A 288,358-nucleotide genomic window follows, 5' to 3' on the forward strand; every position below is an offset into this window, starting at 1 on the left:
TAGAATGCAATTTATCGAGCCCTGGATATTAGTTCTGTCACTTTGTTGTTAGAGAACACCGAACCAAAATAGGAACTGAGTAACTCTGCTTTTCCTTTCATACTTACAGCAGAGTTTTGCAATCTTCATTTATTAACTGTCATACTAATTATTTTGCTTTTATTTACAACACATCTGAGAAGCCATTTTATTGTTCTTAACTAACCTCGGCTCATTTTCACATTTATACTTCCTTATTTTTTCTATTGTTCTGTACAACCGTATGTACTTTTATTTTATGACGTTCTTTCCGCCTCTTAAGTGTCATTCTTGCTATTAGACCTTCATTACAGTCAGAAATTGTTTCTTCCATGTGGGTCTCAAAGCTGTTTCTAAGACCCAGTGCTGCAAATTTCTTAGGTCTCTCCTCAGTTTCCATCAGGACCTGCATCTCAAGCAAGATAATCAATGGTGCCTTACCATTGTCATTTGGATCAAGCTTAGCTTCCATTCTAAGCTTTGGGAATTTGCAACTATTCTTTGTTATAAGGTCTCATTTTCAAGCTCCCCCCTCCCCCAGTGATATCTGTTTTTAGTTTGAACACAGTTAGCTATACAGTTAGATCTAAATGCAGCATGTTGCAAGAGAACACAAATAAATTAGTGATGCTGATTTTTTTGTTAGTATCATGCAAACACAGTCTTTTTTACTTGCTGAGGGTGCAATCTATTTTACACGTTTGTTTGCATGATATATTTACCCACAAATTAATATAGCCAGTTTTGCTGCTTCTTTCCCAGTCTCTTGAAGGGGAAGAGTAGTGAAGAAAGAGAAATGCTGATGTATTATCCCAACCCCACTTTATGGTGGTTTCAATTACCAAGAAATATTTAACTTCAAAGTAACTCTCATGTGTGTGTGTGTGAGAGAGAGAGAGAGGGAGAGAGAGGGAGGGAGGGAAGGCGGGAGGGGAGAGGGAGAGGGAGAGGGAGAGGGAGAGAGAGAGAGAGAGAGAGAGAGAGAGAGAGAAGGGAACCAGGCTTACCTTCATCTGAAGTATAAAAATATTATGGCATTCAAACTTTTGACTCAAGATTCAGGTTTGGATGATATGGCACAACACAAATGCCCACGGTTAGTTAAATAAATAAGAGTTGACTGGTTTGAGCCACAAGCTAATGAATTACATTTTAGCCCAACAGATTGGGTAAGGCTAACTTATTTGGTTCGTTTATGGTTGTCACCGAAGCCCTGATAGTAATTGAAATAAGGTTCACGCTAATCTTGAATGAGCCTGTTGCACGAACAGAGTTTGATAAAGATCTCAAAACTGCAAGTGTGTGAAGCTCACCTGCCTTTGGAAAGAAATGTTGCTTATCACAAAGTATAATTGCATTGTTGAAGCCTAGACTCCAGCTTTGCAAGTGAAGCAACATGGCAGATTCAGTCCAGCACAGCCTATGGGCTTAACTGATCATGATCATTGAAACACTCAGTATGTTTATGTTCCTTTAAGCACTACCAAGGAGTCACATCTGCTGCAGTTCTTCCCTATCCAGATGTAGTGCCAGGAGGAAGAGGAGACAAGGCTGTTTTGGGTTCATTTGCGAGTCAAACATGGAAGGAGAGGGGTCCATTACAATTTGTCCATTCCTCAGAACACACTCTAGTGGTTGGATTCTGTCTTTCCGCCCACCTCAGCCTCCGAAAGACCATTTTCAAGTTTGTCCTCCCCTCCTTCCAACTTAGCAAATAAGGTTGCATAATGCATTGGTCTCAGGTACATTTTAGCTAGTTTTTGACTTACAACCACAATTGAGCCCAACATTTCCACTGCTAAGCAAGACAAAAATGAGTTTTGCCCCATTTTGCAACCTTTCTTGCCATAGCTTTTTAAGTGAATCACTATTATGTTGGTTATGCAGTTGTTAAGTGAATCTGGGTTCCCCATTGACTTTGCTTGTCAGAAGGTCACAAAAGGTGCCGTCACTGCAACTATCATAGTTAGTCCTCAACTTAAAACCACAATTGAGCCCCAAATTTCGGTTGTTAAGTGAGACATTTGAGTTTTCCCCCATTTTATGATCTTTCTTGCCACGGTTGCTAAGTGAGTCACTGCAGATATTAAGGTAGTGACACGGCTGTTAAGTGAATCTGGCTTCCCCATTGACTTTGCTTGTCAGAAGATTGCAAAAGGTGATCACATGACCTTGGGACACAGCAACGGTTGTAAGTATGAGCCAATTGCCAAGCGCCTGAATTTTGATTACATGACCATGGGGATGCTGCAAAGGTTGCAAGTGTGAAACACCGTCATAAGTCACTTTTTTAAAATTGCTATCGTAACTTTGAACGGTCGCTAAATGAACTGTTGTAAGCCGAGGACTACCTGTACATGCCAGTTGCCAACGCCCAAATTCTGACCATGAGGATGCTACAATGGTCCCAAGCGTGAAAAATGGTCGTAAGTCACTTTCTGCCGTGCTGCTGTAACTTCAAATAGTCATTAAACAAATGGTAGTCAAAAACTACCTATACAGCTGTGAGGCAACAGGAGGGAAAGAACTCTGGAGTGAGCAACAGGTTGAGGTAGAGCTGTTTACATTCGGGAGAGGTTACATTGGGCAACCTCTTTGCTGTGGGTGTGAGAAAAAGCTTTCAAACTTTTGGGTGTTATTGGCATCGGGTGGCACAAGTGGGTTTGCTACATTCTGGCTGCATGAGTAAGGAGGACAGTCTGCAGGTTTCCGCTTGTGCTCTGGCTACAGGTGACTTCCTGGAAAGGAAACCTTCTCAGGTCTACTGGTCTTCTGCAACCTGGGTGCCCTGCAGACTGGCCGGCAACCATCTGAACCCCACAGGACACAACGGGTTGGAAAAAGGAAGCAACCTTAGCCCTGCTCCAAAATGCCAGGAGCCCAATTGACTTGCAAACAACACCGAGCCCCGGGTCTCTCTATTTAAGTCCCCAAACTCCCTCACACGTCAGAAACGCTGGGCGCTGCTAATCACCCAGCCGTGAAAGGTGACCTTCCCCTGAAGAGAGGGATCGAGCACCGGGGCTGAGCTGAGGTTCTACTCCGGTTCCACGCGGGTAACTTCTCCATGCGCGCATCTGAGCATTTCAAGGCCTCGGCGGTGCGTTTTGTGCGCATGTGGCAAAAGTATCTGTTGCGTGTGTCGGCCGCCCTCTTCTCTCGCCCGTTGCGAACCTCCAGCGAGTCCGGGCTTTTGATTGACGGCGGTGGGGCGGGTTTCCCCGCGCATCCAATGCCACAGGTGATGTCCCCGGCCCTTCTGTAGGGCGGGGAAGCCCCGCGAACGCCTATTCGGGGACCACTCCCCCCCCTCCAGCAGGGGAACGGGGGGGCGTGGGTCTGCCGGCCGGCCGGCCTGCCTGTTGCCCTTAGAGACGGGCTTCCCCGGCTCGCGTTCTTCCTCCTTCCCGCGGCAGGAGGCCCAGGAGCGCGGCAGCAGGCGGGCTGGAGGAGGGGGCGGGCGGGCAAGCGGGCGGAGCCGTCGGGTCTGGCCCGGGGCTGTGGGATCCTCCTCCCGCCTCCCTGCCGCGCGTGGCTCAGACGTCAGGAGGAGCCCAAAGCGGGCAGGAGGCAGCGCCCATCCACACAGCTGCCAGAAGTGTCGGACGCGGCTGCCGGACGGGGCAGAGCCGGTGGCTTGAAGCGGCTTCCTGGCTTGAGGGAGAAGTCGAAGGCAAAGCAGGAAGGAGCGAGAGGCGGGGAGAAAAAAAAGGGGGGGGCTCGCTCGGTCGGGGACGGCGTGGGGAGGGGGGCGCGCGCGCGCTTGCCATGGCCGACGTCTTCCCACCCTCCGAACCCGGTTCGGGTCCCGACGCTGCTTGGCGGTTCGCCCGGAAAGGGGCCCTTCGGCAGAAAAACGTGCACGAAGTGAGGGACCATAAATTCACCGCGCGGTTCTTCAAGCAGCCCACCTTCTGCAGCCACTGCACCGACTTCATCTGGTAAGGACTAAGGGGAGCCTCCGATCCTATCTCCTCCGACCGCCTCCTCTCCCCGGTGCAAGCCCCTTCCCCTCCGCAGTGCCGGCGCCTCCCCTCAGTTCTCGCCTTCCTCCCGCTTCATCTGGCTTCACCCCGCTAGCCTTCCCCACCCCCCAAATGCAGCCCGAGTCTTCGCGCCTCCTTTCCCGAGCTGCCTCTGCCCCCGTCCTTCTCCCTTTAACTCCTCTGCAGATTTCCCCGGGGATTAACTGTCCGGGTGCAGGCAGAGAGAGCCCGCGGTCGGTCCTTTCAACTGGGAGCAAAGGATTTCCCCGGGGAGTTAAGTCCTGGAAAGGCGAGAAAGAGACCCCCGAAAGCCAGCCAGCCAGCCAGCGAGAGAGCGGCGGCTCCTCTCCGCTCTCTTCCTTTCTGAGCTTGTCACAACTTTGGCAGTTTTCCCCAATCTGGTACCTTCCAAGATGTATTGGTCGCCAGTGTAGGTTTCTCCCCTGGAAACGATGGGAGGCGATGTCCCACACTTCTGGAGGACAACAGTTTGGGGAAAGCACTTTCTGAGTAGGTGTGTGTGTGTTGCTGAGTGTGAGGGAATCTGCCAGCACACCAATGCTTGCCTACCTGTGGGGATAGATATTCATCTCTACTTCCATTGAGGAAGCTTTTGGGCGCTCCTCCAGCTTGCTAGAAAGGCATCCTTGTTGCCTGGTCGCTCTGGAGAGATAATTAAACAGTATTTCACCGTTCTCAAAGGCACTTCCTGCATTGAAATCGTCCTTCTGTGTCAACTCCGCCACTCCCACTGACCACATCAGAAAATGAAGCTAATTCGTGAACCACTTCTGCACTAGAGACACATACACAAATTCAGGTCGATCCTTTGCATAATCTTTATCAGCACGAATTGACCTTTTTTTTTTTTTTTTTTTTTTACTGTAAAAGACATTTTCTCTCTTCCTTCTTTCTGAGAAAGGGATCTTTGTGTAATAATAACCCTTGAAAGAGAGTACCTTTCTAACATTTGTTGCCAGTGTGTTTGGGCTTCCCCAGGATGGATAGATAGTCAGATAGATAGATGATAGAGATTAGGTAGGTAGGTAGATGATAGATAGATAGATAGATGATAGATAGATAGATAGAAAGATAGATAGAAAGAAAGAAACAGATAGACAGATAGACAAACATAGACAGACAAATGATAGAGATGAGAGACAGGCAGACAGATAGTAGACAAACAGGTAGACAAACAGACAAATGAGAGAGACAGACAGATGACAGAGATGAGGGATGGATGGCAACTACAGTATATCCCAGAGGAGAAGCTGTTATGTCTATATTCCCACTTGCTGCTTTGCTGACCCTGTAATGTGCATGACCTAGCATGTGCCTTCCAAAGGAGATGTGTGTATGTTGCGTTGATTTATTAGCCTTTAAATCAGTATTTCTCAATCTTGGCAACTTAAAGTCCACACATTTTTTAGTTGCCAAGGTTGAGAAACATGATTTGGGGCCCCTCCCTTCTATGTAACAACTCCTTTCTTTAGAAGAAATGGGAAACCCGGAGCCCTTCATATATTGCTGAACTACACACCTTTTTGCATCCCTTGTCACTATATCATGGTTTAAATTGCCGGGAAGCCATTGTAAGAGAAGACCAGATGTAAAAAAGATACTTTTCTACATCTGGAAAATTATAGGTTCCTCATCTTTTACTCATGTACTGGCTGACATGCTAAGATGAAGAAACCGACATCTGCTCTCTGCTCATAAAAATACTTTGCCCTCCGTTGCCTATGATTATCTTGTTCATCCATTGAACTGAGTTCATTTCATAAGGGATTGATAAGCCTTATTCCCTTTATCTGCCCCTTCCTGGTATGGAATATTGATGAGTAACAACTGTTCAGCACTACTTCCTAAATTAATGATAAAAATTTATTGAGTCCCTGACATCGCACAAATTAATTTTTTCCTCCAACATAGGGATTATACTAATATGCCCAAAAGGCTAATCTAGGCTGAAAAAAAGATAGAAGTAATAATACCATTATATATGACTTCTATGAATAGTAGCAGATATTCAAATTCAGGACATCGCTACTTTCCGAAATACAGTGGGAACATGGAAATGAGAACCTTGCAAAAAAAAAAAAAAAAAAAAAAAACCCTCCTTAAGTATTTTTCCTAACAATTTCTTCCTTAGACCCATACTTTTTTGGGGGAAGACGCTTCTGCCTGACATAGACTTTCTGGCCGTATTCACATGACATACTTCGTACTGATTAATCCACAGTTTACTTTACATAGTGTGATGGGCAGAACATTGCATCATGAGCTAACCATGGGCTAGACATGAATGTGATTGCTTGTTTATGTAAAGGAGAACTTATTTATACAAAACTTACACAACTACTGTGTACTGGCTAGTGAGACTTCCAGCTGTAGTTTTGTAAAAGAGATTCTCTCCCTGCCCCCCAATCTAGAGCGCTTTCATGCTCTACTTGAATTCTGTATTGATTGTCTAGCTAGCCGATTCATCTGCTTTATTATTGGCCTTTGGAGACTTTCTTTCCCCTTCTTCTTTCTGATCTGTGTTGCTCTTTAATGAAAAGCTTTCAGTTCTCACTAGCTACAGTGTTGACATAGCATGCTAACATACAGTTCACATTCAAGTCTTTTTTTTTTTTAATTTGATTTATATGCCGCCCTTCTCCGGAGACTCAGGGCGGCTTACAATGCGTTAAGCAATAGCCTTCATACTTTTGTATATTTATACAAAGTCAGCTTATTGCCCCCACAAACTGGGTCCTCAATTTACCTACCTTAGAAAGGATGGAAGGCTGAGTCAACCTTGAGCCTGGCGGGATTCGATCTTACTTTAATTGCAGACAGCTGGTCTTAAATTACAGAGCTCTGTCTGTTGAGCTATCCAGGCTCACTTTGTCACGGAACTTGCAAGGTAATGCTTGGACCACCAGACTCTGTCCAACTAACCCTAGGATAGTTGTTATATCCAAAACATTAGGGGATACTCATAGGTTGTAATTGCATATAACACCAAGTCTTGAGTTTTTAACCATGGACTGTTCAATCAGTTGGTCCTGGAAATTAGCAAAACAATCATAGCTCATTGAGTTAGTTTCTATTTAATTTATTCTCAGTGTCTTTTGCCAGAACTCAGAATTGTTCTCTCCCCCCCCCCCAAAAAAAAGTCAGGAATAAACCATAAAGCCATGACAGACAGTTTGATCTGGTGGTTAAGCCACCAGGCTAAAAACTGGGAGACTGAGTTTTAGTCCTGCCCTAGACATGAAAACCAGCCTGGTAATTTTGAGCCAGTCATCCTCCCTTAGCCCAGCCTGCTTCATAGGGTTGTTGTTATGGGGTACAATAGGAGGAGGAAGAAGTGTTGGATGTGTTCACCACCTTGAGTTACTTGTACAAATAATAAAGGCAGGATAGAAATTTAAAAAATTTACATGACAGTTGAGATTTATAATAATGACAATGAGATTTATAATAAAATGACGTTTGAGATTTGTAATAAACTGGAGCTTGTACCAGTAGTCTCCATAGTTTCAAACTGTGTTTTCATTGTAAGAATTATGTATGTTTCTTGATGGATTCACATCTTATCCTAAGTATAGAAAAATCAAAGTATATAATCACTTTACTGAATTTAAAGGGCATGCAACACGACTTGCTATCTCATTTTCTTGTTCTAATGAGGCTCAGTCTAAAAGCAAGACCTAATCATTTTTTTTTTACTTAAACATAGCTGTGGTGGATTTGTGAATTGGATCAGAACAGTAAACATATTCGGGGGATTTTAAAATCTCTCCCACTTCAACCCCAGAAGTTACTTGAAATCAAAAGGTATTGAAAGGGCAAAAATACAGCATCTGTATTTCCTTGGAAAACCAATTTACAACACTCCATGTGTTAATAACTAGTTAAAATGACATGGTGAAAAAAATGGATTCCCTTGTTTCTGTTTCAATTAAATTCCAAGTCCTTCAACTCTGTTTTTAAACAAAGACAAAAATAGCAGATTTATCAATTCATGCATAGTTTTGCATCTAATTTATCAGCTGTCATTTGGCTTTTACTCTTCATCATGTTCATTTACAGAGTTCTTAACTAATTAATAGTTAATAGGTCAGATCTTCATATTCTAACAATGAAACTAAGGGTTAATTTCTTTTTAATGTCAGTATAAGTTAATAACTGAGCATTCTATATTTAAAAGAACAGAATGAAAGTTTCTTAATTTTAATTATGGTTTATTATCCTCGCACAAAATTGGTGATACATTGGGTACCAATCACTTTTGCTATGCTTTTTAGGCTAGGAAGAGCACTTACATGAATTAGATTTCTATTCATGATTTGTTGTTCTTAAAGAAGCCAGAATCTGAAAACTGTTCTGTTTTCTTGCTTCTTTTGAGAACAGTAAGCCAGGAATCCTATTAAGATAGTTATGTTAAACAGACTACATAGAGGCTTCCTAATTTGTTTGGCTGTGTATACTGAGGAAAGATACCATAGGTTTCCCATAATCTTAATAGCCATTGTAGAAGAAGACCGTGCTAGTCTGGGTGGAAAGAAATCAAGAAGAGTTTTGTAGCACCTTTTCTTGCTAAGATATTTTATTAAAACTCATAAGCTTAAAAGATGCATAGAGCATTTAGAGTCTAGACAGATGTAGGAGTTAATTTGGAGTGAGGCAGGAGGGAAGAAAGGATAAAACAGAGTAGTTATGCAAATACAGGTTATATGTCAGACAGATTACAAGTATTTTACCAATTAACAATTACAATCTGTTAAAAATACATTGTGTGTCCTGCGCTGGCATGCCCTGGAAAATGAAAATGATCTGATTTTACGCTGTCCTTGTTTTGAATCCTCATGTCAAAGTTGTGTCCGTTAATTTTTTTCTGCAAATTTTTTTCCCTTTGACCTACATAGAATCCAGAGGGACATTGCTGACAGATGATAGCATATGATATTTCACATTAGAAGAAGAGCATTTGAAGGTGCCTCTGACCGTGTGCGTGTGCGTGTTGGGGCCTAGGATAGTGAAGATTTTATTTTATTCATTTATTAAATTTTTATGCCACCCATCTTACTGATACAGCAACTGAAAAGTTTACAGTATCATAAAAAGTAAAAAAAAAAAAAAAAGATGAAGCAATTAAAATTAGGAGAGTTAAATAGAAAAGCTGATGTTGGGGAACTTCTCCATCAGCCCTTCCCAGTGTAAGAGGCCCCTGTCAGGGCCCCAGGCCAGGTGGCAGACCAGGAGTGTGGGGACAGATTTCACCTCCAGTTGGAGAATATTCCAAAGGGCGGGGGCCATAGTAGCAATAGCAATAGCACTTAGACTTATATACTGCTTCACAGCCCACTCTAAGTGGTTTACAGAGTCAGCCTATTGCCCCCTAACAATCTGGGTTCTCATTTTACCAACCTCGGAAGGATGGAAGGCTGAGTGAACTTTGAGCTGGTCAGGATTGAACTCTTGGAGTGAGCAGTGAGTTAGCCTGCAGTACTGCATTCTAACCACTGCGTCATCACAGCTCAGTAGAGAAAGCTCTGCTCTTGGAAAACCCCCCCCCCAACTGAAGTTATTTGGCAGGTGAGATATAAGTAGGCTGCTCCACTGGAATGAGTGAGTGAGCTACTCTCATTTGGATTAGATGTTGGGCCCCCACATGCTGTTTCTTGATGCATTGTATGGCAAACCTCAATGTGAAGAGTGTGTGTGTGTTCCCGCTGCATTTTCTCTCTGTCTAGTTGTTTTCTTTCTCTCCCCCTTAAATTGAGATCAACTCAACTTCTGATAAGTACATGAATGCATGTAGAGTTTTTTGGCAACAGTTCAGAATAGTTTGCTATTGCTGTAGGGTGGCTTTTCACTCCTGAGGTTCCCTGGGGGTTATGTCTATGTACATACACATGTACACACTGCTTATTGTGGGGAAATACATGTTTGATATATTTAGGATCTTCATTTTCTTAAAGTCAAATGATTTGGCAATTGCCAAACAAGCAGTGTGGCCTTTTTTTGTCTTTATTAATGAAGTCAGTAAAGAACTACACTGGGTTTCTGTTACTGCACTCACTTTTGATGGAAGGAGGACTTAAAATACTTTCAGTATTTTACATACGTATTTAGATTTATACATATATATTGGGGGGGAGGAATTCTTAAGGTTTATTATGGTCTTAGAGTACAAGTGAGACAAAACTCTCCACATAGCAAACCTCAAACCAAGAAATATATTCCACTGGGAAGTCAGAAAATAAAATTTATTGGTTAATCTCAAACTTTTATCACATAAACTAGGTGAAGCTATGTGGTTAAACGTGTTTATATAGATTGTTGTATTTTAGTTGATTAACCATGGATTGCACCCAGACTAAATTAGTTTAACTAATAGCCATCAAAAGCAGTGATGCACCTTGTACAGTACTCTATATGGTTTTATAGGGTGTGAAATTTAGAACGGATTCAATCATGTAAGTGACCCAGCATACTTCTCCTTTATGTTCATCTTGCTAGCAAAACATGACTAAGTATTCACATGTCACTAACAATTTACATTCAGATCATCTTGCTTTTACAGTACTTGCATGTGGTAGTTTGTTTATCTAACGGCATTGCAAGATGATTGAAAAGTAGAGTTTCCAAGATGTAGTCTTGTTTAAACTAACTTAAGGCACCTTGCATTGAAGATAATAGTACTCTCTGAATGGTTTCTTTGAAGACATTTTGAATTTAGGAAATAGTAGTAGAGAACAGAGTGGTTCTTGTTCCATTGTGTGTGAGCATCCCAAAAATAGCTGTGTTTGCATGCTTAATCATAGTTTGTTTATTTACTTACTTACTTAGGAGATTTATATTGCTGCCTATTTGCACATGGCGAATCAAGGTGGCTTACAAGAATATAAAAACATGATATAAAAACAATAAAACTAATAAAAGAGAGAATCATAGATAATAAAATAACCCCCAACCCCCACCCCGGTGACAACACATCACACGAGCCATCCAATGGGCTCCATCCCACTTTGTGTTCCCCAGGAAGAGTGTTAGAATGGGGGGGGGCATTCTAAACTCTGGGGGAATGATGTTCCAGAAAGAGGGAGCCACCATGGAGAAGGCCCTTCTTCTGGGTCCCACCAGGTGTATCTCCCTAGAGGATGGGACCCGCAACATTCCTTGCCTCCCTGCTCTGGTGGGTCAGGTAGATGTGACTGGCAAGAGATGGTCCCTCAGATAACCTGGTTTAACATGTTGAATAGTAAATATAGGCAGGGGTTGCTAAGACATTGAGCTAAAATCTGATTGTCTAGTTTGTTGTTCCCTTCAAAGCCAGGTACTTTGGTCTGAATTGGGATCTATATTATTTAAAGATGATAAAAACAGGAGTAGATTGGATTTTCTCATATGTACAGTACATTCAAGGAAAACTAGTACATTATAGCTTATACACAGTTAAAACTTTGTATCCTAGAGATTTGTAATTGTGTTGTCTAGTAGAATCAGAATACAAAATATTCTGGGCAGAATGTCTGAACATCCTGAATTAAGGTAGAATCTGTCCCTTAGGGGAAAGCCTACAAGAATCACTGAGAGTAACACTACTAAATACAACAGATTTCAAAGAGAGAAGTGATTGCTCTATTATTGGCTATGTAAATTTTCTCTATATACTGGTTGAAAATACCCTGTATGGGCAGTGGGAAGAAACTAAAGATAAAGAAAATAGGAAAAATGTCCCTATTTTATATACATGGATTAAAAAAAAAGTCACAAAGGAGAAAAATGACCAGTGATTTAAGAACTGGGAACAGGAAAGAAAGGAAAGGGTTATGCAGAAGTTAAATTATTCATTGACTGTATTGTCAAGTACAGAGGGATAATTAATGCATTTTAAAAGCTACAGTACTTTAATGTTACATTACGAGGAAATTCTTCTTGTACAACTTGATTTATATATTGCTAAATTTGTACTCCACCTTTACTTTACAAGCTCAAAGTAGTACTTATATTAGCTCTGCCTCTCTTCTTGGAGCAAATAAGTGAAATGGGGAGACAGAGAAAGAGAATGAGAGACAGAAACAGAGAATATGCTGAGCTCAAAATTGGCGAGTTTCATGGTTTTGAAGTAGGTTGCTTTAGTTTAGTCCATATTTCCCTCTCTTTGACTTGTGTTTCTGTGTTAGCAGTGAAGAAGTCATATATATATTCTTCAAAGCTTTCTTTACGGTTTATAGGAGAAAATATCTGCCCACTGAATTAGAAGATCTTATCTCAGAAGACATTTAATTGCAACAGTTTATCAAGGATGCTAGCAATCATTATGTAAACAGTATGTTTCAGTTAATCAGTAGTACAGGTTGTCCTTAACTTACAACCATTCGTTTAGTGACCATTTGAAATTACAATGGCACTAAAAAAAATGACTTATGACTGTTTTTTTACAGTTAACAATCATTGCAACATCCCCATGGTCACATGATTAAAATTCAGATGCTTGGCAACTGGTTCATATTTATGACGGTTACAGTGTCCCTGGGTCATGTGATCCCCTTCTGCGACCTTCTGACAAGCAAAGTCAATGGGGAAGCCAGATTCACTTAAAAACTGTGTTACTAACCTAACAACTGCAGTGATTCACTTAACTGTGGCAAGAAAGGTTGTAAAATGGGGCAGATTTCATTTAACAACTGTCTTGCTTAGCAACAGAAATTTTGGGCTTAATTGTGGTTGTTTTGTTTGTTTTATTAAATTTATATACCAATTACAACCAATTGTGGTTGTAAGTTGAGGACTACCTGTATTTATCAAATATGTTGTTATTGGACTAAAAGAAGAGCATCTGTGATTTTAATAGGTTATGCTGGCTATTTTTTCTGGGTAATTCTTACATGTTGATTATTTTTACATTTATTTTTAAATATGTATTCAATGAATATGTTTTTATTTGTTTGAATTATTTGAACCTGTGTTTCCCCGAAAATAAGACCCTGTCTTATATTTTTTGAACCCTGAAATAAGCACTTGGTCTTATTGCCATGCGCTCAAAAGCCCGATTGGGCTTATTATCAGAGAATGTCTAATTTTCGGGGAAACTGGGTATTCAAAATAGGCACATTACAGAAATGGTAATCAATAAGCACACATTATTATTTTTTAAATTTAAGTCTACTGCCTTGAGGCAGTGGGTAGAAATCATGTTTTATTATTAAAAGCTTAAGTTCGACCCTGTGGTAAGGGCTAACAGCTGTTTTTAACAACATCAGTAAAGATATTTTTGTAGCATTATTGTTTGCACCTTCAGAGCTTGCTAACATTTGCAGAAGTAAGGATTTTTTTTTTAAGTGGCCGAAAAGAATATTGAAGTCAAAAATGTGTGGTCCTAGTTACTGATAGGTAACATTAATAGGCACTGATAATCTACATTTAAACTCCTACAGTTTGCTCACAGAAATAAAGCCTACAGAAGCCTCTTGCACATATGAAATCTCCACCTTATGGTGGAAACATAATTGTTTACCATTCTGTGGTCTCTGAAAAATTCTTCCTTGCAGCTCGATTTAACTAAGTTAAATATCTCAGTGGGATTGCAATTGTTTTACTTGGACACAGGATTGCTCTTCCACTGGGACCTTTTCTCTCTCCCATGACCCCTACGTTGTTAGCTGCTGTCAAGTCAATGTCAACTCGTCGTGACCCAGTGAATGGTTGCCCTGAACTGTGCTCAGTTCTTGATGCCTGATCCTTGCTAGGATGGCACCAGGGGCCACTGTTATTTTACCAACCCTTCACCCTGCCAGTCTTTCCCTTTCGTATTTTCTTTCAACCTGACTAAGCATGAGATTTTTTTCTCTTAATTATCTGTCTGTTTGCCTGAAATGTCCATAGCATGACGTCTGGACTTGTCGTTTGAGCTTTTATGGAAAGTTTAGTTTTGATTTCCTCAATATTGACTGATTAGTTTATCAGGCAATCCCTAATATCTGCAGTATCCTTTGCCAGGTTTATTACTCAAAGGCATGTGGGTTACTCCCCTTGTCTTGTGCCTTTACTGTCCAATTTGAACAGCCATATTATGTTCTTGAAAATATCATGGTCTGAACAAATCAGATCTTGGTACACAAGGAAATTTTTCTGTACTTAAAGAACTTGTTTAGGCCTTATAGAGCCATTTTTCCAACAGCATTTCATCATTTGGGTGCTTATAGTTTCATTGCTTACCCAAGCCAATTGAAATTGTCAGCTATATATATATTTCCTCTCAGTCAAGGACGAAATTACTGATAATACCAGTTGTTAGAATCTTTCTCCTCTTTCATTAAAGTGCAGGCCTATTTTGAGACTATGGTCCGTGATCTTGATAAGCAGATAGTTCAGAACATTTTCATATACAATTGGTATCATAAACATAATAACAAATTTCACTAGGCATGATCCTTATATCTTTTATAAGCTATGAAATCCCATTTTTGAAGGTTGGGGAACCATTTAGAGCAGTCCGTGAATGGAACTATTGCCCTTTTCCATCTGAAGCTGTTGAAGTCGGTTGTCACTTCTCATTTCTTTATTTTCATGAAAGCTTCAGTAGGGAAACCTGATTTTCAGGCCATAGATACAAATGTGGAAGTCAAGGGATAGGCTCCAGAGAACTCTTAGACTAAAAAAATGAAAGCCATTGTTGGCTTTAAAAAGACAGGAGAAAGAGGCCCAGGAATTGAACCTCGGAATTGATATAGGGCAGTTTTTCTGTGTGCCACCATATATAACCACAAATAATGGTTGGAAGCTAATCAAAGAGAGAAGCAATCTGGAATTAAGGAGAAACTTCCTAACAGTGAGGACAACTAACCAGTGGAATGCCTTGCCTTCAGAAGTTGTGGGTACTTCACTGGATGTTTTTAAGAAAAGACTGAACAGCCATTTGTCCATAATGGTATAGGATCTCCTGCTCGAGCAGGGGGATCGATTAGAAAACCTCCAAGGAACTTTCTAACGCTGTTATTCTGTATTCTGTTGTATGTATGCTTCATTAACCAAAGTCTGAGTGGAATATGGAGCTAAGAGAAAGTTTTATGGGTATTCCTAGAGGATGCTCTTCTGACCATCTGTTTATGTAGTATATCCATATATTTGACATGGTCCAATGAGATGCAGGAACCCAGAATCTGATAGCTTGTGGTTAATAAAAAGCTTTGAGTTTAATACATTTTAGTTCCAGATGATAAAGAGTTTCTCTACTAGAGAAGTAGATTTGGGCATAGAGTGACTCTTAAGTAATTATGAAGCATATACCTCAGATATTTATAATGATCATTGAGCTATCAAGTAGTATTATTTTTGAGACAGGTTAAGGACAACATTTATGTGCTTTAGTTATTTTATGAGACTGCTCACACATCAATGACCAATTATGGAAGTATATGTCACCATATGTCATGCATGGGCGTTTGCACATAATAAGAAATTGGAAAATGCAGAGCAGCAATTATTGAACCAAAGTAACTTAAATTAAACTGGGCAGACTAGGTGGCTCAAATGGCTAAGACACTGAGCTTGTTGATCAAAAAGTCGGCAGTTTGAATCCCTAGTACAGGTCTCCTGCATGAGTAGGGGGTTGGACTAGATGACCTTCAAGGTCCCTTCCAACTCTGTTACTGTTACTAAATGGTTACTTTTAATTAAACTGAAATACAGAATGCTGGGATCCATGATTCCTGTGAGAATGAAATTCATGGAAGTTGTAGCGGCTTCAGCATCACCATGCCTTCCAATTACACTTCCAAGAAAACCTTTTGGTTGGGTGGCACATGGAAAGATGGGAGGGCCACATCTTTGCCCTCTTTCCTGCCTCCCTCTGACCCTTGCATCCAATCGAATGGAGGCTAGGTCTGACAGGCGAGTGGCTGCTTTGAAACCAAGACTAAAATTTGAAATCTCTTAATGGCAGTTGGTGGTGAGGGAAGGATGAGGGAGGGACTCGGATGCCTGCCAGCAAGGTAGGTCTAGCTGGGGGTCACTGGTAGTGGGTGTATGAACCCTCTTCCCCCCTGGGGAAGGGGGCTCTTGAGGACATATCAGGATGAGGAGCAGGGTACAATTTTCCTTATGGTCCATGACTCCCTTTTCCCCCTTCTTCACAGCAAAATGGCAGGCAGTTCCGCGGGTCAGCCAAAGAGGAGTGATTTCTGATGCTCCTTGCCAGCTTCCCACAAACTCAGTCAGTGGGGAAGCTGGTAGGAAGTCATTCTGCTGCTCTGTTTAGTAAGGAAATATCTCTGAAACGATGACCCAGTAGATGACTGGTGGCTTCTGTATGTATGTATAGCTCAGATTATAATTCTCTTAGTAATATATGATATGGCAAATTCTTACAAAGGCAACTGCTGATCATATGTGAGTGTCTACACGAGTGCTTTTTGTATTTTTGAATATAAAGAATAGAAGGTCTAGTATGAAAAATAATGTCTCCTGAAGGAGAGAAGATGGATAAGATTATAGGAAAACTCCCAATAATTGAATATCTTGGCTTGTGGAGCTCATATTCAGCTTTCCTAGAAAAGCTGTCCACTGTCTTCCATATATATTGACCTACAGCCTCATAATTCTGAACCACGATCAAATGCTAAAGGAATTGGAGTCTAATTTAACTAGAGAATGCCAGATTATCAGAGTCTGAATGAGACACATTATCAACTTGGGTGTCCTCCTGGACACACGGCTGTCTTTAGAAGAGCATATGACGGCCGTGGCCAGGGGGGCTTTTTATCAGGTTCATCTGATACGCCAGTTGCACCCCTTTCTGGATCGGGACTCCTTATACACAGTCACCCATGCCCTCGTCACATCTTGCCTGGACTACTGCAACGCTCTCTACATGGGGCTCCCCTTGAGGAGCACCCGGAGGCTCCAACTGGTCCAGAATGCGGCCGCGCGAGTGATTATGGGAGCGACGTGGCGCTCCCATGTAACACCTCTCCTGCGTGAGCTGCACTGGCTCCCGGTGGTCTTCCGGGTGCGCTTTAAGGTGTTGGTTCTCATCTTTAAAGCACTCCATGGCTTAGGGACAGAGTACTTACGAGACTGCCTGCTGCTATCGATAACCTCCCACCGGCCAATACGCTCTCACAGAGAGGGCCTCCTCAGGGTGCCGTTGGTCAAGCAATGTCAGCTGGTGGCCCCCAGGGGGAGAGCCTTCTCTGTGGGGGCACCTGCCCTGTGGAATGAGCTACCTCCTGGAATACGACTGATCCCGGACCTCCATACCTTCCGTAAGGCCCTGAAGACTTATTTATTCCAGCAAGCCAGCCTAGCCTAAATGGTTTTTAATGGGATTTTTAAATTTTATAGATTTGGGGTTTTAAATTGGGAGGCTGATTGATTTAATCTCTTTTAATTATCTTAATTTTTGTATTGTATGTATTTTAATTTTGGCTGTTCACCGCCCTGAGTCCCTTCTGGGAGAAGGGCGCTATACAAATTAAATTAATAATAATAAAAATAATAAAATAGCCAAATATGACATTAGTGTACTTTGGACTTTAAAAGCTGCAAAGATAGTTTAATCATTAATTATCATACCATCAAAAGGAATCCTAACAGAGTGATATGAATCATTACACTGTCAAAATAATATTACTTGTTTTTTTTTTTAAATCAAGTAGTGCCTTCCAAGGAAACATGAATTTCATTTTTTTTTTTTAATTTGATTTATATGCCGCCCTTCTCCGGAGACTCAGGGCGGCTTACAATGTGCTCAGCAATAGCCTTCATCCTTTTGTATATTTATACAAAGTCAGCTTATTGCCCCCACAACTGGGTCCTCATTTAACCTACCTTAGAAAGGATGGAAGGCTGAGTCAACCTTGAGCCTGGTAAGAATCGAACCTGCAGAAATTGCAGGCAGCTGTGTTAATAACAGGGTGCATTAAACCTCTGTAGTACCAAGACTTTGACTAAATTGTAGCCCATTTTTAAAATATTTTTTCTCCTGTGGCAGAATTTTAGTAGAGAAAATGTTAGTAAATGTTAGTAGAGTAAATGTTAAGTTACTAGTACACACAGTATCAAATATAAGATAGTTTGCATTATTTCTCATATTAAGTGTACCACATCACAATGTTTCCACATCACATTGATATATCATTGTGCAATACTTAACAGATTTTCTTCAAAACTAAATATAGGAATTTTTGGGGGGAAATCCTGTTTTTAGTTGAAAATAAGAAATTTTAACAGCTTCATTTTGCTCTGACAATAAGTTTAAACATATTGTAGATCAGTATTAATTTAATATCAAAATATATTTCTAAGTCTTATCTTTTTTTCTCCTTCTCCTTGCAGGGGGTTTGGAAAACAAGGGTTTCAATGCCAAGGTAAGATACAAATGGTTTTATAATGGTTTCTATTTCTGTTTTAATAATTAAATCTAGGTAATGTGTGAACCATATCTCAAGAAGGAATTAAGCATGTTAAAAGGAGGATATTAAATTATCTAAAAGGATGTGTATTGTTTAATCATTTATCTCATGAACTGTGAATCATGCACAAAAGAGTTTCATTTCAGCAGAGTTTCCTAAAATTAAATGTCATGTAATCTGCATATAGAGAACTCTTTAATTTTTCATGAAAAGAATCTTTGTGGTTTATTTTGGTAGAGAACATTTCTCTTGTCGGGAGCTGCTGTCTCTGTGTGGGTGTTTTGAAAAGTGGTTTCACTCTCTGTTGGGTTTCCTTTAATACTCCCTTCTACCTTTTCCCTCCGTTATTAATCGGCATCAGTTTTAGATTCATCTGGACCTTTGGTCATTGATTTATAGTTTGTTTATTTTGTGGCATAGTGTAAGAGAAAATAAACTATTTCAAAGCAGTAGTCATTGCTTGCAGCGAAGTCTTTTAAATCTTGGGATGGAAAAGGAATCTGTTTCTGTAAACTGCATTATTAACAGTAATACAAGTCATATTATGTACTCAACAAAGGTGAAGCATATGCTTTGAATATGAATATAAGAACTGTGCAGCCACACATCAGACTATAAATTAATCTACCCCAGTATGATCTATGCCAGACCACAGTAGCCCTCAAAGTACTTGGACAGAAGACTTACCTCATTTTCTCTTGCCTGGAGATTTTCAAAACTAGAAATTTGAAATATGTGCCTTGGCCTCTTTCCTGATGCCTGTAATTTTATCATGGGTATCATTTCCCTGAGATGGCTATGGAGCATTAATGTACTATTAATATCTCTAAGCAATATTCTTCCTGTTTATACTTTAATATTGTTATTGAATGTTGATTGTATAAGTTAGTGTTTTACCATGGAAACCATTTGTATTAGCTAGTTGAATGAAGCAGCATTTAGTCTGATAATTTCATCCTGTCAGAGAGCAACTGATAGTAGCAGCTGAAAATTGCTATGCGATACCTACAAGATTTTCTTTTAAAAAAACCCTTGCCCTGTGATTGTCTGATCTGATTATCAACTAGATAAACATTGTTGGCATGAACCCTTCCTGGGGTCATAACTACCACACCACAAAACCTATATTTAACGGTTTTGAAATTTGAGCCAGGAGATTTGAACTCTGATTTTAAAGAGATACTGAAAAGGCAAAGAACATTAAATTACAGTCTCTTATTACAGCTGATAGCTAGCAATATATTGTTGAATCTTGTCACACTAACAAAGGAGATGGTTTTCCTTGTATTAAATGTTCAGAAGTTAGAGAAATGTGGTGCCACTTTGTGAGAACTGGAATGTTCCCAGTTCAAATAGTTCCTTTGCAGCCTTAAATAACCTCCTGGTCATATTACCATCTCTGAAAAGGAGATATGGGTAGTCCTCGACTTAAAACATTCATTTAGTGACTGTTCAAAGTTACAAAGGCACTGAAAAAGTGACTTATGAGTCATGTATAAGTTTTTCACACTTACGACCATTGTAGCCTCTCCATGGTCATGTAATTAAAATTCATTTAGTGACCGTTCGAAGTTTCAATAGTGCTGAAAAAAGTGATTTATGACCATTGTTCACACTTACAATCATTGCAGCATTCCCATGGTCAGTTCATCAAAATTCAGATGCTTGGCACTGACTCATATTTATGAAGGTTGCAGTATCCCAAGGTCCTGTGATCACCTTTTGCGACCTTCTGACAAGCAAAGTCAATAGGGAAGCCAGATTCACGTAACGATATATCACTAACTTAACTGCAGTGATTGTTGTGGCCCGTCAGCGGCCTGTGCGGATTGTAGCTGACTGACAGCGAGGAGGCTGGTGTGGTGTTGCGCCAGCAGCCTGTGCAGCTGGCACTCGAGTCGGACAATGAGGCTGGAGAAGATGTGGTGCCAGAGGCAGGGATTCAGCCAGGGCCTTCAGAACCTCCAGAAGCTCCTTTAAGTGAAGAGGACGAAGAGGAGGAGCCTCTTCTCGATGCACAGGTGCGCAGAGCTGCCAAAAGGCAGGAGTGGCTCCTCAGGAGGAGGTTTCCTCGAGAGTAAGGCTTGGGGCTAATTGACCACTCCCTTAGCCTATTTAAGGAGGAACGCCGACTGAGGCAATTTGTAGGGAACAACTTTAGTTCACTCTACTTTGCGTCTGGATTCTCTGCAAATTGCTTCTGGGTTTTCTGCCAACCTTAATAAGATTGTGATTACTTTATCTTTTGTTTCTTGTAGGCTGTTAAGAAAGTTTATTAACAGCCTTTGTTTTGAAAAACACCGAGTTATTTTAGTAAATTAAGTTTTGTACAAACTTTGTGTGTGCTGTATTCTATGGGGTCCGTAGCAGAACAGTGATTCACTTAACAACTGTGGCAAAAAAGGTTGTAAAATGGAGCAAAATTCATTTAACAATTGTCTTGTTTAGCAACAGAAATTTTGGGCTCAATTGTCATAAGTTAAGGTGGTCTATACATTTTTTTTGAAACAGTTTGTCAGACTTGGTATGAATTCATTTCAGGTGCTATACAAGTGCTAGGTTTGTTCTGAGTACAGATATTCATGATCCATTAGAGAGATAATATTCTGCAGTAGTTCAGCTATTGAATTATGAGCAGGAAGATTCAAGTTTTGATCCACCTCTAACCATAGAGACTCACTGGTTCTCTTTGAGCTAGTTACACTTTCTCAGTTCGGTGTTGTTACTGTGGTAAGAAAAAATGATATGTATGTGCACGTGTATGCAAGTATGCCTCTTGAGCACGTTGAATGAAACATGGGATATAAATTTAATAAATCAAATAAGTAAAATGGGGGAGGTTCTTCCACACAAACTTTCTAATGAAAGCATGCAATTGGGCACATTTATTCATTCATTATCATGCACTTCAGCCACTTTGAACATTTGGATTGTAAATATTAAATTTGTAAACATGGCCTTTATACTCTGGAAGCATCTGATCTCAAACACAGGAAACAACTCCATTGGAATCTGTGCTTCAGGAAGCTATTGGCGAAATATAAACAAACATCCAGCATAAAAACCAAGCTACCATAGAGATTTATTGTTTTTATACTTGTTCCTTTGTCTGCTCCTAATAGTTCTGTATTAACTTATTTGAATTAGGGCTAGGATTTTTTTCTGAGACCGTCAGATGTGTTGGAGAATTTACAGAAGTCTAAGGCCAATTTAGTCAACAGCTGTGTTCAATTTGAGGCTGTATTCTGGTGAAGGGATTGACAACAAATGTTCTAGTTTTGCATCTCATAGTGTCCCTTGTCTCAAGATTTTCTATTTTCCCCCCCATCAACACAGTCCTCTTTCTGGAACAGTTTTTGACAATGTGGCGGAGTTTTTGTGATAGGTTGGTCTTTAAATCCCCTGATTCTCTTAGCAAGTTTTGGCATTCAAGATATCTGGAGGGCCATTAAGTAGAAAAATGGTGCTAGAAGCTGTAATACTAGCATTCTAAACTTGGATAACCAAGTTATCCAAGGAAATGCTTAATTTAATTATACAACTGGCAATTGACTAAATTGCTTTGGCAATTGGTTGCCCCTCTTTCAGTGATATACAACTGAAATACGAACATACTGTCAATCTTACACTTATGTGCAACTTTCAAATGCTTTATTTTCAATAACCTACTTTTGCATGAACTATTTTATTGATACCACTGTCAATTTTGGGAAGGTATATTAAACATATAGTTTAAAATGTTGGTGGTTTGATTTACTGTATGTCATGCATTCTTTATTGGATATATTTAATTAACGTGCACTGGGGAAGGGAATAAAGTCATTATAGGTGATTTGTGTATTTAGTTAGAAGGAATGTTATGGATGTCTTGGCTTGGAATCTAAATTATAAGCAAAACTCTGCTAATGGGATATTTCCTTTGCAAGTAGAGAAGAGTGGTTTATTTATGAATACTCTTCCTGTATTGTTAGAGTATCTTCAGAAAAGGATTTTATGTTCTAACTGAGTCTTGCTGTGAATGTAAGGAATTCTTTTATTTATAAAACAGCAACAAGGATCCAGACTCTTCAGTGTAATTTTCCCCATAAATGGTGCCATTTCTTGCCATATTTAGGCAGCTCCAAGATATTTCCAAGCAAAAGTAAATATTTTCAAATGAAAATCCTATTTATTGAAATATCACACCAGCCATTTAAAGAGTATAAGTCAAAAGCAATTCAGTAGTGATTATGTGGCACTGACTGTTAATGAGAGAGAAGGTGGGGGGAGATATGTGGCCTGATAAACAGAGAAATTAAATTGAATGCATGGAAGATTGTCCATGAAAAATCCAGCCATCCTATCCTTCTCAGTCCAACTTTGCTTGTAGCTGAAAAACTACTGGTTTTCATTACAGTGCTGTCATAGTGTAATAGTTACTGACAAGTTTTTTCCTTGTCAAACAGTCCAGAAGGTTTCCTTCTTGGAAACATACATAGACTTGCAGCTGTAGCGAAGGCAGCATGAAATGGTAAGATGAGGTCAGTGTGAGGTGATATTACTTGAAATAGCAACAAGCAAGCGATAGTTGACTTATAAAACCAAGCATATCAAACATTTATCCAGCACTTACAGTGTCCAAAGCATTTCAGTTATATTATTTCTGTAACCTTTACAACGGTGAGGTAAGTTATCATTTGCTATCATAGAGATAGAGGAATAAGGACTGAAAGAGAAATTGCGTAAAATGTATGGCAAGAGCTATAAAAAGAATGTCCACAGTACTTGAAGACCAGAATGGACAAGCTAGCATTTTCTAAAATGTTTGGGACTACAAACCCAGACACTGCATTGTGGGAATTGTAGTCCAATAGATTTGGAAGACATTGTGCATGTTGCTGATTCCTATGGCAGCGCCTTTGTAATTTGTAAATGTAAAAATGCCTTGGGTGGAAGGGTAATCAATCAATTTTTCCTAGAGAAAATAGAATTTTGTTACTGTACTTTGCTACTCAGGACAGAGAAAAAAAATGATTTGAAGATACTTTTAGAAATGGAATTTAAGTACAGTTTTCATGCTCCCTAAACATTCTGTAAACATTGTGAGAAATTTAGAAGTAGGTGTTAAATAATTCAGAGTTATTGAAGCTGTGAATAATCTTAGCCCTCTCCTTGACCCAGAGCAGAGTTTCAAGGAACTGATCCATTCACCAACTCTTATTTTCGTCACAACTGTTGAAACTGTTTTTGCATCATCAATCCCAATAATATGCTCTGTTTATCAATGATTTTCCTCATAATGACTTGAGAAGTAAATATCTGCTTTGGTATTACAGAATGTGATCAAATCATTACTCCCAAGTTTTAAATGAAATTTAATCTTTAAAATAATCAGTAATTTAAAAAAAAAGAATTATAATTCTGAGAAAGGAGGACATGTGTATTTTCTCTGAAAGAGTAGTTAAATAAAATTTACCTAATGGCGATTTAAGTGATGAAAATTACATCTTTCCCAGGAGAGCTTTAAATCAAATCTGTGCGGTGGCTACATAATTTCTTTGCTTATTTTGAGATCTTTTGTCCAATGAGACCTCTGTTATTTGGCTGTTTAAGACAGGGTTATTTTCCATCTCTACTTCTATTTGGAAAATGGAGGTGGTAAAAGGGCTGAGGCTGCACAAAGGGCAGTTGAGCAAGAAAGAGCAGCATATATCAGCATGTCTTGATGGTGTCAGAATGGGATAGCTACCCTAGATGCATGTTAAAATGCTAAACCAGGGAGCCTGGTTTAGCTCAACAGACAGAAGCACTGTAATTTAACACCAGATGTCTACAATTAAAGTAAGATCGAATCTCGCCAAGCTCAAGATTGACTCAGCCTTCCATCCTTTCTAAGGTAGGTAAATTGAGGACCCAGTTTGTGGGGGCAATAAGCTGACTTTGTATAAAATATACAAAAGTATGAAGGCTATTGCTTAACACACTGTAAGCCACCCTGAATCTCCGGAGAAGGGCGGCATATAAATCAAATTAAAAAAAAAATAAGAGGGAAATTGAAATTGGTCCTGTGTGCTGAAGGACTACTACTGGGCTGCAAAATGCTTCTTCCCCTTCTTTTTTCTTTCATATTTTATTTGTATTAACAGCCAGCCTATAGATCAGTGGTGGGTTGCCCCCGGTTCGCACCGGTTCTATAGAATGGTAGTAAAACCGGCAGGAGGCTCCACCCACCGACCCCGACGTCATCAGAACACTTCTGCACATGTGCAGAAGCTTCTTCAGCAAATATAAATTCGATATAAAATAGTTTGTCATGATAGCGACTGCCTGAGGGCTCCTGGATTGGAGCTGAAAGGCGAAAGGGAAGCAGTATGCTCCCTCCCATATTGGGGTAGACCAGGTGCTTCAAGAAAGCAAGAAAAAACACTTTAGTCAAGAACCAGCCATTTACAACTTAGGGCAGAGATGGCAAACCTTTTTGCCATCACGTGCCAAAAGCGGGGGGGAGCGCAGCGGAGGTCGTGTGTGCGTGTGCCCACACCCATAATGCAATGCCCCCCATGCGCCCCACCCCGCGATGGCCTGCCCCCTGCGCATGCATGCATGAACCCTCCCACGCATGCATGCACGACCCTCCTGCACCCCGTTTTGGGCCTAAGAGGCTTCCCCGAAGCCTCTGGAGGCCAGAAACAGCCCATTTCTGGACTTCCAGAAGGCCCAATTTTCACCCCCTCAGAGCCTCCGTGTGAGCCCTGTACTTACCTGGCATCCAAAACAGGCCATGTGAAGACTCCTGGGAGGGGAGGGGTGCTGTGGGCATGGCCAGCCCAAAATCAGCTGGCTGGCACGCACACATGCGCAGTGAAAGAGACCTAGGGCAACAGCTTGTGTGCCCACAGAGATGGCTCTGTGTGCCACCTGTGGCACGCGTGCCATAGGTTCGCCATCACCGGCTTAGGGTGTCCTCTGATCTGTTTGGGCCTTTAGATCTTGGCCATAACTCTGTTTTTTGATTCTCACACAATAAGACATTTTTTGTTGCTTCTTATTTTCAGTTATCTATCTATCTATCTATCTATCTATCTATCTATCTATCTATCTATCTATCATTAAGCATTTATGTTTTGCATTACACTATATCTTGGCAAAACCCTAGCAGCCTTTTACCCCATGTAAAACAGTGACATTTATGTCTGCTTGCTGTTAGGAATTTTGATATTCTGGAAGCTAAATTTATTTAAGCAACCCTTTTGGCCTTGCACTGCATAGTTTAACCCACATCTTGACAGCTTATTTTGCAGATCAAACAGGAGAACAAAGTGATTATGTGATTAATGACATGTATTTAAGTACAAATTATATGAAGCATGACAAAGAAATTACTGGGAATTAAATAAAATTAAATGTGTATTCAGTCTTTTTCATGAAAAGAACATGAATACTTTGTATGCTATAAAAATAAATTAATAATAGGCATGGTGTTTTGCTTCCTTTTACTGTATATTTTTATATATACAGTAAATATATATATATATTTATTTCTCTTGGTTTCATTTTGGAGGAGAACAGTGGAATTCATTGGAGAATTGAGAGGCATTCATAGTATTAGCTTCTCTGCCTCAAACCTAACCAGGAGTATTAATATAATAATGGCTGGAGCACTGTTCAACTTCAGTAATGTGAATTGCTATGATTTACAATATATTAAAAATATTCTTGGATATATTTGAGTGGCTGAGAAGGAGGTTTATATTTTTTTAAAAAGTGCCAGGAGAACTGGAATAAATGTCAAATTCAAAGTGAAAGAGTGCATTTGTTTGCTTTAGAGAGGGTTTACAGACATTCCCTTAAAGGCTCATCAGTGACTTTTTCAAACTGAATAGAGGTTCATTTTGAGCAGAGGAGGTGGTGCTGTCAAAGTTTTGTCCCAGTGTCTGGAGGATGAAGAGGTCTAGACAGGGAACAACAGGCTGAACCTTAGCAAGACCAGGTGTCTACGGATTTGTGGCCCCTCTGATCCCAGAACTGGCGGTTATTCACCATTGGCTTTAGGGTGGGGGTTGCATTTCCCAACTCGTAACTTGTATGCAATTTGGTGTTTTCCTGAACTTACAGCTTTTGCTTGAGGAGCAAGTGGCAACTGGAGAGCCTTTGCACAGCTTACGTGCCACTTGCAGTTTCTAGATTGGGAGAGCCTACTTCTGAGCATGCCTATACATGCCATAGTCACTTCCTCCTGGATCTTGCAATATGTTCTTCATGGAGCTGCCCTTGAAGACCATCCAGAATCTGTAATTGGTCTAGAATGCAGTGGAGCCTCTGGTAATTGGGCACACTTTGGTATGCCTGTATAACACCAGCAGTGGACAATAGTTATCTTAATTTATTTAGAAAGTCATATTACTGTTTTTCAGGAAGGGGAGAAAACTTTCAAAACAAATACCATTTTTGCCAGCTGCATTTGTTTCCATTAGACTTCTGGATTCAATTTGAGATGCTCATTATCACCTAATGATTTTTTCACGGTACATGGCCGGTTATCTGCAACACTTCCTATGTCTGCCTTCTTTAGAGAGCTAGATCTTAGCAAAAATTGTCTGAAGTAGACTAATTTGAGCCTGATCACGTGTTCCTCAAGTGAGAACTCTGGGTTGATCTGTATGATGTTCCATTCATGTGTTTTTTCACCGTCCACAATATTTTCAGGAGTTTTCTCCAATTCCAAAGTTCAAAAGGGTTGAACCTTTGCTTCCATTCAGTGCCACAGGGAATATCGTGTCTTGCATGATTCTAATCTTGGTAGGCACCACATTTCCATATCTTTTCCAAGGCCTTCTTGGCTGATCTACCAAGGGCTGGTCTGCAGCATATTTCTTGATTGTTTGTTCCTTTACTAGTAGTACTACTAGTGTTGTTGATTGATCCTAAAAGGCAGAAGTTATCTATTACTTCTATATTTTCAGTGTTCTGAAGCTGGTTGTTCTACCTATTGTCATCAGTTTGATCTTCTTTTTATTTAATTTTAGTCCCATATTTTTACTGTGCTTCTTAACATTTACTACTAGGGCTTACAGTTGCTTTGCATTATTTGTTATCACAGTAACATCAGTAACATAGTGGAGGTTATTGGTGTTTCTTCCTCCAGTTTTAAAACCACACACATCTTCTTCCAATCAAACTTCCCTTAAGATATTTTTGCCATACAGGTTGATAAAACAAAAGGAGAGAATACAGCCTTCTGTCACTCCTTTTCAACCTGGGGCTAGTCTCTTTCACCATATTGTGCCTGTGAGTTTCTCCATCTCTTTTTACCAGTAATATAGTTGATTTGATTTCTACATACAGGTGAGCCTCAACTTCCAACAGTTCATTTAGTGACTGTTCAAAATTACAATGGCACTGAATAAAGTGTCTTATGACTGTTTTTCATACTTATGACCATTGCAGCATCCTCATGGTCATGATCAAAATTCAGACTCTTGGTAACTGACTCCTATTTATGATGATTTCGGTGTCCTGGGATCATGTGATCCTCTTTTGTGACCTTCTGACAAGCAAACTCAATGGTGAAGCCAAATTCACTTAACAACTGCAGCCATTCACTTAGCAACTTTGCAAGAAAGATCGTAAAATGGGGCAAAATTCACTTAACAACTGTCTCACTCAGCAACATACATTCTGGGCTCAATTGTGGCTGTAATGCTACCTGTATTCCTTCTGGTGATGTCCATCTATAGAGAGATTGTTTTGGTTGCTTGAAGATGGTGTTAGCCATGAACAAACCATTGGATAAATTGATCTCCTGCTTCTTTTTGGATTCCTAAGCCATACACTCCAACTAGATTTTCCTCTTTCATTTCTCCAACTATGGTATCCCTGACTCCAATCACAAGCAGCACCTTTTGCTCGCATTGTTCCCTCGATTTCAAATTAATCACAATCATGAAACACACCAATCTGCTCTTTTTCTGCATCAGTGGTTGGAGCACAAAGGTGAATGATCGTCATATTAAAGGGCTGTCCATGAAGTTTAATGATATTGTTTGGTCGCTGATTGCATTGTAGCCAAGTACTGTCCTTGCTATAACCTTCCTACCTACGACAGCAATGCTGACCCTTCTTTGCTTTTCCTGTCCTGAGTAATAAACAATGTGATCTTCTGACTGAAATTGTACAGTCTCAATCTGATCCAATTTGCTGATGCTGAAGATGTCAATTTGCAGTCGTTTCGTTTCATCTGTGTTGAGCTTTCCTGTTGCTGATGTTTCTTACATTTCATGTTCCTATCAGCTTTACAGCTTCAGATTTTCTTATCCTGTATGGCAACATTAGCAACTAGACATCCTGAAAGTTTTAAATCTAGCCACTTTGTAAACACCATTTGTATTCTGATAGATCCTCAGGTCTTCCTCAATAACATGCTGAGCGCCACCTGACCTAAGGGACCCATCATCTGGCACTATTTCATCCCATCATTTTATATTTTCTATTCATGTTTTCTTGGTTAAAAACACAGGAGTAGTTTACCATTGCTTTTTCCTGCACTGTACGAATTGATGGTTTTTCAGGATTACTAAAATGGCTATCTGCCTCCAGCATTTTCCTATATCACTGCTGGCCAATATAAGCGCCTGCTTGTTTAGGGTGGTCTTCATGCCTCAGGTGACCTTGCTGGGAAAATATACTCTGGACATACAACTTTCAACATTCTTTGCTCATTCCTCCCAGGATCACACCCCAACCCCTGCCTTGATGAGGCAGCACAACAGGACTTGCAGTTCGTGTGTGTGTGTGAGAGAGAGTGAGGGAGAGGGGGGAGGGGGAGAGAGAGTGAGAGTGAGGAGAGAGCGGGGAGAGAGTGGGAGAGAGAGAGAGAGCGCGAGCAAGAGACCGCCTTTAGGAAATAAAGAAGAACCTGAAGAAGCTTCTTCGATGAGAAGCAAAATGTCTTCAAAGAAAAAACAAAAAGTCCAGTTGCCTCTTGCAAAACCACCTTTATTATTTATTTATTTATTTGTTTGTTTGTTTGTTTGTTTGTTTATTTATTTTGTCGCATTTGTATGCCGCCCAACTCCCAAGGGACTTTGGGACAACCATGAACTGGATGACAGAATCTCCATAGACATTTAGCCTTTAGGAAAGCTTTGGTTTCTCCCCCAAGAGTTAGATCAGGATGAGAGAAGATCCCTGTCTTGGGAAATGGAATGTGCATTTGATGGACTCATACAAACGCTGCTTGTATGTCAGCGTTTTCTTTGTTCTTAATATCAGAGGTTTTAATTATAATTTGGGTTTTCCTTCGGCTGTACTGGTATACATCGTGATCCCATGAATTAGGTGGCTGTATAAATTTTAGAAATATATAGAACATAGAACAAAGAATAATAGGGTTAGAAGGGACTTTGGAGGACTTCTAGTTCAAATCCCTGCACATGATTGAGGGTCTTTATCCTGGGCCCATAGTTTGTAGTAGAGGTGGGGAACTTTACTCTGCTGGCTCAAGAATTCTGGGAGTTTAAGTCCACAGGTCATAAAAGGACCATAGTCCCCACCCCTGGTCTATAGCATTATATTAGACAGCAAGGTCAATTTTTACTGAAGTTTCTAATACACAGATTTTATCTCTCCCAATTTTATGATATTTATCAACTGTACTTCTTCAGGTTAGTAAGCAGTCCTAGAGAAGACTTATTAATTTTACTGATACCTGTGTGTGTGTGTGTGGGTGTGTGGGTGTGTCTGTATGTATGTGTGTACGTACACACATATACTGGATTTCTTATTCCATTGTATTAATCAAGGGCTAGAACATTTTCATGCCTGAGTGCTAAATATTGTTTTATAGACCAATATAGTTTAGGGAATTTTTGTATAACTCTGTTAATGAGTAGTAGAAACTGCTTTATTCTGTTAGGTTTGCAATAGCAGCAACCATTGGCTATATACTAATGAAAAGTTAATTATGTTTGAATTGTAGACTCTTATCTACAATGTTATGCAAATGGACATTCCTTGAACAAATACAGGACTCTTTGGTGAGCCCATGAACCTAGCTTGTTGGTTGCACTGAGTGGCTTCAAAATAGCATTCTCTTCATTACTTGGTGTTTGGCTTTAATTTCTAATCTGATGTCTACAATAGTGGCACATTCATGCTCCTTTTGTGAAGAATCAAAGAATTAAAGTGATTCAGCTTGCAGCAATGCCCAAACAAAGATGTAAAATTCAAGGAAGTTTGAAAAAAACCCATTGTTTTAAAGGGTAAGAGTCAAATATATAGAGTTCTTCTCTTTTATAAAGCAACAGTGGTGTTATATTAGTAAAGGGTGTTAGTACAATTTGGCTTGTTGATAAGCTAATGTTTATAACACTGACAGGGATTGTTTTACAGTCAATTAGGAAGATGTTGCTTTGACTGTTTAAAAATAGTTTAAATTATTGCTACAGGTGGAGCTGCGTATACCAAGGGATGTAGTAACCCTTCACCTTTGCCAGATCAGGAAGAACAGGCAGGTGCAGTAACAGTCATGAAAAGAGGAACAAACAGGAAGTTAGGTATCTTGAACTTTGTCCTCCACTGTACCTGAATACATAGATTGTCTCTGGTTTGTTGTGAGGTGAGCATACCTTTGCTGGATATATACATTACTTATGGTTTACATTAAGTCCGGTGGTAGAGATACACCCAAATTGTAGAGATCATGTTTGAAACTGAATAGTGCCCAGTTAAAGCTTTTATTGCTTTGTTGAAGACGGAATGCAGTGTTATTAATTTCCACACCAAATTATATTTGAGGGAAATTTAGATCTGGGGTGATTATCACAAGATCTCTCTGAGCTAATGTAACTACAGGTGCCTCCTTTTGCACACAAATGTCCACCTGCCCTCTTAAACTCAATATTCTTTTGTTTAAATAGCAGCAATAAATGGGATACTGCCATTCTGCAACCAAAGTGCCAGGATTAATTTATTTATTGTACTTAGAAAATAAACTGGTGAATAGCAATAACTCATGACTTTATTTGGAAGTGCGCCATCGACACAGACAGAAAGAAGAGATAAACTGACTCAAGAAAGAAATAGTTTACTTTCTGGTTCCTTGGAATTTTATGACTGGTCTTGACCACAATTTTTAGATGGCGATTATATTGCAAAAACATGGGGATATGTTCTCAAGTGTTCAAATGAGCTTCCTGTGTTTCTTCCTGAACAGTTAGGGACCTCTGAAAAGACCATAGCTGGCATCATACAACACAAAAAGCAGACGCCACATATTGTGCCTAGTTTATAGTTTATTGAATAAACATTGACTGACTTCATGAAATCCAATCCAACCCAACCCTATTGTAAGTGTTTGAATTTACTTTATTATATGGTATATGTCTGTGGAATTATTTTATTTCAGGATAGATACTGCCCATTTCTCCAGAACAATACCCCCTTCACCCCCAATATCTATATGCTTCTCTGCAATCCTATCCTGTTTCCCCGAAAATAAGACCCCACCAGAAAATTAAGTCCTAGCATGATTTTTCAGGATGCTTGCAATATAAACCTTACCCCCAAAATAAGCCCCAGTTAAGATTGTCAGCCAGATGGGTGCATTTAGTACCGTATTTCCCCCAAAATAAGACCTAACCAGAAAATAAGCCCTAATGCATCTTTTGAAGCAAAAATTAATATAAGACTCGGTCTTATTTTCGGGGAAATACGGTATTTAAAATATCTTTGAAAATTGGTTTTGTCTCCAAGCCATGGATTTTATGTTAGTTGGAATGTTTGTTCTTCTGGACATTGTTCTTTTCTTCTTTTGGTTCTGGCTGTTTCTAATGTCCTGCACTGCCTATAGAGTTGGATGGCTTTCTAAATGTGATTAAATAAATGAAAAATGTGCCATGAACTTGATGGACACAGTCGTAACTTTAGAAACCAGTCCCCATTGTAGCAGTTCAATTTTTGTCTCTTTTAAGTTTTTAAAATATTTTTGATATTTTGGTAATGTGGGTAGTCCTCATCTTATGACCACAATTGAGGCCCAAATTTCCATTGCTAAGCAAAACAGTTGAGTGATGTTTATTTATTTATTTATTTTATTTATTTATTGGTTTGATTTATATGCCGCCATTTTCCGGAGACTCAGGGCAGCTTACAATGCGTTAAGCAATAGCCTTCATACTTTTGTATATACCCGTTTAATAGGGCTTTTGCCCCCCCCCCGGTGTTCTTTTTTATACAAAGTCAGCTTATTGCCCCCACAAACCGGGTCCTCATTTTACTTACCTCAAAAGGATGGAAGGCTGAGTCAACCTTGAGCCTGGTGAGATTTGAACTTGCAGTAATTGCAGGCAGCTAGTGTTACTTAACAGTACTTTAGTCTGCTGCGCCACCAAAGCTCTTGATGTTTGCTCCGTTTTACGATCTTTCTTCCCATAATTATTAAGTGAATTCCTCTAGCTGTTCAGTGAATCTGGCTTCCCCATTAACTTTGCTTGTAAGAAGGTTGCAAAAGGTGATCGCATGACCCTGGGACACTGCAACCGTCATAAATTTGAGTCAGTTGCCAGTGTTTAAATTTTGATCATGTAACCATAGGGATGCTGCAACAATTGTAAGTGTGAGAAACGGTCATAAGTCACTTTTTTCAGTGTAACTGTGAATGGTCACTAAACAAATGGTTGTAAGATGTGGACTACCTGTACGATGTGGAGGAGCTAAATAAATTAAATTTATTACTGCCTTGAAATCTGATATCTCAAAATATCTGCAGCCCTTGTTTCTCTTGGAGCTACAATATCATTAAAGGATTTTTCCATGATTGGCTTAGAAAGGACCTGTGTTTGTAGGAACCAAAGTTTCTGTCCCCCATAATATGCCACCTGGAAGAAACATATGCCAATCCTCAATTTCCTTTCCATTACAATTTAAAGGGATTGCAGTCAAACAAAGAGTACTGATCTCATCTTTCTGTTCTGCCTGAATCTGCTCAGACTTCGTCCCTCTGCCTTCCTTCCCAGATTGCTAGGCTGCCTCACTTATTAGAAATAGAAGGAACACGTACCAAAATGGAAACAGAAAAGAACACTTATGGAATTAGACCTCACATGCCCCTTCCCTTTGAGCTGACATTGTACATATTAGCTGAAACCTATGAAATGTTGAAATCCATTGTGGTGAATGACATGAAGGAACAGGAAATTATGAAAAAAATAAAATAAAAAAATAGACCTTGCTCATATTTAATAGCTCAAGAGTTCAGGAGAATTTAAATAGATAGTATAAGAAATGAATACAGCAAAATTGCTTTTGATTGCCAGAGACACATAATTTGGCCCTAATATTAGCAGTTATATTAGGATCTAGTCATATTTCATCAGAATTTTGGAGTTTGAAGAATTTAATCTTCATAATTAAGAAACTGTTAGGCCAGGGGTAGGCAACTATTTATCTGGACTTGCTGTTGGAAAACCTTCATAACCTTACAAGCACTAATAAGCTTAGTAACCACAGTTAGTTTTAACTAACAGTTTTAACCACAGTTTAGTTTTAAACACATCAGATGTTTCTAGTCAATTTGCTGTGAAGAGTAGTACCATCTACTTCACTTCAATTTAAACTACTTCACTTTCTCCAGTGTTTCCGGGAGAGATTCCTTCCATGACCCTACAATATCACTCACTTCAGTGGTGGAATCCATTTTTTTTTTACTACTGGTTTTTTTACTACTGGCATGGCTTGGTGGGTGTGGTGTGGCTTTGTGGGCATGGCAGGATACTGCAAAATCTACATTCCCACCCCACTCTAGGGGAAGGATACTACAAAATCCCCATTCCATCCTCACTCCTGGGGGAAGGATATTGCAAAATCTCCATTCCCACCCCACTCTGGGGCCAGCCAGAGGTGGCATTTGCCGGTTCTCTGAACTGCTCAAAATTTCCACTACCAGTTCTCAGAACTACTCAAAATTCTGCTACCGATTCTCCGAACTACTCAACATTTCCGCTACCGGTTCTCCAGAACCTGTCAGAACCTGCTGAATTTCACCCCTGCAAGATACCCATGTGATAAAACTATATATTTATCCTGAAAAGAGAAGTTTATGCGTAACTGGAGAAACAAGAGACAATTATGGAAGCATAGCAGAGACTATCATACCCTACTTTGATCTATATTAGCCACTTTAAAGTTGTTTGTATTCAACCAACATCTACCATGATTCTTAATGCAATTCTTCTTAAGAAATAACCCTGCATATGTGAACAATGCCAAGCATTATTGTAATATTGAAAGACACTATTGCAAAGAATTTTACTGCCCACCTTTTCAATAATTCCTTTCTGCTTTAGACTTTTCTGCTAGAGGTATGGTTTATACAAAGCTTGTAAGGCATACACATATTTTACGAAACCAACTTTATCATATCTTGATGACAAAAATTAAGAAAACCTTATAAAAGCTCTACTAAACGTTAACACTCCATGTTGAATAAAACTTTATGCATATCCTGCTTTTCATCAAATATTTCCATTGGTGAAATAGCAATGTTTCATTATTGTTTCTAAATGTTTCTAAATTTCCTTGTCTAAAATTCACCCACATGCTAGTAGAAATAGAATTGTGTATTTTAATTTTAGTTCCTGAATCCACAGGCATTGCATTCATAACTTGAATTAAAAGGTGTCGCTGTTCATAAAAGCCCATTGCTATTAGGAATTGAGTGTTGTGATTAAAATGTAATGTGAGATTTGTAGAGAACCAAGCTCGTTTTGATCAGGAAATTAACCAGTTCTGTTTCTGTAACGCTTGCTTTATAATGGTAAGGACCAGTGTCATATAATCAGTAGAACCAGAAGTCCATACAGTACAGCTCAACAGACTCTCAGAAATTGGTCCTCAGCAAATAACACAAAAAATGTGGGAACATTTTTTGCATTTGTTGTATAATATAGTGGGATGTTGTGGTAAAGCCATTGAACTAAAATGGATAGATCCGTATTTAGGTCCATCCTCAGCCATGAAAATGTACCAAAGATCTGGAGCTAATCACACCCACCCAGTCCAGTCTAGCTCAATGAGTTATTGTTGTCAGCATAAATTGAGAGAATAGGCCTTTTTCAGCTCCTGGAGAAAAGAAAGATATAAATCAAACAAGTAAAATAGGTTTATTAAGCTGTGTAATTACTTAAAGCACCCATTCCTCTCCTTAAAGAAAAAAAAAAGCTGGAAAAGTTATTAGAGGTTCACTTAGAAGATTCACTGCCTAAATCTTGCCAGCCACTGAAAATTATTCTTCAGTATATCCAACTCACCTTGGTATGAGATGGATCTTGACGTATGTGCATGTGAAGTTCACCTCTTATAGAGCTGTAATTAGGGACTACTGCTCCTGTTGTGGTTTTCCTTCAGTATTAGCAGTTTTTTTTCCTTTGCAAAGAATAAAAACGTTTATATGGATCTTCCAGACCATTTGGGATTCAGTTTATAGCCACTTATTTTTTTACAGCTTTTAAAAGCGGTCAAATTCATGGAGGACCAGAGTATCATTGGGTACAAGTCCTCGTGCCTTCATACTATCTTCAGAATCACAGGAGGCCCTTTTTAGATGCCAGTGGAATGCCACTTTGGGAACACCAGTAAAACCTTACAAACACAGAGATAAAAGAGAGCAGTGATAATGACTGAAAGATAACATCAACCAGACATCAAAGTTACGAGTAGACATTAAAGCAAGGAACATCTGTGCCTCAGTAAATAAGTCTTTTTTATCAGCGACTGGAAATGGAATTTGTCTTATTCCAAAATAGGATAATTTTATTTGGTCAGAAAGCCTTAACCAGTTCTTGTTGGAATGTTAAATAATCACTACACGTGCGAAATTTTGTTTTTAAAAACAGTCCTTTTAAAGGTTTATATGTATAACAAGCCCACAAGCAGATGTTTTGTTTGTCAGATAAAATGAAATGAAATGATATTTTTATACTTCAGTTTGGAGTTTTCTACAGTTAGCCTTAAAAAGCTATCTGGTAAAACTATTTTGGGGAAGTAATTTGAACCTTCAGAATAATGTGAAAGAATTTAAAACAGGCTTTACCCACTTATTCATCTCCTGTTGCGTGTTATGGTATGTTTGGTGCTATCTTCTGAGCAGCATTGTGGGATCATCCATGTTACAAGAATCTCACCAAACTGACTGCATTCCCTTGGGAACAGTGAGATAAGGCTTCGGGGATTCAGGGGGAAGTCAGGCCAGTGTTGCTTTCTGCAGTGCAAGGACTCTAAATTCAGCCCACTCTTAACACCTCCTTCCAATCTAATTGGAGATTTTTTTTCATCACACTACCATTCATTATCTGCTAGGAAGAGAGTTGGAAGATGTTTCAGCTATTAAATGGCTGAAGTCCTTCTTATCAGTTGTATTTCCCCCAGGAAAGTCTAGTGAATAACTGATCTCATTGTGGATCTACTGTGGAATTTAAACTCTTTCTACAAAAGAGTTTTTTCCACAAAAAAATGTATACAGAAATAACCGCTACTTTCCTTAACAAGACTTTTTGGGACTTTCAATGTAGATAACATTTAAGTTTTTCTGAATATTACATGTGTTCTTCCTTGTTGAAGCACTTCCGTTTCTATCGTTAAAATTAACAATATGTAAACTAATAAGGGAGAAAACTGCTTCACTATGGGGGAATTGCATCATTAATGATATAATTTCTAAATTGGAAAATATAATTCTTCAGCTTTCAAAGAACTTTATTTCAGGCTTGCCTACAGGCTACGCAATTCTGCACACAATGTGTTTATATTATTAAACTTTTTTCATTGCCTTAGGTAAGAACTACACTCTTTTGAAATGCGACTGATTTTAAAGACTATGAGTAAGACAATAAAGGTTTGCACTACTGTATATAATTTGAGAATTACATGTGAAGAGCATTCTCATTCTCTTTGGTGTAATAATAATATTTGTTTCACCCTAACTCCAGTGCACACAAGACCAAATAGATCTACCATAATGTTTCAAAAGATTGTGTAATAGTTCTTTAGAACATTTTAGATGGATGTGAATTTGTACACAAGCAACATTACATGTTAAATACGGTCCTTCTACTTGTGATAGACCTACTGTACTCTGCATAATTCATGGCTGTAATTGTCTAGCAAAGCTGTTTGTTGGAACTGAGAACCAGATTAACAAATGTACAGCTGCTGATCTTAAGGAAAAGCAAACAAAATAACCCAGCAAGAAAACAGTGGAAACCTTGAAGGCTGAGAATCTTTTGCTTGCTGGAAACTTTTCTCTATTGTTGTACGCAGAAAGGCAAACAGTGTTCACATTGCTTTCTTGATTATCTGGCTTTCCCCAAGTGATGTCAGTGATAGAGTGAGAAGGAAAGCAGCATATTTCACTCTTAGGGTTGTTCACTCAGCCATCTGTTTCCAATAAATAACCAATACATCATCACATTCCTAGCTTGATACAGTGTACCTAATTTATTATGAATGAAAGCTAATTGGTTGGTTAATGCAGGATACCAGCCAACAGTTTTACATGGCTACTGCCTTCAATTAAGTATTTGTTTCAGTAATTAAGATTGCGGGACTCCTGTTGAGTGAGAAATGTAATCTCATGTATTTTAAGTGGAGTAGATACTCTGATCAATTTTTCATGTCTGTTGGTGTATTATGTAGATATAATATTTTATTAAATAGATATAAAGTTATAAGAGGACTTTTAGCTTTTTGTTTTTTTATGTCTCTTTCTTCTTGAATTTTGCTTTCTATTTTTTCTTTATCCGGTTTTAAATGTAACTAGTAACTAGCAATTTATGATAGAAATATTTCATATCCAGTGAATTACTCCATTGGTTTAAGATGCTCTGATGTTTATCTAATAATTTCTCTTTAAAATAAAGCTGTAGAGAGTATATATCTCACTTGACTCAAGAGTACTGTAATATTTAATCACCTAAAAGTCTCCATATTCTTTCATTCTCAGAGCTTCATCTTAAATGACTCTTGTTTTCAGATATGGTGGAAAATGTGCCAATCTCTATCTATTTCAACTTCTTACAAGATAATTTGAAAAATGGGGCATATCTCTGTAAATGTATATTCTCTTGCTTTTTTGTGTGACTTAACTATCTGTCTTCAGTTGCTGCTATGATATTGTTCAGCATGAAGCCACATCTGTTTATCTTCTTTGGTTTGGCAGATGCAATTAATATAAAATAGCTTGCATTTGCCCTGTCATATATAAACCACTATCATGATATAGTGGCCAAACAATTGCTATAATGGCCAATGTTTTCTATAACTTTTTAAAATTTATTTTTTATTGCTTTTTAATTAATAACAAAAAAGAAAAAGCAGAATACAACAATAATAGTGATGGTACCTCACTATTCAACTATCAGTTGAAGACAGATTGATTTTATTTGCAGGCATCCTTCTTTTGCTTATTTCTAAACCTCACCCAAGTGTTGATGCAAAGGACAGGATTACTCTATAGACTGGTCCCAATCAGAACTGATGCCAACAGGTGAAAAATTGAGTTACCCATCCATTTCAGGAATATCAATTTCATATTTGCACCAAATCAATTAAACATTTAGGTATGTCTAGGTCAAAAATATAACTTATTTAGTGACGTAATATAAATAAAAATATAGTTTACTTCTGATATTGAGAGATGGAAATGATTAAACCAAATGCTCTCAAAATGAATATTATTTTCAAATTAATTTATATTCAGTTTATACATCTGTAAAATATTTTCAAAAAGTAAATTCTTTGCGTAGAAAATTTTCTATGGCATTCCTTGATTCTGAGAATATCTCTATAGAAAATGCAATTCCAATTAATGAGGGGTATTCCAAAGCTATATCATAATATTTTCCTATTGTCAAATATTAAATACTGTAAGCAGGTCTTCTGATATGGACAGCTTTGGAATATACATATTTAGTACCTTTGGTTGGGTGGGCAATATTAGGATTTAAATCTACTAAAACTCTAGTATCTCCGGAAACAACCATGTCAGAACTTTATGGAAAGTTAAAAAAAAACAAAAAACTTTTTACCCTTTTTCCCATGCCAAATCGACTTTAAGGGGAAACTCAACGATAAAAGTTGGGGGAAACATACTGATATGAAAAAAATGGATGGAAACGAAGAGTTTGGATCAACTGATAGATGAAAGATCTAAGGAAGTACCTTTCATCCTGGGTGTTGGGATGTATTATTATAGTGATTTATATAATAGATTTTATCTCATGGCTAGAATTCAGGCTAGATTTTTTCTCTCAGAACAGCCATAAATATTTAAATTGATCTAATTTTCCCGATTACCAAAGCAAATTAAACTATAGAAACCTGTAGGATAATAATGTCATCTGCTTCTGCCAAGACGAAAAGCAATGTTATTGGGTGTACTTGGCTGTAAAAGAAAGGATTTTCTTAGTTTTGAAGATTGGCTCTGCCTCTTTTTCAACCTAGCATTTTCCAAGCATGCTGTGTTACATCTGTCTCCCTTATACAATCTCTAATGAAGCCAGGCAATACCAGAATATTTTTGAAGGATACTGTATTGGCTCTAGACTTGTTTTCCTCAATCTTCAAAATTGGGAAAGACATTTTTTTCCCCATTTCTTTAACTTTACTTAATAGACTGTTTGGCATGTTCAGCACTGATTCATTTATGATATTAACATGTCACATTTCAATGTAGTTTTAATTTGCATACATTATTAAAAATAATTTCTCGTAAGTAATCTGAGATTGGTCAACCTGTCTAACTATATCAGGGATATTCTCGACTCCAGCCTATTATTTTGAACCTCTTAAGTGTTTGGGATTTTAAGGACATATTAAGGGAACTTTCACAAATGGTTTTTATGGTTGTTTGTCTGTAACAAACATTTGTTAAGTGAATTTTGCCCCATTTTATGACCTTCCTTGCCACAGTTGTTAAGTGAACCACTGCAGTTCATAAATTGGTAACCCAGTTGTTAAGTGAATCTGGCTTCCCCATTGACTTTGCTTGTCAAAAGTTTGTAAAAGGTGATCACATGACCTTGGGACAAATATGAACCAGTTGCCAAGTATCTGAATTTTGGTCTCATGATCATGGGCGTGCTTCAAATGTTGTAACTATGAAACATGGTCATTAGTCACATTTTTCAGTGCTGTTGTAACTTGAACGGTCACTAAATGAACTGTTGTAAGTCAAGGACTCCCTGTAATTTGATGAATGCCTGCCAAGTGAGATCTGTGCAAGGGCACTAGCACTCCCACTCCTGTGTTGCAGGCTTCCGATTTAAATGAAAGAAACAGGAAGTAGAGGGTTGTGAAAGTAAACATTAATGCAGTTGACAAATAATGATGACTTTTGATAGTACTATTTTAAGTCGGGTTTGGCAGAATTACTTCTTTTCATAGGAAAATTTGCTCATCATTTGGGTAGTTTGATTTCCTGGAAGCAAAACTATATGTGCCTTTAATAAACAGTTGATATTAATCAGATTTTGCTTTCTTCTTCTCTTGGTTTCTTCCAAGTATACCTGTATATTGCAATAACTAACATGTGGTAAAACTTATTCAATTATTAGGAGGTGTCCTACTGCGTATTTAAGTATTTCAAAACTTTCTCCCCTCCCCCCACAACATCTTTTAGTGGTTTAAAAGTATCTAGGAACTACAAAAGATGGTATCAGAAATAATTTGCCCTGGCAATGGCATCAAAGAATTATGATAAGGCAGGTACCATAATAAAATTTATGAGATACAGAGGCCGTCTTTTCCCCATAGGATATTATTTATACAGTACTTAAATAAATGATTTAAGGTCTTTCCATTATAGCACTGAAGCTAAAGAGAGTGTGAAAGGATCCTTCTCTTAATTCAGTTCAGTGTCCTTTGTTTGGCCAGCCTAATGATTTTTACCATTTAAATTAGTTTTTTTACAATCTGGTACTTTCAAGATGATGAGATTCTGAATCCTAAAATTCTGAGCTAGTGTGGTACCGTAGGTAGCCATTTAAGCAAAACCAGCTTAAATGATATGGTTTGTTAATTCAAATCATAATGGAGTACATTAAAAGCAATTTGGTTCTATTCTTGCATGGAAAAAGAAAACTCTACTAATTGTTACAAAGAAGATATTCAGTAAATAAATGGGCTACACGGGATTTCCTCTTCAAATTTTGTATCTTTTTTGTACCTTGTCTCTCCAATGTTTTCAGATCTATTGTGTATTTTTTGGGTCTACATGATGCATTTCAGTAATCTTATAATCTTATGATAAACTGCTTAGTCTGATAAAGAATACCATGCATCAGCGAAGCGTACTATGGCGGCACTAAAGTGAGTATTATTTTTTAACATCCTTTCAAAGGATCTACATTGGCATCTGTGTCACTGTCATTACATTAACCTAATCAACTCTGTTCTGAAGGGGGGCATGTCCTGGATTAACATTTTCAAAACCTTGCTATTATCAGTGATGCCACTGGGTCTGTACGTTTGAAAGGATTTTAATCATTTTACATCTCTTTATAGTCAGATAATGTTTTCTCATTTATGTAATTGCTTTTTTGTTTTACCATCTCTCTCTCCCTCCCTCCCTCCCACCCTCTCTCTCTCCCTCTCTCCCTCTCCCTCTCCCTCTCTCTCCAAGAGAATGAGAAAAGGGCTTGGATTTGGTTTTAATTTCTCACTTCTGTGTCTTGATGCTCAAATACTGTACTTCTTATTGAAAAAATTATATAAAGGAAAAGGGGTGGTCTTGCCTGCTAGTTATGAAATTTTCATATAAAACATTTTTTTCTTACATTTATTTATTTATTTATTAAATTTTTATACTGCCCTTCTCCTGAAGGACTGAGGGCGGTGAACAGCCAGGGTTAAAATACATGCAGTATAAAAATTAAAATAATTTAAAAACAATTAAATCCAATTTGGCTTTCCAATTTTAAAACCCCTTACCCATAAAATTAATCAATTAAAATTTTAAGCCAGCCCGGCTCGCTGAAACAAGAAAGTCTTCAGAGCCCGGCAGAAAGTACGGAGGTCCGGGATTAGTCGTATACCTGGGGGTAGCTTGTTCCAGAGGGCGGGTGCCCCCACAGAGAAGGCTCTCCCCCTGGGGGTTGCCAGTTGACATTGCTTGACCGACGGCACCCTGTGGGAGCGTATTGGCCGGTGGGAGGTTATCAGTGGTAGAAGGTGGTCTCGTAGATATCCAGGCCTTAAGCCATGGAGCGCTTTAAAGGTGAGAACCAAAACCTTGAAGTACACCGGGAAGACATGAGAACCTAGTTCCTGGTTAAATGTGGAATCCATGGGAAAACATAGATTGGTGCTCTTTTAAGTAACTTTATTTTTAATCAGTCCCTTTCTTATTAAAGAAGTTGCCATTTAAAAAAAATATTATTTCCTTCATGCTTTAGGACCAGGATGTTAGCGGAGCCCAATTTGTGTTTCATCTTTTGTTAACCCAGGAGTTGAGTATTTTTACTTGGCATCTTTATTATTGTTGTTGTTTTTGTTATTTTTATATATTCCTTTTTGCTCAAAAGTTCTAGATTAAGATTGGTGGCCTAATAAATTTGCAGAATAAATAAATATTTCTTTGTTAAACTATTTTGGAGGCAACTGATGGGTGATTCCTAAACAGAGGATCTGCATACATATAAAGAGTTCATTTTCATCCAACTTCCCCTCCCTCACCCCCACCCCCCCACCGCCGTCCTTCTCAATTTTCTTATACAGAGGGGAAAAGACTAGGAGTGCTCCTAGCTACTCTCATTTGAACACAAATGAAAAGTTCCTTTCAAAACTCCCTGTTGTATGTAGTAAGATCATTAATGAAGGGGATGTGGCCAGCACAAGTCATGTGTATATATAGACTGGTTTTCCCTTTCATAAAGTTACACCTTCCTGTGCTTTGCCAATAGTTATTTCACTACTAGTTAAACATTAATTTCTTCAGAAATTCCAGTTTACTCTAGAAGAGGATGTTAAAATGAATATGTGAGTGAAGTATTTGAAAAACCCCAACTATTTTAAATGTCAAGAGTTATTCATTGACCCAGTTGTATAACATAACAATTTGTGCAGGGATACTTTAAAAAAGTTTTTAATTTAATTTACTGCCATTCTTTTTCCTGTGGTCAGAGCTGTGCTGTGTAATAGTAACATCCAGTGTCACAGTTCTACTTGTTCTCACTTTTTGCAAGATTGCCATTTCAACATTCTATAGAGCAATAGCGCATGGGTAACTAACTGAACTAAGGTAGAAAGCAAAGCAATATGTTAAATAAGGAACATTTGGGGTAGAAGGCTTGAATATATAAAAATAACTTCAGGAAGACTGTAGGTCAGGGGTGTCATACTCAAGACTCGCGGCCCGAATCCAGCCCGCAAGATACTTAGATCAGGCCCGTGGGGCTGGCCTGGAAACAGCAAAAGACCTGCCCACGGTGTCTGCCAGTGAAAACGGAGCTTGCCCCCACCCCTTGAACTCCGTTTTTGCTGGCAGAGAGCTATCAAACAAACTAAAAACAAAACAAAAGGAGAAATTTGAGCATGCAAGAAGTGACAGGAAAGGAGAAAGGGAAAGAGGAAAGAGAAAAAGAAAAAGGTGGGAAAGTGGGAAGGGAGCAAGAAAGAAAAGGAAAGGGGAAGGAAGAAGAAAGGAGAATGAAGAGGGAAGGAAAAAGAAGAAAAGGGAGGAGGGAGGGAGGAGATTATAATGAGAGTGAGGGAGGGTCTCAGGGAAGTCCTGCCTTAGCACTTGACCACCACAGGTGCCCCCAACACGAATCCTGTGTCACGCCCACCATGGCCACCCCCACCCCCATTCCTGGTCACGCCCCACCACCACCCTCCAAGGTCAAACACAACCCTGATGTGGCGCTCAATGAAATCGAGTTTGACATCTCTGCTGTAGGTGAAGCATTTGGAACATAGCAAACTCAGTCATGTTTTACTGTCAACTTTTCAGCAAGGAGTGCCAGGGTCCCCATAGATTTCACTGCAATGTTTGGGTTGCATTTTTCTTCTCTTCTGCCTAAGCAATGCTTTGCCTGATACCAGTTGCAAGAGTGGTGATACAATGAAATGAATTGCGGAATCATAGAATACCATAGGAAAAAAATACCTTGGAGATAAACTAGTTCACTAGTACAATATATCCCTGACAGATCACCATCTACCCAAACATTTTGTTCCATTGTTCAGCACTTCTTACTATTAAAAAAAACTTTCTGAAATTCAGTGTTTTACGTGATTAAATCTTCTCTTCCTCTGCCCATTGAAATCACCAAGTGTTAAGCCCTGTTAACTCCAGTGTTTATAAGCACAATGTCTTTTTTTCTTCATTCTCCTAGTTTTCAAGCACCCTCTGTCAAGCATCCTCTTAGCCTGGGACTCTTCGTTCTTTCTCAGTTCTGTACTTAGTTTTCTTCAGCCATCCACTTCTCTCTTCTTCCAGTCATCTGCCTTCCTAGCCAGACCTTTGGGTCCATCATGTTCTTAATCCCCCCCCCTGCCCATTCACTTTGTTTTACCAACTAATTAGTGATTGTTTTGGATCTAACTATCACCGAAGCTCATTACCCTGTTGACCTATCAGAATTATGCTTCATTTTCTCTGTAATCCAAGACAGTGTCTCTCAGAAAACAGCCGTTGTAAAACAACACCTAAGTTCCAAAGGAAACATTTTCTTCAAATATTTTTACTACATTTTGGCTACGTGTAGTGAATTCTACAAACTTAGACAATTAAGCAATATCCAGTTTGCATAAATTTCTGAAATGGAATAGGAAGTAGTGTGTTTCTCCTTTCTCCTCTGCTTTAAATTCAACTGTATTTGCACCACAGCTGAAAGAAGATGCAACGTGTAGCCTGGAGAGAACTAAAGAAAAATAAGATTTCTAGAATTGCAACAGAGTTCCTTTCAAGCCCCAGTCAATATAAAAATGATGCCATCTTGGAATCATATCCAATATAGCAGTTACAACAAACGTACATCCATGTTATTATTTTTTTTCCTTTCTGAGTGGTTGAAAGTGGAGGTAGCAGAAGCATAGCCATGTAGGGCTGAACTGACTGCAAGAAATGGGCAGAAACTAGTCCATTTGTTAGGTTAATCAGTGCTCAAGCCTAAACAGATTGCTGAAGTTCATAAAGCTGATAACTTTAAGCAACAGCTCACATACTGTGCAGAGTAAATGTATTATCTATATCTGTATTAGGAGCTAGCTAAATAGAATGAAAGGATTTTCCTCTGTGACGTAATAATGCTTTCGGTCTCCAAGAGGAAAGCCCCAAATGTTTCTGATATGACTGTTTGCTTTGCAGTCACAGAAAAAAAAAAAAGAATTGATTAAGTACTTGGAACAATACACAGGGCTACATTCTAAGTAACATTCTCATATTTTGGAAGCTATGCATTTGTTGCTGGTTCTCTAAAGCAGGGTCAGGCCTCAAACCAAGAACAACATGGAGTGATTCTTCCAATCTGAGTTCTACATTGCTTCACACCTATAGGCAAAAATCTTGCCAGATTGAGGACACTACTATCTGCACCTACAATACAAGTAGTCCTCGACTTACAGCCACAATTGACCCCAAGGTTTATGTTGCTAAGTGAGACATTTAAGTGAGTTTTGCCCCATTTTATGACCTTTCTTGCCACAGTTGTTAAGTGAATCACAGCAGCTGTTAAGTTAATAACAACGGTTGTTAAGTGAATCTGGCTACCGCATTGACTTTACTTGTCAGAAGATCGCAAAAGGTGATCACATGATCCCGGGACATTGCAATTGTCATAAATATGAACCAGTTGCCAAGTGCCTGAATTTTGATCATGTGACCACGGGGCTGCTGCAATGGTCCTAAGTGTGAATAATGTCCATGTCATTTTCTCAGTGCCGTTGTAACTTTGAACAATCACTAAATGAACTGTTTGTAATTTGAGGACTATTCTTATACTCTGAAAACCAGGGGTGTCAAACTTGGGGCGTCACATTGTCATTACGTGACGTGTTGTGACTTTCCCCCCATTCGCTAAACTGGGGTGGGCGTGGGCAGCATGTGACGCATCCGGGCCGCGAATTTGACACCCCTGCTATAAACTTATCAGGGATGTGCTGTCTTCACCACCGATAACATCTGGACTTAGTTGCCTCTTACTCAGTGGTGGGATTCAAGTAATTTAACAACCAGTTCTCTGCCCTAATGATTTCTTCCAACAACTAGTTTGCCAAACTGCTCAGAAAGTTAATAACCGGTTCTCCTGAAGTGGTGCAAACTGGCTGAATCCCACCACTGCTCTTACTCCTCTGGAATGCAGCTCCCCCCTCTAACTCCTTAACTACACCCATCACAAGTAAGTTCCTTTTTTTCATTATCTATGATTCAAATATATGCCAATTTTTTTTTGAAACAATCAGAAAAAGGACACGAATTCAATAAGATAAACTAAAATAAAGGATTCTCTTTGATCTGACCTCAGTTTTGTGAAATAATAAATTTTCTTATCAATATCACTTGGGCAACCTGATGGAATCTCTTTTTACTGTTTCAGTATTGTAATTAAGTTACCTTGCAGATCAGGTTGTTGGGGTGGGGGGAGGTTGGACCCATCAATCACTGACTAATTGTAGAACGATGTATATCTTCACCTCTACATATGCCTTAAAATAAGTAAATCGGATGTGGGCCTGAAATAGGGATAATCAGGAAGATTATTGAAATGTATATTTATTTTCCTTTCCAACTATCCTCCCTTGTATTTGTTTCTATTACATTTTGACTACTGTCTAGCTCTACGTGTCACATAATATATGACACAGAGGTCTTTTGTTTGTACTGATCCCAGTTCCATTATAACAGTGTGCTTAATGCTGCTTATATTTATGCATTATAAAGGGCAAAATAAGAACAATCTGATTCTATTGGTTTTGCATTTGTAAATATAGATGAATCATACATAATACAATGTGTTGGTGAGACAAAGTAACTTATTTGAAATACTTTTGCTAGAATAATGTGGTTTAAAATATTTTTTCCTCATAAAAAAAGCCCAATGGTGTATTTATTTTCACAAAGGTTGCCCTACATAAATATGAAGAAACTCCAGGCATATTCTGTCAACCACAGAACACAGAATCATAGAGCTGGAAAGGACTTCCTTGGTTTTCTTGTTCAACCTCCTGCTCAAGGCAGGAGCCTTATCCCAGTCACGTGGTTGTCCAGTCTATTTTTGAAAACCTCCAGTGATGGAGCACCCACAACTCTGGGAGGCAAGCTATTCCATTAATTAATTGTTCTTGCTGTCAGAAAATTTGTCCTCCTAGGTTGGATCTCTTCTTAATAAGCTTTCATTCATTACTTCTTGTTCTGCCCTCTGGTGCCTTAGAGAATAAATCAATCCCCTCTTCTGTGTGCAGTTAAAAAGTATGTGACAAATACCACTGATATTAAAGCTTTCATAAAGATATTATTGAGATATAAATAGCAATTATCAGAGACTATAAAACTTGCATGATAATACTTCTGTCTTTGAAGTAGTGAAGGTTGCCAGAGAGATTTGCCATTTGGAACTTGCAGCAAGCTTCTAATTAATAGTTCTTTAGTAATATGATTTGCCATCCTATATTGTTCTGGAAAAAAAATCTGCTTTAAGGTAAATTTTGCACTTCAATTCTAAAAGTATCTTATTCTCTGGAGCTAAACCTGAAAGTAGATAGGAGTGGCCATGGGTATATGTTTTAGAGACTCCAGTTTCTACCCTCTGTAGTATTAAATATTAATATATTTTATAAACCAAAAAATGTCAATTGTTCCACTTCTTTTATTTATCAAGAATTGCTGATAAATACCTGAAGTCACTTAAAGATAGTATATGGTTGGTTCTATGATTTCTAGCAATTCTTTCTATCTTTAATCAAATTTCCTTAGATATTTTGAAGTCTCAAATTAATCCAGGATAAACCAAAACAGGCACTGTAGTCAAGAAAATCATGGCTTCAATATGTTAAGCTTGTTTTCCAGTGAATAGAGGCTAAAGAGGTCATAGCTTATTTATAGACATTGACTCCAATTCGTATCTTTTTCTTGCCCTGAGATTATTCATTGCACCAAAGGTGATACCTTTTATAAGGGAGAACATTCTGATAGTGAAAAAAGCCTTATCAATTTTGCCCTGTATTTGTACCAGGCCAGAAATATAGTAGGGTTTTTTTCCTACTAAAATTTGGATAATATATAAATGTGGCAAATATGAAGTGAATGATTTGCTTGTAGGGTTCCACCTTCAGTTAAGAATTTTTTAATTAATGGGTTACAACTTTGAGGAAAAAAATCCAATCAGAATAGAGACGAGATGGGCCAGAGGTCTGACTTAGTCAAAGAGAATTTCAGTGGTACAAACTGCAGCTAACAGGCATTTCAAATATCAATTGGTGCATATTTTGAACTTTGCATTTCTGAACAACTGCCAGGTGTACAAGGAAGACAGGACTTTGGAATGCTGCAAATGATTATAAAGCTGACCTTCCCAACAAGGCAGTTTGGTCTAGTGGTTAAGGCACCAGACTAGAAACTGAGAGATGGTGAGTTCTAGTCCCACCTTAGGCATGAAAGCTGGCTGGGTGACTTTAGACCAGTCGCTCTCTCTCAGCGTAACCCACTTTGTGGGTTGTTATTGTGGGGAAAATAGGAGGAGGAAGGAGTATTAGGTATGTTCGCTGCCTTGAGTTATTTATATAAATAAAGGTGGGAAATAAATAAACAAACGATCACATGACTGTAGGTGTGTATGTATGAATGTGACCATTTAGGACAACCGGGGGTGCTTTGTACATACATACATATATACATACATACATACATACATACATACATACATACATACATGCATAAGCCCAGTTCAGCATCCAGTGTTGGTGCTTAAGGTTATAGCCCCGTCAGCCAGCAGTACTGCATTATCCAAAGGAACACTTTTTCAGAGTGCCTTGCCTATATTTTAAATCAATAAGACAGGTCTTCAAGTAACATTTGAAAATATATTTTCAAAAAAGGAAAATATTCTGTGTTTAAGTTTGAGCAATATCCACTCCATAGGAGTGAGATTGGCACAATAGCTAGGATTGAAGAATGATTAATCTGTTGGACTAGAACAGGAAATTTCCATCTTTAGCTGTGGAACCTTTGAGATGGCCATCATCATCAATTATCTATCTATCTATCTATCTATCTATCTATCTATCTATCTATCTATCTATCTATCTATCTATCATCTATCTATATCCATCCATCCATTCATCCATCCATTTCCTGCCCATCTCATGGTTCAAAGTGACTTTATTCTTCAAGAAAGGAAAGAAAGTGACTTACCAAATTTACATTGATTGTATCCCTGCCAATTATAGCAGACTTTCAATTGCTAAAATAAGTTATATAGATGAACAGGCCTCCAGTTGGTTTCTACATAAAATTTGGCCACTCTGAGAAACCTCACTCGGGATACTATATGTCTTCCCCACTATAATTTTATTAGCGTATTCTTAATGAAATATTAAATATCTCACTTCTCATGAGATGGGCAGCTATATAAATTTGATTAATCCATCAATGAAGTGCATTATGTAATTAAATTGTGCAGATGTTCCTCTGACATAAATTTGATGGAGCAAATATGGATCCAAATGTTGCTGGCTGAGAGAATACAGTGAATACCTTCTCCACAAGGAAGAGATTTTTCTTCATTATCTAGAGCAGGAAATGAACACTATAAAAAAAGCACAAAGGAGGACAATGCCGTTCATTGCTCATTTAAGGCTGTTGGTTGAAGTCCAGTTTAAGCAAAAAAATTGGATTAAAAATGTTTTCTGGAATAGATCGCTTACATGCGTCAGGCACTGCTTGTATTTCTCTGTTAAAAGGAGCAATGCAACATGTTCCACTGACTCAGTCTTTTTCCTCGTGCTCATATGTGACTTTCAAGTATCTGCTCACTAAAAGTACCAGCCACATAGCATTAAATCTGTCCAAAGTGAAAACTCTCCTCTGTCCTGTTTAGTAATGCAAAGCAAATATATAGGTAGTTTAAAATTGCTCTTAACATCAATAAATTAGGGGTGACATTCAAGTATCTTTGTAGATCAAGATTTCAAATCAATTCTTTAATCATTTCCCTAAACTTCTTTAGATATAAATAGGTCATAAATTCTGAGGAAAAACTGCAAAAATTGTTTATTTCCAATGGGGCTCTTCTATTTGTAAAGGTGTCTTGCAGAATTAGAGGGATGAGCTCAGTGGAGAAAATAATTTGAATTATTGGCTAAAGCTAACTTTTTCTCCGATTGAACTTATCCCACTAATTCTGCAAAACACCCTCATAAATAGTAGAAGAGTCTCATTGGAAATAAGCAATTTTTAAAGTCTAGTTCTAAATGCATATTGGCATTAGGCAGATATTTACGCATGGTTTTATTGCAAGAATTTCAATTGAACAATCTCTGATAAAAGAATTATAGCAGCCGCTTTATCTTCCTGACTTCAAAAACTTTAAGGACCCCTGGGATCAATTGAGTTGTGCCAGTCTCCATCTGTCAGAACAGTTGATTTCTCCAAGTTAGGAAGAAAGCTGAGTAAACTGCTTTATTTCTTGAAATAAAAATGGACTGTAGGCCTCACAAATGAACAAATCTTAAAGATCAAACTGAAATATGTTTTCTAGGCACTTCAATTTTTTATTGGAATGAATTTTATATTTGTAAACTGTATAGCCCTGATTGTATTGCTCTGGTTTATTGCCTTTCTTTCTACTCCATTACAATGAGAGCTATAAATTTTAATTTATTTATTTATTTATACACACATATTTATCTCTAGGGCTATAAAGCTAAGAGCAGTACAGGTAGTCCTCTACTTACAACAGATTCACTTAACAAGCAGGTTACTAACTTAACACTGTGGCAAGACAGGCCATAAAATGAGGCAAAATCACTTAACAGATATTTCGCTTAGCAACATAAATTTTAGGCTCAATTGTGGTCGTAAGTCGAGGACTACCTGTACACACACACACACACACACACATTCTTTTTTAGAAATACCTTTTTAAAATACATAACACAATCAACACATTCTGGACTACGATGATGTGAATGTAATGTTATCTCATAAGTAAGTTTTCAGATTTCAGATTTGTATCTCATGAACTCATAATATTTTTCAAGAGTTGAAAAGGATGGCATCAGGGTTTTGTCACTAGCCAAGAGATTCCAATCTTCTATATTGTACACACTTAGTTATTTTAGCTGGTTGACTCTGGGCAGTTTACAGTTGTTAAAAACATTTAAACACAAAGAACAGTACAAAAATGGCACAAGACACAAGGTTAACAGAAGCATGTTTTTTTCTTTTTATATTATGCATTCTTTTAAAATTGTAAACTTCCCTGAGTTTTGACAACCTAGAAATGTAATAAATAAATAGCCATAAATATATACCAAGGATAGTCAACCTGATTGCTTCGGAATTCAACTCCTACGAGGTCCAGATAGCATCAGCGGTGCGAGGGATTACTGGAATTTCAGTCCAAAACACCTGAAAATCACTGAATGGTCTACTGTTAATGTGTAACCTTTTTGAGTTTGGGTTATGAGGCAGCATCTTAAAAGAAAGCCGATATGTTTGAAGGAACAAATCAGATAGTATGATTTGCTTTGGTTTTTCTTGGCATGAATTTAAAACCATATTTATTTAAGTAGTTAGAATGCGTAAAGATCGTATGTTTTGACAAGCGAGGTTGATACTGCAGCCTCTTTTTGTGTGTATTTTGAATGCTGTCAGATAATGGAAAGGAAGTAGCAATAGAACAGCATTCTCCAATCTGATGCCCTCCAGGTGAGTTGGAACTGTAGCCTAGAATTTGTAGGTAGCTGAATTTTGGGGAAAGTTACAGTGTTTTATTTTTATGTTTAAGTGTTCTATTATGTGCATTAGGCACCATAGGGCTATACCAGCAATTACAGTGAATAGGATCATTACATTATCAGACACCAATAAAAATCTTCCTCGTGAGAGCCAATGCATCGAAGTATTCCATAAAAAGCAAAAAATAAAGGTAATAGGACAATCTCATTTCCTAGTTAAATTTGCAATTTTAAAGCAATTCTTATAAGATTACAAGACATTTCCACTGAATTTGAGCAGAAGGCTAGGGATACCACATGATTTTCTTGGCAGTTTCTAGCAAGAATTCCCCCCTTCCTACACCCTCTGCTTTGATTTAATGCTTTGAGGGTTGTTTTTCTTTTTTTAAAGTAAAAACATTTTCTAGTTCTTAAAGTGACATTTCGCTTTCATGTATCTCTGGAGGTTTTAATTCAAATTAACTCTTTTTTCTGATATAGGAATATAGCTTTTAGTCACTTGCTTTCCTACTTACGTTTTATCTGTATTTTAATGTTATTGAGCCCTCTACCAATCATGAAGGGACGTTTAGACATAGCCTCAAATGGGAAAATATATATTAAATAGTTCTGAAATTACTGATTTATGTCATCCAAACATGTTTTACATTTTGGAAATTTCTAGTTTGTAACTTTACACTAATACACATGTGAATTACTGCATAATTCCTGTAATCTTCTAGATCAGTAGGCATGTAGCTTACTGATCTGGTCTTTGGAACATATTGGTTAGCTGGTGAAGTATTGGTGAAGCCTGTTTGTTTGAGGCAACCTGGGCCATAACATTGAATTAAAGATGGGTGAAATAAACCTAGAAAGTGTGGCCCCTTCTCCCCTCCTCCTTCCAGTTATGGGGTCAGAAATCATTGTAATGATCTTGCTTCTTAACATAAACCTTCAATGTAAGAATATGAAATTGTACTGAACACTGTTAAGCTTCAGTAATACAGATACAGAGCAGATTAAAAAAGATTTAATTGCAAATTACTAGTTTTGATAGAAATGTTTTTACCTTGTAGAATTTAGCAGACATGGTAAACGTGTGTGTGTGTGTGTGTGTGTGTGTGTGTGTGTGAGAGAGAGAGAGAGAGAGAGAGAGAGAGAGAGAGAGAGAGAGAGAGAGCCAATCAAGCAGACATCATGGCAGTAGATAAGGACCTGAAGATAGTGGTCATAATACCGTGCTTCCCTGAAAATAAGACTCTGTCTTATATTTTTTTGAACCCCAAAATAAGCGCTTGGCCTTATTTTCGGGGAGGTCTTATTATTTCAGGGTGGTGGAACAAGATGGGGCTCCTCTTGCCATCTTACCTGATTTCCAGCTGTCTCCCTAACCAGAGGAAATGGTGGGGACCGGTTGCACATGCATTTAAATATTTTGGGGGAGGGCTTATTTTCAGGGGGGATTATTTTAGTGCATGCGCTCAAACCCCAATTGGGTTTATTATCCGGGGAGGTCTTATTTTTAGGGAAATACGGTAGATGTAGTGGTGCCAAGTGATAGCAGCTTCAGGAAGGAGTCTAAGCTGAAGAAGTACCAGGGCCTGAAGGAGGAACTGGAGAAGATATGGAAAGTAAAGGCCAAAGTGGTCCTAATGGTGGTAAAACCATTTGGGGTTGTGACACCCAAGCTGGAGAATGGTTCCAACAGATCCAAGAAACATCATCAGAACTCTCTGTCCAGAAGAGTGTAGAGTTAGGAACAGCTAAGAGACTCTACAGAACCCTCAAACTCCCAGGATTCTGATAGAGGAACCCAGATTGAGGAAGACACATCCACCCATAGAGGTGAGAAGGGATTTTTTTTAATTTCATATGTGCCCATGGGTTTATAGGTAAACATGGAAAATGCAGGAACCAATGAAAAGAATTAATTTTGGTGCCCAGGTAGGAAGAGAGACAAGAGGAATGTGCGCAACAAATGCAGCGTGTTTTAGTGAGAGAAGAAAATTGTGCTATAGTTGAGACAGGCAATTCTGATTGGCTTTGACTTCCAAATTTCAGTATGCCAATAGGGTTACTGAAGAAAATTTATTGAGGCACTTAAGGGAACAAAAATGCTAGGAGGCCAAAAGGATTAGTAAATGTTATGTACAAAATGGAACTCTGCTGGGCAAGATAGGATGCAGAATAGAATGAAACAGCAGGATAATATCACATATTATTTATTTATTACATATTACACAATACCATGCAAGAGAATAGTTCACTAAATGAAGCACAGGCCATGAATCTTTAAATGTGCCACATGTCCTTTCTATAACTGAAAGTTAGTAATACAGGCAGAAAATATTAATCAAGATAAAAGGCCTGTCCTCTGACAGCTTAATAATGATCTCCAAAGGCAACCTAAACAGGTTTTGTAGAGATTTGTGAAATAAATTAGACACATTTCTGAATAGACCAAGCTCAGCAGTTGATGGCTGTCTGCAGGTGAAGATGGCTTTCTAGGCGTCCTTCCTTATTCAGAGCAGCTGAAAAGGGAGAGGTGTTGAGTAGTTTTGCAGTGGCATAGGGACTAACCAGTTTGCAGTTCATGAAGTTTTGTGTTTTCAACCCATATTCTGTCCATCTGACGAAACTGACTATATCTATACAATTTTACGCAAAGATAAACCTACAAATCTTTAAAACCCTTCTCCCTTCCCCGCCAAAGTCTTTCTTTCCATTGTGACATTGTGGCTTCTTTGTTGAGAAGATTTGCTGATCATGATTGCTGATGGGACCAGAAAGATGTCTCTGCTAGCAAAGCTTCGAAGGGCATTTTGTTGGCTCCTTGAGCTAGGGGCAGAGGTGCGATTCAGCTGGTTCCTTCCGGCTCGAGTGAACCGGTAGTGGCGACTGCAGGAGGCTCTGCCCACCCGCCCGAACATAATGTTTGAGCAAAGAGCATGAGTGGAAGGCCGTGCGCATGTGCAGAGGAGGTGCGTGCGAGCGAAGCATGCACACTCACATTTGCAAACCAGTAGGGGAAGGTAAGTGAATCCCACCTCTGGCTAGGGGATTGTGGGAATTGCAGAGTGCTGTAATCTTTACTGTTTCAAATTATAGTATACATTTTAATAGATCTGAGTCCTCAGTTTATTGGTGCCCTATTCTAGGATTAAGTCACATGGTTTCATTCATTTCAAGTATCAATTCCGAAAAAGTGTTTAAGATGATTAATAGTGCAATCCTGTGCATGACTCCACCAAAACCAGTCTCAGGGCACTTAACACAGGTAAATAATCTTAAACTTATTTTATTTCTACAAGTACTTCTCAACATACAGATTTCTATTGCTAGCATTTATATAGTGCCCCTAATTAGATATATACTTCCTCTGTTCCTTCAGAATACTAGATGTTGCCATCTGGTTTGTTTGTATAAGTGCAAAAAATAATTGGGCTTAGAATGAATGGGCACTTTGATTTATTTCTGCATAATGACAGTAAAAGTTGAAAATGAAAGTGACTTGTTTCTACATGCCCAATGTCAGCCAATATCTTGGAAACTGAATAAAATAAAATTTTAGGGAGTGTCTTTATGTGTATTTGAGTATAGAATAATTTTCCATTAGCTTTTTAAAATTGGGAATATACAGTAACAATTGCTGAAGGATCCTTTTAATTGCATAAAGTTACCTGAGCAGAACTTTGATGGCATAGTTTTTTTAAAAAATGTAACAACCAACCTTTTCATGCAGTAATATTTTTAATGGGTTTTGTCAGGAATGACAAAATCATGCCAGGTACGATTGGAATATTAAGATGAGGCTTCCTCTTGAGCATTTAAATGTAATTTGGGTTTCCTGAAACTCCTATTGAAGTATCTATAGCAGAATCTAAGGCTTGGGCACCAATCTCATGAGGATTTCTGAGCAATTAATGCTCTATGTTTTCAGATTTGGACACTAGATCTTACTTTGATCTCTAATGATAAGGGTGACTTGAAAATAGCATAATTGGATTTCCTGCTTAATGGTATTAGCTACTGCTTTGGCTTAATTGAGCTTTAATGCCTTTCCTGATTACGAGGCTACAATTAAAGGAGATTCTAAGTAATATGTGCAGTGGAACTAAATGTTTGTTTACTATGAAAGCTTGAAATTCTGTAACTCCACTCTTATGAATAGTAATTCAGTAGGTATGTCTCCTCACTCATCTTCAGTTTAGTCCTTCAGTTAAAAAAATGGAAAACTGATGTAATTCATGCGAGTTTCCAAATGTCAGCTACTAACAAAACACGGTTATTTTGTTGCTGGTAAAGAGCTGTTAGGCAACATAAATATGAACCATACTGTACTTGTAACTAATTTCACTTCCTATTAGAAATAGAACTTCTGTTTAAATCCTTTGTATTTCAGCTCCTGCTTGGCAATTAAGAAACAAGTATCCATAGAAATGAGCATCTGATTACAGGGATGAAGTCTGAAGTATATTTTCACTAATGGAAAAAGTATTTAGATGATGATTCGAGTCCCAGTACATATAGTACTAGAACATCGATAAATATTTACCTTTTCCCCTGACCATGGGAGCATTAAAGGTACTTCAGAAGTCTCCTTTTTTTAACATTTCTATTTTTTTAAAAAAAAAACAAACCTTCCTCAGCTTGATAACACCTACTTGTGTTGATAAATTTACTCTAGCATAACATAGCTACCCAAACTATGGAAACTGATATGTGGAAGTCACCAACTTGGTGAAGATGATTCTACGATACCTGTGCTGTTTTGGGTCCTAATAACATAACTTTAATGAGTAAGTAATGGGTAAAAGCCTGTATGTTAACCATGTGCTGTAGGCATTTCTAGCTCAAAGGGATTTATCAGACCAGAAGGGAGAAGGACTATACGAAAGGAACGGATTAACATGCCATGGTCTGTCTCTTGCTCCAAACTCGTTGTATATGAAAGTGTCACCGGAATGATCCATTCAGAGGAACGTTCCAAATTGAGGCACACATATATTTGAGAATAAACCATGCCAAATAAATATGACATCTTTGTTAAGTAAACATTCATAGGACTTGGCTTCTCTGCAGTAGAAGATACATCAGCAAGTGGGGAAGCATGCCAAAAGCAGTGTCCTGCTGTGTGGCCCTTTTTGTGCAAGCATTGTGACATAGACGCCTGTATGAAAGGAGCCAAGCTTGAAGAGCAATGCTGCTTTCATTCTTTGGGTGAGAGGAGCAAGATCATGTGAAACACCCGTCGGTGCATGAATGGCTTGAGTGAAACCTAAATATCAGTTGAAGTATGTTACGTGTCATTTTTGTAGAAGCGTACCCCTGATTAAAAGAAAATTACTGCTAGCTTTTCAACAGCCACTTTTTTTTTCTTTGTCTCTTAGAATATTGCCTTGTCACTCTTTTTTGTAACTTGGAAGCTGCTGAGAGACTGCAGTGCAACGCTGTGCTAGGAACATATTGCAAAAAGAGCTCAACCCAGCTGCTCCTCTTCTCAGGCATCTTGGTCCTTTATATCTTGCGTATCTGTTGACATTTCAGTTGAGACCATTCATTGCTGTCTTGACTTTCACCCTTTATGCCCTTCCTGGTCTCAGACTGTTTAGGAAACAGAACATGGGATGGTGAGCGGTCAAACTTTTCCTTTAAAGTGTTTTGCTGTAAGCCAGAACTGTAAATATGACTCAAAGCCTAGGGACCATACATGACTCTGCGGTATCTTTTTTGTGGCTTCCAGAATCACCTCTGAATTTTGTTTTGCTTTGGGTGTGGGTTGGGATTTGTATGTGTACATTTTTTTAAAAATGCACAAATGTTTGGAGGATAGTAAGGGGCAAAATTTGGGACACAGTGGCTCAGCGGCTAAGATGCTGAGCTTGTCGATTAAAAGGTTGGCAGTTCAGCGGTTCAAATCCCTAGTGCCGCGTAACAGGGTGAACTCCTGTTACTTGTCCCAGATTCTGCCAAGCAGTTCAAAAGCAGGGGGGAAATGGAAATAGAAAAATAGGGAGCATCTTTGGTGGGAAGGTAACAGCATTCCGTGCGCCTTTGGCCTTGAGTCATGCTGGCCACATGACTTCTTCGGACAGCGCTGGCTCTTTGGCTTTGAAACAGAGATGAGCACTGCCCCCTAGAGTCAGGAACGACTAGCACATATGTGCAAGGAGAACCTTTACATTTACCTTTATGGGGCAAAACTATTGTGTTAAGTCTTATAAAAGCTTAAGGTAGCCATTTCATTCCTTAATATTCCCAAAGCATTTCCCAGAATAGGAACCCATCCATTTTTGGAGTGTAGTTTTCCGCATGCCTGGGGCTCTTGGAAGTTTTGGACCTCTGATGGAAGTGATGGAAGCAGGGTTTTGTCCCTCAATCTGCAAGAGGGTGAGATGTTTTCTGGGCCGAGAGACTCTGTAGCTCCACTGAGGCTGCAGTATAATGGATAATCGCATTAGGCTGTTAGAATGCAGTTAATTACTTCTCTCTGTTAGTGACTCACCAAAAATTTAGAAAGGTCATGGAAAGGTTGGAGAGTATATTTTTAGGCCTTATTCTGCACTGTGTTTTAGGACAAAAATGCTACTGCTACAGATGCACCCCCTCCCTCATACAGATGGAAATCCTGCCCTTGGCCTAAACCATAATTCAATTCAATTCAATTCAAACCTTTATTGTCAATGCACAACATGTGTACAATGAGATTGAATGAGCCTCCCTTAGTGCAGCCCCCACAAACACAAAATACATCTCAGTGACCCATAAGTGAAAGAAGAAGAAGAAAAAAAACTCTAACTAAATAGATCATACTAACAGACACACAATCCTTTATACATATATGTGCATAACATAACATTATATTATATTAACACCAGTGTGGACATATTGCACATTGTGCTGGTCCTGCAAGTCTATCATACTAAATAGTTATGGTGCTATATTGCATTCAGAAGTCTGACAGCCCACGGATAGAAGCTATTTTTCAGCCTGTTCGTTTGACTGGCTATGCTTCTATATCTCCTGCCTGATGGTAGGAGGATGAAGAAGTGCTGACCAGGGTGCAAATTGTCCCTAAGGGTTTTCCTCACCCTGCTAAGACATCGAGTCCTAGTGATTTCATCTAGTGAGGTCAGGGGACAGCCCATGATATTTTGTGCTGTTCTCATCACCCTTTGTAACGTCTTTTTATCCACGGCTGTCAAGCCAGCATACCATACCGTAATACAATATGTGAGGATGCTTTCTATCGTAGACCGGTAGAAGGAGGTCATCAGTCATTGTTCCACCTTGTTTTTCCGCAAAATCCTGAGGAAATGGAGTCTCTGTTGAGCCTTCTGGACCACCTGATTTGTATAATTTTTCCAGGTGAGGTCTTCACTAAGATGGACTCCCAGGAATTTGAAAGAGGAGACCATCTCCACACAGCCCCCCTTGATGTAAAGTCGGGCAGATTCTTCTCTCTTCTTCCGGAAATCTAGCACCATCTCCTTGGTCTTGCTGATGTTTAGGTGCAAGTTGTTTCCTGAGCACCATGTGGTTAACTTCTGTACCTCTTCCCTGTATGCTAATTCATCACCTCCTGTAATAAGACCCATAAACCACATTATGTTGACGATGTACTCATCTGAAATTCATTGCAATATGCATTGTGAAAATTGAAGGCATAGGGCAGTGTGAATTTGTTAGCTTGTCTTGAAAGCCATATTTTGTTGCCTTGACAAATTTGCACCTCTTAATGCCTTTTGGGTAGGGGAGTCTGGTTCTGCGTAATGCGAGCTGTCCTAATACAATCCTGAACTACTTCTCTTTTTCATTTAGCTGTCATTGTTCATGCAGTTTCAGATATCACAATTTGACATTGGGGATGTGCTGTGAGTTGATGTGTTATTTCTCCCTGACACGTAGTTTGGTCAAACAACATGGTTTCTGGTGGTCATGTTCACTTAGACTAAATTTTAAGCCAGATGTTTAAGTGGTTCAACTACTAAACCAAAATGTATGTATGTATGTATGTATGTATGTATGTATGTATGTATGAATGTAAATTTCTGGGATGGATGCCTTTTAACAATTGATCAAGGCATCTTGAAAAATAAATAGAATTAAAGTTCAAAGTGACATTAATAGCAAACTCAAATAAGTTGAATTCCTTTCGAGCTGCAATCCTATAGAATAAATTCAATTCTGTATGGGAGAATACTAAGCAGGTACAGGAAATTGCTTTGGGCCCCTGATCTGAGAATTAGATCGGAGAATTAGATCATTTCCCTGGACAGAAAAACCTGAAGTTTCATTTGATTATGTCAGTTCACGAGGTAGGGCTATTATAATATAGGACTGGTATGTTCTCATTGGAAAGGTCATTGAAGTCAAAGAACTCAGGAGCCAGGATAAGTTCAAAAGCACTACAAGTTTATTTCAAGCTACTGTATGCAAGAATCTGAACTACTAATGGTCAAGGCAAATTGGCGCCAAATAAGAGTCTTCAAGGGGGGATGGACTTAGGTCTCTTATGGGGGCATAGTGACTCCAAACTGATTCATGTGTTTGACCCCTACCCTCAGGCTCAGTCTGGTCATCTCCTTCAGTCATAGGCAGCAATATCGTGCTCTCCAAGTGTGTTGGCTATTGAGGAATATTGAGAGCTGCAGTTCCAACAAAGCTGGAAAGTTTTAAGCTGGGGAAGTTTGCCATGAGGGACGAGCACATGTTTTAAATCCCAACAGAAAGACTTTATCAGTGTAATTGTCAAATTGTCTATATGTTCCTGATTTAATTCTACAAAACTACGTCATTCATTAAGGTAATGCTGAAGTCTCAAATCCTACAGACTACATTATTTCATATTTTTTTTCTTTGTCTTTCCTGTGACTGCCCCTCCTGGTGATTCAGCAGTCCCTCCATCTTTTTAGCTTTTTTGGTAAGGCCATCTAAACCAGCTTTTTACCAGGCACTGGGAAAGAATGAAGGCATCTGGAGCAGGTTGTGGAGCATCCCAAGAGGATGACTAACACACTGGGTTTTGATTTTATGATTATGTGGTTGTGGCTTAATGATTTATGATTTTATAGCTTTGGGTTTAATTGTTATTGTGAGCTGTCGAGAGTTGTGCTTAAGATTGGCAGCTATACAAATATTTTGAATGAAGGAATATTGCACTTCTGATACAAATAAACTTTCACTGAGATAATGTTAGAGATGTGATAGCCAAGCAGAGAATGAGAAGAGGGGACATTTGATCCAGTCAGGTTACACTGAACTGTCAGAGTACAAGATCTCTCTGCTGCTTGGCTCCTCACCTATTCCATCAAAGGGTCCTGTCCACCTGTCACTTTATTTGTTCCCTTGGCATATTTTCTCTGTGGGAAAGAAATAGGACAAGTGTAGAATTGTTGCCAGTGAAAAGCAGGTGGTACATTTTGGACGTCTCCCTATAAAATCTTGTGTTTGATGCAGGATGATTGCATTGTAAAAACCTCACCTGGAAACTCCCTGAGAATTTCTGCTAGGGAGATAATAGTCAGAGTGATCCAAACACACCTGGAAAATTAAAGGATCTGCTAATAAACAAGTTCCCAGTGCTTAGGTTTCATATGAAAATAGAGAAGCCTGGTTCATATTAAAACTCGGTCTTAATGTTAAGACAGTGTTGATTTTAGTTAAGTCAAGTCTTTAAGCATTTAACATGCACCAGGGGCAACATTTTTAAAGCAAGGAGATATATGAAATGCATCCTTTCACGAGCTTTAGGATTAAGAGACTAAGCAGCTTTTGGAAATGGCATCAAAGGGACATTACTCTGCCACCAGGTATTAAAAGCAAAAAGGTCCTAGTAGATTTAGCAGATTTAAATTTGGATTAATTTCACTGATGACTTTTCTGCTAATGATTTTTAAACATGCAATCATTCGAAATTTTAGATGGCTTCCTGATTTCTTGAGATTAATATGTATTTGAAGACATAGGAACCCATGTGTCCATTCAATCAAAAATTAATCCATTGATGCCAGCACAGAATTGTGAAGTGATTACAATGCATAAAATGAGATTTGAAATAAATGCTCTCACTGATGGCTTTAATTTAATTTAATTTAATTTAATTTAATTTAATTTAATTTAATTTAATTTAATTTAATTTAATTTAATTTAATTTAATTGTTGGCTTTAATTTAGCTGATTGAGATCTTCTTTTTTTTTAATGGAAATATAAAAGAAAAACAAGCAATGTGTTTACATATTTAATATGGATAGAAGTAGTTAAATACTGTATCAGCTGTTTAAAACCTGCATGATTATTACTCGATGAACTGTCTACTTGAATTTATGAAGGTAAGAAACTTTTGTATCCTTATTTAAAAGGATGCTTAAACTGGCATTACATTTTTCAGTGTGTATGTCATGCATTAAGCTAGTGCTTCATCTGTGCTTCTGAACATGAACCATAGCTTATTGAACGAATCATTAGTAAGGCATTGACAGATGGGGAGCCTTTTTACTTATCATGTGCAAATGGACCTCTCATTCCTGGCTATGGGCTATGCTTATTGTGGAAAACGCATGACTTCTTTTGCATTAACTCTTTCCGTCCATCCTCACTTGGCTGTAGTCCCATCAGTTTCAAGCAAAAGATGCAGCAGTTTCTAGTTACTCGTCATTTTAGGTTAGTAGCAAGCAATTCTATATGTAGTGCAAAACAACAAGCCCCGCATTCCTTTTCAGGGCAAGTTAAGCTCAGAAAGATGCATTTGGTGGCCTTCCCAATTTTTGTCTTTAGCACTTGATATTTGGAAACATACTCCAGACATGGAGGTGTTCAGCTTTTCCCAATCAGATTCCATCGAGATAGATAGGAACTACTGTCTTCCAGAATGGATAGTTTACCTGCCTTTCCAGATTATGCTTTATTGGTCAGATCTGGGATATTGCAGCTGTAAATCAACTGTAGCCTACAGTGTTTTCTTAGCAGATCAGTGAGTTGACGCCTTCAGATGCTACTGTTGGGGACAGAAATATGGTGAGAGACCTGCTTTGGCAGAGAAGGCCTGTCCACCTTCAGAATACATAGCAGCCACCTTAGCTAGGCATCCCCAAGACAGCCTTCAGCCTCAAGCTTGCTAACTGATTTGGAGAGCTTTCTCCTTTATGCCAAATCCTCTTTGCTTTTTATGGCTTTATTACCATTGCTTTGTAGGCGATAGTTGTTTTTACCCTTCCTGATAACATTTCTCCCTCTTTCTATGTTACTGTGGATCATTTTAAATCTTGTTTACATTCTATATGAACTATGAAGAGCCATTTCGATCGCAATGGGGCGGTATACAAATATGATAGATAGATAGATAGATAGATAGATAGATAGATAGATAGATAGATAGATAGATAAATAAATAAAGTATTGTACAGGTGGTCCAAAATTTCTGATGCTAAGCAAGACAATTAAGTCAGTTTTGCTCCATTTTATGACTTTTCTTGCCACAGTTGTTAAGTGAACCACTGCAGTTGTTAAGTTAGTAATATGGTTGTTAAATGAATCTGGCTTCCCCATTGACTTTGCTTGTGAAAAGGTTGCAAAAGATGATTACATGACCCTGGGACCAGGGGTGAAATGCTCCCGGTTCGGACCGGATCACCCGATCCAGTAGTGATGGAGGCGGGTGGTTCGGAGAACCAGTAGCAAAAATCCCTGCTCCCCCCTCCATTGCCCAGCTGAGCCGCGCAATCATCAGAGGCTTTTTTTTTTATTTTTAAAAGTATTTTTTCTACAACCTCTTTGGCCAAAAAAATGCTTTTAAAAGTAAAAAAAAAAAAAAAGCCTCTGATGTTCGTGCGATTCAGCTGGGATCATCAGAGGCTCTTTTTAAAAAAAGAAACCTTCTGCCGATCAGGCAAGTCAGCTGGTATCGTCAGAGGCTTTAAAAAGAGGTTGTAGAAAAAATGGTTTTAAAAGTAAAAAAAAAAATGTTGGCCATGCCCACTCAGTCATATTAACCCCCACCACCACCAAGCCACACCCACAGAACTGGCAGTAACAAATTTTACATTTCACCACTGCCCGGGACATTACACCCATCATAAATATGAACCAGTTATCAAGCATCTGAATTTTGATCATGTGACCATGGGGATGCTGCAGCGTTTGTAAATATGAAAAATGGTCATAAGTAGCTTTTTTCAGTGCCATTGTAACTTTGAATGGTTACTAAACAAATGGTTGTAAGTTCAGAGCTACCTGTACTGCAAATTGATGTTCACCAACTTGTTGTTGCGTTTCTTTCTCTTAGAGTGGGCCTGTGTCAACTCTTCAGCTTGCTACCAGTGCTGTCTTCTCAAGGAAGGGGATTGTTGACAGATCCTCCAGAACAGGGGTGTCAAACTCAAGGCCCAGGAGCCGGAGCCGGCCCATAGGGAGCTTAGATATGGCCCATGGGGTTGCCCTGGAAACAGCAAAGGACCGGCCCACAGTGCCTCTGCCAGCAAAAATGGAGCTCAGGAGTGCCGCGGGCAGCCCTCCTCAGCTCTGTTTTCACTGGCAGAGGGTTGCAGGAGGCCATCACAGCCAAAAACTGAGCTCAGGAGCCCGTTTTTACTGGCAGAGTGCTCGGGCCACCACAGGCGCCCCAACATGAGTCACATTGAGCTGGCCACACCTACCCTGGCCATGGCCACCCCCCTGAAGTCAAACACAACCCTGATGTGGCCCTCAATGAAATCAAGTTTGACACCCCTGCTCCAGAATAAAAGACTTAGGCTTGTTCCCCAGCTCAGAATTTAATTGTACTGTTGCAGTTTGTTCCCTGTGTGTCTTGGTAACTTTGTAAGTTTTGCTGCACTGCTATTTTTAATTTTATACTCAAAGGTAGAGAAGAAGCACAACTGTGGGAACATTGTTCCCTTCTCCAGGACGTTGTGAGACTATCTCTTGTGGAGGTTGTATTCTTTGTAATTAAGACCATTCCATTTCAATTTCTGCAATCTTGAATATAAATAAAGAATTGGCGCCTCATGGTGTTCCTCTAAAGATACAATTCCTTTAAGTGGCAAAGTAATTACTAAATGGTATATCAACTCTTAATGCCCATGTCTTTTTAAAGTAAAGCAGTAGCACTGATGATGTTACCTAGTTTGGATAATGAAACATCTGCAAGAAAACAACCAAGCTCAGAGAGCACCAAGGATCCCTCTTTCTGAAGTAGCTTATTCGATGGACAGATCCCCGTCTATTGCTTAGAGCAATGCCAATGAGACTACATTGAGTTTTTAATAGCATACTGTTCAACATTTTAGTCTGGGCCAATCGTGGTTAATATAACTCTACCTTTCTGAAGAATGCGTGTAAGCAACCTATTTCCTAAACTCCTATGTATCAGTTTTTTTCTTTGCAATTAAAGTTAATTTAACTATTGCACAGTACCTTTCTTCCCAATTTTTCATTTTAATGTCTCCAGTATAAGAACACTTGAAGATTGCAGCCTTATTTTCTGCAAAGTATTCCTTGGCTTTCCTAGCCTTTAATTACTACTTTGAGTGAACTTTTTTGACATAGTGGTTCAATCTGTGTTGTTTTTGTGTAATACAAATCCATTAGAGCAAGCATTTTGAGGTGTATTTTGCATACTGTTAGTAGGGTAAATTCAGAAAGAGCAAGTTAAAAACAAAGCAAAAGAAAACACAGTTTTATAGTAGTGCAGGAATTGTTAGGGAACTCTCCTTAAAATCCAAATTGTCCTTTCAGGATTTAAAGAAAAATTGACATATTCAGCCCAGTACAATGAGATATCAGCAGCATTTGTGTGAAAAATTTGGAAAGTTTAAATCTTGCTTTTAAAAGCAGTTTTTCAACATTTACCATTTTACATTTTGATAAAATGCTAATTTGATAGACATCCTTTATATTTTTATATGTCTTAATTCTACATTGTCATTGCCACCAATAGAAAATGAACAAGAAATATTGAATAAACAAAAATGTTTGACATGATTTCTGTATAATACATAGCAAAATAGATAATTTCAGATAAAAAGGATGTTGCCAGAGTGATTCACTTTGTTTTGAATGTTAACTGCAGTGATTCCTCAGATTAGTGTAACATGACAAATAGACCTTGTAAATGGCAGAACGTGCAAAGCACTGGACATAAAATAAATGCACCAAGATAATTATTTTCCTAGAACATTTTTTTCATCTATCATTTTCTTTGATAAAAAGTGGACACCTCATTATTTTCTGTCTAATTTTGGATTTCTTAGAATGAGGTTGCATTCATTTTTCATGCCAGACTAATTCTCTTTCGCAATATGGATCTACTTCTCCCAAATGCCTTCGCTGCCAGGTATGTATATCAGAGCTTGCCCTGCCTATCCTCCAAATGGCCATACTTCAGATCAGAATTTTCTTTCTCTAGGGTGATTACCTTTTTAAATTTTATTTTATTTATATCCCACCTTGATTATTTTGTTTGATAAATCACTCAAGGTGGTAAATGTATTTAATACTCCTTTCCTCCTATTTTCTGTACGAAAACAACCCTGTGAGGTTTGTTAGACTATGAGAGAGTGACTGGCCCAAAGTTATCCAGCTGGCTTTCATGCCTAAAGTGGGACTAGAACTCATAGTCTCCTGCTTTGTAGCCTGATGCCTTAACCATTAGACCAAAGTGATTTACTTCTCTCACTGCCCTTTCTTTTAAAAGAAGTTTTTAAAATATGTGTGTGTGTGTGTGTGTGTGTGTGTGTGTGTGTGTATACAGGTAGTTCTCTACTTACAACCACAATTGAGCCTAAACTTTCTGTTAAGTGAGAGATTTGTTAAGTGAGTTTTGCCTCATTTTACAACCTTTCTTGCCCACAATTGTTAAGTGAATCACTGCAGTTGTTAAATTAGTAACATGGCTGTAAAGCAGATCTCGCTTCCCCATTGACTTTGCTTGTCAGAAGTTCGTAAAAATTGATCACATGACTTTGGGAGTGAGACACAGCAGCAGTCACAAATATGAACCAGTTGCCAAGCATCTGAATTTTGACCACAGGATCATGGAGATGCTGCAAAGGTCATAACTTCAAAAATGGTCATGTCACTTTTTCAGTGCTGTTGTAATTTTGAACGGTCACTAAATGAACTGTTGTAAGTCGAGGAATACCTGTAAAAACAAGAAGCAGGAAACAGGAAAAAAAATAAAAATAGGATCAGGTAAATAGCAAGTAGTTTAAAAGCATGATGAAGTTACGTTTTTTCTTTATTTATAAGTGTTAAAGATATCTGAATAGTTTTGAACTCCCAAATAACTATTAAAGTCTATATAGAATATAAATAGCAGTAATAACAACAAGTAATACCGTGTAGATTTTATATTTCATAATTTATGAAAAAATATTTCATAATTTTATAATCATGAATTCCAACAAAATGCTATTAAAATAGTAAAGGGTAATAATAATAAATATCAATAAAGGCTATTCATATAAAAAAGGAAAAGAAAAAAACATATGAAAAATATAAAAGACTAAAAACCACAAATTATATTACTCCCTCCCATTGTACCCTGGCTTTTGATTGCAACAAATATATCAAAAAATGTTTCTGATTCTGTATTTGCATCCATTCATCTTACAAACCAGACTCTAAATATCTACACTTGTTTGGTTTTATAACATTTGATATATGTTATGTTCGATACCATTGTCAAATCTTATCTCCATCCTCTTCTGTAAGTAGACTTGAGTTGAATTCAAATATTCAAATATTTTAAATATATTTGAATTTAATAACTACAAATACATTTTATTAGAACAGTATAAAAGTCTTTCAATGAACTGCTTATAAACTTTATAAGATAAAGATAGATAGTTTTTGTTTTGATGCTGTGATGCCCCCTCATCAAGCTAAATACCTGCACATGGATTGACCATAAGTAGCCACATTTTTGTAATAAACACTGTGTGCTACTATAAATAATTTGTCATAATGTATTTTTTCATGCAGTCTTTAAACTATGTGGAATGTAATTTTTGGGAAGTCGGTAATGCTGGATACAATGGCTTCCATTTTTTTTAAAAAAGTAAATTTTGGTAGTTTGTTCTGATACCCAAAGGTGCTTTTTTCAAGAGGCAACTGGACTTTCTGGGGTTTTTTTGAAGACATTTCGCTTCTCATCCAATATAACATAAAGATATGTTACTGCAATAAATGTCAATACCATGGCCTGACTGTGTATTCTCTCCTACAACTTTTTGCAGTGGCAGATCAGGATGTCTAAACTTTTTGGCCTAAGGATCTCCAAGTGATAGAATGGGAAATGTATTAAAAACACATTTGGAGTTAAAATTATTTAATTTTAATTGCATGCTCAATGAAATTGATAGCTCCATCAACTACCTCTTTAAAAATATCTCCGTTCCTCCCCACACCAAAAAAATGGGAGAATTTGGCCTGGAAAAAATATCAATTCTCAAATCAGTACACCTTTGGTGCATGCAAAACTTCAGCGATTTTTCCTGGAAGTGATCTAAAGCTTTGGTTCGTTTGCTGTTTAAATCTTGCATCTGAGAGCCAGAAAGGAGTCCTATCTTCAATTATAGATCTCTCGTAGCTATTGCCAAGATTTTGTAGGAGATCAGCAAGTAAACTAGTGCCTTGCTGAATGGGTGGAAGTTTAAAGAATAATAGACAATAGCCCCCCAACTACACGGTTCAGATGCCTGAGAAAGTTTTCCTTGAGACATTTGTTTACATTTATACTCTCCAATTAAGCTATAGTTTAACCCCAAGCCTACTCCATAATATTTACAAATGAAGCAATCTGTAATTTGTAGGAAAAAGCAGCTATTTTCTGAAATGCGTTTTTGTATGTGAAAGGAAGGGAGTTCTGCTCACTTTGTACGTAGTCCTATTTGATGGCTGCTTATTTACTGTTGATTTAACAGTATCCTTTCTCTTACAGAATTCTATATATGTCTGTAGGCATTTTGCTTTTCCAATGTATACTGTTTTTGCCATTAATCAAATACCATATTAATTTTTGTGCTTTCTTGACTTCCCATCCCAAGATTTAATGAAACCAATGTGCTTTGCTGTGTTTGAAAGCATATAATAATTAATCTTGAAGGTGTTTGAAGCAGAGTTGTTGAATATCTAAATACAGAAATAATTTAAAAGAGGTAATCTTTTCTGTATTTCCTTTTCTCTAATAGTTTTCATTGTGTCAAGTGATAAAAGGCAGTCCATTGTTTGTGTAGTTTGTTTAATGTTTCCAGCATTGTATAAGTCATTCAGTGTATTTTAACCTTGGCTGTTTTTATAAATTAATATATCTCATTTTTTTTCCATCTAAGCTCCAGGCAAGGGAGAAAAAAACAGAAAAATTAGTTTTGCTTTAAGGCAAAGTATATTAAAATGTGTTCCTTAGAGATGTAACTGAATGCACATGATAGTTTATACTATATTGTTAGTAACAAAATTATATTCTTAAACTTTCTTCTGGATTCAGTACTTCCCATGGTAAAAATATGACTACAATGCTCTTTCTGTACAGTATTATAAAATCTATTTTTCACTGTACAGGCTGAATAGTAGAATTCCATCTTGGAAACCATCTTGGACTAAGCCCTATTCAGAAATCTTAAGTGGTAAAGAAAACCAGAAGTACTGTTTATTAGCTTGGGCTAGTTATCACCTGTAATCTATTTTTTATCCCTGTATAGTATCTTATGCATTATTATTATATGGAATAAAAAATGTTATCTGTTGGTCTGTATTCCAGGATGTTAACTGAAATACAATTTTCAATACAGTCTTTCCCAAATTGGTATTTTACAGATGCCTCATGTTGGGCTGTAATTCCCAAATTTGCAGGTAGCAAACTTATCTGGAAAATGTCAAATAAGGGAAGGAAGTTTTAGATATCAATTTTTGAATTAATTTGTTCACTCAGTTCGTTTCAAGGGCCAACTAAAAGTGCAGGCTATAAAGCTGTAAGTGGTTTAAATAATTATCTTAAAGATTAATTTCTTACAAGCTATGCAATATTTTATACCTATTAATTACTAGGATACTTTAAAGATGTTCCTTGGATATCCTAATTATGGAAGAATTACAGGGGAGGACTATTAGTGTCAACGGCTGTTTTTGGTATAGAATGCAAGAGGATTTACGTGGAGATCCTAGGCAAAAGCAAAAAAGACCCCAAACCCCATGAGTTTAGTGCTTCTGGTCTGTTATATTTGATTCCAAATTTAATTTGGAAGACCGAGTGGCTGTGGCTGCCGGCGTCCCGGTATAGCCAGCTGACGCCATCGCTGGTTATTGGGGGCGAATCACTGGCCCCCACGGAAAGGGCCCGCAATTTGGGCGTCCTCCTGGATGCACGGCTATCTTTAGAAGGGCATATGACGGCTGTGGCCAGGGGGGCTTTTTATCAGGTTCGCCTGATATGCCAGTTGCGCCCCTTTCTGGATCGGGACTCCCTATGCACAGTCACTCAAGCACTCGTCACCTCTCGTCTGGACTATTGTAACGCTCTCTACATGGGGCTCCCCTTGGGGTACACCCGGAGGCTCCAACTGGTGCAGAATGCGGCTGTGCGGGGGATTATGGGAGCGATGGGGCGCTCCCATGTGACTCCTCTCCTGCGCGAGCTGCATTGGCTTCCGGTGGACTTCCGGGTGCGCTTCAAGGTGTTGGTGATCACCTTTAAAGCGCTCCATGGCTTAGGGCCAGGGTACTTACGGGACCACCTTCTGCCACCAATAGCCTCCCACCAGCCAGTTCGCTCCCACAGAGAGGGCCTCCTCAGCGTGCCGTTGGCTAGACAATGCCGGCTGGTGACCCCCAGGAGGAGAGCCTTCTCTGTGGTGGCACCTACCCTTTGGAACAATCTACCCCCAGAGATACGAGTGATCTCCAACCTCCGGACTTTTCGTCGGGCCCTAAAAACTCATCTCTTTCAGTTAGCCGGTCTCTCTTGATTTTATGATTTTATGGTTGATTTTAAATTTTGATATGGATTTTAAATTGATAAATTTTAAACTATGGGCCAAATTTAATTATTTTAAATCTATTTTTAATTGTACTTTATATATAAATGCTTTTATTTTGGCTGTTCACCGCCCTGAGTCCGAAAGGAAAAGGGCGGTATAGAAATTTGAATAATAAATAAATAAATAAATAAATAAATAAATAAATAAATAAATAAATAAATAAATTAAATTAATATGATTTATGGAGTATTTTTGCTGTGGCATATAGGATATGAAGTGCTGTTTCATATTTTAATATCTAACTCTGCTTGTTATTTATGTTTCTATTATGGATTTTAAAAATCTCTTAGCTGTCTTTCCTAGCCCTTTTTCAGACAAAATAGAGGTGTAAATGATTCATGAGTGACCACGTTGGGAATTATAAATATGTCTGGAACTTTAGGAGTTACAGTCTGGAGGTGTATGAAAATCTGCAGTGCATGTATTTGGAAGAGAGAATATGGGTTGAGATGAGTGGGAGATAGCTTCTGATTTTGGGATATGTGTGTAGGAGAGGGGAAAAATACCTATTATGAGTAGAGGTGATTCCTCAGATCATACTTCTACGGTAGCCTATAAGAAAAGAAATGCTTTCAGTAGTCAAAAAATAAAACTTTTTTTCAGCTATCATAATGAGATGTAGAAATAAAGACTTAACTGCCTAATAAAAAGTTCTAGGTTAAAGATGCTATGACTTGGGTTTTGGTAAAGAGATATAATAGTGTTCATTTAGAAAATAGCTGCAGAGAAGTTGTGTCTATATTTATATAGTTCTTGAATGTAAAATAAGTTTCCACAGCCAAAGAATCCAAACAGTCTGAAAGCAATTCCTATTAAATGCATATAAGAACTAGGGATTTTTCTTTATGATTGGCCCCTTAGGCAGCCTAAGGGCAGCAGTAGATGGACAATGGAGGCATAAATCAGAAATGTGCATCTATTACATGCCACCCCTATGCCTACAAATAGTTTATGGAGGGTGCTGTGTGTGATTGGCAGGATAGTAATTGAATTGGGCTACCAATGAAGTTGATTTTTATATCAGAAAAATCAGAGATAGCAGAAGGAGAAAGGAGACAGGTACCCCAAAGGCTGAAACTACCCATACTTGAACTACCCATAGGTAGTAGGTTAATGGGTCCTCTGGCTTCAAAGGCTTACTTTTGCATATAAGTAGCATACTTCAGGGTGGGTTCTACTTACCTTTACTACTGGTTCGCATTGTGCATACGCAGATCACTTCTGATTACGTCCAGGTCAGTGGGTGGAGCCTCCCGCTGGTTTTACTACTGGTTCTTGCGAACCGGTCTGAACCGGGGGCAACCACTGGCATACTTGTCATTGTTGTTATTATTTCTGTGGTTCGTCACACAGTCAGCCAGATGCTTAAACTGGTTTTGGCATTTTTGTCCACCCATTAGGACCTGGGATAGGCAGATGTTGATATTTTTTTAAAAAATGTTTCAATTTGATAGAAGTGTTCTATTAAAGCAATGTTTCTCAACCTTGGCAACTTTAAAAAGCATGGACTTCAATTTCCAGAACTTGGTTCTTTATTATGATTATTTCACAAGTTGAAAATAATGTGTATATGAGATGTTTTAAAAATATGCATTCTAGAAATAACATGTCAGTATTCATGTAAAGATAAATTAGTAAATCTCCCTACTAGGGTGCTCTTAAAGAACCATTGAGATAAACATAAGAGGTTAAATGTTTCATTCATACTAGATTTGGTGGTTGGTGAAATGCTATAAGAAGAGGCTTGCTGGTTGCTTTAACATAGTTCATAGTGGGAAAACAATAACTAGCCTTCTTTTAATTGCCTAGTGATAACTATGGCAGTACATGGAAATTTACCATAAATAGGACGCATTCTTTGATGTCTGACTCATTACTTTCAGACTTTCTTATGGGAGTTACACAGTGGATATTTTAGTCAACAAGATATGAAGGATGTTTTCTGTGTAAAAGACTTTAAATTAACTGATGTAGGATTAATATTGTTTTAGTTTTTCCCTCCTTTCATCCTGGTCCTAACGTGTAAACAATTTTGAATTGGATGTTCTAATGATGCCTTGTTTACCTAAAAAAGCGCTACATCATTATAAATGTACTCCATTTATAAAATTATTTCAGGTAGAGGATTAGTTTGATTCAGTTGATCATAGCATAGTGGGGTGATAAGGAATAAAGCACTGTGGTAGTATTATGACATTCTTGTCCATTAGTACTGTTTATTTAAAGCCTCAGATTTCTATGTAAGGAATCATTTGTGTGCTGAAAATAGAAAGACAGTTTATTTAAATAATACTGAGCAAGTTTAAATCAAATACAAAGACATCCTCAGAATAGCTGTGAACAGGTGTTAGTCCTACCTGAATGCCATTTCTAATAGAGGTGGAAGAGAGCATCCAGGAATGGGCAGTAGCTCTATCTTCTGCATGGAGACTGAGCACGTGATCTTTATTTGCATATCTGGTCACTCCTTCCTCGTCTGGTGATTCCCCAGTTCGGCAAAGGCATAGCGATGAATAGACTTGTGATCTGAAAAATAGTAGCCACTCCCGGACTGTGGAGCAGATATTAGTAAGGATGGTGCTGGATGCTCTCTTCCAGCTCTACTAGAAATGGCGTTCAAGTAGGACCAACACCCATTCTCCCTAGAGCTGGATCAAGAGCACCCAGGAATGGAACATACCAAAGCTGGCCTGTCCCCTATGCGTGGGTGCAGTCTGGTCCTAAGTCCTCTCCCCCCCCGACACTATGAACCCTCTGGAGTACTTGCCTCCCAAAGGCTGCCTCTGCCGAGGCAAAGGAGTCCAACTTATAGTGTTGAATCAATGGAGATGGGGAGGACCATGTAGCTGCTCTACAAACTTCCTCAATAGAGGCCTGTGTAGCCCACGCTGCAGGATTCAGGGATCCAGCATAAATGGTCTGCTCCGTACAGACCACAACGCAATTCGTATATCGAGAGAAGAGGTCAAACATTACAAGCCATGACTAGAACTATGTTGGCAGAGTCTGGTTTTCCTAAAAATTTATGGGGTGAGGCTGTTATGTGTGCTAACCATGTGTTAAACAACGTGGTTTATTCCTCTACGGGTGAAATACCATTCACCTTATGGCATGGGAGGAAACCAAATCTTAGTTACTTACACACATTTGGAACCCCAGCTTGGGTACATATTCCATCTAGTTTAAAGAGAAAGGATCAACAGAGAGCCAGAAAAATGTTTTTCGTTGGCTATGAATCAAATCATAGGTCTTTTAGATTTTGGGCACAGGGAACTACTAGTGTTTACTGTAGTGCAAGTGCTAAATTTCTAGAGCACGAAGGATGGGATAAACTAGAGCGTGCAGATTATAGACATGATAATAATACTGTTAGTATAGAGCATCATATTCCTGATGATATTCCTGAGGATTTAGATGATGTAGAATCCTCTATCAAGGATGAAGAACAAGAAATAATAATAATAATAATAATAATAATAATAATAATAATAATAATAATAATAATTTTATTTCTATACCGCCCTTCTCCCGAAGGACTCAGGGCGGTGTACAGCCAATTTAAAAACACAAGACTAAAGTAGGTTTAGAGGAGGTAGTTTTAGGGGAGGAGTCAAATGAACCATCTGCAGTAAATCCTGTTGGAATATCGTATGTCGGAAGACAATATTGCTGATAATTTTACCAAAGCGCAAGGTGCTATCAAACATAAAACGTGTTGTGAAAGCTATGGATTAAGAATCTAAACTGTATATATTGACCTGTCTAAAGGGGAGAATGTTAGGATATGGTTTGAGCCTAACAAGTTGTCCAGGCAATATGTGTGACTTTAAAGTTTTACTGCTGATTCATTGTAATGCTGAGTCATGCTGTAATTAGATAATCACTAGTTGTAAACGTATTTAAGAAAGATACTGTAAAGTATTCAGTTGATGATATGCTACCATAGTGTGTGGAGTTGCTACCATTGTGCTATCATCGTTGGATGGATCTGCTACCATCGTTTGTGAACCAGAGTGAGTTTGTTATTCTAACCAACTACTGTTTGTGTGGTAAGAAGATTTTTGTATCACTGGACTGATTTAACTGGCAAAGACTTGGATTGATTTAAAGATGAGATTGTTTTTTCACTATAAAGTAAACTTTTGATAAACCAGTTTGCACATCTCTTATTCATTGCTCTCAGCAACATTTCTCTGTGCTCTACATTCTGCTGGTTGGTAACACAACAACAATATCCTTAACAACCTCTTCAGCCGAAGAGGTTGTAGGAAAAAAATGCTTTTAAAAGCCTCTGACTATCCCAGCTGAGTTGCCTGATTGTCAGAGGCTTTTAAAAGCATTTTTTTCTCCAACCTCTTCTGTCCTGAGGTATTTTCCAGGGTTATCTCACTGACATGTGGACCAGGTCAGCAAACCATGGTCTCTGGGCCAATAGGGAGCTAACAGGATCACCTCCGCCTTTTCTGTACCTTCCTGATGACTGCTGGAATTAAGGCTAGGGGAGGAAAGGCGTATAAGAGGTCCCAAGGCCATAGATTGTGTAGGGCATCTATCCCTTCCGCTCCCTGTGACCTGAACCTGCTGAAAAACCTCGGCAGGTGAGTGTTTTCTGGAGAGGCAAACAGATCTATAACTGGCCTCCTGTAACAAACTGTCAGCTCCTGGAAAAGTGCTGGATGCAGACACCATTCTGAATGGTCCACTGTCACCCTGCTGAGACAATCTGCCTGCACATTCAGGACCCCAGAGATGTGCTCTGCCCTTATGGACTGAAGATGACTCTCCACCCAATGCCCCGGACAATCTGCCATTGCCATGAGGGGCCTGGAATGAGTCCCCTCTTGGCGATTGATGTGGGCCTTGGCTGCCACGTTGTCTGTTAAGACCAAACTGTGTTGTCCCACTATGGCTTCCTTGAAGCTCTTGAGGGCCAGGTAAACTGTCCTGAGCTCCAGCCAATTGATCTTGTGAGACAGGTCTGTCTGGATCCACTGGCCCTGTGCAATCTGTGACTGGCAATGGGCCCACCAATCATAAAGTCTGGCATCTGTCATGATGGTCAGATGGCCTGGTTCCTTGAACAGGCATCCCCCAGTGAGGGCCTGTGACCTCCACCACTGAAGGGACTGCAGTACTTGAAGGGGAACTCTTACCCTGTCCTGGGAGTTGCTCCTGCTGGATCGTTGGTATGGCAGGAGGAACCATTGCAGAGCCCTGGTGTGTAGTCGTGCCCACAGTACAATGGAGATGCACGACATCATCTTCCCCAGAAGCTGTGACAGGAGTGCGAGTGGTACTGTGCCCATGGCCATGATGTGCCTTGCTAATTGTTGCAAGCTGTCCTGTCTCCCTGATGATAGAGAGACCACGCGTACAGATGTGTCTATTATGGCTTCCAGATGGAGCAATCTGATGGTCAGAGAAAAATGACTTTTCCTGTTGTTTATTGAAAAGCCATAATCTTGTAGGACCTGGATCGTGATCCTTAGCTCTGCCTCTGCCTAAACTGCTGATGAGGACTGAATCAGAATGTTGTCCACGTAACATTGGACCCTAATTGATATGGATCGAAGGTGAGCCGCCAGAACTGCCAATATTTTTGTAACGACTCTTGATGCTGGGGACAGGTCGAATGGCATGGCCTTGTATTGATAGTGCCTTTCTGCATATGAAAAATGGAGGAACTGTCTGTGAGCAGGTCTGATGGGTATATGAAGGTATCTCTCTGTGAAGTCTATGGAGGTGAGGACGTTGACCTCTCATATACTCCCCAGAATTGACTGGAGTGACTGCATTTTGAAGCGTTTGTACTCCAGACACTTGTTCAGATGTTTGAGGCAGGGGTGAAATCCAGCAGGTTCTGACAGGTTCTGGAGAACCAGTAGCAGAAATTTTGAGTAGTTTGGAGAATTGGCAGATACCACCTCTGGCTGGTCCCAGAGTGGGGTGGGAATGGAGATTTTGCAATATCCTCCCCCCAGGAGTAGGGTGGGAATGGGGATTTTGCATGCTGCCATGCCCACCAAGCCACAGCCACCAAGCCACGCCCACAGAACTGGTAGTAAAAAAATTTGGATTTCACCACTGGTTTGAGGTCTGCACCCCCCGGAGCTCTTTTGCACCAAGAACAGTATTGAATAGAAGCCCTGTCCCTGTTCCTCCTGAGGAACAGGTTGAATTGCCTGGATCTCCAGAAGGTATTGAATCGTTGAGTCCATCAGGCTGCTTTTGGCTGCATCCCTGGATACCAGGCAGCTTTGGGGGGTGGGGGGGTGGAAATTCCAGAGCCAAACCTGATCGCACTGTGCTGAATACCCACTTGTCTGATGTAGTGGCCTCCCATTGATGGAAATTGAGGTTGAGCCAACTGCCCAGCTGTGGAACGCCCCTGCAGTCATTTTGAATAACGATATGGACAACTTCCTCCTCCATGAAAGGGCTGCTTGCCCTGAAACTGCTGGCGGCCCCAAAACTCAGACCGTTCCGTCTGTTTGTTCTGTCTGCCAGAATATGGCCTCTGGAATTGTTGGTATTCGACTCCCGACTCTGGAGTACGAAAGGATTGCCTCCTACAATAAGATGAGAATCTTCTGTCTCCCTTCCTATAAAGGGAAGGCATGGTTTTGCCCCTTCCCTTTGTCTCCACCAGGATGGGATTGAGGGCTTCTCCAAACAAGTTATTGCCCGTGAAAGGGGCCGAAGCCAACTTCCATTTGTTTTTATTGTCAGCCTGCCAATGCTTAAGCCAGAGGAATGTGATGGGGCTGTCACTGAGGAGGCCAGTGATCTGGATGCGAACTTGGCCACATTCAAGGTGGCATCTGCTGAAAACTCAGCTGCAGCCACCAGCTTATTTATATCCTGGTGAATTCTCACATCCTCTGGGGGAATCCTTTCCTGCATCTGGCGAAGCCAGAGCAAGGAAGCCCTGTTGAAGAACAAAGCTGATGTGGCAGCTTTAATTGCCCAGGCAGCTGTCTGGTGGGCCTTTCGCAAGGACAATTCAGCCTTTTTGTCCTCTGCCTTCAAGCAATCTATTGCCTCTGCGGGCAAGAGTGCCACTGAAGCCATGGTAGCCACTGGTTTGTCCACCGTGGGTACCTCCAATGCTTCAGACAGATCTGAGGCCACATTGTAAAGCTTCCTTTCTGATCTAGAAGGAGGCATGCCAGTTCCTAGATTGGTCCACTGTCTTTGAACCACATCCAAAAATAATTTGGGTGATGGAATTACCTCAATTTCCATTGTAGGCTCAGAAAAGAGTAAATAGCCTGAATCCCCAGGGCTCTGGGTTGATTCTGAAACTTGGTCAAGATCCAAATTCGTAGACATTTCATAGACATTATATAAGAAATGCATTGTTACTGGTATGGGAGAAAGTTAGAGATAAATTTTATGTGAAAATACCAACATGGTTATCAATAACGAAAGCTTTAACACACCCAATGTCTTTAATTTTGTTAGATATTATAGATAAATATTGTTAGATAATGTTTAAAGATAAATCAGCTACCTGCTGGAAATGTCATCAAACACCAGGATCTTATTATCATATGTGGTGGACCTCTTCTGAAGCAAAAGGTTACTGGTACAAAATTAAAATCTGGTTGGAAGAAATGATACAGCAACGCATTGAATTTAAACCAGAGTTGTTCCTATTGGGCATCTTTCCAGAAAAAATTCGTAAGGAAAATGTATATTTGATCATACATGTAATAACAACTGCAAGAATTGTGTATGCTCAAAATTGGAAATCAGAGAAAATACCTTTGGAAGAAGTAATAAAAAAAATTTTTAGATTGTGCAGAAATGAATAGATTAACCTTGATGATTAAGGATAAGGAAGAATCAGAATATTTTAAGACATGGAATTATTTTTATAGTTGGTTGGAAAAGAGATATAAATGACCGATATTATAATTATGTATAAATAAATGATGATTATAACATTGCTTTAGCAATGAAATGTTGGAATAGTTTGGATGAAGATAGAAGAAACTTATGGAAGATGGAGAAGAAGCCCAGAAGATAACACCGAGTTGTCACAGGGAAAGGAGGATTGATGTATTAAATGTTTGTTTGTTTTAAAAAATAAAAAAAAATTACTGAAAAAAAAAGATCCAAATTCGTTATGGCCTTGGCCTTACGTAGTAATGACTTAAATAAATCCATCTTAAAAAGGCCTGTGAAAGGCGATGGATCTGGATTCAGCCCTTCGTCCTCTGAAATGGTCTGGAGTTCCTCCTTCTCAGCCAAGGAGTCCCCACTCCTCATGGAAGGAGCAAGGAAAATAAGATCCCGAGGACCCAGCCAATCCTCCTGGATCATGGCCTGTACATGTTGATGTTGGTAAGAGGAAACACCTTGAGAAGGTAGATTCCTCTGCTGCAAGGCTGCAGCTATTCCCTGCGTAATAGTTCGGGAAATAATCTCTTTTAAATGTTCAGGTAATTCTGAACCTGCTTCCTCTACAGGGCAGATCCCCGCTGCTGTAGGAGTGAATGAGGCTTCTGGCCTAGCTCTGGAAGGAGGGATAGACTTCTCTAATCCTGCTGCAGGCAAGTTAGTAGTTGCAAGAGAAAAGGCTTCAGCTCTATCCAATACCTCTCCTAAGGTTGGATAGCATGCCTCTCTTGTGCCATCTGGCAACCATTCCCTGTAAGAGGCTGTTTGCAGAGGCCCTGGATCATTAATAGGAGCCAATGGTCTTTCTTCCCGAGGATGGTAAACTTCTGTCCCTACCACAGGGGAACCTCCTTGATCCAGGCTTATCTTAGCCTTTTAGATCTTTGCCAGCTCTTTTTCTATAGCTTTTTGGCGCCGTTCTGCATCCTCTGCCACTCTTAGGTACAGCTGCCTGGCTCCTGGTAGTAGCTCCCCTTCCTGCCGCTCTCTGTCCAGATGAGCCCAGCTTTGGAATTGGGGAATGCCCAGGGCCAGCTCTCTTGCCACCCACTGTGGGCTGCTGGGTAGAGGAGTGCGCATGAGACTCCATCTTCCTCTTTTAGTAAGGCAGGAGGACCCGCAATGGTAGCTGCTGCTGCGGCTCAAATTGCGCTCCCTGCGCTCCCACCGCTTCACAGTATGCCCCAGATGCTGCTGAGCAGTGACTGAGTCCCCTTCTGCTCTCCTGTCAGGAATGCCTGGGCCTCCGCTCGTCAATGAGCTGGATCCTGAACTAGGCCCTTACCACTAACCACAGCTGGTTGGGACCTCGGCTAATCGAAGCTGGAAAGAAGGCTGCTAATGGGCAGACCGAAAACCAGCCTGATTGCTGAAGCGATCTACTGAAATAATAAAATGTTTTTGTTAAGCTCATGATTGGAGATCCAGCCCAAAGGCGCAGCTCTCTCCAAGACGTCTCTTCTGCGTGAAGACTGAGCTAAACTGGGGAATCACCAGACGAGGAAGGAGTGACCAGATATGCAAATAAAGATCATGTGCTCAGCCTCCATGCAGAAGATAGAGCTACTACCCATTCCTGGATGCTCTCGATCCAGCTCTAGGGAGAATCCATGGTTTTAGCCTGCACTTGGTAATAGATCTGGGATCTTTAATTGACAAACAATTAGGGTAGGAATGTCTTTTAAGCTTAAATTATTCTAACTAAATGAACTTCATTTGCAATGATAGAAACTAAATATGTGAAAAATACTTAGTTTAGAATTGTTTCAAACTAGAACATCGCAAAACATCCTGTTTTGAGCTTTGTATACTGTATTTCAAAAAGATGTTTGGTGAGCAGAGAACCTCTGTTTTGGCAGATATACAATCATGCCAGTCCCTGACATAGCACCTTCCTTCCTAATTTTTTTCCCCCCATTCTCATGAAAAGGAATTTTAAAGAGGGGGGGGATCAATATTTCCACCTTGAACGCAATGAATGTAGGTAAAAGTGTTACACTAGAGTTTGGTGCTGTAGACCCAAAGAAATTAGCAAACGAATTAGCAAAGACAGCATGCTCATTTTTTCCCCTGGAATTAAGATAACAGTATTATCTCTTTAAGTAAGCAAATTGTGCATGAGCTTCTTAATAACATCTTAGCATCTTGCTAATTGTGCCTCACCAAAATATTTTCCAGTACTTTCTTTCAGGGCAATTACACATACATCTTCCTCTCCCCTAACCAGCCCTGTTTCTTTTCTGATTAGCCATGATTGCTGATATTGTTGCTCCTATTTTGTAGGAGAAAAAGAATCGTAAGATAAAATGCAGCTTATCTGCTAGTAATAAAATTCTGGTGGAAACACAGCCCTAATGTTTTGGGTTGTATGAGAACTGATAATGCTTGGCCTCAGTATAGGGTCTCTTCTTCAGTGCTTTGTGAATTGTTACTAACCATTGATTTCCTGCAAATAAAAGATATCCATGCCAAGAAGTGACACCTATGTTGAACTTAAATGACTCTGATAAGTAATAAAATGCCTTGTCATGTTGGGCATTTTATTCATAAGAGATGGCATCAGGATATAGTTGCTAATTAATATTGAAATGGTTGATTCTCTGTAAGATTTTGCTTGCACAATCAGAAAAAAGAAGAGTCTTTTCTGCTGACTATCATTTTACTTGTAGTGTCACAAATCACAATTATTGCAGTTTATTGTAATATAGCTAATGTGCTTCTTCTCTTTCCCTTTCTTTCCTTGGCAAAAGATTAGCATTAGAACACTTTATTTTATATTAATTGAATTATATCAGAAATAATATTTGTTTTCATGTTCCATCATTGGTTTTGCATGTCTGTATCCAAAATAATATTTGTTGAAGTTAGGTTATAAGTAAATAATGTTTTCATCTTGTTAATTTATGCTGTATAATTCTACAGCAGTGCATATATTCAATTTAATAATAGACATTATCAAACCCAGCATTTTTATTGGCATATTTGGTTGATCAAATGGTAAGTGTTTTTAGTCATTTATGGTAAAGATTTACTGTATTTATATTGGTATTTGCAAGATTACTTAACTGAGCTTCTCAAGAAGAACTTACACATGACAAAATATATAACTTTCTTACTATTATGAACTAACTCAGCAAGAAACATTACATCAGTGATAGGTTGCTCCCGGTTCTGTCCGGTTCTATAGAACCGGTAGTAAAACTGGCGGGAGGCTCCGCCCACCTGCCACGACCTCATCATGGGTCATCGGCACATGTGCAGAAGTGCCTGTGCTTCTGCTGCAAACCAGGTAGTAAAGGTAAGTAAAACCCACCCCTGGGTGTACATGATTCTTAATTTTTCATTGTGCCTCAGAATACAATACTAAACCAGCCAGTCATAGGTTTAAATATAGTTTATAGCTCTATTTTATATAAGTTACCATACAAAAACAGATAATCCCTTAGATCATAACTCATGATGTATCTTCAGACAGAACATTTGCACATTTTCATATTGCTTTTGTTTCAGCAAACTGTATTTCCTATTCACTAGAGAACAATGTTGTAGTCAAATATTAACAGTAGATAGGATAATAGAAAGATACATAACTCTAAGCTAAAGTATGCAAATTTTTAAGAACAAGGAGGCAGCATGGCAATACAGTAGTCCTCTATTCTTTATTGTACTTTTCATTGAGAAAAAAATCAAAGCAGTAACTGTAGTAATTAAAATGTGGACTAAAGAGAATGAAATCGTAAAACCTGATGAAAACAAAGGTTTTTAAAATATTTTTAAAAAAGCAGCTGTCGAAGGATGACCTAGGTAAATTTGTTTTGAATTTTCACCAGAAGCGCTCCCCAATGGTTACTAGCCTGGTTTCTGTGGGAAGGGTGTCGTGCCTGAGGATTCTACTGCAGAAAATACCTGCTACACTTCCAGCTTCAGGAACATCAGCAGACCTTTCTGGAATTAGGAGGACATCTTCTCACAATAAGTCAAGCAATAAGTCTTGCTTGACTTATCTTCAAGCAAGATTTATTGACACAATAAGTCAAGCAATAAATCAAGCTCAGCCTAGATCTGGGCTATCAAACTGTTACAATTGAAAATACCTAACTTGTTCTCTGTAAATATGTATATTTGTATATATGTTATTGTGTGATGTCATTATGATCCTTTTCATTGGTTCCTACTTATCTTTTGCCCCGCCTCCTCTGTATATAAGTCGTTGCTCCTGTCAGAACCTCTGCTGTCCAAATGTATTCCTGAGGAAGACAAGAAATAAATACCTTTGTTATAAGAAAGGCTTCAGTCTTTTATATTGGGCCTGACCAGAATAATTAAACAAGTAACAAATTGGTAGCAAGAGGATGGTTTGGTAGGCCCAACCAAACATAAAAATGCAAGAATCACAAAAAGACAAAAGAAGACCTGCCACTAGATATATAACAAAAAGAATGGCAGCCCAGCTGACTCCTGACAAAAACACACTAATTGAAGACATGAAGAAACACATACCATTACAAGAAAATGAACTACTAACACAATACAAACAATCACTAGCTGGAACAGAAGAAACCCCCTCAGCCTCAAACAAAGAAGGTGAAGTAAAAAGAAAAATACTAGAGTTAATAGAAACAACTACAGATGAATCAAATCTGCTTGTGAAAATCCGCAGCATGATAAACGATCACGGAACAGCAGCAGATAACGAAATCGAACATAATAAACAAGAAAAATCCAAGGTAAGAAAGTCAACCCCTGACTACAAAAATAATGCTGAAGATGGTGATAGTTTCCCGCCTTTTTCATGGCGGCCATCTTATCCACCTAATACTCCCAAAATGGCCGACCAATCATTAAAGGAATCCCAAATTTTAAACTACAAAGCGGGAAACAAAACCTACCAAGAAGATGCCTACCCGAGTCCAGAAATAAATAAAAAACAACTATTTAACCAATACAATACTCAACCTACTGAACTTGAAATAGATAATGCCATACAGGTATTAACTGCAGCATTTGGGACTAAACTAAAAATACCAAACAAACAATCTGAAAATGAAAAAGAAAATTCTAAACTAACACCTATCAAAAGTCAAAAAGAAATAAACTATCTAAAAGAAGAACTAGTCACCCGAGAAAAGACGCACTGGCAACCATACTTACCTGCCGAAGAACACCTTGCTGAGCGACCCGACTTCATCGCCAATGACGGCCCGCTTCAAGCTCCGCTTCCTGATCGCATCGAAGAACATGGCCGACAAGCCTCCAGTGGATTTTTCTTCGATCGCCGCAACTTCAGAGACTTCCCGACGAGCAGGACAGCATCCCGGGCATTCTTCAGTCACCAGAGGCCCTCTGGAAACAAAGCCGAAGAACAGAAGGCCGACTGGGACTTCATCCCGGGAGCTGCAGGCACAGGATCCTCCCTCGTCAACTGCTGGGGAAGAATGAGGACTGAGCATGCGCAGAACGAACCTGCAAAGAAAAAAGAAGACATAAATACAAGTCAGCACAGATCCAGCCAGAACATAGAGATAAGTAAATACAGACCTGCATCTACCATACCTAAGCCTTATTGCGAGTATGCTAAGGTCTTAAACCATGGACAGCTCCTGAACATAAATAACTTCTCACAACACTCAGGGAAACTATCTACAGACTTTATAAAATTAAAATTAGATGGAAGCAACTTAATGGAATGGAGCCAGTGTTTACAAATTATATATTTGAAAGAAAATATTTTATTCTTTATTGATAATCCACCTGACAAGCCTTGGACTTATGAAATAGACTGCCTCCATCATAAGGCTTATTATTTATTAATTGCTTCTATTTCCCCAAGTATCCTTCCTAGTATTGAGCATAATCTAACCGTATCTGAAACATATCAAAAATTATTTAATTTGTTTTATAGCAAAAGTGTAGCCACAACCACTAAAATTTCAAGAGATTTCTATTCTGCCAGACTAAAACATGATATATCTATGAGCGAACATATCCTAAATCTGAATGCAACCAGAGCAGATCTGGGGAGAAAATATTTCTGATAACACTATGAAAAGCATTATAATCAATTCATTAGACCACAGCTGGGATAACTATATTACTTTAATTGATAACTTAAGTTTAGAACAAATTACCTTAGAAAACCTTACCAATAAACTTATTGCTGAGGACAGACTTAGAAAGGAACGATTTGTACATCAAAGGGAAGGTAGAAATCAAAAAAGAACATATTTTAGAGTCAGAGACAGATACCCACATGAATGCTCAATATGTGGATCTGAAAGACATCAAAAAAGAGACTGCCCCAAGAACGCAGAATATAGTGATACATACCATCACAAAGATAAAAGAATACATTTTCTAGATAGAACTTCTCCTGACTACAGATATAAATGCAGGGAATCACCACATTCTAAAGAAAAACAAATATACAGAAACAACCCTAGGGAAAACAAAAAAGGATCACTATATGGAATAAATGACAGTGATACATCAACATCAGTTTCACTCAACACATGGCTCATTGATTCTGGAGCCACATGTCACACAACTCACAATAGAAAAATATTAAACAACTTCACAGAAAAGGAATATTACATAAAAGTAGCAAACCAAAATGAAGTCCTAGTAAGAGGAGTAGGTGACACGCATATAAAAGGTATAGGAAAAATAGAGGGGGTGCTATTTATACCCGAAATTCCAAATAATATATTGGCAACTCTAAAACTAAGTATAGAACATGAAGTAGAGACCACATTCAAAAGTGGAAAAGTATTTATGACTAAAAACAACAGAAACATTGGCAAACTATTCACAAATGAAGGACTAACATATCTACTACCACAAAATAACGAATTAATCTACGCAAACTATCAATTAAAAAACAAAGAGGCAGAGCCAGATAGTCATGAAGGGGGTATAATAATATACCAACCGTTGAAACTAATATATCAGAAAATCTACACAATGGTAAACCTATACACGACAACTGTACCCATTTACTCCACAGAAAGCTAGGACATGCAAGTTTCCCTATCATACGGAAAATGTTAGAATGTTCCGAAGACTTAAAAATAAAAAATTGTAAAAATTATTTGGAATGCTCAGTGTGCAATTCATCCAAACTCAAAAACAAACCTAAGCCCAAAAAAGCCACTCGCACCACACATTCAATTTTCAGCTAGTTCATATGGATGTTGTAGGCCCAATGAAACCTTCAATTAAATATAGGAAAAGATACTTTCTAACCATAGTCGATGATTACATCAGGTTTGGGTTTGTGTACACCCTTAATCATAAAACTGAAGTTTTCAAAAAATTTAAGGAATTCTTTAAAATGGTAGAAACTCAACATAATATTAAAATTAAACAAATAATGACCGACAGAGGGTCGGAATTTTTATCCAACGAATTTTCAAATTGGCTAAAATTACAAGGAATATTACACTTTAAATCTTGTCCTTTCTCCTCCTTTCAAAATGGAGTCTCAGAAAGGAAAAATGGTTTGCTACAAACCATGGTTAAATGTGTGTTAGACGATGCTGGTTTAAACCAATCATTCTGGGCTGAAGTCCTTACTTATTCCAATTATACTCTAAACTGCTTATGGTCAAGTACACTCAACAAAACTCCATATGAACTCATGTATGGCAAAAAAACAAAAATTGGACATTTACACATATTTGGCGTAACTGCTGATGTATATGTACCCACACAATTGAGGCGCAAAGGAGAGAAAGTATCCAAAAGACTAATATTTATGGGGTACGAATCAGGAACCAAGGGATATCGCTTCATTGATAAAAATAACCATTTCATTGTATCCAGATCTGCCGTATTTCATGAACATGTGAATTGGTCAAAAATACACCTCAACGAGATATATCCAGAATCAAAAAACACTACACACACACACACAGAACATTATTCAAAAGATACCAACCCCAAAATTATAACAACAAACAAACTCAAATACCCAAAAATAATTAATGATGAATGGAAGAAAGGACATCCCACATTGAAAGTAGACCAATTAACTGAAAAAGAAACTAAATATATGCATAGCAATGAACAACCCCCGAATAGACCCATTAGATCTAATAGGGGTACAATTCCTAAAAGATTAGATGATTACGTACTGTCTATCCATGCAAAATATCTGACTCCCAATACATATGATGATATACTCAAATTACCTCTAGAAGAAAAAAATAAGTGGGAGGAAGCAATGAAAAAGGAGATGGATAGTTTGAAGGAACTAAATGTATACTCAACAACAGATCTACCCACAGAAAAGTCCCCCATTGGCACTAAATGGATATTTAAAATCAAAGAGCTAGAAGATGGTAAATTCCTATATAAAGCTAGGTTAGTAGCTCAAGGGTTTGCCCAAAGATTTCCTGATGACTATGAGGACACATACTCTCCAACCGTTAGATCAGAAAGTGTGAAAACAGCATTGGTACTAGCTTCCATCTTAAATTTAGACGTATATCAGTTTGATGTACAAACTGCTTATCTACATGCTGATCTTGATAAAGAAATTTATGTAAAAGCACTCCCAGGAAAGAATACAAAAAAAGGAGAGATTTGGCTATTGAATAAGAGTCTTTACGGAGTGAAACAGTCTGGCAAACGGTGGTATGAATGTCTATCAAAAATACTTAAGGATATGGGTTTTATAGCTACTTCATCTGATTTATGTTTTTTCACTAAAAGAAATAATAATTCTATTGAATATGTTTTGATTTATGTTGATGACATATTATATTTTGGACATGATAAAATTAAATGTGATGAATTTGCTAAACAATTGGGTAAACATTTCAACTTAAAAATATTGGGAAAGGTAAACAAATATTTAGGAGTCCAAATTGATAAAACCGATAAGGGGTTCAAATTGTCCCAAAAAGATAAAATCATAAAACTCATACAAAAGTGCAATATGATAAACTCAAAAATTTGTGAAACTCCCATGTCAACCGACTTCCATAGAAACATGCACAATGAACACGAGCCATTCAAAGAAAACACTTTATATCGATCAATTATTGGGTCATTATTATACATATCTAATTGGATCAGACCTGATATCACCCTTGCCGCTAATTTGTTGTCTAGACATGTAAGCAATCCTAATTTATACCATTGGGAAGGAATCAAGAGAATTCTGAGATATCTGAAATCTAGCGTTGATGTATGTCTATACTTAGAACCATTCATTTCTGAAAAGCCAACTTTGACCTGTTACGCTGATGCAGACTGGGCTGGTGACCCAATGAGCCGAAAAAGCACCTCTGGATATGTTTTTCTTATAAATGGTTGTACGGTGCATTGGTACACTGGCAAACAAAATTTAATTGCCACCTCTACGGCAGAAGCCGAATACGTTTGCCTATCTAAAGCAGTCAATAACCTAACCTGGTTTGATGATTTGTTCACTAATATATGGGATGAACCTATTTATCCAATTATCATCAATGAAGATAATAAAGCAGCAATAGATATATCAGCTTCCGAGGCAATAGGCCAAAGATCTCGACATATCGATATCAAATACAAACATGTGAGACAATTATCGAGTATAGGATTTATTAAAGCTGTTCATTGCGATACTAGAGAACAAATTGCTGACATTCTCACTAAACCATTAGCAACCAAACAACATGTGTATTTAACTTCTAAGCTTAATGTACATATATAATATTAATAATTTACTATTGATTAGGTATTTTAGAGGGGGATTTGTTACAATTGAAAATACCTAACTTGTTCTCTGTAAATATGTATATTTGTATATATGTTATTGTGTGATGTCATTATGATCCTTTTCATTGGTTCCTACTTATCTTTTGCCCCGCCTCCTCTGTATATAAGTCGTTGCTCCTGTCAGAACCTCTGCTGTCCAAATGTATTCCTGAGGAAGACAAGAAATAAATACCTTTGTTATAAGAAAGGCTTCAGTCTTTTATATTGGGCCTGACCAGAATAATTAAACAAGTAACACAAACTCCTTGCCCGTGGGCCGGGTGGGTCACATGCTGGCCACGCCCATGCCCAGTTTAGTGAAGGGGGGGGGAAAGTCCCGATATGTCATGTGACACTGCCGTGGCGACCTGAGTTTGATATCCCTGGCCCAGATGGAAAGGTACCAAGATTATATATTAATAGTACCATCTTGAAAATGACATGGTAATTCACTTGCAATATCTTCAGCCCATGTGTCCTATCAAGTGCCATATGAGGGGATCTGCTAAGTAATGATGCAGCTCTGGTTGCAGTTTCTTTTACCTGCTCTCAAGAGACAAGCCCCACATAGAGACATTGTTTACAAGGTTTCATTTGGTTCAGTTCTCCCCTTCAGTTGAAGTCTTCATTATGCACTAGCATTGCCCAGTCAGAAGTGACCAGTCAGGTGGAGACTGGCTATTTTCAAAGATTTCTCCCTCTGCTTCAAAGGAAATTGAATGACCGATATTTCCTTGCAGTTTCTCCCATCCTATGATAAAAATTGTGATTTCCTATTTGGGCTCAGTACAATTGTATACTGTCCATTTATTTAATCAATTTATATCACTATCCATCTCAACCAGATGGAATGCCTATTCCAGGGGTGGGTTCTACTTACCTGTAGTACCGGTTCGCAATGGGATCACGGGCACTTCTGCACATGTGCAGATGACCCATGATGTCGTGGCAGGTGGGCGGAGCCTCCTGCCAGTTTTACTACCGGTTCTATAGAACCAGACAGAACTGGGAGCAACCCACCACTGATGTACACTAATGTTTCATGATGAGTTAGTTCATAATGGTGAAGAAAGTTATATATTTTGTCTTGTGTAAGTTATTTTTGAGAAGCTCATGCACAGATCGCTTCTGATGATATCAGAATGTATATGCGTGTACATAATTTTGGATTGAGTATCTTTCAGTTCAGCTCCAAAGACTACACCAGGAATTCTCTTTTTATTATTTTATTCCATGCAATAAATGCCCAGCAATCTGGAGCTCTATTAGATTCACTACAGAGTTGCACTGTATGGTTTCTATTGTGGATGACCTGCAGTGGCACTTCAGCTGTTGCGTTACTTTATCCTGTTTTCTCTCTTCGCATTTCAGAAGATGATTTTGCAAGGTTTTGCTGTAAAACAAACTGCAATCCCCATGACATCCAACCTTAAAGAACTGTTGTTTGTCTTGGCTTCTTCTCACACATAAAATAGATTTGCTCTGCTTAAGTGATGGTGGACTACATTCCTTTCATATCCAGACAGAATAGTCCTTGGTTAAGATGAGAACAATTTTCTGAACTGAAATGTCAGATTATTTAGCAGGAGAAATTTCTGTTCTTTCTTATGATATGCAAGAAGAATGGAAAAAAGAAGGAAACATCAGTTTGCTGGGGCTTATTTGCAAAATCATCAGTCCTCATTAGATCTGAACTGGGCTTCTGCTTCTGCTGAGTAGAACTAAGAATTGGACTGAGAAGCTAATACAGTGGCTGAGGAAAAAAGAGAATCTGACTGGTAAACAGAACAGTGAATTATTCAAAATTGCCAGTTTTATTTTAATTCTTATTTGCTGTTCTATAATAGAGGGTACAGCCAGCGTAGTGCTCTCAAGCGTTGACGGTTTGACATATTCCCTATCAGATATGATACAGTGTGGGTTAAATGAGCCAACCAGGACATTAAATATAAAGTGAATCTCGGCTTGTCGTTCGTTCAGAACTGCGATAGGAAATAATCACCAGTAACACACAGAGAATCAGGGTTTACTTTGGCAATGATAAGCTTGTAGTCAAAAGTAAAGTACAAGTCGGTGTTTTGGTTCAAAGTCAGCGCTGGGTGTAATCACACCACAGCGCTATTTAACAAAAACTCAGCCCCTTAAACTTACATCCGGTGATTATCAATCAAGCACCCCCCACTCCCTTAACAGTAACAGCTGCGAGCACCAGAGCAGCAAGGACAGCAGAATCGGAGAGGCCCGGCAACGTCATCAATCATCGCCCTGAATGCTGCTATCCAGGAACTGTTTGTGTGTTCGCTGCGGCTGCTTATCTCCACTCCTACGTCTCCCACACCCCCCATCGATGGCGAGCTCCGGCAGGACTCGACAGGCGGCCCCCCCTACCAGGAGCTCACCTATAAATAGAAAGCATACAGATGTTAGTCACTGTTACGATCCTGCATTAGGTTTGTCTGGGTATTTCCGATGGAACCGTTGTATCAATCGGGCAGCGTGAACATCGGGTGCTGCCACCCACGAGGCCTGTGTTACAGGGTATCCTTTCCACCGCACAAGATATTGTAACATCCCCCTACGAACCCTGGAGTCCAATATTCGGTCTATCTCATATTGGTTGGTATGCACGGGACCCGGTGGAGAGTTGAGGTACCTGGCCTTTCTATCGTCACCGGTTTCACCAAACTGCTATGGAATACGGGATGTATCCTACTGAACAGAGGGGGAAGTTTAAGAGCTACGGTTACAGGATTGATGACTTGTGTTATGGGAAATGGTCCTATATATTTAGGTCCTAATTTTTTACTGGGCAGTCGGAGTTTAAGGTATTTCGTAGATAAGTATACTTTGTCTCCTATCCGGAATGGTTTTGGATCAGCTCTTTTCTTGTCTGCATATTTTTTGTACTCGTCTGCTGCCTTTTGTAATGCTGTTTTTACACTTGGCCATACATTACTAATTTTATCGGCCCAACTGCGTGGCGTGTCACCGTCTGTCATAGGGGGATCTAACTCTGGAATGGCTGAAAACTCTCGGCCATATATTACTTGGAAAGGGGAGAACCCAGTACTGCGGTGGGGTATGTTGTTATATGCCACTTCGGCGAAAGGCAGGAGTCCTGACCAATTCGTCTGCTGGTATGAAACTTAGCATCTGATATATCTTTCGACCATGGCATTGGCCCGTTCAGCCGCCCCGTTAGTGCTCGGGTGGAATGCTGAACTTAACCCTTGAGAGGACCCAATTAAACGGACAAATCGTCTCCAAAACTTAGAGGTGAATTGAACACTGCGGTTGGATATAATCCTCTTAGGTGCTCCATGGAGACGATAGATATGTTGCAAAAAGAGTTCGGTTAATTGTCGCGCGGATGGTATGCTTTTACATGGCACAAAGTGGGCCTGTTTCGAAAACAGATCTACCACCGTCCAAATTACAGTGTGGCCATGGCTAGGGGGGAGATCGACTATGAAATCCATAGCGATCTCTTCCCAAGGCCTGCTAGGATTCGCGACTGTCTGTAATAGTCCTAACGGTCGTCCAGACCAGGGTTTGGCGGTTGCACAGGTTGTGCAACCTTTTACGTATGTTTCTATGTCCTTACGCATTCGTGGCCACCAGAATTGCCTCCTCACAAGGTGTAGAGTTTTTAAATACCCAAAATGGCCTGCTGATTTGGCATCATGGCACCTGCATAACACTACGTTCCGTAAACGTTCTGGAACATATATTCTATTCTCCCTCCACGCTATTCCATCATTATAGCTAACCATAGAGGGGTTTTGGAATACCCATTGATCCTGTTGTAAAGCTGTTTTAAACTCGGTACGTAAGTGACCATCTACTTCTGTAAGTCTTAATAGGGTTTGGGAAGGTGCAATTAGAGGTTCTATCACTTCCTCTCGCTTGCTATTATACTGTGGCATCCAGGACAGCGCATCAGCCAGGAAGTTTTTCCCAGCAGGAACATACCGCAACCGGAAAGAGAAACGCTGAAAATATTGTGCCCACCTTATCTGTTTGGGAGATAGTCGCCTGGGCGTTTGTAAGGCTTCTATGTTTTTATGGTCCGTCCATACCTCAAAAGGATGAGACGCCCCCTCCAAGAGATGTCGCCATGTCATCAACGCCCAACGGACCGCGAATGCCTCTTTTTCCCAGATCGCCCATGCCCGCTCTGTCGTGGTTAACTTTTTAGACGTATAGGCACAAGGTTGTAACCCTCCCTGCTGTGTTCTTTGTAGGAGTACTGCTCCTACAGCCACGTCGCTAGCATCTGCTTGGACTACGAATGCCTGCGTTGGGTCTGGATGCTTGAGTACTGGTTCTTGAGCAAAGAGTGTTTTTAACTGCTCGAAAGCCATTTGACACGCTGACGACCACGTCAACGCTTGTCCCGGCTTTGGTTTAGCCGTGGCCGGTTTGGTCCGTAACAGATCCGTTAGTGGTAGGGCTATTTCAGCAAATCTGGGAATGAACTGCCGATAGAAGTTTGCAAAGCCTAGAAAGCTCTGTAATTGCTTTCTGGTTCTAGGGGCCTGCCATTCAAGCACTGCCTGGACTTTTCTGGGATCAATCAAGCACCCCCCACTCCCTTAACAGTAACAGCTGCGAGCACCAGAGCAGCGAGGACAGCAGAATCGGAGAGGCCCGGCAACGTCATCAATCATCGCCCTGAATGCTGCTATCCAGGAACTGTTTGTGTGTTCGCTGCGGCTGCTTATCTCCACTCCTACGTCTCCCACACCCCCCATCGATGGCGAGCTCCGGCAGGACTCGACAGTGAACATCTTAGGTAGACACAGTATATTTCATGCATTACCAAACATGCAAACTTTCTCAGTAATATAGCAGGCAAATTCCAGGTTGGACATTCTATCTATATAAATATGTAAATGTCAGTTTGTACATAACCGCACATCTCCGAAAGTTCTTCACCGATTGCTTTCAAATTTTGACACGACGTTGCATTCGACTACGGGCATGTTTTATATACCTATATTATATATCTGTCACACCTGTGACAGGTAAAAACATGAAAAACATTGGAAAACATTGAAAGACATTGACAAACATTGAAAAACATTGAAAAACAGCACCATCTGCTGGATGTAAAACCAACATGGCAGCCTCCCAGCCCTGATTATGCTCAACAGATTTCTGCTCCTTATATTTAGACTCTCCATATTGCTTCCAAGAAACTGCGCATTTGGAAGGCAGAGACGCCCGAGGGTCCAGTGGAGTGTGCGTGGCTCCTGGCTTTGCTGCTTTCTTCGGGCGGGAAGCCTCAAACCAGCCTCGAACTCCCGCTGCACCCCCTCCCTCCCTCCCTCCCTCCCTTCCCTGCTATGCGTCTCCCCGTCAAGCCCCCAGAGAACATCGGTGTAGGGAGGACGGAGGGGGCCCCCGAGTTTCTGCTGTGGTGCGGAGAGCTGCGAAGGCCTGGCCTGAAAAGGTAAGGGCGATGGCGGGGGATGCAGAAGAGGCTGGAGACAGAGATAAACAGAGAGAAAGAGGGAGAGAGAGACATAGAGAAATACAGAGAGATGGGGGAGAGAGACACACACATACAGAGATACAGAGAGAGAGGGTGGGGGAGATAGAGAGACAGAGAGAGATACAGAGAGGGTGGGAGAGAGAGACAGAGAGATACAGAGAGGGGGGAAGAGAGAGACAGAGATACAGAGAGAGGGGGAGAAAGAGACAGAGAGATACAGAGGGGGGGAGAGAGAGACAGAGAGATACAGAGTGGGGAGAGAGAGACAGAGAGATACAGAGAGAGGGGAGAGAGACATAGATACAGAGGGGGAGACAGCGAGACATAGAGAGATACAGACGGGGGAGAGAGACATAGAGAGATACAAAGAGAGAGGGGGAGACAGAGAGGGAGGATTTTGTGGTTCCCATTGTTTTTTAGCAACCGGTTCTCTGCCCTAATCACCAGGTGGGTAGGCGTGGCTTGGGGGCTGTCATGTGACTGATGAAAGTGAGTGACGTTGAGTTTGCCACGCCCACCAAATGTTTGTGGAGAGTTTGGAACTTCAGCCTCGTTCTTTTAGCCCAGCGGAAGCACCAGACTAGGCCACAGCAACGCGTGGCTGGGTACAACTAGTAAGGAATAAAAAAGAAACTTCTTAGGGCTATAATGTACAAAATTGAGGAGTGAGTACACTGGGAATACTTTGTTCAGTTCTAGGCATCCCGCCTCAAAATGGAAATCAAAATGAAAATCTTACAAAATGGAAGATATTCTGAAAACAGGACCTACAGCACCTCCCCTATAAAAATGCAGGTGAAGTATAACATTTGGGACTTACTCTTGGGGGAGAAAAAGCAAACGGAGTTGAGGGATAATAAAGTAAACCAAGATATTAAGAAAGTAGAAAGTGTGAAATTCTCCCTTTCTGAAAATGCCCAAAACTGTAAGTCATCCATAAAAGATAGATGACGGCGATCAGAAAATGAGAAACTCCAGACAAGCAAGAAGGCTTTGCTTCATGTGATGAATTTCCCTGAGTATAACTGCAAGAACTAACCAAAGCAGAAAAATAAATCGGCTGAGAAGTGGCAATTAGTATAAATAAAACTTGAATTCTTGAATAAATAGTCTCTACTCAAGCTATTTAGATTTGAATTTGAGAGACTTATTGCCTCAGATGGAGGTGATGAGGGTTTAATATTAATGTTATTAATTAATTAATTTTATAATTAGAATTTTTTAAAAATATTAATTTTAATATTAATGTTTAATAATAGTACATTTTTCTTTACACATGGACAATTTTCATTGATATGAGCCATGAGTGAACAATACTTCTATAAAGACAGAACTCTCCATGTTGAGGGAGTATGTCCATTCTCCCTCAGCCAGTTGTTTTACTTCTGTGTGTTGGCAGTGCATAGGCACAATTTATTTACTCAACTGACAGCCATTTTACAGCAACTCTGTGGGTTCCTGAAAAGAAATTCCAACTCACCCTTTTCCCTACCATTGGAGCATTAAAAAAAGAAACACACCATGTGGCATGACTGGGATTAGTGTAGTGTATGGGTGTGAATGATGTCTCCATTTTCAACAGCCCTGTTAATTTACCTACCCTGAGCTTTGATTTGTTAGCTTTTCGTCATAGAGCACTTCACTCACGGAACAATTCGTTTTCCCATAATGTTTCATTGAGGCTTATTATAACATAAAAGAGAATGAAAATAAATATTTTTTTAAAAAAAAGGGGAGGTGCAAGATTAATAAAAAGGAAAAGGGGGAAAAAAAGCATTGACTTCCCACTCTTTCCAACAGAATAAAACACTAATGTCCCAGAATAGCAGTCAGCCAGCCATTTTTTTTATTGGAAGCCCTCTCATACATTGAACTTCTGATGCATTCCAGTTTGTTTTTATTTATGTGAGGAACTTTCCAAGATGTTATTTGAAATAATTACTTTCCCTTTATATTTATTTTTAAGTGAAATGTCAATATGGTATAATAACAATAAATAAAGTTATGGTTAATCAAGCCTTGGGAATATCATTGCTAAGCTGAGTCAGGAAGAATGGAGAAAAGAGAATTACTAAGGCTAATTTGAATGGAGATGACTTTGTGTGTATATTCTAGTGGTAAAGATTACTGTCCCATGCCAGTTTTAGCTTTTACTGATTTACTAATTAAGAATAAATTTTCCTATTGAAATGTCGTCATGCCTACTGCCGTAGGAGTAAAAGTGTTCTCAATTAGAAAACTGGAGGTGTTTGCCTGGAGAAAGGAAAAGCTCAGAAGCTAAAGATGAGACGAATTATTCAAGGCTGGAACTCTTTTGTTTGTTTGTTTTGTTTTTTTTAAATGCTGTGGAGGAACGATTATAAAAGATATGGTGAAACATGACAAAGTTTGAATTTCAGATGGAAACTAATTTAATGAATGCAACCATTTTAATTAAACTGAGGATGTTGGGCTGGGAAGCAGATGCCACAGCGTGCACTGTACCCCTAAATGTTGGTTTTGCCCCAATTTGTTTTGCCCATCCTTCCTTTGATTCTGATTCCTGTGTGCGTGTGTGCATGCATGTGAGCGCGCAGGGATGCTCTTCTCTGCAAGCAGAATATTTAAGCATTCTTCTCAGCTGCTTAACAGTTTAGTTTAGCAGATTTTTTTCTATTTACCGGTAGTTATATATTTGTGGTATTTTTATACCACCTCATTCATGCTTGACTCCCAAGTAGTTTCTTGGAGTCTGCTATTTTATTTGCTGTTTAGCTTTCTCTTGTAGTTGCAGAATAAATATTCTGCAGAAAGAATAATGAAAATTCCTGTGATATTACTTTGCTTTTGAAACAGTTCTGTATTCCACACCTTGTGAATAAATATATGTAGAGCAAGCATTAACTTAATGTTGTGATTGACGTGTTAAAAAAGAGAGAATAGGATATTTCAGTTACCTATATTGAAATGTATACGGTTGTAAAGATAATACATGCAGACCTGTCCTAATTAGTCAATATTTCCAGGGACCTCCTAAAGCAGGATCCGGGTTGCAATGACAACCCAAATGAGAGGGGGCAGCAAGGCAATGGAAGCAGCCCTTGTCCCCTGCTTCAGGTTGGCAGTGCAGAAGAGTAGGGCTCCCAACTGCTAATCTCCAAAAGAAATAGGGTGTTGTGTGTGTGTAGGGGCTCATGAAGAGCATGAGCAGGGAGAGCAAAACTGATCTCAGACTGCCTCTGTCATCCAAGCCTCTGGTCTCATGTCATAAGCTGAACAACCTCCACTTTCCAGTCTTTGGTGGTGGTGGGATATGAAGCTTTGCTTTTGTTCATTTTAGTATTGCTGGTTTTACCAATAAAGAGCCATGATGGTGCAATGGTTAGAATGTCGTATTGCAGGCTAATTCTGCTGACTAACAATTGTCAGCTGTTTGGCAGTTTGCTCAATTCTCACCGGCTCAAGGTTGACTCAGCCTTCCATCCTTCTGAGGTCGATAAACTGAGGACCCAGATTGTTGGGGGCAATATGCCGACATTGTAAACCACTTAGAGAGGGCTATAAAACATTATGGGGCAGTATATAAGTCAAAGTTATGTTTTGTTTATTATGTTATGTTTATTATATTTGTATACCACCCTTCTCCCGAAGGACTCGGGGTGGTGAACAGCCAGCAGATAAAATACAAAAAATACAAAATTTAAAACAATATTAAAATCCAATTAAATTAATTTGGCCCACAGTTAAAAACTATATTAAAACCCATAATTTAACGATTTAAAGTTAAAACAATTTAAAAACAGTTAGGTCAGGACAGCCCGGCTTGATGAAACAGAAACGTCTTTAGGGCACGGCGGAAAGTGCGCAGATCCGGGATCCGCCGTATCTCCGGGGGCAGCTCGTTCCAGAGGGTAGGTGCCCCCACAGAGAAGGCTCTCCCCCTGGGGGCCGCCAGCCGGCATTGTTTGGCCGACGGCACCCTAAGGAGCTCCTCTCTGTGGGAGCATACTGGTCAGTGGGAGGCTACCAGCAGCAGAAGGCGGTCTCGTAAATACCCGGGTCCTAAGCCATGGAGCGCTCTAAAGGTGGTAACCAATACCTTGAAGCGCACCCAGAAGACCACTGGGAGCCAGTGCAGCTTGCGCAGGAGAGGTGTTACATGGGAGCGCCAAGTCGCCCCCATAACCACCCGCGCGGCCGCATTCTGGGCCAGTTGGAGCCTCCGGGTGTTCCTCAAGGGGAGCCCCATGTAGAGAGCATTACAGTAGTCCAAGCGGGACATGATGAGGGCATGAGTGACTGTGCATAAGGCATCCCGATCCAGAAAGGGACGCAGTTGGTGGATCAGGCGAACCTGATAAAAAGCCCCCCTGGCCACAGCCGTCATATGTTCTTCCAAAGACAGCCGTGTATCCAGGAGGACACCCAAGTTGCGAGCCCTCTCTGTGGGGGCCAGCGACTCGCCACCAAAAGTCAGCTATGGTACCAACTGACTATACCAGGATGCCAGAAGCACAGCCACTCGGTCTTGGACGGGTTGAGCCTGAGCCTCTTTCTCCCCATCCAGATCCGCACGGCCTCCAGGCACCAGAAGATCACATCAAGGGCATCGTTGGGGTGGTCCGGGGTGGAAATGTACAGCTGAGTATCATCAGTGTACAGATGACACTTCACCCCGAAACAACGGATGATTTCACCCAGCGGTTTCACATAAATGTTGAACAAAAGGGGCGAGAGAACTGACCCTTGTGGCACCCCACACACAAGGCGCCTCGAGGTCGATCTCTGTCCCCCCGTCAACATGAACTGCGACCGGTCAGAGAGAAAGGAGGAGAACCACCGCAGCACAGTGCCCCCTATCCCCAACCCCTCCAGTCGGCGCAGCATGATACCATGGTCGATGGTATCAAAAGCCGCCGAGAGATCTAATAGGACCAGGACAGAGGAACAACCCCTGTCCCTAGCCCTCCAGGGATCATCCACCAACGCGACCAATGCCGTTTCCATGCTGTGCCCAGGCCTGAAACCTGACTGGAATGGGTCTAGATAAACCGTTTCCTCCAGGTATCAGGGAAATTGTCGTGCCACCACACTCTCTACAACCTTCGCCACAAAACGAAGGTTGGAGACAGGACGATAATTTGCTAATACAGCCAGGTCCAGGGAAGGCTTCTTAAGGAGGGGCCTCACCACCGCCTCCTTCAAGGCGATGGGGAAGTTACCCTCACTCAAAGAAGCATTGATAATCCCCTGGAGCCAGCCTCGTGTAACCTCCCGGGAGGCCAGTACCAACCAGGAGGGACACAGGTCCAGTAAACATATGGCCACACTAAGCCTGCCCAGAATCCTGTCCACATCCTCAGGAGCCACAGGGTCAAACTCCTCCCAAATGACATTCTCAAGGCCTGCCTCCGTCACCCTGCCTGAAGCTACCCAGTCAGAGTCCAATCCTTCCCGAATCTGAGCGATTTTGTCATACAGATATTGCACAAAGTCCTCAGCTCTCCCCTGTAAGGGGTCTTCCCTCGCTCCCTGATGGAGTAGGGGACGGGTCACCCTAAACAGGGTGGCTGGGCGATTATCTGATGACGCGATAAGAGTGGAAAAATACTCAGATTTACTCAAAGTGCTATTGGTATTGCTAAAAGAGATCATATTTGTAGCTCAGAGTAGAAATGAGGGTCGTTGGTGCTCTCTTATCTTGGTTGTTTTCTTGCAGACGTTTCATTCCCCAAACACTGATGATGTTACCTAGTTTGGGGAATGAAACGTTGGCAACAAAACAAACAAAGAGCACCAAGCAGCCCTCATTGCTAGTTTTATTGTGATCATTTTATTTAAGGGATATTTTACCCCTTTTGTCCTATAAATCAGGGGGTCCCAACCCGCAGGTCATGGACCAGCATCAGTCCCTGGCACACCAGAAACTGGGCCACGCAATAAGTGAAACCCTATCCGTGCATGTGCGGGATACAGGCAGCACACGAAACCACGTTCCCTCTCTCCTGCGGAAAAACTTCTCTCCATGGAACCGATCCCTGGCGCCTGAAAAGTTGGGGGCCCACTGATATAAAATATTTTTTTATAAAGTAAAATAACCCCCATAATCCATTACAGAAATGGTACATTTGGCACTGAAATTCTCAGAGGAAATAAGAGGATATGTAATTCATGCTTTGCAAGGAGAAAATTTAAATGATTGCCTCTCAGTAGATTCAGTGCTCCATTCCTTTGATGGACTCTTACATATATTTGTATTTTTGTTGGCTCAGGAAAATTATGGAAGATGTTTACTTAGAACAGACTAATAAATGAATGGTTTCTTAGATGTTTTGGGGAGTAGCTTTAGCATCAGCAGAACAGGGTTGCTATTGTTCTTATTATCCAAATAGAATGGATCTATTATCATGTGTGAAAACTCAGTAAAATGAAATTGGCCTTGCCACTTACTTGAGGGGTACTGAAATTCAAGTAATTGACCAGGTCAGTTAACCCTCAGGAGTCTAAAAATGAACCAGATGCTTGGGGGGCTAAAATTACTCAATGAACTAACTTTTCTTGTGTTGTATAAACTATTTACTGGAAGGTTAATTTAGTTTATGATCTACAGAGGCCTTATGAAAATAGGAATAGGAAGTTCCATCAGAGTATTACATTATTTACTATATTTATCCAAACGGAAGATTGTTCCCCCGCTCCCAAAAATGTGAAGTGAGACAGAAATTCTGGGGTGCTGATCTTTATCAATTTAGGGGAGCTGACTACAAATACAGAAACAAATACAGAAAAGTGGGACAGAAAAAAAAAGTAATTGATTACCGGTACTTGTAAAATAAAATACCTTTGTCACAAAACTCATTCAAAGGCACCTGCACCTACAACCATTCTTACTTAGTTACCCAGACCACTCTCACAAATAAAATCGCACAAGTATACCTACCTTTCTTTCCCTGCTTGCAGCAAATGCTGCAAAAACAAAGGGGAAATTATGATGGATGGATGGATGGATGGATGGAAGGAAGGAAGGAAGGAAGGAAGGAAGGAAGGAAGGAAGGAAAAAAAAACCAGAATCTCTAAATAACATAGAGGATCAAAACCCAGAGCAATTCTCAAGTCAAAGCTTTAAAGACAGACAAATCTCAGTAGAAATATTTATAGTCATGTGCGCTTCTATTTTGTCCTGATATTCTATGCTTCTCTGTAAAAATATAAAACCAGCCCCAACTCTATATTCCTACTTGGGGTTAAAAATCAAGCAATGCTTCTGTTTGGGTGAATGAAGTTCAGAATGGAGGAAGAGACCAGTTGTAAGTCCCATTCTTTCTTGAAATGTATTTTATATATTGTTATTGTATTAAATAAAGAGAACTCTGTCCCTTGTGGTTTATTGGAGCTGAGGCATAATTTATCTTTTTTTTCTAATGTTTGCTGTGCACACACACAGCTGTATGTGTTACTTTTGGCCTTCCAGCAATAGTTCTGCAACCTTCCCATGCAATGTTTTGAGCATGAGAACTATTTAAGCCTGTGACCTTCTTGACTGTAGCTTGGCGTTTCAGATGTGCCAGCTGCTGCTGGTGCTGGTGCTTGATCAAGTCTGTGAAGGAGACTCTATTCCCCTGAGAGACAGAAGCTTTCTCAATAATATGTGTGGTAGCTAAAAATCTTCAGATTTAGTTTTGGTTTTTTGGATAGTTTTTAAAAAATGTATCTGCATAGTTTTAATATTTTTCTGTTTGTTTTTTTATAATCTCTAAGTCACCCAGAATCGCATTATCAGGAAGAAGGCCAGCCTAAAAAATTAATACACAAAGAAATACCTTTACTTATCAAGCAGAAATGTGTATTACAACCATTGCATTAAAGAGGTGGGACTCAGGGGTGGGTTCTAAATTTTTTTTACTACCGGTTCTGTGGGCGTGGCTTATTTTGTGGGTGTGGCTTGGAGGTCATGTGACTAGGTGGGCGTGGCTAGCTGGTCAGAGTCATTTCTGGAAGGTCCTCGCACTTACGACCAGTCCTCGCACTTACAACCCGACTCATTTGTTTGCTTTTAACACTGATCAGCTGTAGGACGGCCCTTTGAAGCCCCGCAGCAAGAGTTTAAACAGTTTTTTTCCCTCTAGTCATCAGCTGAGACTCAGGAGGCAGCAATAGATTGGGGGTGGGACCAAATAAAAGGTAAGAATAATGTGGGTGGGTGGGTGGGCGGGCGGGGGGGGAGAACCGGTTCGGTGACATCATATTGTCACCGCTACTGGCTTGGCCGAACCGGACCGAACCGGGAGGAACCCACCACTGGTGGGACTTCAATGTCCTTCCTTCACCAGTTAAAGAAAATCAAGAAGTCAGGAGAGCAGTGCTAATAAAATTGCCATTATTTTATAAGTGTGCCTTTCTTTTTTAGTCTTTCACTTAGCTTTCCACATTCTACAGCAGCCAGAGCTGATGTATCACAGATCACAGAAAATGTATATGAATGTATTATTTTAAGGTAAAAGACCTTGCAATAAAATGCTGGGTTATAAATGTATTCATCTCATATAATCTCGGGGAATGACTAACAAATGGACCCCTAACCTAGCAAAATACTATTATTCTGGCTTTTCTTTTATCTTTTATACCGTACTAAGCAGACAGAAAGTAACAGCTGCCCTGGGGGAAAGAGTGGGGGCAATTCTGCTTGTAAATGAGATACATTCCTCCTAATAATGTGGAGCTTCCTGACCTTCTGACCTTCAGATCCAGTTGAACTGGAGTTCTTGTGGTGGCTATTTCCTTCTGCAAGGTAGCCAGACATTCACAACCATCTACACTCCACCTGTGTTTGGGGGGAGCAAACCTCCCATCAGACACTTTCATTTTTTTTCACTGAGCTGGGAATTTTTGACCAATTTTTAAAATGCACTTTGGTGGTCACGATTAGTTTCCCACCTTCTTTTAACAAAGATGGAAAAAGATGAAGAAATCAAAGACTTGTAATATTGCCTTTGAAAGTCTATGGAGATTCTGAGACATCTAGGTCATGGTTGTCCCAAAGGTGCTTTTTTCAAGCGGCAACTGGACTTTCTGGGTTTTCTTTGAAGATGTTTCGCTTCTCATCCAAGAAGCTTCTTCAGCTCTGACTGGATGGTGGGGAATGGAAGGATTTATACTCCTTGCAGACAGCTGGTCATTTGCATTCTTTTGCATTCTTTCTCCCACTAAAACCTAACCCTAACCCTAACCGATAACCTTCCACCAACCAGTACGCTCCCACAGAGTGGGCCTCCTCAGGGTGCCGTCACTAAAGTAATGTTGACTGGTGGTTCCCAGGGAGAGAGCCTTCTCTGTGGGGGCATCTGCCCTTTGGAACAGGATACCCCCAGGGATACGAATGATCCCAGATCTCCGTACTTTCCGTCGTGCACTTAAGACCTTTCTGTTTCACCAAGCCGGGCTGGCATAAATTTTCAAATTGTCTAAATTCTATGCGGAGGATCTTAATTGATGAGCCAAATTGGTTTAATTATTTTAAATTGTTTTTATTTCACATTTTTATATGTATGTTATTCTGACTGTTCACTGCCCCGAGTCCTTCGGGAGAAGGGCGGTATAAAAATTAATTAATTAATTAAATAAATAAATAAATAATAATAATAATAATAATAATAATAATAATAATATTTTCATACAAGTAATCCTCATTTAGTGACTGCAATTGATTCTAATGACTCAGCAGTTAAATGAAATGATTGCTAAGTGAACACTTAGTGAGAAAGAAACTGCCAAGATGACTGGTTGCTGCCATCTCATTCAGACAAAGTTCTGTCATAGTGTCCTTTCTCGACCCATTCCCCCCACCCTTTTTTTCCCTGGAAGGGCAGAGGTTTTGCTTAAACATGTTATCTCTTCCCCAGCTGCTTTTCACCACAGTGCAGGGATTCCCTAAAATGTGCCAACTGCAAGTTAACAAACTCAGGTTTATGACCTTAATTAGTTGATTAGAGCCCTCCCAGACTCCAGCAGTTGCCTGAAACTGACCAGACCTTAATCAGTTTCAAACTGAAGGCTTTCTTGCCCTTAAATGCCAGCATTAGTCAAAAAATGATTTTTTTTATTATTGTTTATTGCCCTTTTCTTTCTGAATAGTACTACCTTAGGCTGTTGCCAAATGAGAAGTGCCCTTCAGGTATGAAAGTCAACCTATTCAATGCATTTCCTTTAGCATTAACACAATTAGATCATTTATTGCCAAATATGTCTTTTATGGAATTTCATTTCTATTTCTTCCCATAAATCAGGGAACCCTTTGAATCTTCAAGAATTCTAAGTCAGAAAAGATAGATAAAAATCCAAAGGAATAATAATAGCAATAGCACTTAGACAGTGCTTTACAGCCCGCTCTAAGCAGTTTACAGAGTCAGCCTATTGCTCCCAACAATCTCCTCATTTTACCAACCTTGGAAGGATGAAAGCCTGAGTCAATCTTGAGCCATTCAGAATCGAACTGCCAAACTGCTGGCAGTTGGCAGTCAGCAGAATTAGTCTGCAATGCTGCATTCTAACCATTGCACCACACTGCTTTTCTATAAGGGGCAAGATGAAAAAAATACATGTTTAGTTAGATCACTCCCAGGCGTTTAACAACTTAACCTTAAAAGCCAATTTAAGATCTCTGTCTTGAGACAATCCAACACTAGGTTACATCCCTGAGTGGGCTTTAAAGTACTTTGTATGGAAATGGAATTAGGTTGCATTGCAGTTATTCCCTGGATTCTGTGTAGCTCAGTTGCATTTTATATACATTTTATATTGTTGGAAATATAAGATCTAGCAGTTAATGTCAAAACAGTTTTCTTTCTGTCACTCTTCCTCTTCTTGTTATTTGCTCTTACTTGGTATCTATTTAATCCTCTTCTGAGCCATCTATTGATTCCTTTCCTAATGTACACATACGTGTCATGACAGAAAGAATTCACATCTCTTCCTTTTATGGGTCATGCACAGGCCATATCAAGTAAAATGGTGTGAACTCCAAATAGATAAGGAATAGTTTTCATGTAAGCGACAGCGAATAACACTTCTTTGTCTCTCAAAGCATTTGTTGAATACCAGATGGAGATAGTTATCTTTGCTGCTTGCAAAGTATGGCTCAGCATTTGAAACAATCAGGGCACACTAAATACTGTACTTTTCATTCAAGGCCAACAATTCTACAGTGTTTTCCCCAAAATAAGACCCTGTCTTATATTTTTTTGAACTCTGAAATAAGCACTTGGCCTTATTTTCGAGGAGGTCTTATTATTTTGGGGCACATAAAGCAAGACGAGGCTCCTCTTGCCATCTTACCTGATTTCCAGCTCTGGCTCCCTAACCCTAACCAGAAGAAATGGCAAGAACAGGCTGTGCATGCATTTAAATATTTTCAGGGAGGGCTTGTTTTCGGAGGGGCTTATTTTAGCGCATGCGCTCAAAAGCCGGATTGGGTTTATTGTCCAGGGAGGTCTTATTTTCAGGGAAACAGGGTAGTTGGTTAATTACAGTCCCAAGGGATTGGTATGATTTTTGACTTCAGTACACCATAAATAATAAAATAAGTAGAGAAAATAATATTACATTAGTTGAGAGTACAGTGAAAAGAAAATGTGTGTGGACAGTTCAGGTGGTGTCAAGCTTTGGGAAGCTTTCGGATTGAAATTTGCAGGCTACTTGCTCCATTTCTTTTCTCCTTCAAGTCCTTCCCTCTGCTCGCTGCTAGTTCTAGAAAATGGCTTGGTTTACATTTACGAATTCTGCCTAAGTCTGCAGCCCAAACAAATAGTTCAGCATAACTCCCATTAGCATTATTAAGCACTGAAACAATTTTGTGAGTTGAATACCTTTGTTGTTAATGAACCCTGTCTTCAGTTGTTGCCCTGGTTTGCCATTGCCTTTTTTGTGACTTCCCAGCAGAGGTTACAGCCTTGATATATTTTGTGTCTCTACAATTCAAGTACCAGTCTGGTCCAACCTAATTTAGTTTCTGAGCCCAGACAAAGGTGGGCATTTGCTACCATTGTGAAAATGTTGCATGTCTTAGTAATTAGGACAGAAGCAGCTTAAAGGGGAAGGGAATAAGTTGGAAAGGCTAACTTGGGCCCCTATTTGCTAGCAACATACATTATGAACATGATGAAATAAGTCCCTATGAACATGAATGAATGCAGTTTGAGCTAGAGCAGTATGTGTTGGATTGCTTGCTTCTGATGTGCATAAAAAGAACACAAGGTCTGGAAACTGGTACAGTAAATACTTTGTGTTTACTAAATCTGTTGATTAAATAAAATGCTTTGATATTAAACAGATTGTGTTTTCAAATTAGAATTAGAGAGATCTGATGTAAAAACTTGTCTATTTCAAGTAATGAATAGTTCAAGGCAAATAGTTATTTCTATGTGTAATTTCAAAACACATGACAGTTGATTATTTCTACAAACCCAGCACCGCTTCCTTCCACCTGTGGTAGTTCTTCCCTCAAAGAAAATATGTTTAAGTTACATTTTAAGGTAAGAAATTATTGTGAATCTCTAAAGTAGCTCTGGTCAGAATATTGAGTTTTTCTAATTTATGCCACGATCCTGGTTTAATTATGCATGGTGGTTTGTTTATTTATTTAAATTATGTAGGTAGTCATCTGTTTCGCAACAGTTTATTCTGGGTAGCTCACAAGAAATTTGAACCAAAATCAAAATACACCAGATGTACCTCTAAAATAGTAGTAGTAATAATAATAATAATAAGAGAAGGAACTGGAAAAGATAACAAAATACAAAGACCAGCAAATAGAAATAGAAAATCTATAGAAAAAGTAAGCAAATATAGTACCAATAGTAATAGGTACCTTGGGTGCAATCACAAAATAACTGGAGCACCACTTGATCATCATTGGCATTGATCACCATCAGTCTATTGCAAAAGGCAGTTTTACCAGAACAATTTACATCAAGGGTGTCAAACTCAAGGTCTGCGGGACAGATCTGGCCCGTGTGGAGCTTAGTTCTGACTCGCGAGGCTGCCCTGGAAACAATGAAGGACTGGCCCGCGATGCCTCTGCCAGCGAAAACGGAGCTCAGGAGGGCCGCACACGGTCCTGCAGAGCTCCGTTTTCACTGGCAGAGGGTTGCAGGAGGCTGTCGCAGCTGAAAACAGAACTTGAGAGCCTGTTTTTGCTGGCAGAGCACTCAGGCGCCCACAGATGCCCCTGACATGACTGATGGCGAACTGGCCATGCCCACTCCGGCCCCCTGAGGTCAAACACAACCCTGATGTGGCCCTCAATGAAATTGAATTTGACACCCCGGGTTTACATCCTGCGACGATACCTCCAACGCCATCAAACATCCACATTTGCCTATCCCAGGTCCATGGGAAAGACTTGATACTGTGTTTCCCCGAAAATAAGACCCTGTCTTATATTTTTTTGAACCCTGAAAATAAGACCCTGTCTTATATTTTTTGAACCCTGAAAATAAGACCCTGTCTTATATTTTTTTGAACCCTGAAAATAAGACCCTGTCTTATATTTTTTTGAACCCTAAAATAAGCGCTTGGCTTTATTTTCGGGGAGGGCTTATTATTTTGGGATGCGTGGAGCAAGATGGTGCTCCTCTTGCCATCTTACCTGATTTCCAGCTCTGTCTCCCTAACCCTAACCAGAATTGGCGGGGACTGGCTGCGCATGTGGTTAAATATTTTCGGGGAGGGCTTATTTTTTGGGGAAACAGGGTAGGTGAACAAAAATGCCCAATCCAGTTTGAACATCTTGCTGACTATGTTATTAACCACATATACAATATATATGGATTTTAAAGTAATCCAGTTTTGAGCAGCACAAACAGAGCTGGTTTAACCTGCCGGGCATCCAAGTACCTGAGGGAATATTTGGGTTTTTAATGTTTTAGGAAAGCCCAAAACTGGGGCCAACCATACCTGGGGGGTGGGATGCTATCCATAATGCAACCTTTTCTCTATGGAGTTTAATAAGAGTTTAGAGTTTATTCGATTTGTATACCGCCCTTCTCCCGAAGGACTCATGGAGATTCCTTAAGAAGGGAAGTGAATTTGACAGCATAGCAACTTTCATTATTTTGGGAGTGGGGACTTATTGTTTCCCACATATTCTGTACCCTGAGTCTAAACTTCTTTACTCAGCATAGCATTAATTAATTCAACGGACTTAATCCCAACTAACCAAGCATACAATGCCATTCTTAAACTGTTTTTGCTACACCTAGAAATTGTTTGTTTTTCTCATCTTGAATTAAAACTTTCTTGGCCAATGAAATGGCTCTGTGTGTGTGTGTGTGTGTGTGTGTGTGTGTGTGTGTGTGTGTGTGCGCACACACGCACGCTTGCTTTTTAACTTTTCTTCCCCCTGCCACCTTCCCTCTACTTTTTATTTTGTTTTGTTTTCGAAAGCTGGCCAGCCTAATGAACTACAAGTCCATTTTAGCAGCAAGAACCTCTCTTTGCATTGGGCTGCTCTAGGTCCATCAATTGATCAGGGTCATCATATGGAAACCAGGAGGCTCTGTGACCCAGTGCCTACCATAGGGAAAAGCCTCCCCACTTCACAAAAATGTGGATGGATTTGAAGTTCTGGTTTTGAAGTCTGACAGCCACCTTCCCCTGCCATTGTGTGATTGCATTTTGGGTGTTTAGCAGTTGGTCTGCATTTACAGCCATTGGCAGCATCTCACAATCATATGGCCATGATTTATGACATTTTTTTTTACCAGAACTGGCATTTACTCTGGTTTCTGGCAAAAAATACCCACTGCAGACAATGGATTCACTTAATGACTGTGGCATTTGCTTAACAACCGCTACCAAAATGTCATAAAATTGGGTCAATCGTGCAGGTGCCTTATCTTTCAACCATCAAAATATATGATAGAAATTCTGGGCTCCAATACAATCATAAATCAAAGACTACCTTTTTTTTTGGGGGGGGTAAAATTCCTCTCTCAATTCTTGAGCTAGACATTGCTAGACAAAATGGGACAATTCACCTCTGCCACATGCTCGTGCCCCCTTCAGCCTGGCCCCCCCAGCCACAGCCAGTTCACAGCTGGCATTCAGACTCAGCTGGCCCTCTTCCGGTGCTCCTCTGCTGAACCCCCATCCCTCCACCTCTGTCCCCCCATTGTGGTGATTCACAGAGGGATAATTGTCTTGGATGAATTGCCCCAAGGGACAAGCAGCCCTGCCTCCCAGGAGCCAATCTGGGCTCCGAGGGTGGGTATGTTTGTTTCATATTCTATCTTGTTCAGCCCTTCTGTTTTAAATCTTTGGGGTATAAGTAGCATGCACTACTGCAGTTGTATGGATATAATGAAAAGGTTAGTTCTGTTATGCAAATATTTGTGATCTTACCTCAGTCATACTCTTTCTAGTATAACACAGGATTATGGCCACAAAAAACCTGAAACTCTTCTTTTTTTAAAAAAAACCAGATTAATTTACATAAACATGATGCACTGGTTTAAGCAGGTCATTTGCTAGCCAGACCTGTTCTTTCCACCTTAAATAAACGTTTGCTTCCTTGATGGATTAAAACTTTTAGTTTTAATTAAGCATGCAAGATTAAATTTGTTGGCAGCTAAAGCTGTACACAGATTTAGTATAGTTTGTATTTAATTACTTGAAATGACCGTGATACAAGATTTTGTTTTGCATTAATGAAATAAATAGTATGTTTACATTGTGATTATTATCCATCTCATAAGTTTAAAAGTGAATCTTTAAATTTGATGTATGGCTTTTTTTTTTTCTGTGTGAACAATATATATATATATTTATAATATGTTTCTGAAAAGAAGTAAGAATGTATTTTGATAGTGCATGAGCTCTATTCTAATTGATGGATCTTTTCAAAGCAAGACAACTGGAAATAATAGCAAGGATTGAAATCAATCAGGTGCTCATTGTGCATTAAATTCAGAAATTATTGGGTAAAAATATTATTCAATATACTTTGATCAATCAAGCTAATACTTCAGCAGTCCTTGTCACATCTTGAATTTGCAGAATAAAATGCTATTGCTTCGAAGAGGTTCAATATTGGGCTGGGAATGGCTTTTTACAAATTGGTTCAAAAGGTCTTTTCTTCCATTCTCTTTTTCCTCTATAGGGACTATTGGTGAAGACCTTCAAATTGTGTATGTAAGAAAGTTATGAATATGACAATAAATTCAAATGAGCAACTGTTGTTGTTGTTTCTTTTTCTGTTCAATCATGTTTAATTCTCAAAGACTGGATAAGTCCCTGCAGTTTTCTTGACAAGGTTTTCAAAAATAATTGCCTCCTTCCTAGGGCTGAAAGTGACTAGCCCAAAGTCACCCAGCTGGCTCTGTGCCCAAGGCAGGACTAGAACTCACAGTCTCTGGGTCTCTAACTTGATGCCTTAACCACTAGACCAAACTTGCTTTTAAGCAGTAATGTAGACTTTGCAGAAATGATTTTTCTACCAGGACAATTGGCCTCATAAGCTTGTATTGAGGATAACATATATAATTATATGCAACTCCATATTGAAGCAAAGCTTGACTATTATTTGTGCAGGCTCTGCTAATCCAAAGAAGCTGCTCTGAAAATGTTAACAAGTTCATTATTATTTTGAGGCTAATCTGTGCATAGTTCTTAATGATTGGCCTCAGCCTTCCATTACTTGACATTCTTCAGATGCATTAAGGTTGCAAACGCTTGTCATTTCCAATAGTAAGTAATGATGATGGTTGGGTATTACGACAGTTGTAGTTTAGTTTATTTGGACTCTACCAGAATGAGGAAATTCAATTTAACTATTCTTAAGTTTTCTCTTAACTGAACAAAATTATAGCCACTAATGGGGGAAAGAGAATGGTTACATAGGAGTTTTGAAGCATATTGATAATTAGGTTCTGATATTGATTGAAGAATCTGTGTTGGGGGGCTTGTGTTGAGGGTGGTGCAGATAAGAGAGCCAGTTGGTCTAATGGTTAAGGCACCAGGCTAAAAACTAGAATTTGAGTTCTAGTCCTGGTTTAGGCATGAAAGGCAGCTGGGTAACCTTGAGTCAGACACTCCCTCTCAGCCCAACCCACCTCACAGGATGGTTGTGGGAAAAAGAGGAAGGGGTTTTATATACGGTATGTTTGCGATGTTGAGTTACTTATAAAGTAAAACAGGTGGGATAAAAAAATTCTAATAATAATAAAATATGTATATTAGTGAACTGTTTAAAAATGACACATAATATCCTGTTACCTAATTTTTAGGTCTGTATAGGGGTCTTGGCTCAATAGAAAAGGCAACAACACATCATACCTTTATTAAATCAAATGCATCGAGGATGTGCATCTAAATTAGGGAAGCTTTCACCTATATACCTTGTGTGTACATTGTTTTCTGGATGAATAAGGACCCCATGTTATCAGGGTCTAGGCTTATGTGGAAACCATCTCTGTTTCATAATTGCAGACTTCACTATGAATGTGCAAGTAATTGTAGCAAGTGACGAGTTTTCAGTGCATTAATGGGATGGAAGATTATATTCTTTCCTTATCTGGTAAAACCTCTCTTTATATAATATTACATGTCACTTTTGATAAGTATGCTGTAGGATTCAAGTAAATTTAAATTAATTCAGAAGACAGCAAAAAAAGTGCCCTATCCATCCTCTTAACCTCTAAATCCTATTGAAAGAAAAATTGAGAAAGATTGTTATGTTTACCTTTGAAAAGAGAAGATGCCGGCACTAAATGACTATACTCTTATATCAGTATGACTATGACACAGAAAAAGACCATGATTCTATTAACCAGTATATAGGGTGTTAAATATTGGGTTTTAAGTTAAGTAAATTTTACTTGAAATGTTAAAAGCAGCATGACACTAGAATCAGTTGTCTATAGAACTGGTTGTCTTTTTATATGTATTCAAGTAGAGTAGAGGCTGAGAACAATTTGTCAAGAATGTTTTACTGCAGGGTGGCTATAATGACCACTAAACCCTGATTATATGATAGGCAACAATATTAGTTTTAGTTTGCTGCTTGTTGTGCTATTCTACCTAGAGATGTCAAACTCGCGGCCTATAGGCTGGATGCATCACGCGTTGGCCACGCCCATGCCTAGTTTAGCAAAGGGAGGGAAGTCACGATACGTCACGTGACAACTCTGTGACAACACAAGTTTGACACCCTGACCTAGACGGATATGCTAAAATGATTTTTTGAGGTTTGATTATTTGGAGTGAAGAATAGTTTCATACTAGGTATTTCTACTGATCTTGGACCCGCTTTAGGAAATAATGTTCTCTTTTTTCAGTAATAGGTAGCTAAGACTGAATGATTTTGAAAAAGGTTAAGCAGTGTTAGACTTAGAATGGGAAACCTCTAGGAAATACCAGTACTTTTGGCTGAATGGGAAACTACTTTCCCACTTGCAGGTGGCACTGAATAACAACAACCAAAACTACAATAACAGGAAACAACCTCCACAAGGATATATCCATATGGTTAATAGAAGTTTTCCTTTTCAAATCAGAATTCATGGCTTGACCATTTTCTTTAATAATGTATATTTTGCTTGAGACATCTCATTTTTTTTAAAAAAAATCACCCTTATTATAAATTTCATAGTTAATTTGGTTCAGCTCTTGATTATCTTTTTTGTGTGTGTCTTAAAAAGAAATATAAAGATAGGTTTGCCAATAAAAGAAATACAGAAAACCTGAGAGGATGGTTGCTGAAATTCTTTTCCAAACTTGTTTGTTTGTTTGTTTGTTTGTTTGTTTCATTCATTCATTCATCCACCAACCAACCTTCTTACGGTAGGGTAACTATGTTAGGGCAGAAGCAACAGCAGACCCTGGACCCTGCCAGCCAGAATAATTTGGACTGATGGGATCCACAGCATGCTTCTTCTGCCACCACAAGTGGTATGGACCACCCCCAGTAGGGTGAGACAGTCCCTCAAGTAACCTGGACCTATGCCATGAAGGGCTTTAAAGGTGATCATCAACACCTTGAATTGCACCTGGAAGCAGACCGATAACCAATGCAGCTCGCAAATCAGTGGTGTTACAGGGGCCATTCTTGGGCCCCTCCCCAAAACTACCCACGCTGCCACACTCTGCACCAGCTGTAGCTTCCAAATGCTCTTCAAGGATAGCCCCATGTAGAGTGCATTACAGCAGTCCAGCTGTGAGATGACTAGGGACTGAATGGTTGAGCGTAGGGAATCCTGGTGGGTCCAGGAAAGACCACAAGTGGTGCACAACATGAAGTTGTGCAAAGGCTCTCCTAGCCACAACTGCCACCTGTTCCTTGAACAGGAGTTGCAAATCCAGGAGAACCCCCAAGTAATAGACCGGGTCTTTCTGGGGCAGTGCCACCTCATCCAGAGTTAAAGATGACAAAGTCCCCAGAGCCCTGTGTACCAAAAGCCATTTGGTTTTACCAGGATTCAGTCAAGGCTTGTTGTCCCACACCACCTTCAGGCACTGCAAAAGGGTGACCACAGCATCACTAAAAGTGGAAATATAGAGTTGGATGTCATAATCAAGAAAATCATTAGACTTGGAGCGAGTGAGAAATCATTTTTCTCCTCACTGAGTAATACTTCATTCCACAATGAGTAGGAACAGAAACAAGATTCTTGTTATTCTGGAATCTCAGAGTTTAAGGCTGGAATGTGACCTAGAGAGAACAATGCTATTGTTTTCATTTACAATTGTTTATTTCTGGAATGACATTATTGTGGAGAGAGTAAAACACAAGCACATTAAGCAAGCATTCTCATGGGATAAACAAAGTGGAAATGATTTACCAAAAAGGATGAGCAAAATTAATAAAGAAAACAATTCATATAGTATGTTCATCATGAAATATTGATCTGTTCTGTCATCTTAGCTTTCCACTTACAATCAAAAACATTGTCCTGCAGTAAACATTACCTCACTTTTTCAAGCAAAACAAAACACCTCAGCCCATGCTTACATATACTGAGACAAAATTGAATATATTCATTTTATGCAAGATTGCTTCTAAGTGAAATATATATAAATGGCAACTAGGAGAGCGAAGTGTAAAGTAGTCACCCAAGAGATTTTGTGTTGAGTTAGCATCCAGCTACACATAGAATGGTATTCCTTATAATACATAACCTTTTGATATAGTAATTCCAATAGTAATGTTTAATTGTGTACCGACCTTGAATATAGAAATGATTTACAGGTAATCCTCAACTTACATCAATTTGTTTAGTGACTGTTCAAAGTTACAACGGCACTGAAAAAAATGACTTATGACTGTTTTTCATACTTAGGACCATTGCAACATCCCCATGGCCATGTGACCAAAATTCAGATGCGTGGCAACTGACTCATATTTATGATAATTGCAGTGTCCCGGGGTCATGTGATCAGTTCTTGCAACTTCCTGACAAGCAAAGTCAATGGGGAAGCCAGATTCACTTAACAACCATGTTGCCAACTTATCATTTGGAGTGATTTGCTTAACAACGGTGGCAGGAAAGGTCATAAAATGGGGCAAAATTCACTTAACAAGTGTCTTGCTTAGAAAGAGAAATTTTAAGCTCAATTGTGGTCATACGTCAAGGATTACCTGTATGCTATTAGATTAGTTCTTCAATGATGAGCAGCCAATAGCCTAGTTAAAATTCCAAAGCCAAAAGGTAGAAGGTGAATTCCAGTGTGGCCCAGATGGACTTCTACTTCTTGTCCTGAACACTTCCATAGAATAGAAAAGTAGATGGTGAAGATTTTTCCATGATTTGAATGCTTGTCAAAGAATTTCACAGGACATAATTATTGTGTCACACGAATTTCCATGCATATAACCGACTATAGACTTGTTAACATGGTTAAAGCAAATGTATATTTCTTCTCTTTTTAGTTTGCTGTTTTGTGGTTCACAAGAGGTGCCATGAATTCGTTACTTTTTCTTGTCCTGGAGGTGATAAGGGACCTGACACTGATGTAAGTACATTGGATTTTTGTTATTTCATTCATGTTGCTGCATTAATTGTTTTGAAAAGTCCTTGGAACATTAGAATACCTTAATTTTCTCTTTTCTATATTGTGCCTTATAGATATGTTTTCTTTGCACTGGATAACTTTGCAAATTAGGGGCATGTATGAGCAGGTAATGATAGAAACAAACAGAAAAATAAGGATACAGAATATAGAAAAGAGGATGCACAAAGGTTCTTCCTGGGATTTTCCTCAAAAGAGCTTCTAGCAGATGTAGATCTCATCAGCAATAGCATGTTTTCTTTCAATAACACCTTTTATTTCTATTTAAGTACCTGTAGCAACTCCATCATGTATTTATGGTTCTGGAATACCTGATATAGTGTATGGAGGCAATTTTGTCAAGTACAGGGAATTAGTTACTCTATGACAATATGCTCTTTAATAAATGTATAAGAACTAGTTAGTCATATCACACTAAATTGTATTATGGCATACTTTGGTTTGGTTTAGCATGAAATATAAAGTTATGCATTATTTTGTGCAAATTATAATTTGCAGTAAAAAAAAAAGACAATTTGACACCCTAGAGATACATTAAGTGTCCAAACTCCATTACTTTGTAGCCTCTTCAAGCATAATTGTAAAAAATTCTTAGTATGATTTCCCATTACAGTACTGTTTTTTTTAAATTGAAGCTTATGATAATATAAAATACAAATAGAAACAGCTAATAAGGGAATAGGGGAGGAAAAAGTAATGGGAAGGGAATGTAAGATAAAGGGGAAAGAAAAAAAAAAGATTGACTTCCAATTTTTTTCGATGCAGTAAAATACATCCTCAACTTTTTGTTTACACATTGAGTATACAGTATATTAACCATTTTTTCTAACAACAAACTAATCTAATCATCAAAACCTCAAATCAAAGTTTCATTTTTCCCCTGTTTCAAGCATAAGGTCCAGAAGCGATTTCCAATAGAAACAAAACTAGATACATCTTCTCTTTAATTAAAAGTTAATTTTGCTATCTCTGCCAGCTGAATCACTTTTTCCATCTGTTCTTCCATTGTGGGAATCGATTGTAGCATTGTAAGGGTAGAAACTCAGGCAGAGTGAAGTCCAAGTCCTATACTAATGTGGACACAAACATGACATAAAGAAGTGATATTGGTATTGGAGAAGGCTCCTGATGGATAACTGCCTCCTCCTTGGATAATCAAGACAGCAAATAAATACATCATAGAAACAATCAATCCAGAGTTCCTACTTGATGATCTTGTTGCATGCTTTATATAGCTATGTGATTCTCTACATTTAATAAATAAATAATAATAATTTGAACCTGGTCATTTGATGCCAACCTAATGATGCATAATCAGTGAATCAATGGATTGTACGAATTGGAAGTGAATGTCCAGAATTTTATCAGAAATCTTTCTCACCTAGAGATACCACAAATTAAATATATAATATTTTATATACAGAGCATTGCTTTGATATAGTATAATGGATTTTCATTTCAATGCATGTATGAGTGACTTTCCTAAAACAAGAAATAGCAGTAAACTATTCCCAGATAACAATCCAAATAGCAACTTGAAGTCCATTGATTCCGGTGCCAAAGCACATGTTCCATTTTTTAAAATCACTTTTCTAGCCACTCTGTATGGTGAATTCTACAAGAGTAACCCTTATGAACATAATATGAATGTTAGATTACCTTAAATTTGATTTCTGTTGCTTTTCTTCCCAGTTCAAACCATTAATGATAGATTATTGCATCATAAATAATTCCACTTGCAGGAATGTATGCCCAATGTGCCTAGGTTCAAAACCTGAGAAGATGCCATTTCTTGTAGAACTTCAAAAATTTTCAGTTTTTCAGATACGTTCAAAGAAAATAAAGAAACTTAGTTAGATATAGCCTAAATCTATCACTATGAAGATGAGTCAGCCACAATAAACTATCAAATTCATACAATGTGGTCAGTGGTGAGATTCAATTTTTTTTACTACCAGTTCTGTGGGCGTGGCTTGGTGGGCATGGCTTGGTGGGCGTGGCAGGGGAAGGATACTGTAAAATCTCCATTCCCTCCCCACTCCAGGGGAAGGATATTGCAAAATCCCCATTTCCTCCCAATCAGCTGGGACTTGGGAGGCAAAGAATAGATGGGGGCGGGGCCAGTCAGTGGTGGTATTTACCGGTTCTCCGAACTACTCAAAATTTCTGCTACCGGTTCTCCAGAACTGGTCAGAAACTGCTGAAACCCACCTCTGAATGAGGCTTTTCTAGATTTTATTACTAGAATGTTAAATGCTGTGGACACTCAGAACTCAAAAATCAGCTTAGTGTCACATGGAGACTTCTGTTCACAGGGGAGGCAGAAATATTGTGCATTTATGGATCTTCACTTATTTCTGAAGAGGCTTTCAGGATTTCAACACAATATTATAAATCTTTATTTTCTGTCAATCCTGGGATCATTTCTTTTAAATCTCAAGTGAATTCAAATGGTATTTATGTTGACGATACCACAATAAGTCGATCAAAAATTAAACAGATTTTATTTTTCAGTGTTGATCATTGTTCTCTGGCTGGTGACTTTCTTACAGAAAACTCTTTCTAGAAGATACAGAAATACAATCTTAGAGAATTATTATTTTTTTAATTTGCAGAGCCATACTGGAAGAGCATAGGAAAAAAAAATAGTTTTGTTAGAAGTTGCAATGCCATTGAGGAGGATAGAATTTTGTTTTTGCTTATTTATTTCTTTTTATTGCCACCTTTATTATTTTTACAAATAAAGTGGTAAACATCCAACATATCTTCGTCCTATTTCTCCACAACAACCACCCTGTGAAGTGAGTTGGGCTGAGAGTGACTGACCCAAAATCACCCAACTGGTTTTTATGACTAAGGCTCATAGTGTGCTTATATGCCTATGCTACACTTAATAGGATACCTCCAATTCATCAGCAGTTAATTAGTGCAGGTTTTCACTTCTGAATTGGGTCAACTGCTTGCTTCCCATTATAAGACAAGCTATTTTGTGCACAATGTTCTCTTAGGAAATGGTATTTATAACTAAATCACATTTAAAACTGATCTTTTCGGTGTACTCCAAGATTCCTGTTGAACAAAAAGAATCCTTAATCCTTGAAAAAATATTTGATTTAGTTATTTGTCATATTTCTAGAGCAACTACTGGTATGTTTGCTTATTACCGTAGTTAATTTGTTTGTTTGTCTGTCAGATTTGTATAGCTGCCCATCTCATAGAAAATGACTCTGGGCAGCATACAACAATCCACATATATAAAATAATCAGTATGAAATATAAGAATTGGTATTAGAAGATAAATATTACAAAAATGAAATATGCAAACCCTAGGCAAAGAGAGAGTAAGAATAGCCAATTCAGCAGTAGAGCCATCTAGGCATGTCTCCCGTTACCCAGGGAACTCCAGGCTTGGTGACATAACCAAATCTTGAGAGACTTCTGGAATATCCAAAGGGATGGAGATAATCTAATGTCAGGGGGAAGAATGCTCCATTAGGGCCAGTGCACCATGGCAAAGAAGGCATGTCTCTTGGAACCCATCTAAATGTAGAACCTTAGCTGATGGGACCTGCAGCACACCATCTCTACTTGTAGGAAATTTGAGGCTCTGCAAATATTTTTTGCAGGATTGTATTGTTTATTTATTTGTCATCTTGCAGCCTATCTTAATTTTTACAAAGTGTCCCTTTTGATAAGAAGTATATTCTCCAGTTTGGCTGAGCTTTCCTTTGCACAATCTGATGTAAAAATCCGCCTTGAACTGTGAGTTATGTGGCTAATTAAAATTTATATATTATTTATACACAAACAAATAAACATTTAAACAAACGTATATGGCCACCCATATCACACCTAGATGACTTCAGGCGGTTTACAACATTTAAAAATCCATAACTTAAAAACCTATAAACACTCCACCCCACCCTCTATGGCAGGAACAACACAATCAAATTAAACACTTGATCGATTCCATCACCATTCGTGGTCCCTAGGCCTGCTGACAAAACCATACTTTTATAACCGTTTGAAAAAGCAACAGGGTGGGGGCTGACCATACCTCAGCGGGAGTGATATTCCATAGAGTGAGGACGACCACCAAGATTAAAATTAAATTTAAAAAATTTAAATTAAAAAAAATATTTTTTTGCTAAATACCTAGCAAAATACCTAAATACTATATTTACCAATATAGTAAATATTTACTATGTTGTAAGTGGTTTTTAATTGTTTTATGACAGTTTGCTGCTCAGAGTCCCTTGTCTGAGAGGAACAGCTAGAGAAATTGACTAAATCAATAAGAAAATAAACAGATGGTAAAAATTAATTCCATTATTTTAGAATGCACCTTTGTTTGCTTGAGATCACATGGTTTTGTTTCAAATAGCTATTTCATTTAAAAATGAGCCTTATTAGAACTTCAGTTTTGATCCAATTCATGATATATTAGCTTCAGCATGACATTGTATCTGTTACCCTCTTAATATTTTTAAATTAGTACTTTATGCAAGATCTATATAATATTAAAGAAGATTTTGTTGCTGTGGAAATTGGGGAAGAATGGTTCATTTTGATATATCTTCATACACTGTTAAATTACACTGTGGAGCTGAATATTTAAAATCTACTTCATATGACAAGAAACCTTGAAATTATCTTCAGATGAACTACTTTTCCAATACTTTGCAGCTATATCCTGAGGTTTTACAACCAAGTTAAATGGCATAAATGGAATATCTTCTTTGCTAATAAAATCTTCCTCAATCTGTTATCCTCCGGACATCCTCAGGTGAAACTCTCAGGGTTGTAATAGTTGGAGGGCATCAGAATGGAAAAAGATTGTTTTATGAATATTGCGGCTTTAGTGCAGTTCTCAAAGCTTTTTTCAACCTCTAAAAGGTCCCTCCCTCCCCTGGCCTAGACAATTTGAATTTATAGCTTTAAAAGTTACAAATGTATACTTTTCATTAAAATAAATGATTATATTTGTGATCGGTTATTTCAGGATAATTCCAATATCAAAAAAAACCCAAGTTCCTCAAACATGAGGTTACAGATAGTCCTCATTCAGTGACCACCTCTTTTAGTGACCATTTTAAATTATGACAGTGATGAAAAAGGAATTTTGTAACCATTCCTCACATTTACAATTTATCATGTTTGTTAAGCAAAGGAAAGCTGAAGTAAGATCATAAACATAGTTATGGTTTCACTTAACAACCATTTTGCTTAACCAGGTTGCTGGTCCCAGTTGTGGTTGTTAAGCGAGGACTGCCTGTATTTCCTTAAAATTTCAGCACTGAAGCATATCAACCACTAGGTTTGTTTATGTAAGGATTTTTGTTGTTGTTCAAATGTATGCAAATCCTTTGAGGAATATGAAATTGCACATAAGATTCACAGTTGGTGCTATTTGATAGCACCATTTGGGATATAAATTAGAGCAAAGTAGGTAAACTGTCTGAAACACTAGGTAACAATTCTTCTTAACTAATCAACCACAAATAATTATTTCATACTCAATTCCTGAAATAGGAAAAGTAGTGACTGCACATTTGGCAAAATGCATTTCCTTCATTTTTATGCAACAAAATGTCTACCTGTTCGAAAGTGGTTTCTAGTGAATAAAACTCATTCCAAACAAAACTGGGCAATCATATTTACCCAAAAATATCTCACCTTTGAGATTTCCAATATCATCTCTAGTAGATTACCCAAATCAATAAGCAATTAGAATCTGAAGGAATTATACGTTTCCCAGGGCAATTTGACACTCCACCCTTCCCAAAGAATCCCTCATCCTCAGCACCAGTAATGTATATAATATTAAAGTTCAAAACCTTTGCTGATAATCAAATAATGTGAATTCTGTGCAGTGACCCACTTTATCTGTGTTCACAAGATTTTGAATGCATTTTTCTTTATATTAAGTCTTTCTTTAACATAAGGAGGTCATATCGATGTTACTTGTGAGAATTATATGTGAAAATTCCTATAGCACGAAGAAGCCTCATTTAAAAGCTGTTACTTGATACAGGTAGTCCTTGACTTGGAACAATCATTTGTTTAGTGACCAAAATTACAATGGCCAATGAAAAAAGTGACTTATGGCCGGTTTTTGCACGACCATTGTGCATTTCCATGGTCAGGTGATCAGTTTTCAGGTGCTTGGCAACTGGCATGTATTTATGATACATGGGGTCCTGTGATCCCCATTTGTAACCTTCCCAGCCAGTTTCTGACAAGCAAAGTCAATGGGGGTGGCCTGATTTGTTTAAAGATTACATGATTCATTTAACAACTGCGATGATTCGCTTAACAACTTGGGCAATAAAGGCCTTAAAATGGGGCAAAATTTACTTAACTGCCTTCTTAGCAATGAAAATTTTGGACTCCATTGTGGTCATAACTTGAGGATTGCCTGTATATTCTTTAAAATAAGAACAAACTTAATATATATGTTTTTCCCTGTATTTTTTCAAGGTTCTTGCTCATCTTTCCTATCCAAATCTTGAATGCTTCTCTATTCTGTTCAACATGGAAACAATTTAGTCTTCTTATACATGTGAGAAGCAGAAACATTTAAGGAGCAGTATGATTGTCTGGTAAATATAGGCAATAGTAATTACAAATAAGAGTCACAAACCCTTTTTTCAAGGTTTTTGATCAAATTCATTAGCGACATTTTACTCTAAAAATGGGAGAGATTAATTGCTCATCAGAGCTTTGGAACTGTTATTCTCAAGCAATACACCTAATAGTGGTAGAAAAAAAAAAGAGGGGTAAAAATTCTGAAAGCAATCTGAGCATCTGTTGGGCGAGGATGATGATTAGCTGTTCAGTTAGCTGATTATGGACTTCTTCTTGATTGCACTTTGTATGTTGTGGCTGTCCCACACTCTTACAGAAAGTGGTGAAGTAACTGAAATAATTCTCCTGGGCTGAAATACCTGAAGTAAATCTATATGTATTTTTTCAAAGTAGGCAATTCTTTTTGTATGACTCATGCACTTCTATACACTTGATTAAACCTGATGAGTTTTAAGGCACTGATAATTGTTAGGACAAGCAAGTGAACTTTCTGCCCTAGATTTTTTTCTGTTAAATCAAGATTTTACATAGATTATGCTTTCAAATTAAATAATTTCTAAATGATTTTGCAACAGCATTCTTTTTTACCCAGTTAGTTTTGTCTCATTGTGTCATATGCCAACTGAAATATATTGAAACAAGAGACTCATAATAAATGGCAAAAATAGGATTACATGAAGCTTTTTCTAAATTAGGTAGGTATACTCTTTTCCTGTTGTGTGTCAGAACTATGCGATTCAAATAATGATAATTTAATTTCAATCTTTTTTTTCAGTAAGCAGATGTAATTTGGGATAATCCCAGATTTAAATGGGATCAAGTGGTAAACTCTTGAACCAGTGCTTTTGAATTTTTTTTTTAATGTTTCATAATAATTAACTTCTGCAGAAGTTACAGTTGGTCCTTCATCTGTCTCGGTTGCTTCTTCTTGACCTGCACAGTGTGATAGTAGATAGGGAAGGGATCAACTCATTGGTTAAATGAATTAATGGAAGAGCAATAGTACTGAATTGAGCAGCTCTGCTTCTTGGGTAAAAATGAGCATCCATATTATGACAGCAGACCCAAGTTCACTAGGAATTGCAGCACTATCAGTGTTCACCAATCCAAGAAGTGCATTTCTCTTCCCCTTAATGTTTTTACTATATGGGAGAGAGAAAACCATGAGAATATGAAATATATTGCATAGCAGGGTATGCATCCTTTGGGCCACAAATTTCATTTGTGCCGTTGTACTTTTGCAATTGAATTGATAAGATCACATTGCAGAAATTCAGTGGCAAAATTTGATGTAGGAGGGGATATTTAAGGGAATGGAAGAAGTTTGTTTCCCAGAGTGTCATCTTAGGAGAATTATAGAGGGCATATATCAGATGAGATCACAGTATCCCACCCTCCCTTTTTTTTTTTTACTAGAACATCAAAACCAAATTTACCAATAATGATTGAATTGAAGGCTCCCTGAGAAGTTTTAATGAGGTGTCAAAAATTAATTTGTCACAAATCTCTCATAGAATTTTTGTTTTTAAGCTGGGAGGAAGCAGATGGAGGAAACAGTTACAGCTGAAAAACTTAAGAGAGAGAGAGAACTAGGATGGGAACTGGTTATTTGTCCCTTCTGATCTGTCCAAAATCAAATAAAGAAGGAAAGGGTGCCAAGGTCTTTAGTGTCAACATGAATCAAAATAAATAAACACCAGGGCAAAATATAACTGCATGGAGCTTGTTAAATGAAGGGATGAAAGGATAAGCAACTGATGTCAGGAATTCCAGAGGAATCAGGTGGAATATATCCTCACAAGAATACTCTCTAAGGAAATTACAAGGGATCTGTGAGCTCAAGGCTCTTTGACTAAATTTGCTTTGCTAAGCCTTCCTCTGGTCACAACTGGGGTAATGAGATCCCTTTTTGTGGCCTTCTGGCAAGCAAAATTAGTGGGGAAGCCAGATTCACTTAACAACCTAACTTAACAACCACAGTGTTCACTTGACAACTGTGGCAAGAAAGGTTGTAAAATGGGGCAAAACTCACTTAATAACGGTCTTGTTTAGCAATGGAAATTTTGGCGCTCAATTGCAGTTGTGCGTCGAGGATTACCTAAGAATAATTGTTAGTCATTATTTCCAGAATATGGATATATGCCAGCGTGTAGCCAGTGTTTTTCTATCATAAAATAAATATCTGAGTCAGGCGTCCCTGAAGCACCACATAAACTTAGTAAAATAAATAAACAAACAATCTAACCATTAAATGGGATAACTTTTCAACTCTGTATTAACAATAAGTTCAACTTTTATCAGACAGCATGGGTTAGAAAAAGGTGGTGGCATTTTTAATTTAATGTTTGCACATATTAGTTTTTTAAAAAAAAACCAGAAGCCCTTTAATGGTGAAAGTAGGGAAAGCTGCATCTTTTTTCTGCTTGCCATAAAGAGTACCATCTCTCTTCCCTGAATCTTTGTCTGTATCTACTGTAGTTACCAAGGAAACTGATCACTGACACAGTTTGTTGAACAGCATACAGCAGGCTCCCTGAAATCTTTCTAATCCTTAATATTTCCCATAGCTTTCCCTTGAAAGTCCCTTGTTCTCCTAAACAAACCTTCCAATCTTTTTGCTTAACCATTTCTATTAGCAAATTCTACACCACATTGGCATATTTTATTTTGTATGATTTCCTTTTCGCACAAAAAAGTACACATGATGTACAACCCAGGTAACTGAAATAGCTTATCTTGGATAATATACGGATAGTCTTAGTCAACCCCTAAATTTTATCTGCTGAGGGAGCCAGTGCGTACCATATGCTACTTTCCATCCATCACAAAAGTCCTTCAGTTGTGTTGAATTTTAGATGATTATGACCATAAGGTCTTCTTATAATTACAAGTATAGTATATTGATCTATAGCTATATAGATCTTGTTTGTGGGGTGCCACAAGGGTTGGTCCTCTCGCCACTCCTGTTCAACATTTATGTGAAGCTGCTGGGTGAGATCATCCATGGATTTGGGGTGCGATGCCATCTGTACGCTGATGACACTCAGCTGTACATCTCCACCCCAAACCACCCCAACGATGCCCTTGAAGTGATGTCCCAGTGTCTGGAGGCCGTGCGGGTCTGGATGGGGAGGAACAGGCTTCGACTCAACCCTTCCAAGACCGAGTGGCTGTGGATGCCGGCATCCCGATATAGCCAGCTGGCGCCATCACTGGCTATTGGGGGCGAGTCATTGACCCCCACAGAGGGGGCTCGCAACTTGGGCGTCCTCCTGGACACACGGCTGTCTTTAGAAGAACATATGACGGCCGTATCAGGTTCGCCTGATACGCCAGTTGCGCCCCTTTCTGAATCGGGATTCCTTATGCACAGTCACTCATGCTCTCGTCACTTCTCGCCTGGACTATGCTAACGCTCTCTACATGGGGCTCCCCTTGAGGAGCACCCGGAGGCTCCAACTGGTCCAGAATGCGGCCGCGCGGGTGATCACGGGAGCGACATGGCGCTCCCATATAACACCTCCTGCGCGAGCTGCACTGGCTCCCGGTGGTCTTCCGGGTGCGCTTCAATGTGTTGGTTCTCACCTTTAAAGCGCTCCATGGCTTAGGGCCAGGGTATTTACGAGACCACCTGCTGCTACCGATAACCTCCCACCGGCCAATACGCTCTCACAGAGAGGGCCTCCTCAGGGTGCCGTCGGTCAAGCAATGTCGGCTGACGGCCCCCAGGGGGAGGGCCTTCTCTGTGGGAGCACCCGCCCTCTGGAACGAGCTACCTCCCGGAATACGGCTGATTCCGGATCTCCACACTTTCCGTAAGGCCCTGAAGACGTTTTTATTTCAGCAAGCCAGCCTGGCCTGAATAGGTTTTAGGGGTTTTTTAATTGTATTGCTAGGGGTTTTAAATTGGGGCGGACGTTTAATTTAATTTATTTTTAATTATTTTAACTTTTATATTGCTTGTTATTTTAATTCTCGGCTGTTCACTGCCCTGAGTCCCTTCGGGGAGAAGGGCGTGATATAAATTTAATAAATAAATAAATAAATAAATAAATAAAGAAAGAAAGAAAGAAAGAAAGAAAGAAAGAAAGAAAGAAAGAAAGAAAGAAAGAAAGAAAGACAGACAAATATATAGTATAACTATTACATGGTTAGAAAACAGCTTTCAAATTTGAGTCTGGTAGCAAGTTAATCCTAATCTGCACTTTTTAAATTGACATGTTTAGACATTCAGCTTGCTTCTTCTACTGTGGTCATCAGGTAGATTGAAATATTAATATTCACAATTTGATTCTCTATCCAAGAATATAATTTCTAAAGGCAAAACTAGCTTTGCATTCTTTATGCTGAGGGACATGATATCCTGTATTAAAACAATGAAATGTACATAACCATCTCAAGACAATTCACCAGCGATTTTACAATTCATTGTAAAAAAAAATCTATGTTATTATAGATAGTTGAAGCAAATCCCTATAATTATACTTCCTGAGAAATCTTAGATGTCCAGGCTTCAGGAAGGCTGAGGTAAAACTCCTGTTCATTAGAGAGTCACAAAGGAAGACTTTTGAGTGGCTTTTTAAATCTTTGGCTTTGCTTTAGAAGCAATAAAATGTTTTGATAGTCCTGTCCTTGTAGGATAAATGAACAGAGACAATTTTCCTAAATGAGTTGGTAACAAACATAGGGCAGCAGAGTAGGAATGAATTGAATTTTCAATAGACAGAACGAAAGCTGATGATTGCCGGGTTCAAAGAAGCCTGAACAGGGTTTTATCTCTGGGGAAATTATACAGAATTTGGAATTGACATAGTATCTCTATAAAGATGATTAAAGTGAGCCAGCTTTAGAAAGATTAAGCATCTAGAAAAGTTAGAGCTTTCACTGGGTGAATTTGGTAGAATTTTCCTTAGTGCATGCTTATTATGCATACGGAAGTTGAATCAAAGGGAAAGTTGTCATTTTTGTGACCGTAGGAGAAATCTTATTCATGGAGTGCTGAATCCACATAAGAGTGAAAAAGCAAAAGTAAGGGAGGGAGGAAGTAAGATTTATGGGACAGAAAGAAATTTGTTGTACTTATTCTTAGGCTATTTATTTTGAGAGGAATGATAAAGTTGCTCTTCCTTTCCACATTGATAAGACTTTCTAGAAACAGATGGGAGATAAAATAAAATGGCAATTTCAATTACTATTTAATATATTAATAAATTATATACCCATGCCTTTCAGATAGAGAACCAGTTTGATGTAGTGGTTAAGGCATCAGTCTAGAAAGTAGGAGACTGTGACTTCTAGTACTGCCTTGGACATGAAGCCAACTGGGTGACCGTAGGCCGGTCACTTTCTCTCAGCCCTAGAAAGGAAGTAATGGCAAATGACTTCTGAAAACCCTTGCCAAGAAAATTGCAGGGACTTATCCAGGCAGTCTCTAAGATTTGGACATGATTGAACAGAAGAGAAAAATTAATCTTTGAGATGACCATCATCTTTCTGTAATGTTTGTTCATACATACATATATCTATTGAGAAAAAATCTTTTTTAATGTTAATTAAAAATTAACATGAATTTTTAATTAACATCCTAGACATAAACTTCAACATCCTGGACATAAACTGTTTCAACTCCTACCCTCAGAATGACGCTATAGAGCACTGCACACCAGAACAACTAGGCATAAGAACAGTTTTTTCCTGAATGCCATCACTCTGCTAAACAAATAATTCCCTCAACACTGTCAAACCAGTTACTAAGTCTGCATTACTATTAATCTTCTCATCGTTCCTATCACCCATCTCCTCCGACTTATGACTATATGACTGTAACCTTGTTGCTGGTATCCTTACAATTTATATTGACTGTTTCCCTATGACTATCATTAAGTGTTGTACCTTACAATTCTTGACGAATATATCTTTTCTTTTATGTACACCGAGAGCATATGCACCAAGACAAATTCCTTGTGTGTCCAATCACACTTGGCCAATAAAGAATTCTATTCTATTCTACTCTATTAAACACTTTCTTATAGCTAGTTCTTTCCCTTATTACCTCTTGCTGAAGGCAGTAGCTGATTTTGATAGACTGAAATAAAATAGTGATGAAAGTCAAACTTAGAAGCCCAAACTGAGAACATTAATCATAGAAACCCAAAAGTAATTGAGAGACTTGTTTCTTAATCTTTTTCCATCCTCATAATTAAGTAAAAGGCAGACTCTGTTTGCAAGGAGGTTTTATAGAAAGCCTTGAAAGGACTAAGCAGCAATAGGATAGACTGATAAGACCCGTCTATTCTCCAAAAAGTTATCTTGGGCTGTTTAAATTAGCGAAGAGATATATTGTTGATTTTTCACTGATTCTTATTACAATGGGCTTTATTGTTTATCTGTGTGCCAATAATATCATTAGGACTACTCCAACATAATTTTGTGTATTCTATGGGTTAGTTTAAAGTACTACTGGTTGGGAACTCCATATTTAAATACGATCACTACACTTTTGAAAGAGTATTTTTTCAATTGTTTAGAAAAAAAAGACAAGAGAGGCAGCTGTGAAAACACTTCAGGGTCATTTGGGGATTTAGTTAAGAATGAAGCTTGTATCACTGCCAAAAATAATCCTTCAGGTTAAAGGCAAGTCAAGATAATATCTATTTACTTTTTACTTATTTATTATTTATATTAAATATAATTTCCTGGACTCTAATAAACTTTGTGTATGTCTTAAAATACACTCCCTGGGTTGTTTCCAAAGAAATTCTGTTTATTCATACTTAAATAGAAATATTTCATCTTGTGGCAACTTAAAGGCTAACAATTTCATTGTGGTATAAGAACATTTCACTAGATATATTGTGTATTATCTTGAGATGAGAGCTTAAGTATGTGCATTCATTGTTTTCATTTGGGTGGGTAAAGACGTACCAACCAGAGACTTAATCTTCTTCCCAGTGGGCATTTTGAACTGTAAGGTGAATTCATCATCACATGCATCACCATAAGAACCATTGGTTTCTCTTTGATCCAAACTAACATGGTGGCATCTCTTCAAGGTAGGCCAGGTCAAGGACAGGCACAGCAGAAATTCCAAAATATTCTTTATTTTTGCAGGGTAGAAATAAATCCTTCTCCATTTCCAAAGACTGGTTTTAATTCACTCACACACTGCTACCTTGAGGAATTATTACATATAAGAATAAGAATACAGTGTGTGTGTGTATGTGTCTGTGTATAGAATGTAGAGAATGGTTGGCTGTGTTAATAATTATGGAATTCAAAATTAAGCCTACTACTATTAGAAATGAAATGGGGAAAGGAGATTGAGCAGTTAGATAGGAGAGGTAAGAATTTACCTTGCTTGTGGATCTTAGAGCAAAGTGGAAGGGCCTGTTTCTTCCTATTTACACAAAACATTTTTTCTGAGCCAGTTGTAGGAATGATAATCTCCTCCTCCTCCTCCAACATATAGCCCATATGTTCTGAGGATTCTCAATTGCCATATGGAGATAGTATAATCAGGGATATGGGGAGAAGTTAAGAATTGAAGAGCAAATTGTATTAATATTGCAGGCATAAAGAAGAGCCACAATCTATCTTCACTGATGACTTTTCAGCAATGACTTTTCAAATGTTTCAAAATTTTCAGCTTTCACCTACCACTTTGTCACTACATTGTAATTAAATTAAAGAGCATAACCCAGTCTTGCAACAGGAAAATGCATTTGAATTGCAACTGAAATTATTTTCAAGCAAAGATGCTATTTATATTATCAGGCTATTTTTTATGCTAGATTTGCAATATTTCTGAGGAGCTAGAAAAAAAAATCAACACAACATTCCTGAAGGCTAGCAAGGCTTCAGAAACATCACTTTCGCTATTTCGAGGAGGTTATGCAAAGAAACATATATTTAAAAAAGCAAGCATCTCACCCAGATGATCCACACTTCCTTTTACTTTCTCGCTTCAGTTGTGGCCGTCTTAGCTTCATAGCTGCACATTCAATAGCCGCTTTCTCAGTCGTCCGGTTGAGAAGCTTCTGACGACTATCCAGGGAATTTGAGATTTCTCTGTGCTTGCCAGTCTGTGCCTCTCTCGTTCACTGTCCCTACAGAATGGTTTCGGTCAAAAAAGACCCCCAAACGGCTGCAATATCAACGATCCCTCTGGAGTCCCCGAAGAAAATGTTGTTTCACTGCGATGCTGGCGTTGTGGAATAGGGAGAGGGCCCAGGCCTTGGAGCAGCAAGGAGAAGTAGGCAGGAAGCAGGCTGAGGCCTCCAGGGCCTCAACAGCTTTGCACATGCTGTTGGGTCAGTTGAACAAATGAGTTGGGGAGGGAAGAGATACACAAGCTGGTAGGTGTTGTACCTCTCCCCCACAGTTGGAAGGATGTACATGCTGCCAAGCACCTGAATTTTGATCACATGACCACAGAGATGCTGCAACAGTTGTTGCTTCTGACAGTGGTTGTAATTCCCTTTGCTCAGTGCTGTTGTGATTTCAAACAGTTGCTGAACGAACTGAGGCAGTAAGTTGAGGACTACCTGTATTATACCTAATCAAAATAGTTAAGCAGACAACTTTGACCAATATGGATTTCTTACAGAATGTTTTGGTAAACTCCCAAGATAATACCTACATTGGGAATTGCATAGTTAGCATGTCATTTGCAGTCAGGTTTATCAATCTTTAGCTTTTTCTGAATACCTATGGTTTAATCTGGCTGTGACATAAACCACTTAATAATGGTCTCAAATGTCAATTTTCTGTTTTCCCTTTATTCTGTTTCATATTTCTGAAACTTCCATTTTCAACAAAATAGGTTACTGGTTCTAAAGTAGTTGAGAGGAAGCATACAGAGAAAGAAAACAGATGTAGTGAAAGTGTTTTCCTGTGTAATTATTACCCCACTGCTGTTAGCTACTTTGATTTCTGGTTTTTATTAAAACAGTCACAAAAATATACTAACATTTTGCAGTTGAAGTTGATAACAGGAAATGGAGAAAGTTAGCATCATCTTGCTGTCAAGCTGGTCTTTCTCAGCATGATCTCCATCCATCATTATGACATTGCCGCTTTGAGGATGTTACTTCTCAATCTACTGTATGTCCATATATTTCCTAAACTTTGCCATTCATTCATTCTTAAGAAGAAATTTTTAAATGTTTTAATTGGTAGTGAGTTTTAATTGGGCCAAATTTATATATCTTTTAATATTTGTACTGCATGTTTTTTAATTTTGGCTGTACACCGCCCTGAGTCCTCAGGGAGAAGGGCGGTATAGAAATTTAAAATAAAATAAAAAATAAAATAAATTCATTTTGTGTGCCACCCATCTTGTCTAGAGGCATTCTTCTACTTTGTCCCTTTAAAACAGTGGTCCCCAACCTTTACGACTTGGCAGCCAGGCAGGGAGGAGAAGGAAACCATCCCACTGCCCACACAAATCGAGCTGCGCATGTGCGCTGGCCCACTGCTCATGCAATTTCTGCTCTGCCCGTGTGAGCCTGCTGCTTACACGCTCAGTTCCAAACAGGCCCCGGTCTGGTAGTGGCCCTTGGTCCGGGGGTTGGGGACCCCTGCTTTGAAATTTTCTCATATTGTTTTATACTCAAGAAAATGTAGGATTCTATGAGAATCAGTGGGCTGGATTCATGCATTGTGCTAAACCACAGCTTCTTTCATTATAGTTTAGGTAAGCCACCATTGGCTAAACTTGCACAATACACCAAACCATAAACCAGGATTTAGAAATCATAAATCACAATGGCTGGCTGAATTCATATAATATTCTAATATTCAAAGCAAAGAACAGCCACAATACAGCATAGCACAATATTGCAGCCCTCCCTTGTAATATTCTTCAACATCTTCTGGCAGAGAAAGTTTTGGAAAAGTCTTTCTTTTATATAATTACAGATGTTAACCACATTAGAAGAAAAATGAGTTGTGGATATTTAAGAAAATTCATTGCAGAGTTCACCGAACTTTTAAAATATGTATTGCTTTCCACTTTTGTTTAAACAAATTCCTTTGAAAGATAAAGATTTCTCAGTGTTCAAAAACTGAAGTGCTTTGTTACGTACTGACACTGGTATCTCTGCTGATAGATGATCCCGTGAAATTTCCTTTAACAAAATAATTATCTGGCTATTTGCCTTAACCTAAAGAGGAAAAAGCTATTTTTTGTTCATTTATTATTTTTCAGCTTAAAATAAATGTGTACACCTCACTTCCACCCCCGACGCAATGATATTCAGCTAGAAAAGAGGGTGCAGAGGTTCACAGTAGCACTGTTACAAATGTGGATGTTGTTTTTTCTGGGTCTTTAAAAATAGATTAGCCTCCAAATAAGCCTCATTTGTTCCACATAAAATATATAGTTTTACATTATTAGAATGAACATTGCCACTTCAGTATACTGCAACCCTAACTAATCTGATTTAGAAAATAAGCAGGAACAGATCTGATTATACTATTCAGATGGGGACTTCCTTGGAATGCCAGGACTGCAGGTGTTGAATTAAGAATGCTGCATAGATTTATTTTTTTGTTGCCTTTCTTTCTTGATTTTCTCAAGAATTTCTCACAAATAATCAATTTACTTGGTAGTATTAAACCATTCAGCTAACAATAGTGTATTAATCCTCCCAACTACAAGCAATACTGTGTTTCTCCAAAAAGACGACCCACCTTGAAAAGAAGCCCTATCACATTTTTGAGCACATGCAATCAAATTAAGCCCCACCCACAAAATTAACCCTAATTAAGACCCCTCCCACCCGGGGGTGGAGGGGATGGGCGAGGCACACAGGTAAAAAACTAAGCTAGGGTGGGGATGGGGGGATGGAGCTGCCCTACTTACTAGGCCTCACACACCTCGACACCTGCCTCACCTCCTTCTGTGGCTGCTTCTTCTGCAGCCACTTGCCACCACTCAAACGCATCACCCCAGCCTCCGTTTTGGTTTTAGATGCCTGCCAGAAGGCATCTGTCGAGACTCACGTCAACTCGACACATCTGAGGATAGGAAATTGCCAGGGATTCGGAGATGACAGCCATGGGGATGGTGCTGGGAAACCTCTACCAGCTGGAGAAGGGGGATTGAGGGCTACATGATGGGGGTGGTGGTGTATTGTTGATCTAGGCGGTTGGGCACCCTGCCGCCGGGAGAGGCGGGGTCGTGCGAGAAATCCCCTTGCCTCAGCAGGGAAAGAGGCGGATGACGATAACAGCTATTATCGGCTGCAGATGCTTTCCGGCAGGCATCTGAAGGCAAAATGGAAGCCGGGGTGATGCGTGTGAATGGCCGCAGAAGAAGTGGGCCAGCAGTGGGCTCTTGCTGGGTGGGGCTGTTGGTGCCACCACCGTGAGGTGAGTCAATAATTAAAGGTAAAGGTTCCCCTCTCACATATGTGCTAGTCATTCCCGACTCTAGGGGGTGGTGCTCATCTTCGTTTCAAAGCCGAAGAGCCAGCGCTGTCCAAAAATGTCTCCGTGGTCATGTGGCCGGCATGACTAAATGCCGAAGGTGCAAGGAACGCTGTTACCTTCCCACCAAAATAGGTAGTTCCTATTTTTCTACTTGCATTTTTTACATGCTTTCGAACTGCTAGGTTGGCAGAAGTTGGGACAAGTAACGGGAGCTCACCCCGTTACATGGTACTAGGGATTCGAACCACTGAACTGCCGACCTTTCAATTGACAAGCTCAGCATCTTAGCCACTGAGCCACTGCGTTCCTCGAGTCAATAATTAGAACCCTTCAAAAAGAAGACCTAGCCGTTTTTTTGGGGGGTCAAAAGAAAACATGGTACTAAAATGAACTTCTAGTAATAATAATTTCTACATTTCTAATCTAATTATCATTTCACTATTCCACTATGGTGCAAAGCTCTTAACATACTACTGTTTCCATTAGTAGAAGTATTTTATTAAATTGTACCCTGTGGGAGACAGATTGAAAGCTCTGGCTTTCCCAGGGTAGGAAACCCATTTATATCAATAATCAAGTACAGCCTAACACTAACCAAGGTGTCTATTAAGCCACAGAAAGAGTGGGATTTAAATGACAAAGGTATAAGATAGCCCTCCTGTTTACAGAAAGCAAATAATTGCTTTAAGTGGCTTCACTTTAGCCAGCAATAAACATTGAACTTGGCCATGTCAACTACCTTGTATAGAGTTCCTTTTTTCTAATATAATTTTATTAAAAATTACAATTAAAAAGGTAAGAACTAATACAGACTAAGAAAAATAAAAGAAAGAAAAGAAAAAATTAGAAAGTGCAGGAAATGAAAATAGAAAAATAAGAATATAGTAATGAAAAGAAATGTATAAAGAAATTACTTCCCTTTTGATGTCAAGTTTAAAATATTTTGTACTTTTCTTACAATAAAACAAATGATCTCTTCTTATATATTATCTCTTATCTATAAAAAAACCCTCAGACCTCATCATTCAGTCTTGATCAGCAAAGTTCATCAAAGATTACCAGATATAATAACATATCTGTCAAGAAGCAGAAATCTGTGGTTGAAAATTATCATAGCATAAGATCTAAACAATCTGAAAGGACGGAAAGTAGGGTACAGGATTATTCAGAGGATAGAATAGGGCAGTTCTTGTATCATGTTCCTGGGAAGCTTTGCTTTCAAGAATAAACATAATATATTAAATTATATCAACTGTGTTTAATGACACAAATGTTTTGCTTTATGAATGCAGCCATTCACACTCCTTGATTTTATTTATTTATTTTTAAAATAGTTTTATCATATGTATTAACAAGGTACAGATAAATAGTTTCAGTTTTTTAAATGTTGAAATTCCAAGTATGGCACTTAGGAAGTATATTATATGAAGTTATGCCTACTTTCTAAACAGTATGCATATGTATGGTACTTCACACCTTCTAGACCAGGGGTGTCAAATTTGATTTCATTGAGGGCCACATCAGGGTTGTGTTTGACCTTGGGATGGGGGGGTATGGTCAGGGTGGGTGTGGGCAGCTCAACGTCACTCGTGTCAGGGGCACCTTTGGTGGCTCAAGTGCTCTGCCAGCAAAAACGGGCTCCTGAGCTCTGTTTCCGGTTGCAATGGCCTCCTGCAACCGTCTGCCAGGAAAAACGGAGCCCGGGAGGGCCACATGCAGCCCTCTTGAGCTCAGTTTTCACTGGCAGAGGCACCACAGGCCAGTCCTTCGCTGTTTCCAGGGCGGCCCCACGGGCCAGATCTAAGCACCCTGCGGGCCGGATTCGGCCCCAAGCCTTGAGTTTGACACCCCTGTTCTAGACAAATTTGTGCTTCTTTTCTTTTACATATTGAGCAAAAAGGTTATTATGTTTTCAGTATTTTATAATCTGTTCTAGATTTTACTCCAGGAAATAAGGAACAATATATTCATGTCATGGAATGTAAATCAGGATCCTTCTTTGTGCCTTGTATAGAACCAACCCCTCGAAGTCAGAGAAGCTCTGAAAAAATTGTTTGACAATTTTTAAATAGGCTTTCCTTAGGAGATAAAACAGAATAGCCTTCCTTAAACTTTCTACTTCCTGACGTGATAAAGCTATTACTCCCAGCAGGTGGTCCATTCTGGAAGTGATAGTCTTGAGATTTGGTGGACTCCATATTGGAGAAACCAGTAGTAAAGAGCTAGCCTTCTCATGCAAAGAACTATGTTTAGTTTAGCAGGACTAAAGAATGTGTTGTGACCGATTCATACATCTCACTGCCACAATTGGACAGATTCATGCATCCCATCAAGCCATAAGCCAGGGGTTTTGCACCTGAAGCCCCCTATCCATGAGATGCCTACAAAAGTTTGGCCCCTGGTGTTTCCAGTTGCAATTTTTACTATGATAGAAACAACATTGCTTTAAAAATCTGTGGAGAGTGACGATACTATTTCAACTTACTTAAATATACATGCAAATGGCATGAAGTCAGGTGAACTTTCATCCAGGAAAAGTCCATAATATTTTTTTGAAACAGACTCCATTTATGCAAAAGCTAAATCTTGGACTGGAAAACATTGTTCCTCTCTAATGAAAGCAGTCTGTATCTCCCAATAGAGGAAGCCAAAGCTAAGCAAATTATATTATGACTTCGAATGATGCATGAACCAAACCAGTATTTCATGCTACTGAGGGCAATGCCTGTTTTGAGTAGGGCTGAAGAAATGTTCAAATAACGTCTCTTTGTTTTTCCGAACCCAACCTGCCTGGGCTTGCTAAGAGCTTTAGCATACAACTGGTCCTGTTGACATTTTGGATATACAGAGCGATTTTTTAGTTAAACACAATTTTGTGTGCTTAGCAGTTGAGCTGGAGCAGGAGATGATGGTGCAACTTTGGGATGGGGGAAAATTTCTCTGTATTTTAATAACGAAATTATGTATTAAGTCATGGTTTTAATTATATGTTTTTGTTGGTTCGTCACCAACAAAACCATCATTTCACTGGAAGAAATTGTGATATTAATTGATTAAGCAAATCAGCAGTGTAGGGATGTGTGGTGCTAGATATGTATCTCTTTAAATCAAGGGTTCCATTTTTCAAGTTGCTGCCCTTATCAAGGGTTGGTTGCCTAAATGAATAATAGACCAGGTATCTTCTGTAGTAAGAGCCTAGTGATGTATATTTCTACTATGCCTATAAAGAAACCTGCACTCTTAGCATTCTATGAATATTTCTGTGTTTTGACCATATACTTATTGCAAGTCATGGGCCATCTGGAGCGCTCTGTGTAAGCTGCTTTCATCAGCTGCCTCTTGCTTTAGAGCTCTTCATGTGCCCTTTCACTGACACTGGAAATTCAAAAGAGCATCTTGAAACAGCAAGGGCTATCGGATCAGAAATGTTGCTGAGATGTGCTAGCATAGCTGCAAAATGAGAAGGCATTTTAAAATAATGTGGCTGAAATTTGTTTTCAGGGAGCTAAAGAAGTTGCTTGGGCTGAGACACCAGACAGGGGAGTTCTCTGTCTTTAGTCTTTAGTCTTTATTTGATTTATATACCGCCCTACTCCCGAAGGACTCAGGGCGGTGAACAGCCAAACAATAAAATACATAAATACAAAATTTAAAAATCAGAATAAAACCGAATTAAACAAATTTGGCCCAGACAGATTTAAAACACCCCAATCATTTAAAAACAGATTAAAATTTACGTATTAAAATAGAAAAAGGGGGAAAAGATTAGGCCAGGCCCACTTGGTGGAAGAAAAAGGTCTTGAGAGTGCGGCGGAAGGTGCGCAGATCCGGGATCCTCCATATCTCCGGGGGGAGCTCATTCCAGATAGTAGGTGCCCCCACAGAGAAGGCTCTCCCCCTGGGGGCTGCCAGTCGACATTGTTTGGCCGACAGCACCCGGAGGAGCCCCTCTCTATGAGAGCGTACCGGCCGGTGGGAGGCTATTGGTGGTAGTAGGCGGTCCCGTAAGTAACCAGGTCCTAAGCCATGGAGCGCTCTAAAGGTGGTAACCAAAACCTTGAAGCGCACCCGGAAGACCACCGGGAGCCAGTGCAGCTCGCGCAGGAGAGGTGTTACATGGGAATGCCATGTCGCTCCCATTACCACCCGCGCAGCCGCACTCTGCACCAGTTGGAGCCTGGATGCTCCTCAAGGGGAGCCCCATGTAGAGAGCATTACAATTGTTCAGGCGGGAAGTGACAAGGGCATGAGTGACTGTGCGTAAGGAGTCCCGATCCAGAAAGGGACACAACTGGCAAATCAGGCGAACCTGATGAAAAATCCTCCCGGTCATGGCCGTCAAGTGCTCTTCTAAAGACAGCCATGAATCCAGGAGGATGCCCAAGTTGCGAACCCTCTCCATGGGGGCCAATGATTCACCCCCAATAGTCAGTGATGGCGCCAACTGACTATATCGGGACGTCGGAACCCACAGCCACTCAGTCTTGGATGGGTTGAGCCTGAGCCTATTCCTCCCCATCCAGATCCGCACGGCCTCCAGGCACCGGGACATCACTTCAAGGGCATCGTTGGGGTGGTCCGGGGTGGAGATGTACAGCTGAGTGCCATCAGCATACTGGTGGTACTTCACCCCGAAACCACGGATGATCTCGCCCAGCGGCTTTACATAAATGTTGAACAAGAGGGGCGAGAGGACCGACCCTTGTGGCACCCCACATATGAGGGGCCTCGGGGTCGACCTCTGCCCCCCTGCCAACACAGACTGCGACCGGTCGGAGAGAAAGGAGGACAACCACGGCAACACAGTGCCTCCCACCCCTAACTCTTCCAACCGGTGCAGCATGATACCATGGTCGATGGTATCAAAAGCCGCTGAGAGATCTAATAGGACCAGGACAGAGGAGCAACCCCTGTTCCGAGCCCTCCAGATATCATCTACCAACGCGACCAATGCCATTTCCATTCTGTAAACCAGGCTTCCCCGCTCTAAATTATATCAGTCTGGGGATAACTCACACCACCAATCCTTACATTTAGTTTTTTATTTCTTCAGTTTACAAAACAGTCTGGAAAACCTCTGACATGAAAACTCTGGCTGGATCCCATTGGATCTGAATGCCATTAAATTCTTTGATCTTGCAGCTTCTTTGAGAATACCTGAAATGTGATGGAAAGGCAGACTTTTCTAACTTGGGAAATTTTGAGCTATATGGGTTTTGATTTCAGAAACTCAGCAATGGCTGTGCTAGTCAAGGAATTCTCAAAATTGGAATCAACAAGTCAGGAAAGATTGTGTTTAGCTGGCTGGCTAGATGCAAAAATCATGAAATAGAACTAAATGTGTGCAAAACCATGACAATAAATCTTGTCAGTAATAATATGTCCTGTATATTTGAAACTAGACTAGTATAATCTAGAATTTTCTGGAATGTTACTAGTTCTCAGAATTGTAGCCCAGACAAAACTGAATAACAACAGATTGGGAAAAGCAGTGTTAAGCACATGCTAAGAAAATGTGCTCCAAAATCATTGGCTCTGAGACCTAATTTGAACTCGGACACAATTTGTAATGGCCATTCATTAGACAACCGGCTATATTTCTGTATCATTTCTCTCTGAAAGGGGAGAAGATGTTTCATGTCCTCCTCATCACAATTAGAATCCATCAACCTTAATTTGAATGTGTTGGTTGTCTAGCGTGGCCCATAGTAATTCAACAGTCAAATTGATTTTCAGAGGAGTAAAAGATGAATAATTATCTTTCTATCTGAACATTTGGGAACCCATTTGTAGAATAGATTCCTAGAAGATTAATTCTGGGAGGATAACCTAGCTGGGCTTTTTTTGGAGGGCGGGAGAGATACAGCTGAAAAGGGAAAGGATTAAAGAATATGTGGTAGTCTAATTATCAGTTAACAGGCTGAAAGTTTCCTAGATCAACCTGTTAGTAAACACTTCCTTCCTTTTGTTTTAAAATAGTATTGGAAAATTATGTTCCCATACGAAATGAATATGTTCCCACAGATTAGAAAAAATAGGCAGAAAGAACTCTGCAATAAATTTCTTCCTTTTATTTAATAAATATGGTCAACAGAATGTTGTCTAATACACCCTAATATTTGTAGAGCTAATGTTTAAAATGACTCAACACAATAAAACAATATTTATGTTAGAGCTTCTAAAGTTAGAAAAGATATGTTTGCTGCAGAAAAGCAGAAATATAATAATAATAAATGCTATATTAAAAGTAAGCATTTGAAGATCCTTGTAGTAAAACTTTCTGCGAATTTAGAGAAGAGAGTGTTGAGCATGGCACCATCACAGAGAAGATCCAGCTGTCAGCCTTTGGCAGTAACTCTTGGACTACATACCTCAACTTCCCCTTATGAGTGAGTGATAAAGGTATATAACAATGAAGGCAATCATGCAGATATTCAAGTCCCAAGTTATTTAGGGCTTCATAGGTCTTAACCAGAACCTTGAACGTAACTTGGTAACTGATAGCCAGTGTGCAAGGTGAGAGGTCCTTGGTGCTCTCTGAGTGTGCTTGTTTTCTTGTAGATGTTTCATTACCCAAACTAGATAACATCATCAATGCTAGTAAGGTGTGCTATTTGCTGTCAGTTTATATTCTGGTGTCTTGCCGGTCTGTGTGGCAGTCTTAGAGATTCTTTGATTGGGCTGTTTACTGATGGCTCTTTGGCAGTTTTTTGATTGGGGTATTGTTTAGTTGATTGTTGGTCTGATGTTAACCTTGGAGTTAATCTATGCTGATTGCTGGTGGAGAGGTAGTGGAGTGCCTGGTTACTATGGGTGGTTTTTCTGTAGACTTGTGTTTCTAGTTTACAATTGTGGTCTCTGCTAATCGGGATGTCCAGGAAGGGTAGCGAATTGTTGTTTTCTTCTTCTCTGGTAAACTGAATTCCCTTAAAAATGTTGTTGATGGTTCTATGGGTGTTCTCTAATTGGTCTTTTTTTATTATGGTGAAAGTGGCGCCTACATATCCGATCCATATTTTTGGTTGTATTTGTAGAAGTGCTATGGCTTCTAGATGATGACCTCCACTATAAGTCCCAAAAGTGGTGATCCCATAGGTGTCCCTTTAATTTGTGATAAAAACTGTGCAAGATTGCATTATGTTGCGGTGAAAGCTCTCACAGGCCTGAAGTGAAGAAACAACAAGCGAATGGGTGTAAAGTCTCGATTTTTGGAAAGTTAAATCCCAGCTATTCAACTGAAAAGTTTCCATCTGTCATGGATCCAATGAAAATTTGAAAATCAAAGAAATTAATGAAATATTTATAAACCTGGATATAATATTAGAAGTTGCACCGTTAACAAAATTAATCAAATTCTTATCCCCTGGTGATATAATGTCCTCCTTTTCCTTTTGTAAGAACTTACTGTATTTTCACCAATAACTATATTCAGTATTTTCACCAATAAACAACAGTAGTTGTGTTCTCTAAAAGGAAAAAGAAATACAAATTTAATGAAAGCAATTCCTTTAGGCTACCCAGAAAATAGATAAATCATTACAGGTTATTCTAGGCAAGCTATGAGACAGCTTCACTGCAAGCTTTCAATATATTCCAAGACTCAATTTGTAGATCTAAATTGGAGGAATCTATCCATCTTATGTAATCATTTTAAAATCTAGTCTTTTGTTTTTAAATATAGAGATAGTTTACAATATTCACATTTTTAAAATATTGCTTTCTCTTGTCTTCCCAAACAATTAACTAGGCTATACTGTGGTATCTTAAGTGTGTGTTGGTATGTACATCTTAGTTATCAGCTTTGATTGTGCTTGTAATATCCTGGCCAAAATGTTCTATATCTGATTGATGCTGTCCTTATTCTAAGCAGAATATGCTACAGGTGTAAAGTGGATGACCTAGGCCTAGTCTATGTTTCTGAATATTACTAAAAAGTAGGATGGCCTCTGTTGATCTGAGTTCTCAGGCTAGACTCTAGACATTAAATGTCAATGTTTACCTCTATATTCACGAATTTATTTGCAGCAGAAACACATATAAAAAAAATAGTAGATTAGTTGCTTTATCATAAACTAGAATGAAGTCATTACACAGAGAAGACCTATGTACTACAGAAGGTAAAAATCAAGCCTTCGCTCTCTGTTTTTCATGGTTCCAATTCTAGGTCTTTTTCTCTGGTCATTTTTCCAACAACCTTCAGATTGGAAGGCACCTGCCTGATGGTGATATAACAATTATCACAGGCCTGACCACTGCTGATTCCTCCCTCGCACCTTCGTTCTTTACAAACTCTGACAGACCAACAGAGGCCAACCTTATGAGGACCATGGTTTATGGCCACCTTTCTTATCTCCTACCTTTAATTTGTTTTATTTACATTTTAATAGTCTTCGATACATTGCATAATGTTGCTTGCTCTAAAAGGAAATTGGGTAAATCCACTTCTCCTTCGAGATTGGTTATATTTGTTCCTTTTATGAATTTCTGGCATAAGGTTTAGCAATGTGTTGCATAATATGTAACAAGGTGAACTTTTTAATCCGTATCTTGAAATTTTCGACACAGAATATGTGTGGAAAGAATTTGGACATAAGAAGTGTATAAACCAAATAAGAGAATGTAAGCCAATAGTAGACGGTTCCTTGGCACAGCTCATAAACTTAAAAAGTTCTTCCTGAACGTTGTGAGGAAAAGGACATACTGAGCAAGATTCTGCATGTGATGATTCTCTGCAGGTGTTTTAGGCTAAATCCACTAAAATTTTAATTCCTTTATGCATTCATTATTTTGTATTCAGAATTACAATATTCTGATAACATTATTCTGTTCATCTGATAATTAACTGAGTTAATTATTAAAAGCAGAGGCTGTAAGAATATACTGCAGGAAAAAAAACTGGTTAAACAATCCCATGATGATCACAATAAATACCGATCTATCCCAAAGATGCTGCTTTCTTTTCAGTTAAATGCTCCATAAGAATTAGTCTTCAGAGAGGAAAAGGATTCACTCTTATTGATATCTTTCACTGTTCATAACAAATCTGAGCTTGCATAAATGATCAGTTCTCAAGAACTTTCAAAAGCAGAGTGGCACTTTAGTATAGTGGTTAAGACACCAGGTCAGAAACTAATAGACTGTGAATTCTAGTTCTGCCTGAAAGCTGGCTGGGTGTTTTTGGGCCAGTTACTCTCTCTTAATCCCACCCACCTCACAGGGTTGTTGCAGGAAAAAATAGGAGGAAAGAAAATTAATTATGTTTGCCACCTTATTAACAAAAATAATAAAAGCAGGATAAAATAATTGCATTATCAAAAAAAATATCAAAAAACATTGCTCACTGAGTTTGTGGTAGATTAAAAATTACTTGCAGGTATAAAATGTGTGTGAGAGCAGATATTGCACTTCTAAACCTCTTTTTTGACTGGCTAGTTTTCAGAGGAAAAATAAACAGTTCAGTATTAGGCAGTAATTACATTTACGCAGCTCTCCAAATCAGTATTAAGGGAAGTGTTTGCATTCAACATTGTTTGAAACTAAATGGACAACCATTTTTCTGAAATGGTATAGAGTTTCCTGTCTAAGCAGTGGGTTGGACTAGAAGAACTCCAAGGTCTCTTCCAACTCTGCTATTCCATTCCATTCTAAATAAAATACCATAATCATATAGTAATATGTTTGCATATCAGTTAATACTAATCTGTCTATTCATAAACATGCCAGTTATTGTTAAAGTTAAATCTGAAGATTTGCAATTAACTAAGCACTTTAAAGTTATTTTGGAAATGAATGACAGATTTCAGCATTGTATGAAGAAGTGGGGATTCATGTTCTGGATTGTTTCTTAACCACACAGATGGCAGAAACAAAATGAGATGTGCGAAAGGTCAAATAGCTGTTCTTAGTATAGAATTTTAGATACTTCAGTGCAAATATCTTAGCTTTTAAAGCAGAAAAAAAAAATTAAGCCTGATCTCACTCAGGCTTAATCTCAGGATCAATGCTCCTGGGAAGAATGGTTGATTTGATAAAAAAATATGATAAGGATCTTATCCAGAGATGTATATTGAAAGTCCATTAGAAAGGACACTGTTAGAATAGAATAGAATAGAATAGAATAGAATAGAATAGAATAGAATAGAATAGAATAGAATAGAATAGAATAGAATAGAATAGAATAGAATTCTTTATTGGCCAAGTGTGATTGGAGCCACAAGGAATTTGTCTTGGTGCATACGCTCTCGGTGTATATAAAAGAAAAAATGCATTCATCAAGAATCACAAGGTACAACACTTAATGATAGTCATAGGGAAACAGTCAATATAAATGTTGGATAATAAGAGATTTTTTTAAAAAATCTGTATGTATAACTAAAAAGATAATCCAAGGTGTAGCATTATAAACAGGACTGGTATTTAAAGAGCTAGTATGAAGCAGAAGAAGGATGATTTGGGGAGAAGTTTAATAAACAGAGGAGTTAACCTGGATCGATGACAAGGGAACTGGTCGCAGAGTGTCAGTGCAGGAGAGACGAGGCAACAAAGGAATTGCAGGGGTGGTTTGAATGAAATGGGTCAAGTAGGGGCAGAATAGGAAATAAAAGAAATTTACAGTATAAGGAAGAAATGTTGCACATATGCCTATAGAGTTTTGAAGGAAAAGGAAGGATAAATGTAGTAACTGCAAGGAAAAGGGTATTTAAAGATGGTAAGACTATTTTTTTCTTCAGCGAGAGCAAAAATTGCTCAAAGAGCAATTACCTACTAGACAGGGGTGGGTTCTAAATTTTTTTACTACCGGTTCTGTGGGCGTGGCTTATTTTGTGGGTGTAGCTTTTGTGGGTGTAGCATGTGATTAGGTAGGCGTGGCTAGCTGGTCAGAGTCATTTCTGGAAGGTCCTCGCACTTACGACCAGTCCTCGCACTTACAACCCGACTCGTTTGTTTGCTTTTAACACAGATCAGCTGTAGGACGGCCCTTTGAAGCCCCGCAGCAAGAGTTTAAACAGTTTTTTTCCCTCTAGTCATCAGCTGGGACTCAGGAGGCAGCAATAGATTGGGGGTGGGACCAAATAAAAGGTAAGAATAACGTGGGTTGGGAGGGCGGGAGAGAGAACCGGTTCGGTGACGTCATATCGTCACCGCTACCGGCTCGGCCGAACCGGACCAAACCGGGAGGAACCCACCACTGCTACTAGAGCAGTACAGTAAAATAGGTTTTGAATTCAAAATGGAATGATGGGGTCTATAGAGGGAATGATGGAGATCTATTGAGTTAAGTTCATGGGTATAAATGGAGATTCAAATGAGTTCTTCATGTCTAAAATAGCCTTCATAACACTTATCAACCTTCAGTAAATTTCATTCCAAAGTTGCTTATCTTACACTGCCAACTGGATACATTGCAAAAGCTCTGGTTTATAGGCTGAATAGTGGCAACAGCATCCATTTGGACTGAATTATTTTCTACTCTATTCTCCACTGCACCCCAATAGTAATTGTTACCATATAATGATAGAAAAAATATATATTTTTCAAAGTCATTAGAATAAGAGCCTAATACCCTTTTAATCTTTTTTTCCTCTTGCCTTTTGTTCTGTCTCTCTCTCTCTCTGTCTCTTTCTTTAACACACAAACACACCCAGATGCCACAACCTATGACTCAGAGGCCACAAGCCACAGCATTGAATAGATATCTTAATAGGTGGTATTAAATTAATAGTTTTTTAACATGACAAAAGAGGAGAACTTTATTAAACAAATTTAATTTTTAATAATCTTCATTAATCTCTCTGTGGTGTCTCTGCTCATTTTGGGAGTTCAACCCTGTCTCCTTGTTTAAAGAAAAAAACCCACTCTTTGTCTAAATTGTGCATTGTCCCATATTTCTAATAAATAAAAATACATAAAGGTTGTTCTCTAAACCAGGGGTCTCCAAACTTGATAACTTTAAAACTTGTGGACTTCAACTCCCAGAATTCCTCAGCTGGCCACAAGTCTTAAAGTTACCAAGTTTTGGAGTTCAGCAACCTTTCTGGCTTTGCAGATCGGCAGAAGTGGGTGGAGAGAGGGGATGGTTCCATATGAGCTGTTTGCACCCACTGCTCGTACAAGTGGGAATGCACGCATGCGCTTGCTCGCCACTTCCGTGGCCCAATTTTGAAAGGCTCAAGGCCCGGTAGTGGGCCGCGGCCCAGGGTTGGGGACCCCTGCTTTATACCAAGGACTATTAAATCAAACTTAAGAGTGAGAGATAAAGGACCTTAAGAATAGAGAGTATGAAGAGGCAGGGAAGTTTATCATCAGCAGTGAGTATCTGGATAGACAGACTGAACAGGTTGTGGAGATTACTAGATTAGTCTTTTTCTATTGTGTCTGGCTGTGTGTGTGTGTATTATGTGTGTGTGTGCGTGTATGTGTGTGTATACACACACACACACATACACATACATATATTACAGGAATATCTAAAGCTGCATTTTATCATTAAATGGGACCATCATTTAAGATGTCAGACTAGACAAAAACGTATTTGATTACATCATTTTTATAATACTGATTCATTTCTGCAGTTATCTACTTATACTTGAAAGCATTGTGGAGCAAAATATGTGTTGCCAGAGTTATGCCTATTCATAGTCATCATTTTAAATGCTAATTTATTAAAATGCATTTGTTTTTTTCTCTCTCTCAAATTACAGCATATTGGGAATTCAAATATATGTCCTTTGGTTTTCACAGATAAAGGGAGAATTGGCCTAATGTTTTTGATCTAAATTCCTATTCTGCTAATTGTGTAAAAAATTTAAAAATTTAAAAGTTATTTTTAATGGCATCATCTCATGAAATGCTAAGAAAAGCTATCTAGTCAGATCAGTATCTGTGCATAATATACAGAGATGAGACAAAATACTCTTGTCTATTTAGCTATCATATTCCAGTGTGCATACAATTTGAAGTCTGGAGTTTTGTATCTGTAATTCAGCCTGATTTTAATGTTTCATAAAAGCTATAGTATTTAAGATTTGTTATTTGTCTTCATCAATGTTGCCTTTGTATGAATGATCACTGCAGACAGAATCTAAAACAGAATCTGCAAATATCAAATGTATTTAATCTTATTGAAGAATAGTTATCTAAGGCATAGAAAACTTATTTCTGATACAGTATTCATTGCTATTGTTGTTTTGTAATGGGCAAATGTCTTTTTAAATGTCTTCTGTGTATTTTCAGAATACATGTTACATGAAGTGTAATGTACATTATCCCTACCTTCATCTATGGAATATGGCTTCTAAGGATAAACTTTCTATAGTTTTCCAGCATTTATCCTGGAAATTTGTTAAGGCAAGATTATTATTGGCTATGTTACCTTTTTTCTTTCCAATCTTTTAAGTGGAATGGCTCTTTGAGAATTTTCTAATTACACAAGTAACCATTTTCCCAGTAGCATCATTTGGCACCTTAGAACTAATCCACAAATCTTTTAGGCAATTCTGAAATAAATATCTGTGGATCACTGCAGAAGTATCAGCACTGACAACTTGAGGCAACACAGATCTAGGTTCCTTGGCTCACAGCAGTTCTTTTATTAAGAACTTGGGTAGGGAAAAACCTTTAAGCTCACTAGCTCTTTTATGTATGCTGTAGGGAACTGTAGTAGGAGACATTAATTATTTTCTTTAGAAGGCAATTTAATCCAGGCATCAAAATGAAACGAGTAAACTTTTCAACACCTCACTGCTATTAGTGAAGAGGCTTTTTAGCATTACTTTATGTTACTTAACCCGACTTACCAACATATTCGTATGCTGAGGACAATTTGTAAAAAAAAGTTACTGGTAGAAATGCATTGCCACATATCTCTGGTGTGTTTCCCAGTAATGTTTCAAAATCATAATTTCTAAACAGCTGTTTGTAATTCATCTGTCTGCAAAATGACCACAATGCTTAGAAGACAGTCAGTTACTAGCCTGACTATTGCAGGGGTTGCAAGTACAGGTTTTCCAGTTGTGGAAATATACTGAGGATAAGGGAGTCTGCTTGGAAGGTCTAACATAGTATTATTCTATGCTTTCAGATTCAAATACACATTGATGTGGCAGCTAAATAGTGAGATTTGGACTCTGCTACCAGATGCTTATTGCCCTTAAGATAAAGATCTGGTACACTCATTCAGAAGCTCATGTCCCTCCACAGAGATGCTACTAGGCAATTTTCAAGGATCAAAGGGGATTGTAGATTGCAGAAGCCGAATGATTCCTGTATGAGGAATCAGTTAATTGCAGAAGTTAATACATCATTTTTCAGAAGGCTAAGATGATAATGTTAGTAAATCATGAGTGATTGTGTAGAGTTGGAGAATAATTACCTATTGTCAAAACAAGTGGAAAGACAAGGAACTCATGTACCTTTTGAGACGAAATGCTGATCTTCCCCCCCCCCCAGCCCATTTAGAATGCAATTGACTTTGGAATTGGAGAGATAGATAAAGTGCTGATAAAGGCATTTCTGTCAGAAATGTAAATAATTGTATGGCAGTGGCTTTCTAGCTTGTGTAATTCTTTTTTTTCCAATTCCTGCTTCTGAAAGAAGTTAAAAGAAGATAGATATGAGAGAGAGAGGGGGGGCGGGGGGGGGGACAGACAGACAGGCAGGATCACAAATGTTAATCAAGCATCAGTAACCTTTTAAAATTTTTATGGTGCCATACTTGTCACTTCTGAGAGTTTTCAATGAGCTCTCAGCTTGAAACTGTACATCATAGTCATTGAAATCTTGTTGGGAAATATAAATAGTCTGATTTTATTGATCTTAACAGTTGTTTGTGATAGGCCTAAATCCAGCAGATAGTTCCATTTAAAATGTTTTGTACAAATTATTGAATTACTAATATCTTATCACTTAGCACTTTGTATAATTTTTGGGGGAATGTGCATCACATTTTTAAAAGTCACACAGTAAAAAATAATGAAAGCTTTCTTCTGAAGTGCAGCTGAACTAGCGGGTCTAACATTAATTTTTTATTAGATATTTTTATATGTCATTCTGCCTCCCCCTAGAGGGGCATTTTATATTCTTCTCCATTGTGGATATTTTTTATCTTTCTGAAATTTTTCATAAAACAATTTCATGTGAATAATGCATATAAGAATCTATCCAGAGAGTATCTATACATGAAATTGAACACTTGAATTTCTCTGTTGAATTGTTGGCAGGAACTAAAAAAATGCACTTTATTCATTAAACCACTTCAGATTTTCTGGATCTTTTGCTACTGTAAGATTAAAAAAATAACTCTTAGAACCTCGTTGATCTACGGATGTGTGCATACATCAATAGACCGAAAAGATAACTTCGTACCTAACAAAAATTCTAAACTTGATGCAGAAAATTATTTTTGTACAGATATGAGATTATCTTTTTGTTACTGTATCCTGTTAATTAAAGACATACATATTTGTATTGGAACATACTCTTCTTGATATTATTGTTCCTGCATTTTATAAGCTAGCAAGATTTTCTAACATTTGTGGCTTGCGTTAACTCTTTTGATTTTTTTTAATATCTAAAAAATATACTTCCATGTAAATATTTGTAAAGGATTTTCTGTCTTGACCCAGAGAAAATAGATAATTTCTTTCCCAAACTCTATAAAAAGGAATAAGGGGCATTATTATAGGAACATTGGAAGCTGCTTTAAAATAGGGCACAGTATTTGTCCTCCCATAGTCTTAAAGTAGAAAAGGGTCTTTTTTTTTCATTGTGTGTAATTTTGTGTTATTGGAAGTGTCAACCATTAAAACTGCAGTCTAAACCAAACACCTACCACCTCTTCTCTGTAAAATGCCTATGTGTTAAATCTGAGGGCTCTCAGAGGCTACTCCCAATTTTTGCCATCTGCAGCAGCTGCCTAAATTCTTGACGACTCCCACAATTTGGAAATCCCCTTGTAGGGGTGACAAGCTTTTGCTTTAAGGCATTATGGAGCAGTTTATGGTTTTGTGGTTTGGGAGTATTTTTCTGGGACAAAGCCAGATCCTGAGCAAAAGGCTAGAAGCTGCAATTACAGTATTTTCTGATTAAAAACATAGAGCTTTGGCAACTGCCGCTTTCTTTCAGAATTGTTCAGAAAACAGACCATCATCTTTGAAACCACCGCTTGAAGGAACGAGAATTCCTTGGGAGTAGTTTTAAGTTAAATTGTTGATAAGAATGCAGAATAAGTTTTCCATACTATTTCAGCCAGTTCAAATTTCATTAAGTATGCAATGACAACTTTGGTTTTATTTCAGCCAGAATATGACAGTGTTCCAAAAAATAATTTTCTAATGTTCAAGTGATCTTTGCAGGAAGCACACTGAAGTGTATGTGTGTGTGTATGTATAATAGAAAGGAGTAGATAATAGCATGTTTGTATTAGGTATAAAGTGTTTTCTGCTTTTTTGTTTATTTTTAGTTTTATTATAATATTGCACACAAACTTAAAGTCAAATGTACCTAATTTTGTTATATTATTGTCCATTGGCATCCTTCAGTCTCAAGAGACTATGGTATCGTGCTCTGGAAAGAGGTCCTAAAACAGCATCTAGTGTGACTAAAAAGGCCAATTCGAGAGCGGCAGTCCCTTCCAAACTGAGGGCAGATACATTCATGTTATATTATAGGGTTTTTTTTATTTATTTAAGGAACACACAATTATTGTCGATGGAAATATATGTATTCTGCAAGGAGTTGTACGTGGAGATTTGTAATTCAGAAACTTTCATTTAATGCTTGACAACATTAATGTCTTTAATTTCCTCGATTAACAGGTAACATGACACTGACATTTCTCTTCTTTTTAGGATCCCAGAAGCAAGCATAAGTTCAAAATCCACACATATGGGAGCCCAACATTTTGTGACCATTGCGGTTCATTACTTTATGGACTTCTGCACCAAGGGATGAAATGTGACAGTAAGATATTTATTTCATGCAGTGTTAAGAGTTCTTTTTGTATATAAAAAAATCAATGAAGCCATTAGAGTTGTGCCTAACTACTTTCCAGTAAAATTTATTGTAGTTCCTGTTAATTACAAATGTAGCAGTCCATTTGAAATGAATATTTCAACACATCTAGCAAAAGACTGTTAAATGAAAAGAGCTTTTTCTCATGTTGATTTTTCTGTAGCCATATATTAATGGAAACTTACTGGAAGAAAGAAGCATTATATTCAATCAGCAGTTGACCTGCAATATTATGATAAAAGCCCAAGCATTAAAAAAAAATAAAAATAAGGGCAGTTTGTGGCTTCATAACAAAAGCTTCATAATGCTTGTTCACTATCCTTTTGAGTTTTTTTGGTTGATTCACCCTTGCAAGTTGCCACCACTAGAACCCACTTTGTTCTGGGGAATTGACTTCCCCATAGATAAAGCATTAGGCATCCAAAAATGTGCGTGAAATTTTGGCTATTGCCATATGATTTCCACTGGAGCAACCCCGCACTCCCCCTGCTTTTGGCACGCGACGGCAAAAAGGTTAGCCATCATTGCAATAGACCTAGGGGTGAGTTCTTTTGTTGTGTCATTCCCACAGAATTAGTTCAAGTATGGAAAACTAGAAGGATGTAGATGAATATAAATACCCAATGCTATAAAAACTAGAACTCTCACACCAGGGTATCTGAGCTTACTGATCATTGCTTAGATAAATGCAAAGACCACATATCCCTTCCCTTTACAATTTTATCAAAAGGCTTTTCTTTTTTTAAAAAAAAGAAAAGTCAAAATTAATTTATGCTGCATCAGGTAGAAGGAGAGAAGTTGAAAAAAATGGGGTGAGGACAGTGCCTCACGAACAATTTCACAGCATAACCTAAGGCAGTTTGTCAAATTCTAAGTATAAGGTAACCTGCTACTAGGACTGCAACAGTAGCTGCAACAAAGAGATGAATAAAAACAGCTGTTGTCAGAAAGTACACAAACTGCTGTTTCTCCTCATGTGGTTTGAATAGAACTCCTCTTCAATAGCTATAAAAATAGCAAGCTGTCACCTATGACTAATTAAATGGTTTGGAAGCTATTTTGGGGATTCCTTAGAAACCTGCTTCTGTGGAGTCCTTGGTGCTCTCTGAGCTTGGTTGTTTGCTTGCAGATATTTCATTACCCAGCTAGGTAACAACATCAGTGCAAGTAAATATGGGCTTTGCTTTCTGTTTGTATACAGTTACTTGCCCTGCCAGTGTTGATGTGGGTGTGGTTTTCTCTCTGATGGTTCCTTGATATCGTTAATATTCCTTCACTTCCCCACTGCAGCCCACTCCACACTACAATTCCCCACTACATTGCAAATATATTATTAATTCTCCACTATAGTGGTTCCAGAAAATAAAAGACCTAAAAATAGAAGATGAAAGTATGGTTTCATTCAGTGTTACAGCACTCTTGACATACATTGGTCCAGAACCAGCAAAAAAATCCATCGCAGCAGTACTACACAACTCACCTGACCTAGCTAAATATTCTAAGATTAAAATACCCAGAATCATGGACCCCACCAACCTCTGCCTCACTACCTACATGCAGTTTGATTGACAAATATATGAACAAATCAGAAGAACATCCATAGGGTCACCACTCTTAGGACTTATAGAAGAGAGAGTAATGCAGCAGCATCTGGAAAAAACAGCACTCCCACACAAACAGCCAAAAATATGAATCTGATATGTAAATGACACCTTTGTCATAATAAAAAAGCAACAATGAGAAAAGACACAAGAAACAGTCAACAACATCTTCCAAGAGATAAAATTCAACAGAGAAGGAGAAAGCAACAATGTGCTATTATTTCTCGATTTTTCATCAGCAGAGGAAACAACTGGAAAAAATTAGAAACACAAGTCTGTTGAAAAACAAGCCACACTAAACAAGTCCTCCCACAAGAGAAGCTGTGTAAAAGAAAATTATTCAAATGAGCACAAGCTGCAACAACCCAGAACATCAGAAAAAGGAAATGGATCACCTATATAACATTTTCCAATAAAATGGATACCCATATAACTTTATCAAAAAGTGCCTGTTCAACCCACAACAACACTACCAAAACAAGATATGAAAAGGATATGACCATACATTTAAAAAAAAAAATCTCAGAAACAACCAACTATTACAACCACTTGGCATCACTCTAGCATACAAACCAATTAAAGCCATCAAAAACATCTTACATAAACCCAGAGACCCAGTAGCCTAAGAAGAAGGGAAAAACCTAGTCATTTACAACATAGAGTTTAAAGAAGGTAGGACAAAAAGGTAGAAGTTTAGCAGAATGCATCTATGGACACCAACTAGCAGTCAGAAGACATGATGAAAACTCCATCTCACAACAGATGGACAGACCGAGCCACTGTTTCAATTGGGAAATTATGAGCATCCTAGACCCGTGATGGCGAACCTATGGCACGCGTGCCACAGGTGGCACGCATAGCCATATTGGTGGGTACGCGAGCTCAGCTCCAGTGGGACTGGAAGTTGGCAAACGAGCCATTTTCAGCCTCCAGAGGGACTCCGAGGGTGTGGGGAAGGCCGTTTTCACCCTCCCCAGACTCCTAGAAAGGTTCTGGAGCCTGGGGAGAGCAAAAAACAGGCCTTCCGGTCCCACCGGAAGTTGGCAAACAGGCTGTTTTCAGCCTCTGGAGGGCTTCTGGGGTGTGTGTGTGTGAGGAAGGCTGTTTTCGCCCTCCCCAGACTCCTAGAAAGGCTCTGGAGCCTGGGGAAAGAGAAAAACGGGCCCACCGGGCCATTGCGTGCCAGGAGCGGGGGTGGGGTGGGTCATGCACGCATACACAGGGGTGAGGTGCATAGAATTATGGGTATGGGCACGAGTGCGACACCCTCCCCCCCGCGATCTCCCGCTCCTGGCACGGGATGGCAAAAAGGTTAGCCATCACTGTCCTAGACCAAGTCAAATCCATAAACACTAGGGAATTCCTGGAAACTTGGCATTCAGACAAATCAGCCATAAATAGACACATAGAAATAAACCTTATTTACACACCATTCAAAAGAGACAACAAAAAGTTACAATGAAACAGGAATTGTATATAAACAGGGAGTAAACACCATGCTTTAGCATTGGTGATGTTATTTAGTTAGATAATGAAACATCTGCAAGCAAACAGCCAAGCTCAGAGAGCACCAAAGACTCTATAGAATTCAGCCTAGAGCTACATATAATCTCTTCTGTCAAAACTCAAGACCAGTAATAAGAAATAGTTTAAATCATTTAAGGTAGAAAAGTAATGAAAATATTTTAATTTATTTCATCCTACAAAGCTATCTCTTTCTATCCGGATTTTTTTAAAAAATTAATAAGATATGATGCTACAGTTCAGGCCACCCTTTTTCTCGAATATATGCATGTTGTGGAGAACCCTATATAAAAAGGGATTAATCTCCATTGTTGCTTGGTCTACAATTTTGGTAGGCTTGAGTTGTTGTTTTTTATTTGCATAGTATTGCATCTACATTCTGTCTTCCCTCTTAACACAAGGCAGCATCCATGGTAGTCCTCCCTTATTTTATCACCAGAGCATCAAGCTTCAAAAACTGATTGTGTTAAGAAAGAATGAGTGGGTCCAAAGTCAGTCAGTGAGCTTCATTGCTGAGAGGGGACTGGAACTTGGATTTCTATGGTTGAAGTCCCCAGCATTTTAATTACTGTGCTACACTGACTTTCACTTGTTCTGACTCCCCACATTCCCATGGCTCAGTGGTTGGCTTTGAGAAAAATCAGGCATTCTTAAGACTTTGTTTCTTATGGAAGAAAAACAAAGAACTCTTTCAGTTTTTCTGCCTTTCAACATGTGTTGCTGTTTCCCACTGTTAGATATGAGAATGTTGCATAACCAGATTTACCTCTAGAATTAAAACTCTGTCTATAATTTCTGAAGGAATTCTAATGTCAAGGTATAAAGATAACACTTTTCCATAAAAGTGCAAGAGCTATAAATTAGGTGTCTCAATACTTACAACATTTTGATTCAGCAGTTTTATTGTCAAACAAAGCACTTGTCAAGATTTTGATTAAAAATAGTTGTGGTCACTTATTTTCCCAATCAGATTTTTAAAAATCAACTCAGAAAGCATTTTTTTACATCATGTTTCCTAGGGAATAGCTAAAACATATAATTCTTTTGCTAATATGTGGCAGCTTTCCTGATGAGGCATAACCTAGGTTTTTATTAATGGAAAAACTATGTACGCATTAATGGATGCTCAAAAACAGTAGCATTGAAATAATCATAAATAGTTGTACAGTGTTTTTTAAAAAACTGGAATTTAATGATTGGCCGGTGGTCAAACCCAAAAAAGAGGAGATCTCATCTTATTGAGTGTGTTTTTATTTTCATTTTGCTTTCTATAAAACCCTATCAGGTATTCAACCAACTTACGTTTCCCCACATTTTCCTCCTTATTTTCAACTAAATGCCACCCATATAGTTTTTAATGTCTAAATTGGCATCATTAACATTTGCCTCAAAACTTATTTGGTATGTTGGGGAATCATTGACTCTGGCCAAATTTGTCGTATGTCATGTATGATTTGTGTAAAAGTGGTCTTCAAGACTGCAGCAAAAATAGCTGTTTCTTAACTCAAAATCATTTTCCTCAAGATTTGTTTTTGCCTTATTTTGTTCTGCCCTATGACAGAGAAGATACTTGCTTTCATTTGTGAGAAGATACTACAAACACTTCTTACCTTATGTACTGAATGTGTAAAGATTTTTTTTTTTTTGAGTGGACTATAAATTGACCAACTTTCCTTAATAGCCCAAAGGAAAGATCAACTTTCCTGGCAGTGTGAAACTGGTAGTGCCAATTAGTTATGTCTGTCTTTTTCACTCCTTAGGATGTTAAATTATTTATTTTCTGACTTTCAGCTTGTGATATGAATGTTCACAAACAATGTGTAATAAATGTTCCAAGTCTTTGTGGAATGGATCACACGGAAAAAAGAGGGAGGATTTATTTGAAGGTTGAAGTGACTGGTGACAAGCTGGAAGTCACAGGTAAGGAAAGCTTCTTAGATGTAATGTACCTCATTTAAGGATGCTTTTATTCGTTTATATTGAATAGCTTTGAGGCAATAAGCATAAAAAATGGCTTATGTACTATATTCAGTAAAACTTCAGCTCCTGGCTGGAACAAAGGATTATGAATTCCTTTGAACTGAAGAATGTAATAGGCTTACTTATCCATATAAGAACGTATCCCGCATCCATGGCTGGAAAGTGAGGATGGAAAATGCCACAGTGTGCCCATATTCTGCTTTGGGGCTTCCAGCAAGGAACAGAATGTCCTTTTGGCCTAATTCAGCATGGTAGTTATGCAATAATGCTAAGAAAAAAATCCCTTGAAATAGTAATTGATTACAAACTGAATAGAAGTCAGCAATGTGATGCAGCTACAAAATAGACATATGCCTATGGAGGTGCTTAGTAGATTAGGAGAAGATCCCATCTCCATCCTGTTTACACATTGATTCCTTTTTATCTAGTTCTTCGTCAATTGTAATGTTTTAATTCTTAAAGCTTTTAATGTTCTTATTCTTTTATATCACATTTTGACATTGTTCTAAGCTGCCCAAAGTCACTTGACAGTGAGATGGGTGGCATATAAATTAAAGCAATAAATAAATCAGCATATTCAGAGAATGGCATTGTGGATGATCAGGCAATTAGAGCCTAAATCTTAAGAGGCACATGTGAAGGAAGTTGGTATTTTAGCTTTGGGGCGTGTGATAACATACTTCAAGTGTCAGCTGTCACAGAAAGATACATCAAAATCTCTCCTTTATTTTTTCAGGGTGTAGAAAATAAACACTGTTATTTAAGTTGTGTTAAAATAGAAGGAAATTGAAGTTGGGAAACAGCTTCCCAACACTAACATGACTGTAGAATTAATTTATCCGAAAAGCTGATGGGCCACCCTTTATTGAATGTGTTCACTGGAAGTAGACCTCCATCTGTTAGGAAAGCTTTTGCTTGGGTGACTATAATGAGCAAATAACGTTACGATTCTATCTTCATCTGAAACTACAAAAATAGAAAATGAAACAAGAAAGCTAGATGTTTTGTTTTCTTTGTTATTTTTAAATACTTTTAAAATAGATACAGTTGAATCATGTTTTGCTACAACTGACAAAATGCAGGCTGCTCAATCCTACTGCTTAAGGTAGCTTGGTTTCCTTTCAACTTCAGTGACCCCTCCAAAGCAGCAGCCCATGAAAATGAAAACTAAGCTTTCCGCAGACTCTTTTTTCAAATTAGGAAAGGCAAAATAATTTTAAGTCTATTTTTATTCGTAGGCTATTGGCAATATAATTGACACTGAATTTAGGAGGCCGCTATCTGTAATATTTCTAGCATTTTCTGTGACAAGGTTATTATCCTCATGGTAAACGTTTTTGCAAGAATGAAATCAGAAATCTCTTCCTTTTAGTGTGTGTATGATAGAGACAGTTGGCTGATTTAATTCATGTCCAAAGTAGTAGTTCTTGGTGTGACAATGAAATGTCAATCCGTAATCCTCTTCACTTGTCTGCTGCTTCCTGCATCCTAGGAAAACTTTGTGCTATACTGTTCCCTAATATAAGACTTACATAACCTGTTTCTTCATTCAGTCCTCATGAGTGTTACAGGTAGCCTTCAATTTACAACCAAAACTGAGCCCAAAATTTCTGTTGCCGAGTAAGCTCATTTGTTAAGTGAGTTTTGCTGCAATGGTCATAAGTGTGGAAAACAGTCATAAGTTACTTCTTTCAGTGCTGTTGTAATTTCAAATGATCACTAAACGAACAGTTGTAAAACAAACACTACCTGTATTTCTTTTGGGATTAAATTTTAAGTTTAAGGTTTGTTTACCATGGGCTGATCAATATTGATCACTTGTTAAACTTAGAGACACAGGTTCTGTTACTAATCATTGGTACCAACTCTTTTGTCTTGGCCAGAAGTAATGTGCAGCATGGAGGACTCCGAGTCCCATCATGCGCACCATATCACGATAGTGCACCCAACAATCAAAACCCCAGATAATGTAAGGCAGTGTTTCTCAATCTTATCAGCTTGAAGATGTGTGCACTTTAACTCCCAGAATTCCCCAGCCAGCAAAGGGAGTTCAAACACTGATGTAAGACACAAAAGAATCTGGTAGGGAAATCTACCTTAACAAAACTAGCTGGCCTGATATTTCAAGAGAACTACCAATGGTGGATGCTATTTTCTCTATTCTCATAGCCCCAAATAGCTGAGGGAGAGGAAAATTATGGGGGAGCTCTCCTCACAACTTGAGGTGGAAGGAAGCATGATATTCTTAGCCTGGCAAGATGTAGGAGTGTCAGTATTCTGAATCATCTTCCGGAAAGCGGTATTGAGTTACCTCTAATTTTTGCTGATCTTAGGGCTTAATTTAGTGTTACCCTGGGCAGAATTCTGTAGGAGTCTGAATCAGACTTCCAATTGCTCTTAAAATGCATTGTGCTAAATAAATAAATAAAGTAGGCCTTACTTTGCCAGATGCCCTGAAGGTAGAAAAGGCAGTTAAGCAGATACAAAAGTGACAGTGTCACATAAGCCTTGAAGCGCTGACGGAATTGCTATCCACCTCCACCCTGCTGCTAGTACAGTATTTTATCCTTTCTCTATTGTATGCTTCTTCTCCTCCTCCTCCTCCTTCTGTCTCCTAATTAACTCCTTTGATTTGTCATGCTAGAAGAAAGCACATGGCCTGCTTTTATAGTCCTATAGCAAATTGGAAGAAGGGGATGTGGTGTTTTTTTTTTTTTTGTTGTTGTTCGTTTGGTGGTTTTTTTGATGGGTGGTTGGTGGGCAGAACTATGTCCTTCCTTTTTTCCTTCCTTGATTCCTCAGAATCATCTCTGACGGGGGTATCTAGGAGAGCAGCTCTTCTTGAAGTGCGCATGACCTTGTTTTCTTTGCTTTTGCCTGTCCTGCATAATGTAGGGTCATTCTGGAGAAAATAATGCCTTTTCTTTCTCAAATGGCTGGTTTGGTCCTTTAAGGCAATTAGCACAGATGGAGATTTTCTACTTCTTATAAAATAATAGACTCTGAGATGTCAAAAATAAAGCTAAACCAGGGGATAATAGCAGAATAACAGGGCTGGAAGGGACCTTGGAGGTCTTCTAGTCCAACCCCCTGCTCAAGCAGGAAACCCTATACCAGTGACGGCTAACCTTTTTGCCATCGTGTGCCAGGAGAGGGGGGGGGGCAGGGGAGAGTCGCGCATGCACGTGCCCATGCGCATGCGCGCGCAACCCACCCCACCACCACCACCCCGTTCCTGGCACATGATGGCCTGGTAGGCCCGTTTTTCTTTCTTACCTGGTTCCAGATCCTTTCTATTTATCTGGGAAGAGTAAAAACAGCCTTTCCCACTCCCTTGGAGGCCCTACGGTGGCTGAAAGGGCCCATTTCCCAACTCCCGGTGGGACAGGAAGTAACATTTTTTGCTGTCCCCAGCCTCCAGAACCTCTCTAGGAGTCTCTAGGAGCCTCTCTAGGAGTCTCTAGGAGCCTCTCTAGCAGTCTCTGGAGGCTGGGGACAGCAAAAAATGTCACTTCTTGTCCCACCGGGAGTTATTGTTATTTCTTCAAATGTTAAGTGGATTCGGATTTGAGAAAAGGATCTTTTCAATGGCCAGGAATTTCTATCCATGCTTAGAGAACTAATATTACTGCAAATTACAAAGCAAGGAATAATATCATTTTTTAAAAAATAGAATAAAACCTATTTTAATAATGGCATGTATTGGACAATGCCAGTCTTATTCTCTTCAAAGCAAATCATTTTGGCCTGGGCTTTACAGAAAGTCCTTGGTTAATTATGATAATTAGGACATCTGCAACTTCAAGGACCAGTTGTAAGTACTGTATCACATGTTCAGCACTGTTGTAAAGTTGAACACTTGTTAAATGAGAACTGCTTGTAGTTGGTTCCAGATGGTGGACCTGACTGCTGCTGAGGTGAGCCAATGATTAAGAATACATGTATGTCCATGTATGCATACTTTTCATTCAGCACATACTGTATTACAGTGCAAACACAAGTCTTCAGAGCCAGAGATGGACAGCAAATGGATCTCCAAATGATGGACTGCAACTTGTTCTGTCTTTTAGAAAGAAGGGTTCTCTTCAGGATATTAGTTTCTCCCACCTTCACACACACACACACACACACACACACACACACACACAGAGAGAGAGAGAGAGAGAGAGAGAGAGAGAGAGGATTAATGTTTTAAGACATGTTACCTATTTCACTGTTTTTACCTTCATGTATGCTCTTACTTTTTTTCCCCCCATAATGGAAAGAATACATGGACATTTTCAGAATGTGAGAATTATGATAAAAATTTTGCCCTATGCCTTTAGGCTTCCCCAGAAAATGGCATCTTTTGAATTGTGAAAGAATTTATGAATTTAAACTTTGAAGCATGACAAACCGTTAGTTGATATATTATTTCTTCAGGCAGGGTCTACAAGAAGGCAATCACCGTGGGGAAAAGTTATCCATATTTTACTGATAGCGCATTCTACAAAGTATATTGAGGGAATATGGACATTTTTCATGTGCATTTAATTTCTGAAACAGTAATAAATCTCTGTGGTTGGAATAGGTAGAACTGAAAAATATTTTCCCTTTTTTTAAATATTGTTTTTTATGAATACTCAGGGTAGCAAACATACCTAATACCTAGTACTCCTTCCTCCTCCTATTTCCCCCCAACAACAACAACCCTGTAAGATAAACTGGGTTGAGGGAGAATGACTGGCCCAAAGTCACCCAGCTGGCTTTCATGCCTAAGGCAAAACTAGAACTCCTAGTCTCCTGGTTTCTAGCCTGTGCCTTAATCACTACACCAAAGCACTTTCTTTTTCTGTTTCAAATATAGTGTAATAAAGTTACAGCAATGTCATTATATTAGGTATTAAACTTATTTTCAGAGAAATGAATCACTGTTCTCTACCTTGCAGTATAGAGCACGGGTGAAATAGAAACTTCTTACTGCTCTGTGGTTATTACAGAATTACGCCTCAGGAGTCAAAACCTGGGAATATAATGAAGTGCTATTGCTCCTGAGAGACACATTAAAATAACTTCGGTAAACTGAGAATCATAATGTATTACAGAGCCTCAAGGTATAGAAAGGCATCCTGCATGATGAAACATAATGCCATGGGAAAAATATAGTCTTCCTAATTTATTTTGGTGATGATCAGGTAACTCTGTGGCAAGAAAAATGAGAAAATCCAATGCTTCCTTAACCTTACATCCTTAGACACCTCAGTGGAATAGTTTTGGATTTCTTGTTTTCCATATGAGGGAAGTATTACACTTTCTCTTAAAAGTGTCTTCTCAGTGCAGGTTTAACAACTAGAGAAGCTGATTTCTCTTTGTGTTATATGAATTGCACTAGAGACTGGAGTCTCTCCCAGCCCATCTCAATCTGGATGTTTGTTACTACAGATTATTTCCCATATGATATACAAACAAAAGAAGCTCAGAACAGCATAAGGAAAGGAGTGGAGGGAACCTTGGGCTTTGCAAAACAATGAAACCACAATAGGCACAGTGTTCTCCAGAGGTATAGGACCACTTTTCATCTGTCACAGCTGGCCCAGCCAATGGCAAAAGATGGTGGGAGTTTCGACCTTGCACGCCCGTGTAATAAACTTAGTATTTACACTTGGTTGAGGACTTGATTTCTTGGCTATCCTATTCCAGGATCTGAGGCATGTAGCATTACAATATATTTGGAACAAAACAGGTGGAAATGATCAGCCAGCAAATTTCCCAAACTAATTTGCAGTTGACTCAGACTTCCAAAAGAAGGTACTGATTACGGCTTTGCTTTCAAAATTTCTGTTTTACTTGATGCGTGAATGTTAACGTCCAACCTTTGATTTTGAAATGGAAAAAGCTGATGCTTCCAACCTCTCTTGACCTGTCTCATTCAAGACAGGTTGCTATCAAAGAGGCAGACTACAGAAATGGTAGTCCTTTCTAATTGGTATTCTTTCCAATCACTAGCAGCAAAAAGGGGAAATAATAAACCTTGATCAGCTAAATAGAAAGAAGATATCAGAGTGCTAATTATGTAGACAAAAGTACAAATAGAACAGATCTTATAAAACAAAGGCAAGAAAAGCAAAGACTTTTTTTCCTTCAGCAGCCTGTGTTTTAGCCTGAAGTTGAACTTACTTTCTTTCTTTCTTTCTTTCTTTCTTTCTTTCTTTCTTTCTTTCTTTCTTTCTTTCTTTCTTTCTTTCTTTCTTTCTTTCTCTCTCTCTTTTTCTTTCTTTCTTTCTTTCTTTCTTTTTTTCTCTTTCTTTCCCTCCTTCCTTCCCTCCCTCCCTCCCTCTTTCTCTCTTTCTTGATATTGAGTGTCATGAGAAATAAAACAGAGATACTTCTTATTTGCAGTTCCCTGGATGTTGCCCATCAGTGTGGATTCCTAGATCACAGAGTGCACCCCAACTCCATCCTTGCTACTACAACAAGGATTCAGTTTTCTGGGTCTTTCATAAAAAAATAATTTTGTACCACAGAAACTCATAGATACAATGTCTATTAATTTTAAGCTAGAATTTCCATTTGTAAAATATATAGCATGTGGGTAACAACTTTGCCAACAATGCTGGTCAAGAATCAACAGGAGAGATATTTCCTCCTTCATAGGTTACAGAGAAGGTAGTTTCAGGTGGGAGCTACTTGAGAGAAATTATTAAATATAGCAAACAAAGGGAAGGGAAGCATGTTCAGTCATGCAATTCTTCCTTGGCCTTTTTTTCTCAAAGCATTTAATTAATCCCACTTTTATTATTTTTATAAATAACACAAGTCGGCGAACGTACCTAATTCTCCCTCCTTCTCCTATTTTCCCCACAACAACAATCCTGTGTGATGTGTTGGGCTGAGAAAAAGTGACTGGCCCAAAGTCACCCAGCAGCTTTCATGCCTAAAGCAGGACCCTGATGATTGGTCCAAAGTCACCCAGTTGCTTTTTCATGTGTAAGATAGGACTAAGAACTGATTGTCTCCTGGTTTCTAGGCTGGCACCTTAACCACTAGACCAAAATGACTCTCATTACCCCCCATGTACAAACATACTGTTTTGAGTTGAATCATGAAGCATCAATATTTGATTTAATGTGTGATGGTAAGGCCACACTTGGAATACTGCATCCAATTTTAGTCGCCATGGTATAAAAAAGATGTTGAGACTCTAGAAAGAGTGCAAAGAAGAACAACAAAGATAATTAGGGGACTTGAGGATAAAACATATAAAGAACGGTTGCTGGAACTGGATATGTCTAGTCTTAGGAAAAGAAGGACTAGGGGTGACATGATAGCAGTGTTGCAATATCTCAGGGGTTGCCACAAAGAAGAGGGAGTCAAGCTATTCTCCAAAGCACCTGAGAGTAGGACAAGAAGCAATGGGTGGAAACTAATTAAGGAGAGAAGCAACTTAGAACTAAGGAGAAATTTCCTGACAGTTAGAACAATTAATCAGTGGAACAATTTGCCTCCAGAAGTTGTAAATGCTCCAACACTAGAAGTTTTTAAGAAGCAATTAGATAACCATTTATCTGAAGTGGTGTAGGGTTTCCTGCCTAAGCGGGGGTTGGTCTAGAAGACCTCCAAAGTCCCTTCCAACTCTGTTATTCTATTCTATTATTCTAACAATATATCCCTGTAATTGGGGAGAAACTGCATTTCTGAGTGGCAGCCCAAATGTACATAAAGCGGGAGCTTCTAGACAGAATTAGGAAAAAGAAAGCTAGTTGACTCTAAACACAATTAGCCAGAAGAAGTTTATTTTCTATTCTACACACTAACAATTTTCAGTTTAAGAGAATCAGACTTGCCTATACAACATGACCTGTTTTGAGGGGTAGAAGTCTTGGACATAAGACTTTTGAAATAAACCGTTTGAAATGTGCATGTAAGATTAAACCTTCCTATATGCTCTACATCTTCTTCAATCCTTCCCTGTGCAGGTTTTAGCATCTTCCCTCTATCTGTTCTCCTGTTCCCCAGTTAATATTGCATGTGGACCTGTCATGCTTTATTAACTCAATTTTTTTGTGGGAGCTTTTTCCACCTACAAATAGTAGTAGTCATCCTTTTAATATTGATCTGTTTGTGTTTCAACTGTGAACATAACTGCTATAAGTATTTAGGACCTTACAGAACCCTTCTGGTTTCTCCCCTCTCCCCTCCCCTAAAGTGAGATTTTGAAATGTACAACAGATTGGCTTCTGAACCTGTCATCATTCCTCACTCTAACTATCAAATCATTTCGACATTTAAAATAAATTATTTTTAATTGATGCCAAAACTCCTTTGAGTTAGATCTGTGCTTAAACAAATGAATGCTACTGTCTTAATCTAAAAATTAATGGCTTTTCCTTCTGAGTTTAAGCATTTTTCTTCACTATTATTTTTGTCCTCTAATTTCCTCTTTCCTTAGGCTTGGTTCTTCTCCTTTTACAGTGGAATATAATTTTGCCCACAATTTGTAACACCGACCACATTCATACACCAGGCTAAATGGTATTAGGGCTTAACCATGAACAAGCAGCAGAGTGACACAGCTGCCAATGTCCAAATAGATCAAATCATGTAAACCAGGGATTCTGGTTTATTTCATGAAGAATTAGTCAAGAAAGATGGGGAAAATACCCTGTTGGAGCAGCCAGCAGGTTCTTCAAGACACGTTTAGTACTAAGTTGTGGCATTGTTTCTTTCACAAACCCCATGAATGAAGTAATTGATGAAGCTTAGCCAAGCACTGACAAAGGTTCCAATACTAAACAATAGTCAATAATTATTCATTATTTTAGAATATGCATAAATACATTGACAAAAATGCTACAATGTTTTTAATATAATCTTTAAAAGTGGCTCGCGGTTAGAACGCTAAGGCAGAAGGCCATTGAGAGGTCAATGGCTCCACAGTTCAAAACCCAAGAACAAGATGCGTGACAGAATGCGCTTTCATTAGTTTGTCCCAGATCCTGCCAACCTAGTAGTTTGAAAGCATGCAAATGCAAGTAGATAAATAGGTACCACTTCAGTGGGAAAATACCAGGGACATGAAAGGAGCGCCCTCGGGTATCCCCTAGACAAAGGTGATGTCACCGGCTAATTCTTTCAACTCGGAAGCATCTTGCTAGGTGCATCCAACACAAAACGCAGTAGTAATATAATTTGGAGCTACAAAGCAAGTATCAATGACTTTGAATAGTTGGCTATTCAATTTATCCTAAATTAGATTAGGTACCATCTTTTTTATCCCCTCAATACCGGTATGTTGAAGAGGCTAACAGATAAAATTATTGAAGTGTTGAGTATTATGCAGTTCTTGTTCTTATATTTGAAATAATTGCTCCAGGGTATATGATTTATCGGTAAGAAGATTTGTTGGTGCTATATTTCATTTTTTGTTAACACTGTTTCTAGTTCAGCACTGTAACCATGCCCTAGTCATAAAATATATCAGTATATTTTTGTAAAATTCAAAAGTATTTTAATGAGAATAATACAGTTCAGTTAAATTATAAATCTACTCTCTTATAATTGGATTGCAGACAGAAAAGGAAACTAGTTACATTGGTCGACATCAATCCTACATGCATGCATTCTGTCCTGATCTGAATTAACAGTTCTATTAAAATAAGATAATTGGGGGGGGGGCTTGAGAGTGAGAAGGCAATGATCTTCCACATGTCATGAAATCAAAATTATTTATGGAAGGACAGTGAATTGTGGTAATCCATAAGTCACTGAACTATAACTCCCATCATATTCCAGCCATCACATTCAATAATTAAAAGATGGCTGGATGGCTGGATGGCTGGATGGATGGCTGGATAGATAGATAGATAGATGGATAGATAGATAGATAGATAGATAGATAGATAGATAGATAGATAGATAGATAGATATGGGTATATGGATGGATGGATGGATGGATGGATGGATAGATAGATAGATAGATAGATAGATAGATAGATAGATAGATAGATAGATAGATATGGGTATATGGATGGATATATGGATACATATTTAACACTATTCATCCCCAGCTGAAAAATTAAATATGTTATTTTAGTTATTCTATCATTCAAATAAATAGCCCATTTTCTACTTATTTTTTCACTTTTTAAGCATTTGGATTTTGCAAAGAAATAATTTTATTGTACCTAAATGCTTGTTTTCTTCACCCCATGTTACAAGTAGAGCTTTTTTGGTGCCAGATTTAATATTAAAGAAACTAAAATGATGCAACTGACCTTTTACTGAACAATTATGCACATTTCATTGGGTGTTTTGGTGACATGGCCAGAGATTCTGAGCCTTTTGCTCTTCGTTGTTTATTATTTCTGATAGACAAAAGCAGTACTGTGTTGCTGCAACTCCCACCACAGTCATTCCTTTATTTTCAGAAAGAAAAATGGGTCATGTTCTCAGAAGCTGTCTGGAAAAATGTTCTGACTTGCAATTTATAGCTAAGTTGTTTCTGCATTGGTGGCCAAATTTAAAGTTTACAGAATGTTGGGTTTTGTTTATCTAGCAAATTTGCCTAAGTTCTTTTTTTTTTAACCTTTAGATCTTAAAAAAAGTTAAGAGGTATGAGCTAAAAAAAACCCCTACCCGCATCATATATTTTATCTCTCTTTTATTTATCTTGTGGATAAATAATGGTTTTTTAATTTGTTTATTCAATTTATATGCCACCCATCAAGACAACTCTGAGCAGCTTACAATTTAAAAAAAACATACAGATACAACAATTATAAGAACATATTGAAATTGACAAAAAAATTAAAACAAACTAAAAAAACCACGGGTTGGTGCAGAGAAGTGGTGGTACCTTCTCTGTTACTGCACCATCTCCAACCAACAGCTTCTCCTTCAGGGCCCCATGCCAACCGGCACAGCCAGGTTTTAAGGCTTTTCCTGAAGGCCAAAAGAAAGGAGATTAATCTCATCTCCTGCAGCAAGATGTCCCAAAGGATGGAGGCCATGTCAGAAAGGCTTTTCTGGACCTCACCAGACAAAATTCCTTGGCTGATGGGGTCTATAGTAGGCTCCTTCTGCCAGCATGAGTGAGGCAGGACAATACCATTGGGGAAAGATGGTTACTCAGATATTCAATTCAATTAATAGAAAGATGATAGAGAATAACTTCATTGGAAGAGGAAAGATTTGCTGATGCTGCTTCCCATTCCACTCCCAGGTTTTAGGCAATCTGTGGAATAACTTCAAATTGTGGAGACTGCAGGAGAAAATAAAATGTTCCTCCTGTCAAACCTGCCCCAGTCTGATCCCTTAGGAAAGAAAGACCCTTGACTCCATTTGGTTGAAGTGATGGATTATTTTATTAAAGGTTTCTGGCTGCAGTAAAGTCAGGCTAGAACTAAGGTAATTAAAGGTTCCTGTGCAAAAGGTTACAAACTTTTCCCCTTCGTCCTGGCTCTCCCTCCTTGACCAGTCTGTCTTCAGCCAATAGAAAGCCGTATGGATGTTTTGAGAACTTCTCGGGATGTTGGGAACAATCCACATTCCATTCTCAAGCTTCTCAAGCTTCATGGCCTTGAAGACGGACACAGACTGGTTTCTTGCGTCCCTGGTGTCATTCAAGCTGTCATCTCCCCTTTTCCTCACCTATGCCCCATATATTTCCTGTTATTTCCAACTTGCTCTTCCTATCCGCCCTGAAGTTGATGGCTGGATACCAGTGAGGCACAAAGCCGAAGATGGCAGACCTTACACCTCCCTTACTCCCAGAAAAGCCTTGACTAGATCAAATGTACTTCTGCCACAGGAAGAACTTGCATGTGTGAAGAATCCTTTTTTAAAAAAATATTACTCTCTTTTTTTAATTTGAAAAAACAAGAGTGTTACTTTCAGCAAATAAAATGTCCCCAAACAATCTCTGTGCCTGAAAAAAAGCCAGTTTATTCTGTGTTTCGGTTGTACCTGAAAGATTATTAAAATCAAGACAAAATTCAGAGAACCCATCTGGTTCCTGTGCTTCCCAGACTAGCTTGGAGGTCTGCTTTGAGTAAAGGATTTTGACAGTTCTAATTCTACAGCAGGGATGGGTAGATAACCCACATATTTTACCTTCCCAGACACCCAAGAACAGGCTGTCAGCTTGTTCTGGCAAAATGTTCAAATTTCAATAAGATTTTTGTTGGTTTGTTTAGCGTATTCCCTACTTTTTTCATCTTAATTAGAATGCTGATAAGCCATCAGTAGGATTGTGTTCTCCTTTGAGCAAATGTAAGCTGAATGTTCTATACTGAAAATAGATGCATCAGCTCAGGAATACAAAGCCAAACATAATAGTGACTACTTCAACGGCAAAATTAGAATCCCTATTTAAACTGATCTGGTACAAGTACTCGACTTAGGACCAACACTGAGCCCAAAATTTCTGTTGCTGAGTGAGACATTTGTTAAGTGAGTTTTGCCTCATTTTACAACCTTTTTTCCACAGTTGTTAAGCAAATCACTGCAGTTAAGTGAAACATACCGTCGTTCAGCGAATCTGCCTTCCCCCATTGACTTTGTTTGTCAGAAGCCGGTTGGGAAGTTTACAAATGATGATCATATGACCCTGGGACAGTACAACTGTCATAAATACATGCTGGTTGCCAACCACCCAAATTTTGATCACCTGGGCATGCTCCAACTATCATAAATGTGAAAAAAAGTCATAAGTCACTCTTTTCAGTTTCCGTTGTAACTTCGAATGGTCACTAAATAAAAGGTTGCAAGCCAAGAACTGATATCTTGATATGTTAATTGTTTAACAGCTGAGCCATCATAGTTTATATCAATGGAAGCTTTTCGACTTTGTTATTACTATCATCAATAGCTCTCTTAAAAGATCTCCACTATGTTATTTGGACCACAGGATGTTTTGGGAACAGGAAATGTGAGGTCCTAGCATATCTCTTTTTCTTCTCTTTACTTTTTCTCCAATGTATGATATATCTATAATAACATCTTGCTGCATGTTTTTAACATTTAATGTAGGAATATGGCTCAACGTTGTGTTGAATGTATTACAGTAGAGATATTTCTTTATTTTCCACCTTTATTATTTTTACAAAAAAAATTGAGGCTACGAACATACCTAATACCCCTTCCTCCTCCTATTTTCCTTGCAACAATAACCCTATGAGGTGGGTTGAGCGGAGATAGAGGGAATGGTCCAAGGTCACCCAGATGGCTTATTTTTATAATCTTTATAATTTACTGATAGTTATTTTGTATGTTTGCAGTGCGGGATGCAAGAAATCTAATCCCTATGGATCCCAATGGACTCTCAGACCCGTATGTTAAACTGAAACTTATTCCAGATCCTAAGAACGAAAGTAAACAGAAAACAAAAACCATCCGCTCAACACTCAATCCACACTGGAATGAGTCCTTCGCATTGTAAGTGGCATGTGGATATTTTGCTTAATCATTTTTCAATGACATTTTGTTGTATGAATGCCTAAATACGGTAAATTGCTTTTCTGTTCATAGTAAATTAAAGCCCACAGACAAAGACAGAAGGTTATCAGTGGAAGTCTGGGATTGGGATCGAACCACAAGGAATGATTTCATGGGATCCCTTTCTTTTGGGGTGTCAGAACTGAAGAAGTCGCCAGCTTGTGGGTGGTAAGACACCTTTGTAAACCCTGGACCGTTTAATTGATCCATCCTTAACGTATTAACCATGCATTCTATTCAATTGTTGAAAAGCTTTCTCACTGTGTCAGTTAGATAGTTTACAGAACATGTAATTATTAGCTTATAGGAATTGGAAAGCAGAAAAGTTGCTGAGTTTTCAAATAATACTTCAGTCAGTAACTTGCTTTGATGTAGAAACAGCATATTTTTTTCCCCCAGTTGGTTCCCCAAAGGGTAGAAGAATCCAAGGCAATAATACAACCCCTCTTCCTGGTTTCTCCAGAAGGGATGATGAAGCAGCCTTCAAATCAGCTGCCTACTTAGCATCCTCTGTGCTAATTTCTTACTGCAGACAAATGCTGCACCCTTTAAGATTATTTACCATCATTTATGAAGGAGAGCCTGTTTGGCCTCAGTAAATTTAGAATAGTAGGACTGTGCACACAGCTTCCTATTTCTGGTCTTTTCTTATGGGGGGAAAAATGACCTGCATTCAAAATAGTAAGAACAAAAATGCATAAAACGATCCTTTTTATATATCTCAAATTATTTTCCTCATATTGTTCAGGTATAAATTACTTAACCAGGAAGAAGGCGAGTATTATAATGTGCCAATACCAGAAGCTGATGAAGATGGAAATACAGAACTGAGGCAGAAGTTTGAGGTGAGACCATATTATTGCAGTCAATATAAGGTCATAGGGTGGTTTAGAGAAATATATAGGGGTCTGTTTTGGAGTCCGTTCTCGCATCTCAGAAGTTTTTCCTGTAGAAATACTACCTAAAAAATAAACATTTCAACACCTCTGGTCCCATTAGGTTAATACTATTCTTTTCTAGCCAGCAATTTGCTATGGTTCTATTCAGGGGTGAAATCCAAAAATGTTTGCTACTGGTGCTGTGGGCGTGGCTTAATTAGTGGGTGGGGCTTGGTGGTAAGGTGACCGGGAGGACGTGGCTTGGTGGTAAGGTGGGCATGGCCAAGTCAATGTCACTTCTTTGCCCTTTTTTAACCTACAAAACACAACACAACACAACTGGCTCACCCACAATATAAAAGCAGCTGTGCTAGACCCAAAATGGCCCCTGCAACAAGCAGGAACCTCACACAGCCACAAAAAGCCCAAAAAACCAACTTTCACATTTTACACACACAAAATTCCACATACAGTTTTGTGAGATTTTGTGTGTTTGTGTAGTTAGAGTGAAACACTACAGAAACACACTAAATCTCAGAAAGCTGCACAAATATTATTTTATTTTAATTTATTTTTATTTTTATATAAAAGCAGCTAAATTTAAAACTTCCTACACTTTAAATGGCTAGGTCTAAAAAAAGAACAACTAAAAAAAACCCTAATTAACTATTTTTTTAAAGCTCCCAAAGGGGGGAAAAAACTTACCCAATAGAACAGGGGTCTCCAACCTTGGCAACTTTAAGACTTGCAGACTTCAACTTCCAGAATTCCTCAGCCAGCTTTGCTTTGCTGGCTTAGGAATTCTGGGAGTTGAAGTCCACAACTCCCTGCCTGCTTGATTGCAGGCAGGGAGATTCAGTTGCTTGCTGATGCAATGGATTTGCAGGGATTACAGCAAGGCGCTGCAAACTGAGGGGGGGAGGGGGAGGGATTTTTGCCACGAGCCATTTAAAAGGAAAAAAGTTTTTTTCTTTTACATGGCTCTGGCGATCCAAGCTGAGTTGCCTGATTAGCAGGCAACTCAGCTGGGATCGTCAGAGCTTGGCTGGTCAGAGCCATTTAAAAGAAAAAAAGGCTCTGATGATCGCGCGGCTCAGCTGGGCATGGGGGGCGGGGGCAGGGATTTTTGCTACCGGTTCTCCAAACTGCCTGTTGCCATCGCTATCTACTCGCCCGAGCCGGTCCGAACCGGGAGCCTTTCACCCCTGGTTCTATTATTTTCAGTATGTTGATAACACCCATTTAATACCAACATAAATTTCAGCACCTGTCATATTCACTGTTTTTTTTTTTTAATTATTGCATTGATAAATTACACTTAAGTATAAACTATGCATTCAGATTTGCAAAAAGATTAAATTATTAAATTAAATTATTGCATTGATAAATTACACTTAAGTATAAAGTATGCATTCAGATTTGCAAAAAGATGTGACATGTAAAGGTTTGTGTCTGTTTCGGCTCATTTATGAATTCATTTGCCCAGGAGAGCCTAAATTTTGCTTTCAGCTGCAGTCTCTGGAACCCAATTAAGTGTATTGTGAACATTATTTTTCAATCAATTGGACAACTTTGACTTTAGTTTACTTTGGGGTATGTGTACAAAACATGTAAATACCTGATCACTATACCTGTTTCTGATTTAAATCAATGCTGTTCTTATTAATGTTTAATTAATCTGACTTACTGTATCAATTTTAAACTTGTGGCACTCTCCTAGCATTGTGTATTTCTGTTTCACACCTCAGAGTTGCTGAGTTGTGGGGTCATTTCACTGCACATTTGTACCTGGAATGGAAGCATGCATGCAAAGAGGTGTAAAACTCAATTTTTTTCTCTGTAGCCCATAACCTGCTCTGTCTGTTTGCTCATACAATCAGCGTTGCTAGTTGTGCTGTGCTGATAGAGGTAGTCCTCTACTTACGACCACAATTGGGATCAGAATTTCTGTTGCTAATTTATCAAGATGGCTGTTAAATGAGTTGCACTTGATTTTATGACCTTCTGCCATGATTGTTAAATGAATCGCAGCAGTTGTTAAGTGAATCACATGACCTGTAAGCAGATCCTGCTTCCCCCCATTAACTTCACTTGACTGAAGCCAGCTGGGAAGGCTGCAAATCTTGATCACATGACCCCTGGGATGCTGCAACGGTCATAAACACATGCCAGTTGCCAAGCCCCTGAATTTTGATCACGGGGATGCTGCAATCGTTGTAAGTACTTTTTTCAATCACATTATAACTTTGAACAGTCACTAAATGAATGGTTGTAAGTTGAGGACTACCCTCATTACCTTCTCAGTTTCACAGAGGGTTCTGCAAAGGTCACAGGAGATGCACAGAGTTTCCCTCTGTAGCAACCTCCTTTGAGCAACAAACCCTGGGAGAGCACTGGTCTCTTCCAAATTCTTCCTACATTCTGGTTGCTGGCTTCTATCTCAAACCAGATATGTCTGGTAAAGCACTAAAGTTTCAAGTGAGAAACCAAAAGCCAACAGAGGAACCTAAACCTGCATAGAAAAGCAAATCTGGTGATTCCTGAATGTGCTGAATCTATATATATATATTCCTTTTTCTTTTTTGTAGGCTTTTATGTACATATTCTTTCTAGCCAGGTTTTACCTACGTAAGCTAAGATGTTCTTCAGCCCTAGTTCTGTGAAATCTCATTCACAAGTTTCTGGGCTTTTTGTATCTTGCTGAAAAGCAACAACTCTGTGGTGCAATTTGGGAGCTATATATATATATATAATAACACTTAGCTTCTTGTTGAAATACAATTAATTTGTTTTTAGAGTATTTTATACAATACAATTTTTAGTGCAGATCTCTTCAGGGAAAAAGACATCCTAGCAGGTCAACAAACTCAAGCATAATACTTGAAGAGAAATCAATGCAACTCATAGTTATGACCTGCAGTTTGAATTAAAAAAAATAAATGTTGCTATTAAATAATAACGCTGAAAACAATTTTTCCTAAATTACAAAAAAAAAAAAAATCTATTCCAAGTTAGAAAAAATATATAAATTGCACAATAGAGTCTCCTGAACTCCTAATATTGAATGAATATGTGCTTAATGACTGCTTATTTTAAAGTTTAAACACACTGTTACTTGGGAATATTGTCAACCTTAGAACACTGATTGACATAATTACTCAAATTTGAAACTGGTGTTGATCATTTAGGGAGACAAGTGTGACTTAGTTTTTTAGACATGATTCCTGTCTGGATATGAGGTGGGGGGTGGGAATCCTTTTAGGCGTATTTCAAATGTAGACAAATGCAGTGTGATTTACCGAAACATAAATGCAAAAGGAAAACAGGAAAGATAAATGTCCCAAAGATGCTTTTTCAAGAGGCAACTGGACTTTCTGGTTTTTCTTTGAAGACGTTTTGCTTTTCATCCAAGAAGGAAAACATCTTCAAACAAAGACCAGAAAGTCTAGTTGAAAAAGCACCTTTGGGACAACCATGACCTGGATGACTGAGAATCTCTATAAGGAAAGGTAAATGTTGTTATACATTTACCTTTTCATATAAGCAGCACTTCTCAGTTCACATGACCTACAGTTAAAGTAAGCTACTTTTATTTAGAAAATCTATATTTATTTTATTGGTATATGCTTGATTTTCATGCTGCCCTTTGGCTTGTAGTGGACAATCATGGCAGCTTTTTCAACGGGTACTTAATAGCTTGATTTTGTATTAAGGAGTAAATCAAGGAATGCAAGAAGATGGAACCACTAGCAGATTTCTCTAGAGACAAATTATTCTCTAGATATTTTTTTAAAACTATTATGTCTCCCTACTGTGTGGCATCATGAACTTCCTGGAAGCTCACCATTTCTTGGCAATTGTGAAAGATAAAAGAATTTGATTTGTAGTCTGCAATTTTAAGCTACTCTGGAATAGCAGCTGGAATAGTATGTTTCCTACCACTCCTCTGGGCAAGGGGTAACCAAACCAAAGTTCGCTGCAAGTACTGTTTAGTTCTTTTAGGTTTTTTCCCTTCTTTTAGCCAATTGATACATTAGGCTCATTTTCCTCTTTTGATTATATTATTTCTGGGCTCAGAGGGTGAAGCCTTCCTGCCCCCTACTCCCCTCTCGGATGCACTTTCCTTGAGCTGAAAATATCAGCCTAATACTTCCATCTATATAATGAACATGGTAGAGAGACTATATACAGACCATAGTATACAGGTAGTCCTCAACATATGACCACAATTGGGATCAGAATTTCCATTGCTAAGCAAAGCAGTTGTTATGGTCATTTATTTGCCCTTAAGAAAAGCAAACCATGTGAGGTTGGAGATAAAATAATAGTTCCCCCAATATTTTCTAACTAGCAGGGATGAACCTGTGAGCAAATAACACAAATAAGAAACTTGGACAAATATACGTTTCCTGCTTATAAAGTGATTTTCTGTAAAATGGTAAAAACTGTTGCTCAAGCTCATACAAATTTTCTCCAAATTGGAGACCTTGCAAGGTCAACTTCAGAACAGGAGTGCTAAGTGGCTGCTCCTTTTGGAATTTGTTGGAAAATATATCTCTGCTTTGCCATTCACAGAAGCACTAAGCGGTTCCTAAATTACAGTCTTGAATAAAATAAATGCAGTTTTCAGAACAGGGTAATGTCATGGCATAATAAGCATTATGAGAGGGATGAGCAAACATCTGTGCCAGAGGACATAAAATGTTGGCTAATGAAAGTAAGCATGATCACTCAGCTGGATAGCTGTGTGCTACAGCGATTGTGAAAAATACAAATGAGTGTGCGTGCAGGCACATAGCATAATGATATCCAACTGCACAGAAAACTGATGATTGTTTCTAAGGACATTTTCATTGTATAATGCTATACCGCAATTATCCTGCAATTCCTCTTTTTACCGTTTTATTTCAGTCTTTCGTCTAAAGATCTGCAAATTATTCTTTCACATACTGCAAGGTTCATTAAACTTATTGGAAATAAAGCAGTTTTTTCTCCCTTTTTCCCTCCCACTATTTAGAGAAGAGGACAGGTCAGTTTGGTGCCTATAATTCTCCCCTCCCCTTAACTTTTAGATGAAGCCCTTGGGAGAGGACATCCATCAGTTTAAAATAAAGTAATATCAATATCAATATGTTTACATTGCTATCCCAAACTAGGCTGGAGATGATGTTAATGTCTTGTCCTGACATCTGGAGGTTATTAAGATGGGAAAGCCTGCATTCTTTAAGTTTTTCACTTTGGATTGTTTGAGGATCTTGAATGGAAGTCCATTCAAACATCATTATCTTGGCCTTCCTCTTCAGTGTACTTTTCCTTCATGTACTTGTCTAGTGATTTATTTATTTATTTATTGGTTTGATTTATATGCCGCCCTTCTCCGGAGACTCAGGGCGGCTTACAATGCGTTAAGCAATAGCCTTCATACTTTTGTATATACCTGCTTAGTATGGCTTTCGGCCCCCCCAAGCGGTGTTCTTTTTTATATAAAGTCAGCTTATTGCCCCCACAATAAAGAACAAGGAACAATTTGATCCTTGGTCATTCTCTCTCTATATATAAAACCAAACGACCCCAGAGTTCATCTTTTGTACATATCACCCTTCTCTATTTAATATACATTCTTCCATCGCACATGAATTCTTGATTCCCTCTCTTGTTCTACCACATACTCTTTTTCAGTAACCCATTCCCACTTTATTCAACTTCCTTTTAGTTTTCTCCGGACACATCCAGCACTCCCTTCCAGATAACAAAGTGGGGAGAAGCAAGCTCTTATTCACAGTTATTCTTTCTTTCAATAAACTTTTTCATATTCATATCAGGCACCATGCTACCCACGATCTTTCTCCTAGCATTTTCCCATCATAAAATTTCTTTGTCCCCAGTCTCCTCTTTAACATCTTGAAGCATTCTACTAAAAGTTCAATTTCATCCACTAGCTGTATGTTTTGCCATTTGTGTAGAAATCATCGTCTCCACTCATTGTGTTGGTCATTGGTATATAAGTTTTTAGTTGTATATTTCATGGTAGCATGCTATCCATCCAGCATATACTGCAAGTCAAATTCTCAGCCAAAATACAGCATAACTTGTTCATTATGTCTCCAACCAAATGTCACTACAAATATTTCTTATATATTTATGTAAATATATGACAAAGGGATGTTGATTTCAGCCTTATAAAGTGTGTGTATGGAGAATGCCTGGACTGCTCCCTGTAGTTTTCTAGGCAACATTTTTAAGAAATAACTTGCAGTACTTTCAACTGAACTGGAAATGTTCTTGTTGGCCAAAGAAATCTCCATAGCTATAAATTTGTTACTAGCAGTAGCTCTGCTAAAAGGTAAGTCCAAAATAAGCTATTTCATGATCTGGTCAAAGCAGTCTTGGATCATAAGCTCCAGGAAAGCTGGATCAAATATTACTTTCGGTAGCATTGGGTGAGGGATAATCCCATTTCAAAGCCTGTGCAGTTTAATTTCTTTGTTATCTTTTTAAATAAGAGAGTTGTTTTTTTCCTACTATTCTTAACAGAGGCATGCTAGGACATGTTCTTTTTCTCTGACATTAATAAAACATTTAATTTAATAGGCACCTAATTCTTTTTTCCTGCAAGGTGCAGTACACCTATTATTAAGGTAACCTACTACTTTGTTTATAGCCAGTGGATTTCTTCAGAGTAATGTTTGCAATGGGTATGTTTGTAATTGGTATCATTGAAATCTGCTGGTTCTTATTGCCTATAGAATTTTTACAAGATGCAGAGATCCTTATTTTTGCACAATCGTAATTTTACCACAATTGGAGAGTAAATTTCAACTATAAAGGAGAATGTTCACTGTGTTTTTGTTACTCTCAGCTGACAAGGACTAATGTGTTCTCTTGATAACACATTTCATTTTTTAAACCACACGAGGGCAGTAGCACATTACTATAACACAAATACCGGTACCATTGGTAACTATTCCTTTAAGAAATAAATCAATAAATGATGCATAATATCTAATCACAGCAAATTATTCATAAAATGAACAGATCCATCTTTTAGCTAATGGTAAGTATTTATCTAAAACATCTGGCCCTAACATTTAAGTAATTATGATATACCAATATATAGTGTGTAAATTTATATCTTGCAAATAAACTCCATATATGCTCCAGCCATAATCTTCTCTTCTCATTCTTTCATAAAGCAAACAAGTATTCTAGGATCAGTAATTTATTCTGATTGAACATTTCATTAACTAAACATGTATCTCTCCTCCAATTTAACCTCCACATAGGCTAAATACAAAAGCTCTTCTTTGAGCTTTTGAATTCCTATGGAAATAAAGAACAATGGGAATTTTTTCTTTATTCCACTCTTGGTTATTTCACCCAGAACCTGTTCATTTTGCTCATTTGTCATAACATTCCTGCTGTTGGTCAGTGTCATCTAACCATTTAACCGTTTACCTCATGATATCCCCGTTACAACCCCTCCTCAAAGGAGTCGTAATTCAGAGGCCTGTCCTGTTCCAAAATTGTCCTCTAGCTTGTCTCAAGACTGAAGACATCTTGCCAGTTTAGCAAAAAAAGTACTCAATATGGGTAATATGTAGAATTTCAGGCAGGCTTACATCAGGTAGATGTAAGCAGTTAGAAGAAGAACAACAAGAAAGAAAAATAAAGATGAAGTGGGATGTTTCACTCGTTCTTAACTCTCTTCACATTTCACCCCAAATCTTTTCATTCTATTCCTTTGTTGGGGTACTCAACTGAATCTGCAAATCCTTAACAAACATATTCCCAAATATTTATCAGTTGTGCCACCATGTGTAATTTTTATCAAGAGTAATAATACTGATATTAAATGTTTACACAATGCCAGCTTCAGTTTTCTTGTCATTTGTAGAGAAAGGGAATTAAGACTTGAAGATGAAAACAAAATGCGTGCTGCGTTCAGTCAGCTTGTACATCAACACTAGAACTTGAACTGATAATTTCATTTGGTATTAAAAAATCTGATTACTTGCCTCTTTTAAAATGTCTTTGCTCTTGGGAACTGCAATGTAGATGATTCTGCTAAAATTAAAAGCAGGCTCATTTTTTTTCAGCTTATGCAAGGAAATTTGTGCTATTAGGCATTGCTTTGCACTTCTTTGTTCCCATGCCGATTATATCTATTTTTTTTTCTTAAGAACAAAGTAATAATTTACAAAGAACTGTTGCTTCTATGGATTTAGGTCGCTAAATTTACTTAACTCACCTAAGAGAATTTTCTGAAATCAACTGCAGAAAAAAAGCTGTTTATCCTTCTGGCCACTAGATGTCGCTGAAGTGAAAGAAAGAAAACAGTACAGTAAATGTGTTCCTTAGAAAATACAGGTTCATTTGTTCAGTGTGTAAAAAGCATTAACCAGATTCTAGCTTTCTACATACCGGGCAAATGAAATCAAGCTAGTGAGCTCCATAGAGATATAAAACACGTTGCTATGACAACCAGCCTATGGTGCTTTCTCAGATCAGATAGTAGTCTCCCTGCTACTGGCAATTTGTTGTAATGACTCACAATCTTAATTTTTTATATAGGCCTCACAGTCCCTCATGCTTTCTTGTACAACGTCCTTCTCCTCTTCTTCCACCCTCCTCCTCCTTTATAACAATTGTTTGATGTGATGTCCCGTTGGCAGATTATGATTCTCACTCTTGGGAAATCCCATTAAACTGTAGCTTCAAATTATGGAAGACAAGATAGCTATCATTGTTTGAACTGAACTGAGAAAAGTGTGTGTGTGTGCATGTCTATAGTAGTCTCTCTCTCTCTCTCTTTCTCTCTCTCCCTCACATACACACACACACACACACACACACACACACACACACACACACACACCATCTATCTATCTATCTATCCATCCATCCATCCATCCATCCATCCATCCATCCATCCATCTGACTTAGACCCTGAGCCTGACTAGATGGCTCAGTGGCCAAGACACTGAGCTTGTCAATCAGAAAGGTCGGTGGTTCAGCAGTTCGAATCCCTAGTACACGTCTCTTGCGTGAGCAGGGGTTTGGACTAGATGACCTCCAAGGTCCCTTCCAACTCTGTTACTGTTACCTTTCGATCCTATCTATCTATCTATCTATCTATCTATCTATCTATCTATCTATCTATCTAGTATCTGCCTGCCTGGCTGCCTAGCTGTCTAAATTAATATAAGCAATAGTGCATTGAGTAATGCTGATTGGTTCTCCAGATTAGTAATTTACTTGAATGCAAGAGATTATGTTTGCCTTCTGATAAAACTAAGAGATGTAAGAAGTGGGGCTGTATGCAACTCATCTGTTTTTTTCAGCTTTCCAAAGACTCTTTATATGTAGCTTGGACCTATAGTTTCAGCCCCATTGTTGGTATGGGATTTCAGGAAGCAAAATTTCACCCAGAATTGGACCATTTTTTTTTTCATTTCAGCCCCACTTTGTAGCTTTAATATGCCATGCAAAGTCTGGTACAGCCCTTGACAGTCCAGCCATAAATTATGAGCCTTTGGGTGGACTGGGAAGTTTGAACAACTTGCTTACCCACCCAGTTAAACATACTGTATGCGCTGGATCTAAAAGTCAGACTACATCAGGCTAGATGCCATTTGGCCTCAGTGATAATGTTTATATAATTAGGAACTGGGGTTAGGTTATAATCCGACATATGGGGATCTATGAGATACAATAAGCTTGCTTTTTATTGCAATGTGAAGAACTTACTTCTAGGCATAACCTGATTTTGATAGGAAGAAAATGCACTTAAGTAGAACAGATACTATAATAATTGCTGCTAGGTAAGCAAATTGGTAGGTAGGATGATATGGAATGAAGTTTCCCCTGAAATTTGAATGGCTCCTACCCTTACTTAAGAGCCTTAAAGAGTTGGCTTTTCGCCCAGGTCTTTGGCAAGGATGACTTCTGGGTTTGCTTTTGTTGTCATCTTGTTCTGTGTGTAATCTCTCTCTCTCTCTCTCTCTCTCTCTCTCTCTCTCTCCCTCCCTCCCTCCTATTTATGATGCGGTGGAATTTGTGGTTATACATAGTACGTATGCACCATTAAGATCATAATTTTCCATCAGTTCTAAATGAAGGGATACATGAAAGAGATTTACACAGGGTTTCCAAGTTGAGAAACAGACATGATGAAGTTGGCCTCTAGTTACAGAGCCGTGGTGGCGCAGTGGTTACAACGCAGTATTGCAGGCTAACTCTATCGACTGCCAAGGGGTTCGATCCTCACCAGCTAAAGGTTGACTCAGATTTTCATCCTTCCGAGGCCAGTAAAATGAGGACCCAGATCGTTGTCAGCAATATGCGACTCTGTAGACAGCTTAGAGAGGGCTGTAAAGCACTGTGAAGCGGTATATAAGTCTAAGTGCTATTGCTATTGCTATAATAGGTAGAAGTGGGTTTGAGTTTGTTTCTCATAGCCATATTGTTTATATCTTAGAGTTAAAAATGTATAAAGTGTGTCTTGCCTGTGGTTACAGGGTAAAAGAAAGGTCCAAGATAAGGTGCGTCCAAACCAAAGAAAGTAAGATTACATGCATGTCTTGGTTTTTTTCTTCTCTCATTAGAACTAATTTTAAAAAGAAAACCTAGGTTTGAGTTTGCAGTAAAAGGTTTTGTGTGGGGTTTTTGTTTGTTTGTTTGTTTGAATGTACTAAGAATATTAATTCCTATAGTAAATCATGCAAAATGGGCCCTAATCATATTACAGGAGAAATGCATGTAGCTGTCTCCAGAACAGTTTGATACTTGATGCTTGTACTAACGTAGAAACCAGTGCTAACAAAAACAAACTCTGGTATCTGACGAAAGTTCATCAACAAAGCATGTGACCTGAAAAGGGACAAGGATTTTATATGATGTGTTGGTCTACAAGTGCATACAGAATCTGCCTATTTTTTAAAAAAATACCTATATAAGAAACCAAAGAGCAGAGGCATCTTTTATTAAACATAGTTTTGACTGTATTAAACATATATTTTTAAATTTTTTAATAATGGTTGTTTTTATGTACTTATTATTTTATTAATTGAAGCACACAGCCTGGAGTCAATTTTTGAGAGATTGACAGCCATACAAATTTGAGATTATGCGCACACTAGTCCCATTAATATCTAAAATTCTCCCCTCACTAAGACAAATGCAAGTGTCCTGCATGGGCTCAAGAATTATCTAGCGTGTGTTGCACACTGCACAGTGAAATCTGGCTTGTAATAGAGTGTGACAAAAGTATTGTGATTCCGTTTTTGAAAGGTCCCTGTGTTCTTCACAACCAATACTATGAGAGAAATACTTTTAAAAGACATATTTTTTTCATGAAGATCTATGTTAGAATGTTTATCTATTACTATGTTGGTCTTAACTGGTCTGTTTGGTATCCTGTTTTCTTCTTCAACTTGCCAAGAAAGTTTAGAAATTAAACTTTTTTTTTCTATGTTGTTTGGTCACAGTTAATAGTCTTTAAACTGAATGGTCATTTCTCATCGGAATTGGATTCTGTTGCTGCCTAACTATTTGCTGCCTATTAAAACTGTTCTTTTTCCACTTCCTGTTTCTCTTCTACCTTTATACATGTCTTCACTAAATATGCAGCATGTTAATTCTTTTGAAATGCAGTCAAAATTTTCAGAACTCATTCCTTTCCCCCCTGTTAGGGGAAAATGTCTTCCTGAAAATGTAAGCCATCTGTCCTTGTTAGAAACCACGACTGAAGGACACATGTCTTCTGGAATGCAATATTTTAGATTCCTGTAGTTGTAGAACAACTAGCAATTTATTTATGCCCATTGTCTGAAATAAGTGTTTTTGAAACCAGCAGTTGGGGTTGTGTGGCAGGTGGAGGGAATCACCCAAGAAATAAGCATAATATAATTACCAAGTGTTTGTTTGCATGGTGCTTTGTGGAGATAGTGTAAAATTGTTCCAGGAAATTAGTTTTTGACTTTCAAATGGTAATTTAATTAAAACTATAAATCTTTTAAGACTGGGAAAATATGCACTACATGTTACGATACAATGATTAACCATATTTTGTTTCCTAAAAATGAGAACATGTTAATTGTATTTTGTGTTTTGAGTAATATTTTATATCCCTGCACTTGCCTTCAATATGTCAATAATTCATTGGATTATGATGTTCTAAGCTCATTTCATAACAACAAAGAATAGCTGATTATATGGCTTAAATTAAGATGTGTATCTTGGACAATAATATTCAACAATTCCAAAATGGAAACTAAAATTGGCTAATTCTTCTGTTCAATCTCAAGTAATGTGGGGGATTATTCTTCAACAGCAGTGGGTCACCAACTGTGGGAACTGGACAGGTTCTGTATTATCATTTTGAAATCAGAGAAGAAAAATTACAGATTATGTAGCATCACTGTCAACATCCAGCTTGAGTATCTAACTTTTCCAATAGTAACTCTTTTGTAGTGTATTTCTGGACTGTGGATATTTACATTGTACTTTTCAAAACATTTCTTGATAAACAATCTAATGCTTGTATATTTGGGGAAATAGAAGATATCACAGAGCAACAGGGATTCCTTGGACATAATATCTCTTGATACTTTCCATACTCTTAAGTAGTGTTGTTTCAAAGGACCTTTAAAGGACCTTTAAATTTTCTTCTTTATTTTGTTTTCTTATCAATACTAATTTCTGAACAATGTGATTTTTAAAGATTCATTCACTTGTAGCCAAAAATTTGTAAGAACCTCCTAGGTCAAGAATTGGAATTACTAAGGATATATAAATAATTCAATTTGCTTTGCTTTTCCATTCTCATGATGGGCAGGAGCGTCTCAAAGAAACTATGTTAGGTCAGATTTCAAGCAACTTGATTGCTTTGTAGCTTTCAGGAATGGATCCAGAAGGGAGCCTTTGCTCTTGAACGACACTCATTGAATAAATTGCACAGCATAGTAACTACAACATTGTCTGAATATGTTTAAAATGTACTGTTTCTAATTTTGACTTCAGCATAGGTCACAGGTTCTTTTACTTTCCATATTAGTGGGCTCCACAATCCCAGAGAGCCAACACAACCCCATCAGGCATCTAAGCAACACATCCACAAGTACTCTAAGGCTAGTACTCATTGTTTACTTATACCACTTTTCCCCAAAACTACAACTCCTGTTCCTCATTGCAAGCCTGAAGAACAGTCATGCTTCTATTTGCCTTATGCTGCTTCAGGCTGTTTTAGCATCCCAAACAAACACAACAGCCTTCCCTCTCACAGCAACACTACCACATCCAGCTGCCTCTCTGCTCATGTGTTATAGCCACCAACTTCTGGGCTGGTTAGGGACAGGTGTTAAAGGGACAGGCCATCAGTGACCCAGGTGCTGGCCATTTTGCTGGCAGCCTGTCCTCTCACAATATAGAATATAATGGAGGTGAACATGTGATATGAATTCTTAACATAACTCTTATGATTTTGTGAGCTTGTTGCTCCAACTAAATTGTCAAAATTTTCAGTGTCTTTTCTTTAATCGGATGATTGTTTAATACTAATACATCACTTAAGACATCCCACATGCCCACCCCAAGGTACACCCAGAAGTGTATTCTGGTGTGCTTCATGAGTTTCCATTGCTTACCATGGGATGGTTGTGTGGGAGGCTTTAGGGAAATCTTGCCATGAAAACATCACAAATGTTTCTCAGCTCCCGATATCCTACATTCCTGAACAGCTTCTTCTCTTTCTTCTCCTTCTCCTCCTCCTCCTCCTCCTCCTTCTTCTAACTTTTTCAAGAGCTGACAGTTTTTTGCATTTATATTATAGCATCTACACAATAGTACAGGAAAGGTAGGGGGAGAGGGGGAGGGGTGGGGAGGGAGAGAGGAAGAAAGATATATGACTCGTTCTATAAATAGATTTTTCCAGTTATTTTTTTTTAAATCCCATGCAAATAAAAAATAGTGAAATAAAATAGTAGAAGTTTGCAATTGGATTTTAAGGTAGAAATTTTCTTGGAGGTGAACTTTGCAAACATTCATGAATGGACACAACATGAACTGAAAAACATTTTATATAAAGATCTGCTGTTTTAGTTATTCCAGTGTATGCTTCTGCAAGCCAAAAATCTTACCAAAAGGCTTTGAATGCAATGTTTTTACACTGAAATCAGCATTTGATTAGATATAAATTATGATGCTTGAAAATTGGCAATGATTTATTCAGTATGCTGTCTATTCAGATAAAGTTTTTAAAAAGCATCACAAACTGCTTGTAAGAAGTGTGAATTTGAACTAAATCATTAAAATGTTTAGTATGTTATTACATTCAAGCTGCCATCCTACTCTGAGAATAAAATACTTTAAACTGAATGAGACTCTTACATCTGAACTGGTAAGCGATACCTAGGATAAGCCCTGCATTTTATTTTGAACACTGTTCATGATTGAAAAGGGGACAAAATGGCAATTGAATTTTGAAATTTTAGCATGAAAGTAATGACTTACATTCTTTGGACTTTGCTTTGTTAACCCCCACCCCTCAAAGGTGTTGCTTCTACTTCTGTACTACTTTATATCATTTTAACTATATCCATAATTGAAATATTTGAATGGGCAGTTGAATTTGTGTTTGTTCACTGTTTACTGTGAAGTATCTTCTGAAAGTATAAACCTTCAAACTTAACCTGATCTTTCATCATTTCTAAAACCAAACTGTAGATCTGACAGCCATTTTCTTTGTTTGTTTAGAAAGCCAGGCTTGGCCCATCAGCTAACAAAGTTATATCTCCAGTTGAAGACCGGACTTGTAACTTACCATCCAATAATCTTGATCGGGTTAAACTAACAGACTTCAACTTTATAATGGTGCTTGGAAAAGGGAGCTTTGGGAAGGTAAGAAGTATTGATAATTTGCAAGGTTCTTTATAAACAATACCATTTCTAAAATATATACACAAATAACAAGAATGAAATACGGAAGGGATGTAATGCTTCTGGGTCTAGAAAAAAAAAAGGGGGGGGGGAACTAATCTGGCACCCAAATCCAGACAATCTATTCCCCAAAACACTCCCAAAATTATGGTGCATATGTTCGTTGCGCAGACAGTAATGCAGAATAAGCTCAATCAAAAGTTAGGAATAATGAAAAGTTTTTCATACCATTCCTGAATCTATAATTTCTGGTTTGAAATTAAAAATCAACAACATATTTATAATTTAAATGCAGTGACATATTTGTAATTTAAAACAAAGTTTAAAACAAACTTTTTTTTTTTTAAATTTGATTTATATGCCGCCCTTCTCCGGAGACTCAGGGCGGCTTACAATGCGTTAAGCAATAGCCTTCATACTTTTGTATATTTATACAAAGTCAGCTTATTGCCCCCACAAACTGGGTCCTCATTTAACCTACCTTAGAAAGGATGGAAGGCTGAGTCAACCTTGAGCCTGGTAAGATTCGAACCTGCAGTAATTGCAGGCAGCTATGTTAATAACAGGGTGCTTTAGACCACTGTACTACCAAGGCCCTTGAATGTAGGGCCTTGAACTTTGAATGTAGACTTGGCAGAAATAGCTTAAGCAGGAGTTCTTCAGGTGTAAAGAATCTCCTCAGACTTCCAGGGTGTCAAGATTTCCTGGGGGGAAAATGCTCTATAAAAATTATAGAGAGGAGGGACATCCTGATAAAGGAGAGTTATTAGCACTGGAACCACTTGCTTCCTGAACTCATGGGTGAACCTAGACTGAAGGTTTTCAGACAAAGATTGGACAGCTATTGTCTAGAATGGTCTAAAATTGCATTAGAAGACCTCCAAAGTATCTTCCAACCCAATGATTCAATGATTTTATTTTAAATCTGAAAGGGAGAAATGTTAGAGACACAGTTGATTTATTAATAATTCCTTTAGCTGTTCTGTTAACATAGCTGCAATCCAATATTTGCCTACATGCCTACAATCCTACATTTGCTTTCATGAGGAATTAGTTTCACTAAATTCAGTGGGATTTAATTCTGAGGAGACATATATAAAATTTAGTGTAAATATAATAAAGGTTTAGTGTAAGCATAATGAACCTTGCTATTCAGGATCATGCTTCTGTACAGTTTGAGAGTCAGGTAAATACTGCTTTGAAAACTTTATTTGATTTGGAGAATATATTGTATGTACAGTATTTGCTCAAGAATCTACTATATAAGCAGCTGGCAACTAGACTACTACTAGCCTTCCAAGAATATTTTTGTCCTATCTTTAAGCAACCTCAAGTTTTAATTGTTAAAATTAGAATATGCAAATTAGCAAAATATAGTCTAGCTGTTAATGAGGTGTCATGCTTTGTGCTTTGATGGAGGTGCAAAGAAATGAGTTGTGAAACTTGTTTTCCGCAAAAGAAGCTATTTTGTGCATCTTAATTATAATCCATTTAATAATATGTAATTTTTATATCAAGAAACATACAGGCGAGATGATTGACTCTTTTATTTATCCATTTATTTAATCAATTTATATAGGCACCCAATCATGTGCACTTCAGGGCAGGAAGATAAAAACTAAACAATAACAACCGTTGATCCTGACCTGAGGGGAGAAAGCTGGGTCTTAAAAGACAGGTACAGTTGAGGCTATTCAAATCTCAGGGAAAGTGCTCTTCTGGAGGACAGATGCAGTGTCAGAAAAGACACATCTCCTTGGTCCCACCAGAAGACACTATTTAAGATATGGAACCCAGATCTTAGACAGCCAAGCACTGAGATCTTTAAGTAGGATTAGCACATTGATTATGCCTATCGCCGTACTGATACAGTAAGGGATCTCATCCAGCAGCCTCATGTACAGGAGCTGGAACAAAACTAATGCCTGAGATACATCCCCTCACAGTAGAGACTTAGGGCCAGACCTCTCTTTTCCATCAACACTAACTTAAATTGACCCTGAAAGAAAGAGCAGAACCATTGTAACATCGTGTCACCTATCCCCAACCCCTTGAGCTTGTCTAAAAGGATACCATGATCAATGGTATTACTGAGAGATCAAGGTGGGATACACACACCCCATTCTGAACCAGTTGCAGGTCATCAAAAAGTGCAATCAATGCCACCTTAGTGCTACATCCTGTTCTACTAGATTGAAGTGGTCCATACAATCCACTTTCTCCAGAGTTCTCTGAAGCTTCAGGGTGACCACCTTCTCAACCACCTTCTCCAGAAAGAGAAAGTTGGAGACAGATAAAAAAAGTATCCAACACTGTATGGTCTAGCAATGACTCCTTAACTGAAGGCAGAACTACCTCTCTCTCACTACTGGTTGGACCCACCTGCAGATCATTTCCTAGGAGGCTTTGATGAGCTAGAATTCGAACATGCAGGGGTGCTCCCCTTAATTTTCTCAGGGCCAACAGGCACAGATCCTTTCCAAATAACATTGATGGATCCATATCTCACTTAGCTGAATCTGAACAGCTGTAAACCAACCCAGAATGAATCCAATAAACTTTTTCTGCAGATGCCTAAAATAGTCCTCATAGCAATCCTTCAAAGGTATCCTAACCAATCCTTTCCTAGGAGAGCCACTGGACAACAATCCACCGACACAATAAGAGTGGAGAAATAGTTGCATTTTGCTGCTTTTATTGTCACTGTGTAATCCTTATCAGAGGCTTTTAGACCAGTGTTCCATCAGCTTTGTTCTTCATCTCCAATGACATAATAAGAATTTCTTGTGCTATTTCATCTCCCAAAAATTTCTTTAAAAACTAGGTGGTGATTAGGATCCAATTAGGATCAACATGCAGGAAAATATCAATTTTAGGGCCTTATTCACCCTTTTATGAACTTCTGGAATAGTTAGTAACAGAGTTGGAAGGGACCTTGGAGGTCATCTAGTCCAACCCCCTGCTCACGCAGGAGACCTATACTAGGGATTCGAACTGCCGACCTTTCTGCTCGACAAGCTCAGCATCTTAGCATCTGGAATAGTAGTTTTTATGTAAGAAATGGGAGAGCTACATTGAAAAAACAAAACAGATTTCTTAGGCTGCAAGTTAATGAATATATGTAGGGAACTGAATTACTAGAAAAACTTTTCCATCCACAACTGAATGGAAATTACTAGTAGTCAGCAAAATATTCACCTTCTCTTTATATTTGCTCAGGTGATGCTCGCAGAACGAAAGGGAACAGAAGAATTGTATGCAGTCAAAATATTGAAAAAAGACGTGGTGATTCAAGATGATGATGTAGAGTGTACCATGGTTGAAAAGCGAGTTCTAGCTTTGATGGACAAACCTCCTTTCTTAACGCAGCTTCACTCTTGCTTCCAGACTGTGGTATGTGTTCATATGTCTTCCTTCTGCTGTGATTTCTAACACACACAGTGTTTGCTGTACTGACATCACAGAGCTTTTGAACTGTGTCAGTGAAAAATGGGGTGAGGTATGGAGATAAATAATATACAATAGTTCTGTCAGCTGATCTATTTATATATCAGCAGAAAGAAATGGAAAACCATCAGTTGGTTAGCATTTCTTTTGAATATCTGCTAGATGATGGATGGATGGATGGACATGGTTGACATTCCTTGCATTTTATTTTATATATACATATACATACATACATACATATACATATACATATACATATACATATACATATACATATACATATACATATACATATACATATACATATATAGTAGGTCTTTGGTTATCCGGGTTTTCTCCCGCGTAAAATTGGAAGTGTCTTGGCGACGTTTCGACGAAGTCTCATTCGTCATCTTCAGGCTGGTGTTTTCGGCTCCTAGAAGCACGAAGCCGAAAACACCAGCCTGAAGATGACAAATGAGACTTCGTCGTAATGTGTGAGGAGCCATCCCCTAAACAATATAAGGTCAAATTACTAGCATTGGATCCAGAGAGATCTGTTTCTAGGAGAGACAGTAATTTATATATAAATATATTTAACATTCAAATTGACAGCAGTCTTTGTCATCATCCAGAAAGAAACAACACAAGATAATCAGGAACACAGGAACATCATGGGGTAAATTAAACAGTATACAAACACACAGAAGAAAAAGGAGGGGAAAAAGGGAAACACCCCTTTATACTTACAGCAACCAATCATAGCGTAGATTGTCTCATACATGAGTCAGCACTCTCTAACCAATCAACTACAACTGTGTTTTCTGGCCTATTATACACTTTACGGCTCCAGCTACTAAATTCAATATCCTAACATTATTTTATTTTATTATTTTATTTTGCTATGTACAAAGGAATGCAAGGGAATCCGTCTTGGCGGATGGAGAATGGGAAGGAGGAGTTGCACAGCTTAACAGCTGCCCTCATCCTGATAAAAGTCATTCTTGAAAGCTACTGTTTGCATTTCTTAATAGTGAAAAGAAAATAGCAGCTTAACAGGGGGAACAAAAAAGAATGCATATTACTTGTATTCATGATATTTAAGGTAGCCATAGGTTCTTTAAACGAGGATGCTGGAATTGCATCCTAAAAAGCAAGATTCTTCTAATGTCAATTGTTTCCATTGTTAACCCAGTACAATGTATCTAAAGAAAGAAGTGGAACATTCAGAATTAAGCAATTTGACTTATTTATATTTTAAAAACTGGGCTGGGGGAATCCATCTCATCTTACTGATGTAATTAATAATAACAATTATTGCTATAAAAAGAAAGAAGATCAAATATGCATCTGAATACAGAACATAATTTTAAAGTTGATCTAATTAGACCAATAAACAATTGCTTTCACTATCTGATAATTCGTGTGACTGTGTCCTAATTGTGAAGATGCACTTAAGACTCTTACCCCAATTTTCTGTATTGACCATTCCTGAGCGGCAGGTCCACTGCTTGACCTATTTGTTGGTTTCATATTGTCTGCTAGGATCGCCTGTACTTTGTCATGGAGTATGTGAATGGTGGTGACCTCATGTATCATATTCAGCAAGTAGGAAAATTTAAGGAGCCCCAAGCAGTGTGAGTGCATTTTCTGTTGATTTTATATTGAATTTGTCATAAAATATTCTGCTTTAGGAAGATGCATCTTTCCATTCCCTACCTTACTCATATTTTGTAGTTTTTTTGGTGTAATTGACACTGCTTCACAGGAAAGCTAGCTTCAAAAACTCATCAGTATTGCATAGACTAAACTACTCGGAAGAATTAAATTCGTAATTAGCACGGTCTCTATTAATTTCATACAATTAATCAAATAAACTTTTTGAAAGGAGCTGCATTTCTTATATTATTGTACTATGTGTGAATCATAGAGCAAATAAGGTGTAGTGTGAATCACAAGCATTTTAGAAACAAGCTGGCACTATAAACTCTACAGTTCAGATTGTCGAAAAGCAAACTAATATATCACAGTTCTTGCCTGAAATTAATAATACCTTGTCATAGAGGAGGAATCCTCATTTGTTCAAATTCCTTGTGTCTAATCACACTTGGCCAAATAAAGTATTCTATTCTATTCTCTTGTAAATAACAGGACTTTGAGTCATAGCATTATTGGAGTCTTCTGTGACTTGCAGCCATTGTGTTAACCTTGTCCCATAATCCTGTGTAAGCATCCTTTTGCCCAGTGAGATGTGAACATTTAAATCAAGGGCCTGATCTCTTGGGAAAGGTTCTGTTTGTAATCTAGAATCCAGGACAATCCGGATTTTATAATAATGCAAGGCTAACGGTCCAATAGCAGCCATCAGCCTCCAAATTTTGTAGCGTGTCAGAATCTACGAGTGGGAACTTGATGGAGAGGAGAAGATCAGTCCGTACAACCTTACTCTATGAATGGCATGAAGGAACATTTCTGAATGGATGGTCATAAATTATTCAAATCTTGCATATACAGGTGAAGTTCTTTTGATTAGCAAGTCTTTTTTTCTTTTCAGATTCTATGCAGCAGAAATTTCAGTGGGTCTTTTTTTTCTCCATAAGAAAGGAATTGTTTATCGGTAAGTAGAGCAGCTCTGTGTAACAACACAAGTTCGTCACAGGTTGTAAAAAAGAAATGTTTGTGGGCAAAAATGGGGGAAGAAAGCACTGAACTGGGAACACATATTTCCCCGAATAACAGAACACATTAAACATATTTATTTTTATTCACAGTTGCTTATTCAACTTGGTGCACTAACAGAAGTCTTCAGTGCTATAAGATTTGCAAAACATATAAAAGGCTTTTTGTATAAGCATTATAAAACAAAGAAATGTACCCACATCAGTCTATTGCTCTCAATAGATTTTCTAAAATCATTGGAGTATACAGCAATCAAGTCAGATTTGAGTTGTATTTTATACATGTAAATAAAATATCATTACAAGAGATGCAGAAGTGAAATACCGCAAAGCAGCAGCCTTGCAGATAAAATGAATAGTAGCAAAATGAAGGCAATTTATCTTCATGGACTAGTATTCTTGACCATGAAGTAAATTTTATAGACATTTGGACCCCAAAGCCTATCCGTTTAATCCGAAATCTGACTTCACTGAAGGAAGTTGGTCTGAACAGGACTTGCCCAATATATCTCAGTAGGAAGAGAGAGTGGTATGTGTTTAAGACATACAATAGAAGAAAATATATGTACCGGTAGTTCAGGGTTGAATTCTGAAGTCCTTGGTGCTCTCTGAGCTTGGCTGTTTTCATGCAGACATTTTATTACCCAAGTAGGTAACATCACCACTGTGAGTAAGTGTGGGGTTTGCTTCCTATTTGTATGCAGTACAGTACAGGGGTAATTAAGAGACACCGTTTGATCTGTATAGTTATATAAGCAACCCAGTGGCAACATGCTCCATTGTGCCCCCCCCCCAACCATTTTCCTTGGCACCTACAAATAAGTTGTCTGTAAGGCTTCTCAGTAGGTGAGCAGGTTTGCCTAGGAAAACATGGTTTTTGTGCTATCCTGGTTTTAAGTTATTTCTTGCAATGAGACTGCTACCAGCATTTCTGACAGCTGATATTTAACTTTCTTAATTGTTGTGATTTTTCATAGAGATCTGAAATTAGATAATGTAATGTTAGATTCTGAAGGACATATTAAGATTGCAGACTTTGGCATGTGCAAGGAGAGTATGAGTGATGGAGTGTCAACAAGGACCTTCTGTGGGACTCCAGATTATATTGCACCAGAGGTATTTATTGTTTGAGATATTATGTACCATGCCCATAATTCTTCCAGAAGATAATGTACTTTTGAACAATCAATCAGTGCTAGATTTTCTAACATGATTGTTTACTGTTGACGAAGGAAATGAGAAAGGTGATAAATGTTGATAAACTTACTCAGGTTTCCTGCTGCTCTCCAGTTAGTAAGGAAAAATGATGGGGAACTGGATGAAATGACTATCACTGTCAACTCTGAATCAAACCTGGCTGAAGCCATCTTTTGCTGCTTCATAGTTGACACATACTCTTGGGGGGGGGAGAGTAAATAGAACATCTTGGAGACATAACAAAGAGCTCTCCCATGGGAACCAAGGTCATCCCAATATGTGTCAGTTGAAGGAGGAAAAGAGTGACCAAGGAGCCCACCAACTGCTTTGATTTGACAATGTGACTTGTGACACTTGGGGAGGGAAACATTTACTCTTTTAATTATGCTATAACCACGGGAAACTTTTAGAGTTGCTTTTCACTAAGCCGTGCCAATATAATGTATCCAATAAACATGTTCTTTCTTTGGATGTGTTACTCGGAACCTTGACAATCATTCTATCACTATCTCTTAAACTCATTCTTACATAACTCTATAGGTATCTTTGGACATGGGTGGGGGATAAAGTTGGTGGCACTTTATGAGGAAATCTGTACTGTGACATTGCAAGTTCAAGCCTCTGGCTTACATACTTATGTGTAACATAAGGAGGTATTAAAATATGAAAGGCTACAGTTTGCATCATGATGAAATGGTGCATGTTTTATCATTTTTTTCTCATTACAGTTTGTACTTAATGCTTATGCCCAAGTTTGCGACAAAGGAAATATTTAACCATAATGACTATAGATAGAAGAGAAGCTATAGCTAAGCTATAACTTAGAATTGAACTGTGAGGTCTTTGGTGTTCTCTGGGCTTGGTTGTTTTCTTGCAGACTTTCATTGTCCAACTAGATAACATCATCTCTGAATAGAGAGCAAAGCTCATTCCCATCTAGCACTGATGATGTTACTTTTTTAGAAGGACGTAAATCCATATCATGGTTAATTTTAAATGCATCATTATATTGCTATGATGCTTCCAGTGTTGTGAAGCCAAAAATGGAAAATCCTTCTTCTTCCATCTTAGCTTTCCATTCTGTTTCTCTTTATAGCTAGAAAGAGAATAAAATCACTTTTCCAGTTGCTCATGTTTTGAAATAATGTTCTTGCAATTAGTGTCTTGAACAGCACCTATTGTTCACTTTTATGAATTAGTTGCTGCTATTTTGCATTTGTGTATATTTCAGATTAAAATATAAATGAAAATTCATTTTAAATGTGCAAACTATAGTATTTTTAAAGCTCTTTTGGAGTCTCAGAAAAGAGAGTAGCTTAATATTAATATTAACATGACATTCTGCCATTCTGGATTTTTATTTCTTCTTTCATAATGAGCATTTTAGTAATATTTTTGATAAAACTCAGAATCAGATTTCCTGATTATACCTATAAATTTCCACTGAAACTTTGTGCCTCAAACGAGCATTTTATCAAAACCACGTCATGGAAAAATCCCTGGCCTACTCTTTATACAGTACAGGTAGTCTTTGATGTACAACCACAATTGAGCCCAACATTTCCGTTGCTAAGCAAGACAGTTGTTAAATGAGTTTTGCCCATTTTTACCACCTGGTTGTTGTTAAGTGAATAACTGCAGTTATTAAGTTAGTGACATGGTTGTTAAGTGAATCTGGCTTCCCCATTGACTTCGCTTGTCAAATGGTCGCAAAAGGTGATCATATGACCCCGGGACACTGCAACCATCATAAATACACACCAGTCTCTAAATCTCTGAATTTTGATCATGTGACCATGCCGCAAGAGTCATAAGTGTGAAAAACAGTCATAAGTCACTTTTTTCATTACTGTTATAACTTCAAATAGTCACTAAATGAATGGTTGTAAATCCAGGACTACTTGAAATGAATTTGCTTGCTTGCTTGTTTGTTTTATAGCATTTATAATCTGCCCTGGTCACAAAGAGTTTGGGGCAGCATTCTTAACCAAATCAAAAGAAAACAAATAAAAAAGATACACATAATAGTGAAGAACTAAATCCTAACAGTATCTAAAAGAAAGAATCACCACATAAGTCATCCTTTCGGCCCCCAAATAGGTGCCCATGGTCAGTCTGCTGGCACCAGAAGAACATTGAAATGAAATACCTTTAACTAGTTTTCAGAGTTGCAGCAAGACAGGGGGCTGTAATGTACTTGCAGGAGAGAAGAGTATTATTATAAGGTGGAGGCTATCGTCTCACACTTGACCCCAGGCCTGACAAGGGGTGGTAACTGTCAGCAGGGCCTCTCTCAGGGACCAGACAGGATGGGCACATTCAGTTTTGCAAAGGCAATGCATGTTTTATCCCAGTGCTGGCCCATGTGGAATTTTAGTCTATGGTTCTCAGTAATAGTATTTTATCAGTGGAGGTCTCAAACAAAAAGCAGTCTGTTTCTTTGATAAGAGAGCCAGTTTGGTCTGGTGCTTAAGGCACCTGGCTAGAAAAGAAGGAGACTGGGAGTTCTAGTTTCTAGTTCTCTCAGCCCAACCCACCTCACAGGGCTGTTGTTAAGGTTTAATCACAGGTAAAAGTTGTAACAAAGGTTGTTAAAGTCAGGATAAAAATCTAATAAATAATTCCTTTGGTGGGGGAATCACTAATTACTCATCGATGAGAAAATGGGTTTGAAAAAATACTTGATTTCAAACTTGAATTTTCTGCTAAGAGATCCAGAACTCTTTAAATGCACCTATGTGGTTTTAATCAAAAGATGCCTTTGACTAATATGAGTGCAGTAGCACAAACGATAACTCGTTATAATTCCAGAAAATGTGCTTTTCATTGTAACTTTCCATAAGGCCTAATCACCCAATTTAAACTATGGTTCAGTACTGCTGACAGAAAAAAAAAATCACTGCTTCTTCCTTAGTGGGAGCTGAATATATTTTTAGTATTGATATGTCTCAAGGGTCAATGGGGAAGGGGGAAACATCACTAAGATGTGTTGCTGTGCAAGCTCTATAGACAGAAGGCAGAATCAGATGCTCCCTTGGATCTATACATTAGTTCAGAATCCACTGAGTAATTGTCTCTTTCAGTGCCCAGGTTATCCAGTGATCCACCCCACAATTGGATTATTCCCCATTGCACCTGAGTGATGATGGCAGGGCCATTATTTTAGGCTTTCATTTCTTTTCCCATTTTCCATTTTTCCCTCTTTCTGGAGCAGATGAAAAATCAAATAGTGGTGATGCAACAGATTTATAATAACTTATATAACTTATAATATTATTATGGACAGCAACATGCTCATCCATTTTTGCCCATTTATCTCTTCTTCAATGTATAGAAGATAAAGTAGAATAGTTATAGAGAGGTTATCTAGAGAGGTCTCATTTTTGCTGAGACTTTCTAGGACATTGTCTCTACCATGGTATAGGAAAGGGTTAGGTAATTTCTGTCCCCGGGCAGCTGTTCAGATAACATAGTCAACTGCAGAAATAAAGTCATGTCAAACAGATCCAGGTCTATTGGGGCAAATCTAGTTCCTTCAAGCTTAATTGGCTAGGCCAGTTCAGGAAACCTGTTTCCCTTAAAACAATTAAATTTAAGTACCCCCACTTCAGATACAGTAACTTTATAGTATAAAAATATCCATGATTTCGGTATCAACCATTAAAAAAAGGTTTACTTTGACGCACCGAGCTATTCGTGAAATTGATGTTTTATAGTGGTACACTTAGATTTCTGTTGTATCTTTTTAAAAAACATATTTTCAAGATACATTACTAAATCTTTTTACTGGAATTCACAGATTATTGCCTATCAACCATACGGAAGGTCAGTGGACTGGTGGGCCTACGGAGTACTTTTATATGAGATGCTGGCTGGTCAGGTAAGAATGGCTAGGTCTATTTCATGAGGTAAGCCTTAAACAATTAAATGAGTTAGGAATGAAAGACAAAATAAGACACAGTAAAAAAAAAAATAAAGATTAATAGCTGAATCTCAAGTTAACAGACCAACTGAATATCCTCTGGAAATTAAAACTGCAAGATTTCAGTGATACAATGGCTATGTCCATGTATCATCTGAATAATATTTTGTCTTAAAATATTATGTAGAACAAGTCAGTCTTGAAGATCAGGGGTCTCCAAATTTGACAATTTTAAGACTTGTGAATTTCTTCTGGCTGGGGAATTCTAGGAGTTGTCCACAAACCTTAAAGTTGTCAAGTTTGGAGACCCCTGTTGTAGATGAATCAGATAAATAAAGTTTAATTTGTTGACCAATTCCTAGTTTGTTTTCCTTTTTTTTAGCTACTCTTTGTCTTGCAACTCTTCAGATTGAGGATTGTGCAGGACAAAAGCCAAAAATCCAACCATATTATTTTATTCATATATTGTTCTCGATCCTTATGCTGGCAACAAATTATATATTCAAATACTGTCAAATACTGAAGTATGATTTACTCACATAACCCACACTTTAGCACATCACACATTAATTAAAAATAAACAAGCCATATTTGTTGCAAACTGTCTCTCAGTAGAAGAATCAATGATAGGCTTCATTTGTGGAGGATGGTAGATGAAGCTGCAAAGAAGGCCCTCTATTATCTTTAAAATTTTCTAAGCTAATAGAAGAAATGGACTTTGAGGAAGCTTAAAATAAGGTTAGGATCGTACAGAAAAATACAATACTCCAATTAATTGGAAATCCTTTTGAGCTTGATCATAATCTGCTCTTTAAATTATACCCCAAAACAGACAATGTTTCAATTTCTTTCCCTTCATATAGTTACTGTATAGTCAACAGTTCCTTTTAAAAACTTGAACAGCTTCTTTAGATTGAGATTGAGAGGGTCGGAACACAGCATTGTGGTGACATTGGATTCCAAAATTCCATGTAACTTCATCCAGGGATCGTAGATGCTAAGCAGCAGGGAGACCATCATTTTCCAACAGGCCAGCACACTTGGTGGGACCGCCAACTAAAGCTTTGAAGTAGCATAAAACGTTCTCTCTTTTATTCCCACCCCCAAAAAAGGAAAGGTTCCATCCTACAACTCAACAGGAAGTTATCCATCCTTCCCCCAAACTCCTAGCTTCTCCAGTTAGCTTGATCAACGGGAAGTCTGAGCCAGCAGGAAATAACAATCTGTTTTTGAATAAATGTTCAGAGTAAGCATTCGTTTTTTAATGTCCTGTCAACCTTGCTTTCGTTGAACAGCCTCCATTTGATGGCGAGGATGAAGATGAACTCTTTCAGTCAATAATGGAACATAATGTTTCCTATCCCAAAGCAATGTCCAAAGAAGCTGTGTCCATCTGCAAAGGGGTAAGGTTCTATTGTTCATTCTATTGATTACTGCAGTCAAATAACCATATCAAATCATAACATGGTATTAACGTAATAAAACAAAATAGATACAATGTATTAAGTTGCTAAATAAAGTATTCAGTAAAATACTCAAATTCGTTTGTCATCTCTGCATTTAATCCTAATCCATTAGATCAGGGGTGTCAAACTCACGGTCTGTGGGCCGGATGCGTCACATGCTGGCCACGCCCACGCCCGGTTTAGCAAAGGGGGGGAAGTCGCAATATGAGAAAGTCATCATGCCACATGATGCCGCCGTGATGCCGTGAGTTTTACACCTCTGCATTAGATGGCTTTAGTTATGATTTGTTAGTTTATTTATATCCTGAAAGAAATAAGATAATTTGAAAATGGTCCCAAACAGCTGCCCTCAATTAGAAGCCTAAATACTGTGCCAGAGATGGGGAATATGGTTGTCTTTCTCTATTTAAGGCAACATATATGCATTTCATTTCTGTGTCCAGTATTCAATGAAATCACCCATATTTTACTATAGAATCCAGGAGCTCGAATTGTGTTCTTTCACTGGCTCTGTGCCAGACCCATTATTATGCATTTTTTTTCCTAAGCGGAATTTTTTTTATTCTTGGCCAACCGTTTTAGGGATTTAATGCCAATTTGAGCATCAATATCCATGATGTTCTGCTTGTAAGGTGCACTGATCTGAGATGTTATTGTATTTATTTTGAGACATATGAATTTATAATTGCGATATTAAGCATTTATCAGTTACTATCTGGGTAAAGTAAATTTTGATATTTTATTAAGCACTGTTGTAATAGAATTGGCCTAACTTATCTGGATTTTTTAAATATTTGTCACTTGGGTTCACTTTTATACGATCAAAATAGTTAATAAAATGTATTCCTCCCTAAGAACTATTTTTTAAATTCAAAAAAACATTTTCAGTTCTCACTAGGTCCTGGTGAGCCAAATGTCTTGTACGGTACTGATAATGAAAATAGACCTTTTGTCTGTTTCTCTTTGTGTGATTCACACAGATGATTTCCTTAACATAAACCGATATTGCTTCTGTTTGAGAACTTGGATAATCGCCATAACTCAGAAAACATGCAATTTCTTATACAAAAACTATGTGTGGAAAGGGATGTTCATCTTATACAGTCTTATTGGTGATAAATGTAGCCCCAACTGCATGTAAAACTTTTAAACTTTAAATGGCACACATGTTTTTCATGATTTGCTCTGTAGATAGCTATCTTTCTCTTTTCCTTGTTGCTACAATAGTTGAACCTTATGCTTTTAGAATGATATACTGTCCAAAAATTTAAAAATACAATTTATCAACCTTTTTTGTGGCCAGTTGGTTTTTTTTATATAGATTTTTTTTAAAAAAAATGCTAGCTATTTAATTCTTGACGAAAAAGGAAAATTGTTTTTATATCTAAGAAGGACATCTATTTTTGTGTAACAGTGGGAAGAAAAAGGTCTATAAATATATATCCTAGTAAGTACTTTTTCCAGCTACCATTGTCTCTAATCAACTGAACATTTTTAAGTGATGGTAGTGAGTATTATTTTAGTAATTCTGGGTTTTAAAATGTATCTGTTCTTTCTTCAAATTTCTCCTCTTTTTTTTTATTTGTTGCCATTAAAGAAAATTGAATTTCTAGCAAAGTGACAAAATCTGCCTTTAATCTGTATTTAGACAAAACAGCAACCAATTGGGAATGTAGCAATATAGTATGAATTATAGACATTTAGGATTAACAGCAGCAGATATTAAGGAAAACAAAACGACTTTATTGACTGTGTGCTGCTCCTCTCACTCTGAAAAATCTCATTGTATCCTTTATGCGTTTGACTTCCAGTTAATGACTAAACACCCTGCCAAACGTCTCGGCTGTGGGCCCGAAGGAGAGAGAGACATTAGGGAACATGCCTTCTTTAGGAGAATTGACTGGGAAAGACTGGAGAACAGAGACATCCAACCTCCATTCAAACCGAAAGTGGTAAATGAGATGGACAGTAATGTTTCTTTCAGTATTTGGTGTCTATGGTCTCATAACAAAACCCAAGTTTTATTTTACTTAGATATTTAGTAGTCTTTTCAAATCAAAGGTTCTTAAGCAGGTGCCAGTACTGTATACACTCAAAACAAGTGTAATAAAATTAAAGCAGACCCAAATAAATAGTTGCAGAAGATACAACAATACACTGTCAGATAAAGAAAGGCAGAATTTAAAAACACCATATGGAAGGTACATAGGAGAATTGAAACAGCACCAGCTGAAAGGAGTCAGCAGTCTGAAGAGAGAGATTCAGACCCAGAGCGCTACCAGAAGGAAGGCCTATTCTCTCACCTGCAACCTAGAGAAGGATCCCAAAAGCAGCTCTGAATGCACAGAAGAGGTTTATGCAATAAGCTCAAGCAGAAGAAGCAAAATTAATCCTTTCAAATCCCGTGAGAGATCCTTGTAAGCAGAAATGATGCATGAATAGGTTGAGTGGAACGGGCTTGAAGTGAGACATGGGATAGCACTTCAACATATCTCACCTAGCAATTTTTTTCCAGTGTACAAGCTAGATAATTTCAACTTTCTTGCTTTCGTATTAATCAAAATAAAAGGGCTTTGTGAACCATGAATCTTCAGAAATTGGAGACTGACCTGTAGTGCTGACTGCTTGAAATTACATGGAACTTTTGTTGTGATGGCATGATTCTATTCATCCTTATCAGTCAGAAAACTGTGGTAAAATCAGGGGACAACGGGTGTGTAAAAGTCTGTCAGAATAACAGAGTTGGAAGGGACCTTGGAGGTCTTCTAGTCCAACCTGCTGCTGAAGCAGGAGACTCTATACCATTTCAGACAAATGGTCTTCTTAAAAACCTCCAGTGTTGGGACACCCACAGTTTCCTGATTAATTGTTCTCATTGTCAGGAAATTTCTTTCTTAGTTCTAGGTTGGTTTTCTCCTTGATTAGTTTCCATCCATTGTTTCTTTGTTCTGTCTTCAGGTGCTTTGGAAAATAGGTTGACACCCCCATTCCTTGTGGCAGCCCCTTAGATATTGGAACACTGTTATTCCATGCTATCCCCTGGGATTAATAGATAACTATACATTGGCCCTTCCTAGAGCTAAGATTATCTGTTAATAAAATCTTATTATTTTAAACATGGAGTGGGAATATATTCCATATCTGTTAGCGGAATTAATGGGTGCCTTCTAATCCATTTGTATGCAGTCATCCGTTTTTATTTCCTAAGTGAGATTGGCTTGAAGTCATTATCCTAAAAGTCCTGTCTTATTTGATTAACAGACGGCTGGGAGTGTAATAGGAAACTGCACAGTTCAGAAAGTGTAGTTTGGGTGAAGTTTCCCACTTTCTCAAAAATCTGTCAGTTTAAATGGTAGCTCTTGGATTCAATTTTTCCTTTCCCAGTAGTTATTCTTCTTTTGTTGAAATATATATGATTTAACATGTCAAAAAAACAATCCCACGTGGACATAAAGCACCAGTTGTAATATATTTCTAAGATTAAGTAGTATTTATACTTTTGAAGAGTTTGATCAAATTATTTTTCATACAATCACTAGGTACTTGAAGCTATTTTTTTTTCTGCTTTAGTGTAGGCAACAGAGAAGATCTTGAATTACATTTTGTACCAAGACAGGCTTTTAAAAATGTTGGGAGGAGATGTAATACCATTTTAAAAAATGGAGCAGAATAAACTGGGGATGTGAAAGAAGTAATCTGTAAAGCATTTATTTTTAGTACGTGGGCTGGATTTCAACCATTATTCCCATCATGTTAAAACCTTTTTTGATTGCTCTGAAGTAGTTTGCCCTTTGAAAACACAACAAAAAATCCATAGTATGTATTATTCGAACCATTTTTCAGTTGATTGCTGCAACCAGAAATTAAGAGAGTGCTTTTGGCAGAAAAATGAATGTGTTCATGACAAAACTCCCTGCAAGACAGCTGTGAGCAACAGCAGTTACCATTTCATGTATATTTCCCCACCAAAATGGAATATTGTCCTCTGAATGCCAGGGTTCCTGTTTGAATGTTAGAATATTATAGCAAGAATGACCTGGGGGAGAGCACAGTCAGTATGTAAATCTACCAGCACAGATCAGTAACTCGAAACAGAAAGTCTGTGAAATTCATTTTTAAAGGATTTTAAAATTATGGCATTGCATGTTTTTAATACAGTGAGATTTGATTTTATCTAAAAGATCATACATCTTGAAGTATTTCTGTTGAAGTTATTTTCCTATGGGAAGAGCCTAACCAGCCAGGATGGAGACATTTCTACCACCCTTTTCATTTCATCTCACTTTGTTTAATATACCACCACCCCAATTTGTATAGACTTCCCATAGTTCACCAGGCTGAAATGTTTCTGACTGGGTAATAGTATTCCCAAATAATTGGAATGCAGAAATCCGACGATATACGGTAAATGTTTTGTGCAGACATAACTAGGTCCTAGATGTACATTCAAATAAAGATATGTAAAGATATGTAGATAAAAATATTGCAAGTGAGCTCTAAATACGTTCACCATTGTTGAACCAGGTGGCCTAGTCAGCACAAGAATTCTTACTTTTCATATTCCCGGTCACCAGGTTTAGTTTTCATCCACCTGAATGTAATACCTGAGACAGTGGTGACTTTTAGTATCAAGAATATTATTATAGCCCTTTCATTCAAGACCAAAAAATGTGCTTCCCCTCTATGATCCTCAGAGCAGGTTAAGAGTTTATAACCTCAATCTAGCATCTGTTTACTTAAACTTGCTTTCCAATTTGTAATTTATTTATTTTTTAATTGCAGTGTGGCAAGGGTGCCGAAAACTTCGACAAATTCTTTACCAGAGGACAACCAGTATTAACGCCACCCGATCAGCTGGTCATTTCTAACATAGACCAAACAGATTTTGAGGGGTTCTCCTATGTCAACCCACAGTTTGTACATCCCATGTTGCAGTGTGAAGTATGAAAAAAACAATAGACTCAGGAAAGTCCTCCTCCCCAGTGGGAAATTGCCCTTTAGCCCTGGAGTTTTTAGACCTTTGCCTTGTTGATTCCATTCAGGTCTGGGAATTGTAGGGGTAACGAGGAAGGGAAGATGCCAAGGAACATGTCGACGTAGAAAATCAACCAGTGTATTTATCTAGGAATCACTGATGCTTATAGATTACTGCTAGCCTTTGTCATTTTTATAACTTTGACTATTTTTCTCTATCTCCTGTACCTCTGAAACTTCTTCTTAAACAGTTAATAATGAATCTGAGACTATCATGTGGGGTTAAGGAAAAAAGAGATGAAAATGTAAGTTGACTAAAGAATAAGGAATTTGGGGGGGGGGAGAGAGAAAAATGGAATAAAGGGAAATCCAGAAAATTTTATTCAATATTACAGTTGGCCAGATCTATGGTAAAAACAAAGATATGAACAAAGAAGGCCCATAAAAGCTTTTTAAAATTACTTGATCAAGGTAAAGGTTTCGTATAAGTTTTCAATATAAAGTTTTCAGTATAAAATAAAGATTATGTGCATAGAATATTAACTAGAGCCTGTGATGAACTAGCTCCAAGGTAAAACTGCATAATACTGATATATGTATTATTTTTAATCTCCATGAGATTATATTATGATCCAGGGTGCCAATTTGCTATTTAATTTACATCACTAATCAAGTTTATTGTAAAGCCAGTTTTAATATTTTATCCTAAATATTTCTTAACTGGGCTCTGAATCTAGACATCCCTAACTCTTCGATTTATACTTATTTATTTAGTAAACTGCATGAATATAATATAAAAAGTGTACAGTAAATTAATAGAGATGTAGAATTCAGAGTCAAGCCTGAAATTACGGAATGTTTCTAAAAATAATTTCAGCTTTTAACAGATTGGTTTAGAATACTTGGAACTACAGAAATCAAAGTGAAAACGTAACACAAGTTTTCTTCAACTGCTGTTGGAAGCTGTTGAATACATTTTTGAATATGCATCATGCAATGAATTTTGCATGTTTAATGAACAACATTAAGTGAATCTATATTATGAGTAATTGTATCACCTGTGATACACATAATACATATTTTAATAAGACACAGCTGTGCTATATGAGGGAAGGTTCTTTGGGATGAACTTTTTAGCTACAGCTTAATGTTTTACAATTTTGTTTTGTTTAGGATTTTTAAAGTTCTGCACCTTGTTGATAGCTTAGGGAAGTCTGTGCTCTTCTCTGCTTATTTTTATGTAGTTCTACTGCTAAATTATCTTAAACCACACTGAGATTTTGAGCACAGTGTACACAATGCACACGTGTGTGCAAAGTTTACCCGCTCCCGGCTAGTATGAGGAGCTACTGGTGCATCAATTATTTGATCTCAAGACGTATAAAAAGCAGTTATGAGGATTATGCAAGAATTTAAGCAGGAAATTTGGAGAACAACCATATACCTGTGCTGCTTTTTTTTTTTTTTTTTAGTATGAGGCTTTCTTTCAAGAAGATGCTGGGCACTTACTGCATATCTATTACTTTGAAGCAGGAAAACAATATATTAGAGCTATAATCAGATATTTCATAGAATTTTACTCCCTTGCTTTTAAATTAGTTCCTCCCCTCCCTCCAGTATTTCACTTGAATTTAACCCATTTTAAAGGTCATTAAATAGTGCACCTGAAATTCTTTTGCATGTAAATGTGATAGGCTTTTCCTTGTAATGTTTTCTCTCTTAATTTCTGTACATTTAGCTGCCAAAATATGTGCATGTAAGTCCCTGGATGGCCCATCTGCTTATCAGTTTTGCCACACAAAAATGCATTCCCAAAATGAAAAATATTCCACAAAATTCAGTAGAAAATGTTCCCAATTGTATTTGAAGATTATTTTTTTTTTCATACCAGCTTAGAATGTGTGAAAATCCTCTTCGGAAAACTCTTTCCTGAACATATTCATTTTCTCCAAGGATCTAGGCAAGGGTCATTTCATACGTGCTTTTTTGCCTTTCTTTTGCGAATCTTTAGGATATAAAAAACATGCACAAGAAACTACATGTGAACAGAACACACATAGAAACACACTTTTCAGTGTTTTCAGAATTTATTAGGAAGGCTATTTTTTTTAATACAGGCTGTCGGAAGGTGTGCAATCATGACAAAATAAGCCAGGTCCTCACATGTGATAGCATGTATTTTTCTCTACATCTGTGTGCCAAAAAGTATCTGTAGGAGTGACCCTAAACCTAAGCCCCAAATAAACCCCATTTAAGCTATGAAACCAGTGTGCTATCTGGGAAAATTGAGGATGCTAGTTTCAGATGCCATGTTGTAAACTGCCTATGTATGCTCACTCTGTGAGATAGGCAGCCATACAAATCAATAGATAATTAATAAATCAATAACAAGCGCACTGCCATCTCGCCAAACATGTAATGAGATTTTTCGCATGTGATAGTTAATAGTTTTTGTAAGCTTTGTGCTGCGCCTTGTAAAAAATATTCCTGTCATTGCCACACTTCTTATTCCAGTTTCTATATCTAGTGTTCCAAATGGACACAAAGAAATAAATAGGCCTGCAAAAATGCCCTGTATCTCTTGTTCAGCTGAGAATCTACTAAGCAGCCATGCCCTTGGTGAAAACTATAGTACCAACAAATATCTTAAAGCAGGAGATATGCATGTTGTTAGGTGGATGTAATATTGGAAGTTGTAGCAGCCTGTAAGGGCTCTGCAGATTTAGCTGTTCTTTAATAGTATAAATATATTTAAATATAACAAATATTAATATTTATACTTACAATAACCAATATACAGGAAGCAGTCATTAAACATAAAAAGATTGAACATATTAGATAAAACTTAATTGACATCTATTTCTCTTTGCCTATTTTTCGTGACATTGCCAGTTTTATAAAAAGTTATGCACATTTTGCTTTTTTAAGGGTATAATTTCATTAGGCTGAGCCAGAGCCTAATTGAAAACCCCTGGGGCACAGAACAATCCCCAGTCCATAAACTGGGCATTTAAAGCTTTATTTTATTCAGTCACACTTTAAGTTACTGGAGAGATGCATCTGTCATGGTAATAATATCTAGGGGAACATAATGAAAAATTACTATGAACGCCCTAAGTAGAAAACCTTTCTTCAAGAAACTAAGGATTTTGTTTATAGAATATCCTAGTTTGCTTCAAACTCTTTCAGTAGATAGCTTTGTATGTAAAGCAATAATACCGCTATTAATAAGTGCCAACATTCTGCATAACATTTCCATGGTGAAAGAAACAAAATGCCAAGTTCCTCTTGTGCAAAATCTGATGATTGAGTAATTTCATTCAAGTCTGGGATATTTGAGTATCTTTATCAAACAGAGATACCGTGACATATGATTCAGACTCTCAAAATCTGGAGTTTAGATTTGCAGCCACCGAATAATTTGTTGCAAAAATGTAAATTATGTAGATTTGGAACTGAAAATAATTTCAGTTAAATCCAATTTAATTTTGTCCCAACATATTGTTTTTTCCCCCCTAATCCTATCAATTTGGATAGCCTAACTTCCCCACTACAAAGTTGGAAGGGACCTTGGAAGTCTTCTAGCCCAACCCTCCGCTCAAACAGGAGACCTTACAGACAAATACTTGTCCAATCTCTTCTTAAGGTGATCATAGGGACTTAAATTGTAGCATTATTACCATAGACAGTAATAATGATATACACAATTTATGCTATGAAATTATGTTTTGGTCCCCTGTTCAGTGTTCGTTAGATGTTCATTGGTGTTATAAATGATTCAACAGCCTTCCCCACTCCTCTGCCCTCAGCCTAACTGTGATGTTATCGTATCACATCTTGGGGGAGCTGAAGTGGGGAAAATAGCTCTACAAATGGAGTTGTCTGCTTTTAAATTACCTCAGTTGACAATTCATAGCTGATGGCAAGAGCCAAGACAAGAAGCAAACAAATAAATGCAACAAAGCCACACTATAAAAATGCAATGCAGCAGTGACCCAGATAATCCCTATCCTACAAGACAATCCTTGTTGCCTCGTGCTTAATAGCCATTGATTCTAACCTTTGGCATTTTATCCTTCAGTTAAGATGTTGCATTGAACTGACAGGGCAGTCAATTGAGTCATCTATGTGGGATGAAGGATCACAGTCAAGATGGCGATAGACAAAAAACAGAGGGTTTTGATCACTTAGTCAGGCTGCCTTCTGGACCTTTTTTTTTTTTAACTACTCTGAAGATGCTTTTGTGCTCCATATAGGTACAATCAATTGCTGACTTGCTGCAGTGTTAAAAAAAATTACAGTATAGGAAGGCATGCTGCTGAGGCCCGACTGCTTGTTCATTACATGGGTATGCTCCCAAGAATTGAAAAATCCCCCTCGTGTCTTCCTTGTAAAATGGTAGAGATTACAGGTAGTCCTTGACTTAAACCCATTCATTTAGCGACTATTCAGAGTTACAAAAGCACTAAAAAAAAGGTGACTTACAACATGTCCTCGTGCTTATGACTGCTGCAGCATCCCAACATATCAAAATTCAGGCACTTGGCAACTGCCGTGTATTTATAACATTGCCATTTGTGATCTTCCCAGACACACAAAGTCAACCTGGGGGGGAAAGCCAGATTTACTTAATGGCCACATTAACTGCAGTGATTCACTTAACAACCATGGCAAAAAAAAAAAAAAAGATTGTAAAGTCAGGCAGGACTCACTTAACTATTGCCTTGCTTAGCAGTGGAAATTCTGATCCCGGTTATGGTCGTAAGTTGAGGACTACCTGCACATTCAGCTTTGCCAAACAAAGTTTTGAAAATAAATTGAAAGCGGTCTATTAAAATAAGAAATTAGCCGAAATGCCTTTTCAAATAAAATTCCAAAAGAGCTTGGTGCACAAGATGAATAAGCATAAACTCAGAAGCTTGGAAGGGAAATACTCCAAATATTAACGCAGCGACAGAATTATCCTTTACTCAGGTAGAGAAATAGTGGGTGGTAGCTCAATTCAATAGCTTCTTGGGCTTCCAAATTTGGCTAGGAGCAGTTATGGCCTCTGCTGGGAGATAAGGAAATAAATCTGGGGCTATCCTAAAAATAGGTCCTCAACAAGCACAACAGACCAAAGAGCCATGCCCTGAGATTATCCTGTTTCCAATAAAATGACTATATTGGAAATACATTTTGGGAACTATAAATAGGCACACAAGAAACCAGCTTGCTGCAATTCACATTTGAAGGTATTCTCAGGATCCAAATGGCAGCCCCATAAAGGAGGTGGCAGATTAACTTCAGCATTAAAAACTTAAATAACAGTGGGAAGATGTTGATCTCTCTTAAAATAAACCAGCAGTTTCGAACCCTGAAGTTTCTGGAAAGCATAACTTAAATCAGTGAGAAAAATAATGCAGGAAAGTCTTGACCTTTACGCTGAGTTGCTTATCTTTGTGACCATTTTGACCTTTCACTTTGCATAATTGATCCCTAAGAAATTGTTCTAAAATTTGAAAAAATTGACCATTTACAATCATTTAATAATTCAGTTAGCACATACAGTCCAGATTTATAACAAGAGGATGATCGTGCTTAAAACACAGATGTTCCCCTTTCCAAATCCTGTCAAATGTCTATCAAGCTTATTTAATACATTTTTGAATCAAGTATAATTTGAGAAAAGATTAGAAATTTTCCTTCCCTGTTCCCTGGACCCAGGGAAGACTTCAGTAAAACTGACCTGCGTTGTCATCTTGACAAAAATCAAGCAGTCTTTGGTCATTAAACATATACTTCAGTTTTAGCCATAATGTACCTTTAAAAAATACATTCAACTGATCCATGAATTCTACACACATTTTATTTTTCAGTAAGATAGGAAAAATTATCTTTGTTAGATAATACAAATGCATTCCTTGTTAAATTTATTTAGATAAATGCTCATATTCATTTGCTTTAGGCGAGGTCTGCTGCTATATTTTTTGTCATTGGCCAGTCCCACATTACTCTAAAACCATGTATTCTTTCTTAAAAGGCACAGGATGTGGAGGTGATAAAATTTCTTAAGCAGAATGGTAAACCCAGAGCAGGTGTTGCTTAAGATTTTTTTTTTTAATGAAAATGAATTAACCCAACAATACTCCATTACCAGGAGCACCTACACATGTGCACATTGCACAAATCCCATATATTCCATTCTTGCTGTTTCCCATAGCAATGCTATGAAGATGCTTTCATTCATGAAGAAGAGCCCAGCACATTCAAGCTCAAAGATTTGTCTCATATGAAAGTTTGGCCCCACAAAAGAGCATAATTCCTTAGCAATTAGTATTAAATAAGAAAATAAATAAAGATGTATTGAGGTCAAATTGGGCTATTGTGTTAGTAATCATTAAGAGCCTCACTCTCCGTGAATTTTTCTAATATCCTTTTCAAAACAATCAGTGTTGGGTGTTGCTGCATGTTCTGCCACATCCCATACTTGTATTTGTGTTGTGGGATGACTTTTCTTGTTGTCCTCCATTTCCATCAGTGATGGATGCTGATATTATGCTCTAATATTTTGAGGGAGGAAAAAACGACCACGTCTCCCTAATCAGCTGCTTCAGCTCCTGCGTAATTGTAGACACCTCTTTCATCTCCCACCACAAAACAGTTTGGTTGCTTGGGCTTCTCTAGCCTCCTGCTAAATTTGTAGGAATAGTTACATCGTTATTAACTTCCTGTTTTAAAATCTGAATGCTGGATTACTGGCATTAAAACACTTTATCATTGGTGCCATATAGTTTGTCCTTGCAAGGCAATAGTCATGGCTAGTGTCTCCTCTTTCTTAGCCCTCTGAGTTAATTTAGGCCTATACGTTTGCTTTTTAAACCCTTCAGACTTGGGTTTTGTCTAAGTATCTGGTTCAGGATGGCTTTGCTAGAGCAGGGCTTTACAATCCCTAGAATTTAGCTCCTGAATTAGGTCCCTCAAAAGCAACCTATAGGGACTCTAATCCCTTTGCTTTGTTTTCAATTATTAACTAATTAATTAAAGAGTAGCACTTCTCCTCACCCAAGTGCTTACGTTCTGTGTGTAACTTCCATTTTGCTGCTTTGTCAGTGGGCTTTCTAGAATAGATCAACCAACATAGCAGATAGGTTTTCCTGTTTGTCTTAACAGTATGTGGAATTAAAGCAATCTTTACTTGACATAAGAGCTAAGACTGTATACAGTATCATCAATTTAGAAAGCATCTTTTCACACAACAAAGTATTGGTTCGATTTCAGAATAATCTTGTATGCAAAATGAGACCAACGGAACATCTTATAAGAATACACTTTTGAAGGTTGCCCAAAGTAATACTTTGATATAATTAGGGCATCATCACCCCATCACCCCCCTCTGCCCCTCTTTCCTGCCCCCTGTTTACTCCAGAAGGATCTATCCAGAGGTGGGTTCCATTTAACTTTACTACCGGTTCGCAACGGGAGCATGTGCGCTTCTGTGCATGCCCAGAATCTTCTGCACATGTGCAGAACGTCCATGATGACGTCCGGACAGGTGGGCGGAGCCTCCCACCGCCATTACTACCAACTTCACAAGAACCAGACCGAACCGGGAGCAACCCACCACTGGATCTGTCCAATGAAGAAATGTGTAGGAGCACAGCTCAAGTGCTTAACATATTTAGCATGGGCTGCTTGTGAGTCTAAGCTTATATTGCATGAGTCAAATGTATTCATATCCATTTAAGAGTCCTGAACCAAACTTTATACGTTATTTTAGAGATAAAATATTTTATTTTCGATATAGAAATTGGGAGGGGGAGGGTGGGAAAGAATGAAATTATATTGAGTATTAAATAGTTATGACAGCTGTCATTGCATCTGTAAAATGTGTTAAATTGCAAAAATTCCATTTCTATTGTTTTCAACCCCCCTTAAAAACACCCCCCAATTGTTAATTTGCAATGTAGGAAGCAAATCCAAAATTACAATATCTGAAATATTTAAAATTGATAATGATTTAATGCTGCTCATTGTTTTATCACTTTATCAGTAAATAGTTGTGTCAGTGAAGCTTGGCATTTATGCCACCTTATAATGCCTGCCATTAAAAGATCTCTTGGGATATTAAAATATTTACAGGTAGTCCTCAACTTACAACAGTTCATTTAGTGATCATTCGAAGTTACAGTGCCACTGAAAAAAGTGAGTTATGACCCTTTTTCACATTTACGACCATTGCTGCATCCCTTGGTCAGATGATCAAAAATTGGATGTTTGGCAACTGGCATATATTTATGATGGTTGCAGCATCCTGGGGTCATGTGATCGCCTTTTGTGACCTCCTAACAAGTGAAGTCAATGGGGAAGCCAGATTCACTTAACAATGGTGTTAGTAACTGAACATCTTCAGTGATTCATTTAACAGCTCTGGCAAGGAAGGGTGTAAAATGGGGCAAAATTCACTTAGCAACTATTTTGCTTAGCCACAGAAATTTTGGAGTCAATTGTGATCGTAAGTCGAGGATTACCTGTAGTGGAGACAATATAGGTATTTTCATAGCTATATTACAAGTCTGGGATCTAGGAATAATGGACTCCCTTTTCTCAAATCTGCCAATGATTCCCTTTGTGGCCTTGGGCAAGGTATGAAACTTTCTGCCTCAATTTCCTCATTTGTAAAATGGGGATAATAATTATTATCCTTACAGTCTACTGTGAGGTCTGTTTGGTTATTATTCTTGCTGCACTTCTAAGGTTAAAAAAAAACAAGTATTAAATTTTTAATAGAGAATCCAACAATTTACATATTTTGCTGAATATGCTGTGCTATTTGTACTTTTTTATACAACTTTTAATAGTACTGGTGAGAAAAACAAATGTGTAACCCAATATGTGTCTCATACATGATCTGGAATACTTTAGCTCTTGCCAAGCGAAGTTCTGTGCAGAAGTTGCAAGATGCAGCTTTTGCTAAAGGCAGTTTTCTATTAAAGGGGTTTAAACTTTGCTTAGGCAAAAGCATAATGGAGTGTTCTAGCATATTGTCTGGATCAAGAAATTGGACACCATATATTTTAAGGCAAGATTTCATGAAACACAGAAGGTGGGAGGATTTTTGAAGGCAACTATTCCCATCAACAGAAATTAAATCACTTTATTTCAAACCCTAAGCAAACTGCACATTTACATCATCATAAAAATTAGTGTGACAAGACAAAAAAACTGGAGAACTCAGTTTTGCTCAGAGGTAATTAGGTGTCTTCTGATCATTGTCAAAGACTGATTTGATTATTCTCAACAACTGGTGTAAAGAGTGTCATATTGTATATTGAGAGACAGCCTGAATCCATTTTGATTTGATATCCAAATTTTTACAAAAATCACAGGGAATTTCTCCTATGCAAACCTCATGACAATCTCTGTGAAGGAGATTTTGGGGTAAAGTATGCAAATAACATACGTACATCCACCCGTTTTTAACAAGACACCCCATCTCCTCTGAGTGTGCCTCAAGCTTTCCACTGCAATCCATCTTTCCATCTTAGGGAGTGATTAAGCCTTTTACAGAGAGCCAGTTTGGTATAGTGGTTATGACATGGGGTTAGAAACCAGGAAACTGCGAATTCTAATCCTGCCTTGTGCACAAAGTCAATTCAATGCCCTTGGACCAGTCACTTTCTCTCAGCCTTAGGAAGGAGGCATTGGCAAATCACTTTTGAAAAACCTTGCCAAGAAAACCACAGGTACTGGCCCAGGCACTCTGAGAATCAGACACAATTGAACAAAAAAAAAAGCAAAAAAGCCTTTTGCAAGTACAAACATCTCTAACTGTGTCTGAAAATCTATAGATGTACCCGCATCCCTCCCTCCACTCTAGCTCCCATGTGGATTGAATCAAAATGTTAATTTTAACCAATTCATGACTATCTCATTTAAGATAAGACAGGTTGCTTATACTTATTATACAGAATTTAGGCCTAGGATTTGTTTCTACTGTAATCAATGCCCCGAACAGCAAACTTCAGAGCTTTTATTTCTTTTTATTGCTTAGAAGGTGTACACAATCCAATTTAATAAAAATGTGATGTAATTTTTGTCAATTTAAAGCCTGAGATCCAAGTGCCACATAGAAGGGGTATCTTATAGCTTCTATACTATGAATTTTTCGCATGAAAGAATGAGAACTCATCATATTTGCTGTGTTCTCGTTCTCTCTTTGGACAAAAGTCAAACCAATCAAGTTTTACATTTTATATATGATACTATTTTAAGGCTCAATATTTCTATTTGGAAGACAGAAAAATGTTTTCTAACTATTTAATAATCGCATGGTACTGTAAAGTAAATGGAAAGGCCATTCATTTGCTGGGAGAAGATGTTTTTAAAAATGGACGAGACTAATGTACAAATTGTTGCACTTTTTCCTTAAACTTAACAATTAAACTTTGTTTGCATGACTTTTTTTTTTGTTAAATAGTAATGATAGTTTGAAAGCAAGTTGAGTATGAATAAAGATACTGACAATTATTTTTGTGGAAGTCTTTCTTACTTCAAAGGTTTTAGCAGGTTTCTGAATTAATCAGTGAGGATATTTCAATTTTAACTAGATGGTTCTTCACCAGCTAAATAAGTCTTTTTGCATAATTGTTCATTATATAAGAACAATCCATTCTTTACCTGGATCTGCTCTAATGGGAATGCAAACTCATTTCTGCTTAGAGGAAACTTCACATTCAATGATCTGCCTATGCAGTATTTAAAAATGGGCTGGGAAATTCCATATGTGTAATGCAAATATGTAGCCATCTGTCCCTTATTCTTTGCAGAAATATATTGTATGGTGAATATTCATCTAGGATCACCAGGTATTATTTCCAGGGGCACCTGAAGATGCACAGACTAATACCCTGTCAAAATAGAGCACAGCACAATGAAATCAAAACCATTTACAACCATTCAGTTTTACATGTTGCCATTATGAATGGGTAATTCCAGATTCATAATTATTTACCTTTGGATATTTTCTTAGTCCTCATGCAAGTGATAGTTAATGTGGGAAGGAGACAGTTGAATGTGAGGTATAGCCTAGGTTCTAAGCACTGTTACATGGAATCAAAATTAATTTGATTGATGTTTTGCTATATATCTGTAAAATTATTTTCAGAAATGTTTGCATTTTACATTTAGGAGCTTTGTCTGAGAGCTGACAGTGAAAATTTACTCCACTGTGTGTATGTAAACTATCATACTAACCAAGAATTCTACAATCAACATTACATTTTTTTTAGTTCTGCAGCTCAGTAAATATTCTTTTTTCTGTAGATCAAAGAAGTATAACCTTTCTTGCCTCCCATCAGATTAATTGGGGGGGGACCTCAAAATTATGGAACATTGTTGCTGATCAATGTAATAGACAATATTGAATAAGCTGGAGAGATAAAGATTTGAGTTCCTATCAGCCAGTTTCTAGCTACTCCTGCCTCATCTGAATTATTGGCTGTAACCATATATCTAAAATTATTAGATGCTTATAAAACTCTTCTGAAGCTCAGCTTACTAAAATAAACTGGAGAACACTGTTTTATATCCTTGTTCTGGATCTTTTCAGTGTTCAACTGTTTAATTATTTTCATTCTTCTTTGTAAGAGATGTGTGATTATTAACAGACCTATGGAAAACTGCTGCCAAAGCAAAAAGGAGATTGCTGTCTAGGATCTTGCTAAGATGTGAAAAGCACAAACCAGATAAAATAAGAAGGAGGGAATGTATTATTGACATCAGCTCTGTTTATTCGAGACGTTCCACCTGATAAATATTGGGATGAGTTACCGAGCGGAATGCATACACTTGCATTACAGAAAAGAGATTGGGACTTAAAGTATGAGTTGTTCCCAGAAAAATGCCATCTCCTCACAATCCATGAAAAATGAAAGTAACTTTTATTACCTGTTCATTATTGTCTGTCTTTCAAATAAGTTCCATTAGAAAGGAAGCATGTTTTATGTGCCAAAGAATGATATTCTGAGCAACTCAGCTGAAAAGCAGAGAAAAACTTCCTTTTTAGAAAACTCTTCTTTCTTTTTTTTATTGAAAAAGTTTTTCAAATACAAATTTTTCCCCCTTTTCCCCCCCTCCTCCCTAACCCCCCCCACCCCTCCCCTCCCCCTGTGGCTTCTCCAAAATAAAACCCAGATTAATAACAGATTATATAATACTTTACCATCCTTTTACTCCACCCACCATCTGCTGACCCTTTCTTTCTAACAATATTATTATATCCCCCTTATACTATACATTTCAAAGTAACATTCAGCTGTAAGATTATATAATAAATCCTAATTTAGCAATTTCATCTCATAATCTACCCTTTTCCTCCTCCCCCATGCATATATCTCTTAATTCAAATCTTTTACATATATTAATATAACATAACATCCCTTTTCTTAAACTAAACAATCAGTAAACTAACCTATCTCCACCCAGTTTCCTGCAGGTCTACCATGCATAATATTTTTAATATCTTTGTTCTTCTGCCCACACCACTAAAAAATATTTCCATATGTAAATAAAATCCTCAAATGACTTTAAGCTTGTAATCCATATGATATCTTCTGTAATGTCTTTCAACTGGATTGTTAATTCCATCACCCATGTTAAGGTAACATCAAATTCTAGTTCCAACAGTATGTTCAGTATCTTCAATTACCATCTGCCCCCATCAATAGTAAATGTTTTCGTATATAAAAAACCACCCGAGTGACTTTATATTTATATTCCATATAGTGTCTTTTGCAATGTCTTTTCATCTAGATTATTAATTCCAACCACCGTGTTAGGGTAACCACCAGATCTTCTGCATGCCCCAATCCGATAGTTCTCTTGCCTTGTAGCTCAGCATAAACATAATCCATTTGTCAAAGAGTCCAAAATAGAAAGTTCCAATCCACTCAATTTAAGGCCATCTTCCACATCCCAAAAGTACAGCACTGCAGAGATCTGTCACTCTCCTCAAAATAGTATAAACCAATACTTTGCCTCAACTATATTCTCATGTATTCAATCGTCTCTTAAGTAACTGGCATTACACTGTTGTTTAGTCTAAAAATTTTTATTTTTGTAGGACCTGCTTCTTCTTTTCTTAACTTTTTGTGGCTTAAATCTCCATCCTGGTTGCCTTTCTATGAGTTGTATATCAACTGATTGATTTCCATGCTGGTCTGTAATTTGATAAGTCATCACATTAGAATCCAAAACCGCCTCTCTTATATTTATAGGTAGTCCAACTATGACCTCTGAAGGAGAATCCAAAAGCGGCTCATCCACAAAGGCCTCTGTAACTTGTTGTTTTTCCATTACCTCCACCTCCATCTGCTTAGCCTGAATTTCAATCTCTTGTTGATTTTGCTTTTCTTCATTCCCCTCGTGTGATATACATGGAGATGTTGAACCCATTTTAAGAACCTTGTAGTAAAATTCTTCTGCTTTTTCAACAGTATTTAGTTGATATCTTTCTCCTTGATATCTCAGTATTATACCAACTGGAACATCCCAGCTGAATGGGATGTTTTGTTTCTTTAGCTCAGTCACCAAAAATCCAAAATCCTTTCTATCTTTTAACATCTTGGGCAGCAGCTCTTTAAATATCCAAATCTTCCTTCCATGCATTTCAAGAGTGGAGTTAAAAGACTTTTGCACGATATCATTTCTTATTTCTTTATCAGTAAAGTAGATCACCACATCTCTAGGCAACTGCCTTTGCTTTGCCACCCAAGAATTAACTCTGTAGGCCTTATCAATCTTGCAGGATACCTCTTCAGGACTAACCTTTAAAATCCCAGCCAGAACTTCAGCAGACACCTTTCTCAAATCTTGTCTTTTATTTTCCTGTATTCCCCAAATTCCATGAATCTGAATTGCATCATTGTGGCTTCATTTTCAATCCTTTGTTTTATATTATCTACATTGTAAGTCTTGTAGTCAGCTTCCTTTATTTTTTTAAACTTTTTAAACCCTACTTCTGAGCTTTTTTCTTGAATCATTATTAAATCATTTTCAATTCTTTGTATTTTATTGTCCAAGTTATAAATCTTATGATCAACTTCCTTAGACTCTATTTCTGAATTGATCTCTTTATCCATCCTCATAATTACATCTAAGAAACTTTTCATATGTTGCTTCAGGATATCATACTTTTGTTGAACCAACTCTTTAATTTCCTGTCTAAAATTTTCAAGGTTCTGGTTCACAATCTTATCATGTCTTGCCATCTCCTCCAGTACAAATTCCTTTAGGTCTGTAAAGTCATTCTTCTGCATCTGCAAGCTCACAACTTGTTCATGTGGTTTATAAATTGGGGAGCCCCCCCCCCACAGCTTGGTTATCTGGCTTTGTCAGTTTTAACACCATCCTGCCACACAAACATATTTTTTTTTCCCTTTTGAAAGAAAAAGACTTCTCTCCAGACAATATCAATATCAAATCTCTAAGAAGGAAGAAGCATGAAATAAGAATTTTTCTCTTCACTTCTAGCCAGTGCTATTGTTTTAGATACTTTGTAACGTATTAAACTATTCAAACGGAAGGACTTTCGCTTTCAGCTTTCTTCTCAAGCCTCAGCCAGTCGCCATTTTAAACTCTCTTTTTTTCCTCCTTTCACTCTCCTTTACTTTTAAAATCAGTCTTAGGGTTAGAAATACTTGCAATTTAGGATCCCAGATCTGGATTTCCTCCTACTTGTTCAGATGATTTGTTAGTTTCGTTAATTGGTCTGGTCCCATCGCCTGGCTCTGCAAAAAGCAGAGTTCTCCCGAAGCCCGGAGCAGCGGCGAGCGAAAATAGGGAGCCACATCCTGCTTCGTCCCCAAGAGTAAAACAAAAACTCTGGGGACTTCCCAGAGGGCTCTACCTGCCCTTGCCGGCTCTGTCTCACATTTCCTTTAGGAAATGGAGTTTTTCGAGCCGCCTTTCAGCTGTAAAGGCAGCTCTTTACGGGCGACGGGGCTGGCGGTCTCAAAAGACCGTCTGACGGCGGCGGAAGCCAAACCGGAAGCCCCCCAGAAAACTCTTCTTTCCAGGAAGCTAATAAGGGTAAAGGTCCTTGGATCTGGGTTTTGATGTAAGTGGTAAGAATGTGACATGTAACTTAGTTGGAGAAGAAGGCAAATGAAAAAAAAAAGAGAAATGGCGTCAGGCTTCTTTGACAGGGACCTGAACTGGAAAATAATCTATGGCAGGGGTCCTGAAACTCTTCAGCTCATCAACCTCTTCGTGAAGTTATAGATAGTTCATTAACCCTCAAACATTTATCATATGAAAATAATTTAATGAATACTATTTAATGATTTTAACTATGAACAACAACAATGGATAGTCCCATTGGCCTTTGGGGGTCAGTATTGATCCCTTTAAAAGGGACACGGTGGCTCAGTGGCTAAGACGCTGAGCTTGTCGATCAAAAGGTCGGCAGTTCGAATCCCTAGTGCCGCATAACAGGGTGAGCTCCTGTTACTTGTCTCAGCCTCTGCCAACCTAGCAGTTTGAAATCATGTAAAAAATGCAAGTAGAAAAATAGGGACCGCCTTTGGTGGGAAGGTAACAACGTTCCATGCGTTTTTGGCGTTTAGTCATGCCAGCCACATGACCACAGAGACATCTTCAGACAGCGCTGGCTCTTCAGCTTTGAAACGGAGATGAGCACCACCCCCTAGAGTTGGGAACGACTAGCACATATGTGCAAGGTGAATCTTTACCTTTACCTTTTATCGATCCCTTTGGAGAATCCTGACCTAGGGAATGAGTTTCTCTAAAATTTTAAATTCCAGCAAATGTTTCAGTTTCCAAACAGAGAACATATAGGCAAATCAAGGCTGTCAGTTTCTCACACTTGCCCTTGAGTTCTTCCAACCAAAGTGGGAGGAGGCCTAGATCTCTTGAGAAGGGGGTCAGTCTACAACTAGAAATTGCTATGAAAATGGCTACTGGTCACTTGTACCGATGTGAGACCCAGTTTCACAAATGGTTACAGTGTACTTGGTGGAGATACAAAATTTTAAAAAGTGGAAGATAATTGAAATCTAAAACTGAATTCAAAACCATGCTCAGGGATCTTTCAAAAATCCGAAAGTTAGATTTTAAAGCAGAATCTGCACAACCTAAACCGGTAGAATGGCAACCGGACCATGGATCAACTCCAAACATCGTCTTAAATGGTAACATTAATAATGTATGGCAGAAAATAATTAAATGTATGGGAAATGACCTTATCAGTTTTCTTTTATGGGTCCAGCTTATGAAATACTTTGCCTTCAGTCCAGTGACTGTGAACATGGCCCTTGGCAGAGCAATCAAAAGTCAAGGCTGGGCCTCGGTTGAAGACAAATTATTCATCCCTGTATTAAGGTAAAGGTAAAGGTTCCCCTCGCACATATGTGCTAGTTGTTCCTGACTCTAGGGGGCAGTGCTCATCTCTGTTTCAAAGCCGAACAGCCAGCACTGTCGGAAGAGGTCTCTGTGGTCATGTGATCGGCATGACAAAATGCCAAAGGCACACGGAACGCTGTTACCTTCCCACCAAAGGTGGTCCCTATTTTTCTACTTGCATTTTTTACGTGCTTTCAAACTGCTAGGTTGGCAGAAGCTGGGACAAGTAACGGGAGCTACCCTGTTATGCGGCACTAGGATATTCGAACCGCTGAACTGTCGACAAGCTCAGCGTCTTAGCCACCGCGTCCCTGTATTACAGAATTACAATTGCTGGGATTGGGAGAAAACTTCTCAACAATCTGTTATGCAGATTGTAATGGAAATTGTCCCAAACCCTTAAACTTCAGAACTGTAGAGATTAGCCCCAGAAATGCCATTTTATAATGCTCATACAGTATATCACATTGATACTGTCTTTCCCATTTTATTTTTTGAAAGCTTCTGGCCTTAGTCACTCTTTCTGCACTTTTGGAGAAAGTCTTATATAATCAAAAGTCCATTAGAAGCCATTACCTCTTAAATTTAACATCTGATCTCAGCACCAATGGCTACGGTATAGTTTTGTTCAAGGTTTGAGAATGAGCTTTTTTTACATCGGAGTTGACTGTGGCTAAACTGTTCTTTCACCTGTGTTTTAATAGTAATTCAGCTTCTAAGGATGAAAAGCATTGAGCATCCTGCACCTAAACCAATGTCAATGCTACTTCTCTTCATAAGAGAAAATGATGTATTAGGTTAATCAGATAATGTCACATTATCGTTCCCTTTGGGAAAAATATTGGATAGGCTTGGTCAATATTCAACACTTAGGATTTTTTAAAAAAAGAATTACAAAGTCAGATGAATTTAGGGTACATTTGCAATTATAGAGTTTGATTGCTTGTTTGTTTTTTAAGGCGTTTTGTTGTTGTGTCGTGCTTTCCTTTCATCTTTGGATTTCAATCAGCAACATTTGTGGCATTATCTTCTGCTCTGATACTGACAATCTGTTTTAAAGAAGTTCAAGATCAAAATGCTTTGTGGCATATGGGTTTTAATGGCCTGGCATAGCTGCTGTTTTTCTGGCATTTATAGAATGAGGAAAAAGGAAAAAGAAGCTAAATTGTGATCTTAAATGGCACCTGTACTGTCATGAGCACTGATTTGGCTGCTAGCAGGGCTGTTTTGGGGAAATGTAAAGATAGCAATCCCGTTGGTCCAGTCTGGTATATAAGTGGTGAGGACTACAGCCCTCGGGCAGGGAGGGACAATCATCTAATCCAGTTGCTGGGGGACATGGTGCCAGTCAACCTAAAAATTGCAGGGAGGAGGAGAAGCAAGAGGAAGAGGAGGAGCAGAAGGAGGAAGAGGGAGAGGACAAGGAGGAGGAGGAAAAGCAGAAGGAGGAGGAGCAGAAGGAGAAAAGGAGGACAAAGTGGAAGAGATGCAGAAAGAGGAGGAAGAAGAAGCAGGAGGAGGGCAAAGGAGGAGGAGTTTGCAGAAAATGGAGTGAACAGAATGGGTGGAGAGAAAGGTTGGAGCAAGAAGTTATGTGTGCAGAGCAGTTAAGAAATGAGTTTCCCTGGAAGAAAGGAAGTGGAAGGAGGAAGGAGAGCTCCATCCAAGACCTAGAAACAGGAAGTGGGCACCTGGCTGGCTGCAAAAAGCTTCACCCAAGTCCCCAGAGGGAAAGGAGGAGATCAGCTGTCAGTGGAGAAACCCTGGTCTCTGGGGAAGGACTGGGCAAAAAACCTGAGCGAGCTTCTTCCTCCAACAGCAGGGGTTTGGCTGAGGAGGCGGTCAAGCTGTGCTGACCCCACTAGTAAATTCCAGCCTCTTCCCCTTTTTCTTTTACTCTCCTTATCAAGCCCCAAAATGGGGGAGGGAAATGGAAAGCTAGAGGAGGAATAGATTGACACCAGTTGAACACCAGCATAGTGTTGTATGTTGTATGCATTGTATGCTTCTTTTATTAAAATACTTGCTTTAAATACTGTCCCTGTACATAGTATAAAAGCATAAAAGCCTACACTGTTGTGTTTTCCAAGAGCTGTCATTCAAAAAGAGCCCTCTCACACGACGATATGCTTAAACAAAATTAATGACATAAATTGCATTGAATTTAAGCAACCAAGCACATGTCCAATTTGATGAAAAACCATCTTATTTAACTTACCAATTTGCACAAGAGGAAGTTAGCTTTCTAACAGGACACTCAGCTTGCCATCATTTCCCATGTTTTTTTTAAGTCTTAGAAATAATGCCTCATTGCCAACCTTATTCTAGGAAAGGCCATATGTTTCGCTAGAGTTTGCAGCTTTTGTGCGCTAACACATGCACATTCTTGCAGCCGTGCCACGAAGTGATAAAAATACAAAGAACAAACTGCTTGGAGGTGTTCTCAGCCCAATTCCCTGGCTTCTCACGACCAGCAAAAATAACACCGTGCTGTGAAAATGTTAAGTCCTCAATATTATAAATTAATCAGGACACAGTAGAGTTGGTGTGGTTCTCTCCCATGGTTGGACTTCATTTCTGATGAGCATGGAATGATGAGCATGATGAGGCTCCTTGAAGGGCTGCCAGCCTGTGGGCTTAATAGGGCTGAGGATGGCCCACCTTTTTCAATTTTGGAGACTTTTTTTTTCCAGCAAGGGCTGGCAGGGAAGAATGGGCAGGGCAGATGAACAGCACAAAAGTAGGACTGTGAGAGAACTGAGGAAGACCTGTGTGTATGTGTGTGAGAGATTGTGACAAGGAAAGAGACTGGAGAGGGGAGGGGAAGGGAGAAGGGAGGGGGCGGGAGAGGGGAGAGGAGTGGAGAGGGGAGGGGAAAGGAGAGTTTGGTGTAGGGATCAGGGTGCTGACCTAGAAACCAGGAGACTGAGTTCTAGTCCTACCTTAGGCATACAAATAAAAAAAACTTGGCTGAGTGACTTTGGGCCAGTCATTTTCTCTCAGTCCAACAAACATCACAGGGTTGTTGTGGGTAAAGTAGTACGAGGCAGGAATATTAGGTATGTTCATTGCTTTCAGTTATTTATAAAAATAATAAAGGTGAGATTTAAAAAATCTTTAAAAAAAAAGAATTATGCATCTGAACGAGAAGGAGGAGGATGGGTGTTTAGGGATTAAAAGAAGGATATGTGTGTGTGCACGAGAGAAGAGCGGATGGCCACAGGCGAAAGAGTGTTCATGAGAAAGGAAGGGGTGCCAATGGAGAAGGAAGAGGCAGAAAGAGAAGGATGAATTTGTGGGTATGTTTGGGTGGTAAAGAAGTTCAAAGGGATGCCTTTCAGGAGAAAAGAAGCCATCTTCTCTATTTCTGACTTCCAGTAACCGATTTGATGGTTTGATTTCATGTAATGTAATTTAATTTAATATCCACTGCAAAATTGTGGCCTGGGCCTGCCAAGGAAAACAGAGTTAGGTGAAAAAATGGCTGAATTCCTTTTCCACCCTAAGAAAAAGAGGACTCCCTGCTTGGTCCATGCGTTAAATGCAAAAGGCCAGAGGAGCTGCGCTGACATCTCCCTTACAAAGAACCAGGCAGCAGAAAAGACTGGAGGAACATGGCGAATCCGACCTAGACAATCTGAGCTGTTCTAAAGCAATGTTCTTCGAACCTGGAGTGTAAGCAATTATTCTCCAAATAAAGTGATATTTCTTTGACTTGGTTTGATGTGTTGAAGTAGCAACTTGCACACATCAAGGAAGTAATCATCAACCCAGCCCCAAGGACAGAAATTTTGTAGCACCTCAAATTATCAATGTGAGGAGAATCAATTCATAGTCAGCAGTCACTTGCTGAGTGTGAAGAAAGTAATATCGCAAATCTTTTTTTTTTAAAAAAAATTTTTATTATTGTTGCTATCGTCATCGCATTCACCCATCACCTCAGCCTCTATGAAGAGTGATATAATTTATTTCCCATAGTAAGGGAGTTGATGAAGTTCCCAAAATTCCTAAAGCTTTCTAACTCCATGGAGCAACTCCATGAGTAGCTACAGAATCTCACCATCTATTGCAAGAATCACTTATCGTCCTGTATAAAGGCAGTCCTTGACTCACAACCAAAAAATTTTGAACCCAAAATCTCTGTTGCTAAGCAAGACAATTGCTCGGTGAGTTTTGCCCCATTTTACAACCTTTCTTACTACAGTTGTAAGGGAATCATTGCAGTTGTTAAATTAGTAACAGGGTTCGTAAGTGAATCTGGCTTCCCCATTGACTTTGCTAGTCAAAAGGTTACAAATGAGGATCACATGACCCTGGAAAAGTGCAACCATCATAAATACATGCCAGTTGCCAATTCAGTTGCGTCTGAATTTTGATCACATGACCATGGGGATGCTGCAACGGTCGTAAGTGTGAAAAACAGTTGTAAGTCACTTTTTCCAGAGCTATGGTCACTAAACGAATGGTTGTAAATCAAGGATTATGTGTAGTTTTGCTGCCTTCTGGAATGCTCCTGAGCTTCCAGTCTAGAGGAACACCTGTCCTTCTTGGAGATTTCCCATCCATGTCTTCCCTAGGGCAGTTTAGTTCCCAAGCCCTACCAAAATCAGCCAGGGACTGTCATCCACCAAGAGTGTAAGCTTGAATTTGGGAGCCATGGCCAACTATACAAATGTCAGTGCAAGATCTTCGCCGTTCCAATCTTATCCCATGGCTGAAAGAAAAAAAAGAATGAATGGCAGTAGGTATGATTTCCCCCTTTTCTCTTCCCTGACTACTTAAAACTGGTACCCCACATCTGACCAGCCACGTATCTCTGTTTTCTGTTGATAAATCTAAGATCTGGCCCATAAAAAAAACCCCAGCCAAATGTTGCCTTCTAAAATAGGTGCATTTATTTTACAAGAAATATATTATGGCTCTCATTTTCCTCTCCTTCCTATTTCCTCTTTCTTCCAGCAACTGCTCCCTCAACGCTTTTGTTCATTGCATATTTAGAACTCTTTCTTCTCATTCCACTTCTCCTATTATTTGTTCTGTTGATCTGATTTCTTCTCCTGCTGTTCTCCTAAAGCTGTCACAGCAAGTCTCCCTCGCTTTTATGCCTCCCTCTTGCTTCTCTTTCTGTTCTCCACATTAAACTGGCAACGAGGGCATATTCTCTGCCTTATCTCATTTGGGATCAAGGCCAGGTTGTTTAGGGGCGCTCCATTCTGGAGGTAGCTACAGTTGTAGGTTAGGCAAGATCCCATCTCCAACCTGCTTTTGTCTACTTTGCTGTTTATATTTTAATTGTAATGCTTAATATTTGAATATTTCAAGCTTTTTAATTGAGTTGCTTGATAGTGAGATGGGCATATAAACAAACAAACAAACAAACAAACAAATAAATGCCCACCCCTTCCTCCTGCGGGATTTAAAATGTACCAGTTTTATGAAAAGCTGGGTTCCCTGTTGACTTAACAAAGAGAGACAGAGACACAGACAGAGACAGAGACAGAGAGACTGAATTCTCCAAACAAGCGTCTCTGGATCTAGGCTGACCCATAATCCGTGGGACACATGAGGCTCTAGACAGTTAGTAATGCAGCCTCACAAGATAATCAAAAATATTTTAAAATGGAAGTTTGTTATTTACACACATTAACTATATTATATATAGTTATATATGTGGCCCAAGACAATTCCTCTTCACTCAATGTGGCCCAGGCGAGCCAAAAGGCTGGACAACCGAAGCAGGGGTGAAATCTACTTACCTTCCTTACCGGTTTGGAAGTGCACACACCGTGTGCGCGTAGACCTTCTGTGCATGCGCAAAACCTTCTGCGCATGCGCAGAAGGTAAGAAACACATTACTTCCTGGTTAAAACCAGGAAGTAATGACACCTGGGCAGGTGGGCGGAGCTGTGCTCCACCATCGCTACTCAATCACCGAACCACCGGCCAAGATTGCTATTGGACCGGGCGATCCAGTCCGATCCGGGAGCATTTCACCCCTGAACCGAAGTATATGGGAAGTGGAGAATTCACTGCTACTGAGCTCAGTAGTTTCTGCTGCATAAAGTCATTCAGATTTGTGTATCTGTGTAAAGTTGTCTCTATATCTTGGGTCTCCTTAGATCAATGGGGTGGGATGTTCCCTTAGTACCTCCTGCTGGCTGGAAGATTTTGCAGCAGGTTTGATTGGGGGAGGTGGAAGTTTACTTCCAAACCCAGGCCCGGCTTCTGTGAAGCTGCTGAGGTGAGCTTCCCTTTAGAATAGTCTACCTCTGTCAACATAAAAGTTAATCTTAATTCCGGTGAGATCTAGTTATCTAAAATTAGGCCATTTCTGAAAGGGATGAGGCACCAACCTTTAATTAAGAACTCTGTTGCTTTTGTTATAAGAGTGAAATACGTATATGGGAGTACAAACTTCCTGTCCCATGTCGGCCTTTGTTAAGTTTGTGACTCAGACACAAACAACTGCCTGCTTGCAAACAAAATACAGTCCTGTCTCGATCAGGCATTAAATAGAGGATGAGAGCAATTTTAGGAGTAAACTAACAGCTTTTAAGGGGCTCTCAAAGACCCCATAGCTTACCCTTTCCCATCCATCCATGCCTTGTCTCTCAGCCAGAGCAAACTGTCAAATCTACTTTTGCCTGACCTTTTAATAAAGTGAACCATGCCTGAGCTGCAAATTTCAGATGGGCATCACTAAGGGGCAGTAGAGAGGTCCAAAAATGGTTTAACACTTTGCTGCCATCTCCATTTACTTGGAGCTGCCAAAGGCAATAGCAGCTGTTATTTCTCCAGGAGGAGGAGGAGATTAAGATTGTGGAGATATGTGGGGTAGTTCAGCTATGCTCTGCTCCCTTAAAAAGAAGCAAGCCCAGTGGTTTAGCTCTTTTTTCAATTCTTGAACCAATGGGGTGTTCAGGATCTAAATTCCAACCTTCTCCAGGAAAGACCCAGTATATGGTAACTTCATGTTGGAAACAAGGACTGGTTGTTTCTCCTTCCTGTTCCCTCCTTTGGGGAGGAAGCATTGCAGCCCTAAAATATCTATGACCCCAGAAACAATGAGTTTTCTGTATTCATATTTTGTATTTTTAAGCATGCTTTTTAAAATACGCATTGAAGAAAGTCCCTGAGTTCCTGATTTCAATCCCATTTATGCTTATGATTTGATTCTCATCCAACCCTGATTGCTGAACTGTTTAAGGACTGCCTTTTCAACAGATTTAACACAATTTTTGTAGAAAAAACCAGCAGGAATAATAATCACCTTGCCTGAAAAGGTGTTTTTGCAGCTCAGAGACACACTTTTCAGAGTCCTTTCTTTAGAATTAAATATGGCTTCTAGATTCTCTGAGGAAAATATGAATGAAAAGGTCTCGCATTGCCATATTTTAGTAAACAAACCCAATGCAGTCTGTGTTCATAGAAGACACCAGATAATAATAATAATAATAATAATAATAATAATAATAATAATAATAATAATAATAATAATAATATAAAATCTCTGCAATGAGAAAGATGAGACAGTCGACCACCTGATCAGTGGATGCAGCAAAATTTCACAAACTGACTACCTACAACGCCATGACCGTGTTGCTAAGATCATTCACTGGAAATTGTGCCAGAAGTTTGGATTTGAGTACAGCAAAAACCACTGGGAACATCAGGTTGAGAAAGTTTTAGAGAATGAGAAACTCAAGATCTTGTGGGACTTTAGGATTCAGACTGACAGGCACTTGGTCCACAACACACCTGACATAACAGTAGTTGAAAAGAAAAAAGTATGGTTCATTGACATTGCAATACCTGGTGATGCATGGATTGAAGATAAGCAGCAAGAAAAAAATCACAAAGTACCGGGACTTGCAAATTGAAGTTGAGCGACTGTGGAAAAAGAAATCGTGTGTTGTCCCGATTGTAATTGGAGCCTTTGGAGCAATACCCAAAGAGCTACCCTGCTATTTAGAAATTCTAAATTTGCCGGACTTGAACATTTTGACTCTACAAAAAACCACCTTACTTAGAACAGCTTACATCCTCCGATGATACCTTAACAGTTCCTAGGTCCTTGGTTAGGACTCGAGCTGCTGAGCTATTAACCAGCCTCAAAGGCTGTGAATCTCACTAAAGATTAAATAATAATAATAATAATAATAATAATAATAATAATAATAATAATAATGTTATGAGCCTTATAAAGGTAGTTTTTGACTTACCATTACAATAGGGATGAGAACTTCCATTACTAAGCTAAGCAGTTGATAAGTGAGTCATGCCCAATTTTACAAATTTTTTGCCACCATTGTTAGTGAATCACTGCAGATGTTAAGTGAATCACACAGTTGTTAGTGAACCTGGTTTCCCCCATTGACTTTGCTTGTTGGAAGCCAGTTGAGAAGGTTGCAAATAGACATAAATCTAATAAATAAATTATCTCTAACTCATCACAGAAATGGGTAGTTTTTCTACTCACGCGAATGAAACCCAGCAATCTCAAACAAGACTCAACCAATGGTGGGTTGGTACTGGTTCGCCTCAGATCGGGTGAACTGGTAGTGGCGATGGCGGCAGGCTCCGCCCACCCACCCATACGCTTCTGCACATGCCCACAAGCAAACCGGTAGCGACAGGTTATGAAACCCGCCCCAGGACTCAACATATCACTGACATTTTTTTCTTCTTTGATTCTCAGTTTCTGGCCCTGTACTTGTAGAGCAGGGGGCAAAACTAACACCACAAAAGTATTGGATGACACGGTCCTTTTTTTAGCTGGAAACTCTCTCCCTGCTTTGAAAGTTTGTTGGCAAAAAGCTGATTCTCAGAAGCTCAATTTCCCCGAGTTTTTCTTGACAAATCTGCTGAGAGTCGAAGACACCCTGTTGCTGCATTAAGATCTTTAAGTCCCCTCCCTTAACCATTTCCCAAAAATGGAACTGAGCATTTTGATGCCTTCTCTTCCTGGTAAATAATCCCATTACTGATCGGCAGCCTTCGAAGCCTCAGCAAATGGTTTTCAGAGCACACTCTCTGACTATGAAACAGTTGTCTATCCTTGTTTTCAGGGTCAGGACAGACCAGGATGAAAAGGCTCAAACTAGAATCTCTGTTTCCTTAAGGGGCTGCCTCAAAAGTGACAGTGGAGAAAGCTGCAGTCTACAGTTTTTGAAATTTCTTTTATTTGAATTGGCTCTGGAGAGTTATTTAAAAACCCTACTTTATTGTTTAACACTGAGCTGAAGGTTTAAGCTTGAGAGCTCTCTTTTAACTGAGGGGCAAATAATTTGCCCATCCTCGGAGATGGCTTGAGGCAGCTGCAGAAGAGCAGTGAGGCGAGGACCTACACAACTACACTACTCATTAGGACCCCTGTTTCTGCTTGCTTCAGTTCTCTCCTTCAGAGACGGATCATACAGCCCTGTTGATGAAGAAGGACAACAACTGTGACCATCTCCTGTGCTGTATGTCAAGCGTGGCCTGGCTCGGCCTGTTTTCTGCTGCAGCCTGAAGTGAAGGTGGGCTTGTGAATTACTGCTGTTGAGCAGAGGAAATCAATATTTGGATCAGCTTCCAAGAGCCATTTGATGCAAGCAGGTTTGCATTCACAACTTGCAATACAAGAAAGAGGGAAGCATTCCTGGGCTGAAGCTTAGGAAACTAGATAAGCGAGGCAGCCCTTTCAGGGGTGGGCTTCAAAAATTTTAGCAAGAGGTTCTCTGCTCAGTTGCTGGATGGGCGTGGCCACGGTGGGCGTGGCCTAGTCAGCCTCCTGCACCATGGCACTGGAGGGCAGTTTTGCCCTCCCCAGGCTCCGGAGGCCCTCTGGAGGCCTTCCCAAACTTCTGGTAAGCCTGTTTTTTGCCCTCCCTGAGCCTCTGCATGCACCCTGCACTTACCTGCATCCAAAAAAGGACACATGGGGACTCCTGGGAGGGGAGGGGAGAGGTGGGCAAGGCCAGCCAGGAGTGGGATTTGGGGGTTCTCCAAACTGCACAGAATCTTAGCTAGAGGTTCTCCCAAACCCCTGTGAATCCCCAGCAGCCCACCCATGAGCCCTTCCTACCCCAAAAAATTCAGAAGGTATCTTTCCATTCAGCTCACAGGAAATCTCTGGGTTACGGTTTCATCGACCTCTTTTCACAGAGTTGGAGAGTTCACAGAGTAGCATCCATCTCCCTGTGCACTTTGACTTTTGTCCTCCTCTACCTACCTTGTCCCAGCATATTGCGCTGAAGACACCTTTTCTCAGTGAACCTGCTTTCTTCTGGCTTCTTCCCCTCCTATGCATGCGTTACTTTGTTGCAGGACTTGGGGTGGAGAGGAACTGTAACACTGTAAGAATGGAAAAATGCTCCTTTTTCTTGTTCATTTGCTAAGGAGTGCCTGGACAATTGCAGAGCCTGTCATGGGCCAGGACCCAGGAGATTTAGGGAATTATTGGGGAAGCATCAAAGCGTGGCAAAAAATGTTAGGCAGGAAGGCTCAGCTTTCACTCCTGGTCAAAAATTCCCCCATCCCAATTAACGGGCTCGGACTCTTAATAATCCCGGAATATTAAAAAATCAATCAATCAATTTTTATAATGGCCACAGACCAGCAAATAAAAGCATTAAAACAACAGCAGCAGCAATAATCTAAAAATAAAAGACATAATAATATATTGCGATTGGTGGTGGATTAACAGTTAAAATTTGTCTAATTTTACATACAGCATAGCAGAATTTGCCACATTCAGAGAAACTACTTTATACTAATCTGATAACCGTAATCGTAGTTGCTTGTAAAAAAAAGATCAGCATTTTTTTTTAAAAATACTCTAAAAAGTATTTTTAAAAAGATACAGTAAAAAAGACTCCTCACTTCCTGGACATAAACTGTTTCAATTCCTCCCCTCGGGATGCTGCTACAGAGCATTGCATGCCAAAACAACTAGACCCAGAGAGTTTTTTTTCCTCATATCTTCACTCTGCTGAACACTTAATTCCCACAGTTCTATCTTATGTCTAAGTACACTACCCATGTAGTATGGCTGTATTACTTTTAATCTTCTCATCTGTTCCACTATCTTCTCAATTGGTATCATTATTATGATTATTATCCTTTGTTATTATAATTATTATTACTTTGTTGTTTTGCAGGTACAGTGAGCGCTAGCGCACCGGAGACAAATTCCTTGTGTGTCCAATCACACTTGGCCAATAAAGAATTCCATTCCATTCCATTCCATTCCATTCCATTCCCTCCTCTCCTCTCCTCTCCTCTCCTCTCCTCTCCTCTCCTCTCCTCTCCTCTCCTCCCCTCCCCTCCCCTCCCCTCCTACTCTACTCTACTCTACTCTACTCTACTCTACTCTACTCTACTCTACTCTACTCTACTCTACTCTACTCTACTCTACTCTTTTCTTTCCTGGATATTTTATTAGGTAAGATGTTACAAATTGTGTCCATGAGTCTTTATAGAAGATGAAGTACAGCAGGATGTGAGCTATAGTCTCAATGGCCCTTTGTCCATTGAAACAATAGGTAAAAGCATTAAAGGGAATCTGAAAGCACTGGAACTTGGGTAAGAAATAGAACAAGACTCAGCAGTTAGGAAACTGAATGGGAACCACTAAGGAAACAATGAGATTCCAGAATGTGGTGCAACGTTATTGGGTGGGATTTCCTTGGGTGCATTGTGTCTCCCTTTGAGGCTGCTTCTAATTGGGCCAACCGCGAGATGCTTGGGCTCAGAGCTCAGGATGCTATGCCTTGCTATGCCAAATGTTTACGTAGTATTTCTTTGACCTATTTACACGATGTATTCCATTTCTACATTGGCCTGCGCAAAACAAATAAAGCAGCAAGAGACCCCAACAATTAAAATAGTAGTCGTTACTTTAAAAAAAATTGCATAAAACAATAGTTTTAAAAATAGCCAGGGTGTTTTATCTTCAGCCTATGCGAATGTATTTTTGACTCACTGAGTTTTGCAGTGGTTTTGCAGCACTGAGTTTCAATAATATATGCACAACTATCTGTTGGACACTGGCCAGCGTGGGTGGCTTCGTTTTTTTCCTGTACTCTACATCCAAGAGGCAAACTGAAATCACATTTTGTTAGCACGCCCCAAATGTCTGTGTTGTTCTGAATTTTGCAGATCATTTCTAACAATAAATTTCACACTGGAGTGCTACAACAGGATTGCCCCAGTTCAGAAATTCAGGCCTCGTACATTCCAGATTATGCACAGATCTCTACTGGGAAATTTCACACTTAGTACCCAATGTCACACACATCCCAAGCATAGATGATTGAGCCATCAAAAAGGAAATAGTCCTGACCAGTATGTATCCTCTTTTTACCCTAATATGAGGAGGAGCTCCTGAGAAGGACAACCTGGAATTGATTCCTAGGACTTGTAATACATGACATTTGCATCATAATTCTGAACTGTCATTGAATTGCTAAATTATCTATGTTTCTCTTGGTTTGCGCTTATGTGATGGATTCCATTTTGTGACATATAGTACAAACGATGAGTTTCTCTAATTTGCTGTTATGTGCTTTCCTATGTCAGAGATCTCCAAACATGGCAACTTTAGACGTGTGGACTTCAATTCCCAAAATTCCCCAACTTTAAGACGTGTGGACTTTAACTCCCAGAATTCCCAGCTGGCTGAGGAATTCTAGGAGTTGAAGTCCACATGTCTTAAAATGGCTAAGTTTGGAGAGCCGTATCCTAAGTGAAAGAGAGCTTACTTAAACACAGCTCATTTTCAGATTCTCCTTAAGTAGGGACAGCAGAAATTAGTAGCCTTTTTCCAGTATTGCTGTTCCATTTACTTTGAAACTCGATTGGTTACAATTGAATTCCCTATTCCATATGTAATGTGTAGCAGGCTTTCCTCTCTATCATGTCCTAGCAAAGTAGACCGTATTTTTCGGAGTATAAGATGCTCCAGAGTATAAGGTGCACATTAGTTTTTGGGGAGGAAAACAAGAAAAAAAACTTCTGTCTGTGCCTACCAACATCCATCAGTATTCATCTGGCTAGCATCCTTGCAGCAAACAGCCTGGTCAGCCTCAGCCCGTTATCGCAGCCTGATTCAGCACGAGCAGCTGATTGGCAGTTGGATCGGCCTCCCGGAATACCGCCAATCAGCTGTTCCAGGTTGCGGGGATCGCCACAGTCCATCACTGCCTCCACGCATTGCATTTTCAGCCTCTGTGTGTCCCATTTTTGGCCTCCGCGCATCATATTTTTGGCTGGTTCCAGGCGGGAATCCCCGCCACCTAGAACCAGCCAAAAACAGACTTGTGGAGGCTGAAAATGTGTCACATGGAGGCAGAAAATGCGACATGTGGAGGCAGAAAACGGCTGAAGGGTGGGGGCCGGCAGGTGGGTGGGACTTCGGCAACATTTGGTGTATAAGACGCACAGACATTTCCACCCAGTTTTAGGAGAGGGAAAGTGCATCTTATACTCCGAAAAATACAGTACATGTGTAATACATGACTTTTATATCAGAATACTGAACTGTCATTGGATAAGCTAAATGATTCTGACGATTCTTTCCCCTAGCCCTGAAATTTTACAAAATAGTGGAAGAGGCAGATGAAATACACATTATATATGCTATATCCTCCTTCATGTTCTGTCATTGGAGAGGTTCTGTTTGTGTACAGTATATGGGAGAAACCTTAAGGGAACAATGTTAAGAAACACAAAATAGCTCAGAGTTCAATAAGAAAAGTATGCCAATGCTCTCTTACGCAAAGTAGGACCACTGACACCCTCTCCCTTCACCTTTCTTCCCCTTCTGATAACCTCCAGGAATCTTGGATCTAATTCCAATGATTACTAGACAACCTTGGATAGGTTATCTGTTATGGGGAGCTGGGTAGCAACATACATCTGGAATAAAGCTATCCTGTTGTTCTGACCTAGCTCCCAACACGACAAACCTTCTGTAGTTAAATCAATTATTCCTCTATTAGGAGTGCCAACAGCCCCCGCAAAAAGTCTCTCTCTCTCATAGCAGGCTAACAAGTCTGTCCGGCAGGGAAATGAATAGTTGTCTGCCACACCTATTCATCTCCACCCCCTGCCTTTTATCCTTAGAGCTAGGGTGGGACTTTGCTAGCAGTTGTGGCTCTTCTGTCCCAAGGATCAGCCCATAGATTTCCACTGCTCCCCTCTCCTCTGCCTTCTGTGCATCTACGTGTCTGCCACTGGACCCAGCTGTTCCTCCTCTTCTGCATCAGCCACCTCCAGACCTGGGGGCTATTGACTCTCCATCTGAGGGATGTTGGATGGCCCAGGCTCCACCTCTGTCTCTGTTTCTGACAGCTCCATTCCCTCTCCCCCTCAGAGCTCTCAGATTGCCGTGATGCTGGCTCTGACTCTCATGCCACTTCCTCATCTGGTTCAGCTGCTGGAGGGGCCAGTGGCCAATAGGCCACAACACCTGTACGATGACATTTGTGTAAGCTAGATGCTCCTCTGTGCAGAATATGCAGAGTTTAGTTCCACCAGTTTTACCCAACAGATAACAGCATTGGCTTTGTCTATAGTAGTCTTCAAGGCTATTGAGTAAAAATACAGTGATCATGTAAGTTATGTTTTTAATTTCTTTAGGCAGATCCCTAGATGGCTGGTGGGTTTTGACAAGCACATCATGAATAATGAAGCAAAGACATTTTAATCCCTTGTTTAATTCAAAAGACCCAGCATAACTGTTGGATCCAAGGAAACTGCTCATGTTTGGCATAGTTCTGATGGAGTTGCCTTGTTTCGTTTTGTTTTTTGCTCTGGGAAATTTCTGCTCTGTTGACTGAAAGTTATCAAACTGTACTTGTCTTCTGCACAATCTCTCCATCACTAATTCATAAATAAGGACTCTTGCCTACATCCTGACTGCTTTTTCTAAAGCTGCTCAATTCTCCACCTCTGTGAAACACCTTCTGAAGTAAAAGAAGTTAAAAAAAAGTGGGGGGAAGCATTTCATTATTTTAATAATTGCAAAAGAGTCCACTCAGAATACACATTTATGGGAAGATAATATTTCTTGATGTCAAATTCAGATGACAAGTGAATGACTGTCCTATGCAATTCAACATAGCAAGTGCTAATTCTTCTCTTTCTCTTTTTACTAGTGGTTTAGATTTCAGCTGGTGAATTTCATATTGGTAATGATTAAAGATCAAACCTCCATAGGAGAAGAAAGGTGGCAACTACAGATAGCACACTAAAGTGTAAGTGCCTGGAGAAAACATTAAGTCAAAGAAACCTCATTGCTTAAATAATTGAGCTGGTTGAAAAAGAAAAAAAAAGTGGCAACCATGGACCTAAGCTAATCTTCTGCAACTACCCTGTTTTCCCCAAAATAAGACATCCCCTGATAATAAGCCCAATCAGGCTTTTGAGCGCATGACAATAAGGCCAAGCGCTTATTTCAGGGATCAAAAAAATATAAGACAGGGTCTTATTTTTAGGGAAACACGATAGGTGGTTTAGATCAGGGGTCTCCAACCTTGGCAACTTTAAGCCTGGAGGACTTCAACTCCCAGAATTCCCCAGCCAGCAGAGCTGGGAATTCTGGGAGTTGAAGTCCACCAGGGTTAAAGTTGCCGAGGTTGGAGACCTCTGGTTTAGATGACCCATTCTATAAATCTAAACTTGGCCTGTGGCATGTTGGCATATATGAATGGGGTCAGATTAGGAGAGTCTGATAAAAAGTACTAGCCCTTCAAAGAGAAAGAGAGAGAGAGAGAGAGAGAGAGAGAGAGAGAGGGAGAGAGGGAGAGAGAGAGAGAGAGAGAGAGAAAGAAAGAAAGAAAAGGCCGCAGGAAAATATTAAAAATGAGTAGAAATTTAGAGGCTGCGCAGGTAAAACTAATACATTTGCCCAACTTGCTAAGGCTGCTTAGTTTGACCTTGTTTAATTTCTGCTTAGCCTACCATGCAAATTGAACTCATTGGGTTAACTTATGTTCAGTGTATTATGCAACCATAAAAAAATGTTAATTATCATTTGAAGTCCTTTTACTCAGTGTATTTGGAGGATCTTCCAGATCAAAGAAACATTCAGCTTTATCTCTCAGTTTTTCTGCCTTGAAACTATGGAACCTAAATTGTCACATGAAAGTGAAGAGCTTCAGAAGAGTGTCCACTCTAGATGGTAAATTCCATGCCTTGGAGCAGAGGTGAGAGCAAAGATCTTTTCAGAGAGATGGAGAGAGGGAAGGAGGGAGGGAGAGGGAGAGGACACAAATATATAAATTGTGGCATGAAAATAAGCCCCAAGCCAAATAGAGCAAGTAGAATTATGATCTCAACCATCCTGTGAAATAAAACAACATGGAAACTTATTTTTATCAGTTAGCAAATGATAAATCCCTTTCTGCACTGATGAGGAAGACATTTCCTAAAATGTAAGTCTGGATTTTATTTTTGCTAATAATAGCAAATATTTTTGCTATTCCTTCTCTGACTGGATACTTCATCTTATTTACGACAAGTGGCAATCACTGGCATTGACCTTATTATTTCAGATCTCATCCTCATGTTCCCCTAATCATGGCATGAACCATTTTTATGTGCCATGTTATCATGACATTGAGTTTTACACTCTCCACCCCAAGCCAAGGCATCTTAAAGCTGTTTCAGTTTCTGGTGTGTGTGTGTGTGTGTGTGTGTGTGTGTGTGCGTCCATCTTCTCCCAATGTGGGTATGATCTAGAATGCTTCATTGATGATCTCTGGTGGTGTAGTCACTGAATGAAATCAGCCTGGCACATAATGGTCACTTCACTGTTAGCCTATCCCAGCACTTTGGCTCCAGAACATGTTTTCCAGGAGTGTTCTTCTTAAGGAAACTCCCATTCTTTCAAAACAGGCAGGATTTGCCCTTTTCACACTAGGATCTGCCTCAGGGGTGGGTTTCAAGACCCATCGCTACTGGTTCGCTCATGGGTGCTCATGCTCATACGCCGATCCAGGGTGAACCGGTAGCAATTCACCACTGGTCTGCCCAGTTGTGCGATCTGGACCAGCCTGAATAGTAAATGACTAATAGTGGTGGCAAAGGGTGGTGGGACAGGAGAAAGAGAGATATCTCTTTTTGCCACTTCAGGATGCACTCCTGAACCTGCCCTTTGATAATATTAAGTATCAAATATTGATATCTATTATTATTTACCAGCCTCTAGTTGCTGGAGAATCAGTGAGAGATGGCACTTTACCCACCAGGTCTCCAACCCCAGGACTGAAGGCTGGGTAGATAAAGAACCAAGTGGAGAGAGGACTATCCCATGAATCGTGAATTTGGGGTGGGAGATCATAGGTGAATGAAAAATATCTTTCTTGGGCAGCCCCCTCCCAAAGGCCTTGCCCTCTGTCAAAACTCACCTCCTCCCCTAACCAGATGCCCAGCTCACTTTAGGGAAGTTAGGGGTGGTTGGTTTCCCATTGAGAGGTAATGCTAGATAGGAAGAGAAATTAAGCTAGAGGAATCTACCAATCTTTTTCCTCAACCTGTCCTACATTAAACCTGTAAGGACAACATAATTTTCCAGTCTCTTTACTAAGTCAGAATTGGAGTCAGAAGATAATTTTCTGCATATTTATGGATGGGCCTGCAGCTCAAGCTAAAATAAAAGAAATTATCTACATGTCTTTAATAGCAGGAAGATTACTAATATTTAGCAACCTTCACAACTTGGGTTCAGGGATAGCTACGGAAGGAACATCTAAAACTTTGCAATAGGTTGCATCTCATGTGTATTTTAAAAGTTTATGACTCGTGTGAAGATAGCCATACAATTCATCTTCTAAAGTTAAAATAAGGTGTTTTGGATGATTGCATAGTCCTTGTGGATCAGCTAGGATGGCAATCATATCAGGGGTGAAATGCTCCCGGTTCGGACCGGATCGCCTGATCCGGTAGCGATGGCGGCGGGTGGTTCGGAGAACCGGTAGCAAAAATCCCTGTGCCCCCCCCCATGCCCAGCTGAGCCACGCGATCATCAGAGGCTGTTTTTTTTACTTTTAAAAGCATTTTTCCTACAACCTCTTCAGCCGAAAAAAGGCTTTAAAAAAAAAAGCCTCTGATGATCGCGCGGCTCAGCTGGGATTGTCAGAGGCTTTTCAAAGCATTTTTTTCTGCCACCCCTTCAGCCGAAAAGGTTGTAGGAAAAAAATGCCTTTAAAAGCCTCTGGCGATCCCAGCTGACTTGCCTGATCGTCAGAGGCTTCTAAAAGCATTTTTTTCTGCAACCTCTTAAAGTTGTAGAAAAAATGCTTTTAAAAGTAAAAAAAAAAAAAGTTGGCCACGCCCATCCAGTCACATTACCCCCCCAAGCCACGCCCACAGAACCGGTAGTAACAAATTTTAGATTTCACCCCTGAATCATATGGTAGGGAATGTGGGAATACCCATTACCGGGAGAAAAAACCCTGGTAATTTGGTGCTCTGTCTTTTTCTGGCCTGTTTGTTTCATTTCTGGGTCCAAGAGGCTACGCTGTTGCTAACCTTGACTTCAGATTGATGTTTGTCAATGCCAACCTCATCTGAAATGAAATAGGAGGCAGGCATCCATGAGATTATGATAGATGAGTGGCAAAACTGGCATGCATTATTGAGACCCAGCTGAAGGAGAGTGGGACCATAGCCTCTCAGATATCTACTCATGTGGATTTTTGGTCCTGCTCCAATCTCACCATCAGAGAAAGAGAGAACGGATGGCAATGATCTCAGAATAACAAAATAACAGAGCTGGACCTTGGAAGTCGTCTAGTCTAACATCAAGCAGGAGACCTTATATACTCAAGCAGATAAATGGTTGTCCCATCTCTTCTGAAAAATCTTCAGTGGTGGAGAACCCACAACTTCTGGGGACAAGTTGTTAACACTGATTAATTGTTCTGTCAGGAAGTTTCTCCTTAGTTCTAAGTTGCTTCTCTCCTTGATTAGTTTCCACCCATTGCTTCTTGTTTTCCTCCAAATACTTTCCATAATAGGTTGACCTCTTCTTCTTTGTGGCAGCCCCTTAGATATTGGGACCCTGCTACCAAGTCACCTCTAGTCCTTCTCTTCATTAGACTAGACTCCTGCAAGCGTTCTTCATGTTTTAGGAGTCCAGTCCCCTAATCACTAAACTATACTATATATTCCATATGCTTGCTTGAAGTCTGGAGATTTGATAGTTTAAACATTGCAACATTGCCAAGCACCTTTACTGAAATTAGAAAAAAAATAACTCAAAAATAATTAATAAGCACACCATCCTCCCACATATGAACCATGAAAAAACATGACTTGAGGATCAAGTGCGTGAAGGCAGTTTTCATAGGGGATTATTAGGACGAGCAGAGGTGGGAAATTGAATTTATAAAATCAGTTTTCGACTAAAAATTTACTGACCTCTCCCTCTTTTCAGCCTCTCCCGTCCACATAAATTGCCTCCACCCTCTGAATCAATTTGTCAGATGTTTCATTTTTATATACCTGCAGGGACCAAAATGATTTGATTTCGATATGGATTTTCATTTTTGCCTAAGTCTTAGGGCTTTTTTTTTCCCTGAAGGTTTTTTGCTTCCATGACATACTTAATCCTTTCTTTATTTTAGAATTGTTTGGGCCAGTTTTTAAAATCAAGTTTACAACACAGCTCATCTATTTCTTCTCCTTCTCCTTCTCCTTTCACCCTCTCCATTATGCAGGAAATTATTCCTAAGCGGGCAGTTTATTTCAGTCACAGCACTTTGAATCTTAAGATAGGTTTTATTTGTCATCCTATGTTTAACAAGTAAGCAAGTTTCAGTCGATCCATCCTGTGTGAGAATACTCCTTCTCACTCTTATGTTTGTGCTGAAGTTAATCTTTGACAGTTAGTTATTCTTTGGGATTCGCAGTGCTTCATGTAACCTGACTGACATCAAACTACACAATCTGATTCTTTAGATAACCAATGAAAAAACAAAGACAGATTTTTATATCTTTATTTAATCTGCTTGGTTTTCAATAAAGGAGAGATTCTAGCTGCTGTGTAGTACTTCCTGCGAGCCCCATTTTTCTTAAGACACCAATATTACAGTATATTTATTTGATTCTTATCAAATCTGTATGCCTGCATCTGTATCTTCTAGAGCCATGGCAGCTTGCAACAGCACACTTAAATACAGTACCAAGTCACACAATAAATCAAAGGAATACAATGCAGATCAGCTATAAGAATAGTATAGCTAATAAATGACATAAGGGAAAAGACAGTAAATAGTCATTCCCTGATGCCCCTTTAAGAGAGTTTAATCTTTTCACGTTTCTGGAAAACTATCATAGAGAGGCTGCTCCAAATTCTAAAGAGAAGTTATTCTTGAATTTAGGCACCACAGTGGCAAAGCACAGCATTCTGCTCATCTCATAAAAACGTAAGGCAACTTCTCTAAGAGTCATTTTTTTATAGCTGTCTAAAATATGGTAAGTTTATCTGGATTCTTGGGAGTAAGCTGTTCCATGGGAAGGGGGCCATCACCAAGAAGGCCGGAACCCAAGGTCTCTAAAGATGACATTTCCTTGGTGATAAGACTTTCAGCAAGCCCCCTCTCCCTATCACTAGGTAGTAACTAGTTAGTAGCTACTAGTAACTACTAGCTAATTAGTAACTTTGGCCAAAATACTGGTGATACCTAGTAGTACCCATCAAGATGTTTGATTGGAGGAGGAGACACCGGGTGAGTTGAAACCACAAAGAAAGAGGTTGCTTGCTGATAATATATTTAATCCATTGCAGAGAATTCCAGGCAGCAGCCGAGGGAAGGGCATGATTTCCACTGCATCTCTAGACACGCTGTACTGAAAGGGTCCAGAGGTAAGGAATAGGATGGCCACACATGTTCTATTTTTAAAGGAGAGTCCTCAATGGAAAGGGCTGCCAGAGGACAGGCATCCATTTGAAGAAATCCAGTCCATATCCAATTAAGATTAATGACTCATGAAAGGGGAGAGTGGAAGTCTTGAAGAGGCTCATCAACAGGTAGTAAAGAAAGAGGTCCCAGCATCAAGATGTAGCAATAGCAATAGCAATAGCATTTAGACTTACATACTGCTTTGCAGTGCTTTACAGCCCTCTCTAAGCGGTTTACAGAGTCAGCATATTGTCCCCAACAATCTGGACCCACATTTTACTGATCTAGGAAGGATGGAAGGCTGAGTCAACCTTGAGCTGGTGGGAATTGAACTCTGGCAGTTGGCAGAATTAGCCTGCAATACTGCATTCTAACTACTGCACCACCAAGCTGTACCCTAAAAAGTGGCTTAAGAGCCACTTCCTCCTGATTTCCTTTCCATAGCAAGATGGAAGCATGCTTGTAGTCCTATGGCAAGTTATAGGCAATTTCACCATGGGACTGCCAGCTATATAACTTCTCTGCCTGAATTTTCCCATCAATTAATTGCTCACTTCTACACAAAATAGCTGAATTAATAGATGACCCATTCTGGAAAAAGTCCTATATTATAAGGTGCAGGATCTTGCTCTATGTATTGTGAATGTTTGTGGTATCACCAGGCCGTGAACCTTACAGGTAGTCCTTGACTTATAACCATTCGTTTAGTGACCATTCAAAGTTATAACGGCACTGAAAAAAGTAACTTATGACAGTTTTTCACACTTACAACTGTTGCAGCATTCCCACGGTCATATGATCAAAATTTGAATTCTTGGCAACTGGCATGTATTTATTACGGATGCAGTATCCTGGGGTCTTGTGTGATCACTTTTTGCAACCTTCTAACAAGCAAACTCAATGGGGTAGCCAGATTCACTTAACAACCTTGTTACTAACTTAATAACTGCAGTGATTCACTTAAAAACTGTGCAGGAAAGGTTGTAAAATGGGGCAAAACTCGCTTAAGTGTCTCGCTTAGCAACCAAAATTTTGGGCTTGATTGTGATTGTAAGTTGAGGACTACCTGTATGTGCAAAGTAAGCTTAAAATTGAAAAAATGCAATCAGGTTTAAAAATCCTTCTTCTCTCTTTGAAGTCCTCAGGACCAAAGGAACTGCTTGCAATTTGGAAGTCTAGAGCCACATCTGTTGGAAAAGCTTTCACCTATTAAATAAGTCAGTTTTTTTAACAAAATGTTTCCTTACTTTGCCAAATCTACCCACACGCCTACTTAGAGATGGAAGGCACTTTGCAGCTAAGCAAAATTTCATCCTGTGAGACGCTGTTCAAAAAGAATATTTCTAAAAGAAAATAGTAGGTCAGGTGCAGAACAAATTTTATTTTTTGGTGCATTATAACCCCGAGATGTCATTTTGGGGGCAACTTGTTTTGCAGGAAATCTAACATGAACAATTAGCTTAATAAGATCCAATGCCGTTAATAGGCTAGAATAAAGAATATGAAGATTAATTAACAGCGTTTCAAGCATTTTTGAAGGGGGAGGAATTTTTTGAGAGAAAGCAAACTGTATTAGAGCATTTTTGTAAGGCATTGCTAACCAACTAACTTGATGGGAGTATAAAATTGTAAGAAAAGAAATCATAAATAATAACAGATGAGATCAGAGGGATTAGATGGGTTTTGCAAAGGACTTTTTCTGTCCAGGCTCAGAACTAAAATTGGATTTGATTGTGTAGGAAGTTAGCACCCACCCCTTTCCTAGAAGAATGAAATATTTTAGGAAATATTAAAAAGGCAGAATATTATGTTTCCCTGGATGAGAAATGGAGAAGCATGTTTTAAAGATGAAGCAGCTCCCACCTTCTTGCCCCCCTCACCCTTTAACAATGGGCCAGAGGCAGAAACTCAATTCCTTCCATCTTTGTCAATGGACCATCATCTGCAACACAATAGGACCCATCTAGCAACAGAAACTAACACAATAGGACCCATCTAGCAATAGAAACTCACCACATGGCACCTGGGAAGATTACATCAGCCAGCAAGGCTAGCTAAGACCCCTATCCCCTGGGAGACTGACAACCAATCAGGATACTCTTCCTGGGCCCCAGGAAGTTCAAAGCCAGAGAGGGCATAAAACCAAGGCACGCTCAGCATCTCCACCCTTTTCTGTTCAGGAACTCAAACCATGTGATCCTGTCCACCATTAAACCATCTTTCCAAGCAATCTCCATGTTTCCAGTGTCTTTTTCCCCACTTGGAGCTGAACCCAGAAGGATATTTCTTCCTACAATTGTTTTCTGGAAGAGAACACCCAAACATAGGTACTTTGTGAAGTGGTTCGGGAATAACGAGAGGCACAACCAAGCAAGTGACAACAGCTCTTTAATTTACAGTGAGACTTCAGCAAAAACTCAGAGGCTGCAGCCCTCCTTATATACAATCCAGGAGGGACTGTCAGCCAATCAGAAATGATAGCAGGTTTGAAACTCCCGCTCAAAAGTATCAATACATAACACCCCTCCCTTCCCAGAAAGCACTGACATTCAAAAATTTACATATGTACACACAAAATCTCGCAGGTGCCTAGGACGAGTTCTCGCTCTAGTTGACCTGCGCAGTTCAGTGTCTGGTGGGGCGTCGAGCTGGTCGGAGGGACTTTCTGTCTCTCCCGGCTCTGCCAATGGAACCTCCTGGATTTTCTCCGGGGCGTGGTTATCCCCGGTTGGGAGTGGCGACTCGCTGGGGCAGCGCTGAAATCAGGGCTTGTCAGCTAAGTATTCTCGCGAACCCGGGCTTGAGTTAGCTGTTTTGGGAAAGTTGTTATAGTTAGGCTCGGAGATGTCTAAATTGATGTTTGCTTCGCCGACTACCCTTTTTCTCAGTTGGTCTATGTGGCGTTTCCAGAGTCTGTCTACCCCTATGTCTACCGTATAAGATTTCGGGCCTGTTATGCCCACTATGGTTCCTGCAACCCATAGAGGTCCGCTGGCATAATTGCAAGCGAACACCGGGGACCCAACCTGAAACTGTCTTAGTCCGGAGGTTTCTCCCTTGAAATTTTCATGCGAGTAGTTAGGGTGAAGCCTGTCTAGCACGCACCGAAGCTTCCTGCCCATGAGGAGCTCTGCTGGGCTTCTCCCCGTGGCTGTGCATGGTGTGGCATGCTGGACAGCTAAGAATTGGTCTATCCTGGTCTGCCAGTCCCCATTATCTAGTCTGGATAGTGCCTCTTTGGCTGTTCTTACAAAACGTTCGGCCAATCCGTTAGAAGCCGGGTGGAATGGGGCCGATAGGGCATGGCGGATGCCCAGTCTGGCCAAGTAGCCCTCGAACAGGGTTGCTGTGAATTGAGGGCCGTTGTCAGATACTAAGGTATCCGGTAGGCCATGTGTGGCAAAGAGTTTGCGAAGGGCTTTAATGACTGCCTCGGCTGTGGTAGAGGGCATTAGAATTATTTCGAGCCATTTCGAAAAGGCATCGACTACGATTAAAAATGTTTGCCCATGGAAGGGGCCAGCGAAATCAATATGGATCCTCCCCCATGGCCCTTTTGGTTTCTCCCACTCTTGGATGGGCGCTACTGGGGGATCGGGGCGAGACTCCTGGCAGGGTCTGCACTTCCCCACCCACTCGGAGATAACTTGGTCCATGTTGGGCCACCACACATAACTGCGGGCTAAACTTTTCATTCTGACAATGCCCGGATGCCCTTCATGCAGCAACTCCAAGACCCTTGTTCGTAGTTTCGTTGGTACTACCACCCTGTCACCCCACAACAAACAACCCCCTTGCATAAACAGTTCGTTACGTTTGTTAACATAACCTTGGTATTCCCCCCCATCCACTTTGACCGGCCACCCCTTCAGCACCCAACCCATTACAGTGCGAATGGTTGGGTCTCTAGCCGAGGCTTTCGCCACCTCACAAGAGGAAATAGGCCCCAAAGTCAAAGTGTCCAGCAAAAGAACGGAGGCTTCTGGCGTTGGGTTGGCAAGGAGGTCAGGTAGGGGGCAGCGGCTGAGGGCATCCGCGTGACCCAAGGTCCGTCCGGGTCGATGGACAAGCTGGTACGAATAGGCCGACAGAAAAATGGCCCATCTGGTCAAACGTGGGGAAAGGGCAGCGGGGGTTGGCCTATCGCCCGCCAAAAATCCAAGCAAGGGCCGGTGGTCAGTCACAAGTTCGAATTGCCGGCCATATAGGTACTCGTGGAACTTTTTAACCCCCGCAATTGCAGCCAGAGCCTCTCTGTCCAACTGACTATAGTTCCGCTCTGCGCTTGACAGGGTGCGAGAGTAAAACGCAATGGGCGCCTCTAGGCCGTTCGGCAGTCTATGGCCTAGGACGGCACCAACTCCTACGGGGGAGGCGTCACAAACCAATACAAGCGGTAGCGCTGCGTTGTATTGGATTAGGAAACTGTCTTCCGATAGAAGTCTCTTTACTGCCTCAAAAGCGGCTGCTTGTGGTTTCCCCCAGATCCATGGTACATTCTTCCCCAATAGTTTGTGTAGGGGATCTGCGACGGTAGCTTTGTCTTTCAGGAACATTGAGTAAAAATTGAGCAGTCCAAGGAAGGCTTGGAGTTCTGCTTTGGTCTTGGGGGCAGGTGCGTGCTTAATAGCTCTCACCTTGCTTTCGGTAGGGTGGATGCCTGTGCCGTCCACCCTGTACCCCAAAAATTCAACGGAGGGGACAGCGATCATACATTTATTTTTCTTTAATTTTAGTCCCGCTTCCCTAAATCTAGAAAGGACGTTCCTTACTCTGTCCCCTAACTGACGTTCGTCCTGAGCGCTGACTAGAACGTCATCAAAATAGGGCACCACTCCGGGGAGCCCTTGCAGAAGGCGCTCCATGGTGCTTTGAAATAGGCCGGGTGCGACGCTCACCCCAAACTGGAGCCTGGTGCATTTGAATGCACCCCTATGAGTTACAATCGTTTGCGCCTCTGCCGTGGCATCATCAACTGGTAATTGTTGATAGGCCTGAGCCAGGTCTAATTTGGCAAAAATTTTTCCGGGCCCCAGGGAGTGTAGTAGATGATGCACGATCGGCACCGGATAGGCGCTCGGCTGCAAAGCCTTGTTGATCGTGCACTTGTAGTCGGCGCAGATCCTAATTGAGCCGTCAGACTTTACTGGTGTCACTATAGGGGTTTCCCACTTTGCATGGTCAACGGGAACCAACACCCCTTGTTTAATTAATTTGTCCAGTTCCGCATCGATCTTTGGTTTCAATGCGAAAGGCACCCATCTGGCCTTGAGTCTTATTTGGGCTACGTTGGGGTCTAAATTAAGGGAGATAGGGGTCCCCACATACTTGCCCAACGTGTCCCCGAAAACGTCCTGGAACTCGGTCAGGAGACTGTCTTTTAACGATGACTTGAGCATCTGGTGGACGCCGGTGAAGCCCATGCCGAGGGCTCGGAACCACCCCATGCCGAGAAGGCTGGGAAGCTGCTTCGTGACGATGGTCAGTGGCAGGTCTCTTTCGTAGTCACCGTAGGTGACTCGGAACGTGCCCACGCCTTCGAGGGAGACTCGGTTCCCCTGGTAGTCTAGGATGCACAGTCTCTGTTTGGAGAGCTGGTCCTTCCGGAATGACGGCAGGAGGGTCTTTAGGGTCGCCCATGACATTATGGAGAGAGCTGATCCGGTGTCGATCTCCATCGAGCATGGCTTGCCGTTGATTTCGACCACCGTGCTGACTTTGTCCTCGATTTCCGCGCTGGCCTGGTCTATGTGAATGCTGCGGCCATCTCGAGGTTCAAATTCGCGCCGTTTTTTCGCGCCGCCTTCTCTCGTTGGCTGTTTCTGGCGCGTTGATTCTGGTTGGCTGCGGCACTCACATGGTTGGTGTTTTCTGGGCAGAATGGCTCTACAGACTCGCGCCAAGTGCCCTTTTTTCTTGCAACGCCTGCAAATAGCCTCCCTGTATTTGCAGGACAGTCTATCATGGTGCCCTCCACAGCTGGGGCAGCTTCGCCGAGGGCTGCCTGTGTCTTTTCTCTGGTGCTCCGTTCGGAAGACGTCCTCATCCGACTCGGACTCCGAGCTGGATCCGGCGTCTTCTCTGTGCACCGGGGCAGACTTGGGGTTGTCTTTGCTGGTCAGCGGACGCTGCAGCGTTTCTGCGGCTTTTGTGGAGGCTTCATGAGCCCTGGCCTCGTCTAGGGCTCCAGCAAGCATCAGATCAGGCTTGGCGAGCAGGCGCCGTTGCAGCCTAATGTCCCGAACACCACAGATAAGTTGCTCAAGCAACGCATCGTCTAAGTCTCTATAGTCGCAATGGGTTGCGGCTTTTCTCAGGCTGGCCATGTATGCGCTGACCGGTTCTCCCTCTCTCTGAACGCGCTGTCTGAGTTGGTATCGTGCACGAACTTGGAGGGCATGGGAGCATAGTGAGCCCGGAGCGTGGCCATCAGGGTGTCCCAGGAGACGGTCTGGACCGGCGTTGGCTCACACAGTGACTCTGCCATCTCGAACACATCCGGTCCGCAGTGGCTTAGGAAGAGGGCCCTCTTCTGATTAGCGGAGAGCCCTTGCATGTCGCTGGCTTCGAGCGAGCATTCGAACCTCGTTAGGTACGAGACCCATTTTCGCAGGTCGGATCAAAAGGCTTGGGCGGAACGTAGGCAGACATGTTCGGTATGCCTCCTGTAGTTCGCCTCGTCGCCTAGCTGAAGCTCGTGGTCTCACTGGTTCGCTTCTTGTGACCTCTATCCCACCTTCGTCGCCAATGAAGTGGTTCGGGAATAACGAGAGGCACAACCAAGCAAGTGACAACAGCTCTTTAATTTACAGTGAGACTTCAGCAAAAACTCAGAGGCTGCAGCCCTCCTTATATACAATCCAGGAGGGACTGTCAGCCAATCAGAAACGATAGCAGGTTTGAAACTCCCGCTCAAAAGTATCAATACATAACACTTTGGGGAAAAGAAAAAATCTTCCCCCCCCAGTGCAGAACTTTTCCCAGAAGCCCCCCTGTGAAATCAGGCCAAGATGAGGCTCCCTCTTCTTTGACTTCAGCCTTCTTACTCTTCCTCTCCCTCCCTTTTTTAGGCCAGGGGAGTCCCAGACTGCTGGCCAGCAGCTCTCACGAATTGGAGGAAACTAAGGTGACCAGCAACTCTTTCCTCAGCACCTTTGCCCCTTGCTTGGATCCTTCCTTCCTCCCTCATTTATCTTCCTTCTTCTCTCCCTTCCTTATCTCCTCCCTTCCTCACACATTTATCTCTTCCCTTTCTCCCTCCCTCCCTCCCTTCTCTATCTCCTTCCTTTATCCCTCTCTTTTATGTCCTTCCTTCCTTATGTCCTTCCTTCTTCTCATTTATCTTTCTCCCTCCCTCCTTTATCTTTCTTTCCTTCCTTCCTCCCTCCTTTCCCTCATTTATCCCTTTCCTCCCTCCCTCCCTCTTATCTCCTCCCTCCCTCATTTATCTCTTTCCTTCCTTCCTTCCTTCCTTCCTCCTCTCGGAGCCTCCCTTGGCACCGTCCCCGTCTTTCCTGGCAGCGACTCCCTGCTCCCGCCCCGAGGAAGGCGAGGGATAAAAACCCTCCGCTTTGGAGCAGCACCACCAGCCAGAGACCGCCGCCGCCGCCGCCGCACGCTTCCCGCTTTTCCAGCGGGGCGGAAAGAGCGGCTTCTCATTGCTTCGCTTTTTGGTGGCCGCCGCTTCTCTCTCACTCCGCTTGGGTCGGACGGAGCACCTGCTCAACCGAAGGTCCGGGGCTGTAAAAAGTAGCCTGTGTGGCGGGATGGACGGGGGGGTGAGGGGAACCCGGAGCGGGGAAACGGATAGGAGGCTGAATCGGCGGCGAAACCTCCTCTGGGACACCTTCCTCCAAACCCTTGGCGGGAGAAGGAGCCATTGGGCGGGGAGGATAAGGCCCGGGGTCCTGGGCTTTTTTTTTTTTTTAATAGGGAGGTGGGGCTCTTGGACCCCAATTGGAAATCCCGAGGCTCTATATGCTCTGAACTGGAAGGCGGAGGCGGCTGTGGCGGGTCCCAGTCCTCTTGCGAACCCGGCGCGAATGTATTTGTGAACGCGCGCGCGTGTGGGTAGCCGACGCGGGATTCGAATCGGGCGCCGCTGGAGAGGCAACTAACCCCCGCCTTCCCTGCGAGACTCGGATGCGGGGCTCCCCAGAGGTGCACTTTGGGGACAAGGAGGAAGGGCCGAAGGCAGGGGCGACGTTGGCTGAATCCTCTTTAGAATTTAGGATGGGCATAAGAAGCGCCTCTGCGGGAGCCCCCAGGGAAGCGCGGCCTGGGGCGAAGGTGCCCCCGATAGCGGCAGCCTTCAGACGTGCAGGGCCCTTTCGGAAACTTCTGTGCGCTCGAACGCAGCCCCGCTGTCGCGAGTTGGCGAAATGTCGGAAAGTCTGCATGCCCCCCCCCACCCCCCAAGTCTCATGCATATCCAAAGGAGTCCGGAACCGCTAGAGAAAAGGAAAAGGGTCGTATCTTTTTCCTATCCCTTCAGTATTTTCCTTGCTTGTAAAGAAACCGCCTCTATGCTCTCGGCTTAGTAGCACAGAGTTGCTAGTCCCTGTGATTTTCCCAAGCTGTGCTTAATTCCTGCCCCACTTATGCTTTTTTTTTAAAAGAAATTTTTATATTTGTCTTTATTTTGTTGTTTTGTTTCTTGAACAGACCAGAGTCATAAGGATTGGGGCAGGGTGCAAATATTAATAGAGACATAATTTTGGGCCTGTGAGGGAACAAGTGGCTGGCAGGGTGGTGATCTTGGTAGTGGAGAAATTGGACTAGAAGCTCCTACACAACCTTAACATCTGGAGAGCAGGGAAAGTGAGTGCCGATCATCAGCTTTAGCACCCTAATAATAAATGCAGCAACGTGCCAGGGGAGAGATGACTCCAAAGGAAAGCAGTTCAGATGCATCCATTATAGCTCAGATTGGGGGGGTCTTCTAGGTGACCAAGGGGTCAAAAAGAACAAGATTTCAGCTGTAAAAATACTTTTTTGCAGGATAACATGTCTTGTCTGTTCAGGAGATGGTAGAGGGGCTATAATTTTAGGCTCTTGCCCCATAAGATTTTGTGAAACAAATTCCACATGAAATGGTATGGAACAGAGTTTTGGGGAAAGGGTATTATAATTGCATACAGTCGATAGTGGGGTGGTACTGGTTCCAGTTTAACAATTTGATGTTAATTTGAGCATCCTTCAAAGTGACCATTCAAAAAAGATTTCATGGGTATCACAAATTACAGTAGATTTAATTTTAAATAGTAGGGTTTTGACTACGGAACTAACTAAGACTGGGAAATTACTTCTTGAACTTGCATTTGTTATAGCATTCAAGATACTGTATATATGTATCCCAGACTTGTACATTTCTGAACACATATTTGAAAAAAACAGTTGAGGCTGTAAATCTTGCGAGAGATGTAAACATGGAAATCTTTGGTATGTGGACTTTAGAAAAGTGTATCATAAATTGAAGGTCATGTTATGTTGGAATAATAAAAGTTTGCCAGAGTATTACCCTATTTTCCCCAAAATAAGACATCCCCTGATAATAAGCCCAATTTTGAGCGCATGGCAATAAGACCAAGTGCTTGTTTCAGGGTTCAAAAAAATATAAGACAGGGTCTTATTTTCAGGAAAACACGGTAGTTAATACAATAGGATGGTGAGAAGGGTATGATTGCAGAAATATCCTATTAATTTTCCTAAGAAAAGTAAGTTGCATTATCTTAAATAGACCTTACTTCAAGGAAAGTGTGTACTGGATGCATATTCAAAAACTCAAAATTAAGCACACAGGGATATTTTTCCCATGATAATTAAAAAGTAATTTGATGTGAGTTGTGGTTATGCTCTGTATATATATGTGGTTTGTTATGGTTCTCCCCATTGCCCATGGAAAGCAGTGGAATTTAGTTCCAAATACATATGCAAGTTTCAGCTTGTGATAGAACTTAGCTTTGAAGCTAAGCAGGATTGAACCTGGTTAGTATTTGAAGGGTAAATCACCAGACCAGAGAATCCATAGTCTAAACTGGGAAATTTGAGATAAGTAAGAATCAATCAAGATGTGAGGGCATCTTTTGCTTAAATAAATTCATTTGTGAGCAAACTCCCTTTGGCCAAGAAGTTTACGCTATCAGTTGCTTTGATAGATCTTCTCTGAGAACAGGCGGTGACATCTGAAGCCAGGAAATAATTGCTATTTCTTATCTGTAGTCTGACAGATTGGTTAGAAAAAAGTTGTGTGTTTTTTTTTTCTAGAAGATTCTTGCAGATATGGCAATAAAAATACTGGCGAGGGGGAGGTGAGACCAGATGGCAATACACACTAAGCAACACTTTGACATGCTCAGAATAGTCTGTGCTCACACAAGGCCAGGTGATCCTGCTGCTTTTGTCCCATCCTGAGAAAGGAAATGGTCTAATGAAAGGATTGTGATGCTGAACAACTACCCACCCCACCCCCGCTGTCCTTTTGCTTAAAGTTGCAATTTTACTGAAGGATGAAAATATTGGAATCTGACAATTCTAGTGTAGCCCAAAAGACACAGAGAACATGCGTGATGATGGAGATGCCTTAAGTAAGGCTGGCCAGCTGGCAGAACATCTACTAGGATCTCAGTGATGGCAAACCTTTTCGACACCAAGTGCCCAAACTGGAATGCGCGCACCGGAGCGCTGGAAACCCGAAGACTAGCAGGCCGGTGTGCATGCGTGTGCTGGCTACCTGGTCTTTGGGTTTCTGGAGCATGCATGTGCGACATCCAGCTGGTCTTCGAGCACCGGAGCGCCAGAAACCCAAAGACCAGGTGGCCGGCACACGCATGCACACCGGCCTGCTGGTCTTCGGGTTTCCAGCGCTCCGGCACGCGTGAAGACCACCTGGCTGGCATGCATGCGTGTGCCGGAAATCAGAACAACAGCTGGCAACGGTGCACGTGCCCACAGAGGACTCTTGAGTGCCACCTCTGGCACGCATGCCATAGGTTCACCATCACGGTACTAGGTCTTCCCAGTTCCCAAAGCAGGGTGGATAAAAATCAATGATTTTTTTAAAAAAAATAAAAAAAATCAGATTTTTTTGACTTAAATCGGATTTTTTTGATTTTTATCGAATTTATTTCAATAAAAAACTTTTGGGGTAAAAATCTATCGTAAGATAGTTTTCTATTTAAGATACATAAATAATTTAGTTTATTCAGCATGAAATGGAGCTTAGTTATGTAGCATGAGGCTGTATATTCTGCAACACTGGGACTATCGGTGAGTCAACAGTGGGTCAAAGAGCAGAGATGACAGTTGCTCTTTAAAAATTGTGATTTAAATCGAGTTGATTTAAATCAAGCCTTTTTACTAGTGATTTAAATCATGATTTAAATTGTGATTTAAATCAACTCGATTTAAATCAAATCCACCCTGTCCCAAAGCCTGCCATATTCTTACTGCTTTCTTCTTATTTGGAGATGTTTATTGTCCCGAGTTGGGCTTTCTGAATTACTGCAGATGTGTTACTCTTAAACTAATTCTTCACATCTGCATACAGTTGGATTCCTTCACATCTGCATATAATCAAATTTCAGATGTAGTAAGCTTTTGAACGTTCAGCTTCTGCAATCCTAAATGTAACCTTTAATAGGCCTATAAATATATGTATGCTAAACCGATTCCTGGGATTACTGCGGAAGGATACTTCCTGTACAAGATTCAGAAAACTAAGCCAGGTTGAACCTGATCATGGTTTGGAGGGAAACACCAAAGAGATACGTCTACTTGGAGTGATCCAAGAATCAGCGGTTTCCGTGTTCTTTTTGCAGAAGCACTGATTAGTGTGAATCAGTGATGTAGTGACGTCAATGCAATGCCTGTTTCCAAAGCTGTTTTCCATTTGTTCTAAAATTGTTCCAATTTTTAAAAAGACAAACAGGTACAGTAATTCAGGATAGGCACTTTCAGATGGTTTCATGCTGATAGTATTCAAAATATATTGAATTAGATAATAGCATTGAACCCACCTTTGCTGATTTAAAAAGCTACCCAGGTGAGATCTAATTAATGCCACTAGAAAATCTCTAGGACTGTAGGCTAGAGAACAAACAGCAAGCTGTAAAAAAAAAAAAAACCAATAGCAAATCACTCTGCTATTGCTGTTACACCAAAACTAGGGATGTGTCTATAAAATTACCAGAAATTGTTCATGAGTCAGAAACAGATTTTAGAACTAATAGAACATTAGTCAAAACTTCTATTCTCCTACTTCCTTTCTGAAAGGAATACAAACCAGGGTGATCTCTAACACAAACAACCCTAAAAAAGACTTATTAAAAATCAGCTTAGAAAAAAAATTGAGAGTAAGAGTGCTCAGGCCTAAAATTGTAACTTATGCTAAAAATTTTACTCAAACTTTCAGGGCTATTTATTATACACTGTCATCTGCCAGTGAGCTATTAAGTTGCAGCCTTGAAGGACTGGGGTCTTCTAATTTCATTTTATTGAAACTTTAAGTTATCTTTGTCAGATTAAAAATGATCTCATTAAAAATTTATGTTTGTGGAAGATATAAAGGGCTTTTAAGAAAAGTTGTCTTGTTTAAGTGACTGGAAGGTTTTAGTAAGGGAAGAAAAGACAAGTGGAAGGGAGGAAAGAAAGATTAGCAGGTTTAATGGCAGTGATAGGCAGTCAGTACAGGTAGTCCTCACTGGAACCATTGAAGCACATTATGCAAAATAGTTTAAAGCCTATATTATTGTCTATAGTCTACAAAAACAACAAGTGAGTTGGAAAAGTCCCAGAATAGTAGAAGGGGTTGTTGAAAATGGAAATGAGGTTGATGAATGGAGTATGAAATGGGAGGTATCAGAGTGAACCTTCTCATCTACTGGTACTACCCATTCCATCTATTAGGACAGTGTCCCCCCAACCTTTTGGGCACCAGGGACTGGTTCTGTGGAGAGGGGTTTTTCTGCGGACCAGAGGGGGAAGTATTTTTCACCATCAAGAGTTTGTGGCAATGATAGGACTGAGTCGAGGACCTTTCAATAGAAAGGACCCTCCTCTTTAGATGTTGTAAAGTTAACTAGAGGCGGAGCTCATTATTTCACCACCTTGCAGGATCATTAAGAAATTGGTATGGTTTGAACAAGCTTTGCCCCCACAGTGCCTATATTTTCTTTTTTTCTCATTAGAATTCACAAAATAGCACATGGTATAGGCTAATTTTAGTGATTTCTTTGTAGGTGGGACTACTTCACTGCTGCATCATGGCTTAAATTATGTACAAAGTGACACAGAGATGCTGACTACATTGCAGCAACAGGGTTGGGGTTGAAAAAAATCACTGGTTGCCCCCACATCTCTATTATGTCTAAAGGTGTCTTTAAAAAAGTTACAGGGACTTTTATAACCTTAATTTAAATCAGAACAGCTAAAAAAAAAACCCACTTTCTTTAGGGAGAATCATGCCAAAAGAGGGAAAACTAAACCTCAGGACTGTAGTGTAAAAGTATTCATGATAAAGAAGATCCACATTGTGAGTCCAATTACTTTGGTTATAATTCTTCTTATCGTTTCCTTACAGACAAAATATGTTCTGAAATAGCTCAGGCAGTGCTCTCTGTACACAGGCATTATCTCCTGGGCAATTGTCCTTGAGCAAAAGGACTTGTCCTTAATTTTTTTTTTAAAAAAACAGGTCTTTCTCTCTATGTGTGTTTTGTACTTTGAAGACTGGCAAATTCATGAGGTTATCAACGTCTCTTTTTTCCTTTATTTTAATTATTATAATTACAGTAAGAAATATTAATAAGGAAGGAAGAATATGCAGAAAAAGAAAGAAAAAAATTAAAAAAAGAAAGAAAAGTATATACTAAAGAAAAAGAAAAATAATATATAAGAAAGCAACATCCAATTCTTATCACAAGAATAAACACTTTTAGTGACTTACCTCCTCTTAATACACAACAAATAATTTCTTTCTATATCACATCTCTGAACTATAAACAAATCTATATACTTTCATCATTTCAGTCCTGGTGTCATCAAAAGTCCTTTAAGGCAGAGGTGAAATGCTCCTGGTTCGGACCAGATCACCCGATCCGGTAGTGATGGCGGCAGGTGGTTCGGAGAACCGGTAGCAAAAATCCCTGCCCCCCACATGCCCAGCTGAGCCGCGCGATCATCAGAGGCTTTTTTTTTACTTTTAAAAGCATTTTTTCTACAACCTCTTTGGCCGAAGAGGCTGTAGAAAAAAAAAAGCCTTTAAAAACCTCTGGCGATCCCAGCTGAGTTGCCTGATCGTCAGAGGCTTCTAAAAGCATTTTTTTCTGCAACCTCTTCAGCAGAAGAGGTGGTAGAAAAAATGCTTTTAAAAGTGTAAAAAAAAAAAAAGTTGGCCATGTCCACCCAGTCACATTACCCCCCACTCCCCACCAAGCCACGCCCACAGAACCGGTAGTAACAAATTTTAGATTTTACCCTTGCTTTAAGGGTTACCGGAAATAACAATGTATCTATGTTACATTTTATCAAATAAACAAACTTTATATTCTTTCTCTTCTAATAATCTTAAACTGCACTCCATTCAAATAAGGAGAACTTGATCTCTTCATTTCTTTTCAGTTTTTTCCTTTGTTCTAGCTCCCAAGATTCTTCAAATTTCAACAAGCCTGCTTGCAAATCCAATATAGGAAAATCCAGGTTACTATTTGTATAGCCAGGTTTATTGTTTGTATATCCTTTTTAATTACTAAAACATCATCCTGTTTCTTTTATATTGGAGTATAACATCTTTTTCCATTCCATTCATTATGGCTTGCATTTGTGCAAGCACATTCAATGCAGTCTCAAATCTTGTCAGTTAAAATTTATTTCTCTTCCATAACTCCTTTTAGACACCTTGTCTTCATAGAGGCAGATGTCTCTTTTGATACTATTAATATTAATATCCCATCTTTCAAAAATATCTTTCAGTATGTCCAACTTTGAACAATTTACTCCATTCTGTCATTGTAAGGAGGGGAACCCACATAGTGCTGTGAAACTTGTCAATATGAAGATTTCTAATAGTTGAAAAGCAATTAACAAACAATTTCAGAAAGTGATTAGAAAAAGAATTATGGGAATTAGTGTCCTTTCAAAGGTGCTGACTATTCTGTTTTGAGCAAGATTCCCTCAACTTTTCATGGAAAAGTCTTCAGTCTGCCATTTCTTCCTCGACGCTGTAAATTATGTGGATCATAACCAACTTCATTAGATGTATGGCATAAAATCCTGAGTGAGAAACTTAGTTGTGTACTGTGATTGATGGGGAAGAACAAGTCCAGGGAACGCTGACGGTATAGAAGAGATGTTTACAAAATTGACAATGGTCATTCACAAAACAGTTGTTAATTGTCACACACATGTAGTGTGGTAATGGCCTTTGTCTCTGTTCAGTCTTTGAATAATAAAATTAAATCTTTCGATTCTAATTCAGCTAATTTTGGCGTATAATTCTTTGCAATTCAGTGTCAGAGGATTTTAGAAAAGAACAGAAGTGTTATGTTCACAGGATTTTTGCCATTTCTGATACCATATTTATCATTTTGCACAGGGACTGGCCCGTGTGAACAACATACAAAACATTGGGCCACTGCTGATCAACAGTGAACAACATCACATTAGAAAAAGAGTGGACATACCAATCCAGATCTGAGGGGTGACTTTCCTATAAGGTTCCTAGAATAAATATGGGGTTTAGAATTGGTATTTGTCAGAGAAAGCTCATGATGCAGTAAGGTTGTGGTGTGAGACTGTTTCAAAAACTGCAGTGGATAGCTGCATCTTAGTCCTCTGTGCTCATCTAGCCTCCACTCTGGCCACACAATGAAGGAAGAGGTGAGTTGCCCAATTATTTTCTGTATAGGAGATTGGAGCAACTAGCACATCTCCTTTCAGCACTGCAACATTAATTTGCTACACAAAATAATGCTACAGTGTCACTGAATGCTTGGTGAACATGAATCTACTAATCCAAATCAGATACCACCATCTCTTTTTCATGAAGAACATGTTCTGAAGACTTTATTCTTCAACTTGGACACTGATATCTATCCATATATTTAAATAAATGTCAACCAGAGTTATGTCCCATTTTTGTGGGATTGGTCCTAAGGGATTGTAAATTGAAGTAGCAGAATGGTGATTTTTCTAACTTTGTGCAGGAGCTTTGTGTGCAGCAAATGTCCCAGCCGCTATAATACTTAGCGGTGAGGATGGAGAGCATCTGGTAATTTGGCTTGACTTGCTTAATGGCAAATGGCCCTTTTGCCAAATAAAAGACCCACCCAAGGAAATCTGCCAGGATCAGTGTGTGTTTTCTTAACAGAGGTGGTTTACGAACAAAGCCAATCAACCCAGAGATTCTGCAAAAGGCTAAACAGTATCATAAAGGATGGACATGAACCACTTTGTTAGTTTTTGTACAGTGTGTACAACTGAAAAATAGTTTATTCAGTTACTGGTAATCCTCAATTTACAACCACAATTGAGCCTAAAATTTTGTGATTGTGATTATTCACAGAATAACAGAATCACAGAAGATTGTGATTACATGTCCCCAAGACAGTACAACTGTCACAAATACATGTCAGTTCCCAAGTGCCCGAAATTTGATCATGTGACCGTGAGGATGCTGCAGGTTCATAAGAGTGAAAAATGGTCATAAGTCACTTTTTGCAGTGCTGTTGTAACTTTGAATGGTCACTAAATGAATAGTTGTAAGTCAAGGACTATCTTTAGTCCATTGAACCGCACTGCCTGCTACAGTGGTGCTCTCTTTCTAAGCAATAATAACAGTTCTGCCTTTCTACACACATCGATCCTGGCTTGCTTCAGCGCAGCTTATCTTTTTGGCTATTTTGCAAATGTCTTTATTACATTTCATAAACAAATATTAAAATACAAAGTAACATAAAGGGGAGAAAAGAGGAGGGGAATAACAGGAGAGATTAAAAAGGGGCACATGAATACATTGAACAAATATAAAACAAAAGCGAACTCCAACATTTTTCAATTTAAAGATAATAGAACATAAGAACCTCTGTCTTTAAATGACTATTCAATATTTATAATATATTCAATATTATAAATATTCAATATATTAAAATACCAATGACACTCTAAAAAACCAATATAATCTTTTATTTTAATCTAATTTATAAGAAATTTCAAATATGAATAACTATATATTTAAAAATCTTTAACCTTAACTCTAACCACATTATTTCCATATTCAGGTCAGATTTAATCTTCAAGTCCCAAAATCAAAAGTTGATTTTTTAAAAATGTATCATTTTGAAATAGAGTCATTTTTTGGTAGCTCTTCTGGTCATTTCTTCTCCAAATAAAACTAATATAGGAGCAGAACTACATCAGAAATGAGCCAAACTCATTTTAACATAACAGGGAGTGCAAACCCAGGCTGTGTGCCAATTTACAGTTCAGTAGACTAATTGAGTAAATCATGGTTCAAAGTGAGACCCAATCTGGTCTGATGTTTAAGGCACCAGGCTAGAAACCAGGAGACTGTGAATTCTAGTCCAACTTTGAGCTTGAAAGCTGACTGGGTGACTTTGGACCAGTCACTCTCTGTCAGCCTAACCCACCTCATAGGGTTGTTGTTGTTGCAGGGAAAATTGGAGGAAAGTGCATTGAATATGTTTGCTGCCTTAGGTTATTTCTAAAAATACTAAAGGTGGGAGATGAGAGAAAGAGAAATGAAAGTACATGTCCAGCCAAATAGTTCCAGGAGTATCTTAAGTCCACTTTCCCTTTAATGCAATGGACTGGTTGAGGAATCTGCCTTGGAGTGCAATTCTCATTCAGTAAACTATTTGGTCTATATAGATTTTAGTGCAACAAAAAACTGGCACTCACCAACTGCTCAGATTCTTCTGTCCTTCTGCCCTCCAAGTAAAGTTCATCTACAGTATCTTTTTAGTTTTATTCCACTTAATTTATTTGTTAATTTTTATTGAAACTCACCCACTCCCTTGTAGAAGCATGCTGTGAACAATATTTTTCTTTTTATTGTCTTAGTTGAAGATTACGGGCGTTGTAATATTTATTGTGCAAGATGATTTGGCTATTTCAGTATCAGCTCTGGATGTGTCTTGACGCTTAATGTTCATTTAACAAAAAGGGAATTTTGGTTTCACTAGAAGATCACACCTCATAATATAATTAATTGATTCCAGAAGATAGAGAAGCTATCTTTGAATCGTGTCTTTTATCCTGTTTATAGAAAGAGGTTAAATCAGTAATCTTTTATGAATTGAACAGGAGTAAGTAGATTTTCACTCCACTCCAACTAAGAAGATATTCAGTTGTCATCTAAAGGCAACCCTCTTCATCTGAGGCAGTGATGTGCCAGAGACCTTGCTTATCTTTAAAACTGAAAAGTCACACATTTGAAAGGTCACAATTTAGAGAAGAAATGCAGTCTTTGCTTGCAAAACATCTACTGGTAAATCACAGGCACTTCCAGGTAGGGGTTGAAAAGGCTGAATTGGTGCTGCTGCCAATTGAAGTAGAAAATCATCTAGGAGTCAAACAATAATCTGACACATCTCAGGATGAGGCCTTTTATACCAATAGGGAGATGTTGTTTGTAAGCTTCATTGGCTTCCTGACAAAGATCATCAAAGTACTTTACAGAGAAGGCATACAGAGCATATATTATATGTGTCCCATGGCTGGCATGCTGAGAACATATTCCAGAAAATAGGTAAGGCAAGAATAAAATTGAATTTCACCTGGATGTTGTGGTCCGCCAGCAGCCTGCGGAGCTGGCAGCAGAGTCAGACAATAAGGAGTCTGGGAGGACAATGAGCCAGTCCTAGAGTCTGGGGAAGGCTCGGATGAGGGCTCTGCATCAGAGGCAGAGATGGGGTGAGGGCCATCTGGGAGTTATGTGCGGACTCCGGAGCCTCCAGAGTTGGACATCAGAGAGGTAGAGGAACAGGAGGAGCCTGTTCCTAGTGTGTGCATGCGCAGAGCTGCCAGAAGGCAAGAACAGTTAAAACAAAAGGGACGACTTGGGAGTAAAGCGTGGAGATGATTGGCCTCTCCCATAAGGCTTAAAAGAGGAGCAAAGGCACATGGGCCCTTTGCAGAAAAGCAACATTGTTAATTCTGTTCCCAGTTGGCATCTCTGTTTGATTCTGGACTCCGTGTGGCTTTGCCAAGAAGGTCTTTGGCAGTTTTGTCAAGGGAGATAAAGGTTGGTGATTATCCCGAAGGAATTATCCCGAAGGACTTTTTCCAACTAATTGGGACTCAGCTGTGAATGAACGTAATTCACAGCTGTTGCAATAAAAGAGGTTTTTGGGACTACTCGTGTGTTTTAATAACTCAGGAAGCCTAGATCACAACACTGGATTAAAGTTAAATCTTAATTTACATATTTTATACTGGCAACTCTTCAAATCTGTTTTTTTCCCCTACTGGGTATTCATTGCATGGTTTTAACCATAGAAAGTAAAACTGCTGTTGCCCTTCATATTTAGATGACTCTTAATTAGTCTCAGCTGACTTCGTTGTGTCTTGGTCTCTTCTTTCTCTGCATAAAGTAGGACTAAAATTAAGCTGTTGTATAATTGTTGCTAGGATGAAAATAATAGGATGAACAGTGTATTGCGTGTAGGAATCCAATGGGAAACTGATAAAAGAAGAGTTTGTTTCCCAGTTTTGACTGTCAGATCACAACAGTAAGGCTGGTGTTAGATGTATTACAAGAGGATGTGTATGTACAGAAGCGTTGAGAGTGCCCTACCTATCTTTGGGACCTCAAGTTTGAGATGCAAAGGCCCAGGCAACCTTGGAACAACCCTGGGGGAGATTTGATTGTTAATTATAGGACCAATTGACTTTTTTGAGGTACTAGGCAGCTTAGTTCCCACTTCATTTCAGTTGAAAATTAATTTGTGAGTCCGGCAATCAGAGGCAGCTATTTTACCTTAATGGCTCCAAATTTGTATGGAAGTTTGAAAAAAAGATCTTTGCCAAATTGGAAGGTTTAAATCAAAATGATGAAAGTCACGCTGTGCCAGTGAGCTGTGCCCATTTTGTATATGCGTGGACATACCAGTGCACGTACAAAAAGGGTGAATCTTGCGTCTCAAGAGTGTGGTGCTGCTTTTCTCTCTCTCTTTTTTTTTTTTTGAGAAAAAGTTTTTATTATTTTTTTATAATACAAATAACATTTTCACTTGTCTATTTAAACATTTATAAACCCAACCTTCCACTCCCCCTTCCCACCCCCTCCCCCAACTTCCCAGAAGAAAAACAGGGTATACATTTTACCAAACATACGCTAAAATATGCTAAGTTAATGCAAGACTAAAACTCCCTAGACCCCTTAACTCCCCTTCTACAGATTATTCATCAACCTCCCTTTAATCTCAAAATAACATATAATCCTTTAAGCCTAAGAGTTTTAAAAACATTAACAAACACTAATAGATCATTCAAAGCGTAGAATTCTCGTAATACATCTGTAAGATATTCTTAGTTCATTTTCTTAATCATTTTATTCTCCCTCCTACTTTTATTCTCAAAATTCAAATATTTTTTCTTAAACCTTAATTAATCATTAATTGAGTTCTTAATTCATTTCTTCCATTCTTCCTTTCTTTCTATATTTTTTCCAATCTTTCTTCCTCCCTCTTACTTTTATTTTGAGGAGGTTTTGATTTTCAACTGGGGGTTGATGTATCTTTAAAACTTGTCCTTCTTGGAACCATTTCCTCTGATTTGGAGCCCCCATATCGACTCTTCTTGCTTATATAATCAGTCAGTTCATAGAACGAAGAGTTAACTCAATGAGTTTGCAAAGAAAAGTCCAGTTGTTGCATTTCAATTAATTGTGTGAAAGCCTCTGCCAAATCTTCTGAAACCTCGTAGGGCTGATCAGTTTCTTTTTTCTGCTCCAAATTATATTTTTGAAAAGTTCTGTCAGTTAATTCCAAAAGGGCAGGAAGAAAGTTTGAAGATTCTTGAGAATCAGCCAAATCCAGCTTCTCTGTTTTAGTCAAAATGTCTCCTTCATTGTCATTATGCTTTCCTTCAAAAACATCCTCATTTGCTTTTATATCCTCCACCAGTTCTATAAATTTTCGTTCCATGATTGTTGTAAAGTTATTAATAATTGCCATTTGGTTGTCCATGGCTTCCTTTATAAATTCTGTAAGGTCTCTAAAAAAATCCTCTTGGGTCTGTGAGTCAGTTCTCTGTGTCATTTCTGATGCCATTAGAGAGCTTCCACCACTTTCAGGAACTCCTTGCTTGGAAGCCATATTATTTTAAAAGAATTTTTCTTTTCAAAGCCACAAAATCTCTTGAGCAGCTTTCTCAGATTTATTTGTAGTTTATCAAGCAAGATAGTCTTTTCTACACCCAGCTCTCAAATCCCAGCAGTTTAAGTCCAGTCTCTAAGCACAAATCTATTAACAAGCACTTAACTTTCACTTTTCCAGCCACAATGAAGACGCCATTTCCTCCTTCAGCTCAGCAAAATCAAGTAAAAACAATGTATCCCAGGAGTTAAGCAACATACTTGCAAAGGCTTGTTCTCCTGCTTCCGTTCTGTCTGCTTTTGGAATCAATTAATCTCCTTGTTGACAGCAGAGTCGGTCGCCAGCGTCTGGCTCCATTTAAAACGGAGTCGCCACGGATCCGGAGCTTCAGTGGGCTGAACGGGGAGCTCTCACCCTCCAAGCCCCTGAAATTGCTCCAGGGGCTCCTGGGGAGCTCTACCCTCGCCCACCGGCTCTCCTCTCCTTCTTCTCCCGAAGGAGAGGTTTTCAAGCCATCTGACAGCTGATTAGCACTGTCAGAATGGCTCCAACGGAATCGCGGGGCTGGCGGTCCGAAAAGACCGTGACGCCGGCGGTGCCAACGGAAGTCCGTCGTGCTGCTTTTCTCTCTTGACTGCCCTTTGAGTGCCTCTGAAAAGGGATGGACTGAGTTACCAGAACCATTTTAACATTCCCAGTATTTGTAAAGGTATTTTATTCTAAGGATTGTCATTTAGATTTCAGTGCTTGTTCTTGAAGAGAGAATAGAGCAAAAAAAAAAAAAAGTTTAGCATGGTGTACAACCAAAAATTTGGAGGGGCGGGAATATAATTTCACCCAAAATAGACTTACAGTTGGGATTTTATTTTTTTTTAATTTTGGTATTTTGACTATCATTGAATTTTAAAGAATGCAAGCAAAAGGCATTTCTGAAAGAAATTCTTCCAATCCAGGAGAAGAAAGTGTACTGTACTCTTATACTTGAAGTCCTATTGAATTAATGTGGGCTGATTTTTGCAGTAACAGCGGGCATAGTGGATCACTTCTGATGTGCAAGGAAATATTTAACAACAGAATGGGCAGTAAATGTTAAAAAATAAATAAGAACAAATTCAGCTACAAATGACATGAGGAAAAATGGATCCTAAAGCAGTGAAAGGGAAGAAATTGTTGCATAGCAAAAGAGGGGAAAAATGCAGGAAAATTACAGAAAGCAACGTGAGACATTATAGACAATAATTCTTTTATCTACCAATTATCCGGCTTTGAGATGAGAGCTAATTTCAAAAGGCCCTTGTCAGATAATTTGCATTCCTTCCCTTCCTTCTTTCCCTTAATCCTAGCTATTTGCTCTTAGCCTTTAAATTTGTCCCCATCTGGAATACTCCTTTATTGGAAAAGCCTGCACAGCAGCCCTCAAGATGGAAGTCACCTTGATTTAGACAGGATGTACTCCCAGAGGGGTTTTTATGGGATTGCAACCTACAGGCTTCTGTTTCAAGCTGATGATGGGGGAATTCCTGGGTCTTCAAACTACAGATATTTAGACTTTGAAGGAGAAAAAAATGTCCTGGCGGTAATGAATAGAATAGCAAATAAGGTCAGTGGACATGTTCCATCACTAGTAGCTGAAAGACTGCAAATGATAACTTGATTCCCCCACCCCATCTACTCAGTCCATCTGAAGTTCATTTGCAAAGCATTGGAAAACTTTTCCAACTGAAATTGATCAGGATTCTGGGTATACAAGCAGTCTAATTACCCGGATTTCACCTGTAGAGGACACAACATTACTTTAGACAAAGATTGCTGTGACAACAATGATTTCCTTTTTATTTGCAAATCCTCCTTCCTGGAGCTCTTCTGTGCAATTTCTAAGTTCCTCTTCCCTTGCCTGCTTTTACCCAGCTGCCCCTATGTAATATTGATGCCCTCTGCTTATGGCTGGCACCATCTACAGAGCAACATCAGAGACAGTGCCAGTCATAAGCTGTGGACATCAATATTACATAGGAGCAGCTGGGCAGATGTGAGAATAGCATGGAGCTTTAAGAAGGAGCCTGCAAAGAATGAGGTTGATGCCAGTTGACATAACAGACAACTAAAATGAGGTTTTGCAGCAAGAAATTAGCAATTGATTTATTCCAAAGTTTTATGTGGCCAGCTAACTTTACATCTCTGGGTTGTTTGCAGCAATGCAATCTTCCTCTCTTAAAAAAACCTGATAAAAACAATTATTAATAAAAAGATATAGCTAAAAATACAAAGGTTGCTTCAATTCCACTGATAATTTGTCACACCCTGTGGGATCTGCAATTCAGAAAGCACCAGTCCTTGAGCCCAAATGCATCCTTGGCTGAACTCACAAAAGGCACTGTCCTAAAAGTGGGCATTCATAGGGAGTTGGAGCAGTGGTGAAATGTAAAATTTGTTACTACCGGTTCTGTGAGTGTGGCTTGGGGGAGTAATGTGACTGGGTGGGCGTGCCCAACTTTTTTTTTTAATCTTTTCAAAGCATTTTTTCTACAACCTCTTCGGCCGAAGAGGTTGTTAAAAAATACTTTTAAAAGCCTCTGCCGATCAGGCAACTCAGCTGGGATTGTCAGAGGCTTTTCAAAGCATTTTTTTAACCACCCCCTTCGGCCGAAGAGGTTGCAGAAAAAAATGCTTTGAAAAGCCTCTGACAAAAAAATGGTGTTGGCTTCTTAGCTGTTTTCAACGTGGTTGTGGTAGTGCTAGTCATTTCTTTCAAAATCTTGTATTGTTCTCCCAGTATTTTATCACCATTTTTAACAGGAACAGTGGCCTCCCCAGTGACACAGAAAACCTTGGAGGGAATGTTTGCATCAGACAAGCAACCCAGTACACCTAATATGCCAACAATGCAGGCCACGCTCATAACAATTCAGGAAACTATGGCCAAAATGCAAGAGTGTATGACCAGAAATCATGAACAATCCAGAAAAGACATGGACGAGGTAAAGAGAGAAGTCAAGAATGACATTCAAAAGATTGATGGAAAAATGGACTTAATACAAGAAATCATTCAAAAAAATGACCAAAGGATAAAAGAAATAGAACAAAAAACTGAACTGACGGAAGAAAAATTAGAAGCATTAGATACAAAAATGACAGGATTAAATAAGGAACTTGAGAACACTGTGGCCCAATTAGAAATGGAGAAGGCAGCATTCTATTTGCGTTTCCAGAACGTAGCGGAAGACCGGGAGGAAGATCTGACGATGGTAATGGCTGAGATGATAGCAGAGGCACTCCAGAGAGAAAAAGACGAGATAATTAATGAACTAGATGAAGTCTACCGAGTCCACACTAACTACGCCCGACAAAACAAACTCCCTCGGGAGGTACACATAAGATTTGTAAGAAGGAAGGTGAGGGATATTGTATATAAGATAACAAAGGACGAACCAATGTACTATAGAAATAAAGAAATAATCACCCTAAAGCAAGTACCTAAAAGAATACGAGATTTGCGAAGAGATTATTGGTTCCTGGCCACGTTACTAAATAGAAGATATATACCATTCAAATGGATAACCCCGGAAGGAATGCTAGTAACGTGGCAGGGAAAGAAAATCAAGGTGGATTCGCACAGCAAAGCAAAAGAATTATATGACCAAATGATGGGTGCTGAAGTAACAAATGGTAATAAAGAAGAGGAAGGACGATATATCAAAGGAAAACAGAAGAGAGATCGGGAAAGAACACCACAACAAGGAGGGAAAGCAGATGAAGGAGAGACCCAGGAAGAGGAAGGAGTGCAGACAAGAGGCAAAAAAAAGGAACAGGAAGAAATAAAGAAGAAACAACAGGAAAGTTAATAAAAAAAAAAATGGAACGGACTTTAAAAATACTATATGTAAATGTTAATGGACTCAATTCACCATCCAAACGACACCAAATTTACAAAAAAATTTTGAAACAAAAATCAGACATTGTGTGCCTCCAGGAGGTACATATAAGAAAACAGGATATCAAATATATACAATATAAAAAATTAGGTAAAGAATACGTTTCATTGGCAGAGGAAAAAAAAAGAGGAGTGGTGGTATATATCAAGGAAGGAATAGACAGTAACATGAGGTATGTGGATACAGAAGATAGGATAGTCATGGTAGAGCTAAATCTTGAGCTCAAAAAGATATTATTGGTAGTAATATACGCCCCAAATAGTCAACAATTAGAATTCTACAAAAAAGTGCATGAGAAAATTATAGAACAAAAAATGGAGAATGTCTGTCTGATTGGGGATTTTAATGCTATATTAGATGTAAGAAAAGATTATGAATGTGGTCAGCAAAACAAAAATAAAAAAAATGTATTACCTAAAACCTTTATGGATATGGTGGAAGAGTTAGATATGGTAGATAGCTGGAGATGTCTTAACCCCGAAGCAAGAAATTATACATATTATTCGAATCCGCATAAATCATGGTCAAGGTTGGATATGATTTGGGTAACTAAGATGTTAATAATGGAGATAGAAGAAGTAGATATTTTACCAAATAATTGGGCTGACCACAACCCGATAATGATAAAGTGGAAAGGTCAGCAGAGAAAGAAGAATAGATGGACTATGAACACACAGATACTGCAAGAAAAAGAATATAAGAATTACATAGAAAAGGAGCTAGAATGGTTTTATAAGGAAAACACAAAGCAACACACTTCCCTACAAAACCTATGGGATACAACCAAAGCATATGTAAGAGGTCTCACGATATCATATAATGTAAAACGGAGAAAAGAGAGAGAGAAAGAATATAACAAATTATTAGAAGAAATTCAAAATTGGGAATGTAAATTGCAAAGAAACCCAGGGGATGAAAAAATAAGGTTAAATTGGTTAACAGCAAAACATAACCTAAACATATTAGAACAGGGGAAATATGTAACAGCATTGAAATATATAAGACAAAATTACTTTGAAAACGCAAACAAACCAGGGAGATGGCTGGCGTATAGGCTGAGGAAGGAAAGAGAAAAAAGAACAATTCAGAAATTACGAGATGATGAGGGAAGGATTCAATGGGCCCTAGAGGAAAAAAAGGACATAATAGTCCAATATTATCAAAAACTGTATGAAAAGGATATAGTAACAGAGGAGGAAATTGAATATTATTTAAAAGGGGAGGGATTGCAAATACTAACAGAGGAAGAAAGAGAATTATTAGATAAGGAGATTACGATGGGGGAGCTAAAAGAGGCACTGAAGAGGCAAAAAAATAATAAAACCCCGGGGACAGACGGTTTACCAATAGAATTCTATAAGACATTTGGAGATTCATTAAATGGAATACTGTTAGAAATATACAATGAGGCCCTAATGGAGGCAAAGCTACCCAACACATGGAAAGAAGCATACATTTCCTTAATATCTAAAGAGGGGACAGATACCACACTAATAAAAAATTATAGGCCGATCTCTTTGTTGAATACCGATTATAAAGTTTTCATGAGCATAATTGCCAATAGGATGAAAATAATATTACAAAATAAAATACACCAGGATCAAAATGGTTTTCTGCCTACAAGGCAGATAAAAAACAATTTAAGAATAGTATTGGATGTTCTAGAATATTATGAGGTGCATCCAGAGAGACAGGTAGCACTGATCTTTCTGGATGCACAAAAAGCGTTTGACCAAGTTAACTGGCAATTTATGAAGCAACAAATCAAAAGTATGAATTTTGGAGAAAGATTCACTAAAATGATAATATCGATATATCAGAATCAGAAAGCATGTGTCTTGGTGAATGGTGACCCAACAAAATTCTTTGGAATAGATAAAGGAGTAAGGCAGGGATGTCCACTTTCCCCTTTACTATTTATTTTAACATTGGAAAATTTATTAATCAGAATTAGAGCAAATAAAGAAATTCAAGGATTAAAGATCAAGAGAGAGGATTACAAGGTCCAAGCATTTGCAGACGACCTTGTTTTTTTTGTAGAAAACCCATTAGAAACAACCCCAAAATTAATAAAAGAGATTGAAAAATTTGGAAAGGTAGCAGGTTTAAAAATTAATAAAGAAAAGACAAAAATGATAACAAAAAACATGACAACAAAACAAGTAGAGAAATTAGTAAAAGAATCCGGTCTGCAGACAGTTAAAAAAATTAAATACCTAGGGATAAATTTGACGGCCAAAACGACAACAATAAAAGAAGACAATTATGATACTTTAGTCCAGAAAATAAAGGAAGATTTAGAAAAATGGGGGAAACTAAAATTGTCTTTATTGGGGAAAATAGCAGCAATAAAATCAAACATACTGCCAAGACTCCTTTATTTATTCCAAACAATTCCAATAAAATTAGATAAGAAATTCTTTGATAATTTGGATAAAATAACTAAAAAATTTGTGTGGGAAGGGAAGAAATCAAGAATAAAATTGAATATACTACAAGATGATAAAAGTAGAGGTGGATTTGGACTCCCGGCATGGGATAAATATTACAAGGCTGCCAGTTTATTATGGATTAAAGATTGGATAACCTTAGATAATCAAAGATTGCTAAATTTAGAAGGGCATGATTTAATGAAGGGATGGCATGCCTTTATATGGAGTTCAGGAAATAAAATATATAAACATTTTAATAACCATACAATTAGGAGATCCTTAATTAACACATGGCTACAAATTAAACAAAAACACTATATGAAAATTCCTGGCTGGCTATCGTCTATAGAAGCAATAACTCACCCCAACATATTATCAAAACAAAAGATTCTAAGATATAGGGAAATAGTAGATGTTCAGGGGAAATTGAAAACTAGGGAAGAGCTCAAAGAACAAGGAATAGGAATAGACTGGTGGCCCTACTCGCAAATAAAAGTAAGATACAGAAAAGACCAAGAGGAAGAAGGAATAGATTTAAAACAAAATCGATTAGACAAACTATTAGAATCAAAAGAAGGGAAGTTAATCTCAAAAATTTACAAATATTTACTCGAATTCGATCTGGCAGAAGAGTTGGTCAAAGGGCAGATGATAGCCTGGGCGAGGAACATAGGGCATAATATACAATTAGAAGATTGGGAAAGAGTTTGGGAAGATAATTATAGAATGACAAAATCGGTACCATACAAAGAAAATCATTATAAAATGTGGTACCGATGGTATCTGCCACCCGCAAGGTTAGCAAAAATGTATCCAAATGTGAACCCGGCTTGCTGGAAATGTAAAAAAGCGCAGGGAACTTTTTACCATGCTTGGTGGCTTTGCCCAAAAATCAAAAAATATTGGAACAAAATAAAAACATGGATATTAAAAATAACAAATCACGAAATTGAATTAACACCTGAAGTCTTTTTACTTGGCATGATCAATAAGAATATTAGGAAGGACATAAAATACCTAATACTCCACATTATAACAGCGGCAAGATTAGCGTTGGCACAACTCTGGAAAATAGACCGTTTGCCAACTGATCAGGAAGTAATACAGAAAATCTATGTATGCGCAGAGATGGATAAACTAACCCTAAAACTACAGGATAAGGAAGATTCAAAATATTTTAAAATATGGAATAGCTGGTACCAGTGGATAAGTCAGAGAGAGGGAATGCTTAGAGATGAAAGTTAGGAGAAATCAATGTAAATAAACAACTGCACTGTCAGAGAGATATAGAAGGAAATATAGTCACTGTGCGTATATATATATATATATGTATATATAACATTAGAAAGTAGTTGATAGATGAAATTGAGCACTATATATGTATAGTATATGTACTTGTAATTTGTGTGTTTGATTAAGAAAAACTTGTTCAGTTTTTCTTATAATTGTTTTAAATGTCTTTTTTTTAAATACGAATAAAGTTTGTTTTAAAAAAAAAAAAAAAAAAAGAAAAGCCTCTGACAATCCCAGCTGAGCCGCACGATCATCAAAGGCTTTTTTTTTTACTTTTAAAAGCATTTTTTTGGCCGAAGAGGTTGTAGAAAAAATGCTTTTAAAAGAAAAAAAAAGCCTCTGATGATCATGCGGCTCCGCTGGGCATGGTGGGGGGGAGGCGCAGGGATTTTTGCTACTGGTTCTCCAAACCACTGCCATTGCTACCGGATTGGGCGATCCGGTCCGAACTGGGAGCATTTCACCCCTGAGTTGGAGTAATACTTTTCAAGCATCACAGGGAACATCTTGAATTTGATCTGAAAAGCAAGTACTCACCAACTGTTTCATCAGGGGGACAATGTGTGATTTTAGGCACCACACACCATATTTTGGGCCAGCTGCAATTTTTGCATCAAGTTCAAGGACTGCCCCATAAAAAAAAGAACACATGGCAATAAGTTGGCCTAGTTGTGTGAGTGAAACCAGGTCTTTTTGACTTCTGGTGATTTATCAGCTGACAAATCCTTTTTGTCACCAATATTGTGGCTGTCTATCATAAGAGCTGGATCCAAGGAATCTTGCCAGATTAGAATATGGCCTATAAATGGGGATGCATCCTTATCCTAAAAGTATATTTCCTGAATCCTAAAATCCATTCTTCAGAATCATTGTTTCTGAGTTTAACTGCAATTATTTTTCCACATCAAACTCATTTAGGACACCCTAAATATATCTCTAAGTTAGCAGGAATGGAAAAAAGTTTGAGTATCATCAGCAAACTAGTGCCATCTAACTTCAAATCTATAAATGCCCTTTCTCAAAAAGCTCATATTGATATTAAATAATAGAATAGAATTATGTCCAGGGAATGAAATAGATGTGCAACCAGAAGCATAGGAGCCAAGTCATTCCAAAGAGGACTTCCCAACCCCCATTTGTTCTCTCTCAAGTGCTCCAACAAGTAACCATGGTCATTGACATCTGTCTAGCTGTTATTCAGATATTAAAACTTTCTTTCTTTCAAAATATGTTTGAAAACTTCAAAATATGTTCAAAACTTCACAGATTCAGCCTGTTATTAGAATCAGGACAAAGTAGCCCATTACGTACAAAAGAGGAGTCTTCCCAGCTTGATATTTTCCAACTATAGTAGATGAAATTTCCCAGAACGCCAAGAAAGCATTTCTTATTGTTTATTATTACCTCAGCACTTGCTGCAGTTTGTCTGAACTTGGAAGTTAAGAAAAGCTAGTCAGTACAAGGATGGGAAACCATAGCAAACTCCAAGATTGTGGACAAGATAGGGAAGGCAACAACAAGACTTCTAAGAAAACTATATAGATGAATTAACGTTGTCCTTGGTGGGATGTCTTATCTTTTTAATGGGCTCATATAGTAAGCTTCACTAGCTAGAGGGCTTACTGTTCTATTTTGTAACTTGTTTTGATGCCAATCGTTCACTGGAAAGATGTCTAACGAGTGCAGACCATTTTGAAGGAAGCCAATAGAAATCCATAGCCAAAGGAAGAAATCTTTTTTTTTTTTAATTTGATTTATATGTCACCCTTCTCCGGAGACTCAGGGCAGCTTACAGTGCATTAAGCAATAGCCTTCATCCTTTTGTATATTTATACAAAGTCAGCTTATTGCCCCCACAAACTGGGTCCTCAATTTACCTACCTTAGAAAGGATGGAAGGCTGAGTCAACCTTGAGCCTGGCGAGATTCGAACCTGCAGTAATTGCAGGCAGCTGGTCTTAATAACAGGGTGCTTTAGACCACTGTACTACCAAGGCTCTTATTTTGGTGATATTCTAGTATCTATATTCTATTTAAGCCCATCTCCCATTGTTGTTTAGGCAATAGCGGGAAGAAGATGTATATCCAGAAGTAAATAAAAAGATTTTGGACTCTCTCATTCCCCAGCTATTGTCTTGACAGAAAGAAAATATGATCACTTGTGAATTATCTTTTGTGCCCACTCAGCCAACGTAAGCCTAATAAGATTTTGAAAATGTCAGTTGTCTATTCCACCCCACCCCCAAAGATAGCTCTAAGGTTAAAAAGGAATATTTAAAAAAGGAAATAACTACTGGAAATCCACTCCAAAACATCTGAAAATGCCCCCTGTGCAAAAATAACAAACATATCTTTTGTGTTGCAGTGGAGTTTGAACTGAACAGCCTTGGCATTAGGCAAGATTTTCTGTGCTTTATTTAGCACATTGTACAGTACGTGTATATCATGTTCTCAGTGTGCCAGGACTCAGAACTGAATTTAATGGCAGTTGCTGAGAATAAAATCCACAAATCATTGAAAGCTAATTTACTGGCGTTTGACCAACTGATGGCTCTGTCCTCTGGATAGAGTATTCTTTGGTTTTCCTCCAGTTCAGTAGAGATGAAGAGCCACAACTAAATCATGAGGGATGTTGAACGGGTGTCATTTCTGATGTACTGGATCCTTTCAAGATTACCTCAAAAAGAGCCTTGATAGTACAGTGGTCTAAGCACCCTGTTATTAACACAGCTGCCTGCAATTTACTGCTGGTTCGAATCTCTCCAAGGCTCAAGGTTGACTCAGCCTTCCATCCTTTCTAAGGTAGGTAAATTGAGGACCCAGTTTGTGGGGGCAATAAGCTGACTTTGTATAAATATACAAAAGTATGAAGGCTATTGCTTAACGCATTGTAAGCCGCCCTGAGTCTCCGGAGAAGGGCGGCATATAAATCAAATTAAAAAGAAAAACATGGCCATCATTATTTGATTGATCTCTGGAAGTGTGTTAGAAATGGCCTTGCCTGTCAGCATGCATAGATAGAAATTAGTGGTTTAATTATGAAAATCCAAGTTCTCACTGCAAATTGATCCAGTAATGTTAAACAAGGGTACTCAACACATTGGCTTTGAAATTGTATTTGATAAATGCACTCAAGAACAAGTCCTACTGAATTTTGTTGCTGTGGCAGTAGGAGAACAAGAGGTTGGTGTGGGATTCTAAGCATCTTCTGCTTGCAATTAATAGCACAGCACCAGCCAGTCAGCAGCTACACTTACAATTGGCTTATTTGCAAGTGCTGATGGTGAGACTTTCCTTTTGATCAGGGTCAGCTTTATATAGTCTGGAACACTGGTGTGTTAAGTAAATGTGTTTAAGACTCTCCAATGAGTGCTGAGAGGTCAGAAAGTTGCATGGCCGTCAATGGTGCACATGGTCCATAGCCACCTGATCTGGTATACTACTTCAGGATGGGGCAGTCCTACAAAGTGACATAATAATATAATAATATAATATAATATAATATAATATAATATAATATAATATAATATAATATAATATAATATAATTAATATAATATAATAATATAATATAATATAATATAATATAATATAATATAATATAATATAATATAATATAATATAATATTTATTTATTTTATTTATTCGAATTTCTATACCGCCGTTCTCCTTTCGGACTCAGGGCGGTGAACAGCCAGATAAAAAACATCTATACAAACATCACAGTTAAAAAATAAAGTTAAAATAATTTATAAATTTGGCCCATAATTTAAAACTTGTCAATTTAAAATAAATATTAAAATTTTAAAACTAACCCTAAAATCAGGATATAATATAATATAATATAATATAATATAATATAATATAATATAATATAATATAATATAATATAATATAATATAATATAATATAATATAATAATATACACATCTTAATAGAGAAAAGATACCGCTATGATTTCTGTGGGCATTTTGGAAGCTGAGGACTCTTAAAACTCCCACCCCTAGAAGATGAGGATTGATTTGGTGCCATCATAATTTATCACCTTCATGCATAAAAGTGTGTGGCAGCCTTCAATTATACCTCCTCTCTTCTCAAAATATATCACATGTCTCCTCTAGTTAGACATGACCCCATATATATATATTTTCAGTTGGCAGATGGTTCTTTGTTTTCTATAGCTGTTGTTCAAGCCTGTTTTACATAACAGATTATCAGAGTATCATCTTTTTGAAAGCTAGAAATGAAGGGGTAACTAAAGAAGGCCTAGAATTGCTCCAATTCCTTTTCTGCTTTCCAGTCCTACTATGGAATCTCTGTAGCTATTGGGCTAATCAAATAACATTTCCCTGTGGATCTACTGGCACTAAGTGACATGGCCTTTGGATTAAATTCCAAAAGAGATCATGAGCTGTATTATTATGGTCCATGGTGGCATCAAGTCAAAGATATATTTGTTTGATACATCCATTCATTCTGAAGGAGATAGTGTTTCTAATGACCGTATTGACACTTCTGTGCCTCAGGTGTCAGCTTTAATTTGAGTTGTGAATGAGTGTCAAAATAAAGTTTTTGACTTACTTTATCATCTGTGCAAATGGAATAAATTTTGACTTGTGAAAGAGCTCCTAGGTGTTTGCAAAGTGTCAAGAAATCTTTGTTGCCTCTGTATGAGTTTTTTTTAATTTGATGTTTTAATTTATTTCCTTCTGATTTTCAGTAGTATTACATTTTCCTTTGTTTATATTTTACAACTGCCTTCTCAAGGGTTTTCCCCCTTTATATAAAAATGACCTAGTTTAAGTTAATTACTGCCCTATCTGCTATTGCAAAGTTTAATTTATGACTGAAATTGTACTTTATTCTGATCAGGATTGGGTTGCTCTTGAAACCACCACTCTTCACCAGTTTGTGGCTTTTGGACCAGTGGAGGTTTGCTGATGAAAATTGGCAGATTTCCCCCCCCCCTATATTTTAATGTGATTATATTGTGCTTGTTCTAAATGTTTATATATAATTTAACACCTTGGAAGCAATCCGTTTCAAATTATTTGGGGCTCAAGGGATTATTATCTAGATTCACCCCATTTTTGTTGACTTCATTCACTTTTTAGACATGGCCTCATCACCTTTTCAGTGTAGCCTCCATCATGACACAGAATAGCCCTTGCCTAGAAAAAAAAAGTTGTCCACCTTCATCTAGACCAGGGATCTTTCTTTTTTAAGGGAAATCTTTCCATATTGATTGAAGCCTGTTGAAGAACCTCAACACAATGCTTAGGTTGGTGGGACAAGCCCCAAATTCAAATGGGACATTCATCAGCTTACAAGGCACCCAACATTCTCCCAGCTGTAGTAGCCAGAGCTTATGTTAGCCCCTTGTTCTATTCCCACATGCTTTTCAAAGTCTTCTATTCATGTCACATCCAGTTTAACTGGCCTGCTGTTAATGTAATGACACAGTGGGGAAAATTTCCTCTCAATGTCAGCCTGTTGTTTTTGATGCATGGCTGCTGCTAGCATCCAATTCCAAGTGGGCTGCCAGCAGCAGACTAGATATAACTGGATGAGCCAACAGGACATGTTACGATGGAGAGAGAAAAAGGGACATTCCAGGTAACAATTAGTTTGACAGCATGTTGCCACACTTATTGGTGATCTATCACATTCTATAATTATCTTTATCTGTCCCAGGTTATACTCCCAGCTCTGGGATATTTCATTCAGATAAAGTGGCCTTGAGTCTTGACTTAGGGCTTTTTGATTTTATATGAGTTCTTTACTGTATCTGCCCTTGTTTTAATGTTTTTTTAATTATGTATTTAATTGCATTTGTAACCTGGAGCAATCAATTGGATGGGCAACAGTTCAGACTCTTTGTGGCCTAAACTGGATTGTAGAAACTACATAATAATTAAGTAAAATGCTTTATGACATGTCGAAGGAAGGTTTCTTCTTTATATCTTGGATTTTCAGCTTCTTATGTGCCAACTGTCTGGGATAACAAGATTCAGACTACCACTAGATGGCAATTAAGCGATTCTTGGGGGGGGAGGGTTATGGATCTACATCTTGGCTGACATTTTGTGATTGTAGCCTTGTCTTATTAGGAGTATGATGTATCTGCTCAAAGTGACTATAAGAGTTGATGTAGTTTTGTAGTTCCACAGAGGTGAAGAGTTTGCAGTTACTGATGATGGATGTCTTTGTCCATGCAGGAATTCTCTGGTGCCCCATCGTACCCTGATGCTTTGGAGAATGAGCACCTGTGGCAGGAAAGCGCTGACTCTGCTCAGCAGTGTCTTTGCTGTGAGTGGATTGGGATTTCTGGGGATTGCAGTGAGCACCGACTATTGGTTGTATCTGGAGGAAGGGATCATCCTGCCCCAAAACCAAAGTACCGAAATCAAGATGTCTCTGCATTCTGGCCTCTGGAGGGTTTGCTTTTTGGCAGGTATGGTGCTTTGGGCAAAAGTAAATCTGGTTTTCCTCATGCTTCATGCCTCATGCTTCATGCCTTAAAAGTATTGAAAGGATTAGGAAATTCCATCAATGTTCCCCTACAATTTAATTTATATGAATGGTTATGAAATATTTCTCTTTTTTTAATGCATGTCCACATTACTTTGTTGTTTTTATTTTCAGTATTTTAAGGGGGAGGGAATGGATAGCTTATTTTAAAGATGGAACCCACTCTATTAAATGGTTTGGAATAAATTAAATCTGACACCCAATGTAGATGTATATAGATGCAGACAGAATCATTATTTGAATGCAAATCTATCTGTTCAAAAAACCCATCCAGAAATGTTTATAGGTAATTTGTGACCATAGTTGAGCCCATATTTTTTTTTGCCAAGCAAGACAGTTATTAAGTGAGTTTTGCCCCATATTACGACCTTTCTTATCACTGTTAAATGAATCACTGCAGTTAAGTTAGTAACATGGTTGTTAAGCAAATCTGGCTTCCTCAAAGATTATGTTCGTCAGGAGGTCACATGATCCCAAGACACTAATCATAAATACATATCAGTTACCAAGCGTCCGGATTTTGATCTCATGACCATGGAGATGTACAACCAAGTGTGAAAAATGACCATAAATCGCTTTTTTCAGTGCTGTTGTAATTTTGAACAGTCACTAAATGAATGATTGTGGAGTGGTACCATGGCCTAGAGATGGAGCTTTCGCCTCACAATCAGGAGGCTGTGAGTTTGATCCTAGGTAGAGGCAGATATTTCTCCCAGCTCCATTCAGTTGCCGAGACTCCACTCCACAAGCGATTATGGGATCGTTAAAAGATGATGATGATGATGATGATGATAACTAAATGAATGATTGTAAGTTGAGGAGTATTTGTAGTTAAGAGAAAGAGGAGGGAACAACTAATAAGAACACCAGGACCAGGACCACATTCCTGTGTAATGAGTTCTCAATTTTCTCTAGACCTTTGCTATCTTAAAGAGTGCCAGTTCGATAATGAATGGTAGGGATACCACACTCCAGACTCAATGAGTTGCCTAGCTAGGTGAATGGCATTCAGGATCCTTTCAAGAGCTAATTGTCCATAGTCGAGCCAGAAACCCAAGAAGAACAAGAAAGTGATGCCCTGCCTTGCATTTATTATCTGTCATTAGAAAGATGAAACAATAATAAATGCCAAAGTCCCAGAACTAACATGAATCAGAAAAATGTCTAAGTACATACAAATCATCTTCTTTTGCTCATGATGCTTTGCAAACCCTGTGTTTAAGTGGCATATTTTTGGAGACACGATATGAGCAGTTAGCACTTGGGCGGATGTGTGAATTGCTTTTTAAAAGTAAGGAGCAGATTTAGGGGGTTTATTTGGATTAGAGAGTTTAATTATTTTGCTTCCTCTAGAGTTCTGATGTGGACAGGAGGTTCATGCCTGCATTTGGCACTCTAAGGAAAGCTCTGGTTGGGACCACTGTAGTTTACTTCAGAGTAAGTAAAGGCCTCCTATGCTTAGAACATAGAACAGAGAATAATAGGGTTGGAAGGGAGAATAATAGGGCTTGAAGTTTTCCTAGTCCAACCCCCTACTTGAGCAGCCATTCTGGACAAGTGGCTGTCCAGTTTCTTCTGAAAATCTCCAGTGATGGAGCACCCACAACTTCTGAAGGCAATCTATTCCACTGGTTAATTGCTTTCACAGTCAAATTTCTCCTTAGTTCTAGGTTGGATCTCTCTCTGATAAGTTTCTATTGGTTGCTTCTTGTCCTACCTTTGAGTACTTTGAGGTCCATTCCCTCTTCTCCGTGACAGCCCCTCAAATACTGGAAGACCACTGTCATATCTCCCATAGTCCTCTTCGTTAGACCAGACGTACCCAGTTATCTCAATCATTCATTAACTGTGTAGCTTTCACTCTTTTTTATTCTTTCTTTTATTCTCTAGGAGAACCCCTATCCCACAATCCCTTACAAACCACTAAATCCATCTAGATTCTCTATATTTGCTATTTACTCATGCCATTTTTACAATTGTTTGCATGGACTAGCCTGAAATCTTTGGAAATTTAGGAACTCATTGATCAGTATTGGGGAAGAGAACAATTGATTCAAAACCTGTAAAGCTGTTGGTTTTGAATAAAGTTTTTGGGTGTGAAAGAAAGCAATGCATTTTTCTAAGATGTCTCCTCTTGCAGGTGAAGAACATGGGAGGTGTTTCACAATAGAGTATGTCATGCCCATGAATGTCCAGCTGACCTCTGAATCAACTATCAATGTTTTAAGTAGGTGCTTCCTGTTTTCTGAGTCGGGGAAGATTTATGTGTCCTTATATAGAAAAGCAGGGACTTTTTATATAGAAAAAGAGGGATGCGGTGGCTCAGTGGCTAAGACGCTGAGCTTGTCGATCAAAAGGTTGGCAGTTCAGCGGTTCGAATCCCTAGTGCCATGTAACGGGGTGAGCTCCTGTTACTTGTCCCAGCTTCTGCCAACCTAGCGGTTTGAAAGCACTCTATTAGGTAACTCTATTGTAGCTTGCGAAGAGAAGAAAAAGAGAAGGCTTCACTGCTGTTCTTGCTATCTCATTCCACTGGGCCACTGTTGATTTCCAAGTACTGTTGCTGTGATCTGATAATTGTTCAAGCAGCAAACCAATAGGTTACTATTTCAAATAAGAGCTAATGCATTAAGAGCAATGCTGCCAGGCATTATCCTAGTGTCCATGGCAACAATGCCATCATTCATCAAGGATGGTACCAATCACCAGAAACAGTTTAGAAAGAGAATCCAAGCAATGGATAATGTGGACAGAACATGCAATGTCATCCTAGTCAACTTATCATGCAAGTAACAAGCCCAAAGTAGGCAACCTGTAAGCCTGTAACCAGCGCATTGTAAGTCGCCCTGAGTCTCCGGAGAAGGGCGGCATATAAATAAATAAATAAATAAAAACCTCATGACTTGTAGATGTTTTGGATTGCAAACCCCACCATCCCTGACCACTGAAGGAGCTGATATCCAAAACATCCGGAAGAAATCAGATTGCCTTGACAAAAATGATACCATTGGACAACCCAGAGCTCAGATGAAAGTGATACTGATAGCTTTTCCTTTCAAATCCTTCTCCATTCCACAAAAGAAGAAAAGCAAATGGAAAGGAAGGAAACCTCCCTATCACAAATTTGGTTACGAAAATTTAAAAAGGAGGCCTATGAATGAAACCAAAATGTCCTGTGGGTGAAGGGCCCACCTTCATGGATGGAAAGCTGCCATTGTGACTTAATATAAGGAGATGTACAGTAATCCATGAAGGTATCATTTGCCTTATTCAGTATGGAATTACCCCATAGCAGTAGGGCCCTAAGGTCTCTTTTTCTGAGAGGTAGGACAGTATGGCTCTAAATCTGATGCTTTTACCACTACTCTCAAACATAGCCTCTTTTTCAGTCTCCCAGCAGCTATAATAGAGGTGACCCTTCCCTCCCATTGGATTGACAGGTCTTCTGGTGGTGGTCCTTGTTCTCTACTGATGCACATTGTCCACAGAGTGGTTCAGTAATTCAGAAGGTTACACGCACATTACCTCCATAAGGTTAATCATATGGAGTCTTGAGATTTCCTTACTGCGCCCTTAGCTTTTCAAGTGGACTTAACATTAAAAAAAACACGAGCCAAGGAAATGGATTTGGAAAAGAAATAACGTAAAATTCATGCAAAGCAGAAAGATATTTTCTACTAGTGGGTGTTCTGTAGGCATGTGTCTGTATATTTTTGTAGTGATGTAGGGAATCCCTTCCCATGACACTCATTACACTTGTTTCCAAAATATCAGATAAGAATATATTTACATATTTAAGCACCCCCAAATTTAAGGGTTGCTACAAACTGCCTAGAAAGAGAGACCAGAAAAAAGAAACTGGAAAATTCATGAATTATAAGTACAAAACAATATCCCTTCTACTTGTGATCTTATTTTGACCCTTGATGACTCTTTCTCACTTACGATTTTTATAGAAATGATTCGTTCTGCCACCCCGTTCCCCCTGGTGAGTCTGTTTTTCATGTTTATTGGATTCATCTTGAGCAACATTGGGCATATCAGGCCACATAGAACCATTTTGGCTTTCGTGTCTGGAATCTTCTTTATTTTGTCTGGTGAGTTTTAAGATGGCATATCTCCCTCCCTCCCTCCCTCCTCCCTCTCTCTCTCCCCCTCCCTCCCTCCCCCCTCGCTCTCCCTCTCTTTCTCTCACCCCTCCCTCCCTCTCTTTCTCCCTCCCTCCCTCCCCTCTCTCTTTCTCTTTTCAAAACAACCTTTGTTGGAAAGTACATTTGAATTCAATCCCTTGGAGCAGGTATCTGAGAAGTGAGATAGAATAGGCAACAATTTGGGAATATTAGCATATGTGGAATTTAGCTTTTCCTTGTACTGTGACATGACAGTGTGCCTCTCTTCACTGGAACAGGATGCCATAGTTGTGCAGTTGCTTAATTGCTAGTTTTTCTTTGAGTATGTTATGCTATCTGTAAAAGGCAGACCCTGGTCGTCTCAGTGATCTAGCCACAACTGAATGTTACCTTATTTTATTTGAAATAGAAACTTTTTCCATTATTGTAATTTATTGTTTTTTTGTAGAATTCTGGTCAGTGACTGTAATAATTTTTTTTAAAGTTGGCATTAGATGATTTTGAGGTGGAGGCTATTTCTTACTTATACTGCCACACAAGATTGTAAGAATAAATCAAAGACAGTTTTAGGATTATAGTCATTGTGAATTACTTGGAGGAAGAGTGGAAAAGAAACAGAATCAATCAACCAAATCCTTTCAACGCCAGATATTATAGTTAATTATAAGAATACCCCCAAAACAGAAGAAGATGGGAGTCAGACAAACTCCATGATAGCAACCTGATAAAAATGTCCTATTTATTTAAGTTTGCTCCTTTGAAAGTGTTTAAATTTTGCATGTAAACAGATTAGATAATTTTTGTTCCTGAGTGATATATCATTCACATAGTCACTAAATGAAACTCTTTTTCATAAGGGCCAAAGTCTATTACAAGGATGCATAACAATGGACGTCAAATATAAAATAAATAGAACCAAACCAGATAAAAGAAACTGTGAAGCTAAAATTTCCATTAAATTGGATGTTTCCGTGATACTTTAGAAATACTCTGTCACAGTTTTGCCTTATTCTTGCAATAGCCGATAATGAGACATCCTGTACGACATTACAAGGTCGTATTATTTAAAAAACAATAACATATTTCTGATAAAATTGCTTTTGAGTATATTTCAACTGAAATATTTGAAATAGAGATCTAAATTCATAAGGCAAAATATGGAAGATTATTTAGCTCAGCAATATCAAGGAGATATATTAATAATACAGTATAGAGTGGTGCAGTGGCCTAGAGGTGGCGTTCTCACCTCACAATCAGGAGGTTGTGAGTTCAATCCTAGGTAGTGGCAGGTATTTCTCTCTCTGGGCACAATGAGTAAATATCAGCTGCAAACTCTGCATTGGCGACAGGAAGGGCCAGTAAACACTCTCCCAGCTCCATTCAGTTGCCCCCACTCCACCCCGATGCAAGAGATTACGGAGTCATTAAAAGACAAAAAAAATTATAAAGAAAAATATAAAGAGACATTTTATTTATGTACTTACAGGGCAGATCATAAAGGAAGTTCTTAAAGCAAAAAAATCAGCAATAAAAGCCTATAGTTTGCTCACAGTTGCAATCTTGGTTACATTTCAGTTCCATGTAGTTCTAGACAAACTTTCTTTGATCTATGACATAATGGTGAATGGAATTAATGTACGAGGCATGAACGAAAAAGATTTCTAGAAACGTGTCTCCATCTGAGAGGGAAAGCCCATATTTTATTCATAGCATTAATAGAGTATTAAACAAGCAACTGTAGCTGCAGAGCTTAAAAGCTTTTACTTACAGTCCCCAATCTACAAGTAGATCAGAAGAAGAGTATCTAAGAATTTAAGTCTGTTGCTTAATTCAGCACTAAATCCTCATTTCTCAGTAACCACAGATGCAACTTTGGCCTAATGCCTCTTCCCTATCCACACTTGCAAATGCAGTGCCACCTTAAAACAAACTGGGAAATCTATGGTCTTTAGATATTTTTAGACTTTAATTCCTGTTCACACCCAGGAGTAGAGATGAGTCCTACAACATCTTTCTCTAATTTTGTGTCCATGGTAAGTGTGGACTTCACTTCTCTTAACCCCCAGTCCCAGGATGGTCATCTGGAAGGTGATTTCCAATAATTCTACAGTGTTTGCCTATCTTGGCAATTTCTAGTTATGTGGACTTCAAATCCCACAGCCAGCATAGTCCTCGGTGAGAATTCTGGGACTTGAAGTCCACACACCTGGTATTGCTGTGCTGATGATGCACTATTCTAGTAGGAACCAGAATGAGGAGGTTTCTCCTATAGCAATTGGAGAGATCATGTGTTTTCTAGCTTCTAGCTGAAGGTTGCTTTGATTCTCTGCAGTAGATTGTTTTGTTTTGTTTTTTGTATATTTTGACCAAAACCTTTTGCTTCCCAGGTTTATCTCTGGTGGTGGGGCTCGTATTATACATCTCCACCATCAATGATGAAATGCTCAATAGAACCAAGGATTCGGAGACATACTTCACTTACAAATATGGCTGGTCATTTGGTTTTTCTGCCATTTCTTTCCTCCTAACTGAGGTAAGATGAGCACATTGGACACACTATGGGAAGTACATATTGTTGTCACCTGATCAGAAACTCGGTAACATAAGTTTGCTATATTTTCTGTATATTTATTTAGGGGCAAAGAGGGCAAGAAGGGGCCAAGAGGACTGGCAGCATCCTTGTATTCCATGGCAATCATATTTTTTGATTGTTGTTCCTTTAAATTAATAACAAAATTCCATCAGAGCAGTCTTCCCCCATCTGAGCACCTTGATGTCCATATCTGACCATCAAGTTCCCATAATTTTCAGCAACAGCCATACTAGCTGGAGAATTCTAGTATTGGAGGTTACATGTCAGAGGTCTGCCATTTATAATAGATAAAAGAGTTAAATCTTTGACTCTTAACATTCAGTGTAACTCAGGCCAATTTAGACTCCAGACTTTTAATAGCTGTGGAAACCATTTTGATTATAGCAACAGAGGGCTTTTTTTCCTTGCTTCAAAATAAGGTAAATTAGCTTTACTGCTGGATTTTTTCCCCCCTTCCACACAGTATGCAACAGAGTCGTACCCTATCATTATGATCTCATTAACATCAGAATCAAAATTGTAAAGTTCATACATGTGCCACACTGTGAAATATTTTTAGAAATTTATTTTGAACTCTAATGAATGCTCAGTCCACTTAGGCATATCACAGCCCTGTCTTAAATGTCTGTTCAGTTTTCTGCTTATAACAGGTTCCTCCCAGTTCCAAAGCATATTTTCAATACACATTTGTGATCCATACTGGAAAAACATTTGAAAACGATACTAGAGAAAAACCATTTTCTCCGAGTGAAACTTGTAGAACAAGAGGGATCAGGCAATAGACAAATCAGTAAATTGAGCTAAAGTAACAAATTGTTCTGTACTGCCAGGAATTAATTAAATTGTGCCCAATTCCTGTATTTCTCTGTTAAGTTGACATAAACTCTATTCCATCTAAGTAGTTTATCGTAGTTTTCTTGAACACCATGTTTTCTGGTCTTGATTACTTCAGCTTGATTCCTCTGTTAGAACAAGTGAGATTTTGTTCCCTTGTGGTTATTGTTCAAAAGAAAGACAAGCTGGTAAATATATTGGGTCTCTCTCTTATATGGAGAACAGTTGCTTGAGGAATCTTCTTTTGAAGGTGTAGCTCATAATCCTATGCTGCCTAAAAGAGGTTGAGAGAAATTACAGAATTTTGAATGCAATCAGGAAAAGATAGTTTCCAAGAATATTACTCATATAAGAAAAAAAGAAGAACAAATAAATTATTCTGTCTTCTCGAAATTGGACTGCTATTAAAGCGTTTTCCCTCTAAGCTATCCAGTGAGGTTACTGTGATTCTCAGCTACCCCCAAAAGCCTTGAATTAGAAGCCCCCCCCCAAAGGTCTATTTTTGTAAACATCACAGGTTTCAAAATTGCTTATTGATTTAGAAAAATATTCCCGCAAAGGAATATTTTTGTCAAACAAAAGTGTGGACTAGTGTGACAGTGATTGATGGCTTTTCTGTCAATAGCAAATGAATTGGTACTTGATGTTATATTTTAACCGCAAAGTAGTTCGACCAGCAAAAATTTCCCACAGATCTGCTCCTTTCAGTGAGAAGAGTTCTAATCATGGCAGATTGTGTGAAATGGCGCTGTTGATGCCGAAAGCTGCATGTTTCATTGCAATGGCTGCCTTGTTCACTTGGATCAACAGCGCATTGCATCCTATCCTTCCACCAGAAGTGCCAACCAAGTGTCAAGGCATTGCTTTAATTCTCTCTTTCTCTCTCTCTCTCTCTCTCTCTCTCTTTCTCTTCCAGAGTGCAGGTGTCATGTCTGTTTACCTGTTCATGAAAAGGTACACTGCTGAAGAAATGTACCGGCCACACTCTGGCTTCTACCGACCCCGTCTTAGCAACTGCTCAGATTACTCAGGCCAGTTCCTTCATCCCGAGGCATGGGTCCGGGGACGCAGCCCTTCTGACATCTCCAGTGATGCCTCCCTCCAAATGAACAGTAATTACCCGGCTCTGCTTAAATGTCCTGATTATGACCAGTTGTCCTCTTCCCCGTGCTGAAGGATGACACCCCCTCTTGCTTTTTAGGGAACAAAATGACAACGGAGGCCGTGGGTCCTGAATCTGCACTTTTCTTTTTCCAATGAATGATATTCTTCTTACTTAGAAATGGAGAAGGGTTTCCCTTCCCATCCCAGCAATGCGTGTAGGAGTAGTCAATAAACTCTAGTGAGGCCTTTGATCCTGCAATTGATCCTTATGATGCCAGATCCTTGGAGCCCGAGATACACAATAGCTCGGGCAAAGAAACCCTACCCACTGTGAAAATCTGGATATTGGAAAGATGATTGGGCTAGGGGATTCTCTTGGTTCGCAGGCTTTTAGCAGAAATGTATTATCACCCTAAGGAACAGATGATAATGCCTAGTGAATTTAGAAATTCACATCATTACTTACCGGTAGCTCCTTTTTTATATATATAAAATTAGTAGCTCGTTAACAGGTAATTCATAGTCTAAGCTAAACGTGTATTTAGTTAAAAGCATTTCCTTTTTGCATATCATTATCCTAGAAGATTGAAGTGTTCACTGGAAAACACAATTAACTCTCATCAAGAATCACATTCTAATTTGGCAGCTTCTCAACTAGATCAAATCTTTTGTTACTTGGAAAGCAACATCTTAACAATAAAGTGCCTGATGCTGTGTGAGTACAAACAAATTTCTCGTTTTCAAATCACCATAGCTTTATACTTCTAATAATAAGTTTATGGCAGATCAACAAAATGTTCTTATTCTGTTGTAAAAACTGACTGAACAAGAGATCTGATGCCAAAGTGCAATTTAGCAGTGTGGGCTTTTGTCAATTGTGCTATTTCCTTTACTTTTAGTTCCCCTGCAAGGGAATCCAGGGGACTGCTGGATTGTGCCAGCATTCAGATCAGATCCTACGTAAAGAAAGTTCTCAGAAAGGGGAGCAGGACTAGGTATACACAGTGTGTTATGTGTTATACACTGTGCATATACTGTGTGTCCACAGTACATTATCCACGGTGCATATATATGCACTGGGTAATATAGTTGTACCAGCTTTTGTAACAATTCTACACTGCTCAGAGGATTACTTCAGACATCCAAATTTCAATCTTCTTAATTTTCACTGCTCTGAAAAATCTGATGTTCAACATTCTAGATCAGGCATGTCAAACATGCGGCGGCCCCTGCAGGCCATGCCCATCTGGCCCCGCAACGGCAAAAAATATCTCGATATGTCATGATACAGTCCACAATGTGATTGGGTTTGACACCTCTGCTCTAGATAAATTCTAAATTTTGGTTCATGTTATCTTAACCTGTAATCAAAAGCAAATGGGACATTCAAACTTCCCTTTTCCAAAAAAATACTTAACAGTGATGGCCACTTATTTCCCTTGTACGCTATTGAAAAGTTGAAAATAATTAGACATGGGAGCAAGGTTACTTGTGTTCCTCACCTACCACAGAGCCATGTGGCAAATGTACATGCATGCATTCTCATTTATTCACTGTGTTTATCGATGGCTTTTGTTCACTGAATGTGTATGCAATAATGACCTGTATCTTTCAGATGTACCTAAATATTGAAGATTTTATTTCTGCAAGTCTAGCAAGCGAACAAAAAATGGGAATTATGCTATCCTGATAAATGTTGAAGCGGCCCAGAGTCACCTATGTATGAGTCGGGCAACTACATAAATTTAATAAATAATAAATTTAAACTATAGTACTATGCGCACTCTAATCTGAGCATGTGCTAATCATGAGCCCTAAAGAAAGTAGCTTACTACACTTCTAGTACAACCTTTGATTAAGTTAATCTGTCTCTTCTCTCTTCACGCAATGGCAATATATCTGTATTCATCTGACAGCTTATTTTATAGGACATCCACTTGCGGTTCCTGATAACACAAAGCGATTCCTGATAAGGCAAAGTGACACATATATTTCTGCTGCTGTTTTCTTTTTATCCAGGAGAAGCAAATAGAATCACTCAAGTCTAAGTGGAAGAAACCAGCTTTGTTTGTCTGTTTGCTTATTTGTTAGCAAGTGGCTTTTATGCCACTTCAGTCAAAGTAAATCAGCGTGCTCTAAAAAGTGCTATACCCATGATAATAGTTCCACAGCTGGTTTTGTTTTAAATTCATAGTATTTTATGTACATGTTAACATGAGTAAATATTCTGTTTCTCTCAAACTGTATTCTATTCTTACTTTTTTTTTTTTCATTTTCAAGCCACAGTTGTACATTCTGTGTGTCATGTCTGTGTTTTAGCTCTGTGAAAGGTTTTTAAGATTGGTTAAGGAGTAAGTAGAAACATCTCAAATTAAGGCACAGTTTAAAATGAAAATACTGTTTCAGCCAGGAACAGTTTTCATCAAGTCTGGGAGAGATGTTTTCCTTTTTTTTTCCTCCTGGATAAGTAATGCAACTTCATTTTAGGCTATTTCACATATAAAGCTTAGCCACATATGTAATCAGAACTTATCTCAGCTTTAAACTCACAAAAGCGAAAGTATCATTTTTAAAAAGTACAGCTTAGAACAGGGGTGGGCAAACTTTGCAACCTGTGGACTTCAACTCCCAGAATTCCTGAGCAATCACAGGCCATAAAGTTGTCATAGTTGCCCACGCAGGCTTAGACCATGGTACAGTTATTTTATTTATACAGTTATTTTTATTTATTTATTAAATTTCTTCTCCCTGTCCTTTAAAAAAAATGTCATGATAGTTCAGTGCCATAAGCTAGGCTGAAAAAAAAAATAGCTGGAAGAAAATCAACTACTGAACTTTATCAACAAGTAAGAATTTGGATCTGCATGTTCCATTCAAAGGACAGACAATAGCCATAATATTAGAGGAAGTGTGATAAGAGGAAGTGTGTTCCTTCTACAAAGGGATAGCATTGGATTGGGTGTGAACAATATTTTCCATAAATTCATCTAGATATAAAACATTAATTGATTTGGATACAAAGGCTAAATCCAAAGCATATTTGAGTGACATATGAGTGATTTGATTTTATTTCATTCATTCACTTGTTCTCCTTGATTCCAAAATTAGGGAAGAAGTAGAAGTCAAAAAACATCACCTAGGACTCTTCTTAGCCAAAACAAGGACACAAGATACTGCTTTTTTCAAAGTCTTTTGTAGCTCTTGCATTAGGCCAGGGCTCTCCAGCTTCTCCAACTTCAAGACTTGTGGACTTAAAGTTGAAGTCCATAAGTCTTAAAGTTGCCAAGTTTGGAGCCTTACATTAGGCTGAATACAGGTAGTCCTTGATTTACGATCACAATTGAGCCCAAAATTTATGTTGCTAAGTGAGGAATTTGTTAAGTAAGTTTTGCCCCATTCTATGACTTTTCTTGTCACATTTGTTAAGTGAATCACTTCAGTTGTTAAGTTAGTAACAAGTTAAGTGAATCTGGCTTCTTCATTGATTTTGCTTGTCAGAAGGTCACAAGAAATGATCACATGACCCCTGGACACTGCAACCATCATAAATATGAACCAGCTGTCAAACATCCAAATGTAAATCACATGACCATGGGGATGCTGCAACAGTCATAAGTGTGAACAATGTGAACTACCTGTATTTCCTTACCACCAACCTTAAGCACTTGCAGACAAATTCATTCTAACCATTTGGATATGTAGGATTTATAATTTTGGAATATAGCAGCGAATGACAAACTAATTTACAAGTATGCCATTGAAAAGAAGCTGAGCTGACTGCTAATGGAAGGGGATTTAATCATATATTTCAGGGATTAATTTTACACTGCAAAAACTATATGCCTCTATTCCAATTTTCTTTCAGAAAATTCATGGTAAATGTTTTTTGTTTTAAAAAAATACTGCTTACCCCCATCCTTTTTAAATATATCATTGCACAGTAGTCAAGCTCTCTAGTCCTTATTGTCATGGGAACAGGAATAAGGAAGCTTACTTCATGGCTCAGTATATACTTGGTAAAAAAATAAAACAAAGAAATTACCTTCCTCCAATGATTGCTAAACTACGATTCCCAGTAGTCTCAGCCAACATATCTAATAGTGAAGGTTCCTTGGACTGGTACTTGAATAACGCTTGTGACCAACACACACATGGTAGATTTGATTAATACACTGGGAATACTTTAGCTCTGTTCTTTTGATTAATAAATGTTTATGGAAGGCTATATTTGCCTAGGACAATAGCATGAAATATGAATC

At 38.9% G+C, this 288,358-nt stretch overlaps 2 protein-coding genes across 2 annotated transcripts; both read left to right on the forward strand.

The window, feature by feature from the left end:
• The first annotated feature begins 3,786 nt into the window (after nt 1-3,786).
• PRKCA (protein kinase C alpha) lies at nt 3,787-202,598 on the forward strand. The gene is made up of 17 exons (XM_070934743.1): nt 3,787-3,959; nt 18,339-18,370; nt 115,402-115,484; nt 150,410-150,521; nt 155,489-155,617; nt 168,934-169,090; nt 169,184-169,318; nt 169,899-169,995; nt 184,780-184,923; nt 188,182-188,355; nt 189,934-190,025; nt 190,943-191,005; nt 192,044-192,182; nt 196,063-196,143; nt 197,481-197,588; nt 199,463-199,603; nt 202,434-202,598. The coding sequence occupies exons 1-17, from the start codon at nt 3,787-3,789 to the stop codon at nt 202,596-202,598; spliced, it is 2,025 nt and encodes a 674-aa protein (XP_070790844.1).
• A 72,567-nt stretch (nt 202,599-275,165) lies between these two features.
• CACNG5 (calcium voltage-gated channel auxiliary subunit gamma 5) lies at nt 275,166-284,169 on the forward strand. The gene is made up of 5 exons (XM_070934745.1): nt 275,166-275,361; nt 277,579-277,665; nt 279,395-279,535; nt 281,956-282,101; nt 283,912-284,169. Exons 1-5 carry the CDS (start codon nt 275,166-275,168, stop codon nt 284,167-284,169), a joined length of 828 nt encoding a protein of 275 aa, XP_070790846.1.
• Nucleotides 284,170-288,358: the final 4,189 nt, after the last annotated feature.

The sequence above is a fragment of the Pituophis catenifer genome, unplaced genomic scaffold (assembly GCF_029215685.1).
Source record: "Pituophis catenifer annectens isolate HBS135680 unplaced genomic scaffold, rPitCat1.0.hap2 SCAF_2, whole genome shotgun sequence".
Classification (NCBI taxonomy): Eukaryota; Metazoa; Chordata; class Lepidosauria; order Squamata; family Colubridae; genus Pituophis; species Pituophis catenifer.

Bases quoted from the DNA above. Each gene is read 5' to 3' on its own strand.
- PRKCA (XM_070934743.1), top strand. From the start codon at position 3,787: ATGGCCGACGTCTTCCCACCCTCCGAACCCGGTTCGGGTCCCGACGCT. The intron at 3,960-18,338 runs GTAAGGACTAAG...TTCTCCTTGCAG, and splicing joins CACTGCACCGACTTCATCTG to GGGGTTTGGAAAACAAGGGT. The intron at 188,356-189,933 runs GTATGTGTTCAT...ATTGTCTGCTAG, and splicing joins ACTCTTGCTTCCAGACTGTG to GATCGCCTGTACTTTGTCAT.
- CACNG5 (XM_070934745.1), top strand. From the start codon at position 275,166: ATGAGCACCTGTGGCAGGAAAGCGCTGACTCTGCTCAGCAGTGTCTTT. The intron at 277,666-279,394 runs GTAGGTGCTTCC...CGATTTTTATAG, and splicing joins ATCAACTATCAATGTTTTAA to AAATGATTCGTTCTGCCACC. The intron at 279,536-281,955 runs GTGAGTTTTAAG...TTTGCTTCCCAG, and splicing joins AATCTTCTTTATTTTGTCTG to GTTTATCTCTGGTGGTGGGG.